The sequence below is a fragment of the Salmo salar genome, chromosome 18 (assembly GCF_965601325.2).
Source record: "Salmo salar chromosome 18, fSalSal1, whole genome shotgun sequence".
NCBI lineage: Eukaryota > Metazoa > Chordata > Actinopteri > Salmoniformes > Salmonidae > Salmo > Salmo salar.
This window is the reverse complement of record NC_138308.1, coordinates 29,302,212-29,537,763: the sequence shown is the minus strand read 5'-3', so window position 1 is coordinate 29,537,763 and position 235,552 is coordinate 29,302,212. Positions and strand designations below refer to the sequence as shown.

At 42.4% G+C, this 235,552-nt stretch overlaps 7 protein-coding genes across 10 annotated transcripts; 4 read left to right on the top strand and 3 right to left on the bottom strand.

The window, feature by feature from the left end:
* The first annotated feature begins 22,200 nt into the window (after positions 1–22,200).
* LOC106577213 (testican-2) lies at positions 22,201–95,847 on the top strand. Its single transcript, XM_014155118.3, has 10 exons — positions 22,201–22,520; positions 54,295–54,343; positions 78,347–78,461; positions 80,121–80,226; positions 82,493–82,604; positions 82,775–82,912; positions 85,035–85,253; positions 87,669–87,731; positions 92,651–92,788; positions 95,563–95,847. Exons 1-10 carry the CDS (start codon positions 22,332–22,334, stop codon positions 95,697–95,699), a joined length of 1,266 nt encoding a protein of 421 aa, XP_014010593.3. The 5' UTR covers positions 22,201–22,331; the 3' UTR covers positions 95,700–95,847.
* Positions 95,848–96,549: 702 nt separating this feature from the next.
* On the bottom strand, positions 96,550–101,855 carry tysnd1 (trypsin like peroxisomal matrix peptidase 1). The gene is made up of 5 exons (XM_014155120.3): positions 100,976–101,855; positions 100,258–100,856; positions 99,735–99,865; positions 99,286–99,471; positions 96,550–98,969 (listed from the first exon to the last, which is right to left on the bottom strand). Exons 1-5 carry the CDS (start codon positions 101,459–101,461, stop codon positions 98,767–98,769), a joined length of 1,605 nt encoding a protein of 534 aa, XP_014010595.2. The 5' UTR covers positions 101,462–101,855; the 3' UTR covers positions 96,550–98,766.
* A 1,604-nt stretch (positions 101,856–103,459) lies between these two features.
* Positions 103,460–108,753, bottom strand: LOC106577216 (small COPII coat GTPase SAR1B). Of its 2 annotated transcripts, none has more exons than XM_014155122.3 (7): positions 108,560–108,753; positions 107,064–107,136; positions 106,705–106,824; positions 106,506–106,571; positions 106,283–106,386; positions 104,641–104,772; positions 103,460–104,076 (listed from the first exon to the last, which is right to left on the bottom strand). In XM_014155122.3, the coding sequence occupies exons 2-7, from the start codon at positions 107,119–107,121 to the stop codon at positions 103,960–103,962; spliced, it is 597 nt and encodes a 198-aa protein (XP_014010597.1). In that variant the 5' UTR covers positions 107,122–107,136; positions 108,560–108,753; the 3' UTR covers positions 103,460–103,959. The 2 variants fall into 2 exon arrangements, with proteins under 2 accessions (XP_014010597.1, XP_014010598.1); XM_014155123.3 differs by lacking the exon at positions 108,560–108,753 and adding an exon at positions 107,498–107,625.
* A 300-nt stretch (positions 108,754–109,053) lies between these two features.
* On the bottom strand, positions 109,054–123,229 carry LOC106577215 (inorganic pyrophosphatase 1). The gene is made up of 11 exons (XM_014155121.3): positions 122,818–123,229; positions 120,902–120,966; positions 115,899–115,952; positions 114,458–114,577; positions 114,032–114,118; positions 113,552–113,678; positions 113,199–113,326; positions 111,108–111,193; positions 110,123–110,198; positions 109,712–109,751; positions 109,054–109,398 (listed from the first exon to the last, which is right to left on the bottom strand). Exons 1-11 carry the CDS (start codon positions 123,014–123,016, stop codon positions 109,367–109,369), a joined length of 1,014 nt encoding a protein of 337 aa, XP_014010596.3. The 5' UTR covers positions 123,017–123,229; the 3' UTR covers positions 109,054–109,366.
* Positions 123,230–124,850: 1,621 nt separating this feature from the next.
* LOC106577217 (eukaryotic translation initiation factor 4E-binding protein 2) lies at positions 124,851–132,932 on the top strand. Its single transcript, XM_014155124.3, has 3 exons — positions 124,851–125,185; positions 129,806–129,991; positions 131,121–132,932. The coding sequence occupies exons 1-3, from the start codon at positions 125,047–125,049 to the stop codon at positions 131,150–131,152; spliced, it is 357 nt and encodes a 118-aa protein (XP_014010599.1). The 5' UTR covers positions 124,851–125,046; the 3' UTR covers positions 131,153–132,932.
* Positions 132,933–186,513: 53,581 nt separating this feature from the next.
* On the top strand, positions 186,514–198,210 carry qrfpra (pyroglutamylated RFamide peptide receptor a). Its single transcript, XM_014155144.3, has 6 exons — positions 186,514–186,946; positions 191,644–191,802; positions 194,033–194,094; positions 194,221–194,456; positions 194,832–194,929; positions 197,819–198,210. Exons 1-6 carry the CDS (start codon positions 186,607–186,609, stop codon positions 198,208–198,210), a joined length of 1,287 nt encoding a protein of 428 aa, XP_014010619.1. The 5' UTR covers positions 186,514–186,606.
* Positions 198,211–201,643: 3,433 nt separating this feature from the next.
* rps24 (ribosomal protein S24) lies at positions 201,644–205,901 on the top strand. Of its 3 annotated transcripts, none has more exons than XM_014155129.3 (5): positions 201,645–201,732; positions 202,822–202,887; positions 203,012–203,221; positions 203,404–203,517; positions 205,821–205,901. In XM_014155129.3, exons 1-5 carry the CDS (start codon positions 201,730–201,732, stop codon positions 205,821–205,823), a joined length of 396 nt encoding a protein of 131 aa, XP_014010604.1. In that variant the 5' UTR covers positions 201,645–201,729; the 3' UTR covers positions 205,824–205,901. The 3 variants fall into 3 exon arrangements, with proteins under 3 accessions (XP_014010600.1, XP_014010604.1, XP_082820996.1); XM_082964870.1 differs by lacking the exon at positions 205,821–205,901 and adding an exon at positions 204,607–204,697; XM_014155125.3 differs by lacking the exon at positions 205,821–205,901 and having other exon boundaries at positions 201,644–201,732; positions 203,404–203,634.
* Positions 205,902–235,552: the final 29,651 nt, after the last annotated feature.

Below are 235,552 nucleotides of genomic sequence, written 5' to 3'. Positions count from 1 at the left end.
TCATAATACAATGTCAGTGTAATAACACAATGTCAGTGTCATAATACAATGTCAGTGTGATAATAGAATGTCAGTGTCATAATACAATGTCAGTGTGATAATACAATGTCAGTGTCATAATACAATGTCAGTGTAATAACACAATGTCAGTGTCATAATACCATGTCAGTGTCATAATACAATATCAGTGTCATAATACAGTATCAGTGTCATAATACAGTATCAGTGTCATAATACAGTATCAGTGCAATAATGCAATTTCAGTGTCATAATACTGTCAGTTTATTAATACAATATCATTGTCATAATACAATATCAGTGTCAAAATAAATATCAGTGTCATAATAGAATGTCAGTGTAATAATACAATATCAATGTCATAATACAATATTTTATTTATTTATTTCACCTTTATTTAACCAGGTAGGCTAGTTGAGAACAAGTTCTCATTTACAACTGTGACCTGGCCAAGATAAAGCAGAGCAGTTCGACACATGGAATAAACAAAACATACAGTCAATAATACTGTAGAAAAAAAGAAAAAAAGTTTATGTGAGTGCAGTGAGTGCAAATGAGGTAAGATAAGGGAGATAAGGCAATAAATAGGCCATGGTGGCGAAGTAATTATAATATAGCAATTAAACACTGGAATTGTAGATGTGCAGAAGATGAATGTGCAAGTAGAGATACTGGGGTGCAAAGGAGCAAGATAAATAAAATAAATACAGTAAGGGGATGAGGTAGATAGATGGGCTCTTTACAGATGGGCTAGGTACAGGTGCAGTGATCTGTGAGCTTCTCTGAAAGCTGGTGCTTAAAGCTAGTGAGGGAGATATGAGTCTCCAGCTTCAGTGATTTTTGAAGTTCGTTCCAGTCATTGGCAGCAGAGAACTGGAAGGAAAGACGACCAAAGGAGGAATTGGCTTTGGGGGTGACCAGTGAGATATACCTGCTGGAGCGCGTGCTACGTGTGGGTGCTGCTATGGTGACCAGCGAGCTGAGATAAGGCGGGGCTTTACCTAGCAGAGACTTGCAGATAACCTGTAGCCAGTGGGTTTGGCAACGAGTATGAAGCGAGGGCCAACCAACAAGAGTGTACAGGTCGCAGTGGTGGGTAGTGTATGGGGCTTTGGTGACAAAATGGATGGCACTGTGATAGACTGCATCCAGTTTGTTGAGTAGAGTGTTGGAGGCTATTTTATAGATGACACCGCCGAAGTTGAGGGTCGGTAGGATGGTCAGTTTTACGAGGGTATGTTTGGCAGCATAAGTGAAGGATGCTTTGTTGCGAAATAGGAAGCCAATTCTAGATTTAATTTTGGATTGGAGATGCTTAATATGAGTCTGGAAGGAGAGTTTACAGTCTAACCAGACACCTAGGTATTTGTAGTTGTCCACGCATTCTAGGTCAGAGCCGTCCAGAGTAGTGATGCTGGACGGGTAGGTAGGTGCAGACAGCGATCGGTTGAATAGCATGCATTTAGTTTTACTTGCATTTAAGAGCAGTTGGAGGCCACAGAAGGAGAGTTGTATGGCACTAAAGCTCGTTTGGAGGTTAGTTAACACAGTGTCCAAAGAGGGGCCAGAAGTATACAGAATGGTGTCGTCTGCGTTGAGGTGGATCAGAGAATCACCAGCAGCAAGAGCAACATCATTGATGTATACATAGAAAAGAGTCAGCCCGAGAATTGAACCCTGTGGCACCCTCATGGAGACTACCAGAGGTCCAGACAACAGGCCCTCCGATTTGACACACTGAACTCTATCAGAGAAGTAGTTGGTAAACCAGGCAAGGCAATCATTTGAGAAACCAAGGCTGTCGAGTCTGCCAATAAGAATGTGGTGATTGACAGAGTCGAAAGCCTTGGCCAGGTCGATGAATACGGCTGCACAGTAATGTCTCTTATCGATGGCGGTTATGATGTCATTTAGGACCTTGAGCGTGGCTGAGGTGCACCCATGACCAGCTCTGAAACCAGATTGCATAGCGGAGAAGGTACGGTGGGATTCGAAATGGTCGGTAATCTGTTTGTTAACTTGGCTTTTGAAGACCTTAGAAAGACAGGGTAGAATAGATATAGGTCTGTAGCAGTTTGGGTCTAGAGTGTCACCCCCTTTGAAGAGGGGGATGACCGCGGCAGCTTTCCAATCTTTGGGAATCTCAGATAATACAAAAGAGAGGTTGAACAGGCTAGTAATAGGGGTTGCAACAAAAAATCGGACATATCGAGTGCATAGAGGAGTTCTGTATCTATAATTCTTAAAATAATTGTTATGCTTTTTGTGAACGTTTATCGTGAGTAATTTAGTAAATTGTTAGCAAATTCCTCCGGAAGTTTGCGGGGGGTATGCTAGTTCTGAACGTCACATGCTAATGTAAAAAGCTGTTTTTTGATATAAATATGAACTTGATTGAACAAAACATGCATGTATTGTATAACATAATGTCCTAGGTGTGTCATCTGATGAAGATCATCAAAGGTTAGTGCTGCATTTAGCTGTCTTCTGGGTTTTTGTGACATTATATGCTAGCTTGAAAAATGGGTGTCTGATTATTTCTGGCTTGGTACTCTGCTGACATAATCTAATGTTTTGCTTTCGCTGTAAAGCCTTTTTGAAATCGGACAGTGTGGTTAGATAAAGGAGAGTCTTGTCTTTAAAATGCTGTGAAATAGTCATATGTTTGAAAAATTGAAGTTTTTGTATTTTTGAGGAATTTGTAATTCGCGCCACGCCTATCATTGGATATTGGAGCAGGTGTTCCGCTAGCGGAACGTCTAGATGTAAGAGGATAATGCAATATCAGTGTCATAATACAATGTCAGTGTCATAATAACTGATCGGTCCACTCAAGCCCTCTACCTTATAGTGGCTCCCGACTGGCGCAGCGTTCTAAGGCACTACATCTCAGTGCTAGAGGCGTCTGTACAGACCCTGGTTCGATTCCAGGCTGTATCACAACCGGTCGTGATTGGGAGTCCCATATGGCGGCACACAATTGGCCCAGCGTCGTCCGGGTTAGAGTTTAGCCGGGTAGGCCATTATTGTAAATAATAATTTGTTAAAAAGAAATAGTGTTAGTTGTGTCTCTCCAGTACTGAGTCATGCAACAGTAGCCCAGAAGATTGTGATGGACTGAATTGTCCTCATTATTAGACCTTAAGAGAGGGAGGATTTACCCATTTGATCACGTAGCCACTGTCTCTTGCATTGTTCCATTTCGACTGGAGATGTTTTTTCGATTTTAGAACATTTTCTGAGAATTGCATAATGGGAATGCATAATAAGAACATTTATAATGCCTTATGAGCTATGTATGATGCTTCATCATGTTAAGTTTTCTCACAATACATTTCTCACAAAAGTAGTACTACGTGCTGAGAAATACATGAGTATAAATTAGGTCACTTCATGACAACTTTCGGTGTAAATAGATCCGACCTGGGTTCAAATACAGTGCATGTGTATTTGAGTATTTGTTATACGGGTTCACATTAAAGCTCTCAGGCTGAATAGTTGCCTCAAGGACCCATACGTTGATTTTACTCCATCTTGAACATTTTGGAACACCTCTGAAAAACGTATACTCATGAACCATAATTCCAAATAACACCAGCATGTAGGCCCATGGTACATCTCTTAACCTAGTTTGAGAAAAGCTAAGGGATTTTTTAAGGGATGGGTGAATGCTAATGCTAAAAATAATCCTAAAAAAATCTTCTCATGGATTTAAAGTCAGATCCAGTCCAAATGTGTTATTTGGACTCATGACAATAGACCCTAAAGAGTTTGAGAAAATAATGTTAATACATTCAAAGATGGCCAGTATGAATATTAGCATAAATGCTAATATGCTAATTCTCATTAACTGCAGGACGAAATGACACCAAAATGACACTCAGCTTAGTTTGAGAAAAGCTAAGGGACTGGTCAAAAGGTAGCCAAGTTATTCACAAATCAAAAATCTACATGGCCATTTTAAACCACTGTAAATCCACAGTGGCCTATCAACTTGAAACTTCGGTCATCGGTTTCATTGACATCCCTAAGATGAACCACACTGAATTTGGTAGTGATATCTCAAAAAATAAGGAAACTATTAACTCATTCTTTCCATATGAAACTTCAATACTCAAAATCATCTACAATCATTTTCTAATCGTGAACTATACATCAGATTCACTCCAGATTTTGTATTTATACTAATTACATCAGTCTTTAATGGTTTTGAGAAAAAAACAAATATGGCTGCACTGTACATATACTCTAGAGGCATGTTAGCACATATGCTAATGTTATAAATACTTTTAAATCTTCTGATCATGAACCATAAATCAGATTGACTCCAGATTTAGTATATAGACTCCGTGAATTAGGGCTTTATTAAATCCGTATCATCGGAATTCACCGTTACAGCGTGACTGAAATTTTAAGTCAATGTTCCCGCGTAAGCGGAGACTGCAGTCACGGTAAATGCTGCAGATGTCGGCTCAATAGGAAATTACCTTTACATGTCAGCGATACAGATTGAACAGAGCCTTTAGCCTCTAATGACTTTGAGAATGATTAGTTTCTGCATTCAAAGTCGGCCATGCTACACCAGATGGCACCATATCACACCAGGGCAATAAGAACTGATCCGATGGACATTGGACCATACAATTTAGAATGTAAACCTTACAGTGAGGTAAAAAAGTATTTGATCCCCTGCAGATTTTGTACGTTTGCCCACTGACAAAGAAATTATCAGTCTATAATTTTAATGGTAGGTTTATTTGAACAGTGAGAGACAGAATAACAACAAAAATATCCAGAAAAACGCATGTCAAAAATGTTATAAATTGATTTGCATTTTAATGAGGAAAATAAGTATTTGACCCCCTCTCAATCAGAAAGATTTCTGGCTCCCAGGTGTCTTTTATACAGGTAACGAGCTGAGATTAGGAGCACACTCTTAAAGTGAGTGCTCCTAATCTCAGCTTGTTACCTGTATAAAAGACACCTGTCCACAGAAGCAATCAATCAATCAGATTCCAAACTCTCCACCATGGCCAAGACCAAAGAGCTCTCCAAGGATGTCAGGGACAAGATTGTAGACCTACACAAGGCTGGAATGGGCTACAAGACCATCGACAAGCAGCTTGGTGAAAAGGTGACAACAGTTGGTGCGATTATTCACAAATGGAAGAAACACAAAAGAACTGTCAATCTCCCTCGGCCTGGGGCTCCATGCAAGATCTCACCTCGTGGATTTGCAATGATCATGAGAACGGTGAGGAATCAGCCCAGAACTACACGGGAGGATCTTGTCAATGATCTCAAGGCAGCTGGGACCATAGTCACCAAGAAAAGAATTGGTAGCACACTACGCCGTGAAGGACTGAAATCCTGCAGCGCCCGCAAGGTCCCCCTGCTCAAGAAAGCACGTATACATGCCCGTCTGAAGTTTGCCAATGAACATCTGAATGATTCAGAAGACAACTGGGTGAAAGTTTTGTGGTCAGATGAGACCAAAATGGAGTTCTTTGGCATCAACTCAACTCGCCGTGTTTGGAGGAGGAGGAATGCTGCCTATGACCCATCCCCACTGTCAAACATGGAGGTGGAAACATTATGCTTTGGGGGTGTTTTACTGCTAAGGGGACAGGACAACTTCACCGCATCAAAGGGACGATGGACGGGCCATGTACCGTCAAATCTTGGGTGAGAACCTCCTTCCCTCAGCCAGGGCATTGAAAATGGGTCGTAGATGGATATTCCAGCATGACAATGACCCAAAACACACGGCCAAGGCAACAAAGGAGTGGCTCAAGAAGAAGCACATTAAGGTCCTGGAGTGGCCTAGCCAGTTTCCAGACCTTAATCCCATAGAAAATCTGTGGAGGGAGCTCAAGGTTCGAGTTGCCAAACGTCAGCCTTGAAACCTTAATGACTTGGAGAAGATCTGCAAAGAGGAGTGGGACAAAATCCCTCCTGAGATGTGTGCAAACCTGGTGGCCAACTACAAGAAACGTCTGACCTCTGTGATTGCCAACAAGGGTTTTGCCACCAAGTACTAAGTCATGTTTTGCAGAGGGGTCAAATACTTATTTCCCTCATTAAAATGCAAATCAATTTATACAATTTTTGACATGCGTTTTTCAGGATGTTTTTTATTGTTATTCTGTCTCTCACTGTTCAAATAAACCTACCATTAAAATTATAGACTGATTATTTCTTTGTCAGTGTGCAAACGTACAAAATCAGCAGGGGATCAAATACTTTTTCCCCCTCACTGTATGTATACAGTGCCTTCAGAAATTAATTAGACCCCTTGACTTTTTCCAAATGTTGTTACGGTACAGCCTTATTCTAAAATGTATTAAATAAATAATAATCCTCAGCAACCTATACACAATACCCCATAATGGCGAAGCAAAAACTGGTTTTAAGTCACTTTTGCAAATGTTTTAAAATTTACAAACAGAAATATATTATTTACTTAAGTATTCAGACCCTTTGCTATGAAACTCAAAATTGAGCTCAGGTAAATCCTGTTTCTATTAATCATCCTTGAGATGTTTCTACAACTTGATTGGAGTCCACCTGTGGTAAATTCAGTTGACTGGACATGATTTGGAAAGGCACACACCTGTCTATATAAGGTCCAACAGTCGACAGTGCATGTCAGAGGAAAAAACCGAGCCATGAGGTCGAAGGAATTGTCTGTAGAGCTCTGAAAAGGGTACCAAAACATTTCTGCAGCATTGAAGGTTCCCAAGAACACACTGGCCTCCATCATTCTTAAAAGGAAGAAGTTTGGAACCAACAAGACTCTTCCTAGAGCTGGCCGCCAGGCCAAACTGAGCAATCGGGGGAGAAGGGTCTCGGTCAGGGAGGTGACCAAGAACCAGATGGTCACTCTGACAGAGCTCCAGAGTACCTTTGTGGAGATAGGAGAACCTTCCAGAAGGACAACCATCTCTACAGCACTCCACCAATCAGGCTTTTATGATACAGTGGCAAGACGGAAGCCACTCCTCAGTAAAAGGCACATGACAGCCCGCTTGGAGTTTGCCAAAAGGCACCTAAAGACTCTCAGACCATGAGAAACAAGATTCTCTGATCTGATGAAACCAAGACTGAAATCTTTGGCCTGAATGCCAAGCGTTACTTTTGGAGGAAACCTGGCACCACCACTACAGTGAAGCTTGGTGGTGGCAGCATCATGCTGTGGGGATGTTTTTCAGCGGCAGGAACTGGAGACTAGTAAGGTTTGAGGGAAAGATGAACGGAGAAAAGTACAGAGAGATCCTTGATGAAAACCTGCTCCAGAGCGCTCAGGACCTCAGACTGGGGCGAAGGTTCACCTTCCAAAAGGACAGAGACTCTAAGCACACAGCCAAGAAAATACAGGAGTGGCTTCGGGACAAGTCTCTGAATGTCTTTGAGTGGCCCAACCAGAGCCCGGACTTGAACCAGATAGAACGTCTCTGGAGAGACCTGAAAATAGCTGTGCGGCAACACTCCCCATCCAACCTTACAGAGCTTGAGAGGATCTGCAGAGAAGAATGGGAGAAACTCCCCAAATAGAGGTGTGCCAAGCTTGTAACGTCATACCCAAGAAGACTCGAGACTGTAATCGCTGCCAAAGGCGCTTCAACAAGGACTGAGTAAAGGGTTTGAATACTTATGTAAATGTGATATTTCAGTTTTTCATGAGAGCCAATCGATCGGCTCATGAGAGCCGATCACTCAGTTTTTCACAATTCCTGACATTTAATCCTAGTAAAAATTCCCTGTCTTAGGTCAGTTAGGATCACCACTTTATTTTAAGAATGTGAAATGTCAGAATAATAGTAGAGAGAATGATTTATTTCATCTTTTACTTCTTTCATCACATTCCCAGTGGGTCAGAAGTTTACATACACTCAATAAGTATTTGGTAGCAGTGCCTTTAAATTGTTTAACTTGGGTCAAACATTTCGGTTAGCTTTCCACAAGCTTCCCACATTGGGTGAATTTTGGCCCATTCCTCCTGACAGAGCTGGTGTAACTCAGTCAGGTTCGTAGGCCTCCTTGCTCGCACACACTTTTTCAGTTCTACCCACAAATATTCTATAGGATTGAGGTCAGGACTTTGTGATGGCCACTCCAATACCTTGACTTTGTTGTCCTTAAGCCATTTTGCCACAACTTTGGAAGTATGCTTGGGGTCATTGTCGATTTGGAAGACCCATTTGCGACCAAGCTTTAACTTCCTGACGTCTTGAGATGTTGCTTCAATATATCCACGGCATCATGAGGAGGAAAATGACATCTATTTTGTGAAGTTCACCAGTCCCTCCTGCAGCAAAGCACCCACACAACGTGATGCTGCCACAACAGTGCTTCACGGTTGGGATGGGGTTCTTCGGTTTGCAAGCCTCCCTCTTTCTCCTCCAAACATAACGATGGTCATTATGGCCAAACAGTTCTATTTTTGCTTCATCAGACCAGAGGACATTTCTCCAAAAAGTACGATCTTTGTCCCCAGGTGCAGTTGCAAACCGTAGTCTGGCATTCTTATGGCGGTTTTAGAGCAGTGGCTTCTTCCTTCCTGAGCGGCCTTTTAAGTTATGTCGATATAGGACTCGTTTTACTGTGGATATAGATACTTTTGTACCTGTTTCCTCCAGCATCTTCACAAGGTCCTTTGTTGTTCTGGGATTGATTCTACTTCCGGCGCCGACAGGGATGGCCGCCTCGCTTTGCGTTCCTAGGAAACTATGCAGTATTTTTTTTATTTTTTATATGTATTATTTCTTACATTGTTACCTCAGGTAATCTTAGGTTTTATTACATACAGTCGGGAGGAACTATTGGATACAAGAGCAACGTCAACTCACCAACATTACGACCAGGAATACGACTTTCCCAAAGCGGATCCTCTGTTTGGCCTACCACCCAGGCAATGGATTGGATCCCAGCCGGCGACCCAAAACATCGATGCCGTAGAAGAAGGGGCAGACGGAACGGTCTTCTGGTCAGGCTCCATAGACGGGCACATCGTGCACCGCTCCCGAGCATACTACTCCCCAATGTCCAGTCTCTTGACAACAAGGTAAACGAAATCCGAGCAAGGGTAGCATTCCAGAGAGACATCTGAGACTGTAATGTTCTTTGTTTCACAGAAACATGGCTCACTCGAGACACGCTATCTGAGTCGGTACATCCACCTGGTTTCTTCACGCATCGCGCCGACAGAAACAAGCATCTCTCTGGTAAGAAGAAGGGCGGGGGTGTATGCCTTATGATTAACGAGACGTGGTGTGATCATAACAATATACAGGAACTCAAGTCCTTTTGTTCACCTGACTTAGAATTCCTCACTATCAAATGCCGACCGCATTATCTACCAAGAGAATTCTCTTCGATCATATACGGCCCTGAAAGAACTTCATTGGACTCTATGTAAACTGGAAACCACATATCCTGAGGCTGCATTTATTGTAGCGGGGGATTTTAACAAGGCTAATCTGAAAACAAGGCTCCCCAAATTCTATCAGCATATCAATTGTGCTACCAGGGGTAGCAAAACCCTGGATCATTGTTATTCTAACTTCCGCAACGCATATAAGGCCCTCCCCCGCCCTCCCTTCGGAAAAGCTGACCACGACTCCCTTTTTTTGCTCCCAGCCTATAGGCAGAAACTAAAACAGGAAGCTCCCGCCCTCAGGTCTGTTCAACACTGGTCCGACCAATCGGATTCCAGGGTTCAAGATTGCTTCGATCACGTGGACTGGGATATGTTCCGCATTGCGTCGAACAACAACATTGATGAATACGCTGATTCGGTGTGCGAGTTCATTAACAAGTGCATCGGTGATGTTGTACCCACAGCGTCTATTAAAACATTCCCCTACCAGAAACTGTGGATTGATGGCAGCATTCGCGCAAAACTGAATGCGCGAACCACTGCTTTTAATCAGGGCAAGGTGACCGGAAACATGACCGAATACAAACAGTGTAGCTATTCCCTCCACAAGGCAATCAAACAAGCTAAGAGTCAGTATAGAGACAAAGTGGAGTCGCAATTCAACGGCTCAGACATGAGAGGTATGCAGCAGGGTCTACAGTCTATCACAGACTACAAAAGAAAAACCAGCCCCGTCGTGGATCACGATGCCTTGCTCCCAGACAGACTAAACAACTTTTTTGCTCGCTTTGAGGACAATACAGTGCCACTGACACGGCCCACTACCAAACCTGCGGGCTCTCCATCACTGTAGCCAACGTGAGTAAAACATTTAAACGTGTTAACCCTCGCAAGGCTGCAGGCCTAGACAGCATTGCTGGCCACGTCCTCAGAGCATGCGCAGACCAGCTGGCTGGTGTGTTTACAGACATATTCAATCAATCCTTATCCCAGTCTGCTGTCCCCACATGCTTCAAGAGGTCCACCATTGTTCCTGTTCCCAAGAAAGCTAAGGTAACTGAGCTAAATGACTACCGCCCTGTAGCACTCACTTCCGTCATCATGAAGTGCTTTGAGAGACTAGTCAAGGACCATATCACCTCCACCCTACCTGACACCCTAGACCCACTCCAATTTGCTTACCGCCCCAATAGGTCCACAGATGACGTAATCACACTGCACACTGCCCTAACCCATCTGGACAAGCGGAATACCTATGTAAGAATGCTGTTCATCGATTACAGCTCAGCATTCAACACCATAGTACCCTCCAAACTCGTCATTAAGCTCGAGACCCTGGGTCTCGACCCCGCTCTGTGCAACTGGGTCCTGGACTTCCTGACGGCCGCCCCCAGGTGGTGAGGGTAGGTAACAACATCTCCACCCCGCTGATCCTCAACACTGGGGCCCCACAAGGGTGCGTTCTCAGCCCTCTACTGTACTCCCTGTTCACCCATGACAGCGTGGCCATCCACGCCTCCAACTCAATCATCAAGTTTGCAGACGACACTACAGTGGTAGGCTTGATTACCAACAACGACGAGACGGCCTACAGGGAGGAGGTGAAGGCCCTCGAGAGTGTGGTGTCAGGAAAATAACCTCACATTCAATGTCAACAAAACAAAGGAGATGATCGTGGACTTCAGGAAACAGCAGAGGGAGCAGCCCCCTATCTACATTGACAGGACAGTAGTGGAGAAGGTGGAGAGTTTTAAGTTCCTCGGCGTACACATCACGGACAAACTGAAATGTTCCACCCACACAGACAGCATGGTGAAGAAGGCGCAGCAGCGCCTCTTCAACCTCAGGAGGCTGAAGAAATTCGGCTTGTCACCAAAAACACTCACAAACTTTTACAGATGCACAATCGATGGCATCCTGTCGGGCTGTATCACCGCCTGGTACGGCAGCTGCTCCGCCCATAACTGGAACGCTCTCCAGAGGGTAGTGAGGTCTGCACAACGTATCATCGGGTGCAAACTACCTGCCCTCCAGGACACTTACACCACCCGATGTCACAGGAAGGCCAAAAAGATCATCAAGGACAACAACCACCCGAGCCACTGCCTGTTCACCCCGTTATCATCCAGAAGGCGAGGTCAGTACAGGTGCATCAAAGCGGGGACCGAGAGACTGAAAAACAGCTTCTATCTCAAGGCCATCAGACTGTTAAACAGCCATCACTAACATTGAGTGGCTGCTGCCAACATACTGACTCAACTCCACCCACTTTAATTATGGTAAAATTGATGTATTCAATTTATCACTAGCCACTTTATATTATACGCTGCTCAAAAAAATAAAGGGAACACTAAAATAACACATCCTAGATCTGAATGAATGAAATAATCTTATTAAATACTTTTTTCTTTACATAGTTGAATGTGCTGACAACAAAATCACACAAAAATAATCAATGGAAATCCAATTTATCAACCCATGGAGGTCTGGATTTGGAGTCACACTCAAAATTAAAGTGGAAAACCACACTACAGGTTGATCCAACTTTGATGTAATGTCCTTAAAACAAGTCAAAATGAGGCTCAGTAGTGTGTGTGGCCTCCACGTGCCTGTATGACCTCCCTACAACGCCTGGGCATGCTCCTGATGAGGTGGCGGATGGTCTCCTGAGGGATCGCCTCCCAGACCTGGACTAAAGCATCCGCCAACTCCTGGACAGTCTGTGGTGCAACGTGGCGTTGATGGATGGAGCGAGACATGATGTCCCAGATGTGCTCAATTGGATTCAGGTCTGGGGAACGGGCGGGCCAGTCCATAGCATCAATGCCTTCCTCTTGCAGGAACTGCTGACACACTCCAGCCACATGAGGTCTAGCATTGTCTTGCATTAGGAGGAACCCAGGGCCAACCGCACCAGCATATGGTCTCACAAGGGGTCTGAGGATCTCATCTCGGTACCTAATGGCAGTCAGGCTACCGCTGGCGAGCACATGGAGGGCTGTGCAGCCCCCCAAAGAAATGCCACCCCACACCATTACTGACCCACCGCCAAACCAGTCATGCTGGAGGATGTTGCAGGCAGCAGAACGTTCTCCACGGCGTCTCCAGACTCTGTCACGTCTGTCACATGTGCTCAGTGTGAACCTGCTTTCATCTGTGAAGAGCACAGGGCGCCAGTGGCGAATTTGCCAATCTTGGTGTTCTCTGGCAAATGCCAAACGTCCTGCACGGTGTTGGGCTGTAAGCACAACCCCCACCTGTGGACGTCGGGCTCTCATACCACCCTCATGGAATCTGTTTCTGACCATTTGAGCAGACAAATGCACATTTGTGGCCTGCTGGAGGTCATTTTGCAGGGCTCTGGCAGTGCTCCTCCTGCTCCTCCTTGCACAAAGGCGGAGGTAGCGGTCCTGCTGCTGGGTTGTTGCCCTCCTACGGCCTCCTCCACGTCTCCTGATGTACTGGCCTGTCTCCTGGTAGCGCCTCCATGCTCTGGACACTACGCTGACAGACACAGCAAACCTTCTTGCCACAGCTTGCATTGATGTGCCATCCTGGATGAGCTGCACTACCTGAGCCACTTGTGTGGGTTGTAGACTCCGTCTCATGCTACCACTAGAGTGAAAGCACCGCCAGCATTCAAAAGTGACCAAAACATCAGCCAGGAAGCATAGGAACTGAGAAGTGGTCTGTGGTCTCCACCTGCAGAACCACTCCTTTATCGGGGGTGTCTTGCTTATTGCCTATAATTTCCACCTGTTGTCTATTCCATTTGCACAACAGCATGTGAAATGTATTGTCAATCAGTGTTGCTTCCTAAGTGGACAGTTTGATTTCACAGAAGTGTGATTGACTTGGAGTTACATTGTGTTGTTTAAGTGTTCCCTTTATTTTTTTGAGCAGTATATAATGTTTACTTACCCAACATTACTCATCTCTTATGTATATACTGTACGCTATACCATCTACTGCATCTTGCCATCTGATGTAATTAAATGTATCACTAGCCACTTTAAACAATGCCACTTTATATAATGTTCTCATACCCTACATTGCTCATCTCATATGTATATACTGTACGCTATACCATCTACTGCATCTTGCCATCTTGATGTAATGTATCACTAGCCACTTTAAACAATGTTACTTCATATAATGTTTTCATACCCTGCATTGCTCATCTTATATCTATATACTGTACTCTATACCATCTACTGCACCTTGCCTATGCCGTTCGGACATCACTCATTTATATATTTTTATGTACATATTAGTATTCATTCCTTTACACTTGTGTGTATAAGGTAGTTGTTGTGAAATTATTAGGTTATATTACTTGTTAGATATTACTGCATAGTCGGAACTAAAAGCACAAGCATTTCGCTACACTTGCATTAACACCTGCTAAGCATGTGTATGTGACAAATAAATTTGATTTGATTTTCACTTTTCACACTAAAGTACGTTCATCTCTAGGAGACAGAACTCGTCTCCTTTCTGAGCGGTATGATGGCTGCGTGTTCCCATGGTGTTTATACTTGCGTACTATTGTTTATACAGATGAACATGGTACCTTCAGGCGATTGGAAATTGCTCCCAAGGATGAACCAGACTTGTGGAGGTCAACAATTCTTTTTCTGAGGTCTTGGCTGATTTCTTTTGATTTTCCCATGATGTCAAGCAAAAAGTCACTGAGTTTGAAGGTAGGCCTTGAAATACATCCACAGGTTCACCTCCAATTGACTCAAATGATGTCAATTAGCCTCTCAGAAGCTTCTAAAGCCATGACATCATTTTCTGGAATTTTTCAAGCTGTTTAAAGGCACAGTCAACTTAGTGAATGTAAACTTCTGACCCACTGGAATTGTGATACAGTGAATTATAATTGAAATAATCTGTCTGTAAACAATTATTGGAAAAATTACTTGTGTCACGCTCAAAGTAGATGTCCTAACCGACTTGCTAAAACTCTAGTTTGTTCACAAAAAATTGGTGGAGTGGTTGAAAAACGAGTTTTAATGACTCCAACCTAAGTGTATGTAAACTTCCAACTACTACTGTATATATATACAGAGTAGCAGTCAAAAGTTTGAACTCACCTACTAATTCCAGGTTTTTATTTATTTATACTATTTCTACAATGTAGAATAATAGCAAAGACATCAAAACTATAAAATAACACATATGGAATCATGTAGTAAACAAAAAACTGTTAAAGAAATCAAAATATATTTTATATTTGAGATTCTTCAAAGTAGCCACCCTTTGCCTTGATGACAGCTTTGCACACTCTTGGCATTCTCTCAACCAGCTTCAGGTAGTCACCTGGAATGCATTTCAATTAACAGGTGTGCCTTCTTAAAAGTTAATTTGTGGAATTTCATTCCTTCTTAATGCGTTTGAGTCAGTCAGTTGTGTTGTGACAAGGTAGGGGTGGTATACAGAATATTTGGTAAAAGACCAAGTCCATATTATGGCAAGAACAGCTCAAATAAGCAAAGAGAAACGACAGTCCATCATTACTTTAAGACATGAAGGTCAGTCAATACGGGAAATTTCAAGTGCAGTCGCAAAACCCATCAAGCGCTATGATGAAATTGGCTCTCATGAGGATCGCCACAGGAAAGAAAGACCCAGAGTTACCTCTGCTGCAGAGGATAAGTTCATTAGAGTTACCAGCCTCAGAAATTGCAGCCCAAATAAATTCTTCACAGAGTTCAAGTAACAGACACATCTCAACATTTCAGAGGAGACTGTGTGAATCAGGCCTTCATGTTCGAATTGCTGCAAAGAAACCACTACTAAAGGACACCAATAAGAAGAAGAGACTTGCTTGGGCCAAGAAACATGAGCAATGGACATTACACTGGTGGAAATCTGTCCTTTGGTCTGATGAGTCCAAATGTGAGATTGGTTCCAACCGCTGTGTCTTTGTGAGACGCAGAGTAGGGGAACGGATGATCTCCGTATGTATATTTACCACCGTAAAACATGGAGGAGGAGGTGTGATGGTGTGGGGGTGCTTTGCTTGTGACACTGTATGTGATTTATTTTGAATTCAAGGCACACTTAACCAGCTTGGCTACCACAGCATTCTGCAGAAATACGCCATCCCATCTGGTTTGCGCTTAGTGGGACTGTCATTTGTTTTTCAACAGGACAATGACCCAACATACATCCAGGCTCTGTAAGGGCTATTTGACCAAGAAGGAGAGAGATGGAGTGCTGCATCAGATGGCCTGGCCTCCACAATCACCCGACCTCAACCCACATTTTTTTATTTAACCTTTATTTAACTAGGCAAGTCAGTGAAGAAGAAATTCTTATTTACAGTGATGGCATACCCGGATGACGCTTGAGATGGTTTGGGATGAGTTGGACCGGCAGAGTGAAGGAAATGCAGCCAACAAGTGCTCAGCATATGTGAGAACTCCTTCAAGGCTGTTGGAAAAGCATTCCAGGTGAAGCTGGTTGAGAGAATGCCAAGAGTGTGCAAAGCTTACATGAAGGCCAAGGGTGGCTACTTGGAAGAATCTCAAATATAAAATATATTTTGATTTGTTGAACACTTTTTTGGTTACTACATGATTCCGTATGTGTTATTTCATAGTTTTGATGTCTTCACTATTATTCTATAATAAAGAAAATTGTAAAATTAAAGAAAAACCCTTGTGTGTCCAAACTTTTGACTGGTACTGTATATATATATATTTAAAATATATTTATATTTATATTCTAACGAAATGTATTAAGTAATGAAGAATGCATTCAAATATAACTTACAGCACTAGACTAAACTTCACTTGCGTCATCCTGGTATCGAGAGATAAACATGGTACTGCTTTCACTGATCGCACATAAAAGAAGGTAGTTCTATCATGAGAGTGCTTGGTTTGTTATCCAACTGATCTTGTGTACTTTCTGTCATCCTGTGAATCCCAAATTTCCTGTACTGAATGAAATATTACCACTACCTTTTTAAAACCATGTATATCTTTATTTTCTCAAAGACAATTCAATACAATCACAATCACTTTTTTGTCTTTTAGTAATTTTAAGCATCTATTAACACAGAGTTAACACCTAACAATCATGTTGTGCATTTTAAAAACACTTTTAACGAGGGCTAGGCCCTGTTACTACCTCATATCCCAGCGATAATGCCTTTGTTTTAGATACAACAATCATGAAACATCTAACACAATATATTAATTGGACTTTGTGAAAATCGTTTTTTTGGACCTCACTTGCTTTTCACTTTTTCCTTGTGGTTTCTTCCTTCACAGACTCCATTAAGTGAAAAAGCTAGGTGTTCCATGAGAGAGGGAGGAGGAGGAAGAGGAGAGGGGAGGACCCCCTACTGTGCTGTTACCTATGTAGCGAGCCCTGCTAGCAGCATGACATCAAGGCCAAAGACAAGAAAGAAAAAGATGAGGATCAAAATTTCTAAGTAGCTAACCTTACCTTGACTTCTCTCTCCCTTCGAACAGCACAAGCTGTTTCATGATGCCATCTCTCTCTTTAGCACCACCTATATATTATTTAAGAAATAGTATGTGTCTGAAATACCACCGTATTCCCTTTATAGTGCACTACTTTTGGAACAGTGGAGGCTGCTGAGGGGGAGGATGGCTCATAATAATGGCTGGAACGGAGCGAATAGAATGGCATCAAACACATGGTTTCCATGTATTTGATACGATCCCACCTATTCCGCTCCAGCCATTACCACGAGACCGTCCTCCCCAATGAATGTTAGACGAGCTTATTCATCAGATGGATCCCATACCTTTACATTACTTTTAATGCTATTTTAGACCAGGACGTGAAGTCATAGGTAGCAAGCCACTTAATAATTGTTTGTATTTTTTTTATTTTGCCATCATATGGCAACCAATTTGTCTTCTTAATTGTTGGTCGACTTTGTTTATTCTGCTTTTCGCTGGACGGGCTTCCAATAATGAAATGATGTCATAACACCTCATCCGTGTGATGCAGAAGTGTAACGGCCGTCGTCAGAATGAGACCAAGGTGCAGCGGAGGATGTGTTCATCTTAAATGATTTTAATGACCGAATGAACACTAGCAAAAGAAAACACGAAAATGACAGCCAAACTGTTCTGTCAGGAATAACAAAATACTAGACAGAAAACATTCACCCACCAACCCCAAAGGAAAAACAGGCTGCCTATGTATGACTCCCAGTAAGCAACAACGATCTACACCTGTTCCTGATTGAGAGCCATACACAGCCGAAACAAAGAAAACTACCAACATAGAAAAAGAAACCTACAACGCCCACCCATGTCACACCCTGGCCAAACCAAAAATACAGAAAAAAAAGCCCTCTCTATGGCCAGGGCGTTACAAGAAGCTATATAATTAGAGATCACATTCTTATCCTTGGGGGAGCAATGAACCTACATCCTACACTGACTCCATTAGTGGCCCATAGCTACCATTTCTGTACCGATAATAGCGAACCACAACTCATATTCTCATAGCAGGCATATGGTAGCTCTTGTTCGTCATGAAGTACATCCAGGACATTGGATCTTCGGATCTAACATTTCTCCTCCCTGAAATCGAGCAGCATTCCAGTTTCTCTCCCTTCCATTGAGAAAGAATGAGACCTGAGGTAACTGGAATGATACGGATTGTCATCATGATTGCTGCCATTGAGAGCCAATATTTATTCCCAGCTGCTGTAAGGAGGGTAAACCTGATCTCACATCTCCTCACCCTGGAGGCAGGCATTCCACCGCCACCATCAGTTTCTCTATCTCTTCTTGAGAAACAATGGGACCCGAGGAAACCCAGAGTAAAATGTACATTTGAAAAGTTTTTCCCTCATGTGAAAAAGAAAATTCCCACATATGGAACTTTTTCCCCAAACATTTATTTTTCACAACTTCCGTCTAGTCTCCTATCCAGGGATCGACCAGGATCAACCCTGTTTAGCTTTAGAGGCAAATCAGTAGTGGGATGCAGGGTGCTATGTTGCTGGAATTAATGAGGCAAAACTTGCTGGAAAGAAGGAAGTGAAAGCAAAGGTCAGGGTAACATAACGAATGCTCAGTGGCAACTTTAGAATGTAAATCTTGGTGGAGCAAAAATAAAAATAAATGTTTATGCATGCCAACAAAACCACAATACAACACAACACTAAACAATACCTTCATTGCACTATAACGGTGACAAATGGTGCCCACAAACTGTTAGGGCCTACATAACAGCAGAGTCCCATCAGCAGTCCCAACACCTTCCCATTGCTATGGCTATCAGCGGCGCCTTGTCTGGCAGCAAAACAGTTAATTCAGCCTCATTTACTGGCTTTTATCTGAGGACAGCGCCCTGCACACAAAAGCATTACATACATTTCCAACCAAGCAGAGGCGTCACGAAAGTCAGAAATAGCGATAAAATAAATCACTTACCTTTGAAGATCTTCATCTGGTTGCAATCACAAGGGTCCCAGCTACATAATAAATGGTCCTTTTGTTCGATAAAGTCCTTCTTTATATCCCAAAAAAGTCAGTTTAGTTGGCGCGCTTGACTCAGTAATCCACCGGTTTCCCTCGTTCAAAATGCATACAAATGAATCCTGTAAGTTACCAATAAACTTCTTCCAAACAAGTCAAACAACGTTTATAATCAATCCTCAGCCACCCTAATATGTAAATAAACTATACAATTTAAGACAGAGAATAGTATTGTCATTACCGGAGATAAATAACGAAGTACGCGCCCTCAATGGAATGCGCTACAAACACTACAGCCAAAATGGGAGCCACTTACAAAAACTACAAATTCTAGCTCATTTTTCAAAAAACAAGCCTGAAACTCTTTCCAAAGACTGTTGATATCTACTGGAAGCTCTAGGAACTGCAATCTGGGAGGTATTCCTTTTATATTCCCATTGACAGCCATAGTAATCAGGGGTGAGCTGAAGAAAAAAAAATCTGGATGGATTGTCCTCGGGTTTTTGCCTGCCATATCAGTTCTGTTATACTCACAGACATTACTTTAACAGTTTTGGAAACTTTAGAGTGTTTCTATCCAATACTACAAATTATATGCATATCCTGATGAGTATAAAAGCAGAGTTTTCTTACATGTGAAACTGCAAATATGATTTTTACTTTCACATGTGGAATTGGAAGTTAAACAATCAAATGTGCTGTTTCATATGTGAAAAACCTTTACATGTGAAAATCTCACTTTCCCATATGGAATTGCAAGTTTACATGTGAAAAACAATCGTGTAAAAAATCTAATTTTAAGTTTCTTATGTGAAAATGCAATTCCACATGTGAAAGTTTTTTACATAAGAAACTGCAAATTAGATTTTTACACAAGATTGTTTTACACATGTCAAACTGCAATTCACACTAGGTGAAAACATGTTATTCTCTTCACATGTGAAAAGATGGTGTTAACGTGTGACCTGAAATTATATACATGTGAAAATACCGTTTCACATGTGAAATGTAAGCTCAACATGTGAGAACAGCTATTTCACATGTGAAAATTTAAATTTGACATGTGTTTTTTTTTGTAAGGGCTCTGCCTGTCACATCCAATCAGTCCAGAGGCTGAGGCTCATGTGTCATATTCATGCACAATTTCCCATGCAGTGACATTGCAGTCTTTCCCCCCACTTCTGCTCCTTGAGTGCAGGGGTAATAGCAAACTAGGCCCATTATCCAAATGTGTGTTGGGTACAAGGACCATGCAATGGGGTGGCTGGTGGATGAAATTTAGAGAATCCTTAAATTCTATGGTTATATAGTTGCTGGGTAAGTGCATTAGATGCTTTCTTAAAACGTAGACTTACTGCTGTAGCCCCAGATCCAGAAATGCCTTTTCTGGGTCAGTTGTATTGTGGTCTGGACAGAATTTCCACTGTGTCAACGTTACACCTAGGGTTGCAAAATTCTTGGAACTTTCAATAAATTCCCTGGTTTTCCCGAAATATCAGTTGGAGGATTTCTGGAATAAGCAGGAAACCCGAAGCCCTCCAACCAGGATTTCTGAAAATCCAGGGAATTTATTGAAAGTTACCAGAATTTTGCAACCCTAGTTACACCTCACCAAGTTAGTCTTGTTGGTCTAGCATCCTTAACACTTGTGTAGGCAACCTTAACACCAGTAGATGCATCATTATCATACTGTATAGTTGAGGTACTGTTGCTATGGTCGTCTGCAGTATAGTGTTGATATCACTTCGTACATAAGCACGGGTCGTGATGAATGCGAGACATGCACAGTCTTCACAATAAAGACGTGTGATAGATGTACTAGTCAGTCCCATTTCCCATCTGAATTCAATTTAGCTCTGTGTATTCATGTGTGCGTTTTCAATCCAAAAAATAAATTCTACCCCCTCGTTCTCCTTTGCTGGCACACTGATTGCTTTCTGTGGAGAGGTCAGATTATCGCCTTCACATACTGGCTTTAGAGAAAGGAGCGCAAAATGTTTATTTTCAGCTGAGGAATAGTAAAGATGGGATCAGTTAATACAGTATTTCAATTACAGAGTGTCTAAAGCAGAATTCCCCTTGGGGCTGGCTTATCGCACCTAGGACAGCAATAGGCAGGTAGGAAAGTGATAGAGGAATTTATTTAGGCAGAACTGTAATAGGTAGGAGAGTGATATTAAGTGATAGGCGATTCCCAGCAGTGCATTATTGCCACACTCGTCCCACTGTGTACACACTGGTTGAATCAACGGTTTCCACGTAATTTCAATGAAATAACGTTGAACCAACATGGAATAGACATTGAATTGACGTCTGTGCCCAGTGGGATGGTCTTTGTTACATCGAGAGTGTGGGACTATAAGGTTCTATTTGTTAAAATATGATTCTGAGATAATTGGCTCTGAGAAAACCCACATTAATGCAAATTATGTTTTTTCCTGCCAAGAAGTTTCCTTTCGTTTGAAACAAAATTTGAAAGAATCCAATGGGGGTGAATAGCCCACTTATGATGTCCACTGTAGATATGAATTTACCTTTGATGTGTAATGGCACGGGCAGGTGCTACACATTTCATAACACATGACAGTGGATGCGTTTCAGTGGTAAAGCTAAAGCAATTGACTGTAGATGAAAGTCAAGGAGTGAAGTTGGGGGAGGTGCATATGCCACAGCCTAAAGTCGGACACTTATGTGGTTTTCCAACAGCAAGGCTCAGATCAACATGACAGTGTTTCCATTGTTTATAATGTCAAAATAAACATGTCTCCAACCCCCATATCACACACTCACAAACTGAAATCATATCCCACTGGGCACACACTGGTTGAATCAACGCTGTTTCTACATCATTTCAATTAAATTACTTTGAACCAATGTGGAATAGACATTGAATTGACGTTTGTGCCCAGTGGGATGTGTGTACATTATATAATCAATTAGTGAGATTAACCTTAAATATCACATTCATTTGTATCAACTGTATGAATAGCAACAAAGTTGGTTCCTGATTCAGTCTTCAGTCATCTCTTTGTGACATTTGTTTAGGTCAAACAAACAAAACCCTAATGACATGTTGACAATAGAGCCTTCCACAATGCAGGGGATGGCTGTGATGACGTTGGTGAAGAGCAACTGCAGAAACTGGTAGTCAACTGCAGTCAAAACTTCATGACCTTTGATTACACGATTTGTGTTAAATTCATGCAGTGGACATGTAGGCGCAAGTCGGACAATGCAACACACCTTGAAATGCGGTGACCAGACTTGACAAAAGTGATCGGCTCGAACGCGCCCAGTGGCACCCCAGTCTCTCTCTCTCTCTCTCTCTCTCTATTTTTTTTTACAATTTTCTTCCAGCAGCAGGAAGGCGCAATCAGGTCGCATCCTACTGTTCTTCTCTCCTCGTGAAGAGAAGCTAGAACGAAGTGCCGCGCGCGTTTTCTAACCGCACCATGATGGGAATGACGGAATTGGGGTGCCTTTTCGTCCCGTTGATGATGCTGGTGGGGTTCACCTTGCAAGCGGAAATTAACAACGGGAAACAGGAGGAGAAAACGGCGAATTTCATGGAAGACGAGCATTGGCTGTCCACCATTTCACAGTACAGCCGCAAGATCAAGCATTGGAATCGCTTCAGAGACGTAAGTCGCTGTTTTGGTTGATTGAGAGATCTGCCGTAATGCGGTAAGCTATATTGATAGGGAAACAGAAGCCAGCGGCACGATTCCGCTTGGCAAACGGTCCTAATAACTGTGATGCGTTTGCTAGGCTACTCCGATTTTATTTGGCAGATAATTAATATCAAGGGTTTGGTGTCATTGCTTAAGATACACATCTGAAGCGTTTGTGTAGCCAGATGTTATGGTGTTTTTTTTATTGTAAACATTATCTTGTGTAAAAAAAAAAAAAAATGTTTGGCATAATCATTCAGATGTAGCCTAAGATGTTGACCTCAGATATGCCCTAGAGGAGTGTAGCCTAGGGTACAGCCTCATTGTGGTCATGGTGCACTGATCTATTGCATTTTCTGGAGAATGTAGGGTTGCCTATGCAGTCATATCATTATTATACATAATTTGTAAACACTCAAAGGACCTCTGCAAGGTAACCTACATTTAATTGTGTAACTGACAAAATAAAGGAAACACCAACATAGTGTCTTAATAGGGCGTTGGGCCACCACGAGGCCCCAGAACTGCTTCAATGCGCCATGGCATAGATTCTACAAGTGTCTGGAAATCTATTGGAGGGATGCAACACTATTCTTCCACAATAAATTCTATAATTTGGTGTTTTGTTGATGGTGGTGGAGAGAACGCTGTCTCAGGGACCGGTCCAGCATTTCCCATAAGTGTTCAGTTGGGCTGAGATCTGGTGACTGAGACAAACACACACCCTTTAAACCCCATATGCTTCTTTGAGACCAGTCTTTCAAAGTCATTTAGATCTCTTCCTCAAGCCATGGTAGCCAAAATAATGGGCAACTGGGCATGATGGGATGTTAATTGCTTAATTAACTCAGGAACTACACCTGATTGGAAGCACCTGCTTTCAATATACTTGGTTTCCCTAATTTACTCAAGTGTTTCCTTTATTTTGGCAGTTACATGTGCATTCATGCAATGTATAATGTGTGATTTACACTACTACATAGGTACCTGCCATCTTCACACCAATACAAGATTGAAAGCGTGTTTTGAAAGCATCATATCAGGATATTTTCTACCACCTAGACTCACTGTCCATAGGCCTACCTATTGATACTTTACCATTCTTTGGCATATTATTGGCAGTAGTAATTATGCACATTGCAAATTTGCAATGATTTAGAATGACATTTGTTCCCCTTTAAAAATCCGTCCCCACATTCACCCCTTATGCATTCTGGCCTGCTGTCCTACTGCTAATGACTCAGCCTAGTGTTTGCAAATGATCTGTTACAAACAGAATAGGCACAATGCAACAATGCAATTATAATACAAGTTCTGATAATTGATTGCTGAGGTAATGCAGTTAGCTTTAAAATTAATCCGGCTGTAGCGATTGATTTTAGCCTAAAGGGCATGTAAATATTGTTTTGTTTACGAATATTGTGTGTGTGTGTGTGTGTGTGTGTGTGTGAAATCCTACATCCAGTAGTGATTACCAAAGATCACAGCAGGGCATTTGCACGGTAATGGAATTTCGTTGAGACTCAGATTTCTCACTTAAAATGTAACAAAAAACATTGATTTCAAAGTTATAACAAACCATACAACGCTATGCACAAGGAACACTTTAAACAATGTACACAGAAAATGTTAGAAAACACATTTTACTGGAAGAACTGTGCAGATGCAAAGTTTGGTAACAGAATTTCTGTCAAAACTCCCTCAGTTTTTTATATGACCACGTTTTCCAAAAAACTCAGTTAAATATATGCTCAGAATTAAGATTCAAAGATGTCTGCAGAAAGAATGGGGTGTCAGCTATGACATGACACCTTGAGTTTGAAAAAATCTCTTTTGATATTGAACTACAGTAAGTGAAGTGGATTTACACCCGGTAACAGAATTTCTTCATGGTTCCCTGATCTGTACTACACAGAAATGCACAATTATGGATATGAGTGTCATTCTCTTCATGGTGATGAATCCTGAATAGGTACACAAAGGTAGAATTATGCAATATCCTCATTATTTTAATGAGCTCCACCAGCAAACCAGACCAAATGTGGTTGGTCCGAACCGGACCAAATCTGAACCAATCATAGACATCTATGTTTCACAAGTTTGGACATCACAGTACAGCCCAGTAGAGTACAATACAGCACAGAACAGTAGAGTATAGTTCAGTACAGTACATTTTAGTGTACTCAAGTCTAGTGTGTGCTGAACTATAATCTACTCTATTCTACTGTACTGAACTATAATCTACTCTATTCTACTGTACTGAACTCTAATCTACTCTGTGTAGCGAAATGCTTGTGCTTCTAGATTTGACAGTGCAGTAATATCTAACAAATTACACAACATATACCCAATACACACAAATCTAAGTAGGAATGAATATATACATATGGACGAGTGATGTCGAGATCTATGATTGGTTCAGATTTGGTCCGGACCGGACCAAATCTGAAACAATCATGGACGTCTATGTTTGGGCCAAATGAAGGCCGGTCCAGACGTTTGTAGACGTTGAAATCAAGGCTAGACCAAAAAAATGATGAATCTGTGAGTGATGAAATCAAAGTTTCAAGTGTATTTAGTTGTATGTACAGGATACACATGGTATGCACTGTCCAATGAAATGCTTACTTGCAGCTTCCTTCTGGACAATGCAACAACAATAAGAAATAATAAAAGATAAGAATACGAACATAAAGTCAATGACAGTAGAATAGAATAAACATTTTACCATAAGTATAATACAGGAAGGCAAAATTTATAGTGAAATATTTACACGTGTTTTGGGGAAGGGGGTTTGGGGGGCAATTGTTTCAATCATAATAAAAGTCTGGTAGCAGCAGTTGTGTGTGTGTGTGTGTGTGTGTGTGTGTGTGTGTGTGTGTGTGTGTGTGTAACATGAATGTACTGTATATGTGTGCATGTGTGCTAAGGTGCGGAGAATCAGATCAGATGGTCAGTCCAGTTCGGTGCTCAGTGAGTGAGGATGCTAGTTACAGTAAATGGAAAGAGAGGGGGCTCATGGGTAGGTGTCAGTAAGAGCCGGGAGAGGTGACATAAATTGGAGAGTGAAAAGAGAGCGAGGTTAGGGTTGTCCAGCCTTTTCACACTCTTGCTTTGACCACCAGATGACAGAAAGAGAAATAAAAAACAGTAGGGACCTATAAAATCAGTTGTTTCCCAAAATACATTTTCTCTATTTTGTTTTTCCAGGTTTGTTTGTTTCCCCGTTTTTAAGGTTTTCACTCTCAAAATCACACACTTTTAATAGTAAAACAACTTCATTGGATGTTCTAAATCCTTGCTTAAACCACATCAGAGGACTACTTTTGAGGTCTGGAAAAATGTGGATAAATGTATATTAATGAGTGTAGTTACCCTTTATCTCCAGTGAGCACCTAACAAGAGGCTGTTGTTTGCGATGTTTTCTTGTAGCACACACGTGATGGGAGAGTTTGCAAAAGCAAATAATCATAATATAATTCTGCCAGGCAAGCATAGGTTACTTTCTGGTTATATTTAATTGAGAAGGTTTTTGGGAAAGCCTTTCCATCTACCAGAAAATGTTTTATTAGTATCATCGCTAACTGCTACTCCATGTGGTAGCTGCGCGCTCCGCACAAGACAGGGGAAATTCTCGTTGCCTCTTCAGAAAGTTGCAGGAAATACAGAATCACTGATGCATTCTGTTAATGTCTTATGATAAACTTGGGTAAATTAATACATGTTCAATACATTTAGTTGATTCCCTACTAAGTTCAATGTTTACTATTGTTGAATTCCATTTTATTGTCTGGACTCTGGGATTCTGTCTGCTTTCCCCGTATCACGGATTTTATAGGGCCCTAAAACAGTTCAGCTGAACATAACAGTATGCCAGTGGAAGAGAGGACAGTAGCAGGTGACCCAATGGTGGTTTGTGACAACTATGATTTCCCATTGCAGCCAATTCAATTGCAGATATTCTGTTACAGATTTTTTGAAATTCTGTTACCCATTTGGTAACACAATTTAGTTTTAATCACTTAATAATTTATAAAGAAAATGTATATCAGTAAAGACACTAATTGATAGGTCTACCTTTACTTGTTACTTCTGTCAACTTGCATTATTCTCCCTCCTCACAAGGGAGAGAAATTACAAAATATCTTAAAGATATCTAGGTTTTTGATAACAAGATTTCATGGTACAAGGCAATGTTTAAGTTTACAGAAGGCAGAAAAGCAAAATAGAAGTGTTGATATTAGTTGGCAGGTGTAACGTATATGCCAGGAGTCAGGAAACAGAAGATGATTTTAATAAAGAACCAAAGCAAGTGAACAAACATGAGGCGTGTACATAACATGAGAGCAAGCAATAACACCCAGTGACTGACTGAAGACCACTGAGGGCTAAATAAAGGAGGAGTAATCAAGGATAAAATGATGAGCAGGTGTGCGCAATGATTGTTGCCAGGTGTGCGCAATGTGGGTTGCCAGGACCGGTGGATAGTAGACCCGCAACATGGAGGGCCGGAGGGAGGGAGCAGGAGTAGGCAAGAACGCAGGGTTCTTTACTTCAACGTTATTGTTTTGATGTATTTCTAATACCTTTTAAGACTTTATCTGTTTTTTTTAAAGACCCCCTTTCCATTTGTTTGACAAGAAATTCCTTATTCCTAATTTGTAGGATGGAAAATGGTTGAAAAATGTATATATGCTAAAAAAAATTAGAAAGACTCTTAGCTTTTATTTGGCATCCAATTTGACATGCTCCTATGCACTACACGTTGGTCCTTTTACATGGAAATGACCAGCATTACTTAGATGAGAGGCCTGTTGTATTATGTTCCAACATTATAGGCCTATTTCATGATTATATTCCTTGAGAATCCTGTTAGGAGGAGTTTTAGTTGATCCCATATCTAGGTTGAGGGATCGTATGACTTCATTGGAGCATACAATACAGGCTTTTTCCCGAGTTGATTATTGGATTGAAATGTTTGGAAATATTATAATAAATACTATAATAAATATCCTTATTTTGTATGAAGGAAATAGCCGAGCCCCTCCATGTCCAAAATAATTCTGCCATACTGTGTCAATAGTGTCATATTGTAATCATTCTAAATAAAACCCTCTGCTAAATGACAAAAATGTCAACAAAATCTATTATCGCACAGAAATGACAAATCCCCACTTCCCAAGTATGTCTAACTAAGCTTCTATCTCATTGTTATGCAAATTGTTAAACACTTTCTGATGCAATTATGAAATGTTCCCAACCCCAGTAAAGCAGGTAAATGTGTCTAAATGGTTGTACGTCTTCCCTGCTGTCCCGGGTGCACACACACACACACACACATAGACATATACACACACACACACACACACACACATAGACATACACACACACACACGCATAGACATACACACACACGCATAGACACACACACGCGCATAGACACACACACACACACGCATAGACACACACACGCGCATAGACACACACACGCGCATAGACACACACACGCGCATAGACACACACACGCGCATAGACATACACACACACACACACACACACACACGCATAGACATACACACACACGCGCATAGACATACACACACACACACACATGCGCATAGACATACACACACGCATAGACACACACACGCATAGACACACACACGCGCATAGACACACACACGCATAGACACACACACGCGCATAGACACACACACACACACACCGCGCATAGACATACACACACACACACGCGCATAGACATACACACAGACACACACATGCGCATAGACACACACACGCATAGACATATACACACACGCGCATAGACATACACACACACACACATAGACATATACACAGACATGCGCATAGACATACACACGCGCGTAGACATACACACACACACACACACGCGCGCATAGACACACACACGCGCGCATAGACACACACACACACATAGACATACACGCACGCATAGACATACACGCACGCATAGACATACACACACACACATGCGCATAGACATACACACACACACGCGCATAGACATACACACACACACGCGCATAGACATACACACACACACACGCGCATAGACATACACACACACACACGCGCATAGACATACACACACACACACGCGCATAGACATACACACACACACACGCGCATAGACATACACACACACACACACACACACGCGCATAGACATACACACACACACACACACACACACACACACACACACACACACACACACGCACACACACACGCATAGACACACACACACACACACACACGCGCATAGACATACACACACACACGCGCATAGACACACACACACACACATAGACATACACACACACACAGACATACACACATACACACACACACATAGACATACACACAGACATACACACACACACACACACATAGACATACACACACACACACACACACATATACACACACACGCGCATAGACATACACACACACGCGCATAGACATACACACACACACACGCGCATAGACATACACACACACACCGCGCATAGCCATACACACACACACACACGCGCATAGCCATACACACACACACACACGCGCATAGACATACACACACACACACACGCGCATAGACATACACACACACACATCGCGCATAGACATATCACACACACGCGCATAGACATACACACACACACACACACACATATACACACACACACACACACATATACACACACACACACATATACACACACACACACATATACACACACACGCGCATAGACATACACACACGCGCATAGACATACACACACACACGCGCATAGACATACACACACACACATGCGCATAGACATACACACACACACACACAGACATAGACATACGCACACACACGCATAGACATACACACACACACGCGCATAGACATACACACACACACACACACGCGCATACACACACACACACACGCGCATAGACATATACACACACACGCGCATAGACATACACACACACGCGCATAGACATACACACACGCGCATAAACATACACACACACGCGCATAGACATACACACACACACGCGCATAGACATACACACACGCGCATAGACATATACACACACACACGCGCATAGACATATACACACACACACGCGCATAGACATACACACACACACACACACACACGCGCATAGACATACACACGCGCATAGACATACACCACACACACACACACACACACACATACACACACACACACGCGCATAGACATACACACGCGCATAGACATACACACACACACACACACACACACATAGACACACACACACACACACACACATAGACATACACACACATAGACATATACACACACACACACACAGACATACACACACACACACAGACATAGACATACACACACACACACACCGCGCATAGACACACACACACACGCGCATAGACAGACACACACACACACACACATAGACATACACACACATACGCATAGACACACACACACACACACACATATAGACATACACACACACACGCGCATAGACATACACACACAGATCGACTTACAAATTGGTGCATTCACCTTATGATATCCAGTGGAACAACCACTTTACAACACACACACACGCATACACGCACGCATAGAGACACACACACACACACACACACACACACACACGCATAGACACACACACATGCATAGAGGCGCACACACACACACCAGAGTACTCTCCTGGCGAAGCAGGATTAAGTTTAGATGTATGTCCTCTTGAACTTTATTGTAGAAATAATGAAATTGTGGGCATGAAGATTAAGTATGAATTACAGTGGGATTATTATGATGGGCCTGGATGGGTGCTGCTGTGTCTTTACACGGGCAGTGGCACACAGACACACACAGATGGAATCTGTACACAACTTTGCACACATCGCAACCATCCCCCACCCACTCCTTTTTTGTTGAAAAAACCCCAAAAAGCTCAGCTCTTCTCAGTGGGTTTGCCGTCCAGTAGAGTTAAGATTTGTCTTTTCCTCAATTTGAAATCAAACCCCAGATGAGGCACAAACAGAGACCACAGCTCTGCCTGCATGCCCTGAACGAAGGAGTTTATGTATTTTTCTCTCTGAAGACTTTGATTACTGTGTATGATGTCAGAGGTGACATGGAATATCTTTGTGGTTACCATCCCGGAGGGAGGTGTGTGTGTGTGTGTGATGGTTTGTTTGTGTTTGTGGGGGAATGTTGTGTGTGTGTGTTGGTAGGGGGGTGCATGGTGTGTGTGTATTTAAGGGGGAAAAAGTGCTGATATGTCTCTGGTGATGTTGACAGAAGAAACATCAGAGGCAGTGCATCACAGAACTCCATGGGGATCGCCAATAGCAACCTCTTTGATGTCAGTGTACAGCCATAGCAACAGAGGTCCTTTGAAATGGGCCTGAAAGTAACTCGTTTCAGAGGGAAGTTGATGACTATTCCCCCACCACTTTCTGTAGGAGGATGGGGGGGGGGGGGGTAGAGTAGTAAAGTGTATGGTGGAGTGGTAAAGTACATCCAGTTTGTTGAGGGCGGACTTTGGGCCGTGCTGTAGATGACATCTCCATAATCCAGGATGGGTAGTATTGTCATTTGGAACAGGATGTGTTTAGCAGAGTGTGTGAATGAAGATTTGTTCCGGTAGGGAAAGCCTATTCTGGACTTGACCTTTGCTTGAAAGACTTTTGATGTGTGTGTGTGGAATGATAGTGCCATGTCCAGACAGATACCCAGGGATTTGTATGAGCCCATCTAGTGAGTAGATGTCAAGGGGAGGGTTGATGTGCTTTTTCCTTTTTTGTTTGTGTTCATTATAACATACAGGTAACTGCCAAAATAATGGAAACACTTAAATGAGGGATACAAAGTAGATTGAAAGCAGGTGCTTCCACACAGGTGTGGTTTCTGAGTTAATTAAGCAATTAACATCCCATTATGATTAGGGTCATGTATAAAAATGCTGGGCAGACCATTATTTTGGCTACCATGGCTATGCTGCCATAGGATGATAATGCTCTCATTCACAGGGCACGAGTGGTCACTGAATGTTTTCATGCTCATAAAACCAATGTAAACCACATGCCATGGCCGTCTGTCACCACATCTCAATCTAATTCAACACTTATTGGAGATTTTGGCGCCTGTGACAGCGTTTCCCACATCCATTAACAAAACACCATATTATGGAATTTCCCGTGGAAGAATGGTGTTGCATCCCTCTAATAGAGTTCCAGACACTTGTAGAATCTATGACAAGGCGTATTAAAGCTGTTCTGGCTCCTGGTGGTTCAACTCCCTGTTAAGACACTTCATGTTGGTGTTTCTGTTATTTTGGCAGTTACCTGTACTTTTAGTATCATTACTGGGAGAGATTATGGATTCATCAATACCTTCCTTATTATCCATATGAATAATGATACGGTATCATTTGAGAGTTATACACTCTCCTCAGTCCTCAAATTAAACATTAGTCTGAATCTCCATGCAGCTGATGAGATAATCAGAATACTAATGATTTTAGTCCTATGAACCTTGACCTGAGCTGCATGATACATTGGTTCATTACATCAACCCCAATAACCAAATGGTCAGAGGATGTATTTGGTTTCATAGAGGCTCCAGAGTAATGTGTATTCTCTGCTGCAATATATTGGTTTATTCCAAATATACAGTATTATATTTTAATCACTATTGTTGTTTCCCATGATGTCTTTGAAGAGAAATAAAATACAAAAAATGCTAACAAAACCAGAAAATGAGTTCAAAGGGTATTTTTCAGGAAATGATTTGGTTAATCTATGAAGGGTCGCCCATGATGCTATCTAGCAAGCCAAATTACTAAAATTGGTGTTGACTCACTGAGTCCTTTGAGGGGAAGAATGTTTAATTTTAATGCAACAATGGAAAAAAACAATAATTAAAGAGGCAGAACGTGAAAAAACATGCACACAAATATACACACACTGTACATACCAACATAAACATATTTATACATGAATATTCTATATTTATTCTCCTCCTCTTTCAAGTAAAAGACTTACAGTATGTATTGGATAGAGTGTGGATGATGGCTGTTTCATATTCGATTAAAAATAGCCATCACCACTCCACACTTCAATCAATCCAATCCCCGTCATTGAAAAGACAAGGCGATTAGAAGTAACAATTACTGTCAACAACTACATTTAATACATCCAATCCTTTAATCTGACAGACAGGTGCACTGGACAATTCTTCATTCCACTAATGCACCCAGGCTGGAAATCCCAAAACAAATGAAAACACAATAATGTTGATTGGCTTCTGGAGGAAGCCATTGTGGTATAAAGGCCTTACAGTGTCACGAGTCCCATTGAGAAGACCACCCTTTGACTGAAACTATTGGCACACAAGCCTTACAATTTAATTTCATGTCTTGATTTGACGATGTGAGTGATTTATAATTTAAAGAACAACATCTCATCTCCCTTCTCTAAATAGACTTCATTCATCCTTGAATATTATTCTTAACTTCTCCTTCTATACAGCAGTATCTCTATATTCCTGGTGTAGTGTCTTCTGTACACTAGCGTGATTCACGGTTGAGTCAATATGCTGTATCCCCTGGCCTCCTTTTCAAATGACCATTATGATGATGAGACAGTCAATCAGAAATCCATGTTCAATTTGAACTCTGTTACTGCAGCTCAAAGGGACACCGAAAGAGGCTGTTGATGTCTCCAACTCTCCTTTACCACCCAGGTTTCACAGTCACACAAACTGGTCAAAATGTTAATATCTTAAGATGTTTAATGCAACTCCATTATAGGGCCGATGATATGGCTGATGAGCTATGACGGCTGATTTTAGTCTATCAACCTGGATGAAACTCAGATAGGAACATCCGATGAGTCTGGCTACATCTCAAATGGCACCCTGTTCCCTATTTAGTGCAATACTTTGGACCAGGGCCCATAGCTCCATATAGACAATAGGGTACTATATGGGACGCTACCTCTGTCATTGTGCAGCAGCTCACAGGTCAAGCCACCATCTCATCCATCCTTGTAATAATAGGAAATTGGATGGCATGGTTGGAACTGCATGGTTAAACCTGCTTTGTTGAAATTGCAGTGGGTCTGCACGTTATGCATAATTTATCTGATTTAGTCTCTGACTGAATACAATTTTATGCTCAACTAACTTCCCCCTATTAATGTCACATTGTGAAGTCACACTTTGGAATCAGTCTGATCAGCCTTGATCAGTGACTGTGTCCCAAATGGCACCCTACTCCCTTCACAGTGTACTACTTCTGACCAGAGTCCTATGGTGTTTTCTATCTTTGATGATGACCTAGAATAGATAGACTGATAATGAGACCCACCTGTGGGAGAGGATAACACTCATTATTGTTAGGAGAGTGTGTAATGGCACCAAAATGCACGCACAGCTGTCCTATCCTTAGGTCTCTCTCATCGAATCACTTCAATCTGCATCCCCCCTCTACCAATTCAGCAGTAGCTCATTAGACAACAGTAGCGGTCCAGGGCTGTGCCACCAGGTCCCTGCCTGCACCTGTTCTTCCTCTACTCCACTTCATTTTTAATGAACAGAAAACGTTCTGTGCATTCACACAAACCTTGCCTCAGTACTTCACACACACACACACACAAACACCTCCCCTCAGTCCCCCAGTCAAAGCCAGGCTGATTAAAAATGCAGGATGGATGGGTAGGTGTGTGTTTGTGTTTGGTGGGGGGTGTTTAGGCGGTTTGGCTTGCCGGAGCGAAGCTCATTATGAAGTTTCAGTGATTTGTGCCAGAATGTGGTAATTATGGTGTTGTGTTCAGTGTGTGTCTGTGTTTGCAAGCTTGATAATCAAATCAGTTGGATGCAGTTTTGCAGGTGCTCGTGAATCCTTAAAGCTATAAAGCAATGCAAGCAGTAGGCGTGGTGACCAAAACAACATATAACCTTCTGCATTGTACCTTGCTTTGACCTGGGTTCTGAGACAAGTATCTTGTTGTTAGAGTGGTTGCATGACACATGTAGTGTGCTCCCAAATGGCACCCTATTCCCAATCTAGTGCACTACTTTTGACTGGAGCCCTAGTAGAGAATATGATGCCATTTGAGTTACAATCCTTCACACTCTCGGACGAAACAAAACACTCACAAAAACAAAGGTTGTTTTATGAACGCCAATCATGGCACCTGTTCCTCTTCTTTGATTTTGGCACAACAAACACCCACCCCTTCAGTCCTCCTAACCAGAAAGTGTTAGGGCCACACTGTAGAGTGAAAACGGAACCCATAGGCCTTGTGTTGTGTTGTGTTGTGTTCTGCTGCACTACCCAAGTTCACCACTAGTGACATACATGCATTATAACATACAGTGCACCCAGAAAGTATTCAGATCCCTTTTTCCACATTTTGTTACATTACAGCCTTATTCTAAAGTGGATCAAATTGTTTTTTTCCTCCTCATCAATCTACACAAAATACCCCATAATGACAAAGCAAAAACAGGTTTTTAGATAATTTGTTGGTGCAAATGTCTAAAGAATATCAAACTTAAATATCACATTTACATAAGTATTCAGACCCTTTACTCAGTACTTTGTTGAAACACCTTTGGCAGTGATTACAGACTCAAATCTTCTTGGGTATGACGCTACAAGCTTGGCACACCTGTATTTGGGGAGTTTCTCCCATTCTTTTCTGCAGATCCTCTCAAGCTCTGTCAGGTTGGATGGGGAGTGTTGTTGCACAGCTATTATCAAGTCTCTCCAGAGATGTTCAAGTCCGGGCTCTGGCTGGGCCTCTCAAGGACATTCAGAGACGTGTCCCGAAGCCACTCCTGCGTTGTCTTGGCTGTGTGCTTACTGTCGCTGTCCTGTTGGAAGGTGAACCTTCACCCCAGTCTGAGATCCTGAGCTCTCTGGAGCAGGTTTTCATCAAGGATTTCTCTGTACTTTGCGCCGTTCATCTTTCCCTCGATCCTGACTAGTCTCCCAGTCCCTGCCCTGAAAACATCCCCACAGCATCATGCTGCCACCACCATGCTTCACAGTAGGGATGGTGTCAGGTTTCCTCCAGACTTGACACTTGGCATTCAGGCCAAAGAGTTCAATCTTGGATTCATCAGACCAGAGAATCTTGTTTCTCATGGTCTGAGAGTCCTTTAGGTTCCTTTTGGCAAACTCAGCAGGCTGTCATGTGTCTTTTACTGAGGAGTGGCTTCTGTCTGGCCACTCTACCATAAAGGCCTGATTGGTGGAGTGCTGCAGAGATGGTTGTCTTTCTGGAAGGTTCTCCCATTTCCACAGATGAACTCTGGAGCTCTGTCGGGTTCTTGGTCATCTCCCTGACTAAGGCCCCTCTTCCCCGATTGCTCAGTTTGGCCGGGCGCAAGCTCTAGGAAGAGTCTTGGTGGTTCCAAACTTCTTCCATTTAAGAATGATGGAGGCCACTGTGTTCTTGGGGACCTTCAATGCTGCAGATATATTTTGGTACCCTTCCTCAGATCTGTGCCTTGATACAATCCTGTCTCAGAGCTCTAGGGACATTCCTTCGACCTCATGGCTTAATTTTTGCTCTGACGTGCACTGTCAACTGTGGAACCTTATCTAGACAGGTGTGTGGCTTTCCAAATCATGGCCAATCAGTTGAATTTACCACAGCTGGACTCAATGGAAACAGGATGCACCTGAGCTCAATTTCGAGTCTCATAACAAAGGGTCTGAATATTAAGGAATACTTAAGGTATTTCAGTTTTTTATTTTTAATACATTTTCAAACATTTCTGAAAACGTATTTTCGCTTTGTCATTATGGGGTATTGTGTGTAGATTGATGAAGATGAACATTTATTTAATACATTTTTAAAATAAGGCTGTAAAGTAAGAAAATGTGGAAAAAGTCAAGGGGTCTGAATACTTTCCGAATGCACTGTACCTATTACATAAAGAACGGAATACCTAGTGAGATGTAGTGATATGTAGAAGAAGAGTATGCATGTGCTGATGATGTATGCTAAGCTTGCTGAGTAAACTTCCCCTTTAATTATACCCATCGTGTCCTCATGTTACTGATTCTACTACACAACACCTTGTTCAAATACTTTGGAAATGCATCCTTCCTTGAGCTAAGCACAGATTTACAAGTGATTGATAGGTGAAAGCAAGCTTAACATCCTATTGCTTACATCAATCCAAATGAATCAGATCTGTGATTACTTCAAGGAGGACAGGAAGGAAGGATGCATTTCTGAAATATTCAAACATCAAATCAAGCTTTATATATATACTGCACATTTCAGACATGGAATGCAACGCAATGTGCTTTACAGGGAAAAACAAATAAAAAACAATGAAAATAAAAGCTGAAATATTTACTACACAACAAACATAAGATAAACTGAACAACTAAAAAGCACCCCAAGGAAAAGCAAAACTAAAAAAGTGTGTTTTAAGATCTCATTTAAATATGATGACAGTTTCAGCCCCCCTCGGGTTCTCTGGCAGGCTGTTCCAGAGGCTGGGGACATAATAACTAAAGGTTGCCTCTCCATGCGTCTTGGTCCTAGGCTTTGGGATAGTTAAAAGGACTGTGCCAGAGGACCTAAGGGAATCTGCTGGGTACATAACTTAAAAGCATGTCTGACATGTATTGGGGTGCACAATCGTGGACTGATTTAAAAACCAATAGAATAATCTTACAGGTAATTCTATAACTCACAGGCAGCCAGTGCAGAGACCTTGAAATGGGTGTAATGTGTGCTCTCTGTCTGGTCTTGGCCAGTACCTGTGCTGCAGCATTTTGTATGTTTTTCAGTTGACCATTGTTTTTTGGGGGTAGACCAGACAGGAGAGCATTAAGTAGTCAAGCCTGCTTGTAATAAAAGCATCGATGAATCTCTCTATATCAGCCTGCGAGAGAAACAGGCACACCTTGGCAATGCTCCTCAGGTGGTAAAAAGCTATTTTAGTCACATTACTAATGTGTGATTCAAAATTTAGTTCAGAATCTAAAATTGCACCTAGGTTTTTTAACCCGTGTTTTATCTTTATTGCCCGTGAATTAAAACGTGCGGCTAGATTCTCTCTTGGTGCTTTGGCTCCAACAATAAGTACCTCGGTCTTGTCTTGATTTAGCTGGAGGAAGTTGTGAGCCATCCAAATATTTAAGTCACTAATACAGTCTAACAATTTATCCATGGAGTTAAAATCCTCTGACACAGAAATGTATACTTGTTTATCGTCTGCGTAGCAGTGAAAATCAATGCTGTGCTTTCTGAAAACGCTGCCGAGAGGTAACATATATATATATATATATATATATATATATATATATATATATATATATATATATATATATATATATACTGTAAACTGAACGTACCGGACCCAAAAAACGAACCTTGTGGAACGCCACATTTGATATGTAAACTCAGCAAAAAAGAAACGTCCCTTTTTTAGGACCCTGTCTTTCAAAGATAATTTGTAAAAATCCAAATAACTTCACAGATCTTCATTGTAAAGGGTTTAAACACAGTTTCCCATGCTTGTTCAATGAACCATAAACAATTAATGAACATGCACCTGTGGAACGGTCGTTAAGACACTAACAGCTTACAGACGGTAGGCAATTAAGGTCACAGTTATGAAAACTTAGGACATTAAAGAGGCCTTTCTACTGACTCTGAAAAACACCAAAAGAAAGATGCCCAGGGTCCCTGCTCATCTGTGTGAACGTGTCTTAGGCATGCTGCAAGGAGGCATGAGGACTGAAGATGTGGCCAGGGCAATAAATTGCAATGTCCGTACTGTGAGACGCCTAAGACAGCGCTACAGGGAGACGGGATGGACAGCTGATCATCCTCGCAGTGGCAGACCACGTGTAACAACACCTGCACAGGATCGGTACATCCGAACATCACACCTGCGAGACAGGTACAGGATGGAAACAACAACTGCCGAGTTACACCAGGAACGCACAATCCCTCCATCAGTGCTCAGACTGTCCGCAATAGGCTGAGAGAGGCTGGACTGAGGGCTTGTAGGCCTGTTGTAAGACAGGTCCTCACCAGACATCACCGGCAACAACGTTGCCTATGGGCACAAACCCACCGACGCTGGACCAGACAGGACTGGTAAAAAGTGCTCTTCGCTGACGAGTCGCGTTTTGCTCTCACCAGGGGTGTTGGTCGGATTCGCGTTCATTGTCGATGGAATGAGCGTTACACCGAGGCCTGTACTCTGGAGCGGGATCGATTTGCAGGTGGGGGTCCGTCATGGTCTGGGACGGTGTGTCACAGCATCATCGGACTGAGCTTGTTGTCATTGCAGGCAATCTCAACGCTGGGCGTTACAGGGAAGACATCCTCCTCCCTCATGTGGTACCCTTCCTGCAGGCTCATCCTAACATGACCCTCCAGCATGACAATGCCACCAGCCATACTGCTCGTTCTGTGCGTGATTTCCTGCAAGACACGAATGTCAGTGTTCTGCCATGGCCAGCGAAGAGCCCGGATCTCAATCCCATTGAGCACGTCTGGGTCCTGTTGGATCGGAGGGTGAGGGCTAGGGCCATTCCCCCCAGAAATGTCCGGGAACTTGCAGGTGCCTTGGTGGAAGAGTGGGGTAACATCTCACAGCAAGAACTGGCAAATCTGGTGCAGTTCATGAGGAGGAGATGCATTGCAGTACTTAATACAGATGGTGGCCACACCAGATACTGGCTGTTACTTTTGATTTTGACCCCACCCCCCCCCCCCCTTTGTTCAGGGACACATTATTCCATTTCTGTTAGTCACATGTCTGTGGAACTTGTTCAGTTTATGTCTCAGTTGTTGAATCTTATGTTCATACAAATATTTACACATTAAGTTTGCTGAAAATAAATGCAGTTGACAGTGAGAGGACGTTTCTTTTTTGGCTGAGTTTATTTTCTTTGAGTTATGTTCACCAACCGGTTAAATTTAGGACTGGACCGGAAATGCCAACCCACTTCTCCAGTCTGTCCAGAAGGACATCATGGTCAACAGTGTCGAATGCAGCACTTGAATGTAAGAGTACATGAACAGAGAGCTGTTTGGCATCTGTGTTGCCTCTAAGATCATTTACCACTTTAAGGCTGTTTCTGTGCTGTGGTGGGCATGAAAACCAGATTGGAATTTATCCAAAATACAGTTGCCATTAAATGTTTTTTGCTGTTTGAACAGAAATTTCACCAGAATTGTGGTCCTTTCAAATGGCTGTAGCCCAGTGGTGTATGTGCTGGACAGCGGACAGTGAGGGTGGACCTGTACCATCGTAACTCCAGAACAGCATATGGATCATAATTATACATAATAGCATTGGTGACAGTGCAGCCAAATACTCCATTAAAGATGATCCTATTCAGGAGATTACTGTTAGGGTCATGCCCAGGAATTACTATTGTAGCCTACTGTTCCAGTCCTGGATATTGCCCTTGTTCGGACTGTCACAGAAAAGCTGTAGGCCAGGGGTGTCGAACTCATTTTTCCCGGGGGCCGCATTCGGTCTTCAATGAAGTCCGGAGAGCCGCACTGAAAATGTGTTATATTTCCTTGCCCTCAAAATTAGTCCTCTATCAATTGTTCTTTTGAATTGTTGATGCTCCCTGTTACTGTCTAGTGATTATTAGCGAGCTGGACAGTCAAGATGAGGTTTTAGTCATTCTAAAGTATATTGAGTTCGTTTCCACCGCCCACAACTTTTTTTCCCAAAAAATAAATAAATGATTTACTCAAACCACCCACGGGCCGGATTGGACCCCCCCCAAGCGGGCCGGATTGGACCCCCCCCCCCCAAGCGGGCCGGATTGGACCCCCTCCAGCCTGTGCACGGGCTGTATGTTTGACATCCCTGCTCTAGGCATTCAGCTGTTTATTCAATTATCTTGACTATTATTTATTTATTTATTTATTTATTTATTTATTTATAGGTTGTTTATATTTTCAGATTAAGATGTTTAATGTACTGCTCTCATTTGGTTCATATGTACAGCTTTGTCAAGAGACATCATCTCACCGACATTCTTTTATTGTGCTGTTCTAGAGCTCTGATAAGCTTCCGGCCTTTTTCACATGCAGCAGACATTTGTCTGATCAAAGGCAGATTAGATGGAGTGTGAACATAGATCAGCGGGTAGGGCGTGGATGGAGTGCGCCTAGATCAGCTCCTAGACAGCGCTGTGGGGTGTTCTGGCCCAGCACCAGAGGTTGTGGGCTCTTGGGAAGTCACCGTAGATAGAGTGCACCTAGATCAGTACTGACAGCGAGAGTGGATGAGAGCACCATGCTACACTGTGGGGTGTCTTGGCCCAGCAGCAGAGAGATAGGTGGGATGTAATTAAGAGAGAAGAAAATATATCGTTTCATCATCATCCACGATGCATCATCATCCATCATCCACGACGGGTTCCAAATGACACCCTATTCCCTATATAGTGCACTACTTTTGACCAGGGCCCATAGGGAAAGACACAATAATTATTGTGTTTTCCTAGAAAGACACAATCATTCTTAAAAAGTGGCATAGTCTGTCTCTGAAATGCCACTGAACTTGTGTTGATTTTCCTTGAATCGCATGTATCCCTTCAGCAAGCCCAGTCCAGCAGTATGGACGATGGCCTGGCCAGACAAGACTGCCAGCAGCACCAAGTAACAAAATCTACAATCAATTACAGCTGGATACTGTAGATGGCATTGTGTGTGTCTGACAGCACCAGGGGACATAGTGATAAAATCAGCGTTGTGGAGAACGTGAACGGAATCAGACATTAAAATAGAATTCAACGATATATATTTTTTTTTAACTAAGTAGGAAGTCAACCAAACGTATTGAATCGATTAGAAAATGCATTCATTTGCCCAAGATTTTCACAAGACATGAACAAAATGCATCAGTGATTCCTATTTTCCTTCAACTTTCTGAAGATGCAACGGCACAGGAATGCCCGTGTCTGTGTGTGCATATTTGTCTACCACTTTGTGTAGCTGTTAGCAATGATGCTAATGTGTTGACAACCATCTTCTGGTAGATGGAAAGGCTTTCCCAAAAGCCTTCTCAATTAAATGTTAACTACAAAGTAGCCCATGCATGTTTTGCTCTAGGAAGCCGACAGGCCTCACAAGACTCACAAGTACTAGTTGAAAAAATATATGGAAGTATATATGGAGACTGTTTAGTGACAAAAATAAGGGGTTAAAAATATATAAAACAAAATGTTTCCTGATATAGGACAGACACTTCCTTTCGATTTTTTTGTGGGGACTCTTTTATTCCATGTAGTGAATCTGTTATTCAATGCGTTTGTATGGGCTAATAACAGTAAGGCCAAATAAATGTTTTCATCAAATATTTTTTTATATACTTCAAGAGGTCTTAAAATTCAAAATTAAATAGAAACATGATCCCTGGAATGACCCTTCTTAAAACAATTTCTTATAGTTTAGTAGTAAACCCCCCTCCCTGCTTAGACAGGGCTTCGACTCTTATGGGTTAAAAAAGTGTGATTTTTGAGAGCAAAAACCTGAAAAAGAGTTTGGTGGAAAAATGAACAGAATCAGGCAAAAAATCTAACAGATTTTATAGGGTACTAGATTAGTAACACAGCATGGGGGAAATGGAAACACTTAGAGGGTTTTAACATTTCAGTCAATTTCTGCTCTTTTCCCCCATCATCCTGTAAAATACAATACTGTTCAGAGCAATGAATTGGGCCTGTATTGAACCAATATTGAAACAATGTCTATCATCTCATGAGTCACCAAGTAGGCTAATGTGGATCAGCTGAATATAGTTCCAATGTTGCTTTTCTACTGGGAAAAGGCTATAGAAAATTGTGCTCGTGTCAAGCTTCCTAATCATAATCTTGCCCACTCCCTTGACTTCATGCGAGAACATTGTGCTGGTAGTCAATTAACGTGAGATTTAAATAAACATGTACTTTCCTCTTTACCTCTTTTATGAAGACAAAAAAATATTGTCTCAGCAACAGCATTGGCAGTGGAAACTGAAACCACACACCACACACACACACACACACACACACACACACACACACACACACACACACACACACACACACACACACACACACACACACACACACGGTGTCAAGGTGTTGTCTTTGTAATGGACAGAGTGGAGAGTGGCCACCTCAGGGCACTTCCTGTGATGTCAACATGTTTACATTCCCTAACACTCTGTTCAGTTTGATCTGACAATCTATTGATCTCTCTCTCATGCTCTCTCTTTCTACCTCTCTCTCCCTCTGTTCTTATGTGTGTTCTGCTCTGTCCTCTCCCTCTCTCACTTGCTCTACCGCGCTTTCTCTCTCCTCCCACTTTCCCTCCATCTCTTTGAGTCATACCCCCTCAGAGGTACTAAACACCTCTCTCACATCCTCACCACTCTGACAGCTCTCAAATACCACTTCCTACTGTAACCTCTACTCTCTACCTCCCTACCCTCCCAGCCCTGTAAGCCCTCCCAGGATCTGACAGCTCTCAAATATCACTTCCTACTGTAGCCTCTACTCTCTACTTCCCTACCCTCCCAGCCCTCTAAGCCCTCCCAGGATCAGCAGCTTCTGAGCTGGATCCCCACACGAGCCCGACCCTGTCTCCCTAAACCTCCCTACAGCCAGAGAAGAGAAGTGGGCAGCTGCTACTGCAGCATGTGATCTATCTCCATTCCCTCCACACTTCTAATCTTGAAACCCCTGGTTGAAAGCGACGAATACCCCTGTGTGCATACATATACATATAGACCAATTAGCAAGCTCTAGTGATCTAATCTGTGCCTCACAGCTCCTTTAACGCAACACAAACACACTGCCCCATAACACAACACACTGCACCATAACACAACACACTGCGCCATAACACAACACACTGCGCCGTAACACAACACACTGCGCCGTAACACAACACACTGCGCCGTAACACAACACACTGCGCCGTAACACAACACACTGCGCCGTAACACAACACACTGCGCCGTAACACAACACACTGCGCCGTAACACAACACACTGCGCCGTAACACAACACACTGCGCCGTAACACAACACACTGCGCCGTAACACAACACACTGCGCCGTAACACAACACACTGCGCCGTAACACAACACACCGCGCCGTAACACAACACACCGCGCCGTAACACAACGCACCGCGCCGTAACACAACGCACCGCGCCGTAACACAACACAACGCACCGCGCCGTAACACAACACAACGCACCGCGCCGTAACACAACACAACGCACCGCGCCATAACACAACGCACCGCGCCATAACACAACGCACCGCGCCATAACACAACGCACCGCGCCATAACACAACGCACCGCGCCATAACACAACGCACCGCGCCATAACACAACGCACCGCGCCATAACACAACGCACCGCGCCATAACACAACGCACCGCGCCATAACACAACGCACCGCGCCATAACACAACGCACCGCACCATAACACACGCACCGCGCCATAACACAACGCACCGCGCCATAACACAACGCAACGCACCGCGCCATAACACAACGCAACGCACCGCGCCATAACACAACGCAACGCACCGCGCCATAACACAACGCAACGCACCGCGCCATAACACAACGCAACGCACCGCGCCATAACACAACGCAACGCACCGCGCCATAACACAACGCAACGCACCGCGCCATAACACAACACACGCACCGCGCCATAACACAACGCACCGCACCATAACACACGCACCGCACCATAACACAACGCACCGCGCCATAACACAACACAACGCACCGCGCCATAACACAACGCACCGCGCCATAACACAACGCACCGCGCCATAACACAACGCACCGCGCCATAACACAACGCACCGCGCCATAACACAACGCACCGCGCCATAACACAACGCACCGCGCCATAACACACCGCACCGCGCCATAACACAACACAACGCACCGCGCCATAACACAACACAACGCACTGCGCCATAACACAACGCACTGCGCCATAACACAACGCACTGCGCCATAACACAACGCACTGCGCCATAACACAACGCACTGCGCCATAACACAACGCACTGCGCCATAACACAACGCACTGCGCCATAACACAACGCACTGCGCCATAACACAACGCACTGCGCCATAACACAACGCACTGCGCCATAACACAACGCACTGCGCCATAACACACGCACTGCGCCATAACACACGCACTGCGCCATAACACACGCACTGCGCCATAACACACGCACTGCGCCATAACACACGCACTGCTGCCATAACACAACACAACGCACTGCGCCATAACATAACACACTGCGCCATAACACAACACAACACACTGCGCCATAACACAACGCACTGCGCCATAACACAACGCACTGCGCCATAACACAACGCACTGCGCCATAACACAACGCACTGCGCCATAACACAACGCACTGCGCCATAACACAACGCACTGCGCCATAACACAACGCACTGCGCCATAACACAACACAACGCACTGCGCCATAACACAACGCACTGCGCCATAACACACGCACTGCGCCATAACACACGCACTGCTGCCATAACACACGCACTGCTGCCATAACACAACACAACGCACTGCGCCATAACATAACACACTGCGCCATAACACAACACAATGCACTGCGCCATAACACAACGCACTGCGCCATAACACAACGCACTGCGCCATAACACAACGCACTGCGCCATAACACAACGCACTGCGCCATAACACAACGCACTGCGCCATAACACAACGCACTGCGCCATAACACAACGCACTGCGCCATAACACAACACAACGCACTGCGCCATAACACAACACAACGCACTGCGCCATAACACAACGCACTGCGCCATAACACAACGCACTGCGCCATAACACAACGCACTGCGCCATAACACAACGCACTGCGCCATAACACAACGCACTGCGCCATAACACAACGCACTGCGCCATAACACAACGCACTGCGCCATAACACACGCACTGCGCCATAACACACGCACTGCTGCCATAACACAACACACTGCGCCTCCCGGGCCATAACACAACATGTTGGATGAGAGAAGACTGGAGAGAGGAGGATGGAAGAGAGGTGAAAGGGGATGAGATAAGAGGGAAGATATGAGGCAGTGGAAAAAAAAAGAAAGTGAGATGAAACAGAGGGAGAGAGTAGACTGAGGAGAGAAACTGAGAGCCAAACATATAGAGAATGAAACGGAGACTGAGAGAACACCAGAAATGAGGACAGTGCAGACTGCAGAGTTTTACACAGGCTAAAATCAGCAGTTGGATGCCAGGCCAAATGAGAGCTGCCCAGCAGGTAGTGTGATGCAGCAGGGCGGAACTGAATTTACTCAGAAGCAGAGAGGCAGAGCAGAACTCACTTTATCTTCCTCCCTCTGTCATCGCAGAGGGCAATAGCTTCTGTAAAAAAACATCTCCCATTTTTACCCTTTAATGATGAGCGGTTGTAGACTCAAGTGGTAAGAGTGTGAATCTGGCAACCCCATGGTTGTGGGTTCAATTCCTGCAGGGAACAGATACACATACTGATACTGAAGTCAGTCACTGAGTAATGTCAGGAGTGAAGGTGTTCATATAGCCTTTCCCTATGAGATTAGTGTTGCTCTGATACGATACGGATATTTGCTCCTTCCTCGTCTAGACATGGTATTGTGTATGGATAGTCATGCATGCATAGATTGTCATCTGAGGTGCATGTCCCACTACCTTCTGTTTTGCTTTTGTGATCCACCCCATCCCCAGTGTTTTCTTTGGGACAACTGAACAGGATACAGCATGTGACAGCTGACGTTGACTTAGAAATACCCGTCATTCACAGACAAGCATGTGCACATGACCACATCCACACATACAGACTGAGTCTCGTCCCAGTGATATGAGGGATTATACTGTCAGTCAGGGTGAATACACAGCAGGGGGGGAGCTGTCTGCCATGTCAGATACTGAGACAGCCCAAGTTAAGCAGACATGCCACGGAACTTTGGCGACTACTAAGTATTTTTTAAACCTCCCGTTTTGGGCTGGATGTGTCAATGTGTAGTTCATACATGCATAATCTATGATCTGAATTCATGTCTTACCTCAATTAGCAACGGTTGAAAGCAACTGTTTACTGTAATCTGTGTGGCTCCATTTTCCCTCAATTTTCCCCCACGTTAGCCAGCCCCCGAACAATTTGAGTTCTAGCCAATGAGCTTTAGCCCCTCGCCATTTCATTGACCGCTAGCAAGATGCACACACAGCAGAGCGAGAGAGAAAGCAATGATCTGGTGCATATATCTGCACATATAGTATGTGACGTAGTTGGCAATTTTTACTATATCCCACTTTTAACAGACCTATGATTGTGATACGACTGGATATTTGTCAATTGGGTTTGAGGTCTTTTGTGTTAGCTACATGCATGCAGTAAGAAAAAGTACAAAAATGTATCCACTCACTAACTGTAAGTCTCTCTGGATAAGAGCGTCTGCTAAAGGACTAACATGTAAATGCATATGCATCCTTGAGGATTGGCAGCCATTTGCATAACAGAATGATTTGGGATATCGTGACCTTCTTTCAGCCTTTTGACATTGCCTAGTTGCCACAAACTGCAATTAAACTTCAAAGTCACCTTGCTACCCTGTGCAGTTTAGAAAATGAGTTCCACCTCGACACACACTGTTAAATAATGCAAGAGCTTCATCATCAATAACAGGAACATCGGAGGCATCCGATTAATGGTCGGCCTGGAAACTCTGACACACACACTCTTCCCACTGGGCACAGACTTACAGTTTTCCACAATTGTTTACACACGTTTGCTGAATCGTTGGGACATTTTCCCAGAACTTTTGCATCAAAATGAAGCACACATGCATCATATGAAGAGATCTTTCTACCAACCAACAACTCACTGATGTGCTCAACACAAAACACTACTATGAATATCCCATCAGTAGGTTTATGATGTGCTCAACACAAAACACTACTATGAATATCCCATCAGTAGGTTTATGCATTTTCAGTGTTACACTGTAGCCGGTTGTAAAAGACTGTTACAATAATGTATACCTATTCAAATATACATAAATAAACACACAAATGCAATACAGTAACAAAAACATTGTAATTTATTTCCAAAATGCAGTATTTTTAACACTTGTGTTTTGTATGTAACACTTTCCATAGCCAACAGGAGAAAACCAGGAAAAACATTCAGTAAGATAAAGGGTTTTCTGTACAAAAATAATGAAAGCGGCTCATTCTTTCAAAACTCTAAAACCATAATGACAAAAACGCATGCAAAATGTAAGAAAAAAGACATTAGGCTGCATCCTGCCTCCTATTTTGATCTGGCCACAGCACCTCATCTACATCACAAGCGATGTTCTCCCTGGCTAAACAGCGGGGAAAGAATCTTCTGGAGTGACGGATCCAGCCGCTGAAAGCCCCCACATCAACTTCACCACATGCATCCTCCATTGCTTGGAGAAGAGGCATGCGTGTGAGGGGATGACGGTGATACACCTTCCATCGCCATGCCCCAAAAAAATTGGGTTTAGGAATGGGGAATATGGTGGGAGGTATAGAACAATAAATTGTGGGTGGTCGATGACCAGTTGCGGACCAGAGCAGCCCGGTGGAAACTCACGTTGTCCCAGATGACAACATACCTTGGCTGCTCTGGTCCACCCCACTGCTCGGCTGGAATGAGGATGCCATGTAGTGTGTCCAGGAATGTGATGAGAAGGGCGGTGTTGTAGGGACCAAGGTTGGCATGGTGATGGAGGACACCTTGTTGGCTAACGACTGCGCACATGGTGATATTCCCTCCACGCTGTCCAGGGACATTCACAATGGCCAATAATGTTCCATCCCAATCCCCTTCTTTTGGCTAGGTTGAAGCCAGCCTCATCGATGTAAATATAAGCGTGCTGAATTGCAGCGACATCCAGCCCAAGACTCTCTGAAACAGAAATGTGACATAGACCGAGAGCAGTCAATATGGTAAGGCACAATACACTGGATTACAGAACTATAATGTGTCTATACAGTGCTGAAATTCACAGTATAGTACTTACTTGGGACATATTCATAGCGCTGTTCTGTAACGGGTGTCGTAAGGATTCGACCAAGGCGCAGTGGGTTGAGTGCTCATTTGAACTTTTATTGAACACTTAACAACAAAACAAGAATACGAACGAATGCACAATATTGCAAGCTAAACACAGCTATGCAAAAACAACTTCCCACAAGACAGGTGAAAAAAGGGCTACCTAAGTATGACTCCCAATCAGCAACAACGATGTACAGATGTTCCTGATTGAGAGCCAATACAAAAACATAGAACCATACCCAACAACCCCGATAACACAAAACAAACACACCCCTGCCACGCCCTGACCAAACTACAATAACCCTTTATACTGGTCAGGACGTGACAGTACCCCTCCCCAAAGGTGCAGACCCCGGATGCACCTGAAAAAAAAACTAGCAAAACAATAACCCACCAAAAAAAATCCCAAAACTACAGGGGAGGGAAGGGAGGGTGGCCACCGTCACCGACGGTTCTTCTGCAACATCCCCCCTTCCCAATACTCCCCCCTATGGAGGTGGCTTAGGAGCAGGACACAGACCCCGCTCCACCACTGGCTCACCCCACTTCAGTGTTGCCTCTAGAGCGAGGTCCCTCTCCGTCGACCCCAGACTGGGGACCCTCGCAACGGGCGACTCTGGCTGCGTCGGACTGGAGGGCGACTCTGGCTGCGTCGGACTGGAGGGCGACTCTGGCTGCGTCGGACTGGAGGGCGACTCTGGCTGCGTCGGACTGGAGGGCGACTCTGGCTGCGTCGGACTGGAGGGCGACTCTGGCTGCGTCGGACTGGAGGGCGACTCTGGCTGCGTCGGACTGGAGGGCGACTCTGGCTGCGTCGGACTGGAGGGCGACTCTGGCCGTTCCGGACTGTGGGGCGACTCTGGCCGTTCCGGACTGTGGGGCGACTCTCTCGGTTCCGGACTGTGGGCCGTCTCTCTCGGTTCCGGACTGTGGGCCGTCTCTCTCGGTTCCGGCCTGTGGGCCGTCTCTCTCGGTTCCGGACTGTGGGCCGTCTCTCTCGGTTCCGGACTGTGGGCCGTCTCTCTCGGTTCCGGACTGTGGGCCGTCTCTCTCCGGGGCACTGTCGCCGGACGCTCTGGACGGGGCACTGTCGCCGGACGCTCTGGACGGGGCACTGTCGCCGGACGCTCTGGACGGGGCACTGTCGCCGGACGCTCTGGACGGGGCACTGTCGCCGGACGCTCTGGACGGGGACTGCGCACTGAAGACCTGATGCGTGGGGCTGGCTTAGGAAGTGCCAGACTAGGGACACGCACCACAGGGCTAGTGCGAGGAGCAGGACAAGCTGGACTGGGCTGACGCACTGGAGGCCTGGTGCGTGGTGCTGGTAGTGGAGACTGGAGACACGCACCCCAAGGCTAGTGCGAGGAGCGGGCACAGGATACACTGGGCCGTGAAGGCGCACTGGTGGTCTCGAGCTCAGGACTGGCACCACCCGTACTGGCTGGGTGCCCGCTTCCCCCCAGCAAATGCGGAACGCTGGCACCGAGCACACCGGCCTGTGGATGCTCGGCCTCGACACCGTGCGCATCACCCCATAGCACGGGGCCTGACCAGTACCACGCTGCCTCCGGGAAGCACGGGGAGTTGGCTTAGGGCTCAACCCTGGCCCAGCCAAACTACCCGTGTGCCCCCCCCCAAAACATTTTTTGGGGCTGCCTCTCACACGGTCCAATCAGCGCGTATAAAGCCTCATAACGGCGCCGCTCCGCCTTAGCTGCCTCTATCTCCTCCGGTGGGTGACGGTATTCACCAGCCTGGTGCCATGGTCCAGCCCCGTCCAGAATTTCCTTCCAGGTCCACGACTCCCGATAGCTCCTCTCCAGCTCCTTACCCCGCTGCTTTGTCCGTTGGTGGTGGGAAGTTCTGTAACGGGTGTCGTAAGGATTCGACCAAGGCGCAGCGGGTTGAGTGCTCATTTGAACTTTTATTCAACACTTAACAACAAAACAAGAATACGAACGAATGCACAATATTGCAGGCTAAACACAGCTATGCAAAAACAACTTCCCACAAAAGACAGGTGAAAAAAGGGCTACCTAAGTATGACTCCCAATCAGCAACAACGATGTACAGCTGTTCCTGATTGAGAGCCATACCAGGCTGACACAAAGAAATACACAACATAGAAAAACATAGAACCATACCCAACAACCCCGATAACACAAAACAAACACACCCCTGCCACGCCCTGACCAAACTACAATAACAAATAACCCCTTATACTGGTCAGGACGTGACATGTTCTTTAACCTTCTCTGAGTTTTGCTCAAATGGCACCCTGTAGACCTGTTTCATCTGGATTTGGTTGTGCTGTAATACACAGTCCCACCTGGTGAATGTCATTGAATATTGTGTTGCTTGCAATTATGTGGTTCTGGATTTCTCGTAGTCTAATGGTATTGTTTGCCACCACCATGTTCACAACATCGTTCTCCTGTTCTGGTGTGAACAGCTGGTGTCTTCTACCGAACTCTCTGCCCAGCCTCCCTCATACTCAACCCATGCTTGAGCACATGGTCAACCAATGTGGCCCTGATCTCATCTGAGACAACTGTCCTTCCTCATCCTCCTCTTACTCTCACTCCTTCTCTAACTCTTGCTTCACCATTGACTTCCATTTTCCTCCAAAATAGGAGAGCTCTTCTGTGGCCTTTTATAGTGCTAAAACTCTGATTTCTAAGTGAACAATTCAGCAACTAGTGTTTACACCTGTGGGGAGTGGGTGTTGCCAATTGGTGTATAGAGCTTGGCATTGTGATTGGCGTTGCTTTCCAAAGGGACTAAAGAGATTTTAATTTTGAATGCTGTGCCTAATGTAGAGAACTGTGTGTAGTGTTTTGCAAGAAGTGTGATATAGAATTGAAAACTGAGTGTAAAGCAGGAATTGTGCTGCAATTTTGCAGACTTGGTTTAGTGATTTGGTACATGAGTTTCAGGTTTCGGTGATTTGTGTTTCAAGTTCCAATTTTAGTGTGTAAACAATTGGCAAATACTGTAAGTTCAACGTCTAGTTTTGATTTACGTTTTAGTTCAGTTGTGAAACTAATGTGAAATCAACCAAACATGTTTCCCTATCATTGGATTTAGGAGAAAAGTTGGGTGTAGAAAAAAAATACGAAGTTCTCTTAGGTTGATGACTTTTTGCAAATCCAATCTGTTTTCCACGTTGATTCAACGTGATCACATCAAATCTTTGGGTTGAAATGACATTCAACTCTGTAGAGTTGAAAATGCGATGGGAACACATTGAACTGTAGATTATTCGGTACATGAAAACTTCAGAAAAAAGTACATTTTGTGTGCACTACCGTCATCACACCCTGATTTTTATCTGCAACAAGTCAGTTTGGTGGAAACACACCACTGGTGGGGAAAATGTGCATAAAATATTTACCTCCATGAAAACAGGCCACTTTGGATGTAGAGAGAGGAGAGAGAGCAGAGCGATAAGAGAGAGAGAGCAGAGACCCCAGGACGCCTTTATGAGTGTGTCACGCTTTATTGTTTCCTCCAGAGAGCTTTTTGGCACCCCCTCTTCCAGTACAGTAAGTGTTTATGGTGATGTATATCCTACGGAGTATACCATCGCTAAGGAGGCAGACCGTATATTTCTCTAAATGGCTATTTACTGTTTTGAGACCAAGCGATAGGCCTATGTCAGTATGCTTCATTTCTTTGGGGTTTGCTATAGAGAATATCACAACCAAACCAATACAGGGACGATATCACAATGTAAATGTATGCTTATCTATATGACCTTTACCTCTATTGGTACTGGGGAAATGTGCCCTTTACCTCTATTGGTACTGGGGAAATGTGTCCTTTACCTCTATTGGTACTGGGGAAATGTGTCCTTTACCTCTATTGGTACTGGGGAAATGTGTCCTTTACCTCTATTGGTACTGGGGAAATGTGCCCTTTACCTCTATTGGTACTGGGGAAATGTGTCCTTTACCTCTATTGGTAGTGGGGAAATGTGCCCTTTACCTCTATTGGTACTGGGGAAATGTGCCCTTTACCTCTATTGGTAGTGGGGAAATGTGCCCTTTACCTCTATTGGTAGTGGGGAAATGTGCCCTTTACCTCTATTGGTAGTGGGGAAATGTGACCTTTACCTCTATTGGTACTGGGGAAATGTGCCCTTTACCTCTATTGGTACTGGGGAAATGTGCCCTTTACCTCTATTGGTACTGGGGAAATGTGACCTTTACCTCTATTGGTACTGGGGAAATGTGACCTTTACCTCTATTGGTAGTGGGGAAATGTGTCCTTTACCTCTATTGGTACTGGGGAAATGTGACCTTTACCTCTATTGGTACTGGGGAAATGTGCCCTTTACCTCTATTGGTAGTGGGGAAATGTGCCCTTTACCTCTATTGGTAGTGGGGAAATGTGCCCTTTACCTCTATTGGTACTGGGGAAATGTGCCCTTTACCTCTATTGGTACTGGGGAAATGTGCCCTTTACCTCTATTGGTACTGGGGAAATATGCCCTTTACCTCTATTGGTACTGGGGAAATATGACGTTTACTTTATTTCTGCTATGCATTCCATTTATGAGCATAAAACAATCTTATATTTAGTTTTTTGTTGTTATTGCATAATCAATTATATGTTAATTCACTGCCAGCTAAAGCTCGTTGCTATTCATTGTGTCTCTGTGGAGACCAAGAATCAAGAGACGCTGTATATTGAAGATGGTGATAAATGTTGATGAATACACCTCAGTATATCTGATGTTACACATTCTTATCCTCTAACTATCCCTCTCTTTTCTTCTTTTCCTCTGGCTCTCGTTCTACCAGGAAGTAGAGGTCAGTTTATTTCTTCATCTATATTCTACCCATCCCTTTTTCTTTGTCTTTTTTGAATGCTTGTAACTCACTTTCATTGTGTCTCTGTCTCTCACTTTATTGCCATTTACACTCTCTCTACCCACCCACCCTAACCTCCCTCTCTCTGTCATATACATCTCTCTCCCTCTCTCTCTTTCATATACATCTCTCTCTCCCTCTCTCTCTCTCCCTCTCTCTCTCTCCTTGTCCATTTTAATGAGAATGATTAATGTTCTAATTAAGAATAAAAAGTAACTTATACAATTGAAAGACCGCTCCCCCTGATGCCATATGTTCCACAAACGGCGCTTCAGTCCCTATATAGTGCACTACTTTTGACCAGAGCATATAGGGTAAGTAGTGCACTATATAGGGAATAGGGTGCAATTTGGAACACATACTTTGCAAGACATTTCTGATGCAGTACTATAGTATGCCATGCTGTTTCTTAGATCCCCATGCAGACTCATCTGGGCCCACAGTGTCTATGGCCTAAATGCCACCCTATTCCCTTTATAGTGCACTACTTTTGACCAGGGTCCATAGGGCTGTGGTAAAAAGTAGTGCACTATATAGGGAATAGGGTGCTATTTTGGACGCAACCAGTGACTCACTCACTCAGTTAATCATGATGCTTCTTTTGCTATGGGTTAACCTGGATCTCTCTGTCTCTGCAGGATGACTATGTGAGGACCTGGGATGAGAATCAGGGAGGCTCTAATGAAAGTAAGATCCCCCTCAGTTCTTTAACATACTGTATATTATACATCTATTGTACTGGTGTAGGATCTTCATTTGAGCCAGTTTGCTACAGCAGGAAAATAATCCTGCAGCAGCAGGAAATGTGGATTATAAACAGTGGACATTTTTGTAAGGGTAGATACATTTTTCTTAAAGGAAAATAAAGTCTGAAATTTCAAAGAAGAAATTACAAACTTAGGAAGCCTTTTTAAACCTGGAATACACTTCAATGTTTACATTTGCTACATTGCAAAAAAAGTTATTCTGCAACAGGATGATCAGATTAAATCTGCTGTGCTGGCCATGTCATTTACTATGGACTTTACTTACGAAGATTCAGCACCCACCACTTTTGAGAAATAACCTGAGAGTGATCATGTTATCCATTATATTTACCTCAATTTCATCGTGGTGAGTTGATCGATAAAACATTCTTAGAGAAAACAAAAACCGAGCTCTTGAAAGCTGACTAAATCAGTATAGGCTAGCTAGCCATCCATCTGAGGGACAGGTCGGCAACATCGCAGGGATCAGTGCCAGGCCTGGAATCAGGGGTTGACGATCACTGGGTTTATCAGACACAATAATGTCCATTAGAATGAGAGTTCACCCAGACGTGCTTCAGCCCAGGTCGCATAAAAAAGGAACCAAAAGGCGCACAACTGAGGTATCACACACTACACTGGTGTATTAGACAAGGCAAGCTACATGTTTGTTTACAATCCCATTTGTATTCTAGGTCAGATGCTGTACACACATGGCCTCAGTGAAAACGTCAAGTGATGTTAGAGATGTTAGCTCGCTGTAACAGCAGCCGTCTGACTGTATCTTTCTCCCTGAGGAGGTTCTGAGCTCTGCTGTCGACCAACTACCAATCAACATTGAGTAGCCTAGCCTGTCTTCTCTTCTCTGCTCTCCTCTTCTCTGTCTTTAATTGAGCCACAGGCCGATGAAGTCATGACATCCAGGTTGCATCCCAAATGGAACCCTATTCCCTATAAAGGTGCACTACCTTTTGACCAGAGCCTTATGGGCCCTGGTCAATTATAATAAACTGTATATGAAAAATAGTGCCATTTGGAACACAAGCTTGAAGTTGTGTCCATGACCATTGTGTCTTGATTTGCAGCTCAAATAAAGTGTGGGAATGGAATGGCTGAGTCCATTAGTACTGCTATATCTCTCCTAGCTTAATTAGCAGGTAATTATGACTTCCTGTAAAGGTCAGGAGAGAGGGGATGAGGGGGAGGGAGAGATTATACTTTCTACTACTGTGTTTTCTTGCTGGAGTCCATTTTGCGGCATTGTATTTTATAATATTGTCAATAATTGAAATATCAAACAATGCTGTAGGAATTGTTGGAGGTCTCAACTTTAATAGAACTGATCTCTCTCTCTCTCTCTCTCTCTCTATCTCTCTCTCTCACTACCCTCTGGGCCGTATGCACTACCCTCTGTAGTGCCTTGCGGTCGGAGGCCGAGCATTTTCCATACCAAGCAGTAATGCAACCAGTCAGGATGCTCTCGATGGTGCAGCTGTAGATCCTTTTGAGGATCTGAGGACCCATGCCAAATCTTTTCAGTCTCCTGAGGGGGAATAGGTTTTGTCGTGCCCTCTTCACGACTGTCTTGGTGTGCTTGGACCATATTAGTTTATTGGTGATGTGGACACCAAGGAACTTGAAGCTCTCAACCTGCTCCACTACAGCCCCGTTGATGAGAATGGGGGCTTGATGGGGGCTTTGTCTTGATCACGTTGAGGGATAGGTTGTTGTCCTGCCACCACAAGGCCAGGTCTCTGACCTCCTTCCTACAGGCTGTCTTGTTGTTGTCGGTGATCAGGCCTACCACTGTTGTCTCATCGGCAAACTTAATGATGGTGTTGGAGTTGTATCTGGCCATGCAGTCATGAGTGAACAGGGAGTACAGGAGGGGACTGAGCACGCACCTCTGAGGGGCCCCTGTGTTGAGGATCAGCATGGCGGATGTGTTGTTACCTACCCTTACGACCTGGGGGCGGCCCGTCAGGAAGTCCAGGATCCAGTTGCAGAGGGAGGTGTTTAGTCCCAGGGTCCTTAGCTTAGTGATGAGCTTTGAGTGCACTATGGTGTTGAACGCTGAGCTGTAGTCAATGAATAGCATTCTGACATAGGTGTTCCTTTTGTCCAGGTGGGAAAGGGCAGTGTGGAGTGCAATAGAGATTGCATCATCTGTGGATCTGTTAGGGTGGTATGCTAATAGGAGTGTGTCTAGGGTTTCTGGATAATGTTGTTGATGTGAGCCATGACAAGCCTTTCAAAGCACTTCATGTCTACAGACGTGAGTGCTACGGGTCGGTAGCCATTTAGGCAGGTTACCTTAATGTTCTTGGGCACAGGGACTATGATGGTCTGCTTAAAACATGTTGGTATTACAGACCTGAACAGGGAGAGGTTGAAAATGTCAGTGAAAAGACCCTTGCAGTTGGTTAGCGCATGCTCGCAGTACACGTCCTGGTAATCCGTCTGGCCCTGCGGCCTTGTGAATGTTGACCTGTTTAAAGGTGCTCCGACACATTCCAAGATGGCGTAGCAGTTCAGACATCTTTGTCTTTGTCTTGTCGTGTCCCGTGTATATATCTTTTTTTTTCTCCTTCGTATATATTTCATAAATATTTTTTATATTTTTAACCTAAGTTTCAACAATACTCTCCTGCAACCTGTCTCACCCAATGTGGTATGGATCTGCTATTTTCTATACTTTAGAACCGGAACCCCTAACAGAAGCTAGCCAGCTAACTAGCTACTAGCTAGTAGTCAGTTAGCCACTGCTAGCGGTCATCAGCTCACCCTAGCCCGGTCAACTCCTGCCAGTCTGCACAGCGTGATAACATCTCTGTCCCAAAGCAAGCACCAGTGAGCCTGGAACTAGCCTCGTACTAGGCCCATCTCCCGGCTAGCTGAAGAGGTCCATCAGCCACTCCTTGGACTACAATACATATTTTGCCAATTGGCCTGGACCCCTTTTACTGCCGACGTGGAGCCCTGCCGATTCCACCACGACTGGTCTACCGACGTAATCCGTCGCGACGTCCCCTGAAGGCCCATCCGCTAGCCTGCTAGCCACGGCCCGCTAGCATTCTAGAGCATATCGGACTGTTAGCTGAAGAGGACCATCAGCCAATTTCTTGGGCTACAATACCTATTTTACCAACTGGCCTGGACCCTTTTACTGCCTACACGGAGCCCTGCTGATCCAACACGACTGGTCTGCCGGTGTAACTGTCCGAGGGGGCTACAACAGACTTATTCCGTCGCGACGTCCCCCTAAGGCCCTTCTGCTAGCCCGGCCTGCTAGCTGTCTGAATCGCCGTGTCTCCAGCTCGCCTAGTTTCCCACTGATCCCTATGATCACTCGGCAATGCATGCCTCTCCCTAATGTCAATATGTCTTGTCCATTGCTGTTTTGGTTAGTGATTATTGTCTTATTTCACTGTAGATCCTCCATCCCTGCTCAATATGCCTTAGCTAGCCCTTTTGTTTCACCTCCCACACATGCGGGGACCTCACCTGGTCTAAATGATGTCTCTCGAGACAAAACCTCTCTCATCGTCACTCAATGCCTAGGTTTACCTCCACTGTATTCACATCCTACCATACCCTTGTATGTACATTATGCCTTGAATCTATTCTTCCGCGCCCAGAAACCTGCTCCTTTTACTCTCTGTTCTGAACGCACTAGACGACCAGTTCTTATAGCCTTTAGCCGTACCCTTATCCAACTCCTCCTCTGTTCCTCTGGTGATGTAGAGGTTAATCCAGGCCCTGCAGCACCTAGCTACACTCCCATTCCCCAGGTGCTCTCATTTGTTGACCTCTGTAACCGTAAAATCCTTGGTTTCATGCATGTTAACATTAGAAGCCTCCTCCCTAAGTTTGTTTTACTCACTGCTTTAGCACACTCTGCCAACCCGGATGTCCTAGCCGTGTCTGAATCCTGGTTTAGGAAGGCCACCAAAAATCCTGAAATTTCCATCCCTAACTATAACATTTTCCGACAAGATAGAACTGCCAAAGGGGGCGAAGTTAGCCTGCAGAGTTCTGTCATACTATCCAGGTCTATGTCCAAACAATTCGAGCTTCTACTTCTAAAAATCCACCTTTCCAGAAACAAGTCTCTCACTGTTGCTGCTTGTTATAGACCACCTTCTACCCCCAGCTGTGCCCTGGACACCATATGTGAATTGATTGCCCCCATATATCTTCAGAGCTCGTACTGTTAGGTGACCTAAACTGGGACATGCTTAACACCCCAGCCGTCCTACAATCTAAGCTAGATGCCCTCAATCTCACACAAATTATCAAGGAACCTACCAGGTACAACCCCAAATCTGTAAACACGGGCACCCTCCATAGATATCATCCTGACCAACCTGCCCTCTAAATACACCTCTGCTGTCTTCAACCAGGATCTCAGTGATCACTGCCTCATTGCCTGCGTCCGTAATGGGTCTGCGGTCAAATGACCACCTCTCATCACTGTCAAACGCTCCCAAAAACACTTCAGCGAGCAGGCCTTTCTAATCGACCTGGCCCGGGTATCCTGGAAGGATATTAACCTCATTCCGTCAGCAGAGGATGCCTGGTTATTCTTTTAAAAGTGCTTTCATCACCATCTTAAATAAGCGTGCCCCATTCAAAAAATGTAGAACCAGGAACAGATATAGCCCTTGGTTCACTCCAGACCTGACTGCCCTTGACCAGCACAAAAACATCCTGTGGCGTACTGCATTAGCATCGAATAGCCCCCGTGATACGCAACTTTTCAGGGAAGTTAGGAACCAATATACACAGGCAGTTTGAAAAAGCTAGCCTTTGCTTTCCTAACAGAAATTTGTATCCTGTAGCACAAACTCCCAAAAGTTCTGGGACACTGTAAAGTCCATGGAGAATAAGAGCACCCCTCCCAGCTGCCCACTGCACTGAGGTTAGGAAACACTGTCACCACCTATTAAATCCACAATAATTGAGAATTTCAGTAAGCATTTTTCTACGGCTGGCCATACTTTCCACCTGGCTACCCCTACCCCGGTCAAGAGCCCTGCACCCCCCACAGCAACTTGCCCAAACCTCCCCCATTTCTCCTTCACCCAAATCCAGATAGCTGATGTTCTGAAAGAGTTGCAAAATCTGGACCCCTACAAATCAGCTGGACTAGACAATCTGGACCTTCTCTTTCTAAAATTATCCGCCGCAATTGTTGCAACCCATATTACTAGCCTATTCAACCTCTCTTTCGTATCGTCTGAGATCCCCAAAGATTGGAAAGCTCCCCTCGTCAAAGGGGGAGACACTCTAGACCCAAACTGTTACAAACCTATATCTATCCTACCCTGCCTTTCTAAGGTTTTCGAAAGCCAAGTTAACAAACAGATCACCGACCATTTCAAATCCCACCGTACCTTCTCCGCTATGCAATCTGGTTTCCGACCTCCAGACGAGGTTAGTACCATACAATGCCATACAAATCTCCTTCCGTGGCCTCCAACTGCTCTTAAATGCAAGTAAAACTAAATTCATGCTCTTCAACCGATCGCTGCCCGCCCATCCAGCATCACTACTCTGGACGGTTCTGACTTAGAATATGTGGACAATTACAAATACCTAGGTGTCTGGTTAGACTGTAAACTCTCCTTCCAGACTCACATTAAGCATCTCCAATCCAAAATGAAATCTAGAATCGGCTTCCTATTTCGCCAAAAAGAATCCTTCACTCATGCTGCCAAACATACCCTCGTAAAACTGACCCTCCTACCGATCCTTGACTTCGGCGATGTCACTTCTAAAATAGCCTCCAACACTCTACTCAGCAAATTGGATGCAGTCTATCCATTTTGTCATCAAAGCCCCATATACTACCCACCACTGCGACCTGTGTGCTCTCGTTTGCTGGCCCTCGCTTCATATTCGTCGCCAAACCCACTGGCTCCAGGTCATCTATAAGTCTTTGCTAGGTAAAGCCCCGCCTTATCTCAGCTCACTGGTCACCGTAGCACACGCTCCCGCAGGTATATCTCACTGGTCACCTCCAAAGCCAACACCTCCTTTGTTCCGCCTTTCCTTCCAGTTCTCTGCTGCCAATGACTGGAACGAATTGCAAAAATCACTGAAGCTGGAGACTTATCTCCCTCACTAACTTTAAGCGTCAGCTGTCAGATCAGATCATTGCACCTGTACATATCCCATCTGTAAATAGCCCATCCAACTACCTCATCCCCATATTGTTATTTATTTTTTGCTCCTTTGCACCCCAGTATCTCTACTTGCACATTCATCTTCTGCACATCTATCACTCTAGTGTTTATTTGCTAAATTGTAATTACTTCGCCACTACGGCCTATTTATTGCCCTACCTCCCTAATCTTACTACATTTACACACACTGTATAGATTTTTCTATTGTTTTATTGACTCTACGTTTGTTTATTCCATGTGTAACTCTGTGTTGTTGTTTGTGTCACACTGCTTTGCTTTATCTTTGCCAGGTCGCAGTTGTAAATGAGAACTTGTTCTCTGCTGGCCTACCTGGTTAAATAAAGGTGAAATAAAAAAATAAACATTGGCTGCGGAGAGCGTGATCACACAGTCGTGCGGAACAGCTGGTGCTCTCTGTTTCACTCTGTTTCAGTGTTATTTGCCTCGAAGCGAGCATAGAAGTAGTTTAGCTCGTCTGGTGGCTCGTGTCACTGGGCAGCTCTCAGCTGTGCTTCCCTTTGTAGTCTGTAATGGTTTGCAAGCCCTGCCACATCTGACGAACGTCGGAGCCGGTGTATTACAATTCAATCTTAGTCCTGTATTGAAGCTTTGCCTCTTTGATGTTTCATTGGAGAACATAGCGGGATTTATTATAAGCTTCCGGGTTAGAGTCCCGCTCCTTGAAAGCGGCAGCTCTAGCTTTTAGCTCAGTGCGGATGTTACCTGTAATCCATGGCTTCTGGTTGGGGTATGTACGTTTGGTCGCTGTGGGGACAACGTCATTGATGCACTTATTGATGAAGCCAATGACTGATGAGGTGTACTCCTCAATGCCATCGGAAGAATCCCAGAACATATTCCAGTCTGTGCTAGCAAAACAATCCTGTAGCTTAGCATCTGCTTCATCTGACCACTTTTTTATTGACCGAGTCACTAGTGCTTCCTGCTTTAATTTTTGCTTGTAAGCAGGAATCGGGAGGATAGAATTATGGTCAGATTTGCCAAATGGAGGACGAGGGAGAGCTTTGTGCGCGTCTCTGTGTGTGGAGTAAAGGTGGCCTAGAGTTTTTTTCCCTCTGTTTGCACATTTAACATGCTGATAGAAATTTGGTAACACGAATTTAAGTTTTCCTTGCATTAAAGTCCCCGGCCACTAGGAGCGCCGCCTCTGGATGAGCGTCTTCCTGTTTGCTTATGGTGGAATACAGCTCATTGAGTGCGGTCTTAGTGCCAGCATTGGTCTGTGGTGGTATGTAGACAGCTATGAAAAATACAGATGAAAACTCTCTAGGTAGATAGTGTGGACAGCTTATCATGAGATACTCTACCTCAGGCGAGCAAAACCTTGAGACTTCCTTAGATATCGTGCACCAGCTGTTGTTTACAAATATTATCCGCCACCCCTTGTCTTACCAGATGCCGCTGTTCTATCCTGCCGATACAGCGTATAACCAGCCAGCTTTATGTTGATAATGTCGTCGTTCAGCCACGACTCCGTGAAACATAAGATATTACAGTTTTTAATGTCCCATTGGTAGTTTAATCTTCCTCGTAGGTAGTTGATTTTATTTTCCAATGATTGCACGTTAGCTAGTAGAACAGAAGTGGGGGTTTATTCGATCGCCTTTGAATTCTCAGAAGGCAGCCCGACCTCCGCCCTCTTTTTCTCCGTCGCAAATGACAGGGATTTGGACCTGTTCCTGGGAAAGCAGTATGTCCTTCACGTCGGGCTCGTTGGACTCGTTAAAGGAAAAAAAGCTTCTGCCAGTCCGTGGTGAGTAATCACTGTTCTGATGTCCCTAAGTTATTTTCGGTCATAAGAGCAACATTATGTACAAAATAAGTTAAAAAATAAGTTACAAACAACAAAAACGAACAAAAAAACACAGTCAGCCATCTTCTCTGACGCCATGATACAGTTGAGAGAGGGGAAGAGATACAGAAAGAGTGAGATAAATGGTGAAAGAGGGAGAGAGAGAGAGATGGATATAAGGAAAGAGATGGATAGATTTGTCCCTCTCAGACATCTTCATAGTCAGTGTGATGTCTTCGCTGTAGAGCCAGGCTGAGCAGGTTGGCTTTTATACCCCATTCATACACAGACCAAAATTCCACTAATTTACCATGCCTGGATTTTATACCAGCTTTCTAATATATCTGAAAGGGGTAGGGGTTAAAATACACAGAACAATAAAAGCCACCTAAAGACAGAGTCATGATTCCTTAACACTTCCATTGTTTAACCCCTCCCTAATTTAAATTGCAAACAGCTCCCATGGTTTAACAATACCTCCACCCCTCCCAATTGGCCAGTTACCCACTGAAATGTATTAAAGGGGTATACCTGCAAAGAAGTGAAAAATAAGGGGCTGTTTGAAAGGGGGTCATAAAACTTCACCTTATATTTTTTTTACAGGTAACATACCACATCTTCTGTCTGAAATGGATGTTATTACTTGCCCTGGAGGCGGGTCTGCAGAGTGGTCACTAGCTAGCACAGCCACAAAGTGTGTGTGTGGTTCTGTGTATGTGCATGTATACACACTCATCTGTGTGTGTTCATAAACTACATGATTACTAAATACACTGAGTATACAAAACATTAGGAATACCTGCTCTTTTCAGGACATAGACTCAATATTAGGAAGGTGTTCCTAATGTTTTGTACACTGAGTCACATCTCCATATAATCAAATCAAACTTTATTTTCCACATGCGCCGAATACAACAAGTGTAGACTTTACCGTGAAATGCATACTTACAAGCCCTTAACCAACAATGCAGCTCAAGAAGAATAAAATATTTACCAAGTAGACTAAAATAAAAAGTAATAATAAAAAGTAACGCAATAAGAATAACAATAACGAGTCTATATACAGGGGGCACCAGTACCGAGTCAGTGTGCAAAGGTACAGGCTAGTTGAGGTATAGCCTATCTATGTCCTGGAAAAAGCAATATGCGATAGCTCTGATGACATTAGTAGCAAAAGGTTTGTAAACAGAGGATGAGAGATGATGATGACTGAGTTGAGCTCACCGTTCTCCAGTCCCAATCTCCAGGGATTAGCCTGGTGATAATCTGGATTAGGCTGGATTACCACATGCAGTGCCTAATAAGGAGAGTTAATAGCGGCACACTCTTATGACATAACAAGGATAGAGAAGGAGAGAGAGAGAGATGAAGGAAGAAGTGAGAGATGATGTGAGGAAGATGAATAGGGAGAAGGGGGGTGAAGAGTGGGAGACTGAGGAGAAAGACAAAGATAAAAGACAGAGTAGAGGTGGAGGGTGACAGATAAAGACAATGGAGGTGGAGGGAGACGGATAAAGACAAGAGTAGAGGTGGAGGGAGACAGATAAAGACAATAAAGGTGGAGGGAGACAGATAAAGACAATAAAGGTGGAGGGAGACAGATAAAGACAATGGAGGTGGAGGGAGACGGATAAAGACAATAAAGGTGGAGGGAGACAGATAAAGACAAGAGTAGAGGTGGAGGGAGACAGATAAAGACAAGAGTAGAGGTGGAGGGAGTCGGATAAAGACAGTAGAGGTGGAGGGAGTCGGATAAAGACAGTAGAGGTGGAGGGAGTCGGATAAAGACAGTAGAGGTGGAGGGAGTCGGATAAAGACAGTAGAGGTGGAGGGAGTCGGATAAAGACAATAGAGGTGGAGGGAGACAGATAAAGACAAGAGTAGAGGTGGAGGGAGACAGATAAAGACAATAGAGGTGGAGGGAGTCGGATAAAGACTGTAGAGGTGGAGGGAGACAAACAAAGACAGTAGAGGTGGAGGGAGACAGATAAAGACAGAATAGGTGGAGGGAGTCGGACAAAGACAGTAGAGGTGGAGGGAGACAAACAAAGACAGTAGAGGTGGAGGGAGACAGTAGAGGTGGAGGGAGACAGATAAAGACAGAGTAGAGGGAGACAGATAAAGACAGAGTAGAGGGAGAAAGATAAAGACAGAGTAGAGGTGAAGGGAGTCAGATGAAGGAAGATGTTTGTTTAAAGAGCGAAGGAAGGTCAGAGGGGTATTGAGAGGGAAAGAGAGAGGGACGGAGAGAGAGTTCTCAGAAATATAATGTGGCAGATTGATCTACAAATCACATACACATTTCAAACCAAGACGTTTTTCCACAAACTTTAGCATACCGTCAACATTTTGCCAATTTTTCTTTATATCTGAAAGTATTGCCGGCAACAAAGCCTGTACTTTTATTTCCTCCAACCAACCTAGCTGGTTGAGAGAATGCCAAGAGTGTGCAAAGCTGTCATCAAGGCAAAGGATGGCTACTTTGAAGAATCAAAAATATAAAATGTATTTTAATTTGTTTAACACTTTTTTGGTTTCTACATGATTCAATATGTGTTATTTCATAGTTTTGACACCTTCACTATTATTCTGCATTGTAGAAAATAGTTTAAAAAAATTAAGAAAAACCCTTGAATGAGTAGGTGTGTCCAAACTTTTGACTGGTACTGTATAAGTAGCCAGGTCAAAATCCCAACATATGGATCACAATGCTCCCAAGTAGGGAAATAGAGCCTGCATGAAGAGCCCTGTGGCTTCAGGCTATTTGGCGTGGGAAATGTGGGGACCCGGTATCCAAGTATGCCACAGCTATGTGTGTGGAAAACATTTAATCACAGGTAAGACATTTAACTTGTTTAGTAGAAGCAGACAACAAGACAATTGAGTTTAAAAGGGGTCAAGTTTTTGTTGTGAGGCAATGGGGTGACCTAGGTAACCACAGGTTGTTTTCCCCACAGGCAGGCGTTCTATCTAATACGGACTGGGATTATAAAAGACGAATGCCAACAAGAATGTGGTAAAACTTTGGCTGTTTGAAAGGGGACCATATAAAAAATGTTCCCCAAAAATGTTCACGCAACATACCGCAAAGCCTATGTGAAAAGTGTAACAGTTAGACCCGCAGCTCATAGAGCCTGTTGCTATGGAGACATCATCATTGTGGTGCAGGCAATTCTTTAATCCATGGGAGCCTGTTAACACTGGGCTAACCACCTTATGCTATTATACAACACACAACGCAACTCCAAGCCTTTCAGCACCAGTATTGTGGCTGCTGCTATACCAACAACATTTATTTACAATGTTTTCTATAAACATGTATTGTGTATTTTCTATTTGCATGTATTTTCTTTCTCTTCTTATTTCTTTAGCTGAGGTTAAATCCTCTAAAGAAGTCAACAGACGGTTATGCAGTCGACTGTAGGGCAAAGGCACGAGTCAGACAAATGGATCTTTCTTTTTTCCTTCTCTCTCTCTAAGGGCCAAGTTGGCAGGCAGCCTGCTCTGTTCTGAGTCTGCTGATGCATTAGTGTGAATTAGCTGTGGGTCGAAGCATCAAACCAGCCTGGAGGAGAGAGGAACAGAGGCAAAGAGAGAGAGGAGAGAGGGAGACAGAGAGAGAGGCTGTGAGAGAGAGATACAGAGAGAGAAAGAGAGAGAGGAGAGGCAGAGAGAGAAAAAATAATATGAGGGAGGTTTGAGGGATAGATACACAATCAATGCCAGAAGCGGAGTGTGTAGCTGACAAATGGAGAAAGACCAGTTGATGACAGACTGGAAGGGTGATGATCAGGCTGGATCATTACCATGACTCTTTTTTTGGCGCTGTCGTGTGTGCATGCGCACAACAGACCCGTGGCTGACGAATGGAGGTGGATTGTTTTTGGATTTGATTTTCAAACCTGGTATCTGTGGGTTGGCTATGATAATCCGCTGATGATCTGTGTATTACTGATTTAGTCTTCTTCATCCTACACTGCCATAACATGAGATGATACCTATCACCGCAGACATAGATACCGTATAAGATGACTATACATGTGAATACAACATGTCTGTGCATCACAAAATCTGTTCCAATAGTGCCTTAAGAGCTGCTTTGAAATAGAATGAGAAGGAATGAGAACAGAGAACAGAGATTCTGTCAGGAGAATTCTTGAGATTGAGAATGAATAATAAAGTCAACGAGTACTACACAGCTGATTCAAATAACCAACTCTTCATCAAGCTTTGATCATTTCAATCAGCTGTGTAGTGCTAGGGCAAAACCCAAAACGTGCCCCCGGGAAGGGGGCCCAGGACCGACTTTGGGAAACGCTGATCTAGAAACCATTAAGAAAAAACTTCATGCCGCCTTAGTCTTCCTCTACTTACCATATGGTATGGTCTCTCTACTCGTAATGCTGAGCTACAGAGGAGCTGTTAACTGTAGGGTTTTAGCATTGAGCAAAAAATATTTAAATGTTTTTTTATTTCATCTTTATTTAACCAGATAGGCCAGTTGAGAACAAGTTCTCATTTACAACTGCGACCTGGCCAAGATAAAGCAAAGCAGTGCGACAAAAACGACAACACAGAGTTACACATGGGATAAACAAACGTACAGTCAATAACACAATAGAAAAATCTGTATACGGTGTGTGCAAATGAAGTAAGGAGGTAAGGCAATAAATAGGCCAATGGTGGCGAAGTAGTTACAATTTAGCAATTTACACTAGAGTGATATATTTGCAGATGAGGATGTGCAAGTAGAAATACTGGTGTGCAAAAGAGCAGAAAAACAAATATGGGTATGAGGTAGGTAGTCGTTTGGATGGGCTATTTCCAGATGGGCTGTGTACAGCTGCAGCGATCAGGAAGCTGCTCTGACAGCTGACATTTAAAGTTAGTGAGGGAGATAGAAGTCTTCAACTTCAGTGATTTTTGCAATTCGTTCCCGTCATTGGCAACAGAGAACTGAAAGGAAAGGTGGCCAAAGGGGGTGTTGGCTTTGGGGGTGACCAGTGAGATATACCTGCTGGAGCGTGTGCTACGGGTGGGTGTTGCTATGGTGACCAGTGAGCTGAGAAAGGTGGAGCTTTACCTAGCAAAGACTTAGATGACCTGGATCCAGTGGGTTTGGCAATGAATATGTAGCAAGGACCAGCCAACGTAAGCATACAGGTCGCAGTGGTGGGTAGTATATGGGGCTTTGGTGACAAAACGGATGGCACTGTGATAGACTACATCCAATTTGTTGAGTAGAGTGTTGGAGGCTATTTTGTAAATGACATCGCCGAAGTCAAGGACGGGAAAAAAAAAAAATTATGAATTGAATTGAATTGAAATGTATGCATTCACTACTGTAAGTCGCTCTGGATAAGAGCGTCTACTAAATGACTAAAATGTAAATGTAAGGATCGGTAGGATAGTCAGTTTTACGAGGGTATGTTTGGCAGCATGAGTGAAGGATGCTTTGTTGCGAAATAGGAAGCCGATTCTAGATTTAATTTTTGGATTGGAGATGCTTAATGTGAGTCTGGAAGGAGGGTTTATGCAAATTGACACATCAGAACATAAGAGCAACACAACCTCACTGCCTGGAACACACCCATTGAGAGAGCACAGCCCCTTAAAGGTCCTTCCGCAAGATCTGAGAGGTCGTATTATTGAAAACGTCTGGACCTGAAGAAGTGTTTAACATCTCAGGAAACCCTTTGTGGTTTGTAAGGATAAGTTCCTGCTACCATTGATGACTGCGTTCCTAGTCGGGTATCATGACTGAGGAAATTAGACTTTGTCGAACTCCTTGCCCTGAGGAGGAGTGTATATCATATGGCAAGATATGCTCTAAAAAGACCATTAGAAGTGGAGTGCATTTCTATTCTTCAGGCTGTGAACATATCATCATTGATTAATCATAGATTGTAGATATGTTTTGGGTTTATAAAGATGGGTGTTTTAGTGTTAGTTCCTTTTTGTTTATTTGATCTCATAGCACAGCTTAGCTTCATGTGCACACATTCTCCTCATACACAAGTAAAACATACATTCTATAGTTTTGGACTACCACCATCTCAGAAGATGATGTTTGGCTAACTTCTCCACCATCAGACGTGTACATGACTGCATTGTTCACCAAACCAGGGTATGTCAATCAAAAAAATGAATGTAAATGTGATGCCAGCTCTGTCTTTTGTAGGTATCAGATTGTCAATGATTCTAGTTACATGTTCAAGGAGGGTCGTGTAGACCAGTGGAGGCTGGTGGACGGAGCTATAGGAGGATGGGCTTATTGGAATGGTATAAATGGAACGGAGTCAAACATGGTTTCCATATGTTTGTGTTTGATACCGTTCCAGTTCTTCCATTCCAGCCTCCTATCGCTCCACCCACCAGCCTCCACTGGTGTAGACATCTCAGCAATTGAAACCAGTTTGACCACAAATAGCAGAGGGAATAGTAGGAAATCAATATACCTTATTCATGAAGAAAAAATGTCCCTCCTCCTATAGATCTTTACCCATATTGTGTGGTCCCCTCCCCATGCATCTGATAGAAACCTACAGAGGAGGTATTAACTTTAGCCACATGCTCAATGCAACACAACCTCTGTTTGAACATTCTTATGCGGTAATGCACCTACAGTAAAAAGCTTGTTTGCGCTCCACCATTAGACACTGAAGAAGCAGAAAATAAAAGAACACGCCCACATTGAGAGACCACAGCCCCTTGAAGGTCCTGCACCTGAGCAGAGGGGCTCTGTAATAGGCATTGTTTTGCCCCTTTATTTACCTCAATGAGCAGATGCTCTGAACCAGGGGTGTCAAACTCATTCTGTGGAGGGTCTAGTGTCTGCAGGGTTTTCTTTCTTCTGTGGTATAAAGGTGTTTACAACAATTGGATGTGTGGGTAGATGTGTGGGTGGGTAATAATAAATATCATACAAACTATCAAAAAATAAATTAACTGATCAAAATCAACCTGCTTTTCTGTAAAACCCTCCCCAATTCTAATCAGGTCAGAAGGACATTTCCTAGCAACAGTAGTCCTTGCAGTGCTTCTGACATGAAGTCTTGTTGCCCCAAAAATGTCTCGATATGTTCACAGATATGTTGTCCAACTTCTTAGATACTTATGCTGTACAATCAATCACTGTGACTATAAATGCTACAAAATTCACCTTCACAATGATTGTGTCCAGAACACTTGATTGACTTTAAACATTAGTAACTGGTTGTAATGCATCCATCGCCATATCTTTTTCAACACTGTGGCCTCTTGCCCCTTCGACTCTCTTCACCGCCTCCACATAGGAGATCTGCTGTACAGCTCTGATCCTTGACATCTCGACCTCCTTCGCCCTAACAGGCCAGTTGCAATATTTTCCATTCACAGATTCTTCAATACCATACTTCTCCCGTCTGCAAACATTTGACACATGACCATATATTTTACAATTCACACACTGTAATGGTTTGGGCAGAATTGCGTATTAATGCCCATCATTTTGTTCGACTAGCAGCTGTCCACATACTTTTGGTCATGTAGTGTATCAACAGAGAAATACTTTTTAACCCCATTTTACTCTCCATTTAATGGTGTGTATTAATAAGCCTAAACAACAAGGATATTGTTGGAGAATGTTGGAAGCCATCGTACAAAAGGCTAGGTTGACCTAATACTGCCTGCAAGAGATGTTCCAGAAAGGCTATTAATTCTGCAAGAGATGCGCTAGAAATTGTGTTTAAAGACTGTTTTGCAGAAGAGCTTCAGTAGTGGAGTGTATTTCTACCGCCAAAGTTATACACTAATACTTTTTATAGACCTTTTACTTTCCATTTGCATTTTAGATTGTAGCTATATTTTGAGTTGAGGGTTAATAAAGTTGCTTTTAAATGTTCATTATCATTGTTAGTTTCTTTCTGTATCTCTTACTGCACACTTTAACCTCCATCACATACTCCTTTATTTAACCTGGCATTTCAATTAAGAGCACATTATTATTTACAAGGCTGCCTGGGCCTTCACACCTGGGCCTCACATACCTCATACACACAGGTAAAACTCAGTCAACAGTTTGGACTACCAACATCTTACTGGCAATGCTTATTGTTTGGCTAAATACTCAAACATCAGACATTGTTCACCAAACAAGGTAGTTTTGTAGAACTGCACACTACCACAATCTGACATTGAATGCTTATTGTCTGGCTAACGACTGAATAGTGATGTACATGTGAAAGGCTATACAGTGGAAAGTTTAGGTTTTATTTATTCGCACTAAAGAAAAGAAGTGAAAGACAAAACAGTGCAGATATAAACTGTAAAAAACGGTGTGCAGGTGAGGTTGGAAGCCTAAAAGGGCTGATATGAAAACTACATCACAAATATAAGTACCAAAAAAAAGTTGATTCAGTCAAACAAAGCATATTAATTATAATTGTACATGATATACTCAGTATAGAAGAAAAAATGTGTGTGTGCATGTGAGCGTTACATGGAGGGGATTATTGGGTAGTTTGGTTCATTAGGCTGACCCCCAGTCTTCGCTTGAAGTTATTGAGGGATGATGAGGTTTTGACAATGTGAAGATAAGAATTCCAGAGTATGGTACCTCTGTATCTGATAGAGAATTATGAGGTGCGACTATGAGGTGCGGCAGTAGGGAGGGTGACGATTATCGCAGTGTCTTGTGGTACATAAATGGATTTCAGAATGAACCTGGAAGGATCCATTGAAGGGTTTAGGTAAACTGTCTGTGAGATATGAGTATTTATAGATGGAAGTGCATAATTGGCGTGCATTAATGTCGTAAATAGATGAGATATTTCGTTTCTTAAACAACGGTGCAGATGGAGCCAGGTAATAAGAGGATGTGGCTAGTCTTGCAAATGTCTTTTGTAGGATGAGTAGTTTATGTACAGTGCATTCTTTTTCCACATTTTTGTTACGTTACAGCCTTATTCTAAAATGGATGAAGAAAAAAAAAATCCTCAACAATCTACACACAATACCCCATAATTACAAAGTGAAAACAGGATTTTAGAAATTTTTGCAAATGTATTCAAAATAAAAAACAGAAATACATTATTTACATAAGTATTCAGACCCTTTGTTATGAGACTCGAAATTGAGCATCCTGTTTCCATTGATCATCCTTGATGTTTCTACAAATTTACCTGTGGTAAATTCAGTTGATTGGACATGATTTGGAAAGGCACACACCTGTCTATATAAGGTCCCACAGTTGACATTGCACATCAGAGCAAATGCCAAGCCATGAGGACGAAGGAATTGTCCGTAGAGCTCCGAGACAGGATTGTGTCCAGGCACAGATCTGGGGATGGGTACCAAAACATTTCTGCAGCATTGAATGTCCCCAAGAACACAGTGGCCTCCATTATTCTTAAATGGAAAAAGTTTGGAACCACTAAGACTCTTCCTAGAGCTGGCCGCCCAGTCAAACTGAGCAATCGGGAAAGAAGGGCCTTGATCAGGGAGGTGACCAAGAACCCGATGGTCACTCTGACAGAGCTCCAGAGTTCCTCTGTGGAGATGGGAGAACCTTCCAGAAGGTCAACAGCCTATGCAGCACTCCACCAATCAGGCCTTTATGGTAGTGTGGCCAGATAGAAGCCACTCCTCAGTAAAACATTTTTTGCAAAAAAACAAAAAAAGCATATAATTTACAAAAATTGGGGGGGGGGGGGGGGGGGGCTTGCCTGTTTTCCATGTTATTTTGGAATTAATACGGGTCACATATCAGTATGCAAACAATGTAAAAAAAGACATATATCATTGAGTTAATAAAGCCGCGTACAAACAGGCAGCTCAAAAATACAGGTGTTTCAACCTAGCTCAGTGCTTTCTGTGGTTTTGGGGCAGACCAGGAGAAAATATGAACATTGCACCATGATTGGCTCAGTGTTCTGTCACTCATGGGACACTACGTCACCCGCTTTTAGTAAGGGAGACATCAATAATGTGGGCCCTCCTGTGTACTGCCATAGACTTAGATTAGAAGTGCCCTTCCAGAAGGCTCAAGGTCATTGGCCACAGAAATTACGTCAAATCACGTTATTTGTACAGTAGCTTTGATTGGACTGATCATGTCAACATCTTACTTTCACAATCTTAGCTAGCAGTCATCATCATGATTCATGAATCAAGTCTACTGGCAAATCCTTTTTAATCCTTGTCATATGAAGAGAAATAATGAAGAGAAAATAGAGATAAAACGTATCGGTGCTCATCGGCCATTGGACATAAACATTACACAACAATTTGGAAATCGAAAATTCAACAATGAGTTGTTTGGAAGGAATCGGTGACAGTGGTTAACCGCAAGCATTGCAACTGGGAAGTCAGACTGGGAAGTCAGACTTTCTTCTTTGGTGGCTCTGACTCTTTGCTTTATCGGGTTGCTGTGCAGGCCACTCTTCCTTCAGCAAGTTGCTGACCAAAGCCCACACCTCACCCCTCTCAGGTCTGGGAAGATACTTAAGGTCCTTAAACCTTGGGTCGAGTGCTGTGGCGATCTTCAGCCATGTGAGCTTGGTGTTTTCCTTGCGTTTCTCCAGGTCTGTTGTGAATGTTAGCTTGAATCTTATCATGTAGGCAGGGTCATCATCGGAGCTCTCCATCACCCGAAGGAGATGGCACAAATCAGACAACACAACTGAGCAGGAAATGTACTTCCCCTCCCAGAAGTTCAGTCAAGTACCTGCAGTGAAAGATAATTCAAAATCACTTCAGTCAATTGTGAGAGGCTTTTTATATACACAAACTCACTCACTCACACACACACACACACACACACACACACACACACACTTTACACACTCGCGCTCTCTCACACACACACACACACACACAATCTTATTATAACACTAATAGTGAGATAGAGAAGATTACCTGCAAGGCTCTAGTAGTGCCTGCAGCTTCTGCATTTTCTCCAGTTCAGCTGTGGTTGGGGAAAGGGGGATACCTAGTCAGTTGTACAACTGAATGCCTTCAACCTCTCAATCAGAGAGTTGCGGGGGGCTGCCTTAATCGACATCCACGTCTTCGGCGCTCGGGGTACAGTGGGTTAACTGCCTTGCTCAGGGCAGAACGACAGATTTTTACGTTGTCAGCTCAGGGATTTGATCCAGCAACCTTTCGGTTACTGGTTGGCATGGTGATGTTAGTTTTCTGTTGGGCCAGAGCATCTCTGTGGTTGTTGGTTTCAGTGGACACGTGTTACCATTTCCAGAGTGGAATTCCATCTTGAAAGGTATGAGCTTGAAAGGTATTTAAAGGTATGAGCTCTGCTTTGTTTTTTGCGCAGGCTGTACACACTTCATAAGTCTATCAGGATAAGGTAAGACCCAGATGCAGACCGTGTCAAAGTAACAATGTTTATTACAGCAACCGGGGCAAAGGTACAGGACGGCAGGCAGGCTCAGGGGCAGGCAGAGTGGTCAGGCAGGTGGGTTCAGGGTTAGGAAAGGCAAGGGTCAAAAACCAGGAGGGTGAGAAAAAGGGAAGCTGGGAAAAGACAGGAGCTGACAGGACAACGCTGGTAAGCTTGACAAACAAGACGAACTAGCAATAGACAAACAGAAAACACAGGTATAAGTACACAGGATAATGAAGAAGATGGGCAACACCTGGAGGGGGTGGAGACAAGCACAAAGACAGGTGAGACCGATCAGGGCGTGACAGTACCCCCCCACCCCCCCCCACATACGTGGTTGACTGGGGTGCCAGCGGTGGAAGTCGGCGATGAGGGCTGAGTCCAGGATGTCTTTAGCAGGGACCCAGCACCTCTCCTCCGGGCCATAACCCTCCCAGTCAACCAGGTACTGGAAACCCCTGCCCCATGGTCGAACCCTCAGGAGGCATCTCATCGTGTACGCTGGATGGCCATCAACGACACGGGGAGGAGGGGTGGGCCTGGAAATGGAAGACAAGGAACTGTGAGACACAGGCTTGATACGGGATACATGAAAGGTAGGGTGTATACAAAAGGTACGGGGCAACAGAAGACAAACAGCAGAGGGGCTAATGACCTTGGAGATGGGGAAAGGGCTGATAAACCGGGGGGACGGTTTGCGAGACTCCATACCTTCTGCTCGAGATGATACTGGGGAGCCGGGGTCTGATGGCGATCTGCTTGTCGTCGATACCTGGAGGTGGTCTTGAGGAGGGCCGACTGGGCAGAAGGTATGCCGACCTCCTCTTCCTGCTCAGGGAAGAGCGAGGGTTGATAGGCCCGTGGCAGAGCAGGGAAGGGTGTTGCGGACATATTCGACCCACACAAGCTGCTGGCTCCAAGTGGTTGGGTTGGTGGCGACCAGGCAGCACAGGGTGGTCTCGAGGTCCTGGTTGGCTCGCTCCGACTGGCCGTTGGAATGGGGGTGGAACCTGGAGGACAGGCAGGCCGACGACCAAGTGAAGGTGCAGAACACCTTCCAGAATTGGGACGAGAACTGAGGACCCCGGTCGGAGACCATTTCCACAGGCAGTCCATGGATCCGGAAGACATGCTGCACCGTCTCTTTGGCAGAGGGTAGTTTGGAGAGAGGAATGAAGTGGGCGTCTTTGGAGAACCGATCCACCATGGTCAGGATGGCGGTGTTGCCATCAGAGGGGGGAAGACCCGTGACAAAGTCCAGGGAGATGTGAGACCAGGGATGGTGGGGGACAGGCAGAGTTTGGAGGAGACCAGCCGGAGCTTGCCGAGGAGTGTTGTTCTGTGCATAAACTGTGCAAGCGGCGATGAATGAGGACACGTCTGGGACCATGGTAGATGAACGGATGTTCCGCCCGCTCCAGCCAGTGCCTCCATTCCTCCAATGCCATCTTCACCATGAGAAGCTCTCGATTCCCCACATCGTAGTTCCTTTCCGTGGCATTGAGGCGATGGGAGAAGAAGGTGCAGGGATGTAGCTTGAGGTCAAAGGCAGAACACTGGGATAGCACAGCCCCCACCTCGATGTCCGAAGCATCGGCCTCCACCACGAACTGACGAGATGGGTCCAGATGAACCAGGATGGGAGATGTGGTGAAGCGATGTTTGATGTCCCGGAACCCCCGGTCAGCAGCTGGGGACCACGTGAATGGAACCTTGGGCGAGGTGAGTGCTGACGGGGGAAGCCAGGGTGCTGCAACCCAGGATAAAGTGGCGATAGAAATTGGCGAACACCAGGAAACGTTGCAGCTGCACCCTGGACGTAGGCTGAGGCCAATCCATCACTGCTCTCACCTTCCCGGGATCCATCTGGACACTCCCAGCAGAGATGATGTAACCCAGAAAAACGATGGTGGAGCGATGGAACTCACACTTCTCCGCCTTCACAAACAGCTGATTCTCCAGAAGCTGTTGAAGGACCTGCCAGACGTGGAGCACGTGTTCTTGAGGGGAGCGGGAGAAGAGGAGGATGTCATCAATGTAGACGAAGACGAACCGGTTCAACATGTTGCAGAAAACATCATTCACCAGAGCCTGGAACACCGCAGGGGCGTTGATGAGGCCAAAGGGCATGACCAGATACTCGTAGTGGCTACTGGCCATGTTGAAGGCAACCTTCCACTCGTCCCCCTCTCGTATCCGCACCAGGTGGTAGGCGTTCCGTAGATCCAGCTTGGAAAACACAGTGGCCCTCTGGAGTGGCTTGAAGGCCGAGAAGATGAGTAGTAGCAGGTAACGGTTCTTAACCGTAATGTCATTGAGTCCCCGGTAGTCAATGCACGGGCGCAGGGTCTTGTCCTTTTTCTCCACGAAGACGAAGCCTACGCTGGCATGAGAGGAAGAGTGATGGATAAATCCGTGAGCTAGGGAGTACCCAATGTAGGTATCCATAGCCTTGGTCTCCGGTCCCAACAGAGTACAGACGTCCCCGGGGCGGCGTGGTGCTAGGGAGAAGGTCAATCCCGCAGTCATAGGGTCGGTGCGGCGAAAGCGACGTGGTCCGGCCTTGCTGAACACCTCCCGGAGGTCCTGGTACTCCGCGGGAATGAGGGAGAGGTCCGGGGCACCTTCCGAGCCCCCAGGAAGACGTCCCGGGGCATGTTGGGCTGACTTCAGGCATTGGGCGTGGCAGAACGGGCTTCAGCCCATAATGGCACCAGTAGACCAGTTAATGAGGGGATTGGGTCGTTGGAGCCAGGAGAATCCCAATACCACGGGAATCAGAGGGGACTTGATGAGCAGGAACTGGATAGCCTCGTTGTGGTTCCCTGACACCCGTAGGTGGAAGGGAGTGGTGTTGTGGATGGGAGTAGTGTTGTGGGTGACTTGTTGTGGGTGACTTGTGCATATTGAAGATATTGGATAACTGTCCACATATACTTTTCGTCAGCCAACAAGATGAGTAGGCCTAACGAACAGCAAAAGCACTAGCCTATGTCAATCTACTATCCTCCATAGTACAAATGTTGACCTATGCTATTCTGTGCGAGAAATAAATATTCCAAACATAGTCTGGGACATTTGTGGGATGTGATAGATCCCAAATAAATACAACCACTAGCATCAAAATAACTTTTTTACGCAATGTGGCTGACGCAACAGATCAGAACGTTTAGTTTAAAATGTTGATAAACTATTAGGCTATTTCTTCACATTATAAGAGTAGCATGCGCACATGGCTGTAGGCTATAAGTGTGAATGTTCCATTAGCGGGAAAACACCATTATCAAAAGCGACCGCAAGTGCAATTATGCATGTAATGCTTTTATTATAAAGGTGCATTTTTATGGTGAAAATTATCTTCCCCGAACTTGAAACTCACGCACTGCTTATGTATGCCAGTTAGGCTCTACACCCCTTGTAAATCGGATGAATGTGTTATTTGGCTACTTTAGTTGTGATATAAACTTTACCAAAACATATAGGCCTATGGGCTAGGCCACATGAGGTGTGCGACTATGATTAGAAAAAGTTGCAAAAAAATTGCAATGTTTCTTATCAATAATAGGCTAATATTGTCACCCATCAGACTATTCTTGATTTAATCTTGTATTTACTTAAATATACTGTACTAAATAATATATGTGTGAAATTTGTTTTGATTTACAATGGACCATTATCATGCACCTGTCTCGAAAATATACGTCGTCAATGCACTTAAATAGGGAATGGAGGACGCTTTTCCTGTGGTTCATTTTCATGCCAGCCAAGTAGGCTATACTCCTGTTGTAAAAATAAGCAATGTGCATAATATTAGGAAAGTTGATAAATAAATATAGTAGGCCTAGCCTATAGAAAGCTGATGGGATCCTCCTATTTTTAGTAAAGGCCATCACTCTGTTTTCTCGGCAATTGCATAGCCTATAGAAATATTGTGCAACATGAGCTCATGGGTTCTCATTAAGTGTTTTATTAGATTTTGGATTACATTTGCATTGATGTCAGAGTGATTAGAGGGACAATACAGGGCTGACTACCAAGCAGTTAGCAAGTTTGGTAGGCTACTAATGACCAGCAGCAGCTTGGAGAAGCCTAATTATCGTGACTAAACGGTCACGTGGAATTTGACTGCCTTCATGATAAACCTGATGATGGAGTTGGTGTCGTGCAAAGCCACGCAGTCTAGAACCAAAAAGAGTTCTTCGCGCTGTCCCCATAAGAGAGCCCTTTGAAGAAACCCCTTTTGGTTCCAGGTAGAACCCTTTTGGGTTCCATGTATAACCATTTCCACAGAGTTCTACCTGGAACCAAAAAGGGTTCTTCTATGGGGACAGCCACAGAACCGTTTTGGAACCCTTTTTTCTAAGAGTGTGCCCGTCAGAATGTCCAGGATCCAGTTGCAGAGGGTGGTGTCCAGACCCAGGACTCTGAGCTTGGAGGAAACAATAGTGTTGAATGCTGAACTGTAGTCAATGAACAGCATTCTCACATAGGTGTTCCTCTTGTCCAGATGTGTTACGGCCATGTGAATAGCGATGGAAATGGCATCTTCTTGTCTTTCCACAGATGTTGACACCACCAAAGACCCCTGTCAGAAGGTGAAGTGTAGCCGAAACAAGGTGTGTATCGCCCAGGGATACCAGAGGGCTGTGTGTGTCAACCGCAAGAAGCTCGAGCACAGGTGAGTGTGTGTAGATTGGTCTCACACCCCATTCAATGGTAATTCTAAGGTTGCTAAGGTTAGTGAATTAAATTCTTCTTCTACGGTTAGCTCCCTAACAGTAAAGTGTGTTTTCTTAATTAATCTCTCCCTCATTACAGCTTGATGTTTAATGATACTGCTGTGTTGCAGACTACAGGAGGCTGCTGAGGGGAGGACGGCTCATAATATTGGCTGGAACGGAGTGACGCTCCAGCCATTACCACGAGCCTGTCCTCCCCAATTAAGGAGCCACCAACCTCCTGTGCTGCAGACAGATGATTAAACACATCTAGGTGTACTGTACTGGTACTGTACGTCGTTAGCTCTATAAATACCCTGTGGTTGTTGTGATAGGATCCTGTGGATGGATCCTTAGGATATGTCTGTGGATGTGTTAACAGGTAGAAAACCTCCATCAAACTACATTATCACAACACAAGCTTTCACAAAATAAAATATAAATATATAGATTTATTCTGAGGTGAAATTCGAAGCCGAACTGATGTATGCAACACAGTACACTGAACAAAAATATAAATGCAACATGTAAAGTGTTGGTCTCATGTTTCATGAGCTGAAATAAAAGATCCCAGAAATGTTCTCAAATTTTGTGCAGAACTTTGTTTACATCCCTGTTAGTGAGCATTTCTCCTTTACCAAGATAATCCATCCACCTGACAGGTGTGGCATATCAAGAAGCGGATTAAACAGGCATGATCATTACACTGGTGCACCTTGTGCTGGGGACAATAAAAGGCCACTCTAAAATGTGCAGTTTTGACACACAACACAATGCCACAGATGTCTCAAGTTTTGAGGGAGAGTGCAATTGGCATGCTGACTGCAGGAATGTCCACCAGAGCTGTTGCCAGAGAATTTAATGTTAATTGCTCTACCATAAACTGCCTCAGCTTATGGTAGAGCAATTAACATTCAATTCTCTGGCAACAGCTCTGGTGGACATTCCTGCAGTCAGCATGCCAATTCGTCGTTTTAGAGAATTTGGCACTTTGTCCAACCGGCCTCACAACCACAGACCATGTGTAACCACGCCAGCCCACGACTTCTATATCCGGCTTCTTCACCTACGGGATCGTCTGATACCAGCGACCCAGACAGCTGGTGAAATTTAGGAGTATTTCTGTCTGTAATAAATCCCTTTTGTGGGGAAAACTCATTCTGATTGGCTGGGCCTATCTCCCCAGTGGGTGTTACTACTAGATCACAGACTCTGAACCTGTACCATCTACTGCTTACCTGATCCAGAGGTAGCCCCTGCTGTGTTACTGCACTCCCAGGCCCACCCACTTGGGAGCCAGGCCCACCCACGGATAACCCTGCCCAGTCATATGAAATCCACAGATTAGGGCATAATTTATTTATTTAAATTGACTGATTTCCTTATATGAACTGTAACTCAGTAAAATTGTTGAAATTGTTGTGTTGCATTCATATTTTTGTTCAGTATACATTACTGCTGCCACCAAGCCATTGGAAGCATTATAGAACCTCTTTGTCCTCTGTGTCTTAAGTAAAGCAGCCTGCTCAAATACTGTGTGTGTGTGTGTGTGGTGCGCGTGTGTGTGTGGTGTGTGCACGTGGTGCATGTGTGTGTGTGTGTGCACGCACGCTCTGTAGACTGAAGCAGCCTGCCCTGAGGTCTCCTGAAGGAGGATGTCAGCCCTGTCCCATCTCCTCCTCTGGTCCTGTGTGTGGCTCTGACGGACACAACTACGCCTCCCAGGTACAGCAACACACACACACACACACACAAAGTGACAAGTCACAATTTTCTTATATTTATCTCAAATGAGCCTTTATATGAATCGAACTTAGTCATTTAATTTCCCTTTTCAACACATCATTCTCAACAAGGTCAGAGAAGATAAAGCATAAATCAATAGAAACACATGGGAGAGATGCGTCACCACAACTCTCTGGTCCTCTGAGGCTATTTATCACAGCCCTTTGTCTTTATGTTGTCTATATATATGGAGGCCGTCCACACTGTTAACCTCTAACTATATCTGTATATCTCTGGAGGCCGTCCACACTGTTAACCTCTAACTATATCTGTAGATCTCTGGAGGCCGTCCACACTGTTAACCTCTAACTATATCTGTAGATCTCTGGAGGCCGTCCACACTGTTACCCTCTAACTATATCTGTATATCTCTGGAGACCGTCCACACCGTTAACCCTCTAACTGATATCTGTATATCTCTGGAGCCGTCCACACCGTTAACCTCTAACTGTATCTGTATATCTCTGGAGGCCGTCCACACTGTTAACCTCTTACTGTATCTGTATATCTCTGGAGGCCGTCCACACTGTTAACCTCTAACTGTATCTGTATATCTCTGGAGCCCGTCCACACTGTTAACCTCTTACTGTATCTGTATATCTCTGGAGGCCGTCCACACTGTTAACCTCTTACTGTATCTGTATATCTCTGGAGGCCGTCCACACTGTTACCCTCTAACTATATCTGTAGATCTCTGGAGGCCGTCCACACTGTTAACCTCTTACTGTATCTGTATATCTCTGGAGGCCGTCCACACTGTTAACCTCTTACTGTATCTGTATATCTCTGGAGGCCGTCCACACTGTTACCCTCTAACTGTATCTGTATATCTCTGGAGGCCGTCCACACTGTTAACCTCTTACTGTATCTGTATATCTCTGGAGGCCGTCCACACTGTTAACCTCTAACTATATCTGTAGATCTCTGGAGGCCGTCCACACTGTTACCCCTCTAACTATATCTGTATATCTCTGGAGGCCGTCCACACTGTTAACCTCTTACTGTATCTGTATATCTCTGGAGGCCGTCCACACTGTTAACCTCTTACTGTATCTGTATATCTCTGGAGGCCGTCCACACTGTTAACCTCTTACTGTATCTGTATATCTCTGGAGGCCGTCCACACCGTTACCCTCTAACTATATCTGTATATCTCTGGAGACCGTCCACACCGTTAACCTCTTACTGTATCTGTATATCTCTGGAGGCCGTCCACACGGTTACCCTCTAACTGTATCTGTATATCTCTGGAGGCCGTCCACACTGTTACCCTCTAACTATATCTGTATATCTCTGGAGGCCGTCCACACGGTTACCCTCTAACTGTATCTGTATATCTCTGGAGGCCGTCCACACTGTTACCCTCTAACTGTATCTGTATATCTCTGGAGGCCGTCCACACTGTTACCCTCTAACTGTATCTGTATATCTCTGGAGGCCGTCCACACTGTTAACCTCTAACTGTATCTGTATATCTCTGGAGGCCGTCCACACTGTTACCCTCTAACTATATCTGTATATCTCTGGAGACCGTCCACACCGTTAACCTCTTACTGTATCTGTATATCTCTGGAGGCCGTCCACACTGTTACCCTCTAACTGTATCTGTATATCTCTGGAGGCCGTCCACACGGTTACCCTCTAACTGTATCTGTATATCTCTGGAGGCCGTCCACACTGTTACCCTCTAACTGTATCTGTATATCTCTGGAGGCCGTCCACACTGTTACCCTCTAACTGTATCTGTATATCTCTGGAGGCCGTCCACACTGTTACCCTCTAACTATATCTGTATATCTCTGGAGGCCGTCCACACTGTTAACCTCTTACTGTATCTGTATATCTCTGGAGGCCGTCCACACTGTTACCCTCTAACTATATCTGTATATCTCTGGAGGCCGTCCACACTGTTAACCTCTTACTGTATCTGTATATCTCTGGAGGCCGTCCACACTGTTACTTACCCTCTAACTATATCTGTATATCTCTGGAGGCCGTCCACACTGTTAACCTCTTACTGTATCTGTATATCTCTGGAGGCCGTCCACACTGTTAACCTCTTACAGTATCTGAAGCATTATGTACAAGCTTTAGATCCAAGAGACACAACAACATTACAGCCGTGTTGTAATTCACTGATAATAAACACAAAACACAGAGATACATAGCCTGATAAGAGGTGTGTGTGTGTGTGTGTGCGTTGCAGTGTAAACTGGAGCAGCAGGCGTGCCTCACAAGGAAGGAGTTGACTATGAAGTGTTCAGGTCTTTGTCCCTGTCCAACCGCGGCCCCAACCACAGAGACAGAGGTCAAGCATGGTGAGCACACACACCACACACACACACACACACACACACACACACACACACACCCCCCCCCTGCAATGCTATACAATAACTTTCTCCCTCTATCCCTCTCGCTCTTCCTCTCCCTCTATCCCTCTCTCTCTCTCTCTCTCTCTCTCTCTCGCTCCCTCTCTCCCCCATAGAGAGTTGTACAGGGCAGGATCTGTCTGATCTGGGGGACAGGCTGAGGGACTGGTTCCAGCTGCTGCAGGGCAACGCCAAGCTGAACAACAACAGCAAGACTGGAGCCAGTAACACAGCAGGGGCTACCTCTGGATCAGGTAAGAGGTAGATGGTACAGGTTCAGAGTCTGTGATCTACCAGCAACACTCCCAGCTGAGACAGGTATACTCCTCTCCCCACTGCAGGTCGTGGTTCAAACTACGCTCCAACCCTTTAATCTGGTTATCCCACCTTCTCTGTCATTTCAGAACTGTCTCAATAAAGTTAAGAGACAGTACAGTAGAGTTAGTATAGGGCCAGCACTGCGTCAGGTAAGAGTGAACTAGGGCCAGCACTGCATCAGGTAAGAGTTCATTAAGGGCAGCACTGACTTGCCTAGTTAAATAAAGGTTAAATAAAAATAACATAAACAATACAAAATCAAGTAATAGTTAAATAGGACCAGCACTGCATCAAGTAAGAGTGAAATAGGACCAGCACTGCATCAGGGAAGAGTTAACTAGGGCCAGCACTGCATCGGGGAAGAGTTAAATAGGACCAGCACTGCATCAGGGAAGAGTTAACTAGGGCCAGCACTGCATCGGGGAAGAGTTAAATAGGGCCAGCACTGCATCAGGGAAGAGTTAACTAGGGCCTGCACTGCATCAGGGAAGAGTTAACTAGGGCCAGCACTGCATCAGGGAAGAGTTAACTAGGGCCTGCACTGCATCAGGGAAGAGTTAACTAGGGCCTGCACTGCATCAGGGAAGAGTTAACTAGGGCCTGCACTGCATCAGGGAAGAGTTAACTAGGGCCTGCACTGCATCAGGGAAGAGTTAACTAGGGCCTGCACTGCATCAGGGAAGAGTTAACTAGGGCCTGCACTGCATCAGGGAAGAGTTAACTAGGGCCAGCACTGCATCAGGGAAGAGTTAACTAGGGCCTGCACTGCATCAGGGAAGAGTTAACTAGGGCCTGCACTGCATCAGGGAAGAGTTAACTAGGGCCTGCACTGCATCAGGGAAGAGTTAACTAGGGCCAGCACTGCATCAGGGAAGAGTTAACTAGGGCCTGCACTGCATCAGGGAAGAGTTAACTAGGGCCTGCACTGCATCAGGGAAGAGTTAAATAGGACCAGCACTGCATCAGGGAAGAGTTAACTAGGGCCTGCACTGCATCAGGGAAGAGTTAAATAGGACCAGCACTGCATCAGGGAAGAGTTAACTAGGGCCTGCACTGCATCAGGGAAGAGTTAACTAGGGCCTGCACTGCATCAGGGAAGAGTTAAATAGGACCAGCACTGCATCAGGGAAGAGTTAACTAGGGCCAGCACTGCATCAGGGAAGAGTTAACTAGGGCCTGCACTGCATCAGGGAAGAGTTAACTAGGGCCTGCACTGCATCAGGGAAGAGTTAACTAGGGCCTGCACTGCATCAGGGAAGAGTTAACTAGGGCCTGCACTGCATCAGGGAAGAGTTAACTAGGGCCTGCACTGCATCAGGGAAGAGTTAACTAGGGCCAGCACTGCATCAGGGAAGAGTTAACTAGGGCCTGCACTGCATCAGGGAAGAGTTAACTAGGGCCTGCACTGCATCAGGGAAGAGTTAACTAGGACCAGCACTGCATCAGGGAAGAGTTAACTAGGGCCTGCACTGCATCAGGGAAGAGTTAACTAGGGCCTGCACTGCATCAGGGAAGAGTTAACTAGGGCCTGCACTGCATCAGGGAAGAGTTAACTAGGGCCTGCACTGCATCAGGGAAGAGTTAACTAGGGCCAGCACTGCATCAGGGAAGAGTTAACTAGGGCCAGCACTGCATCAGGGAAGAGTTAACTAGGGCCTGCACTGCATCAGGGAAGAGTTAACTAGGGCCTGCACTGCATCAGGGAAGAGTTAACTAGGGCCTGCACTGCATCAGGGAAGAGTTAACTAGGGCCTGCACTGCATCAGGGAAGAGTTAACTAGGGCCAGCATCATATCAGATGCAACATTGTGGATATTCTCATTTATTTTCCTAATGATATTTGGAGTTACTATAATCCTGACCTCTACCACTGTTATGAATATTTGATCTGTCTGTTTGGGTTATTCCTCATTCCTCCTCTCCCCTTTTCACTGTGGGTGTGTGTGTGCTTGCATGTGCGTGTGTATCTCAACGTGTGTGTATGTCTGAACATGTGTGTGTTTGCCAGCTTGTGCGTGTGTCTCTATGTGTGTATCATATATCCCTCTCTGTCTGTAGTCCTGGACAGGAGCGTAGTGGCCAGCTGTAAGGACTCTGTAGGCTGGATGTTCTCTAAGCTGGACACCAACAGTGATCTGTATCTGGACCAGGCCGAGCTGGCAGCCATTAACCTGGACAAGTATGAGGTCTGCATCCAGCCCTTCTTCAACTCATGTGACTCCTACAGGGACGGGAAGGTGTCTACGGCTGAGTGGTGCCTCTGCTTCTGGAGAAAGAGTGAGTATACTTTGGGGAAAGGTGTGCTTGTGTGTCCGTTGATGTGTCTCTCCTATCTCCCCTCTCTCTCTTCTCTCCTCTCTCTTCTCCTCTCTCTCCTCCCCTCTCTCTTCTCTTCTCCCCTCTCTCTTCTCTTCTCCTCTCTCTTCTCCTCTCTCCCCTCTCTTCTCCCCTCTCTTCTCCCCTCTCTCCTCCCCTCTCTCTTCTCTTCTCCCCTCTCTTCTCCCCTCTCTCTTCTCTTCTCCCCTCTCTCCTCCCCTCTCTCTTCTCTTCTCCCCTCTCTCCTCCCCTCTCTCTTCTCTTCTCCCCTCTCTTCTCCCCTCTCTCTTCTCTTCTCTCTCTTCTCCTCTCTCTCCTCTCTTCTCCCCTCTCTCCTCCCCTCTCTCTTCTCTTCTCCCCTCTCTTCTCCCCTCTCTCTTCTCTTCTCCCCTCTCTTCTCCCCTCTCTCCTCCCCTCTCTCTTCTCTTCTCCCCTCTCTTCTCCCCTCTCTCTTCTCTTCTCCCCTCTCTCCTCCCCTCTCTCTTCTCTTCTCCCCTCTCTTCTCCCCTCTCTCTTCTCTTCTCCCCTCTCTTCTCCCCTCTCTCTTCTCTTCTCCCCTCTCTTCTCCCCTCTCTCTTCTCTTCTCCCCTCTCTCCTCCCCTCTCTCTTCTCTCCTCCCCTCTCTCTTCTCTTCTCCCCTCTCTCTTCTCCTCTCTCTCCTCCCCTCTCTCTTCTCTTCTCCCCTCTTCTCCCCTCTCTCTTCTCTTCTCCTCTCTCTTCTCCTCTCTCTTCTCCTCTCTTCTCCCCTCTCTTCTCCCCTCTCTTCTCCCCTCTCTTCTCCCCTCTCTTCTCCCCTCTCTCCTTCCCTCTCTCTTCTCTTCTTCCCTCTCTCCTCCCCTCTCTCTTCTCTTCTCCCCTCTCTCTTCTCTTCTCCCCTCTCTCCTCTTCTCCCCTCTCTCCTCCCCTCTCTCTTCTCTCCTCCCCTCTCTCTTCTCTCCTCCCCTCTCTCTTCTCTTCTCCCCTCTCTCTTCTCCTCTCTCTCCTCCCCTCTCTCTTCTCTTCTCCCCTCTCTTCTCCCCTCTCTCTTCTCTTCTCCTCTCTCTTCTCCCCTCTCTTCTCCCCTCTCTCTTCTCTTCTCCTCTCTCTTCTCCCCTCTCTTCTCCCCTCTCTTCTCCCCTCTCTTCTCCCCTCTCTTCTCCCCTCTCTCTTCTCTTCTCCCCTCTCTCCTCCCCTCTCTCTTCTCTTCTCCCCTCTCTCCTCCCCTCTCTCTTCTCTTCTCCCCTCTCTCCGCTCTCCTCTCTCTTCTCCCCTCTTTCCTCCCCTCTCTCTTCTCTTCTCCCCTCTCTTCTCCCCTCTCTCCGCTCTCCTCTCTCTTCTCCTCTCCTCTCTTCTCCCCTCTCTCTTCTCTCCTCTCTTCTCCCCTCTCTCCTCTTCTCTCCTCTCTCTTCTCCCGCTCTCGTCTCTCTTCTCCCCTCTCTCCTCTCTTCTCCCCTCTCTCCTCTCTTCTCCCCTCTCTCCTCTCTTCTCCCCTCTCTCCTCTCTTCTCCCCTCTCTCCTCTCTTCTCCTCTCTCTCCTCTCCCCTCTCTCCTCACTTCTCCCCTCTCTCTCTTCTCCCCTCTCTCCTCTCTTCTCCCCTCTCTCTCTTCTCTCCTCTCTCTTCTCTCCTCTCTCTTCTCCCCTCTCTCCGCTCTCCTCCCCTCTCTCCTCTCTTCTCCCCTCCTCTCTCCGCTCCCCTCTCGCTTCTCCTATCTCTCTTCTCCCCCCTCTCTCTTCTCCCCTCTCCTCTCTCTTCTCCCCTCTCTTCTCCCCTCTCCTCTCTCTTCTCCCCTCTCTTCTCCCCTCTCTTCTCCTCTCTCTTCTCCTCTCTATCCCCTCTCGCCCCTCTCGCAGCCAATCACTGTATGTCTTCCCACTAGTTGTTTTTAGTTGCCCAGTGGTGGGGAAATGGCCACAGTGGTGCAGTAACATCACTGTAGCTTGTTGCCAGGATGGTCCTCCCACAGCTCTCACAGATTGTGTTTGTCAGCCAAGCAGCCGGCCAGAAACTAGACAAGACCTGTGTTTACCACTGGACCCATGGCTGGAGCCACTGCATGCGTCCCAAATGGCACCATATGCCCTATATAGTGCACTACTTTTGGCCAGAGCCCATGAAAGTAGTGTACTATATAGTGGATAGGGAGCCATTTTGGGTACAGTTTCAGTCTCTAATCCAAATCCACTCCATAGTCTACAGACGGAAGAATCTGACCTGAGAAACACAGTGGCATATAAAGTGGCATATAAATCGTGTATCATTACAATGGGAGATTTGTGTGAATGTTCGACAGATTTTCTACGCCTATCTGAATTTTCTACGATTTGGCCAATTTTGTGTGTGTGTGTCTGTGTGTATTGAAGTGATGTACTGAAGCGTTGGTGTGTTTCCCCCTCAGAGCCCCCCTGCCTGGCTGAGCTGGAGAGGATCCAAGTACAGGAGGGAGGCAAGAACAAACTGGGTATTTATTATGTGCTACATGTTCCTGCATGATTGACATTTCCCAGACGTGCATGTGGGCTTTGAGTGAGCATACCCCTTACGGAATTTCACGTGATGGCAGGTAACCTAGCGGTTAAGAGCGTTGGGCCAATAACTGAAAGGTTGTTGGTTTGAATCCCCGAGCTCACTAGGTGAAAAATCTGATGTGCTCTTAAGCAAGGCACTTAACCCTAATTGTTCTGAATAAGTGTGTCTGCTAAAATGTTAATTTAATGTGATAACGTGAAATCACGTGGTTTGAATATGCCCCAATACAACATTATTTACATTAACCCTTTACACTCATGGAAATTGTCCTATATGGATAGGGATACATTTAAATGCTTCTTACAGAAGAAATATGAAAAGCACATGCATAACCATGGTAGTGATTAAAAGGTAACAGTTTGGAGATGATGGGGAAATGTTTAGACCAAAGCTGAGTGCACAACAGTTCACCTGACACTGGATCCAATCATTACACTGTTGATTTTCGACGCTTTTGTCGATAACAAAATCAGAAAATACTCTGGGATAAATTCAGTAACATGATAAGACAAAAACATGGAACAGGAGCACGATAAGACAAAAAAAATGACAAGGGTGTGAGTGAGAGGACTAACTGGTGTCTCCAAGGGGCCACACATCTCTCCAAAGTGTACACAGTTCCTAAGTCATTTCAATGCACTTTTATGACAGTCTTCAACTATAAGGTGCTTTTTTTGAGCTCTCTTAGCTGTGCCGTTGAGGAACTAGAGCAAGCACACTTGTAGTTGTTTTATTTGGAACACAGCCCTGCCTCCCCACCATCACAGAATTACTGTTGTTTACGCAATCCAAATAACAGTCCAATATAAATCACAATCTGGGTCAGGTGGGCATGATTTGAAGGCTTGTTCTATTGCTTTCACTAGGCAATTCAGAGAAACGGATTGTAATTTTGGTGCCCATAGAATGGAGTCATGAGAGCATTCAGATGCGTGGTCTGTGGAAAATGTTCTATACAACAGACAAACAGGCTCATTCTGTTGAGAACAACCCAGGGTATGACGCTATGTCATCTTGTAGCTGTACATCAAACATAGTGATCATGAACGTTGACACTGTATATCACATGAGTTTTATGATATGGAATGTGAAGTACACATTTGGACTCACGGGTGTTTGGCTTACTTGTATGACATCAAAGCTGTCTTCATTATAATCTTTAACATCTCATCTTTCAAAATCCATCAAGTCATCTTAATTTGCAGCATTTCCCTAACTCAATTTTTCTGGCAAAAGTTGTCCAATTACCGGAAAGGATGGAGGGCACTTCTTGTTGCATGGTGCTCAAGTTCAGAACATCTGTCAGTCAAAACCCATACAGAGCTGTGAAGCGGAGACCCTGAGCTCTGACATCATGTATAGCATGTTACTGTACAGCTACTACGTTCCAATTTAGGAGATTATTAGTGCCCAAATCTTCCATTTTCAACCCGTATACAGGTACGAGTGTAAAGGGTTAACACATTTTTCACCTTATTCTGCATTTACTTAGATATAGACGTCCTATGACATTCTATCCCAATTTCATCCCTTTTCTGTTCCTCAGTAGGATGCTGATAAAATAGTGGTGCATATCTTATATTATAATAGCCTACAGATAGATGGTGTCAGGGCTTAAGTCTCCGTAACCTTGTAAAGGAACTAGTCCAGATTCATAGCACGTGTGTCCTTGTTCTCTAGTTATTAGCCAGCTCCTTGGTGCAGCAGCAGCCCCTTGGTGGTGCAGCCCCCCCCCCCCCCCTCCTTGGTGGTGCAGGTGCAGCCCCCCCCCCCCCTCCTTGGTGGTGCAGCAGCAGCCCCCCTTGGTGCAGCAGCAGTATGCTGACCATAGAATATTCTAATTACATTGCCATTCTATTTCTATGGTGCTGTCTACACAGTTATTCCCCTCTATCCTATACCTTCTCAATGAATGGATTTTGTATTCATGGCTTATGACATTTGAAATTGTCTGCAGAAAACAAATGCTGCATACATACAGTATCATTTAAGCTACACTACACTTACACTGACCGTGATTAAGTATGATGGTTGGCCAGAACGTATGGCTTACTGGCTTATGTAATATCAATTATGTATATATGATAACCTAAACACATCATCAATTCAAATGCTTTATAAATATGGATCTCTTGATTGAACAGAATGAATGAAGCAAAACCACAATTCACAAATAGCCTGGTTCTCCAACAAAATTATACAAAATAATAAGCACCAAAGGCAACTAACAACAAAAAAAGGGCCTGAATTAACAATGCGGTAAGAACCTGGGCAGTGCCATGGTGAGGTGTGCCAGTTTAGACGTACTCTCTGTTCTCATAAATGTGGCATAGCAGACATTTTCCAGTGTTGTTGAAGGTGGCGATGCCTCTCAGATACTCCTAAAGTGGTTTATTCTGGTAGTCCTCCACGAGTCGCTTCAACTCCTGCTGGTGGCTGCGCACGCGGGGCAACTTCCGTGGCTATAGCACACCAGCGAGTTCCTGCTCCCTCTGTAGCGACGTCCTATGTTGTTGTAGTTGCAAGGCGTCGAGGAACTGGCAAATTGTGGTTTGTGTCACTGTGGTATCGGGGTGAGACGCCCCACAAACGACTGACACCATCCCTTTGTGACGTTATTGGTCTTCCCCATGTCCTTCAGGACAGTATCGTAGTAGTTCCACATTTCTGTAATCAAAAGATAGAAACATGTTAGACACCCATTTGCTGTTGTCATCAACCTTGTTTCAATATTCCAGTGCTCTTCTTCGGCTTCTTTGACCCTTTCCCAACGGGTGCCCAATCCTTGTGTCTTCAAAGTCAGCCACAAATGTGGACAACACTGGGTCCTGAAAGACCAGAGTTTCCTCCATCTCCTTGAAACATCTCATCACATCAGCGGACGGGACAAATGCGAGCGTGTGGAGCATCTTGAGGGCAAAGTCGGGGTCGCTGCGGTACTTTGATGCCACTTCAGGACAGCGGGACAGTTGCCGTCTGAAGTGTGGTCCCAGATGGATGAAGCAACCCCGGTTGCGGACCTCCGGAACACCTTCTTGAAGGCCTTCACAGGAGCTGCTGGCTCGAAGTCAGTCATGACGGATTCTGGCTTCAGATCCGGGTTCAATTTCTTCAGTGCCTGGAACGCACAACTGTATGTCCACACAAAAAAAGAAAATAGTAGGCTGTTAGATAGCTTTTTTTTTTAAATGAACTTAATTTATGCTTTTGAATGCATCACTCACTAAAATTACCCATTTCCACATTCTCCAAAAATGCTAGCCAGATTCGTATTCTTATTCTGGACCTTCCTAAATAACTAGCTAACACAAATTGTAAAAACCGTTGGGAGGAAATATCCACAGCTTAGGGAAGTCAAAAATAAGCTAAACTTCTAAAGAACGAACTATCCCTTTAAAACAACATTAATATGCTAGTAAAATGATTATCCCTAGGCCTACCTCAGACTTGTCAGGCAGCATACAAGCTGCTACAAGCACAGCCTCCTGTCGCATATCCCATGAATATGTGAGCATCCCGTGGATGGTGTACACCTGATGGAATGGAGGTAGGACCTTCTTGAATGTTCCATTGGCAAACCAGTGCTCACAGTCACACAGGAATTCCAAGTTGTCTTTGGTTGTGAAGATACAAATCCTGTCTGGGTCTGGCCCACTGTCATGCTGAAGAAACAGCTCTCCACGATGCGTAGTATGGTAGATCTCAGGTATGACCAGGTTGGAGAGGGTTGCCGGGCCCCGTTGTGCTCCTCATCTGAGGGATGACTGGATCCACTTCAGGAGTGACAGGATTGGGGAGAGTTGCAGGTCCAACTTGGTCACCACCAGCTGCCGTGCCATGGTTCCCAGGGACTGTAGCCGGAACCTGCGTCTGCTTGTCTTTGTTCTTTTGCTTGTGCCTCTGTATACTGATTGTTAAGTTATATTCTGAGGGCAAATAATGCCTGACAGCACCTGACATGGCCGAAGTAGCAGACTCCAAAATGTGCAGTGTGCTTTCCATGGTCTCCAAACTCCTCTTCTTCATGTTGTTCAGTACATGTCGGACTGCTATCTGCTTTCCGTCCGGGATGTGGTTGTGGTCTCCCAACAACCCCATCAGCGAGGGTGAGGCAACCTCGGCACGAATACGAATTGTACTCTGTACATTTCCAGAAAGATTTGTTAGCCATATCTCGTTCTTTTCTGTAAGCGTAGCCCCCGTGCACCAGGATTCTGTTTCCGAGCACAGAGGACAAACTTGGGTTCCATTGTAGCTCCTTCTTGGGGACCTCCTCAGAAAGGAATGACTGCTGAGGAAAAGGGTGCTCTATTTGTACAAAATCTTGGGGTTATTAGCATTCCAGTGATTTGCAGGTCTATTGTTGGACTATTAAGATCCAAAACTGCACTTCCTTTCTACAATCATGTAACAATTAGCTTTTCTCCCTATCTTCTAATACAAACCACTAAATGTTTTCTTAAATTAATCAAACCATAGGATAATTAAGTCTATAATACAAACACTAATTATTTTAAAATAACAGGGTAGGCTATGATAATTTAACATCACATACACCAAAATGCAAACAACAACCTGTACCCCCGCTCATTGACTCAGTACTGATACCCCCTGTATATAGCCTCGTTATTGTTATTTTATTGTGTTACTTTAGTTTATTTAGTAAATATTTTCTTAACTCTATTTGTTGAACTGCATTGTTGGTTAAGGGCTTGTAAGTAAACAATTCACGGTAAGGTCTACACCTGTTGTATTCGGCAAATGTGACAAATAACATTTTATTTGATATATGTATTCTATCTAAAAACGTATGTGTGCCTCCATATGTAAAATCCTCTTTGTGTGTGTCAGGCTTGTTTATCCCTAGCTGTAATGAGGATGGATACTACAGGAAGCTGCAATGTGATCAGGCCAGGGGAGAATGCTGGTGTGTCGACCAACAGGGAGGGGAACTAGCCAGCTCCAGAATCCATGGCAACCCCGACTGTGGTAAGAGACAATCAGGGTTCAATTGCTGAAACCCCCTGGGACACACTCAGTATAGAACCCAACTCACATACTTAGTAGGCTACAGACCACCACACACAATCAGTATTGATACTCATACACAGTCTGTACTCCAACGCATACATAGTTTTTTTTTTTTTACATTTGAGTAATTTAGCAGACACTCTTATCCAGAATGACTTACAGTAATTCGCAGTGTTGTGTTCGAGATCACCTAAAGCGAGACCGATTCAAGACCAAGAACGGAGCAAATCGAGTCCGAATCAAGACCAAGACTGGGAGGGGGGACAAGGGGTCCGAAACCGAATCAAGACCGAGACCAGAAAAATGCGAGTCCAATTCAAGACCATGATTGTCATTTTGTAAAATCGCCACCTTAATAAGAGTTCAAAATGTCCAGTATTTCTGTCTTCATATTTCAGAACAACATATGGATTATTTAGACATTTCAGAATGGTGAAAAAAATGCATGCTGAGTGCAAATAGAGCCACTCTGCAAATTATTACTAACCCAAACACAGTGGGGAACTATGAGGGCCATCTATGCCTTCAGAGAAAGCTAAGGATTTATAAAAGAATAATAATAACAATGATCATTTTTATGACATTATTTTCAATTATGTTCTGATTTAATCCCTTGTTTTTGTTGGAAAGGGTTAAAACTGAAAAGAAAAAAAGATCCAATCAGGATTTTTCTTTGGTCTTCTCTGGGGAGATAAATCTAGCTAGCTAAGTCAGCCATTGGTTAGGCCATCAGATAGAAGGCATCTGCCATTCAACTGTTTAAGAACAACATTTTGGAGTGACAGTGGAATCAACCAATCACATTTAGACTTGTAATGGGTGGGACCGTTTTTACAAAAAACATATGGAAACTTCTGCCTTCTCAAAAGCCAACAGGTCGCAGTAGTTCTCCCACGGTCTATCTAGCTATCTTTTGTTGTAGGCTAGTTTACAGCGTCTGCAGCAGATGTTATTGAAGAGGATGTCGTTGCTAATTTGTTAGCTTCTCCCTTTTCAAGAATAACTTTCAACAAGAAGTTAACCTTTTACTGCAGTGGGTTAAATCAGGCTCACAGTGTGGTTCTTGGTGGTCTTAACCAAATCTACTTTGAAACTAAAGTATCCACAGTGAGGTTCTTGGTGGTCTTAACCAAATCTACTTTGAAACTAAAGTATCCACAGTGAGGTTCTTGGTGGTCTTAACCAAATCTACTTTGAAACTAAAGTATCCACCTCACACACATAGTTATGGACTTAAAACAATAAGACACCTGTACCATGTCAGATATAGAGTAGAAATGTATTCCATTTTTAGTTTGAATCCCAATATTACACTTTATATACATCACAGAAGACTGAAATATAACAAAACTGTTTGACATAGAAACACCGGATTTTCATCTGTTTAAAATATATATTTATTAATTATGAAATAACATTCCACCCATGAGGCCAAAGAGGGCACTTTTGTTAATTGACTGCAGGAAAGGGTTGTTTCAAATTACCATCTGGTGAGTGGAACTGTGTTTTTTGTAAAAATAATGTATACTTTTTTGTTTTCGCTCAATCTGATTGGGTGGGCCTGGAAGGGCCTGGCTCCCCGGTGGGTGGGCCTGTGTCCACCCAGGCCCACTCATCCATACGCCCCTGATGCAAACAGCTCATGATGGCTTAATTGCACATCACAAATAGCCTACTAACCAAGACTTCGGACCAAACTTTTTCAATACCTGGTTTGCATACACATTATTGCCTGAGACGTCTGAGTGGCGCAGCGGTCTACTGCATCTCAGTGCAAGAGGCGTCACTACAGTCCCTGGTTCAAATCCAGGCTGTATCAGATCTGGCCGTGATTGGGAGTCTCATAGGGCAGTGCACAATTGGCCCAGCGTCGTCCAGGTTTGGCCGAGGTAGGCCGTCATTGTAAATAAGAATTTGTTCTCAACTGACTTTCCTAGTTAAATAAAATACAAATTATTGTTAGCATTTACTGGTAGATATCATAAGTTGAAACGTCTTTCCCGGCTACCGATGACGTTCTTCTGTGAGCTGCTCCATGCCAAAACCAGTTGTGAGCTGCTCCATGCCAAAACCTGTTGTGCGCTGCTCCATGCCCAAACCAGTTGTGAGCTGCTCCATGCCCTAACCAGTTGTGAGCTGCTCCATGCCCAAACCAGTTGTGAGCTGCTCCATGCCAAAACCAGTTGTGAGCTGCGCGCTCTTGCTGCCTGCAGATGATATTCCGCTACTTTGTGCATGATTTCTCTATTGTACTACATAATGGCTAATTGGGGTGGCAGGTAGCCTAGTGGTTAAGAGCGTTGGGCCAGTAGCCGAAAGGTCGCTGGTTTGAATCCCCAAGCCGACTAGCTGAAAAATTGGTTGACGTGCCCTTGAGCAAGGCACTTATCCTCAATTGCTCCTGTAAGTCGCTCTGAATAAGAGCATCTGCTAAATTAGGAAAATGAATAAGTCATATACCTCCACTACACTACTTTGATATGCATCAGTGGGGATTAAGAAGTGAGTATATGCAGTGCCACATTCAAGTCAGGGATCATTTGCATTCTAAAGAACCGCTTGTCGCTGAGAGAAGTATTTCAAGATAAAATGGTCGTCTGGCTGGACGGAACCTGCTGCTGATTAGAATGGTTCCTGCGGCAGGGTTCAGAAACAGCCATTAAAACACAGACAAAGTCAAACACATGCCCTTTTAGTTCACCTCTCTCTCTCTCTCTCTTACTCTTCTCCAGATGAGGCGGTGGCATATTCAGGTGATTTTGGCAGTGGGGTCGGATGGGAGGATGAGGAAGATAAAGAAGCGGAGGAGAATGCAGAGGAGGAGGAAGGAGAGGTGGGAGAGGCAGATGATGAAGGATATATTTGGTGAAGAAACAATGAAGTCTAGCTAGTCCAACATTACTACCGGAGCATCTCTACTTCTCTCTCGCTCTCTCTCACACACACACACACACACACACACACACACACACACACACACACACACACACACACACACACACACACACACACACACACAATGATCCTGAAAACCTGAAGAGATGGACACAATTGAAGAAATACACTCAGAACAACACTAAATCAGTCGTGACTAAGGGAGGGGACGGTGGGGGATTGGAGAGGTAGGGGGTTGTCGGTGGGGGGTTGGAGAGGTAGGGGGGTGTCGGTGGGGGGTTGGAGAAGAGGGGGAGGTGGGGACAGTGGGGGTTTGGAGAAGAGGTGTGGACGATGGGGCACCGAGAAGAGGAGGATAGGACAGACGGTGGGGGGTTGGAGAAGAGGTGGGGGGGTTGGAGGGGTGGGGGCGGTGGGTGGTTGGAGAAAAGGAGGGGTGGGTGCGGTGGGGGGTTGGAGAAGAGGGGTGGGGTGGGGCGGTGGCGGAGAGGGGTTGGAGAGGAGGTGGGGGGTTGAAGAAGAGGTGGGGACGGTGGGGGGTTGGAGAGGAGGGGGGGCGGTGGGTGGTTGGAGAAGAGGAGGTGGGGACAGTGGTGGGGTTGGAGAAGAGGTGGGGACAGTGGGGGTTGGAGAGGAGGGGGGACAGTGGGGGGTTGGAGAGGAGGGGGGGCGGTGGGGGGTTGGAGAGGGGGGGGGGGCAGTGGGGGGTTGGAGAGGGGGGGGGGGGGGTTGGAGAGGAGGGGGGCGGTGGGGGGGACGGTTGGAGAGGAGGAGGTGGGGTGACAATGTGGGATATCAATAACTAGAAACTGTGGTCTGACAAGTCAGGAGATGTGTCCTAAATTCTTGTGAATATCTTTATTTTTTCTGTTGTATGTGCAAGACAACATTCTCCTGGAGAAGTTTTTAGCAGCTGAACATTTAAAGTTAAAGGCAGGAAGCAGCTGGAGGTTATGTGCTCATGTTAGGAACTGGAGATGCTTTTGGATGCTTCTCAATTAGTCAAAAGTGGCTTCCTACCCTTGGCTCCTATCCTTAATTTCCTTCTTTCTCTGCACTGATATGAAAGAACTGGACAGATAAAAGCCCATTTCCTTCAGGCTTTTGCTTACTGTTTTCACCAACCCAGTGCTTTCAAATTAGTGCCGAAGGAGAGGAGATGAGGAGAGGAATCGACTTTATACTCATTGTATTTCTATTGCATAATTGAACTATCCCCATTCCATCCCTTATGCTTCAGCTCATCTATGACAGTAGTGCTCTGTCTCATCAAGTCTAGTAAAATAAAGTTTCTCACTCTACACTCCTAAATGTGAATAAGTGTCTGAAGACAGATTTGCGACTATTATTATTAGTCCTGTATTGCTAATGCCTTGAGATACTGGCAGACAGTACTGCTTGATTGACAAGTGTCCGTTGTATCATCTGTGGATCAACATTGTGTTTAATAATAAAATACATTGGTTCTATATGGCCCTACCAGGCCACCATACTCCTGTCATACTGTCTTCTCCTTAATCTTGGTTTCCCAGAAGTAAAGTTCTTGCGAAGTTGTCACTTCCCATTCTCGCCGTTTACACGTGAATCTGTCCACGAGCGATTATCCTCTCCTTGGTCTTTTGTCCAACAGTTCAGTTCACTTCCATTCCTCCTAACCTTTTTCTGCTGCTTCTGAGGCTTACATCTATAGAAGGCTAGCAAACAGCCGTGGCGCTTTCTGTTGGCACAGGTTTAGTATGAGCTTTCTAAACCCTGTTAAGCTCTACTGCCTTGCAATGTAATTTTTCAAATGGAAAAGTAATCAATCCTTTTTAATCATATTTCTGCCATGATGGAATCCGGGATATAAATTTAAAGGTAATTTCTGAGTGAGCCTAAAAATGCAGCGTTCACAGTGAATGCAGTCTATGCTAACGCAGGAACATTACCTTTAAATTTCTATCATCCTGAACTTCCGCGATACGGATTTAGAGCCCTAATAAAGTGTTACCTCAGTGTCTACAACAGGTTCAAATACTATTTGAAAACTTTCAAAAACGTTGAAGTTTGCTCCAGCCTACCTCGCGTGCCAGATCGGCTATTCTATTGGTTCATTGCATCGGGGAAGCTCAATAAAGCCCAGCCAAAGTATTTGCAATTATTTCAAATGGTACTTGAACCCAGGTCTGACATCTATAAGCTCCTCTCTCTGAGTGCAAGGGAGAGAATAACAGATGTGTGAAAAGGGGTCTTGACATCTTTTTCCTCTGAGCTACCCAAAGGGACCAATCAGTCTGTGCAACGTCAGATAATCAGATTTCTCCTCCCATCCCGCCTGGCCGGGAGTGAGCCGTGTGTAACTTCACCAGCTGTAAATCTGACACTTAAGGGGGTCCATGCAATGGTTTTAATTTTATGATGCTTTACTGTAATAGTAGGAATTTATCCTCGAGATGGGTACAGTATGAAAACAGAGAAGATGACATGGTGGAAACCGCTGAAGGTGTTCGGTACTAATCTGTAGAGATTGTATCTAAAGCGTTATGTGCTCTCATGCTGTGAAGACTCACTATAGCTCATTTTATAAGATAAGTACCTGTGTGTATGACATTGGGGGGGAAAAAACAAGATGGGTCATTATAAATCCTATCATATAAGATCGTTATTGTCCGAGAACAATCAATATGTTACACAAGAAGACAGTGTCATGAATGAATCATGTATGTACTAAAATCAACCCATTTGAAATACCAGTACTTCAGAGATGGAACGTTAGTCAGCTCTGGTCCACTCTTCGTCGTGGTAATCATGTTACCATATCATGGTATTGTAACATTGAGGAGAGACAAGACTAGTCTGACACGCGACCCACGTGACTACACAGCGAGCTGTGACTCACGGTCAAGGACTTAGAAAGTCTGGTGTTAGCAAGCCTAAGAAATGACGTGATGGTAGATAAACGTTCTCACATTTCAAACCGATATTTATAGCACCTTAAAACAAGGTCATAGAAAAGTGAGAAAGTCTTTGTAAGTGCTCTGTGTGTGTGTGTGTGTAATTAGTCACAGTTTGCTCTGAGCAGTCTGTAGCCTCCACAACCTCTTGACTCCCTCATCGGTCGTATCCAAGTCCCGGAACACACCAATGTCGCCCTTCTGGGCGTATCTCCGTAGCAACGGTTCCAAGACAGTCATTGGGACACTGAAATTCAGGTGAGGGTAGGTCACCTTGGCAGAAAAGTCTCTGGTGTTACTGGAAACCAGACCTGGAATACAATAAGGACAAATCAGCCATGAGGTTTGGGTTAGAGAGAGAAGGCTCTGAAATGTGGCTTTAGACACAGATAGTACTGTTAATGAATGGCTGTCCTGTCATATTTTCTATGGTCAACCAGTGCCCCCCACTGTTAAAAAAACAGTATCACTCTTTCAAAATCTGCAGTTGCAGGCTTCTGTTCCAGCCATAGCTGTTCATCAGGGCCTTGACCCTGAATCAGGTGTTTTAGAGCAGGGCTGGAACTAAAACCTACAAACCCAGTAGCTCTCCAAGAGTAGGGTTGGCTAACTCCATCCATGGCTTACCTAGCAGCTCTCCTGATCCTGCCCGCACCACAGCTCCTCCGCTGGCCCCTGCCTGCACTGCAGCGGTTGTCTGCAGCATGACAGCCTGGCCATGACAGCCGATGGCCCTGGACAGGATGCCACTGGTCAGAGAGGGACCACAACGCTGGCCGAAAGCTCCATAACCCACCACCACCACGTCCTCACCTACGGACCGACACGAGGAGACATCTCAAACGACAACCTATCACCTTCGAGATCATTTCAATATCTCAATCACATTTTTACATCAAAGGTTTTTACAGTAATCCGGCTTAGTAGACCAATCAGAAGCACAATGAGGTTTCCTCCTTTCAGGCAGTTTTAGAAGAACCAGACTCAGAGGAAAGGCCCATCCTCCACTGGATTTCCTCTTGTGAAGAAAGAAAGAGTACACATAGTGGAGTCAGTGTGACAGTGACATCGCCTACCTGGTGTAAACGATGTGGCCAAGCGTGACACGACTACCTCCGGGGGAAGGTGTCTTAGCTGCACCACGGCTACATCATAGGGAGACGATGCCTTGGTGGAGTACAGGACATCACTCACCACGGCATGAAACCTATGTGGAGGAAGAAAGGAATGTAAGTGACAGAGCCTTCACTTTGATCTGTATAATGTTGTGTGGACTACTTTCATCTTCATGCTGGTATGGAATAAATTTCACTTTTTTTATGTTTGCCCTGGATTTCTCTTTTGTATACCAGCTTAAGTGAAACTTGAACCAACAACCCTGTATCTCCCATACCATGAAGGACATGACCTCTTAGCAGAGGTTGCACTACACTTGCATACATGGAGCTTCAGCATTAATGAACTTCCTATGAGATGCATACAGAATAGTAACCATTATTGGTGTTGAATCTTCAAAATCACTGAATGTTATGTGAGATGCAGATAGGTCAGGTGAGTAAAATGGCAGCATGGTCCCTGGTCATTGGTATTGAATCTTACCTGTCATTGGTGTTGAATCTCAAGGTGACAACAGGTTTTCCATTGACAACATGTCGACAGGTGACCACCAACCGAGGACTAACCAGAACCCCAGAGCCCCAGAATTGTCCAGCATCTACTAAGGCCACTGTGGGGTACGTCTGAGTTTCAGTTTCACTCTGTAAGGCTAGAAAGAAGTCTGTGGATTCCTGTATGTGGTGGATCTCTTGGTGTGGATTGCAAATATTCACACACTGTGTGATGTTCCTCAAAATCATCTGGAGCGAGCACACAAGAGTCAGCCCAATCCACTCGCTGGCTTTCCAGCACAAGGGGGACACGATCAAACCGACGAGGAGCGTTCGGTCTCCGTGGGGCACAAAAAGCCCCCCTCCCTCTGTACCGGGCAGGCAGCGGGCATCAGTGAGAATGAGAGCGTTACCTTCCCCGGACAGGTTACTGATGATACCCTTGCTTAGTGTGCCCATGAAGAGATCGGGGTAGAAGGCGCCGAAGGGAGAGCCACAGGCGAGGACCGCGCATCCTTTCCGGAGAGTGGAGCTGGTCGCCCATGGTATGGTTCCAACGTTGACGTTTGACGCTTTGGCCAAGGCTGGTACCTTTGTTGTTGTTGTATGAAAATACAGATCATTAAACTATCAGCATTAAATGGTAAGAATGAAAATACTGTACAGAAAACACATGACTACAAGCGGGTTACACATTCCAACTGTGGTACCTTGAGTACAGCAAACCAGCTCAGAAACTCTGAATCCCTAACCATCTCTGCATCATCATCATCCTCCTCCCCACCGTAAAAACGCCACTTATCAGACTCTTTGAAGATCTTCTCGAAAGCACTCTTGAACTCCAAACAGTTGGCGAGCATCAGCAGCTGTGCTGTCGCTTGGTGCTGATGCAGCGAGGTGCTGTTGCTCTCCGCGACGGTGCATGACTGGTATGCGCATTGGTTTGTGTCCAAATCTCGGTGTTCACGGAAGTTTAGGCTAATTTTGAGTTTTCCACTGAAACTGTCTGGTAGTAGGAACCGGTGATCTGAAGAGAAAGCGTCCTTGTCATTCATAAAGCGAGAAAAGATAAGACCATTGCATAGCACGAGACTAGTCTGTGAGTTCAGGATGACTCCACTACAGCTTACAGGTTTCTGATCAGAAAAAGACTCAGACACCGTGACCACGCAACACATTTTTTCAGTCGACTCCATTTCGTTGTCAGTAGCTGGGGTGTAAAACGAGAGTTTATATTGGTCAAATGCAGGTAGGTCCCTCCCCGTGTCGTTCCGTTTAAAGAAACGTTTTGCAAAAGAATAGGCGTAATAAATACACCCTCTGGCTAACTAGCTAACATGAACTTTGTGCCAATGAAGCGAATCGACTTCCACCTACCAGGAAAAAAAGTGAGTTTAAAACTACGACGACAACATATTCAAAAACCTTATGATACTGATGGCGTTGTAGAATGACATCCAGAAATATCGATTATATCCTATCATCCAACAGGCAAAATATATATGATCACTAATTTAACACAAACAATATTATTACAATCTCGAATTTGTTGATGCTGCACGCTACTTCCGAATCTCCTCTCATTGGACCAGAAGGAAAAGGGGGTGTAATGATAGCTTGAATCGTTACGTGATTGGCTTTCGCTTCTCCAGCTGTTTCCCGTTTCATTGGATAGTGCTTGTTGGTCTGTCACGAGCGTCAACTCAGAATAATGCTGCGTGTAACAGATGAATAGCTACGGAAACAACCAATGTCGCCAAATTAATGGCTTTACTGTTTGCCAAATCTACATGACAAAGATGTGTAGTTTTGCGCCGTCCAGAACTATATAGGCCGTCATTGTAAATATGAATTTGTTCTTAACTGACTTGCCTAGTAAAATAAAAATAGTATAGTGTGCACCTGTTATGAAACAGTATCGGTCCTGTCCCTGACTGTATGATACATTTCAAAGTTTGTCCAGTAACATTCCATACTATAGGAAGGAATAACTTAGTGGGCAGTATTAGACCATCATTGAGGCAATTCCAATATCATAAATTGTAGTCTCATCCATTGTAGTCCAAGGAGAACCAACGTAAATGCGTCATAGATCATGGATTGTAGAACATAAAATGCTAAAATGCTAAAAAAAAAAAAAAAAAAATCACTAATGGATTGTCCAAAATATTTATTTTGATAAGGGGGCATGCAGAATAATTTCACATTATTTACAAAAAGGATAAAAAGTACCCTCTATTGCACTCACATATATTGTATCTTTCCTACAAAGCCTATATTCTTCAGTACCACACAAGTACCCTCATATTATAGCTATGAGCAGCCAATAGTCACCAAGTACTTATTTTACAGTAACAAAAACCATCGACACAGTAGGTAGGTACTGGTAGTTGAAATGACATACATCATTTGTGACTGACAACGTGGTTGTAATAAAACCCTGGTATTACAAAATACTGCACCTTTGTATTACAAACAAGCATTAATAAATAAAAAGTGATAATGCACTTGTAGTCACATTCCTGGCATCAGTTGGTAGTGATTCAACTTGAATTGATCGATCAAAAACATTCATTTGACAACTTTGTCCTCATTGGTAAAATACTCCAGCTGTGCTTCATTGAGCTTGCCTGTTGCAATGGAACCAACAGAAAAGTCTCAGAAGTACAAAGTGTTTGAAATATTTCAAATAGTATTTCAACCCAGGCCTATATTACGTGGAAGGCAACGCGGAACTGTTACACCAATAAGCACTCCTCTGTAATCAAATGCCACCGATTTAAAAATAAACCAGGGTTACGAACTGGTTCAAAGCGATGGCATGTCCTACCCTATAAGTGTAGAGGTAACGTTGCCGAACATAGAGGGGATTCCCTAACTAACTTAATCGTATTAATAAGAATAATATGGTTTGACAGACTTGAGGTATCCTTCAAAATGTTCACCACCAGTAAGTAACCGATAATATATCATTGAAAACTACGAAATGTGTAAACTACGAAATGCGTAAACTATGAAATGTGTAAACTACGAAATGCGTGAACTATGAAATGTGTAAACTACGAAATCTTGGGTTTGCAGGTTGATACTTGACTTAGACAAGGAAGTTTGAATTCACTACATAGGGCTCAGACTACCAATTATCAATGGGTTCAACTGTTAGAGGGTTATCAAACAATCACTAGGCCTGCATATTTCAATAGCGCAGTGTTTCCCCAACAGCACATCTTTTTTTATTGTAGCCCCAAAACAAACAAACAAGAATTGATTCAACTTGTCAGTTTATCATCAAGCCCTCCATGAGTTGAATGAGGTGTGCTTATCCGGGGCTACAACAAAAAATACTGAAAGTTTATCAATGGAAGTAAATTTTTCTTAGAAATATTTACTTACTGAGGGCACACTCAAATGCAAAAATTACAATAAATATAGAATGCTAGCAGTTGATAGCTTTTCCAGCAGGTAGATGTGTGAGGCCTGTACTCTTGTGCATACAAAACAGTTGATAAACAAATACTCTTCCTTTTCACACTACTGAGCCTTGCTGGCCTGCATTACACATCAATCATAGTTACTGGAACCATGCTGGAAAGGACAATTAGAACAGAAATGATGTAGCCCACCCAGTAAGGTTCAGGTTAGCTCTATCGTGTGAATCAGGAAAAAGAGAAATAAGATGGGAGTGATATATAGATCAGTCAATGTACTGTGAGAGCCAGCGGAAACCATCTCCATATCCCTGTCTCTTCAGAACACTGCACATGAAGATCTCCATGGGCCTCAGGTTCAGCTCCTTCAGTGACACATTACCCTGAACAGAGAAACACACGCAGACAGAAGAGACAAGTAAAGATGAACTTCCATTCCAACCTTTTCCTTTGCATTGCAGTGAATGCGAGACTACAGAGTTAGCATAATAAACTACCATAATTAAGTGGATGCTAACTCTACTTGAAATATACATTTGTCATCCCAATCTAGTCATTGTCAAGACTAGACCCCTCTGCCTAACTCTGTAGGCCACCACCTTGAATTGGTTTCATCGGATGTCAGTTTCTCTCGAGGCTGCTGCTTTAGAGGGTAAACCATGTGGGGTGCATTTAACAGTAAGCCTCTCTCCTCCAGCAGGTTGGCATTTATTGTAATGAATCTTGATCTGGAGGCAGCTCTGCAGAGTCATCACTAGCTATCACAGCCACAAAGTTATCAAACCTAATCCTAACCTTAAATTAAGACCAGAAAGCACATTTTTGTTTTCATGAATTTTTACTATGTTGCCAATTTTGACTTTGCAGCTGGGCCATCTAGCGGAAATCTCTCAGTTCTGCCTCCAGGGAAAGAATCGTGACAAACATCGACCTGCTCTCCTCCCTACCTTTCCAGTAGTGTGTCCAATGAGCCCGAACATCCCTCTGAGTGCGTCTTCACTGATGGCCTCTGGACGGTCGATCTTATTCCCCAGGATAAGTACAGGCACGTTGGAGATGGTGTCGTCTGTTAACAGCGCCTGGAAAGAGAATGTAGAGTGCCAGTTTAATTCCCCACTCATCAGTGAAAAGCAATGGTGTATTGGTTAGCATTTAGCCATACAATATCTACTGGGTCTAGGATAGGCTGCTTATTTACAGTTTTTCCCAATGGTTAACACACGTTTGCTGAAACTAAATCTCAGGTACACAAAACTCTAACCACAAAACAGTTAACCATCTTCTCCAAACCCCAAAGACATCTTGCAAAATGAAACACAGCAATCAAAATCATGTAATCCCTGCTCAAAATGAAACTCTGCTTACTAATGAGACACACACACACACACATCAAATTAATCTAATTTAGTGACAACCAAGAACACACCAATGTGACATATTCAAAACAATACTATCAGAACCTATTTCAGTGTAAAGACAAGTTTTTGTAGTTATACTGTTATATTGTTTGTGTTTACTCAAACAAAGGAACACAAATGCAGGATGCGGGCTATGGTTGATAAGCTCACTCTGATGTTATGAAAGATGGCAGGGTTTTCAATAATCTGTTGTTGATTTCCCACAGTCTTATGGCATTATTTTCAACTACCATTTGCACAATGGCAGCCTCCTTTTAGTCTGTAAATAGACGCGTTCTACCAACGTGATGGTCGTCTTTCAGTTCTACAAAAACAAAATAGCATACAGTACAGTAAACACTACAGTAATACAGTATACAAGATAAACATGTTACAAAGTAGTATTGCTCCCAATTTCATACATACAGTAATACATGAAACATTTACTTTGTTTCCCCTTACAGTATGTATTGGAATCTAGTCTTCACTGTGCTTTATGATGTACTACTGTCAAGCAGTAAAAGTAGTAGGTCCAATGTCTGCAGTACATACTGTACCTATTCTCATTTTGGAACGATCCAGATGATGGATGCTACGGTGAAGCGGCTCAGATTGGGCTCCACTCTCTGCCCAGCCTCTCTCAAGGTCAAACCATGATGGACCACATGGTCCACCACAGTCGCCAGAATTTCATCAGATATTACTCTCCTTGTTCTTAGTCTTCCTCCACCTCTACCTCTCTCTGCCAAGTTTGCATCCATTATTCTCCAAACACAGGAGTACTCACCTGTGGCCTTTTTATCCATACCAAAAGGTCTGATTGCAAAGTGAACATTTCGTGTTTGCACATGTTAAGAGTGAACGTGATCAATTGGTAATTTACCTTAGCTTGTTGAACAGTGTTGGTATTCATTTGCACACAAGAGATTTTATTTGTGAAGGTTGTGCCAAAGGTAGAGAATTGTGTGTTGTGTTTGGCCAAATGTGTGTTATAGAATTGCAATCTGAGTATAAAGCAAAACATGCCAGTAGTATTGCAGATTTGGTGTATAGTTCTGCTAAATGAGTTACAGGTTTGGTTCATTGTGCCTCATGGGCCAGTTTTAGTGTGTAAACAATTGGGAAAAACTGTAAAACTACTATTTGTATTCTTTGTGGAATTGTTTTTTGGGGGGGACGATGACTTACGTACATCCAGTTCAATTTTGGCTTCTTGTAGTCTCTCATGGTCTGCCGAATCCACCATGTAGACTATACCATTTATAGCTGGGAGGTAGTTCTTCCAGATTCTCCTGGCTGTGAGTGAAAATCAAAGCAGTTTCATTGTTCACAAGTGACCTGTCACTGCCACTTAAGCCTCAGTATCACCATTAGAGAAAGCACAGTGTGCATACAGTTTCAGTTCTAATGTGTACCTTGTGTGTGACCACCAAGATCAAATGTTGTGAATGTCATCCCAGCAATGGTCAGCTCTTCTGATGCTGTGGGACAGAGGCAGACAAATAGACTAGTTGAGGAACCACCAGATAAGGGTCATTCGATGAGCGCACTTAAGACAACAACAGACAGCCATAAGTAAGTAAGCAAGGTGTCTGAACATCCTCCATGTCTTACTGGGGTGTAGTGTTGGCACATGCTGTCCCAGTCGGTCATCTCTGAGCATGTGCAGTAGCGTTGTTTTCCCAGCATTGTCCAAACCAAGGAACACCAGCTTCCCAGACTTCTTATATAAACCTAGAGGGAGCGACAAGAATAGAGACAGTTTATTTACCACCACATGTAATGTAGAAAAAAATTCTGATGAAAATATGACGTGATTGAATACCTGATCTGATCATATTATGAAACAACGCAGTTATTGGTAGAGCATGAGTGTCAAAATACAGGTACACTCAGAAATAAAGTCTCACTCTTCAGTAAGTAATTCATTTTTCTCCAGTAGTTAGTTTGAATGATTTACATTTTAACTGTACCTAGTAACTGCAGCACACCACTGAGGCCTCTGTAGATCCAGTTAAATATAAAGGACATGTCTGTTGTATTCACCTGAAACAGAATGGTTAGAGGTTTTAAACACCTGAAACAGCTTTTTTCCTGCAATCTATGGCCATGATCATTATGTGTAATTCTATGCAGAAAAAATATGCATATTTTTTACATGTCTTGAGCTGTCTGGTGGTTCATTTTTTTTTTAGGAAACTAAATATGCATCTCTGCTAAAATCTGGGTAACAGATTGAAAGGAATGAGTATGAAATAAGTGTAAGAGAATACCCTCCACACACATGATAAAATACAATTTTGTAGTGAAAATCACAAATCACACAGCGCAATAGACCTAGTCATGGCTATTTAACCTCCAATACTGAAGCTCCATTGTTCAAACTTTTTTCCCAACCCAGGATTACCTCTTTGGTATGTGTAAACTGCTTCCGAGTTGTTGTGCCAAGGCGAGAAAAGTGAAGGAAAATAATAAATCCACCAAACTGTAGGTTGGCAACTGTAGCCCGTTCACACTAACAGGGAGCTGGCTAACTGATCGAGAGGTATTCATGTCTCCTGAGACCCGACCTGGGAACCCCAGGGTCCAAAATTCCAACTTTCCCTCTGGTCTGGGTCGGGTCTCAAGTCGATATAATGACAGCTGATAGACCTGAGTGAACCCGACCACGGCTCTGCATAGCTTATAGCATATTTATTTTACGCTAATAAAATGTTCATTTATTGACTTATAGAAGGCTTAGCCAACATATAAATATCTATTTGTTAACCAGAAGAGTAACTTGGCTGATCAACGTGATTTGTTTTGTCACTCGGGTCGGGTCTAGGTCTGGTAGTCGTCAGGTCCGAGGCTGATTGTCCTCGGTCATTTCAGGTCCAACTTTTTGGACCTGAGAAGACCTCTAAACTGATCATAGTACTCAGACTATTTTTATGAACAAGTTGTGGCTACAGATGACATTTGATACGTCCGGGGCTTTCATGGCGCACCTGTCACTTTCTTGACAGTGTCTACTAACTTGCTGTGTGAATATTATAAAAGTGACCTTACAGGAATGCAAAAACGAATTCAAGAGTTAACCTATAGCTGCCCAGCTATGATAAAATACACGGTTATCGAGTAAGATTGGTAATTTTATTGACTAAAGACGTGCTATACGTTATACCTGAAATTGTTCCAATGGAACTGGCTAATTACACAGTATCCTAGCTATACTGTTGTTGACACCATATTGCAATTCGGTCTGGCAGCAGGTGACTGAAAAGTTGCAACATCAGAGTTGCTGAATTAAACATCAATATGAAGTTAAACAAAAAAAACGAGTAGGCTAGGCTGAATAGTTCGCAATTAAAACAGCCCACTCCCAAATGATCAAACTCAAAACATGCTAGCCTGATTTTATGATAAACATATCTACTTGATATTGATTTTCATGTAACTACTGAAGGTAAACATGTCAACCATTTACCTTGTGTCAGTGGTTCTAACACTCCGTACTGTTACTTTTGGTCCAGGCTTTCTCCGTGGATGACAGGTCGAAATTTGACAGTTCACCGGAAATGCGTAAGAACTGGGGAGGGGGTGTCACGTGTCAAAATACGATCCCATACATTTCTGTAATTAGATTCTGAGACAAAGAACTCAATCTCAAATCAAAACACAGTTGATATTTTTCAAATAGAAAAATACACATGCCATCTCGAATGAGAATTTATAGTCGCACGCACAACCATGCATGGAATTACATAATTCGGAAGCCCGCTGTGGTATAGAAAATTGCCGCTAGATGGCAGTATTGTGTTTTTCAATATCAGTACAGTATGCGACTGTTCTAGCAAAGTGTAACCAAATCAACCCTCATCTACATACTATGTCAGCTGGGTAACAGAGTAGAACTTTCTACAAAAGGTTGTCAACAAAGACCCAAATAAAATATTGAAATTAAACAAAATGATCATAGAATTTTTTTCAACAGAAAAAGCTTTATTAAAAGGCGATTGAGATGATCCTGGCATACAGTGCATGCTATAGCTAGCACACTACCAGTGCCAGCTGTTGGACAGCACATCTCCAATGAGACCTTTGTTAAATAACAGGGAAAATGCATTTCCTAAGACATGATTTCATTACTCTTTTTGTCCTTCTATCTCCTCTCATCTTCCGAGTGTGGAGAAGATAGTCTATTGTTTCTCAGTCACACCCATCGACTATTATCTTCAAGTATGCTAGCTAAACAGATGAGACACTTCTGGTCCATTGAGTCTCCTTCGCAAAGTTACTTCTTCTCATAGTAGAACCATTTATCCACTGGAAATAGGAAAAAAAGAAGAAGAAAAAAAGAGTTGTACAGGGTCAATTCCATTTCAATTCAGGCAGTAAACTGAAATTGCAATTATCCCCACTGGGGAAAAATGTAATTGGAATCTTAGCTTACTTCCTGAATAGCAATGGAATTGACTGTCCTAAAAGAAAATGTGTGTACAACCATGCAATCCTTCCTTATCATTCCAGGTTGGTCATAAAAGTGGGATTTTTACAATACGTCAATTAACCATCTGATAGTCAAGGCAGGGACTTACTTTTCAAAATCTTAAGGTAAAAACTATTTTAAGAGACTTACCTGAGCAGGGGATATGATCTTCAGTTCCATAAGGGCTTGTCTAAAAAAATAAAAATCGCAAAAAATACAAGCATTAATAAATACATAATTGGATGGTCTGACTGAGCAAAGTGTAAAGATGTATGCCAGACATGTTTGACAAACACCAGAGGTTTGTAGGAAGCATGCATGTGTAGAATATTACAATCCCTGCAATGCACTTTGAATTGCTCATTTTGATTTGAAGTCCGGCCCCATCAACAGAAGCGAGTTTCATCCTTGAATTGCTCTATTTTATTTGAATAGCTACTGACCGTAGTATTAACCGCAGTACTGACCGCTGCAATTAAGAGCACAGCATATAAAAGGAGACAGTTCTGAGCTGACCCTGAAGTTCTAGAACATAGTCATAAGGAAGCAGGAAGTACTGACCCCGCCTACGACAGCCTTGGCCTCGTCCGTAGAGCAGTAGAAGGGGCTGTCTCCCGCCGACACGCACGTGTTTTTACTGCAGGATGGGAGGAAAGATCAGTCAGATATTAATTAATTCTCTAATACTGTATTCAGATGAAGAGGTTAAACCAAGGCCTCATACCTTTCAAAGGGTTAATAAATTGTTATGATAAACTGTAAGGTCTCCTCTTCTAGGAGACCTCTGTGTGTGTATTAACACCTGTTTTGAGTGTTGTGCCCTTCACACTATCAGAAGGCAGAAACCGCCTACGCTCATACGCCTCCTGTCTGGGCCCCACCATGGCTATCTGAGGTTGAGAATACGACTGGTTTTCTGAGAACACAAGGCTGCTGCTGGCCTGATGAAAACAGCCACCTGTCAGAAGATGCTTGGACTCGTTCACCTTGTTATGACCTTATACTTGTGATGAAAGGTCAAGTTTCGGTCAAACTCACTTCTGAGCTTTTAATTGCTGACAAGATGGTTGCTGCTGTCAGGGGAGGTTAGATTTATTAAAATGTTGTTGCCAGGGAAACTCACACAAGGAGGACTGGGAGCGGCTATATGAGTTACAGGATGTCTTAGACATTTTGCAGAACCTGTGGAGAGCGATCATACTGTACTCTGTACCAACTTCTGCCTACAATTGTATTACTAAATGAGAATTGCTATACTTAAGAGTCTGTGTTTCCTTTCCATTACTAATGTATGTTTGATAATTATATAGACCTGATCATCTGTTGAAGATATTGACCAACACAGATTCAAACAAGTTCTTGCTTGTTGCGGTACTCAAACAGAAGTCAAATCAAATTTCACAAATTAAGTGGCAGGGTTAGAATTACAGATTGGACCTTTAAGAATGACTTCACAGTAATTATATTAAAATGATGGGACTGTAATAAACACCAGTTTTAGAGGTACTGTACTGTAAGAGGATTGTACATTGTGTTCTCTCCTCACCAGTTGAGTCCTCCAGCATTGGTCTTTTCAGAGATAAGTGCCTTCCAGAAGCCATGGGTGCTCTTGATTGTCTCAATGGCAAAGTCCTGACAGGGAAACATACAGACCGAGCAGAGGCTGTTGTCAGGGTAATGAAACATACAGACCGAGCAGAGGCTGTTGTCAGGGTAATGAAACATACAGACCGAGCAGAGGCTGTTGTCAGGGTAATGAAACATACAGACCGAGCAGAGGCTGTTGTCAGGGTAATGAAACATACAGACCGAGCAGAGGCTGTTGTCAGGGTAATGAAACATACAGACCGAGCAGAGGCTGTTGTCAGGGTAATGAAACATACAGACCGAGCAGAGGCTGTTGTCAGGGTAATGAAACATACAGACCGAGCAGAGGCTGTTGTCAGGGTAATGAAACATACAGACCGAGCAGAGGCTGTTGTCAGGGTAATGAAACATACAGACCGAGCAGAGGCTGTTGTCAGGGTAATGAAACATACAGACCGAGCAGAGGCTGTTGTCAGGGTAATGAAACATACAGACCGAGCAGAGGCTGTTGTCAGGGTAATGAAACATACAGACCGAGCAGAGGCTGTTGTCAGGGTAATGAAACATACAGACCGAGCAGAGGCTGTTGTCAGGGTAATGAAACTTACAGACCGAGCAGAGGCTGTTGTCAGGGTAATGAAACTTACAGACCGAGCAGAGGCTGTTGTCAGGGTAATGAAACTTACAGACCGAGCAGAGGCTGTTGTCAGGGTAATGAAACATACAGATTGGGGGGGGTTTCCTGGACACAGACTAAGCCTTGTCCCTGACTAAAATGCTAACTCATTGGAGAATCTCAATTGTGAGTGCTTTTTAGTCCAGGACTAGGCTGAATCTGTGTCAAGGAAACCAACCCTTTGTATTTCTGTATTATGCTGAGCCGATCACTTTAAACCCAATTTTCTTGCTAGTTACTTTTGAACTTCACTGAACACAGGGACATACTATGTTGCAACAGGATAATATCCCCCTGTGGGTCTTGCAACGCTACTGCTACTCTCTGTTCATCATATATGCAGTCACTTTAACCATATCTACATGTACATACTACCTCAATCAGCCCGACTAACCGGTGTCTGTATGTAGCCTCGCTACTTTTATAGCCTCGCTGCTGTTTTTCACTGTCTTTTTACTGTTGTTTTTATTTCTTACTTACCCATTGTTCACCTAATACCTTTTTTGCACTATTGGTTAGAGCCTGTAAGTAAGCATTTCACTGTAAGGTCTACACCTGTTGTATTCGGCGCACATGACAAACTTTGATTTGATTTGAAATTTCAGCCCTCTATTTGGCCAATGCAATCTAGCCTGGGTACCACACCGTTTCGGCATTCAACAACACTGCATTGCTACAAGGCTACGAAGGCATAACAACACGATGGCTAATGCAGAAACAGACTGGCATACATGCTAAACTGCTATCCATGTACCTAGATTGAAAAAGCTGTTTTAGATGAGTGTGGTACAAATGATGTGGTACAAAGTAAACAGAATGAAAATTATCTTGATGGGTGTGGACGAAGATAATGGAACACGAGGCTTTGGCAATACCTTGCTTAATGCAACAGAAACATGGGCCACTCTGGCTCAGACAGGGCTGACACAACACAAACTCCTGTGTATTGTTGGGTTCTGAGAATATGAAATATACTTATTCATGTCACTGATGGAGTGCTGAGGTTTAGAGGGTCTACACCAGAAGTTAAGGGTTATAGGAGGAAGGTATATAGTGTGTGCAACTAAGCTTGGAATGTGTTGAGGGCAGGGAAATGATTACATGTGGCAGTACTGATAAGGGGAGAAACCATTGAAGGATCATATCATGTAGCTAGCTCCCTGCTCAGCAATAATGATGCAATGTTTAGCGATAAGGAGGAGACTCCACCCAAAGTGAGGTATGAATACTACCACGGGGGAAGCCATATATATGTGTATGAATTACAGCTGTATCGACCCTTTGGGAAGAATTAAAGTTGGTCAAGCTTCTCTAGTGTCCGTGAGTTATTTACTCAAAATTAGAACCTAACAGTATGGAGTACAAGATGGATACCTTGTCTTTGAACTCTCCATTGAAGGCGAACTGGTTCTCTGGTTTCCCGTCTGGTACCTTGTACCTCCTGAACCAGTCCACTGTGGCCTCCAAGTAACCTGGCCTCAGCCTCTGGATGTCGCCGATGTCTGAGGTACACAGGATAAGGAGACAGGTGAGAGGATGACTGTGGCAATAGGAATAGACACACACACATCTGGGAAAACAATAGTTCAATGATTGCATTCTTCACTTGAGCAATCATATTCTAGTACTACAACTTGCAGTGACTGGACCAATGGGCAGCATTAAGGAATGGCCTGTTGTATTAGGGATTGTCAGTTTAGTCCACATCCAGCTCCTCCGGTGCTTACCGTTCAGGTCCTTAGCTTCAGGGTCCTCCACGTTGATGGCCATGACTTTCCAGTCAGTCTCCCCCTCGTCGATCATGGCCAAAACCCCCAGTACCTTCACCTTGATCACTTCACCACGCGAACACACCTGGAGAGGAGACAGGGATGTGATCAGTACAACATAGAGAAGTAGGATATTGGTATGGGGTTAGGTCAATTTCAATGATAGTATGTCAAATACAGATCACATGCCTGAGGAAAGTTTATTTTATCAGACACCCACACATGAAGCTCACACCACAAATTCACTACAGACAGCTGATGTAGTAACAAAACAGCCAAATTGTTACCAACATACTTTTCAAAATTGGACACTTTGCTTAGGTGTCAAAAAGCTGATTTGAATGACACCTGAAGCAAGTAAGAATGTCAGAGTGAATGGAATAAACCAGATCAGCTCTAAAGGTTTAATGGTTACAGGATAAAGAACAAGTGCTGTACCTTGGTACCGATTTCACAGACGTCGATGGGGTCGTTGTCACCACAGCAGCCAGTGTCTCCATCTTTGTGCCCGGGGTCCTCCCAAGTCTATCAAGAAAGAGAAATATCACTGTCAAAAAAAGATTGAGATACTTAGTTCATATCACTACAGAGAAATAGGCAATCAATGCCAACTCAGTTCTAGGTGATCAATTAATTCAGTTAGACATGGATAGCGTAGTCTACATTGTCAGACCATATGTAGCTTGATACCAGGTTAGTGACTGTCTGGTGGCAGGTTAGTGATTGTCTGGTGGCAGGTTAGTGACTGTCTGGTGGCAGGTTAGTGACTGTCTGGTGGCAGGTTAGTGACTGTCTGGTGGCAGGTTAGTGACTGTCTGGTGGCAGGTTAGTGACTGTCTGGTGGCAGGTTAGTGACTGTCTGACCTGAGGTATTGCTCCATAGTTCCAGATGTAGCCTTTGTGGGGGAAAACGTTGGCGACGTAACGCAGGTTCCCCTTCTTCACATCCTGCTTGATTGGATTCAGGGGGTCTTTGGTCGCAATCTGGAAGTAGCAAAGCCAAACATTATTGAATATGCTTCCATCGTCATGAAAAACAATCTGGCCCTAATGGCCACCCGTACTCTTAAATCTCCACCCAGTACAGCCAGAATAAGACTGGCCACCCCTCGGAGCCTGGTTCCTCTCTATGTTTCTTCCCAGGTTCCCGCCTTCTAGACTGTGTTTCTACCTCTGCATTGCTTGCTCTCTTTTAGACTGGGTATCTGTAAAGCACATTTTATTTTATTTATTTCACCTTTATTTAACCAGGTAGGCAAGTTGAGAACAAGTTCTCATTTACAATTGCGAACTGGCAAAGACAAAACAAAGCAGTTCGACACATACAACAACACAGAGTTACACATGGACTAAACAAACATACAGTCAATAATACAGTAGAAAAGTCTATATACAGTGTGTGCAAATGAGGTAGGATAAGGGAGGTAAGACAATAAATAGGCCATGGTGGCGAAGTAATTACAATATAGCAATTAAACACTGGAATGGTAGATGTGCAGAAGATGAATGTGCAAGTAGAGATACTGGGGTTCAAAGGAGCAAGATAAATAAATACAGTATGGGATGAGGTAGTTGGACTGCACATTGTGACTGCTGATGTAAAAAGGTCTTTATGAAATAAATTTGATGCCTTATTTTGCTTACCTCTTGATTAGCCAGGGGCCAGATTCCCAGACAAAGATTAAGCTTAGTTGAGGATTTTTCAAACGTGTGCTCAATGGAGAATCTCTATTGAAATAACTAAAAAGCTAATGGACAAGGCCTAATCGGGATCCAGGAAACCGGCCCTAGATCGTAAAAGCAAGACTAATCTGGCTAAATAAAGGCTGAGTTGTTCTGATTAGTGACAAATGGATACAGGTAAGTAGGTTTGCATTATTATATTAGGCTGATAGACTAAGACTTGGTATATTACTGTAAAGGTAAAGCAGGAGAAGGATCTCCGCATGGCCTAGAGCACAACATACACACCAGAGTTAGGCTCAATTCGAAATGAAGGCAGTCAAATCAGGAAGTAAACTAAAATTATAATTCAAATTGAAAAAAAGGCATTTATTTTCAATGACTCCTCAATAAACAAAAAAAGTTGTAAAAGTTTTTTAAAAATCTGAATTTAAAATTCAAATCACTTCCTGAATTGACTGCATTCAATTCGAATTGAGCCCAACCCTAGAACACACAACAGGGTTGTTTCTGCACCCTGCACATGGAAATACGCCATTGTGTGGTGTGCCGGTCACGTTTTTCACATACTGTGTATTTTTTAAAACTGGCTCATTAAATCAATCAATCAAGGTGAACCTACCTCCATCTTTGAGTTGGTCCATCTTGGTACTTCAACAACCACGTGGAAAATGTTCTGAAAGAGAAGAAAGCAAAAAATCATTCTGCTTTTTTTGTGTGCCTGTGTCACACACTACATCTCATTCCAAAATCAGTTGGTCCCCCCTTTGCTGCTATAACAGCATCCACTCTTCTGGGAAGGCTTTCCACCAGATGTTGGAACATTTCTGCAGGGACTTGCATCCATTCAGCCACAAGAGCATTAGAGGTTGGGCACCAATGTTGGGCGATTAGGACTGGCTCACAGTCAGTGTTCCAATTCATCCCAAAGGAGTTTGATGTGGTTTAGGTCAGGGCTCTGTGCAGGACAGTTAAGTTCTTCTAAACAGATTTCAACAAAACATTTCTGTATGGACCTCGCTTTGTGCACGGGGGCATTGTCATGCTGAAACAGGAAAGGGCCTTCCCCAAACTGTTGCCATAAAGTTGGAAGCACAGAATCGTCTAGAATGCCATTGTATGCTGTAGCGTTAAGATTTCCCTTCACTGGAACTAAGGGGCCCAAACCATGAAAAACAACCCCAGACCTTTATTCCTTCTCCACCAAACTTTAGTTGGCACTATGCATTGGGGCAGGTAGCGTTCTCATGGCATCTGACCAAACCCAGACTCGTCCTTTGGACTGCCAGATTGCGCAGCGTGATTCATCACTCAGAGAACGCGTTTCCACTGCTCCAGAGTCCAATGGCGGCAAGCTTTACACCACTCCAGCCGACGCTTGGCATTGTGCATGGTGAGCTTAGGCTTGTGTGCGGCTGCTCGTCCATGGAAACCCATTTCATGTAGCTCCCGACAAATAGTTATTGTGCTGACGTTGGAACTCGGTGGAGAGTGTTGCAAACGAGAACAGATGATTTTAATGCACTTCAGCACTTGGCGGTCCCATTCTGTGAGCTTGTGTGGCCTACCACTTTGAGTCTGTTGCTCCTAGACGTTTCCATTTCACAATTACAGTTGACCGGGGCAGCTCTAGCAGGGCAAAAAAATGGACAAAAGTACTTGTTGTAAAGTTGCCACGTTGAAAGTCACTGAGCTCTTCAGTAAGGTCATATTAAAGCAAATTATTTCCTATGGAGATAGCATAGCTGTGTGCTCGATTTTATACACCTGTCAGCAACGGCGTGGCTGAAATAACCGAATCCACTAATTTGAAGGGGTGTTCACATAAACATACGTGTGAGATAGATAGATATAAATCTCTATGTGTGTATGTATACACATACATACATACATACATACATACATACATACTGCTCAAAAAAATAAAGGGAACACTTAAACAACACATCCTAGATCTCAATGAAAGAAATAATCTTATTAATTACTTTTTTCTTTACATAGTTGAATGTGCTGACAACAAAATCACACAAAAATAATCAATGGAAATCCAATTTATCAACCCATGGAGGTCTGGATTTGGAGTCACACTCAAAATTAAAGTGGAAAACCACACTACAGGCTGATCCAACTTTGATGTAATGTCCTTAAAACAAATCAAAATGAGGCTCAGTAGTGTGTGTGGCCTCCACGTGCCTGTATGACCTCCCTACAACGCCTGGGCATGCTCCTGATGAGGTGGCGGATGGTCTCCTGAGGGATCTCCTCCCAGACCTGGACTAAAGCATCCGCCAACTCCTGGACAGTCTGTGGTGCAACGTGGCGTTGGTGGATGGAGCGAGACATGATGTCCCAGATGTGCTCAATTGGATTCAGGTCTGGGGAACGGGCGGGCCAGTCCATAGCATCAATGCCTTCCTCTTGCAGGAACTGCTGACACACTCCAGCCACATGAGGTCTAGCATTGTCTTGCATTAGGAGGAACCCAGGGCCAACCGCACCAGCATATGGTCTCACAAGGGGTCTGAGGATCTCATCTCGGTACCTAATGGCAGTCAGGTTACCTCTGGCGAGCACATGGAGGGCTGTGCGGCCCCCCAAAGAAATGCCACCCCACACCATGACTGACCCACCGCCAAACCGGTCATGCTGGAGGATGTTGCAGGCAGCAGAACGTTCTCCACGGCGTCTCCAGACTCTGTCACGCCTGTCACATGTGCTCAGTGTGAACCTGCTTTCATCTGTGAAGAGCACAGGGCGCCAGTGGCGAATTTGCCAATCTTGGTGTTCTCTGGCAAATGCCAAACGTCCTGCACGGTGTTGGACTGTAAGCACAACCCCCACCTGTGGACGTCGGGCCCTCATACCACCCTCATGGAGTCTGTTTCTGACCGTTTGAGCAGACACATGCACATTTGTGGCCTGCTGGAGGTCATTTTGCAGGGCTCTGGCAGTGCTCCTCCTTGCACAAAGGCGGAGTTAGCGGTCCTGCTGCTGGGTTGTTGCCCTCCTACGGCCTCCTCCACGTCTCCTGATGTACTGGCCTGTCTCCTGGTAGCGCCTCCATGCTCTGGACACTACGCTGACAGACACAGCAAACCTTCTTGCCACAGCTCGCATTGATGTGCCATCCTGGATGAGCTGCACTACCTGAGCCACTTGTGTGGGTTGTAGACTCCGTCTCATGCTACCACTAGAGTGAAAGCACCGCCAGCATTCAAAAGTGACCAAAACATCAGCCAGGAAGCATAGGAACTGAGAAGTGGTCTATGGTCACCACCTGTAGAACCACTCCTTTATTGGGGGTGTCTTGCTAATTGCCTATAATTTCCACCTGTTGTCTATTCCATTTGCACAACAGCATGTGAAATTTATTGTCAATCAGTGTTGCTTCCTAAGTGGAGAGTTTGATTTCACAGAAGTGTGATTGACTTGGAGTTACATTGTGTTGTTTAAGTGTTCCCTTTGTTTTTTTGAGCAGTATATATATATATATATATATATATATATATATATATATATATATATATATATATATATATATATATATATATATACACACACACACATACATACACACACTTGTGTAACTTGTGTAATATATATTTACACACACACACACACACTTGTGTAATATACATTTATATACACAAAAGTATACACACACTACTGGTCAAAAGCTTTAGAACACCTACTTATTCAAGGGTTTTTGTTTATTTTTACTATTTTCTACATTGCAGAATAATAGTGAAGACATCAAAACTATGAAATAACACATATGGAATCATGAAGGATCTAAAAAAAAAATGGTTAAACAACTCAAAATATATATGTTATATTTCAGATTCTTCAAATAGCCACCCTTTGCCTTGATGACAGCTTTGCACACTCTTGGCATTCTCTCAACCAGCTTCACCTGGAATGCTTTTACAACAGTCTTGAAGGAGTTCCCACATATGCTGAGCAATTGTTGGCTGCTTTTCCTTCACTCTGCTGTCAGACTCATCCCAAACCATCTTAATTGGGTTGAGGTCAGGGGATTGTGGAGGCCAGGTCATCTGATGCAGCACTCCATCACTCTCCTTCTTGGTAAAATAGCCCTTACACAGCCTGGAGGTGTGCTGGGTCATTGCCCTGTTGAAAAACAAATGATAGTCCCAAACCAGATGGGATGGCGTATCGCTGCAGAATGCTGTGGTAGCCATGCTGGTTAAGTGTGCCTTGAATTCTAAATAAATCACAAACAGTGTCACCAGCAAAGCACCCACACACCACACCCTCCTCCATGTTTTACGGTGGGAAATACATACGCAGAGATCATCTGTTCACCCCCACCGTGTCTCACAAAGGCACGGCGGTTGGAAACAAAGATCTCCAATTTGGACTCCAGACCAAAGGACAAATTTCCACGGGTTTAATGTCCATTGCTCATGTTTCTTGGCCCAAGCAAGTCTCTTGTTATTATTAGTTTCCTTTAGTAGTGGTTTATTTGCAGCAATTTGACCATGAAGGCCTGATTCACACAGTCTCCTCTGAACAGTTGATATTTAGATGTGTTTGTTTCTTGAACTCTGTGAAGCATTTATTTGGGCTGCAATTTCTGAGGCTGGTAAATCTAATGAACTTATCCTCTGCAGCAGAGGTAACTCTTGGTCTTCCATTCCCGTGGCGGTCCTCATGAGAGCCAGTTTCACCATAGCGCTTGATGGTTTTTGCGACTGCACTTGAAAAACGTTCAAAGTTCTTGACATTTTCCATATTGACTGACCTTCATGTTTTAAAGTAATGATAGACTGTCGTTTCTCTTTGCTTATTTGAGCTGATCTTGCCATAATATGGACTTGGTCTTTTACCAAATAGGGATATATTCTATATACCCCCTACCTTGTCACAACACAAATGATTAGCTCAAATGCATTAAGAAATTAAGAAATTCCACAAATTAACTTTTAAGAAGGCACACCTGTTAATTGAAATACATTCCAGGTGACTACATAATGAAGCTGGTTGAAAGAATGCCAAGAATGTATAAATCTGTCACCAAGGCAAAGGGGGGCTATTTGAAGAATAGCAAATATAAAATACATTTAGATTTTTTTGGTTACTACATGATTACATACGTGTTATTTCATAGTTTTGATGTCTTTACTATTATTCTACAATGTAGAAAATAATAAAAAATTAAGAAAAACCATTGAATGAGTAGGTGTTCTAAAACTTTTGACCGGTAGTCTAGTGTATCATAATATCAATATACCCAGTTCTAATTTATTTATGACTATGGATGAGTTGGAGGAAACGAAAGGCCATCCAACTGGGATATATTATTCCAGTGAGATAAGATAACAGGAAATCCAGAATTACTGCATAATGATTGAAGAGTTCAGTGTTGGAGGGGTAAAGACCATTGCTTTGACAAACAGACTATGACCTTGCTAGTGCTACTCCTACTCTCCCACACGCATAATACATTACAGCTATTCTGACCAAAAGGTTTCACCATGGAATCAAAAGTTAAAGTTAGTGGGTGTCTTTCTATAAAGAAACAGTTGAATAGATATCCCATCTACATTCAGTGTGTTATTGTGTAATGGGGTGTTGTAGCGGGATAAAGGTGACATACTTTACCTGGCTCTCATCAGCGTACATAGGTATGTCATGGAATGGGGAGACATACTTTCCATCAGCATTTTCTACAGAGAACAGACAATAACATACAGGTAAATTAATCTATATGAATTCAACCACTTTGACTGCATCCCTTTTGATTTAAACAAAAAAACATTTCTATGCATGTTTGCCCATGGAAGAAGTGGTCTGAAAGTGACTTTTTGGATCTGAATACCAAAACATTCAGGAGACAGAGGTGCTCAAAGTTGACCCATTTTGCATACCCCACCATACCATGAGTACATTCACGTCTTCGAAGACACATTTCAGTTGTACAACTGACTAGGTATCCCCCTTTCTTTTACTTACTCACCGAGTCAGAGCTACCATGACCAGAGTGCATGCAGAGCAAGCTGCCTGTGCACAGGGAGCGAGTGAGAGAGAGGAACAGCTAAGGGATTTATTAATGGAGGAAGTTATTTCTGATTTCGGGCCTGAATGTTGTCGGCATAGGTAGTGCTCAGGCTTAAAATCCATGCCCACGAAGGGCTCTGGTCTAAATGTAATCAACCTCTCTTACACATTAATAACACGTATTCATAATGCAACCCCCAGAGTAATAGACATCGGGGCTCAATCACAAAGGCTGCACTGTATGCAACAAATATGAAAAACTGCTGCATCACATTCAATATGAACAAGGATACATTCAGCCTAACTGGTTAAATGAGAAACACCTTTGACAGGTCTTGAAGCCTCATCTTAGAAACTGGGCGTAACCCACACAGTTTATAAACTGAATTCTCTAAATTGTTGGTGTGGTAGCCCTTTCAACAGATGGTAATGTTAACCATATAGTTATTTCACGAAACTGTCTGCCGCCCAAGGGCAATGCCCTAACTCTCCAACGCTTTACTTTCATATCACATCAAAATAATTTCAAAAGGCTAAAAATACACTTATTGTACACTGTTTTAACCGGCTTTATCATAGTTGCAGCAGACAGTATTTTCCAGTGACAACACGTTTCTGTCAGCCTTCTTCCTTTATGCTACATCTACACATCTAATCCTACACAGGTGTTCGGAGACACAGATTGCTAATTACCACAGGTGGTCCCTCTGTCTTCATTAAACATGCGCTGTAACATGGAGATCTGGCTATGTGGGAACACTAACCCTATGAAAGGTGTGTATCAATTGAACCTATTGCTTTTGTATTTATTATTTCTCATAAGGTCCGTATGCTTCCAAAACCATACTGCAAGCTATACGTGTTAATGTTCAGACCAAGTATCAGGGCTCTTAACAAAACTCTCCATACAGATGATGTCTTCGTCCAATGACTTGTGTAATGTATGGAACAGATAGTCATGATCAAGGGCTAGGTGCCAGCTGTGGTCGATACATTCAGCTGAGAACCCAAGACATGGAAGCTAAAAGCCCCTGGCCTTGGGCCCACTTGGGTTCTCGAGAGTTACTTGTGTGGTATCCCAACAACACTAGTTTATATCAGAAATACCACAACTGCAGAATTAATCTAATAAACACAACATAGGAATTAATTGGATCCTGATACCAAGTCTAGTTAAAGTACAGCAAGTTCGATAGAAGCATATGTCAGCCAACCGGCAAAACTAGTCCATTCAATTACTAGTTTGTCTGCTCAAATCAATCAATGTGGGGCAAAGGCCAAGCGATGGTACACGCCTATAATTATAAATCCACGATGTAGGTGACAATATGTGAAATCTAGCTACATTTGAACGTAGCATTAGATAGGAGTATAAAACCAATGCGAAAGCAATGAATAAAAGTGACACGTGGGAGGTTGGGGCACGATCCCAGTAGCAAACCGGCGAACCACAATGGACACGATTATAGCAAGCTAATAAGCTAAACTAATATGTACATTAAAAAGTGAACCATACTTACTGAAAAACAAACGATAGCTCAATGTATTGGGGTTCCCCCTCTCTTCGACTGTGAAGCTCATATTTAATCTGTGTTGGTTTCTTGCCGAAGTTGCAGTGATGGTTATGGCACTTTGAGTGTTCAAAAGAAGTCCACCCAGAACTACACTGCACATGCGCATTTCAAGGCCCAGAGCTTGGAAAGTGCAGCAACTGCGCATAACGAATAATCATATCGCGTTGAAGATTACGTATGCCTACGGATACTGTCTGTGGTTCATTCTAAGAGTTTATCATTGTTTTTGCAAACCAGCTGAATGTAAGGCAGGTCTCCAACCCATTCTACTGTACGTTTTCTTGAATATGGGAGATATCATGATATTAATCCACTAAAACGATGTCCTGCTATATATAGTTTGTTAGAGTAGATCATGTGCTACGTGTAAACGGTAAAGCAAAATATCCCTCAACCTACATCAAATAACATTTAACAAAAAAAAAAAAATATCTAAACACGTGTAGTGGGTCTCTTCCATTAGCCCTTAGTTATTATTCCAGACAGTTCCATACGGTTTGAAGCAGAGATCAATATATAATGACGAGATGCTCATGTCTCCGCCCTAACAATGGGAGTCGTTGTCATAAACTGTGTTCGAATACTTATACTAACCGTACTATTTGTGACATAAATGGAGTATGTAGTATGTTTATTAGTCATAGTATGAATATAGTTAGTATGCCAAAGTTTCCCGGGTGTCGTACTAGATTCGCCAAAATACGAAGCATACAAGCGATGGACACTTATTTCCGTGCTTTTTGGCCCATAATGCAATTCTCCAGGAAATGGGCGTGGCTTTACAACGGTTTCAGATTTGTGGAAAATATGCAGACGAAGTTTGACGAGAGCGATAGAAATTCGTTGCTTTAATTATGCTAAATGTTAAGAACATGTTGAGCAATGTAATAAAGTAATGACTTTTCAAATAAGTTACACTTTGTTGGCTGACAATTTGTTAGCTACTCTATCCTTACAAACCGCATAGCATATCATTACAGCATTATGCTGTGTTAGCTACCTACAGTAACGTTAGTTGGCTACTAATACATTGAACTTGCCAGTATATTTACTTTGTGCAATCTAACTAACTACCCAACTTTTATTGACTTGATTATTCATGACATTCATAGTTTAGCTAAGCGGTATAGTCGTTTGAGTGCGTTTGTAAATTATCTCTAGCTATCTACTCCGATTTCAGAGGACTCTCGTGCTGACAGAGCATAGAATAACTGATGAATTTACCAACGCTCAACACCAGTTGAATGTGGCCGCGTCAGTAAACGTCTGTAAAAAAGCGTAATTAAATTGTTGTCATCAGCACCGTTAGTCACCAACGCTCTGGATAACATGAAAACTGCCTAACCAGCTCTGCTAGGCCGAGTAAAATGGTCAGAATGCGGTGTTCTCTCATTTGTGTCTGGAAGTAGCTAACTAGTTCACTTCGGTGCTTGACTGCCGTTGCGAGGTCAGATCGCTTTCATCTACCCTGCTCAGATCATCCCTACTCCTTGGCCAGAGCATCCATTGTGTGACATTATGACAACGCCCTGAATTTAAACGCACAGAGCACACCCTGTCACCCCAGATTGAATTTACGAACACACCATAAATCTAGCTAGTAATTGGTTAACAAGCTAGTAAGAGGTTGTATAGCAACAGCATCAACTTCTGATAGACAGGCGAAGCGCTAGTATGCTCAACTGAAAGGTTACCGTTCGTTTACAGTACACTAAAATTAACTTGTAGTATATACTCATTAAGTATACAGTATGTTAGTATGGGTATTCGAACACAGCTAAAGACTGTAAAAATAGTTAGTTGTCCCGGCAGGCGACAAGCTTAGGTCTGCTTAAACCCAGAAACGGCGTAACCCTCTCGCTTTGCCTCTTCCTCTCTGTTTGAAAACTGTGATCATTGTTTATCGTTTGTCATTGCATAATAGCTCCACCAGGCGACAGCGGGGCTACTCTTCTACAACGTCATATCCGGTCTCCTTGTGTTGTTGTTCTTCCTGCTTGTCGGAAGGAGTGGGGCTGTGCTGACGGCTGGGAGGACGAGAGGAGCCACAAGAAAGACTTGGGAAGAGATAAGAAGAGAAAGAGAAAAGGCCGTGGGTTCCACCGTCCGTCGGGTTAGGCATCAACCACCTACAGATTACAACACCGTCTGACCAGTCACTAAACCGGGGGTGAAATGTCGTCGTCTACCAGTCGTCAGTTTAGCGAGAGCAGGGTCATTCCGACCAGGACGGTGTTGATCAACGATACAACGCAGCTACCTCATGACTATTGCACAACCCCAGGAGGCACTTTATTTTCGACCACTCCGGGAGGTAAAACCAACACAAATTTATAAATTGCATATTATTGCTTGTTTGTCCCGCCCCTGCAGTCCCGTTTGGTTGGTTAGTGTTCAACAGCAGTGATTCTAAATCATGGTGGCTGTCTACATAACAATGCAATAGATGATTTATTGTAGAGGAGGCTGGTGGGAGGAGATGTAGGAGGACGGACTCATTGTAATAGCTGTAATGGAACGGATAATGGAACGGTATCGAACGCATCAAACATAAATTCCATTCCTGCCATTACATTGAGCCCACCCTGCTAAGTCGCCTCTGATTTATGCTCGATTGTGTCATTTTCAATAATTAGTCATGTTTTGAGCTAGTCTCTATTAAAAATAGATATGTCCATTTTATATAATAATTAACAGATTGCATTTTGCTCCCCTGTCGCCAACTGGTTTTGCCAACATGAAAAATGTCCTTCCCTCCTGCGCGCCATTGTATTGGTTCAGTGCAGTTAGAAAGCAGTAGTTGCACCACTGATATTTAAAACGAAAAGGCACCTGCAAAATAAAATATTGTATCTATTAGGTTGTGCTGTGACATTTGTATCGTTGTTTCATGTCCGATGCACTCCGGGTGTTGTCATTTCACTTTGCCTGTAAGAATCATGATGATCACAGGCATGTATGATTAGGCTTCACTGTATCGCAGCCTCTGGGAGAATCTTAAAAAGTTCTTAAGGATCGGACCCTTTTTTTTAAATTTTCGCCTGAAATGACATACCCAAATCTAATTGCCTGTAGCTCAGGACCTGAAGCAAGGATATGCATATTCTTGATACCATTTGAAAGGAAACACTTTGATGTTTGTGTAAATGTGAAATGAATGTAGGAAAATGTAACACATTAGATCTGGTAAAAGCTAATAATGTTTGTACCTTCATCTTTGAAATGCAAGAGAAAGGCCATGATGTATTATTCCAGCCCAGGCGCAATTTTGAGTTTGGCCACTAGATGGCAGCAGTGTATGTGCAACGTTTTAGACTGATTCAATGAACCATTGCATATCTGTTCAAAATGTTGTATCAAGACTGCCAAAATGTGCCTAATTGGTTTATTAATTTTAATGTTCATAATAGTGCACTCTCCTCAAACAATAGCATGGTATTATTTCACTGTAATAGCTACTGTAAATTGGATAGAGCAGTTAGATTAACAAGAATTTAAGCTTTCTGCCCATATCAGATATGTCTATGTCATGGGATTTTTTTTTGGTTAATTACAACCTCATGCTCATCACATTAGCCTACGTTAGCTCAACCGCATCGTAGAGGTTGCTCATGCTCTCTCGCCTCCTTCTCAAAACCAATTGGAGGAGAAGGTCAGAGGGGAGGGACCTCTGGCTTTCTCATCCAGTGGGTTTTGAGGAGGAAGTGAGGACTATGCAATTGACATCTCCCACTGACCCAGAGTAGCCTTCCATCAGCCTGCCAAAGGTTGCATCTTTGTAGAAAACTGCATATCTGGTAACTCACAAGTAGATACTTAGAAATAATCAGTAGGCCTAATGATTTCACAGATTTATTCATGTAACATTTCTCCCCCAAACTCTTTACAGGCATTTAACACCATTCTGCATTTTTGCCATCTGTTTTCACAACATCAATCACTAAAGTCACATTGTTAAGATGTTTTCATTCAGTCACAAAAGTAACAGTCCATGGCTGAGCCCTATATGTGAGTGCACCGTGGCCGCTTCGTGGTTAAAACAAGATATGTACAAGATAAGTACTGAAAAGATTGTTTCTGGTGACTTTTTAAAAGGAAAAAAAATAATAATAATAATATTTCCACCCCAGAACTGAGCTCAATAACGTATTGGTAAAATTATTATACTATACAGGATGAAATGTCTTTCTGAAATAAAACATTTATCTTGACAATATTAAGAGAGGAACATTTTGACTGAACATGAATTAGAGCCAACAAAATCATGTTCATCACAAAAGGAGGGCGTTGGAAATCTCTTTCCAGGTTCTTACAAAAACCTAGTTCTTCATCAGGCATCCATATATAGGTGGGGGGTGAAATGTCCTATATATAGGGGCTGTACTCAGTGACATCCCTTCCTGAAACAGGAGGTAAAAAATGTATAACAGAGGTTCACAATATTAACATTCAATGTATTAAAATATATGATCATACACAAGGAATGTGATCAATATTTACAGTAATATACATACAATATTCAATTAGGATAAAACCAAATAAAAACTATAATTTGGACATTTTGAAACTATAAAAACGGTTTCAAGTCAAACTCCTAGTTAAGGCCAAGAGGAGGATGTGCTGAGCCTGTGGATCCAGAAAGAATCCCTTTGAAGAAGTTTCCTCAATGTCCCCGCCGCTGCGTGACATCTTGGCCATTTCTATTCCAATGTATCTCAGAGAACTAATAGGATGTCCAGCTTGTACAAAATGAACAGCAACCGGATTGTTTGTCTCACCTGCCCGTATATTGCTGCGGTGCTTAGTGATCCGTGTCTTAAGGCTTCTATGGGTTTTCCTTATGTAAGACAGACCACAAGGACATTTCAACATGTAAATAACATTGGTGGACATGTAGGTAATCAGGCCTTTGATCTTAAATCTTTGTCCTGTGCGGGGGTGGGTAAATTAGTAGCATTTGTAAGTGAAGCTGCGTTGAGCACATTGGCCACATTTGTAATTACCCTCCGAAACCTTGTCCAAGCAAGTTTCCCTTTTCTCTAGTGGGTAATCAGATTTAACCACAATGTCTCTCACGTTTGGTTTTTGAAAGACCATACATGAGGGATATAACAAAAAAAAATGGGTTTCAATCAAACTGTTAACAAGGCAAAGGGTGACTACTTTGTAGAATCTCAAATATAAAATATATTTTGATTTGTTTAACAATTTTTTGCTTACTACATTATTCCATATGTGTTATTTCATAGTTTTGATGACTTCACTATTATTCCACAATGTAGAAAATAGTTTAAAAAAAAAAAAAACCTGGAATGAGTAGGGTGTGTCCAAACATTTGACTTGTACTGTGTATATATATGGAGCAATTTAGCAAGTAAGATTTATCTGTAATGGTTATGATAAATGAGGCATTGTTGTGCACTGTTGGTGTATAGATAGATACTGTATATTGTATATTGTGTTTTTAAAATGTTTATTTGAGTACTGGAGTTTTATATCATTTATTGTGGTAGAACTTAAGTAAAATAGTTGTGTTCTATTCATAAATATGGATTCACCCTGTGTAGAATTGCAGGAAATTGTGAAAAATGAAAAATAATTACATTTTAGTCATTTAGCAGACGCTCATATCCAGAGCGACTTACAGTAGTGAATGCATACATTTCATTTTCATTTCATACATTTTTTTTAATGTTTTATTCGTACTGGGCCCCCGTGGGAATCGAACCCACAACCCTGGCATTGCAAACACCATGCTCTACCAACTGAGCTACAGCTAATTGTGCACCACCACTTTGACAGTCAGGTGCCTAGGCAGTGTTGTGCACAACATACGTCATCTTTTGTTTAAAATGGGTCTTTAAATATATAGAGAGCTGAACGGTTTATGCTCTTGCCCCTTCTAGTCACAGATATTTGTGTTCTGTGACTGTCATCACCCACTAATGATGACAGGACGAAATGTGCAAAACAAGAAAACAGATTAATGAAATTTGACCTTGATTGGCCGATATTTGCACTGCTACACAGTGCTACACTATTGCATGTTGATTGATGGTAAATTGAAGGAAACAATGACTGTTATAGATGTAATTTCCGGACTATTAAGCGCACCTGAATATAAGCCGCACCCACTGAATTACATTTTTATTTTATTTTTAACATAAATAAGCCGCACATGTCTATAAGCCGCAGGTGCCTACCGGTACATTGAAACAAATGAACTTTACACAGGCTTTAACGAAACACGGCTTGTAACAAAAATAAATAGGCTTTAACGAAACACGGCTTGTAACAAAAAATAAAAAATGAGCACTAAACTTTAGTTGTCTTTTTGCACTGAGTCAATTCCTCACGCTGCTGTTTCCAATGTCATATCATCGACTCATTAAGACCAAGCTCCCATGCAGCAGCTCTATATACTTTTCCAACAGCCAGATCAATCGCCTTCAACTTGAAAGCTGCATCATATGCATTTCTCCGTGTCTTTGCCATGATGAGGGTGACAAAATGACTACCGTAATCAGAATGATGGGAAGTTTGAGAGCGCTCGATTTAATCTAAACAGTAAACCAAAAAGTTGTTTGACCTTAACCCGTTCGGCAATTTCATTGGTCTAATGAAAGCTTCATGCCGCCAAAAAACTGAGCACATCACAGAATGTGGGTTTTTTTTGGTTGAAAAAAAATTTGAAAGCGGGAAAAATCCATATATTAGCCGCGTCATTGTTTAAGCCGCGAGGTTCAAAGCCTGGGAAAAAAGTTGCGGTTTATAGTCCGGAATTTACGGTAATCAACATGTTATTATCCACATGGTGTACCAGTTCTCTAAAGCAGGTTTGTAATACATATGTTGTCACCTTATTTCTATACAGTCAACGGTTGGAACTAATATGCCAATGATGTTACTAAATAATCACTCTCCTCCATCGTAGGGACCCGGATCATCTACGACCGTAAATTCCTGTTGGACAGGCGTAACTCCCCCATCGCCCAGACCCCCCCGGCTCACCTGCCCATCATTCCCGGGGTGACCAGCCTCAACGTCCTGACCGAGAACGGGAGGAACGAGGTCAACAACCGCATCAAACCCAACAACAGTCATGGCAAGACAGCCACTGGTCAGTAGGCTACTATTACACAGAGAAGTATTGTTAGAATATATAACGGGCAGGTTTCCCAGACACAGATTAAGCCTAGTCTTGAACAAAGAAGCAACCGAGAAACTCCATTAAAAGTGCGCTTTAGTCCAGGACTAGGTTAATCTGGGTTCAGAAAACCGTCCATACATGTACCTCTATGGTGCTGCTACTACTAGCCATTTTAATATTAGAATACCTATCACATTACACATTTGGTAATGACAGGATGCATTTGAAAGTTCACGCATGGTCAAACTTTGGTATGACTTAATTATGTTATCGATCAGAGAGGGGGGAAAAGGTGCTCGTATATTGATAAGCACACCAATGACGGCATTAACGATACGTAATGAAAGAAAGACAGCATTAACAATAGGTAATAAAAGAAAGACGGCATTAACTATACGTAATGAAAGACGCCATTAAAGATACGTAATAAAAGACGGCATTAAAGATACGTAATTAGAGAAAGACAACATTAAAGATACGACGGCATTAACGATACGTAATAAAAGAAAGACGGCATTAACGATACGTAATAAAAGAAAGACGGCATTAACGATACGTAATAAAAGAAAGACGGCATTAACGATACGTAATTAAAGAAAGACGGCATTAACGATACGTAATAAAAGAAAGATGGCATTAACGATACGTAATAAAAGAAAGATGGCATTAACGATACGTAATAAAAGAAAGATGGCATTAACGATACGTAATTAAAGACAACATTAATGATACGTAATAAAAGGATGGCACTTCTTCCAGCCTATTTCACACCATAGCCTGCTGAATTTGCAAGATAATATTTTTTCATGTTGATTAAAATGTGTCACTGACTCGCCCATGGATTGATGGTCCAGCATTTTCTAAAATAATATTTTGTTGTTTGGCTAGCCATGTGCAACATGTACGGGCAGTTACAAGCCTGCTGGAGGTAGTGCCAGCTGCGTGATCAATATCCACCTTCATAACATAGATGAAGCCTGAGCTGGAATGTGGCTGGCTAGCTTTATAAAAGCCTAAGTTGGTCTAGCTTCCATCGTAGTATAGAGTACAATGCTTTAGAGTACACTGTTGGTTACATTTTGTGTTCTTGTGTTTGAAGGTGAGGACGCTCAGTTTGAGATGGACATCTAACCACCCCTGAGGAACCTCAACGGAACAACAGAAGAAGGAACTAACCTTGTACCTGTGCTGTGCACCAGTGGCTTGGCTTGTAGAAACCAATGTTGTGAGCCCTCACGTCACTCATGGCAGCCATCTTCTTTAGCTCTCTGTCTCGCTGTCTCGCCGTTGCTGGGTGTGATGTATGTAAACCATGTGGATAAACTATACCATATAATACGGTGGCTCTGTTTCGATGTCCATGCTAGGATACCACTTAGAATGAAGCAATGTATTTAACATGTATTCCCCTAAGTGGTATAGTTGTGGGATATTGGAATGCAGTCTTCATGTACTGTAGCCAACTCTTCTATCGTTGTCAAGCCATAGTTTGGCTTGACAACGAAACTACACAGAGGCGTTGGCTACAGTACAAAGCAACTGGGCTACCAGGCTATGGCCAACCCTGAGACCTAGTGGAAGACTGCTGGTCTATTCGAACTGGTCTCAGGGTTACAACTGGCATATTTGTATGTACTTCAGCCACACAGAAAGAGAAAGGGTCTGAAAACAAGGTAACCAGAGATATTCTTACCCATTAACTAAATGTTGATGCCCAAGTCAATGCAGTAATCTAAGATGTCCATTCTGTATGTCTGTACTACCAGAGCACACTGTAAACAAAGCCTTCTTTACCAATTCAGACTTTTTATAATGGGGCCCAGGAAATTGTGCAACATTTACTACTTGTACTACTTTGTAGAGCAAAGTACCGGCCTTAGAATCTTCAGTCAAAGGGATTGATATAAACAAATAGTTTGGTTTACATTTTCATTTCTTTTTTAAATGACTGAATATGCTCCAAGGTCTCATAGCTGCCTGTTTTGTAGTACGTTAGGTTACCAACAATTAAATTAATATGGACGATGTGACAGATTTTTTATTCTTCAGATTAGCTGAGAATTTCATCGTCATTCCAAGCCTTGAATTATCCATCACCAATACAAGTCTGACTTTATGTTGTGATTTGGGTCTTTTTTGGGGGATTTTATGAAGATTGGGCTTTTGGTTTGTGGTGATGATTTGATAGATTTGCAAATGGAAGGAGCAAATTAATTGATACATTACTTACAAGACAATAGTTAGGTTTAAACAGTCTGATATTTGCTGCATTTGAATGAACTACATAAACTGTTGAAGAACACTGAGATTTATTAGAAAATGAGACAGGAAAAAGTTTGAAAACATGAATCGTTTCCAACAATTTTTCTATGCATTTTATTACATACATTACTTCTATCTTGACATTTAACTTTTTTCAATGTCAAATACCAAATGGACATGAAAGGAAGAGCTGAGACCATTTTTTTCATCAGGCGTTGATACTGTATTACAGATATCCCTCGTTTAGGTAATAGACTACACTTCCACCGTCTTTCTTACCTTAATCTCTTCTTCTTTCAGTCTACTGTGCTAAGTGTCTCTACCCCATGCCTTACGCATTACATACCAAGATAAAAGGTTGCGACTAAAATGGAGTTCCTTGTCTACTGATTCAAATGACCCTCAACCAGAAAATAGATATATTTTAAACAGACTTTTATGTTTGTATTTAGCACTTGAAAATAAATATTTTTTTAAATACATTTTTTAAAGACAGTTTTATTTTGTTATTCAGTTTCTTTTTCTTTCAGCAGCTAAGACTATGGGCTTTCTAAAAGGGGAGGCTTTGAATCATGGCCATTATTGTTTTGGATGATCGTACTGTTACCATAACTAAAACTGTCAGCAATTAAACCACATTTTCATTCCATCTCTGGGTCATCTCTTATTCAGATTATATATATATATATATATATATATATATATATATATATATATATATATTAAATGTAATTATTGGATTTGATTGAAGGAGAGAAACCGTTATTTGGCTTTATGAGAAATTATGAAATCCCAGTCTATTAATGTGGAAAATGTTTATAGTGTTAAACATATGGAGCGATTGTATCCATTTTGAATTGCACATGTTTCTGTTGGATTAGGATTGTATCTTTTTGTTTTGAAGTAGGCCTGCAGCAATTGTTTTATGGGAAACCAGCTTGAGGCCAGTTTTGTTCTACATGGAGGGCTTTTTTTCATTTGTATTTTTTTCCTAAAAAAGATTTGAAACAAGAAACCTAACTTCTGTTTTACGATTTGAAATAACTTTATTTTCAGAGAAATGCCAATGCCATTGGACACTGTTACAGCAAGATCAATAAAGTTCCTTGAAGATTATGCTGTTGTTCTCTATTTTGTCTTTACTTCAAACATTTGCATGGTTGAAATCACATGTGGTTTTATGTGGCTGAAATCACACGTGGTTTTACGTGGCTGAAATCACACGTGGTTTTACGTGGCTGAAATCACACGTGGTTGTACATGGTTGAAATCACATTGATAACAAAGGAAGATTACTTTATTGTCCAAAGTACATGACTGTCCAACAGAAATGTCTTCTGCTTTATCCCATTCCCATAAATACAGTGCCTTGCAAGAGTATTTAGATCGCTTGAACTTCTTTACATTTTCTTGTGTTATAAAGTGGGATTAAAATTTATTAAATTGTATTTTTTTTGTCACCAAGCTACACAAAATACTCTAATGTAAAAGTGGAAGAATTTTATACACTGCTCAAAAAAATAAGGGGAACACTTAAACAACACAATGTAACTCCAAGTCAATCACACTTCTGTGAAATCAAACTGTCCACTTAGGAAGCAACACTGATTGACAATACATTTCAAATGCTGTTGTGCAAATGGAATAGACAACAGGTGGAAATTATAGGCAATTAGCAAGACAACCCCAATAGAGGAGCGGTTCTGCAGGTGGGGACCACAGACCACTTCTCAGTTCCTATGCTTCCTGGCTGATGTTTTGGTCACTTTTGAATGCAGGCAGTGCTTTCACTCTAGTGGTAGCATGAGACGGAGTCTACAACCCACACAAGTGGCTCAGGTAGTGCAGCTCATCCAGGATGGCACATCAATGCGAGCTGTGGCAAGAAGGTTTGCTGTGTCTGTCAGCGTAGTGTCCAGAGCATGGAGGCGCTACCAGGAGACAGGCCAGTACATCAGGAGACGTGGAGGAGGCCGTAGGAGGGCAACAACCCAGCAGCAGGACCGCTACCTCCGCCTTTGTGCCAGGAGGAGCAGGAGAAGCACTGCCAGAGCCCTGCAAAATGACCTCCAACAGGCCACAAATGTGCATGTGTCTGCTCAAACGGTCAGAAACAGACTCCATGAGGGTGGTATGAGGGCCCGACGTCCACAGGTTGGGGTTGTGCTTACAGCCCAACACCCTGCAGGACGTTTGGCATTTGCCAGAGAACACCAAGATTGGCAAATTCGCCACTGGCGCCCTGTGCTCTTCACAGATGAAAGCAGGTTCACACTGAGCACATGTGACAGACGTGACAGAGTCTGGAGACACCGTGGAGAACGTTCTGCTGCCTGCAACATCCTCCAGCATGACCGGTTTGGCGGTGGGTCAGTCATGGTGTGGGGTGGCATTTCTTTGGGGGGCCGCACAGCCCTCCATGTGCTCGCCAGAGGTAGCCTGACTGCCATTAGGTACTGAGATGAGATCCTCAGACCCCTTGTGAGACCATATGCTGGTGCGGTTGGCCCTGGGTTCCTCCTAATGCAAGACAATGCTAGACCTCATGTGGCTGAAGTGTGTCAGCAGTTCCTGCAAGAGGAAGGCATTGATGCTATGGACTGGCCCGCCCGTTCCCCAGACCTGAATCCAATTGAGCACATCTGGGACATCATGTCTCGCTCCATCCACCAACGCCACGTTGCACCACAGACTTTCCAGGAGTTGGCGGATGCTTTAGTCCAGGTCTGGGAGGAGATCCCTCAGGAGACCATTCGCCACCTCATCAGGAGCATGCCCAGGCGTTGTAGGGAGGTCATACAGGCATGTGGAGGCCACACACACTACTGAGCCTCATTTTGACTTGTTTTAAGGACATTACATCAAAGTTGGATCAGCCTGTAGTGTGGTTTTCCACTTTAATTTTGAGTGTGACTCCAAATCCAGACCTCCATGGGTTGATAAATTGGATTTCCATTGATTATTTTTGTGTGATTTTGTTGTCAGCACATTCAACTATGTAAAGAAAAAAGTATTTCATAAGATTATTTCTTTCATTCAGATCTAGGATGTGTTGTTTAAGTGTTCCCTTTATTTTTTTGAGCAGTATATATACATATATATATATATATATTGAAATTAAATAACGAAAAAAAAATGTGTTGTGGCATACAGCTCCCTGAGTCAATACATGTTAAACTCCTTTGGCAGCGATTAAAGCTGTCAGTCATCTTGTGTAAGTCTAAGAGCTTTCCACACCTGGATTGTGCAATATTAGCTCATTATTTTATTCATAATTCTTCAAGCACTGTCAAGATGTTGGGGATCATGGCTAGACAGAAATTTTGGATCCTTGCTATACATTTTCAAGCAGATTTAAGTCAAAACTAATTTGCCACTCAGGAACATTCACTGTGTTCTTGGTAAGCAACTCCAGTCTAGATTTGGCCTTGAGTTGTAGGTTATTGTCCTGCTGAAAGGTGAATTCCTCTCCCAGTGTCTGGTGTAAAGTAAACTGAAGCATGTTTTCCTCCAGCATTTTGCCTGTGCTTAGCTCCATCCCGTTTCTTTTTGTCCTGGAAAAACTCCCCAGTATTTGCCGATGTCAAGCATACCCATACCATGATGCAGCCTCCACCATTCTTGAAAATAAAGAGGCAATTACTCAGTGATGTGTTGTGTTAGATTTGCCCAAACATAAGGCTTTGTATTTATGCCAAAAAGTTTATTACTTAGCCGTGTTTTTCCCCCCAGTAATAATATAGTGCCTTGTTGCTTACAAGATGCATGTTTTGGAATATTTGTGTTCTTTTCACTCTGTAATTTAAGTCATTATTGTGGAGCCACTACGATGTTGTTGGTCCATCCTCAGTTTTCTCCCATCACAGCCATTGAACTTTGTAACTGTTTTAAAATTACAGTGGCATCATGGTAACATCCCTGAGTGTTTCATTCCTGTCCTACAGCTCAATTCTGAAGGATGACTGTATCTTTGTGTGTGGGTGATTTAATACATAATCCACAGCATAATTAACTTGACCATGCTTAAAGAGATATTCAATGTCTGATTTGTTATTGTTGCCCATCTACCAATCACTGCCCTTCTTTATGAGGCTTTCAAAAAGCTCCCTGGTCTTCGTAGTTCAATCTGTGCTTGAAATTCAATACTTGACTGAGGGACCTCAGTATGTATGGGGGACAGAGTAGTAGTCATTCAAAAATCACGTCAACCCCTATTATTTCACACAGACTGAGTCCATGTAACTTATTATGTGATTTGCTAAGCCAAATTTTACTCCTGAACTAATTTAGGCTTGCCTAAACAAATGGTCTGAATACTTATTCAACAACTATATTTGAGTTCTCATTTTTATTCCATCTTTAAAAAAATATATACATTTTTCTTCCACTTTGACAGAGTATTATGAGTAGATTGTTGACAAAAAAATACAATTCAATCAATTTGAATCCCACTTTGTAACAATTTTTTTTTGAAGAAATCCAAGGGGGTATATATATCTTTGCAAGGTTCAAGCAGGTGCTGGAGGTGAAAGTGTACGCAGTATGTTCAATAAAAAGAAAAGATACTCCACGTATACTGCAATCTATTTCCCCAAGTGTGTTTAATGTCACGCTTGGATGCACTGCACACATTGAAGAGTCTTCTTTTTTTGTTGATCACAGTTAGAGAGAATCTTCTCTCTATTCTAGATTATTCTCCTGTCACGTGTTCCTGATTCTATAATATTTATAATAACAGTCATGCAACACAACATCCCTTTTTAATCATGGCCCTTGACTGGTTATAGAGGCCTGCTATGACACCATGAGGCTATGGGTTCCTCTTACTCTGCCCAAGGGTTGGTTATTGAAGAGCCCTGGTGTAGGATATTTTTTTTATCACTAGGTCGTGTGCAATGTCAAGTGTTTGAAGTACAGCAGATCCAAATGATGAGGTGTGTGCGTGCATGCGTCTGTTTTATATGGCTGTGTGCATGTGTAAAGGACGTCACGCTTCTTGCTTAAGTTTACCATATGCTTCCCAGTGGAAACAATTTGCGCATATATTATGACCCCATTTTGTGACGTTTTTGTTTGTTTTGGTGTTCGGCAGCTGTTCGAGCACACATTTTCTTCTTGAGGCTTGTCGAAGTTCGGTAGCAGAAGTAAAAAATGGCAAAAACGTCAAAATTAATTACAGATTTCTTTAGTTATTTTTATTTTGAGGACGTGTACTGGCTATGTTGTTGATATGGCATCTCAAGAGGGACAAACAATAATATTGCTGCTTTGTAATAGTTTTTCAAGCAAAGGTATTCACTTCGCTTAGCTGAGTTCAGATAGGAACAAACCTGAACCTACTGTATGTATGCAGAAGCCTTTCGCGAGTACCTCTTCCTCCTGATTCGGCTCACACAAGGCTCAAACCCCGGACCTCTGCTTCGCTAGCACACGTGACCGCCCTCCTAAGGCGTCTTACCAGTCAGCCCCACACGTAAAGCTGGCAATGCACAACTGTAGATCCGGGTCACTGCACAACTATAAAGGACCTCACGCTGCTTGCTTTGCGAGTACCACTTCCTCTTGATTCAGCTCACACTGAGGTTCGAACCAAGGACCTCTGCCTTGCTAGGATGTGTGACCGCCCTCCTGAAGGGTCTGACCAGTCTAAAGATGTGGACACCTGCATCATTCTGATTTTTTCAACTGATTAGTGAAGACAAAATCTGCGCACAGGAACAAAGTTGTCACATCCCACAGTCTGTTGACAGACACTACGATTATGCAATTGGGCCCAAGGGGGTGTAGTATATTGGCCAATATACCACGCCTAATGCTGCGTTATAACCAATTGGGAAAGTGGTATTTACCATATATGACTGGGAAAAATCTATTTGAATGCCCCTCCAACACTTAATTACAAGTGGGAAATTAATCTCCGATTTCTCTCAAATGCTGACCTCTGACATCACCTACTAACGAAATTATCTCGATAACAGCATGTTCTGAAGTTAAACGTAACAATTAAAAAAAAAGGAAAAAAAAGCAAGCAATAGTATGGTTTTTGAACACTATAATTTGTTGACAAGCATAATAGGTGTACTTTTAGTTTATGGTTGACGACGCAGCTTGTTGACCATTAGCCAATTGGCATTTCTCAACGAGTTCAAAGCATGTGAATGCAGCCAACTGGTATTTACGACTTCAAAACGGGTAATTACCAACTTCCCAATTGGTTATGGACACAGTATAAGGGCTGTTCTTATGAAAAACGCAAAGCAGTGTGCCTGGATACAGTGGTATATTGGCCATATATCACAAACACCCGAGGTGCCTTATTGCCATTATAAACTGGTTACCAACTTAAATTAAATTGTAAACAAGAAGTTTTGCTTCATACCATGGTATATTGTCTGATATAGACATGACTGGAATGCTGTTTCAGCCAATCAGCATCCAGGACCCAAACTACCCGTTTCATAACTGGCAAGTAAGATAACTGGTATTATCTTCCCAGTTAATAATACCAGTCATCTTACGTCTGTCAATGAGATACTGTATTAGTAGCAGTGCATCTTTGTGTTGGCACATTTTCCTGCTTTACAATACCTACAGCAGGGGTATCAAACTAACTTTGCACCGGGTGCTGCCTTCGGTCTTCACAAGGTCTGGAGGGTCGCACTGAAAATTGGTTATATATCCTTGGCATCAAAATTTGCCAAAAATAGTCCTCTATCCATCGTTTTCTGATATATACTGCTCAAAAAAAATAAAGGGAACACTTAAACAACACATCCTAGATCTGAATGAAAGAAATAATCTTATGAAATACTTTTTTCTTTACATAGTTGAATGTGCTGACAACAAAATCACACAGAAATAATCAATGGAAATCCAATTTATCAACCCATGGAGGTCTGGATTTGGAGTCACACTCAAAATTAAAGTGGAAAACCACACTACAGGCTGATCCAACTTTGATGTAATGTCCTTAAAACAAGTCAAAATGAGGCTCAGTAGTGTGTGTGGCCTCCACGTGCCTGTATGACCTCCCTACAACGCCTGGGCATGCTCCTGATGAGGTGGCGGATGGTCTCCTGAGGGATCTCCTCCCAGACCTGGACTAAAGCATCCGCCAACTCCTGGAAAGTCTGTGGTGCAACGTGGCATTGGTGGATGGAGCGAGACATGATGTCACAGATGTGCTCAATTGGATTCAGGTCTGGGGAACGGGCGGGCCAGTCCTTAGCATCAATGCCTTCCTCTTGCAGGAACTGCTGACACACTTCAGCCACATGAGGTCTAGCATTGTCTTGCATTAGGAGGAACCCAGGGCCAACCGCACCAGCATATGGTCTCACAAGGGGTCTGAGGATCTCATCTCGGTACCTAATGGCAGTCAAGCTACCTCTGGCGAGCACATGGAGGGCTGTGCGGCCCCCCAAAGAAATGCCACCCCACACCATGACTGACCCACCGCCAAACCGGTCATGCTGGAGGATGTTGCAGGCAGCAGAACGTTCTCCACGGCGTCTCCAGACTCTGTCACGTCTGTCACATGTGCTCAGTGTGAACCTGCTTTCATCTGTGAAGAGCACAGGGCGCCAGTGGCGAATTTGCCAATCTTGGTGTTCTCTGGCAAATGCCAAACGTCCTGCATGGTGTTGGGCTGTAAGCACAACCCCCACCTGTGGATGTCGGGCCCTCATCCCACCCTCATGGAGTCTGTTTCTGACCGTTTGAGCAGACACATGCACATTTGTGGCCTGCTGGAGGTCATTTTGCAGGGCTCTGGCAGTGCTTCTCCTGCTCCACCTTGCACAAAGGCGGAGGTAGCGGTCCTGCTGCTGGGTTGTTGCCCTCCTACGGCCTCCTCCACGTCTCCTGATGTACTGGCCTGTCTCCTGGTAGCGCCTCCATGCTCTGGACACTACGCTGACAGACACAGCAAACCTTCTTGCCACAGCTCGCATTGATGTGCCATCCTGGATGAGCTGCACTACCTGAGCCACTTGTGTGGGTTGTAGACTCCGTCTCATGCTACCACTAGAGTGAAAGCACCGCCAGCATTCAAAAGTGACCAAAACATCAGCCAGGAAGCATAGGAACAGAGAAGTGGTCTGTGGTTACCACCTGCAGAACCACTCCTTTATTGGGGGTGTCTTGCTAATTGCCTATAATTTCCACCTGTTGTCTATTCCATTTGCACATCAGCATGTGAAATTTATTGTCAATCAGTGTTGCTTCCTAAGTGGACAGTTTGATTTCACAGAAGTGTGATTGACTTTGAGTTACATTGTGTTGTTTAAGTGTTCCCCTTATTTTTTTGAGCAGTGTATATTATATATATTGTCCCCAATTGGTAGTTACGATCTTGTCTCATCACTGCAACTCTCCTGCAGACTTGGGAGAGGCAAAGGTCAAGAGTCATGCATCCCCCGAAACATGACTCTGCCAAGCCGCATTGCATCTTGACACACTGCTCACTTAACCTGGAAGCCAGCCGCACCAATGTGTCGGAGGAAACACTGTCCAACTGACGATCGGGAGGCCCTGTTTTTGGAATTTTCTATTCTCCCTAACCGTCTAGCTTATATTTCGGGGATTATTACCGCGTTCACATGCTAGTCGGAACTAGGAAATAGTGGGGCTGTTAAGCTCCAGCCTATTCCTCTCTTTGGATTGGTGGATACATCTCTTTATTTAAATACTTTTTTGAATATTCAATGAGGGGTGTTGATGTCAACCACTTGTATTCCATGGAGAGGAAGATGCTATGCTAGCTGCATGAATATGCATAGACCATCTCGAATTTCAACAGGGACAACTCAGATATATAAAAAAAATCTCAAAGTCATGGGCATCACACTTATAAACTGAGTATACCAAACATTAATAACACCTTCCTAATATTGAATTGCACCCCCTTTTTGCCCTTAGAACAGCCTCAATTTGTAGGGGCATGGACTCCATAAGATGTCGAAAGTTTTCCACAGGGAACCTGGCCCATGTTGACGCCATTGCTTCCCAATGTTGTGCCAAGTTGGTTGGATGACCTTTGGGTGGTGGACCATTCTTGATACACACGGGAAACTGTTGACCGTGAAAATCCCAGCAGTGTTGCAGTTCTTGATACAAACCTTTGCGCCTGGCACCTACTACCATACACCATTCAAAAGGACTTAAATATTTTGTCTTGCTTATTCACCCTCTGAATGGCACACATACTCGTTATATGTCTCAATTCTGTCAAGGCTTAAAAATTATTTTTTAACCTGTCTCCTCCCCTTCATCTAAACTGATTGAAGTGGATTTAACAAGTGACGTCAATAAGGGCTCATAGCTTTCAAGTGGATTCACCTGGTCAGTTTATGTCATGGAAAGAGCAGGTGTTATTAATGTTTTGTATACTCAGTGTATATCAGTACACTTTTAACAACCTAAGCATTACGAAACTTCTATTAGCAACATATAAAAATAGCAATTCATTTTCATCTTGACTAAATTCGACACTCATTGCCCCCAATACAAAAACTCCTCACTAGCTTCATTTTTAATGAGCTTAACGTTGACAGATTTGGGGCGTAAACCCAGCGTCTCGCTTCACCTCTTCCTCTCTGGTTCCGGCTAGCACGTCAATAAACAAGCTGGACACACGGTTTCCACTTGGTTTTAGTCATTTTAAAGTATACTGAGTTTGTCTCCCCCCCATGGGCCATATGTTTGACACTCCTCTTCTACAGGAAGGTGTACGCACCGGCAAGACAAGTGCATTTGCCTGTTTTTGAGAGATACTCATGATTCCTTCTCCAGTCAGCATGGCTCCACTAATTACTTTTGTGATAAATCTCATTACTCAGCAGTGGGTTAATAAAACACTTAGAAGAAGCACTTCTCCTCACACTAATATTCTTTACAGGGACATAATCACGTCTGAAACAGATCTGGGTTCGGATACTATTTGAAATATTTTTGAAATACTTTATCTGGGCTTGATTGAGCTAGCCTGGCTCAATAGACCTGATAAAATAGTTATAAAAGTGCAAACTCTGCCCCTCTGGGACCCAAGGCAGATTTAGAGTAAATGCTAAAGGTGTTTGAAAGATTTCAAACAGTATTTGAACACAGGTCTGCTTTCCACAGGGAATCAGTATAATCATGTCTGAAACATTATCTTCCTTCATGTTTAACTCAGTTATTTTACACAAAAGCTTCTCGTATGTTATTCATTGTGTTACGAAACCCATAACTAGCCTTAATATATTGTTGCACTCTCTATGGCTAGGAGTGCTAGGCCTAGCTACATGTCACCTGAATGAATATGTGTATTTATGAGAGAAATCAGCTTTTGAAGACCGTGTTGGATGTCCATTTGCCCAGGGAGACAGCATTCTTTCCTTGGTCTAGTGCCATCTCTGTCTCTCTTGACCTCGTGCTCGGCCAGTCCAAGCAGATTATTATTTGTTCAGATGGGGACAAAACATAAATACGTACAAAAAGGAAAAATACAAAAGGTATGCCCAAACTAAAGACAGAAAAACAAACGAAAGGCCTCAGGGCCACCAAATCAACCCAGCATCCTCATGGCTTGCCAGCCGGGATACTGACTGACAATCAACCTAATTGGCAGCACCGGATGTGCTTATCAACCAGGCTCAACATCTGGACAAGGTTGCTGCTGCCCCCTGGGGGAATGGAGTGTGGAAGTGTGACCTGGATAGTGTGTTTTTCTATGTCCTAACACTAACCTTCCCCCATATCATAACAATTTTCATTTTAATATGTTGTTAACCGTTTTATAAAAGCTATAAGGCAAGCGAGTCCGTGCTAGATTTTGAAAATAGTCACAGGTAAATGGGTTGACTTGCCCACTGCTGTGTGTCGGGCCAAACAACGGCATTTACCCGTGACTATATCATGATGTATCACTGCCTCTTAATAGCCTTCTTAATTAGCCTACTTTAGCTCAGATCTGTCTTGTTCTTAACCAAGACAATGGAGGCCATTTTGATTAAATGTTTGAAGACATGAAGTCTTGTTTTAGAATAGAGCCTCAAAGTTGTGATGTTAAATTTCGTAATTACAATGAGCTCAGGTCAGTCTTATCTGAGAAGATGGAGCTCATTTTGATTGATGTTTGATGACAGGAAGTTCAACTTTTTAATTGTAACTTTCCACTACGTAGGAGAGAGTGGGGTAAGTTGAGCCAAAGCGGTAAGTTGAGCCACCCTTGTTTCTAGGAAACCATACACAAAATGTATCAATTGACCAAATATTTAAGAGGTCATCATTTCATGGAGTCTGTGAACAAAGAAACTACATGGAAAAATTGTTGACCAAGTTAAGTCTAAAAAATGGTTTCTCATCAAGTCAATTTTATTTATATTGTGTTAGAGGTTTCATGATGCTTGTATCTAAACAGTTGAGTCAACATGGAAAACTGATTGGATTTGCAAGAAGTCATTGACGTGTTGGAATTTAGTATTTTTGCCACCCAACTTTTAACCTGAATCCAATGACAGGGTGACATTTTTGGGGGGATTTCACATTGATTTCACATTAGTTGACAACCAAATGTAAATCAAAACTAGACATTGAACTGACGTCTGTGCCCAGTGGGTGGCCTACGTTAAAAGTGTTAAGAAAGATACAAAGTGTGTAACGGCCGTCGTACGTAGTGGACCAAGGCGCAGCGGGTTGAATGCTCATAATGACTTTTATTGAACACAAACAAAACAAGATCCAACGAACAGGATTGCAGGCTAAACCTCACAGCTATGCAACCACAACTTCCCACAAACCACAGGTGAAAAAGGGCTACCTAAGTATGACTCCCAATCAGAAACAACAATGTACAGCTGTTCCTGATTGAGAGCCATACCAGGCCAACAAAGAAATACACAACATAGAAAACCATAGAAATACAAAACAAGAACATTACCCAAAAACCCCGGATCACATAAAACAAACACCCCTCTTACATAAATACATATCCCAATAAACCCCGAACCACATAAAACAAACACCCCCTGCCACGTCCTGACCAAACTACAATAACCAATAACCCCTTATACTGGTCAGAACGTGACAAAGTGTTTGTTAGGTGTAAAGCCTGTTTTAAAAGATGCTTAAAATGATCAAAACACAAAAAAGCTATTGTGATTGTGTTGAATTGGGTTTGAGAAATACAGATAGACAAGGTTTTAAAATGTTAGTGGTAATATTTCATTCACTACAGAAATGTGTAGACAGCTCAACTTACCTGTCACGAGAATTTTCAATCCCAATGATGATAACTAAACAATCATTTAAGTTTTGACCAATCCCCGAGGTTTGTAAGAGCCTGGATTTAATAATAATCAGGCAAAGACTCAGATTCTGCTAAATGTTCATGGTTCTTTATTCAGAGAGCTCTAAAGTCAACCAAAATGTGAACAGTCTTTATAACCCCCATATATGCACACACACACACACACACAAACAGTAGGTGGGCTGTATCTTTTTCCACAGTTCACATTCCTCGTTTATCACTATTCTACCAGTTTGGCAGTTCCTTGCGGTTCCTTTCCCTCCCTAGATTAGAGGGGCCTTGACAGGGCCTCTTTCCTGTCGTAAGTTTTTCAGAGTTCCAACCAGGTCATGTGTAGTTCAATTGTCCTCTATTTTCTCAACTACACATTTCTCACCCTTAACTTGTCTCCATCATACCTTATTGGATTATAGTCTAATAATTCTAATACATTTCACATAGTTAATTACGTTTCAGGGTGGAATTCTTTAGTCATTACTTTAAACATATAAATTCCCTTATCATTACCCCATACCCAGGGTAAGTTGTGCCAAGAGAGAGATCCTATAGAACAGAGTAGTTGGTAAGATACTATAGAACAGAGTATTTGGTAATATCATATAGAACAGAGTAGTTGGTAATATCCTATAGAACAGAGAAGTTGGTTATATCCTATAGAACAGAGTACGTAGTTGGTAATATCCTATAGAACAGAGTAGTTGGTAATATACTATAGAACAGAGTAGTTGGTAATATTGTCACGGGTGTCGTAGGGTGTAGACCAAAACGCAGCGGGAAAATGTATACTCATCTTCTTTTTTATTTAGGACAAAGAAGGAAAACCAAACCGTATACAAAAACACAATGCCGATTACCAGTCCTGTAAGGCATGAAGCTATACACGGAAACAATCTCCCACAAAATCCCATGACAAACACACTCCTAAATATAGGACCTTCAATCAGAGGCAACGATAGACAGCTGCCTCCAATTGAAGGCCCCAATCCCCATTACAAAACATAGAAATACAAATGCCTAGACAGAACATAGAAATAAACTAACATAGAACGATAACCCCCCCAAAAAACAGAATACATAAATCAAATACCCCTCTACATACACAACCACCCCGAACCATATAAACCAAATACCCCCTCTACATGAACACATACACAAACACACCCAGAACCACATAAAACAAATACCCCCTGCCACGTCCTGACCAAACTATAAGAACAAATAACCCCTTTACTGGTCAGGATGTGACAAATATACTATAGAACAGAGTAGTTGGTAATATCCTATAGAACAGAGTATTTGGTTGTATGCTATAGAACAGAGTATTTGGTTATATCCTATAGGATAGTACTTGGTAATATCCTATAGAACAGAGTAGTTGGTTATATCCTGTAGAACAGAGTAGTTGGTTATATCCTATAGAACAGAGTAGTTGGTTATATCCTATAGAAGAGAGTTGTTGGTTGTATGCTATAGAACAGAGTATTTGGTAATATCGTATAGAACAGAGTAGTTGGTAATATCCTATAGAACAGAGAAGTTGGTTATATCCTATAGAACAGAGTACGTAGTTGGTAATATCCTATAGAACAGAGTAGTTGGTAATATACTATAGAACAGAGTAGTTGATAATATCCTATAGAACAGAGTTGTTGGTTGTATGCTATAGAACAGAGTATTTGGTAATATCGTATAGAACAGAGTAGTTGGTAATATCCTGTAGAACAGAGTAGTTGGTTATATCCTATAGAACAGAGTACGAAGTTGGTAATATCCTGTAGAACAGAGAAGTTGGTTATATCCTATAGAACAGAGTAGTTGGTAATATCCTATAGAACAGAGTACGAAGTTGGTAATATCCTGTAGAACAGAGTAGTTGGTTATATCCTATAGGATAGTACTTGGTAATATCCTATAGAACAGAGTAGTTGGTAATATCCTATAGAACAGAGTAGTTGGTAATATCCTGTAGAACAGAGTAGTTGGTTATATCCTATAGAACAGAGTAGTTGGTAATATCCTGTAGAACAGAGTAGTTGGTTATATCCTATAGAACAGAGTAGTTGGTAATATCCTATAGAACAGAGTAGTTGGTAATATCCTGTAGAACAGAGTAGTTGGTTATATCCTATAGAACAGAGTAGTTGGTAATATCCTATAGAACAGAGTTGTTGGTTGTATGCTATAGAACAGAGTATTTGGTAATATCGTATAGAACAGAGTAGTTGGTAATATCCTGTAGAACAGAGTAGTTGGTTATATCCTATAGAACAGAGTACGAAGTTGGTAATATCCTGTAGAACAGAGTAGTTGGTAATATCCTATAGAACAGAGTACGAAGTTGGTAATATCCTGTAGAACAGAGTAGTTGGTTATATCCTATAGAACAGAGTACGAAGTTGGTAATATCCTGTAGAACAGAGTAGTTGGTAATATCCTGTAGAACAGAGAAGTTGGTTATATCCTATAGAACAGAGTAGTTGGTAATATCCTATAGAACAGAGTAGTTGGTAATATCCTGTAGAACAGAGTAGTTGGTTATATCCTATAGAACAGAGTAGTTGGTAATATCCTGTAGAACAGAGTAGTTGGTTATATCCTATAGAACAGAGTAGTTGGTAATATCCTATAGAACAGAGTAGTTGGTAATATCCTGTAGAACAGAGTAGTTGGTTATATCCTATAGAACAGAGTAGTTGGTAATATCCTGTAGAACAGAGTAGTTGGTTATATCCTATAGAACAGAGTAGTTGGTAATATCCTGTAGAACAGAGTAGTTGGTAATATCCTGTAGAACAGAGTAGTTGGTTATATCCTATAGAACAGAGTACGAAGTTGGTAATATCCTGTAGAACAGAGTAGTTGGTAATATCCTGTAGAACAGAGTAGTTGGTTATATCCTATAGAACAGAGTAGTTGGTAATATCCTATAGAACAGAGTAGTTGGTTATATCCTATAGAACAGAGTAGTTGGTAATATCCTGTAGAACAGAGTAGTTGGTAATATCCTGTAGAACAGAGAAGTTGGTTATATCCTATAGAACAGAGTAGTTGGTAATATCGTATAGAACAGAGTAGTTGGTAATATCCTGTAGAACAGAGTAGTTGGTTATATCCTATAGAACAGAGTACAAAGTTGGTAATATCCTATAGAACAGAGTAGTTGGTTATATCCTATAGAACAGAGTAGTTGGTAATATCCTATAGAACAGAGTAGTTGGTAATATCCTATAGAACAGAGTAGTTGGTTATATCCTATAGAACAGAGTAGTTGGTAATATCCTGTAGAACAGAGTAGTTGGTAATATCCTATAGAACAGAGTACGAAGTTGGTAATATCCTGTAGAACAGAGTAGTTGGTTATATCCTATAGAACAGAGTAGTTGGTAATATCCTATAGAACAGAGTAGTTGGTAATATCCTATAGAACAGAGTAGTTGGTTATATCCTATAGAACAGAGTAGTTGGTAATATCCTGTAGAACAGAGTAGTTGGTTATATCCTATAGAACAGAGTACGAAGTTGGTAATATCCTGTAGAACAGAGTAGTTGGTTATATCCTATAGAACAGAGTAGTTGGTAATATCCTATAGAACAGAGTAGTTGGTAATATGCTATAGAACAGAGTAGTTGGTAATATCCTGTAGAACAGAGTAGTTGGTTATATGCTATAGAACAGAGTAGTTGGTAATATCCTGTAGAACAGAGTAGTTGGTTATATCCTATAGAACAGAGTAGTTGGTAATATCCTGTAGAACAGAGTAGTTGGTAATATCCTATAGAACAGAGTAGTTGGTAATATGCTATAGAACAGAGTAGTTGGTAATATGCTGGGACGAATCCTGGGCCCTTTTCCCCCTCTTTTTTTTCCTCTCTATACTTTTTCCCCCTGCCCTACCCTAATTTGAGTAAACTAACAGGCAACATTTGATTTGATTTGATTTGAAAATACGTTTACTGCTACTTACAGCTATTTAACTCACATCTATGGTACCTATAGTTAAATAATTATACATCCACTATATTTCTAATTTCCTCTTCCTTCACGTGCTGGATTTTCACCCACAGCAGAATGTCCACCATTCATTCTGACACATTTCCTGCACTTCTACACATTTTGTAATGAATTATACCATGTTAATATGATATGAGTGAGAATGACTAACAAAATCAAGGGGGGCCCACTGGAGGTCGAGGTCCGAGCAGCCTCGCGTGCTGGTCGGTATTTGGCCATGATTGCTAGTTTAGATAACTGGCTAGACTAACGACCAATCTAATAATTGTTAGCTGCCATGGTTAATTGAGTGACTGTCAGTGATGACATAACAAGAGAAGAAATGCTGATACACAAGCAAATTTCAAAATGGCACCTGGTGTATTATACTGTTCTTACTCCCAATAGTGAACTGAGGGTCCTGAAGCTCCCTATTTGTAAAATTTCTACTGATAGTACCCTAAAAATAAATACCTTGCCCAAGAGTATAATGATATTAACATTTCATGGGTCTTGCCAGGAAGCTAATCCTGAAGACGGTTGCTGTACCATCATTAACAGTGCATCATTAACGCTGACCATAATGTAAGTATCACAGTTTGATGAGTCTGACATTGTGACTGTAACTGTAACTGTGGCTGTAACTGTGGCTGTAACTGTAACTGCTTTGACTATTTTCTGTAACACACCTGATAGTCACTATATGTTTTTTATTTTTCCATCCCTAAGCCCTCTACATTAAGTCTGAGAACTGCCAAGCACACAGCTGACACGAAGGAATGTTGTCCACAAAAGGAGTAACTGTCACGCTCGTCGTAGTGATGGGACCAAACTGCAGCGGGTATGTGAATCATCTTCTTGTTTTATTGAAAGAAAATAAACACTGAACAAAAGCACGCCGAAAACAGTCCTGTAAGGTACACCAACGATACACGGAGACAACCACCCACAAAACACAAGACAAAAACCCCTACTTAAATATGGGCTCCAATTAAAGGCAACGAAGAGCAGCTGCCTCCAATTGAAGGCCAAACCAAAACCCTGAACATAGAAAATCTAGAAATACAAACATAGAAATACATGACATAGAACAGTACCCAAAAACCCAACAACACAAAACAAAAACACCCCTGCCACGTCCTGACCAACTACAATAACAAAATGACCCCTTTACTGGTCAGGACGTGACAGTAACAGTGTGTAAAGTCTTTATTTACCCTTGAAAATCATATTTTGCCATTCCCTGGTGTGGGTTGTTGTCTTACAGTTGATGTAGCTTGTATCATTGGGGCTAATCATGATGATTATGGGGGAATTATTATTTCACTTTCTATCTTCTTCTGTCTTTCCACTATCCTCACGCTGTAATGATAGACATTTTAGGAAATGCATTTACTCTGTCTGCACAGCTTCCCAGACAACCATCGCAGCAGGAATGCTGTGATACAAATCAGCTTTCCCAAGGCAAAAAAAGGGGGGATATGCTGTGAAACCTATGAAGACAGACCAAACATACTGTAAGTCATAGTTATTTATTTCAATCAATTGAGCATTTCAGGCGCACACATTCCAAATATAAACGTTGAAAAGTTTCACCAAAAAGTGTACAACCAAATATATATATTTTTATATTGAGTACTTCAAAAATACCAGAAAACATATTGTAGAATAAGTAGATCACTACATGAACTAATTGATAGCATCATAACTTTAACAAACATTGTTGAAAAAATCCTGGCCCTAGTTATTATAAAACTGAAGCATCTATGAGATATTGTCACGTCCTGGCCAGTATAAGGGTTAATTGGTATTGTAGTTTGGTCAGGACGTGGCAGAGGGTATTTGTTTTATGTGGTTCAGGGTGGTGTTTTGGGAAAAGGGCGTTTGATTTAGTATTTACGGGTTTTTGGTTTATGATCTATGTTTAGGTAATTCTATGTCTAGTCTAGGTAGTCTGTGTTTCTATGGTTGATTAATTGGGGTTGGGACTCTCAATTGTTTTGGGTGTTTTCTCTTTGCCTTTGATTGAGAGTCCCATATATTAGGGTGTGTTTGTGTTTGGGATTTGTGGGAGATTGTTTTTGCATTGCGTGTTTTTGTGAGCATGCAAAACTGTCATTTGTCGTGCTTATTGTTTTCTCGTGTTCAACGTTCTTTAATAAATTACGAAAATGTACACCAACTCTACTGTGTATTGGTCCACACTTTCAGACGACGATTTCGCTATATCATCGGATGATGAAGTTCGTGACAGATATGGCATACCACGGCACTATAGAGCCACAGTGGAGGTGTCATAATACCCATAAAACCTAGCTGTCAAACAGGGAAATGGTTCCAATCGTTTTTCCACCATTATTTTTTCCCATTTTAGAAACACTTAAAATAATGTCTGTTTCCTGTAGGCTTACCCTGGTGTGATGTTTTGATAACCATATAAATATCTCTCGGACAAGATGACTTTTATCAATATATTTGTCTCTATTGACTCTCAGACATCGTAGACATCATGAAAAACTACAAATCCATGCAAGCTCCTGCATGTCTTCTATAGCTGACAGCTTTGCTAACAGGTATTGTGTCAAAGTTCTGAACAGGTTCAGAACATGCATTATCTGAATTAGGCCCACATAATTATACCTAAAGAAGAGCGGCTTCTATGAAGGAACTTTAAATGTCTTTGAACTTCAGAGAGTTGGCTTAACTAACTTTGGACCAGTGGTAGCCATTCATCATGACTCTCAGTTCCATTACATTACACATAATGCCGCCTAGAGTCTTTGCACACACAAGCTAACAAGCTTGTGCGTGCAAAGCGGCACCAGAATGAAAATAAAAACACATCTTACCTTTTTGTAGCTAATATATCCAATGCAAAATGTGATAACTATAGTATCCTTAATTAGCATTGAAAAAGTTAGTCCATTGTTGTTCTCTAATTAAAAATATCTCCTTAATTTCTGAATCATGCCTGTAACGTCAGTAGCTACAGTAGACTATGCACGTTTCGGAGGGAGGGGGAGGGGCAAGTAGCCTACACACACACACACACACACACACACACACACACACACTGGCAAAGATGTTCTGCTGGCAGGCAGACAGACAGATGGACAGACAGACAGGCAGGCAGACAGACAGACAGATAGGTAGGCAGGCAGATGGGCACACAAGCAAACAGGCACATGGGCAGGCAGGCAGGCAGACACTGGAATAAGTTTCTGAGTGACAGTGAGGGCTTTGCATAGGCGCTTTGTTGTGTTTTTTTGTGAGACTGTAAAAAAAGGAACAGTATTTACCTGTTCCCATGCTTTTAAAATAATGTTTCTGCTCCAGAACGATATAGATCACTTTCATTCTCGGTTCTGGTTCTGTTCCTTGAAAAATGTATTTTCCATTTTTTGGTTCTGTTCCCTGAACCGGTTCCAACCCCTGATTTGAAATCACTTCAAATACTTTTTCTGTGTTTGATTGAGCTTGCCTGGCTTAATGGAACAATAGAATAGTCCCAAAACTGCAAACCTCGACCACCTGGCACTCCAATTAGGCTAGAACGAAATGCTCAAACTATTTAAAAGATTTCAAATAGTATCTTAACCCAGATCTGTTTTGTAATATTCAGGTGGATTCCAGTGGACTGCAGTGCAGAGTCTGCAGTGCAGAGCCTTAACAATGAGAGTGTTATCTTTCCTCAAGGCTCCCGAGTGGCGCAGTGGTCTAAGGCACTAGATCTCAGTGCTAGAGCCGTCACTACAGACACCCTGGATTTAATCCAGTCTGTATCACAACCGGCCGGGATTGGGAGTCCCATAGGACAGCGCACAATTGGTCCAGCGTCATCCGGGTTTGGCTGGTGTAGGCCGTCATTGTAAATAAAAATTTGACTTGCCTGGTTAAATAAAGGTTAAATACAAAAATACATTATTGGCCCTGCTGCTCGTGGAGAATAGGCCTCTCTACCTAATAGTATTTTGTCTACTCTGGTTTTAGCTGATAGGTGGGATACGCTTACTATTATTCATTTATTCATTGGCAGGGCCAAACCGAGCCATCTAATTATGTGCTAGTGGTTTAAATGACGCATCTAATCATTTAGACAGACACCTTTGGGTTTCTGAGGTAAATCAAACAATTCAAGTGATGTGGCCATTAAGGCTACAGATGTTGCAGGACAATTTGAAATGACAACACTGAACAAGTTGTTCTGACCATATACATGTCTGCTTTTATATTGTCTACCTTCTACATTGCCTTGAGTGCCATACTGCTGTGTGGATCATCCCTATACAGTTTACCCTGTTGTGCGCTTGGAGGATTGCATGCTTATCATAGATGTTTGGCTGTCTGACACCCAGTGAATTGTGTGTGTGTGTGTGTGTGTGTGTGTGTGGTGTGTGTGTGTGTGTGTGTGTGTGTGTGTGTGTGTGTGTGTGTGTGGCGTGTATTGGTGTGTGTGACACCCAGGGACTTAGCCATCCTGCTGGCTGTCCTGGAGAGCCCACTCCCTGCTGTCAAGTTGTTGCCAAATCAGGAGTTAAGGGCTGTGTTCTAAAATGGCACCAAAGCCCATTGTCAAAAATAATATACTGTATAGGGAATAAGGTAACATTTGGGATACAACCTATGTCCAACAGCTTAAAGAACCCTCAGGACATTAAACTTGCCATGCTCCACTACGCCATGCTGTGCGCATTCTCTGCCAATGAGAGTGAAGGTTTATTTGGTAATGGGCCATGGATAGGCGCCCAAGTTCTTTGTTTATAATGACCTGAGTGTTATGAATTTGTACTGTTGAATATGTATGCTGTATTTTTTTGGCAGCAATGTTGGCAATGGGTTCTTCTCCTGGGTGACGCGAGTTGAACTATTGCTGCTTTAGCCCCATCAATGTGTTCAGAATGTGATGAATAACAGAACAGTATTGATATGTGAATTTGGTTTTGTAATAAAAAGTGCAACAATATCACGTTTCTCCTAAAAAACTGTCAATTTCGTTTTGGGAAGTGGACATCAGTTAAGACACTCCAGAAGGAAAAACATTTCAAAGCTTTAAATCTGTCAATTTAAAAAATATGGTATAAAAAACACACCCTGATCTGTTTCACTTGTCTTTGTGCTTGTCTCCACACCCCTCCAGGTGTCGCCCATCTTCACCATCATCCCCAGTGTATTTAAACCTGTGTTCTCTGTTTGTTGCCAGTTCGTTTTGTTCATCAAGCCTACCAGCGTTTTTTCCCCTTGCTCCTGTCTGTTTCTAGTTCCTGTTTTCCCGGTTTTGACCATTCTGCCTGCCTGCCCTGACCCTGAGCCTGCCTGCCGTTCTGTACCTTGTCACATCACACTGGATTATTGACCTCTGCCTGCCCTTGATCTGTTATTTTGCCTACACCGTGTTCTAGTAATAACATTTTGTTACTTCGACACTGTCTGCATCTGAGTCTCCCCTAAAACGTGATAAAGAGTTGATATCTTTAGTCGAATGTAAGCAGGGTTATAAACTAAACAGTTTTTATGTGAGTAAAGTTATACCGTATTAAAAAAAATCATGACAGCTGTGATGGAAACAGGAAGCTTTAGTACAATTTTATAAATGCAGACAGATAATTTGTTGTTTGACAAGGTGGGATCTTTTTGTGTCAATAAAATGTATTATGCGAGAAATGGTGGTGGAAATGCCTTTATGATGGTCCATTCCAATAAATATTGAAGGTCTTATTCTAGTGACATGACGATTGATGGTTGACTGCCGTTTGACAAATAAAAATATTCTCGCTCTAATCCATAATAATCTCATCATGTAGACTAACCTACCTGCACCACCTGCCTGCACCGTATCTGCGAGCTGTTGACTGACTAGAGCACGGTGCATTTGCTATTTAACTCAACAGTTTTTATATTTTAGCCATTTAGCTGACACTCTTATCCAGAGTGACTTATTGTAGTGAGTGCAGACATTTTCAAACTTTTCTTCCATACTGTTTTTTGTAACAGTTGAAAGTGCGATGGGTTGAAAGTGCGATGGAAACACATTGAACTTTATAGATGTTTATTCAGAACATGAAAACTTAAGCGAAAAAGTACATTTTGTGTGCACTACGTCATCACACTGATTTTTATCTGCAACAAGTCAGTTTGGTGGAAACACACCACTGGTGGGGAAATGTGCTTATGTTCTTCATGCAGATTTTAGAATATTAGCATAAAAATCTGTTGCCAACTGGACGGAAACCTAGCTATTGTTTAAGGTAGATTTGTGGCAGTGCTTTTCTAACCAGGGGGGTGTATGTGTTTCAGAGTATGTGGGTTTTTAATGAAAATAGCTAGGCAGACAACGGTATACAGTATCTTTGACAAACAAAAGCAGACAAAGTCATACTACAGGAGATGTCATCCCTTTTAGAGCAGGCCTACACATAATGGGTTTAACAGAGAGAGGGAGAGAGGACAAATTAGTGCCAAGGAAGTGTATTGGCGACATCAGGGTTGTGTAAGAATGCAAGTGAAGTACAGAAAACATAAGTTGTTACACAATTGGTGTGACTCAGGCATGATTTAAAAGGGAAAAGGAAAGGGGGATACCTAGTCAGTTGCACAACTGAAATGTGTCTTCTGCATTTAACCCAACCCCTCTGAATCAGAGAGGTGTAGGGGAGCTGCCTTAATCGACATCCACGTCTTCAGCGCCCGGGGAACAGTGGGTTAATTGCCTTGCTCAGAGGCAGAACGACAGATTTTTACGTTGTCAGCTCGGGGATTCGATCCAGCAACCTTTCAGTTACTGGCCCAACGCTCCTACCCGCCGGGCTACAAAAAGCCTGTGTACCACATGTGCAGCACACGTGGAACCACTCATCGCCACATATCACAGTGGTGTAGGCATAATTCTTTGCATCCCAGGTGAACTGTAAAAATTGACAACACTTTTTTTGTGTGTATTTCCATTCTGACAGACTACATAATGATAACAACACCCAGTCATCAAACTCAATGAGATAATTTGTGTGTCAGTGTGTGTGTGCATGTGCATGTTTGTGTGCTCCTCTCCAGGTAGAGTGCTCCTCTAGGTAGAGTACTCCTCTCTAGGTAGAGTGCTCCTCTCTAGGTAGAGTGCTCCTCTAGGTAGAGTACTCCTCTCTAGGTAGAGTGCACCTCTCTAGGTAGAGTGCTCCGCTCTAGGTAGAGTGCTCCTCTCTAGGTAGAGTGCTCCTCTAGGTAGAGTACTCCTCTCTAGGTAGAGTGCTCCTCTCTAGGTAGAGTGCTCCTCTCTAGGCAGAGTAGTCCTCTCTAGGCAGAGTAGTCCTCTCTAGGCAGAGTACTCCTCTCTAGGTAGAGTACTCTGCTCTAGGTAGAGTACTCCTCTCTAGGTAGAGTGCTCCTCTCTAGGTAGAGTGCTCCTCTAGGTAGAGTACTCCTCTCTAGGTAGAGTGCTCCTCTCTAGGTAGAGTGCTCCTCTCTAGGTAGAGTGCTCCTCTCTAGGCAGAGTACTCCTCTCTAGGTAGAGTACTCTGCTCTAGGTAGAGTACTCCTCTCTAGGTAGAGTGCTCCTCTCTAGGTAGAGTGCTCCTCTCTAGGTAGAGTGCTCCTCTCTAGGTAGAGTACTCCTCTCTAGGTAGAGTAGTCCTCTCTAGGCAGAATACTCCTCTCTAGGTAGAGTGCTCCTCTCTAGGTAGAGTACTCCTCTCTAGGTAAAGTGCTCCTCTCTAGGTAGAGTCATTTTCTCTAGGTAGAGTACTCCTCTCTAGGTAAAGTGCTCCTCTCTAGGTAGAGTCATTTTCTCTAGGTAGAGTACTCCTCTCTAGGTAAAGTGCTCCTCTCTAGGTAGAGTGCTCCTCTTTAAGTAGAGTGCATTTTCTCTAGGTAGAGTGCTCCTCTCTAGGTAGAGTGCTCCTCTCTAGGTAGAGTACTCCGCTCTAGGTAGAGTGCTCCTCTCTAGGTAGAGTGCTCCTCTCTAGGTAGAGTACTCCTCTCTAGGTAGAGTGCTTTTTTCTAGGTAGAGTACTCCTCTCTAGGTAGAGTCCCCCGGAGGCTCCTCTCTAGGTAGAGTGCTCCTCTAGGTAGAGTGCTTTTCTCTAGGTAGAGTGCTCCTCTCTAGGTAGAGTGCTTTTTTCTAGGTAGAGTGCTCCTCTCTAGGTAGAGTGCTCCTCTCTAGGTAGAGTGCTCCTCTAGGTAGAGTGCTTTTTTCTAGGTAGAGTGCTCCTCTCTAGGTAGAGTACTCCTCTCTAGGTAGAGTGCTCCTCTCTAGGTAGAGTACTCCTCTAGGTAGAGTGCTTTTTTCTAGGTAGAGTGCTCCTCTCTAGGTAGAGTACTCCTCTCTAGGTAGAGTGCTCCTCTCTAGGTAGAGTACTCCTCTCTAGGTAGAGTACTCCTCTCTAGGTAGAGTACTCCTCTCTAGGTAGAGTGCTCCTCTCTAAGTAGAGTACTCCTCTCTAGGTAGAGTACTCCTCTCTAGGTAGAGTGCTCCTCTCTAGGTGAATGCTACTTCTTCCTCATCAGGGTCCTACTTTTAGCCAGAGCTATTTGTTTTTGCACTCTGTTACTAAGCAACATCACAGACCCTTCTCACAGAAAGGCCGTTATGAAAACATGTGTACAGTGGAGGAAAGGGCATACTTAGTCAGTTGCACAACTGAATGCATTCAACTGAAATGTGTCTTCCTCATTTAACCCAACTCATCTGAATCAGAGAGGTGCGGGGGGCTGCCTTAATCGACGTCCACGTCATCGGCACCCAAGGAACAGTTTTTGTTGAGGGTTAACTGCCTTGCTCAATGGCAGAACGGCAGATTTGTCCACCTTGCCGGCTCGGGGTGTGTGTGTGTATGGGCGTGTGTGTGTCAGACCTGGGTTCAAATGCTATTTAGGAATTTAAATTACTTTCAAAGACATTTGGAAGAAAGTGTTAGGATATACAGTGCATTCGGAAAATATTCAGTCCCCTTGACTTTTTGTTACGTTACAGCCTTATTCTAAAACGTATTACATTGTACCGCCATAATAACAAAGCAAAAACAATTTATCAATTTTAACAAATGTATAAAATATTAAACTGAAATATCACATTTGCATAAGTATTCAGACCCTTTACTTTGTTGAAGCACCTTTAGCAGTGATTACAGCTTTGAGTCTTCTTGGGTTTGATGCTACAAGCTTGGTACACCTGTATTTGGGGAGTTTCTTCCATTCTTCTCTGCAGATCCTCTTAAGCTCTGTCAGGTTGGATAGGGAGTGTCGCTGCACAGCTATTTTCAGGTCTCTCCAGAGATGTTCAAATCGGGTTAAATTCCGGGGTCTGGCTGGGCCACTCAAGGACATTCAGAGACTTGTCCCGAAGCCACTCCTGCATTGTCTTGGCTGTGTGCTTAGGGTCATTGTTGTGTTGGAAGGTGAACCTTCACCCCAGGCTGATGTCCTGAGTGCTCTGGAGCAGGTTTTCATCAAGGATCTCTGTACTTTGCTCCATTCATCTTTCCCTCAATCCTGACTAGTCTCAGAGTCCCTGCCCCTGAAAAACATCCCTACAGCATGATACTGCCACCACCATGCTTCACCGTAGGGATGGTGCCACATTTTCTCCAGACGTGACACTTGGCATTCAGGCCAAAAAGTTCAATCTGGTTTCATTAGACCAGAGAATCTGGTTTCTCATGGTCTGAGAGTCTTGAGGTGCCTTTTGGCAGACTCCAAGTGGGCTGTCATGTGCCTTTTACTGAAGAGTGGCTTCTTTCTGTCCACTACCGTAAAGGCCTGATTAGTGGAGTGCTGCAGAGATGGTTGTCCTTCTGGAAGGTTCTCCCATCTCCACAGAGGAATTCTGGAGCTCTGTCAGACTGACCATCGGGTTCTTGGTCACCTCCCTGACCAAGGCCCTTCTCCCCCGATTGCTCAGTGTGGCCGGGCGGCCAGCCCTAGAAAGAGTATTGGTGGTTCCAAACTTCTTCCATTTTAGAATGATGGAGGCCACTGTATTCTTGGGATCTTAAATGCTGCAGAAATGTTTTGGTACCCTTCCCCAGATCTGTGCCTCGACAAAATCCTGTCTCGGAGCTCTACGGACAATTCCTTTGACCTCATGGCTCGGTTTTTGCTCTGACATGCACTGTCAACTGTGGGACCTCATATAGACAGATGTGAGCCTTTCCAAGTCATGTCCAATCAATTGAATTTACCACAGGTGGACTCCAATCAAGTTGTAGAAACATCTCAAGGATGATCAATGGAAACAGGATGCACCTGAGCTCAATTTCGAATCTCATAGCAAAGGGTCTGAATACTTATGTAAATAAGGTATTTCTGTTTATTATTTTTAATACATTTGCAAACATTTCTAAAAAAAACATGTTTTCGCTTTGTCATTATAGGGTATTGTGTGTAGATTGACGAGGAAATTTTTTTGAAAATCGATTATAGATTAAGGCTGTAACGTAACAAAATGTGGAAAAGTGAAGGTGTCTGAAAACTTTCCGAATACACTGTATAAATATTCAACACAAGTAGTTGAATATTGGAATGCATTTGGAAATACATTTGAAAAGTAAAGGCATGTATTTGAAAATACTTGAATACCCAGTATTTGTTGTATATACATGTAAGTACTCTGATGCATCTGAACCAATGATTGGTATTAACCCTAGTTGACTGACAGGTTGTTGACTGTTTTGAAGCCACTGCACAGCCGTTTTGGTACTTGTCCTCAATGTTAAGAATCCTGGAAGATAGAGAAAGGCATTTATTAATGTCTGCATTTCATTTTGACAAGTATATTATATTACAGACACCTTAATGCATACATTTAAATTATATTATGTGAACTGAACATAAAAATAAAGAACATATGAAGACGTATTCCTTATAGTATTGTTTTTTTTGTACTGATGTTACTGTCCGCACTTCAACAAAGAAACACTTAAATACATGTAATTTCTTCTTTGAATTTTTTTTTTGCAATCCAGGGTTTATACACATCATTGATTTGAACTCAGGTCTGTTTGGTATTTGAAAATAATGTATTTGGAAAGAAGTATTTGAAAATATTTTCAAATTGTAGGCTATTTATTAAAATACTTTCAAATACTTCCAATGGAAGTAATTGATTTGGACACATTATTTGAAAATATTCAAATACACAGAGAATAAGTATTAATAATAAGTTAATTAATAATAAATAACAAAGAATCCAATATACATGTATTTGAACCCAGATGAGGTATGTGTACTGTTCTCCAACCAAAATGTCTTCATCTGTCTCCTGTCCAACACCAGTTGACTGTTACTTTGAGGTTAACACAGTTACACAATTTCTTTATTTAACCTTTATTTAAATAGGCAAGTCAGTTAAGAACAAATTCTTATTTACAATGACGGCCAAACCTGACGACGCTGGGCCAATTGTGCGCCGCCCTATGAGACTCACAATCACAGCCGGATGTGATACAGCCTGGATTCGAACCATGGACTGTAGTTACACCTCTTGCACTGAGATGCAGTGCCTTAAACTGATGGGCCACTCGGGAGCAACCTCTTGGGTTGTGGAAATCTCGGAACCCAGAACCAAATCTTCTAAACTTGCTGGTCACAAGAGACTATGGTTGGGGCTGGAAACTAGGGTTGGAACTCAAGGGTTTTGCTTGCTCACAGGGGTTTTAGGAAGGTCAGAAGGTATAATCATATCAACAAGTTTAGGTAACACTTTACTTGTCACCCAGCGTCATAACAAGCGTCATAACAACTTATGACACGATCATAACCATGTCATAGCTGACATAACTTGTCATACCCTGTAATAATATAGTCATAACACTGTACATAACACATGACACATACACTACCGTTCAAAAGTTGTTTTGTCCATTAAAATAACATCAAATTGATCAGAAATACAGTGTAGACTTTGTTAATGTTGTAAATGACTATTGTAGCTGGAAACGGCTGATTTTTAATGGAATATCTACATAGGCGTACAGAGGCCCATTATCGGCAACAATCGCTCATGTGTTCCAATGGCACGTTGTGTTAGCTAATCCAAGTTTATCATTTTAAAAGGCTAATTGATCATTAGAAAACCCTTTTGCAATTGTTAGCACAGCTGAAAACTTGTTCTGATTAAAAAAGCAATAAAACTGGCCTTCTTTAGACTAGTTGAGTATCTGGAGCTTCAGCATTTGTGGGTTTCGATTACAGGCTCAAAATGGCCAGAAACAAAGACCTTTCTTCTGAAACTCGTCAGTCTATTCTTGTTCTGAGAAATGAAGGCTATTCCATGCGAGAAATTGCAAGAAACTGAAGATCTCATACAACGCTGTGTACTACTCCCTTCACAGAACAGTGCAAACTGGCTCTTACCAGAATAGAAAGAGGAGTGGGAGGCCCCGGTGCACAACTGAGCAAGAGGACATTAGAGTGTCTAGTTTGAGAAACAGATGACTCAGAAGTCTTCAACTGGCAGCTTCATTAAATAGTACCCACAAAACACCAGTCCCAACGTCAACAGTGAAGAGGCGACTCCGGGATTCTGGCCTTCTAGGCAGAGTTGCAAAGAAAAAGCCATATCTCAGACTGGCCAATAAAAATAAAAGATTAAGATGGGCAAAAGAACACAGACACTGGACAGAGGAACTCTGCCTAGAAGGCCAGTGTCCCGGAGTCGCCTCTTCACTATTGACGTTGAGACTGGTGTTTTGCTCTGTTGCTGATGACTGATGACTGACATAAAGGTATGTACTTGACAGGCCTACCTGGCTTATGTGATTATAATGGTCATAATGCTTCATGACAGTGTCATAAAGTGTATTTTCTACAAGTTATTTAAACTATATGATGAAAAAAACATGACTGTAAAGATTTCATTACAACAAGGACTTAATAAATACAATTTCAAATGATAAGAAACTTCTTGGCAGGGAAAAAACGTGAATAAATGTGGGTTATGACACTATCATGTAGGTGTCACAACCAGCCATAAAATAACGCAATATATGTCACAACAGGTGTAAATATGCGGGTCATGACAGTATTATGACCATATTATGACAGGTTATAACTATATCTGTCAGCTGTTTTATTATGACATGATTATGACGTTATAATGTGTTATGATGCTGGGTGTCAAGTGAAGTGTTACCGCTAGCTATTAACCATCTTTGGCTGAGGCGGCTAACTCTCCTCCTGCAGAGTGACTGGGTATGCAGGCTTTTGCTCCATCCCTACACCTACACACCTAATTCAGCTTATCAAAAATGGGTGCTGCTAAATAGTAGAATGAGGTGTGATGGAGTGGGTTTGGTACAGAATCTTGCAGGAGAGTAGCTCTCCAGAACCTCTTTGGGTTTGCCACCCATGGTCTACGATAAGCATTGTATGAAATTCTACAGAGCTGTTGGAAGGGTCTTAACCTGTGATTGTAGTGACAGAAGTGGCAACAGAACATAATGGAGAAATAAAGAGGGTTAAATGGAGGTGCTGACTTCTCTAACACTACCATCTCAAAGGACAATGGTGGAATGTAGGCTGCAGTTATGAGAAGAAAAAAAGGTTTTCAAGGATATTTTCAATGACAAGTTCTTTCCATTTCTCTTTTGCTTTAGGTGGCCATATTTTTCCGATCACAGCTGATCGCTTCTTTAATCAGAACAACAGTTTTCAGCTGTGCTAACATAATAGCAAATGGGTTTTCTAATGAGCAATTAGCCTTTTAAAATGATAAACTTGGATTAGCTAACACAACGTGCCATTGGAACACAGGGGTGATGGTTGCTGATAATGGGCCTCTGTACGCCTATGTAGATATTCTATTAAAAAGCAGCCGTTTCCAGCAACAATAGTCATTTACAACATTAACAATGTCTACACTGTATTTCTGATCAATTTGATGTTATTTTAATGGACAAAAAAATTGCTTTTCATTCAAAAACAAGGACATTTCTAAGTGACCCCAAACTTTTGAAAGGTAGTGTATGTTTCAAGGTTTCTCTGTTTTCAATGCTCTGAGAGGAGCTGAAATTTGTCTGAATAGCTTGTATCAACAGGAGTGATTTCTCTGCATCGGTATTTATTCAGGCAGTTCAGTGAAGGAAATACAGTAGTTTATGACCATCTAAACATCTGTTTTATTTAATATGGCTCTTTTTCAAGGAGACTTGGTCAGGAAATGGAACAAACAACAAGAATCAGCAAAAGAAATGTCCACTAATACGGCATCCATATTAGGATCTCCATCAAGGACTTCCTAGTATGGATGCAGCACACCATTTTCTGTTTCAGTGCATCTTTAATTAGACTTTCTCTTGGTCTTTGTCTCTGTCCTACACGCTACCCCTATTAACACACTTCAGCCATCATGCAAACGTCAGATGTCCACTTAATCCTTGGCTCTAAGGATGTGGGGGAGTAACTACAGCCACACAACCTAATGAAGGTATTGCATTTAAACCCACATTCATATGGCTCATTGATTGATGTAGAGTAAGTTATTATTACACCACGTCAACATTCTGGTTTAGAAGTGATAAGTTGACCCCTGAAGACCTAACCACAGATCCAGGGTGTACAGGTCGTGTGGAATACATTCGAACATACGAAGGTCCCTTCACCCTGAGAATCTCAGATCTGAGAGAGGAGGACTCAGCTGAGTATCGCTTCACTTTTAAAACCCACAACTTTGAATGGGGGCATAGTTTCCAGGAACAACTGTCTGTCACAGGTAACAACAGCAATCTTCAGCAGTAAACTGTCACCCTCATTCTAACAATGATGTTATATGATAAATGGTTTTAGAGTGATTGTAGTCTGTTTTTGAACAGTGGGATAGTATTCAGAACTCTGAAATAGTATCCCTTTTGCAGCTGTTCTTCGACACAATATTTACCAAACCTTTTTATCCACCATGAATAGGAAACTGTATGCTTCAAAGACGACAAATGCCCTAATATTACGTGTGGGTGACAGGGATACATATATTGACAAAGCAAAGCAAATCTCTCAGACTGAAACCAAGGTTACGAGTCAGGATAATCATTATATTTCACTGAAATTGGCTGAGTTACACTGAGTTGCATGGTTTTGTTATACTTCAAAGAAAAAGGAAATCACATTTACAGGGCCTATAGAGATTCTATACCCTCTTGAACTTTTTTCAAATTTTATTGTGTTAGTTTCATGCATTTAAATAAGGATTCCCCTTCCCCCAATGTATCTACACACCATACTCCACACTTTTAAGGGGATTATTTGTTTTGTGAAAAGTTAATACAATACATGGTGGAAGCACCTTTGGCAGCAATTACAGCTGTGAGTATTTTGGGATAGGTCTGTACCAACTTTGCACACCAAGATTTGGCTATATTTGACCATTTACAAAACTTTTCAAACTCTGTCAAGTTCCTTGAGGAGCGCCGACGGTCAGAAAACTTTAAGTCATGCCACACATTTTAATTGGATTTAGGTCGGGGCTCTGACTGAGCCACTGAAGTATTGAGCCACTACACTGTAGCTTTGGCTGTGGGCTTCGGGTCATTGTCATACTAAAAGGTGAACTTCCATTCCAGTTTCAGATTTCTTGCAGAGGGCAGCAGGTTTTCCTCAAGGACTTTTCTGTACATTGCTCCATTCATTTCCCCTTTTATCCTGATAATTGAGAAACATCCCCATAACATGATGCAGCCACCGCCATGCTTCACTGTAGGGATGTGCCGTGTTGGGTTTGCGCCAAACCTAGCACTTTGCATTTAGGCAAAAAAGTTCAATTTTTGTTACGTCGAACCACAAAACTTTCTCCCATATGGCTACAGAATTGTGTTTGTTTTTGTACACTTAAAGCAGGATTCAAGGTGGGCTTTCTTGAGTAATGGCTTCGTTCTTGTCACCCTGCCATACATGTCAGATTTGTGGACTGCTTGGGATATTGTTGTCACATGCACACTGTGACCAGTCTTGGCCATAAAAGCCTGCAGCTCTTTCAAAGTTTCCATTGGACTCTTGGTAGCCTCTCTGATCTCCTACTAGCTCAGTCTTCCAGTTTGGAGGGACGGCCTGATCTCGCCAGGGTCTTGGTGGTGCCATACACCTTCCACTTCTTAATAACCGTCTTGACCGTGCTCCAAGGGATATTCAAGGCCTATGAAATATTTTTATACCCATCCCCTGATCTGTACCTTTTCACAACTTACCCAGCAAAGGGAACCTACAGGAACTGCTGAATTTATCCTGAAATTGTGTGAATCACTACAATTTAACACAGGCAGAGGCCAAATAACTTGGTGTGTGTTTTTGAAGGTGATTGGTTACACCTGAGCTAATTATAGGATTGCTTTTCCAAGGGGTGTGGACACTTATCCAACCAAGCTATTTCATTTTTTTTTATAGATTTTCTTCACTTGGAAGGTACATCAATCCCCCCCAAAATACTTGTATGTATTTTAATTCCAGGGTATAAGGCAACAAAAAGTGAAAATGTTGAATGGGGGTATAGACTTTCTATAGGCAATGTATGTAATTTGGTATCATAAAACGCCCTCGGCTAGTTCTAATTCCGTTCTCTTGTTCCCAGTGTGTTGTTTTTAACATAGCAGCCTGCTTTCCACTTAATGATATACTCTAATATAATATACAACCCACATGGGATAAAATGGGATGCATCCCAAATGGCACCCTGTTCTCTTTATACTTCACTACTTTTGACCAGAGCCCTATGGGTAGTAGATCCCTATGGACCCTGGTCAAAAGTAGTGAACTAAATACAGAATAGGGTGCCATTTGGGATGAATCCAGGATGTCATCCATTATCTTCCCAGCTTTGATGTTTTGAAGGAAATAACAGATTTCCTCTGTCTTGTTGTGCACAACGTTACAATTAATATTAATTCTGGCTTACTACCTGTGGGGTATGTATGCATTTGATTTTCTGACATGCAGCCAGGTGTGAAAATGGTGCTACTGTATTCATTAAACATCTCAGGTATGCTTGCAGATCTAGGATCAGTTTTGCATTTTAGATAATGATGAATACAATTTTACGGACATGGGGTTCTGATCCTAGATCAGCACTTCTACTCTGAGACTTTTTGTAAATCACCAAGCAGGTTAAGTCATAAGAGGCTGCTATCTGCTGTCTGCAGTGAGGTTTTGTCAGAGGGTGAAGACAATTTATGAGGTACTAAGTTACAATACTACGTTTCAATATTCCCAGTCTTCCTACTGAACGGATCTTTCAAAGCACTAATAATCGATCTACTTACAAATCAGAGATGAGTTGGGAGTTTGAAATCTCCAATCTTTATATTGAACTAAAATAAATGGCTGAGATGACAAAATAATGATGTGTTGTGTTTCCCTTTTAAGAACAATTAAACCCCAGATTTTGAGGACATAATGGGTGACATAGGTTTAACCATAGCATTATCTGAAGAGAAACATGATAAATCTCTCTAATATGTTTGGAGTAACAGCTAGCTGCCCAACTGTCAGCCCCTGAAATGCTGAGATTCCAAGGGTTGCGTCCCAAATAGCACCCTATTCATAGTCCTTATTTAGACAGCAACACATCACATCAGTGTAATCTAATGTGAACTAGACAGCAACACATCACATCAGTGTAATATAATGTGAACTAGACAGTAACACATCACATCAGTGTAATATAATGTGAACTAGACATTAACACATCACATCAGTGTAATATAATGTGAGCTAGACAGTAACACATCACATCAGTGTAATATAATGTGAGCTAGGCAGTAACACATCACATCAGTGTAATATAATGTGAACTAGACAGTAACACATCACATCAGTGTAATATAATGTGAGCTAGGCAGTAACACATCACATCAGTGTAATATAATGTGAACTAGACAGTAACACATCACATCAGTGTAATATAATGTGAGCTAGGCAGTAACACATCACATCAGTGCAATCTAATGTGAACTAGACAGTAACACATCACATCAGTGCAATCTAATGTGAACTAGACAGTAACACATCACATCAGTGTAATATAATGTGAACTAGACAGTAACACATCACATCAGTGTAATATAATGTGAACTAGACATTAACACATCACATCAGTGTAATATAATGTGAACTAGACAGTAACACATCACATCAGTGTAATATAATGTGAACTAGACAGTAACACATCACATCAGTGTAATATAATGTGAACTAGTCAGTAACACATCACATCAGTGTAATATAATGTGAACTAGACATTAACACATCACATCAGTGTAATATAATGTGAACTAGACAGTAACACATCACATCAGTGTAATATAATGTGAACTAGTCAGTAACACATCACATCAGTGCAATCTAATGTGAACGATTTCACCGTGTTATAATTTCTGCTTGCCATGGCTACACTGCAGAGTTATTGCAACATCATAGCCAGGTTTTCTGTGGACCCAGGGGATATTCCTGCATCATGTCCAAATCATCTTAAACTTAATTGAGGTAGACAATCCATTTAGACTCTTTAGGATGATTTGGACATGGAAGGCCATGGACTGCTTATAGGGTGAGGAATTTAGTAATTTGGGTGAACTATCCCTTTAAGGAGGGTTTCAGAGTTGAAGAGTTTCATTCCAAAACGCTATATCCATTTTCAAAAATTTTGGTAAATTAGCTTTTATTGTTTAAAGAACTTATGAAAAAGATTGGTTTGTTTTTTCACTATCTAATCATGGCATGGGGTTGTTCAATGACAGACATGTATTTGTTTGAAATCTATCACTGGATGGTTTCATTTCAGAGAGACAAATAATCATGTTTTTTTGCAAAACGCTATATGTCCGCCTCACTCTCAGAGAAATAAATAGTACTGATTTAACAAATAACCATTTTTTTAATGAAAAAAAACTGTACACATGATACATTTGTGACATCAATATTTAATGAGACCTATATGTAAAACATTTACGTTTTACATTGTAGTCATTTAGCAGATGCTCTTATCCAGAGCGACTTTAGTTAGTGCATTGATCTTAAGATAGCTAGGTGAGACAACCACATATCACAGTCACACATAGAGTACACAAACATTCCATTCCAGCTAAACAATGGATCTATAGCGTTTTGCTAAATAAAACACATTCGGAAACGTTTTGGAAATAAACTCTACATTTGGTCGAAATAACTAGAAAATCTATTTCCTTTTCCAAGGCCAGCAACAGTTTGGCCTGAGGTTCCCTGCCAACTTCAGAAGCAATGAGTAGTCTTGGATTAGATCTTAGAGAAAATTGTATTAGATTTGTTCACATTTTATTACTTTTTGCATGATGGGAAGTCCAGGCTAAATTCGATTTACCCATATTGCATTAGTTCTTTTTAATTTAACAGAGGAGGCCAAACTAAATAAAGAAGGACCACAGGGCATAGAATCTAAAGATGTGATGACCATTTCTAATCAGTGCAGTTTATTGAAGTAAGTTTTCACTGCATGCCTCATATACAAAGTCTTCTGTCAGTGTTGATGCAATCATCACCCATCACACACGGTATCTGAGAATCGGGTCTCGGACCAATAGGCTCCGAGAGAGCTACTACCACCAGGCCATCAGACTACTGAACAGCTAACCATAGCTATCTCCCTGCACAGACCTGCACTTTAGAGACTATTTGCAGCTCAGAGACTATCTGCACCTTGGAGACTGTTTGCACTGACTACTCACACATCCAACCCTTACACACAAAGTTACAAATGAACCCACACACACAAACACCAATAAACACTCACTCACTCACTCACACACACACACACACACACACACACACACACACACACACACACACACACACACACACACACACACACACACACACACACACACACACACACACACACACACACACACACACCACACACACACACACACACACACACACACACACACACAGAGAGAGTCTACACTGCTGTTCTATTACATATTATATTGTAAATACAGTGTAGTCCAGTCCATTAATACTATGCAGACCACCTCCTCTATTACTTCAACTACTTGTTATTTTTGACTTGATTATTTTATTGTTATTATTGCTATTGATTTATGTGCTGCATTGTTGAGGGAGCCAGCACATAATCATTTCGCTGCACCTTTTATAACTGCTGATTTGATTTTATATTAAATGTTCAGCCGAACGGTCTTATACTAACAAAGTTCCTAGTCGTGATGTTGACAGATTTCCACACCACAAGTTGCCTTCTCACATCATACCTCGTAGTCCTTTCCTGCAGTTAAATGACCTAATGGCCTCATGTTATAGATGTTTCTCATAATTTCATAATTAACATCATTTAAAAAACCTACAAAAATTCCAGTGTTTCTATGTCAAACGGTTTAATTATATTTCAGTCTTCTGTGATGTATATAAAGATTAATATTGGGATTGAAACTAAAAATGGAATATATCTGACATGGTACAGGTGTCTTATTGTTTTAAGTCCATAACCATGTGTGTGAGGTGGATACTTTAGTTTCAAAGTAGATTTGGTTAAGACCACCAAGAACCTCCCTGTGTGTGAGGTGGAGACTTTAGTTTCAAAGTAGATTTGGTTAAGACTACCAAGAACCTCACTGTGGATACTTTAGTTTCAAAGTAGATTTGGTTAAGACCACCAAGAACCTCACTGTGGATACTTTAGTTTCAAAGTAGATTTGGTTAAGACTACCAATAACCTCACTGTGGATACTTTAGTTTCAAAGTAGATTTGGTTAAGACCACCAAGAACCTCACCTCGTGGATACTTTAGTTTCAAAGTAGATTTGGTTAAGACCACCAAGCCAACCTCACGGGACGCTGGGGCCACCGCCTCCTGTGGATACTTTAGTTTCAAAGTAGATTTGGTTAAGACCACCAAGAACCACACTGTGTGTGAGGTGGATACTTTAGTTTCAAAGTAGATTTGGTTAAGACTACCAAGAACCTCACTGTGGATACTTTAGTTTCAAAGTAGATTTGGTTAAGACTACCAAGAACCTCACTGTGGATACTTTAGTTTCAAAGTAGATTTGGTTAAGACGACCAAGAACCTCACTGTGGATACTTTAGTTTCAAAGTAGATTTGGTTAAGACTACCAACAACCTAACCTCATTGTGGATACTTTAGTTTCAAAGTAGATTTGGTTAAGACCACCAAGAACCTCACTGTGGATACTTTAGTTTCAAAGTAGATTTGGTTAAGACCACCAAGAACCTCACTGTGGATACTTTAGTTTCAAAGTAGATTTGGTTAAGACGACCAAGAACCTCACTGTGGATACTTTAGTTTCAAAGTAGATTTGGTTAAGACCACCAAGAAACACTGTGTGATCCTGGTCTAGCCCACTGCAGTAAAAGGATAAAGGCTACAAAGTCGTCTTTCACCGTTCATCGCTCGAGAAATGTTTAGTTTCCCCTTTGAAAGTTTAGTTTCGCAAGCTAATGTTCACTTGCCACTTAAATCTCACCGAAACAGACACGTGTGCATTAGAATATTGCATATACTATGATTAACCTGGCATATATTGAAGGTTTGTTACATCAGACTGCCTATTCTCTTTTATTGGAGGTTTGTTACATCACACTTTGCCTATTCTCTTTTATTGGAGGTTTGTTACATCACACTTTGCCTATTCTCTTTGCTCTGAGGTACAGCTGATGTGTAGGTCAGAAATACATTTGGCCTAAGGCTACAATGTGAGATTGAATGCTACATTTCTGGTTTTGTAGGGTTTATTTCCTCAAGCTCTAGGGTTAGGGGTTTGGGTTAGGTTTAGGGTTAGGGGTTAATGTTAGGGTTAGGGTTAAGGTTAAGGTTAGGGTTAGGTTAAGGGTTAGGGTTACGGGTTAGGGAAAATAGGATTTTAAATTGGAATCAACTGTTTGGTCCCCACAAGCATAAATGTCATGCTGGATTTGTCCTGTTTAAAATATTTCATTTCCGGGCCTAGCCCCCCTCCAGACCGTTCCCCAGCCATCCTCACGTACCTTGTGCCCCCTGCCCACAAGGATAGTAAAAACAAACGTGTGTGTGTGTGTGTGTGTGTGTGTGTGTGTGTGTGTGTGTGTGTGTGTGTGTGTGTGTGTGTGTGTGTGTGTGTGTGTGTGTGTGTGTGTGTGTCTTCCTTGTTGTACAAAGGTGACTGTTTGCAGTTTTCCATGTTCATGTTTAAATTCCATATTGTCTCTTGTCAGACCTTAATCTGTCACAGTTATAATAACATATGTGCAGATGGCTTTGGGATAGGCATGTAAAGGAATGTATTTTTCACTTTCAAAAAATTCAAAAAGGGATGTCACGATTTTGTCACAGCATCATATCCTTTGTGTGCTGACACTTTCATGAAAACATTCCGGTGTGGAAATTGATGTCGGGATAAAACCCAGAAAACCCTGGTCCCAGATCTGTTTGCGCTGTCTTGCCATCTCCTATAGTCATTGTCACGTCTGAGATTGTCAAGACAGCACAAAGATCTGAAAGCAGGATACCCCAATTCCACCCCTGGTCTTACACAAAACGTGGCCAGAGAGAACACAGTGGACAAGTCAGGTTAGTCCCTGCATCTAGCATCATCTCCTGTTGTTGGAGGAAACAGGAGACACATACACTTTAACACATATGGCACCTTATAAATCATGCTGCCCACCAAAACATGGTGTGTCAGTCTCCTGACCTGCAGCTATAAATTCATTAATCCACTTTATTCTCAACATGTGAGACCAGGCTGTTAACCTGAACACTATGGTTTTATAGCGGAATCCTCCAATCCCAGATCCCAAAGGCTGTAGTTAGACCGACTTGCACCTCTCTGGCTGGAGACTTTGTCTACATTCCAAATGGCAATCCTTATATACAGTTGAAGTCGGAAGTTTACAAACACTTAGGTTGGAGTCATTAAAACTCGTTTTTCAATCACTCCACAAATTTCTTGTTAACAAACTATTGTTTTGGCCAGTCGGTTAGGACATCTACTTTGTGCATGACACAAATTTTTCCAACAATTGTTTGCAGACAGATTATTTCACTTATAATTCATTGTATCACAATTCCAGGGGGTCAGAAGTTTGCATACACTAACTTGACTGTGCCTTAAACAGCTTGGAAACTTCCAGAAAATGTAATGGCTTTAGAAGCTTCTGATAGGCTAATTGACATCATTTGACTCAATTGGAGGTGAACCTGTGGATGTATTTTAAGGCCTACCTTCAAACTCAGTGCCTCTTTGCTTGACATCATGGGAAAATCATAAGAAATCAGCCAAGACCTCAGAAAAATTATTGCAGACCTCCACAAGTCTGGTTCATCCTTGGGAGCAATTTCCAAACGCCTGAAGGTACCACGTTCATCTGTACAAACAATAGTACGCAAGTATAAACACCATGGGACCACGCAGCCGTCATACAGCTCAGGAAGGAGACGCGTTCTGTCTCCTAGAGATGAATGTACTTTTGTGCGAAAAGTGCAAATCAATCCCAGAACAACAGCAAAGGACCTTGTGAAGATGCTGGAGGAAACAGGTACAAAAGTATCTATATCCACAGTAAAACGAGTCCTATATCGTCATAACCTGAAAGGCCGCTCAGCAAGGAAGAAGCCACTGCTCCAAAACCGCCATAAAAAAGCCAGACTACGGTTTGCAACTGCACATGGGGACAAAGATCGTACTTTTTGGAAAAATAGAACTATTTGGCCATAATGACCATCGTTATGTTTGGAGGAAAAGGGGGGAGGCTTCCAAGCCGAAGAACACCAACCTAACCGTGAAGCACGGGGGTGGCAGCATCATGTTGTGGGGGTGCTTTACTGTAGGAGGGACTGGTGCACTTCACAAAATAGATGGCATCATGTGGCAAGAAAATTATTTGAATATATTGAAGCAACATCAAGACATCAGTCAGGAAGTTAAAGCTTGGTCAAAAATGGGTCTTCCAAATGGACAATGACCCCAAGCATACTTCCAAAGTTGTGGCAAAATGGCTTAAGGACAACAAAGTCAAGGTATTGGAGTGGCCATCACAAAGCCCTGACCTCAATCCTGTAGAAGATTTGTGGGCAGAACTGAAAAAGCATGTGCAAGCAAGGAGGCCAGCTCTGTCAGGAGGAATGGGCAAATATTCACCCAACTTATTGTGGGAAGCTTGTGGAAGGCTAGCCAAAATGTTTGACCCAAGTTAAACAATTTAAAGGTACTGCTACCAAATACTAATTGAGTGTATGTAAACCGAGTTTAAATGTATTTGGCTAAGGTGTATGTAAACTTCCGACTTCAACTGTATATAGTGCACGACTTTTGACCCAAGCCCTTGGGGCTCTGGTCAAAAGTAGAGTACTATATAGTAGGGAATAGGGTACCATTTGGGACGCAGTCTTAGTCGTTGAGCTCTGGGAATTTATTCAATGGCAATTTAAATTCTTGATAGAGTGTCTTCAGAAAGTATTCATAGCCTTTAACATAGTCCACATTTTATTGTGTTACAGCCTGTATTCAAAATTGATTAAAAAAATGTTTTACCCATCTACACACAATACCCCACAATGACAAAGTGAAAACATGTTTTTTTTTTAGCAAATGTATTGAATTTAAGTACTCAAGAAATGTAGAATTTACATAAGTATTCACACCCCTGAGTAAATACTTTGTAGAAACACCTTTGGCAGTGATTATAGTTGTGAGTCTTTCTGGGTAAGTCTCTAAGAGCTTTGCACACCTGGATTGTACAATATTTTCACATTAATCTTTAAAAGATTCTTCAAGCTATGTCAAGTTGGTTGTTGATCATTGCTAGACAGCCATTTTCAAGTCATTGCCATAGATTTTCAAGCCAATTTAACTAAGCCACCCAGGAACATTCAACTTGGTCTTGGCAAGCAACTCCAGAGTATTTGGCCTTGTGTTTAAAGTTATTGTCCTGCTGAAAGGTGAATTAATCTCCCAGTGTCTGGTGGAAAGCAGACTGAACCGGGTTTTCCTAAAATATTTCGCCTGTACTTAGCTCCATTCCGTTTCTGTATGATCCTGAAAAACTACACAGTCCTTAATGATTACAAGCATACCCATAACATGATGCAGCCACCAAAATATGGAGAGTGGTACTCAGTAATGTGTTGTATTTGATTTACCCCAAACATAACACTTTTTGTATTCAGGATTTGTTTTGCTACTTTAGTGCCTTGTTGCAAACAGGATGCATGTTTTGGAATATTTTTATTCTATACAGGCTTCCTTCTTTTCACTCTGTCAATTAGGTTAGTATTGTGGAGTAACTGCGATGTTGTTGATCCATCCTCAGTTTTTTCCTATCACAGCCATTAAACTCAGTAACTGTTTTAAAGTCACCATTGGCCTCATTGTGAAATCCCTGAGTGGTTTCATTCCTCTCTGGCAACTGAGTTAGGAAAGACGCCTGTATCTTTGTAGTGACTGGGTGTATTGATACATCATCCAAAGTGTAATTAATAACTTTACCATGTTCAATGGAATATTCAATGTCTGCTTTTTTAAACGTGTTTGAAATTCACTGCTCGACTAAGGGACCTTACAGATAATTGTATATGTGGTGTACAGAGATGAGGTAGTCAATCAAAAATATTTTTTAACACTATTATTGCAAACAGAGTGAGTCCATGCAACGTATTATGTGACTTGTTAAGCAACTTTTTTCTCCTGAACATATTTAAGCTTGCATTACCAAAGGGGTTGAATAAATATTTATTGACACAAGACATTTCATTTTTTCATTTTTTATTAATTCGTAAATATTTCTAAAAACATTACTCCACTTTGACATTATGGGGTATTCTGGGTAGGCCAGTGACAAAACATCTAAATGTAATCCATTTTAAATTCTGGCTGTAATACAAGAAAATGTGGAAAAAGTCAAGGGGTGTGAATAATTTCTGAAGGCACTGTATATACCCATTGTTTCTTGAAGAATAGCGTATAACCTCAAACCACTAATTCACATGATTAACAGTGTTAAACACTGTTAAATAACACAAATATGGAAAACAATATTTTTTGTGAACGACTGTTTAATATTGTCAATATGCAGTAGCAAGGTTGGTTGGCTATCAAGGTAGCTAGCTAGCAAACGTAGCTACATACAATAATAAAAGAGTCAATATCAGCATGTGCATTAACTACCGAGCTGTAAAATTGCCTAAACAAACTGTACTGTCAATTTATGAGTCTCTCTCACTGAGGTCAACTTGCAGTTTGCCTCTGCCCAGAGGGAATGCAGGGTGCGTTGCTAGGGCAACAACGGCCCTTTCCCAAATATCCTACTGACACACAGGGTGCATTGCGAGATGGTACTTGAAGGAGAAACTGAGTTGAATAATTTGGTACACTGTTTATAGTAAGCACATCTAAGCATGAACATATTCTTTGTCATGACTATATAAATGGATGGATGTTTTCTAGACAAGTATGCCCATACTATCTATTGGCTCATTTGGCGATCTGGAGTGCAGGTAATTGTTTTAATAGCGTTATGAAATGTGATAGTGTGTTATCCCCTATCTCCAGTGACGAGAACCATGTAGTTGTGACGAGTTCCTACATGGGACCACTTAGAAGTTAAATCATGGGGAAATGTTTTATTTTACTCACGATAGAACACATGCTTTCACCAAATTGACAGTAGATTCATGAGTTTTATTTCTGGGGATGGACTATCCCTTTAAAAGGTGTTGTATTTACCCCAGCCTCATCCTTCTGTTGTATACCAAAACAAGTGGGCTGCCATTTTGTTGTTTTTCAAATCACAGATTGTAGCTTTGAGTCCTGTATCTCCTGCAGAGAGGAGTTAATAGTATCTGTATGAAGCCTCGACTTCAGCCAGACTCATTAGCAGCTTGGCTCCTGGATAAGAGTTGGAGAAGCATCCGGTTTTGGAATGGATAGAGTGCAGACGGATAGGATATTTCTCAGGGTAACAATGCACTGTCGTAAGACACATTCTATCCCGCTTATTGTTTGCATGTAGCTGCAGGACAACCCGAGGCCCAAGTATAATTTCTCTTGATTGTTTTTTCGCAGAGATACTTATTATTGAGTTTTTTTTGTTTCGCAATGGCTCAGACACCAGGCTCACAATAAACACAAAAACAGTGTGACTAAACAACACCAATAAAGGATGGAATTGTGCCGCCTCGTCCTCAAACTTTCACTTTGGGGGTGTATCTGTTGTTCTTAGTGATTAAGCTTAGCTTGCAGAGTCGCCACAAAAAGTTATGTTTTCTCGTTGTCTTGTGCTTCTGGTTGACGGACAATAGTGTTACACTGGCTGGTTTAAGCCTGAAGGCAATCCATGAACTTGAAACTGACAATAACTTTGAGATTAACTTGATCTACAACCATCACACGTCTCTTCGGATCTGACTGACTGTGTAAAAGTTATGTTTGTCTTTGTCTTGTGCTTGACCAGATCATTGAGATCATCTGCCTGATTATAGATAGCCTAAAAGATCTAGCCATTAGATCCCTATGTATTTGTTATTATTCTTATGACAGGACGGTAGGAAGCAAGTAGGCTAGGGAGACAGAAAAGGAATGGCACAGACAGATGACTGAGTCACGTCTCGAACCCCTGTCGCCAAGATGGCATGTGTGGTCCGGAGTCGAGACTTATCGCTTGACCAGACTCCAACTTAGATAGCCTGCAGGCATTCTAACAACTCTGAAAATACTTTGAGATAAACTTTATACCACCTTCTAAAACACATCTACACAGTGCTTAACTTGGGATGAAAGAAGTGCAGGAGCTTCTCCATGACGTTGAACCCAATGTTCCTGACTATTATTACAGCCTACATGAAAAAGTAAGCATTATTGACACTGGAAGGGTGCTGTGTCTGATCCCATGCAGACCTACCATCTCCTGTTGTTGTGCCCTTGATCAAGGCACTTAACCCCCAACAAAGTGGAACTGTATTGTTAGTCACATGTTGTCAACATGTGGTCAAGGGTTGGGGGGGGGGGGTCAGAACACAGACAGGTTTTATTCAGCGTTAATAATATCCATAACAATAGGATCATCAGGGGAACTTCACCCTTATAGACAGACAAGAAGTCTCAGGGGAACTTCACCCTTATAGACAGACAAGAAGTCTCAGGGGAACTTCACCCTTATAGACAGACAGGAAGTCTCAGGGGAACTTCACCCTTATAGACAAACAGGAAGTCTCAGGGGAACTTCACCCTTATAGACAGACAGGAAGTCTCAGGGGAACTTCACCCTTATAGACAGACAGGAAGTCTCAGGGGAACTTCACCCTTATAGACAGACAAGAAGTCTCAGGGGAACTTCACCCTTATAGACAAACAGGAAGTCTCAGGGGAACTTCACCCTTATAGACAGACAGGAAGTCTCAGGGGAACTTCACCCTTATAGACAGACAGGAAGTCTCAGGGGAACTTCACCCTTATAGACAGACAGGAAGTCTCAGGGGAATTTCACCCCTATAGACAGACAAGAAGTCTCAGGGGAACTTCACCCCTATAGACAGACAGGAAGTCTCAGGGGAACTTCACCCTTATAGACAGACAGGAAGTCTCTATGGTCCATGGGAAGCGGATGGAAACACGTCACAGGAGGCTGCTGATAATGGCCAGAATGGAGCAAATGGAATGGCATCAAATACCTGGAAACCATGTGTTTGATGTATTTGATACCATTCCACTGATTCCGCTATAGTCATTACCACAAGCGCGTTCTCCTCAATTAAGGTGCCACGACCTCCTGTGAAACACGTTCAGGTATTATTCTCCATCCAAGGTCCTTTTATAAGGCCTATCTACAGAGCATTGTCATTCATCCACAGAAGGTTAAAGTCAAGCAGGTAGGGGAGAATTAATTACAGTAAAACTACATCCAGGAGAAAAGGGGCTTTAATACAATTTGATCATTAAAAGTCCATGACATTTCCACAAAGTCTTTGACTGAGCCATGAACCTAATCTGGTGTAATAAGATTTGAGTCAACGTTTACACACTTCCAGCCTTGACTGCTCCATGGGTCGGCTTTTCTTTCATCTCAGCCAGAACATATGAAATCAATATTACACATTTAGTAACAGCAAGGTGCAGACTTAATATGAATTTTGCAGATTAGTAGTATATAATTGCATTTTCTAATACATTCCTATCCAATGCATGAATTCTTTCTGAATAGGTTGAGAAGGTGGTACGACTGTAAGAGACTGTTTGGTGTGTTGGTTAGAAAGGTTGAGCTCTTGGGATAGATGAGGAAGTTCTAAAACATAAACACAGCTTACAGTACTGTATATTAGTCCCCTGAGGCCTATACATTACTTTCCAGGTAAAACGAATCAAAATATTACTGTTGTCCACCTCCCTGAGAGAGTAGGCAGTACTAAACATAGGTTGGAATATTACACAGACAAGCAGATTGTTATTTTCTTCCTGATGAAACCTTGTTTATAACAGGCATGAACAGAGGAGTAAAGACAGCCCTGGCCCGAGACAATGCCTGAGAATAGTAGTGCATTGGCACACACACACACACACACACACACACACACACACACACACACACACACACACACACACACACACACACACACACACACACACACACACACACACGGGTGGTCTCCCGTAGAGGATACAAAAAGTGTTATAAAGCCTCCAAACAACTCGTTATAGGACTGTGTTGGGTAATTGGACATTCATTATGTTTTTTTTTATGAAACCGTTTTCTAGCTTCAAATAATACCATTGTCTAGCGTCAAACGGTGTTAACAAGGTTGTGAAGACAGTGAGCATAGTTGGCACAGCAACTGAATCTCTAAATGGCTGGGAATCTACCAATCTAGGAACAGACTGGGGACAAAATCGATGCAGTAAAATTGGGGTTAGTCCGCAAAACAAAACACAATCAAAATTCTATTTTGAAAACATACTCTCTAATTGAGATAATAACTGTATTCTAAGAAGACAGAGAAAAAGCAATTAAATGATAGACGGTCCTATTAAATTACACGTTTATTCTAGGCCAAAACAACTTTTGATTAAAACCCAAAACTTTCCATCATTTTCATATACACAAGGAGGGATATCACAACACATATTTTCAGATATGATTAGTCCCGGTGTGAAAGTAGTGCAGAACAATGTAAATTAGAGAAACACTTCACTGTCATGAAGCAGACATCAAATTGACTTTGACAAATGATGAACTGCAGACACATCGTCTATCTATATTATTGCGCAGGTTAATTAAAACAGAAGGAATATATTAATGCTTCATTACGTTATTCATAGTGTTTCGGTCCACACTTATTGAACTAAATGAACAAAGGAGCTCTGAGGGACAGTTCATACACTGAAATTACGTCCCAAATGGCACCCTATTTGCTATTGTTCACTACTTATAGTGCACCAAAGTAGTGGAATAAGTAGAGAATAGGTGGCCATTTGGGAGGAAACCTTTGAGTCAACCTTCATTGCTACTTCTCAAGGCTAAGAGCCTCCAGAAAAGGCTCAACCCCCAGCATGTACAAAACCTGATTCAAAACCGGAATCTGTTTATGTTTGTGATTGCACACTACCATGATATATTGTTTGCATTTGAATAGCGCCACTCACTGATTCTCCAAACACTAACACTATATGGTGGAAACTCATAGCAATCACACAGCATATCATCTATTTGAACTTCACAATCCAATTGTTTTGTTTTTGTCCACCTTTTCAAAAACAAACACTTGCATTACTGCCGGTAAACAATTCAGTCTGCCTCCTGTGAGGGTCATTGCCATGCAAAGGGATTTATTATACCACTGTAAAGGGGTGGGAATAGATCAATATAGTAACATGAATGTTGGACAACTTTAATAGTATTTTATTTTCTGCATTAAGAAAAATATCTTCCTATTTATTTGATTGAATTGTATCATTTTAAACTGTTACAGGGAATGCGAAATGAGAGGCAAAGGGTTGGGATTGGATGACGGTCTGTAGCGTCCATGTCCGTGATGGAAGCCACAATCTATCTGCAATATTAAAGCTGATCTACCCCCTTAAAAAAATACACAAACTTCCAACTTTGCCAGCACTGTGAGCAGAGGAGACAGCGAGTGAGAGTGCGGGTTACGATCAGCCTCAAACTGAAGAGCGTTTTAGATCCGGTCTCTATATGAGCCCTAGAGAAATTCACTCACTGTCAATGAAACTTTTGCTCAACTGAAAAGTAGAAGGAGGAATTTAAAAATCTCAACTACTGTTATACCAGCAGCAGGGCGGCTCCATTCCCTAAATACTGCACTACTTTTAATCAGAGCCTTATGGGTACCATGGGGGACATTTGGGACAGAAGCTAATGGCAAACGTCCATAAAGATGGCTAAATTCAGATATGACGTCATTATTTTAGCATGATCCACTGAGGTTTTAAACTAAAGCGCTCAACATGGTTCAATGCGCCAAATTGGGATCATGTATACTGTGCTAGTAAAAATATTAACGGAAAATTATGTCCAATACGGGGCACTACCTTTTCATTTGAAGGATCTCAGTCGGGGTCTCAACTTACTGTTGAGAGTTCTAGTAGTAGAAAACACCAGGTACAAGCGGGCCCAGGTATGACTCCCAGCTAATCTGCCACTGCCACGATGGACATCAGAAATTGGCTTCGCCAAAGTACCCAAACGAAGCCCTGTAGTGATGATGCTGCCAAGCTCCAGCTAGCTTCGTGTGCAGAGCCGACTTTCAGCATTTAGTTTGCATTATTTTGGTAAGACATGTAACGGTTGTCCAAAGGAGTAGACCAAGGTGCAGCGTGGTATGTGTTCATCTTGATATTTGTTTTAACTCTGAACACTTAAACAAAATAATAAACAATGGAAAACAACCGTCACGTCTTGCAGGCTTTACAAAGCAGTACAAAAATAAGATCCCACAACTAAAGGAGGGAAAAGGGCTGCCTAAGTATGGTTCCCAATCAGAGACAACGATAGGCAGCTGCCTCTGATTGGAAACCATACCTGGCCAAAACATAGAAATATAAACCATAGAATGCCCACCCCACACCCTGACCTAACAACATAGAGAAATAAACCGTCTCTCTCAGGTCAGGGCGTGACAAGACAGCTGTGTGTACAGCTGCATTCACAAAGTCTGTTTGTAATAGATTAATTACCATATCTATCTTGTAGCCTATATTCATTACCAAAACGGCCTTGCTTTAGTGTGTAGGGCGCTGTCCATTGTGCTGATACAGCGCAGCGGAGATAGGCTACAGATTTTGAGCAAATGTGTCACTTCAAAAGAACTCAATCAATGGTCTCGGAGTCTCGGCATTTGAATGTTATGTTTATTGTGGTATAGTGTGATATAAGCTGAATTCAATATAATTCCAATGCAAGAACCCCAACAACTGTGCCCCCTCAACGATTTCAACTGCCCCCTTAGTCACTTCATCCTGGCTCCGGAACTGGTGACAGTGTTGTGTTTATGAGGAGTTCCCTTGTGCTGGGTTGTTGCACGTGCAGTCAGCCCATGGGGCTGCTGTTTCCTGCTTTCTTGGCAGATATCTCAGAAAAATGTAAAACTTGTGAACCTTTGACCAAAATTGATCACATAAAATGTATATTTCGTATCTCACAATCGATTGGGCTTTACGAATGTAGTATATTCGCTGTGACAGAACGTTTATTTTTGGTTTTGCCATGTATGCATGCATATGCTTTTCAATGTGTTTCTATGGACTAATAGCAGTAAGGCCAAATTCAATGTTTCAACAAATATTATTATATATTTATTTTTTTTACCTATAGGTCCTCAAATTCTAAATGAAATAGCTAAATGATCCTTGGTATGACCGTCTTAAAGTAACTGCCCAGTGTTTCCAGAATTCTATTAAATATTACCTATAATTACATACAATATGAGTGAAATATTTAATGAAGTATGTTAAAAAGCATATTTTCTGTATTGGAACGGTGTGAGTGTATATCATTCATAAAAAATATTCATGCAAGTAAACCGCTGATTGGCCAGCTCTTCCTCCTCAGGGACATGACATTGTAGTGGGGTAATATTTATCATATATGATATATATACCTCACATGCGACTCATAATAAGACTATGCAATTAGCCTATTATAATGTTTATCTGACTCCATTTAACATTACAGTAAAACCAAGTGCAATCAAGTATTATGCGTTTAGCTGACTGAGATCAAGGAATGGTCATGAGAAGAGAATATCAAAGCAAGTATTATTGAATAACTTTGTAAAATGAATGGATTCACATACAAGGCATAAAGGTTACAAGGCAATACTGACATAAACAAAGCATGCTTCTAGTCATATAGATCCTAAGGTTAACTTACAAGACAAAGCATGAACAAAAAGATGCCTACTAGGCCAGAGGTCTAGATGCCTAGGAAATAAGAATTGATCAAACAACCTTCCTTCAATTGACAGTGTCGTCAGAGTTCACTACGAACACCTACAAGTAACAACAGAGATCACACATCCATGTAGATAGCTTTATAGTTCTATTCAGAAGACACGTTTCAGATAGATACCAAACATGACTACTTATTCAGGCACACATTCAATAGTAATTCCTCTGGATACTGTAGAGCAGGTGTGCCCAACCTTCTTTGACATGAGATGTACTTTGCCAGCCTGATGAGATCTACCAGTCTCAAAATCTAAACCAACCAACAAAAGTATGAAACGCAACAAACCACTCAGTATGGACCTGTCGTTATGATACCTATTTGATACGCAAATATAAGGTGGACCAATGACATGTTTTCCACAAATAAATACAACTCATTTCACTTCCTACCTTAGTGTGACTTTTGGCATTGGGTGGAGGCAAGTAGCTTCTCATAGTCAGGGTTGTAGCAGCTTGTTGCAAGTCTCATGCAGGCCACAAGGTGGTCATCAGTCATAGAACATCTGTACTTGGACTTTATTATCTTCAAGTGAGAAAATGCAGACTCACAGAGGTATGTTGATCCAAAATGGGCGGATAAGTTGAGAGCACATCTTCTTATGTTGGGATCCTCTAGCAGCAGCTCCCTGAACTCTTCCTTCATCTCAGTGGTTGCAATGGATTTCAGCTGAATGTCATTTTGAAGGGTGAGAATTTCAGTTTCTGCTGTAGTTGTGTCCAACTGAAAAAGTGATCCCATTTTGGAGGATTTTGACTTCCACATTTATGTCTCTGCCAAAAGGAAAGCACATGTAAGTGGCAATAGGCTCCTGTGATGCGAAGTCAGTGAAATGACTGTCAAACTCAGATAAGATGCTCTGGACTTGCTCCACCTAACATGCACTGTCAAGCTGTGCTGTATCCTTGCCCTGACGTTCAGGTTCTGAATGCATGTGTTGAAAGAAGTGCAGGTCCTTACGTTGCAGCTTTCTTGTGAGCAGTTGTAGTTTGCATTTAAAAGTGTTCACAGAGCTGATCATGTCGATTACATGTTTGCCTTTTCCTTGCAGCTCTGCATTCAGTTCATTAAACATGTAAGTTAGGTCAGTGAGAAAAGATAAATCCAGGAGCCACTGTGTGTCCTCTAGCTGTGTATATTCTGCATGTTTGGAGACCTTGAGAAACTCCTTGATTTCAGGCAACAACTCACTGAATCTCCCTAAAAATGTACCTCGGCTCAGTCACCGCACATCCATGTGCAGCAGCAGGTCTGTTGTGTGCACCGCTTCAGTCTCTTTTAAGTGAGCGCGAAATAGCCTCCGTTGTAGGTTTCTTGCTCGAATAGAACACACAATCTTCATTGCAACATCCATCACCTCTTTCATGTTTAACATCTTCCCGCACAAAGCTTGCTGATAAATTACGCAGTGATAACTAAGAAAGTCCGGGAAAGAATGATCTCATTCGCACAACGCAACGAACCCATTAATGTGGCCTACCATAGCTGGTGCCCCATCTGTAGTAATTGAGACAAGCTTACAAAAGGGCAGTTGGAATTTGTTAGCAAACTCCATAAAATCACGAAAAATATCTTTGCTCCTTTTATGTCTTTTCAGTGGCAAAATGGCGAGTAGTTCCTCCTTTGTACTCATGTTGTCAACTGCCATTCTGATGAAAATGCATAACTCTGCAGCATCCATATATATGTGGACAGTTACAGTTAATATAAGGAAATCAGTCAATTGAAATAAATTCATTAGGCCCTAATCTATGGATTTCACATTACTGGGTAGGGGTGCAGCCATTCATGGGCCTGTAAGGGTATAGGCCCACCCATTTGGGAGCCAGGCTTACCCATTGGTCGAGCCAGGCCCAGCCAATCATAATGATTGGGCTTTAAAAGGGCTTTATTACAGACAGAAATACTCCTCAGCACCCTTCAGACGATTCCGGTGGTGAAGAAGCCAGATGTGGAGGTCCTAGTCTGGCGTGGTTACACATGGTCTGCGGTTGTGAGACTGGTTGGAAGTACTGCCAAATTCTCTAAAACGAAGTAGAGAAATTAATATTAAATTCTCTGGCAACAGCTCTGGTGGACATTCCTGCAGTCAGCATGCCAATTGTACTCTCCCTCAAAACTTGAGACATCTGTGGTATTGTGTTGTGTGACAGAACTGAACATTTGAGAGTGAACTTTTATTGTCCCCAGCACAAGATGCACCTGTGTAATGACCATGCTGTTTAATCAGCTTCTTGATATGCCACACCTGTCAAGTGGATGGTTTATTTTGGCAAAGGAGAAATGTTCACTAACAGGCATGTAAACAAATTTCTGCACAACATTTGAGAGAAATTAACTTTTTGTGTATGGAAAATGTCTTGGATCTTTTATTTCAGTTCATGAAACATGGGACCTATACTTAACATGTTGCATTTATATTTTAGTTAATATATATACTGCTCAAAAAAATAAAGGGAACACTTAAACAACACAATGTAACTCAAAGTCAATCACACTTCTGTGAAATCAAACTGTCCACTTAGGAAGCAACACTGATTGACAATAAATTTCACATGCTGTTGTGCAAATGGAATAGACAACAGGTGGAAATTATAGGCAATAAGCAAGACACCCCCAATAAAGGAGTGGTTCTGCAGGTGGAGACCACAGACCACTTCTCCATTCCTATGCTTCCTGGCTGATGTTTTGGTCACTTTTGAATGCTGGCGGTGCTTTCACTCTAGTGGTAGCATGAGACGGAGTCTACAACCCACACAAGTGGCTCAGGTAGTGCAGCTCATCCAGGATGGCACATCAATGCGAGCTGTGGCAAGAAGGTTTGCTGTGTCTGTCAGCGTAGTGTCCAGAGCATGGAGGCGCTACCAGGAGACAGGCCAGTACATCAGGAGACGTGGAGGAGGCCGTAGGAGGGCAACAACCCAGCAGCAGGACCGCTAACTCCGCCTTTGTGCAAGGAGGAGCAGGAGGAGCACTGCCAGAGCCCTGCAAAATTACCTCCAGCAGGCCACAAATGTGCATGTGTCTGCTCAAACGGTCAGAAACAGACTCCATGAGGGTGGTATGAGGGCCTGACGTCCACAGGTGGGGGTTGTGCTTACAGCCCAACACCGTGCAGGACATTTGGCATTTGACAGAGAACACCAAGATTGGCAAATTCGCCACTGGCGCCCTGTGCTCTTCACAGATGAAAGCAGGTTCACACTGAGCACATGTGACAGACGTGACAGAGTCTGGAGACGCCGTGGAGAACGTTCTGCTGCCTGCAACATCCTCCAGCATGACCGGTTTGGCGGTGGGTCAGTCATGGTGTGGGGTGGCATTTCTTTGGGGGCCGCACAGCCCTCCATGTGCTTGCCAGAGGTAGCCTGACTGCCATTAGGTACCGAGATGAGATCCTCAGACCCCTTGTGAGACCATATGCTGGTGCGGTTGGCCCTGGGTTCCTCCTAATGCAAGACAATGCTAGACCTCATGTGGCTGGAGTGTGTCAGCAGTTCCTGCAAGAGGAAGGCATTGATGCTATGGACTAGCCCGCCCGTTCCCCAGACCTGAATCCAATTGAGCACATCTGGGACATCATGTCTCGCTCCATCCACCAACGCCACGTTGCACCACAGACTGTCCAGGAGTTGGCGGATGCTTTAGTCCAGCTCTGGGAGGAGATCCCTCAGGAGACCATCCGCCACCTCATCAGGAGCATGCCCAGGCGTTTGTAGGGAGGTCATACAGGCACGTGAAGGCCACACACACTACTGAGCCTCATTTTGACTTGTTTTAAGGACATTACATCAAAGTTGGATCAGCCTGTAGTGTGGTTTTCCACTTTAATTTTGAGTGTGACTCCAAATCCAGACCTCCATGGGTTGATAAATTGGATTTCCATTGATTATTTTTGTGTGATTTTGTTGTCAACGCATTCAACTATGTAAAGAAAAAAGTATTTAATAAGATTATTTCTTTCATTCAGGTCTAGGATGTTGTTTAAGTGTTCCCTTTATTTTTTTGAGCAGTATATATATATATATATATATATATATATATATGTGTGTGTGTGTGTGTGTGTGTGTGTGTGTGTGTGTGTGTGTGTGTGTGTGGTGTGTGTGTGTGTGTGTGTGTGATCTTAAAACCACTTGGTGGGTTGAGGACAATTTGACCTGAAATTGACTCATAATTACAATAGTTTGCTTTATCTGAACTTGGTCAGAGAAGGAGCAAATCTGGATAGAACACCATCCTTGAACCATAGACAGGCTCTCCTTTCTATCCCATAACCATCATCTTCATCAATATTTCAATGCAGTTATGGGATACATGGGGGGTTAAATGTTCTCATATCAACGTCCTATATATAGTCTAATGATTATTGAGTGATGACGCATGCCAGCGCGCGATGCAGCGGTTGAGTAGTAGCCTGGGAGAGCTAGCATGGCACAACTGGAGCCTCCACGCGGAGAGAGGAATAGGCTACTCACGCATTTACGCACACGTCTCGGCTGGTGCACAGGACACAGCAGGGGTTTTATCACGACTTATCGCTTCAATAAGTCTCTAATAAGGACCCCGCTCTGCCTAAATAAAGGTGAAATAAATTAGCCAGACAGCAAAATAAATAATAGTAATCCGTCACTTACTATGGGGGATACGAAAATAACTCCAGAGGCCCTGCAAGAGCTACTTTACCGTTACAATTTAACGCGTCAGGAGTTTATTGAAATCTACAAAATCCAACCGCTGGTTTATACGCCTGAGCTTCCACCTGGAGCCAAGACAGCGTTCGTGATTGTGTACGCGGTTATTTTCTTGCTGGCACTACTTGGAAATAGTTTGGTTGTTTACATCGTGGTGAGAAAGCGGGGAATCCAAACTGCCACGAACATCTTCATTTGTTCTCTAGCAGTGAGCGACCTCCTGATTTCATTCTTCTGCATCCCCTTCACTTTACTGCAGAACATCTCATCCGAGTGGCTGGGAGGTGAGAGGGTATTATCTATCTGTGTTTTATGAAGTGATTCACTTATAAATTGAGCCTATTTGGTAAAAAGTAGCCTAACATGAATTCTGGATGGCCTATTATAATAATGGGAGAGCCACGACTTTCAAAACCTCAGCTATTGAGTCATCTACAATTTGGTGCATCACCTTATAAATTAATTCAAAATCGAAGATTTAATATAACTTAATTGACTTTTTTCTCAGGGTAATATAACCTATTTCGTTTACTACAGACAACCCAATAATAACTGAGGCTTTACAGTTTGCTGGTATAAGTTCTGACTTTATAACAAATAGTGTGAGAAAGCAGAGGTAAAGTGGAGGCTACTAAACATTCACACTAAAAAGCAATGGCTCTATGGGGTTTCAAGGCTGTGGCTCCATGGGCTTTCAAAGCTGTGGCTCCATGGGGTTTCAAAGCTGTGGCTCTATGGTGTTTCAAAGCTGTGGCTCTATGGTGTTTCAAAGCTGTGGCTCTATGGGGTTTCAAGGCTGTGGCTCTATGGGGTTTCAAGGCAGTGGCTCTATGGGGTTTCAAAGCTGTGGCTCCATGGGGTTTCAAAGCTGTGGCTCTATGGGGTTTCAAAGCTGTGGCTCTATGGGATTTCAAAGCTGTGACTCTATGGGGTTTCAAAGCTGTGACTCTATGGGGTTTCAAGGCTGTGGCTCTATGGGGTTTCAAGGCTGTGGCTCTATGGGGTTTCAAGGCTGTGGCTCTATGGGGTTTCAAAGCTGTGGCTCTTTGGGGTTTCAAAGCTGTGGCTCTATGGGGTTTCAAAGCTGTGGTTCTATGGGGTTTCAAAGCTGTGGCTCTATGGGGTTTCAAGGCTGTGGCTCTATGGGGTTTCAAGGCTGTGGCTCTATGGGGTTTCAAAGCTGTGGCTCTATGGGGTTTCAAAGCTGTGACTCTATGGGGTTTCAAAGCTGTGGCTCCATGGGGTTTCATGTCTTCATATTGATTGGTCTACTTAATTTCATTACATAAAACTTTGAATCATGTTTAGTTACAACATGGTGACAATTAAATGAGGACCACTGATTAGAAATGATGAATACAACCAGAATGGGATGTTTCATCATTAGACTACAACACCACAAGTATGTCCCAAATAGCCCCCTATTCCCTAGGTAGTGCACTACTTTTTTTTTACCAGAGCCCATAGGGCCCTGGTCAAAAGTAGTGCACTATATAGGCAGCATGATACCATTTGGGACAGACACACCATATTTTCGTAAAGAATCACGCAATTTGTTGAATAAGTCCATGTTTGCAAAAGTAGAGATTCTCATGATTTAAGAATAATTTCCCCTGTCTCTGTAAGGTCCCGCAGTTGGATAGTGAATGTCAAACAAGGATTCAACCTCAGAGCTTTAAAAGTATGGAATACATTTTTAGGCAGGCATAGATCCTAGCCACTGAATATCCCTTTGAGTATGGTAATCGGTGGGTGGTGTGTCATATTTTTATTTTACCTTTTTTTAACTAGGCAAGTCAATTAAGAACAAATTCTTATTTACAATGATGTCCTAGGAAGAGTAGGTTAACTGCCTTGTTCAAGGGCAGAACGACAGATTTTACCTTGTCAGCTCAGGGGTTTGATCTATCGATCTTTTGGTTACTGGCTCTAACCACTAGGCTACCTGCCGCCCCAGACCCCATATCACCTGGATACTGTAAAGATCTGGCCATCCTTCCTAACTGAGCTGCAGAATAAAATGGAAACTGCTCAGGGATATTTCTCTGAGGCTTGTCATGGAAAATTGCAAGATTATGTTATAATGCTTGTATTGGATTATAATGGTTGTTTTATTCGACAGAATAGAGTGTTCTGTTAACTATTGTGTGTGTGTTTTACTGAGGATGGTCCTCTATGAGATAGCACTGACAGAGGAGATTTACGATGTCTTTGGGTAATAAAGCCTAAAGAGCATTCCAGATAACATGAGCTAAAGGTTCTGTTCTATACCGTACCAGGGAGAGACGGTTCCAGTTTGGAGGAGGAGGACCAGACACTGGTCTATACAATGAAAACTGTTGACACAGCAGTTGCTGTCTGCTATGTTTTTATAGATATCTTTCATACAAATCTTAACCTTGTGACCATTCTATGTATCTGTTGTTCGTCATGTAGGTTGAGAGGGATGTATCTTGGCTATAAAAGATCTTTGTACTTTTGTGTTGTCACTTTCAATGGTTCATTAGAGATAGCGCATCATTGAAAGTCAAGTGCTTTTGCAAAGCTCTTATTATTAAAGATGTAGTTTAAGTATAACTCTGACTGGTGTGTGAAGTTTGTAACTCTCCTCATTTGGTAATGCAGAAATTAGCCACCACAGGCTGAAGATGATTTTAAAATAGTCAAGAGAATTCATTGGCTGAGGTCATTGCATTCACTCCACATTACTGGCCTGTATGACAAAGTGAAAAGAAGGAAGTCTGTGTTTAAAAAAAAATCCCTTTCCAAATTACCATCCTGTTTGCAAAGCCCTTAAAAGTAATAATGCAAGATAGCATCTTAAAGAAATTAACTTTTTGGCCTAAATTAAAAACATCAGGTTTTGGTAAAATCCAACACAACACATCACCGAGTGAAACCCTCTCTAAAGCTAATTTCCTGCCGTTCTAAACATTTTGCCATGTTCGTATGATATCTGAGTGAGAGAGACTAAAAAAATCAATTGGGGCCCCCTAGAGGTCAGGGCCCCAGGGCACCTGCCTTGCCTGCCCGGTCAGTAATTCGGCTGTGATTACTACAAGGTTTAGATAGCTGGCTAGACTAACTTAACCAGCAATCTATAAAATGTTAGATGACATGGTCTAACTGAGTGACTGTCAGTGACTGATATAACAAGAGGAAAACTGCTCAAATTTCAAAATTGCACGTTGTGTATTCTACTATCCTAACTAACAGTAAGCTGAGACCCCGACTCGCTGGTGTGCATGGCTAAAGAGCTCTATTTTCATGTCATCTGACCAGAAAGTCAAATCAAATTTGATTCGATTTTTATTTGAAATAAAGATCTTTGGCCACGCATACCATTACTTGTCAAACAAAATCTCTTTATCTGAGCAATTGTATTAGTATAAGATCATTTAATTTACCTTTTTTTTTGCTTTCAATATAGCTCAGTATTTATATTATTTATTTTATATAGTCTTTTTTGCTCAGCTTTATCAAGGGTGCCAATTTTGGACCTGTAACTGACATTTTCCCAATACCTCTTCCATTGTCCTGCCAACAAACAAATTCTGGTAAAAGCATTCAAACATAATTTCTATGATTTGCCTTAATTGTCTGGCAAAAAGAACACATTTATAGGAAAATCATTCAAGTATCATTATCCTGCGAACAGACACATCACTGATAGTATACCTCTAAGTCGATCCTCTGTCAATCAAATAAACACATTCTAGTAAAAGCATTCAAGCATCAATATCAGCCTTCTGTTATCAATCAAAAGGGCACATTTTTGGGAAAATCATTCAATTATTATGTCCTCATTATATCATACATAATCCTTCCATTGTTAAGCAAACAGATACATACAGTGTAAGTATGTTAAAACACAACACAACACATTTTTGTAAGCCTTCCATTGATTAGCAACAAGACACATTCCTAGGAAAAGCATTCAGGTATTTCACCTTCATAAGCACTAACACGTTTGACTAAACCATTACACAAGATACAGATTTGTATAAGACTGGCGGTAAAGAAGAACAATATTTGCTGTCACATCTCTGGTCATGCATATAAGAATGGAATTGTGCACCAAATCAAGTAGAAAATTGGCCATTACATGATTGAGCCTTTCTCTATTGAGTGCTAATAGAATTAGCACTCAACAGAATTAGCACTGAGCAGGGTGGTTTGATAATAGACTGGCACCAGGTTGTCCACTAGCACCAGGGTTTTCACTGGCACCAGGTTGTCCACTAGCACCAGGTTGTCCACTAGCACCAGGTTGTCCACTAGCACCAGGGTTTTCACTGGCACCAGGTTGTCCACTAGCACCAGGGTTTCCACTAGCACCAGGTTGTCCACTAGCACCAGGTTGTCCACTAGCACCAGGGTTTTCACTGGCACCAGGGTTTTCACTTGCACCAGGTTGTCCACTAGCACCAGGTTGTCCACTAGCACCAGGGTTTTCACTGGCATCAGGTTGTCCACTAGCACCAGGTTGTCCACTAGCACCAGGGTTTTCACTGGCATCAGGTTGTCCACTAGCACCAGGTTGTCCACTAGCACCAGGGTTTTCACTGGCACCAGGTTGTCCACTAGCACCAGGTTGTCCACTAGCACCAGGTTGTCCACTAGCACCAGGTTGTCCACTAGCACCAGGTTGTCCACTAGCACCAGGGTTTTCACTGGCATCAGGTTGTCCACTAGCACCAGGTTGTCCACTAGCACCAGGTTGTTCACTAGCACCAGGGTTTTCACTGGCATCAGGTTGTCCACTAGCACCAGGTTGTCCACTAGCACCAGGTTGTCCACTAGCACCAGGGTTTTCACTGGCATCAGGTTGTCCACTAGCACCAGGTTGTCCACTAGCACCCTTTTGGACACAGACAAGGACTCCTGTGGATCCCATGCATTGGGCCTGGTCAAAGGTAGTGCACTATATAGGAATTAGGGTGCCATTTCAGACACAGGCTTTGTCCCTCTCCTCTTATAGGTGTTCTAGTGTGCAAGACCATACCCTTTGTCCAGACGACAGCAGTGGTGACAGGTATACTCACCATGGCGTGCATCGCTCTGGAGAGGTACCAAGGCATCGTCCATCCACTCAGCATGAAGAGACAGTACACACCACAGAGAGCCTACAGGATGCTGGGTAAAGTAAAGATATGGACCCGTATTAACAAATTGTCTTAGAGTAGACTGTAAGTAGACAGTCATTTTTGCTATTATCTTTACCTCCTCATGCCATTTGCACACACTGTATATAGACTTTCTTTTTTTCTATTGTGTTATTGACCGTACGCTTGTTTATTCCATGTAACTCTGTTGTTGTTTCTGTTGCACTGCTTTGCTTTATCTTGGCCAGGTCGCAGTTGTAAATGAGAACTTGTTCTCAACTAGCTTACCTGGTTAAAAAAAGGTGAAAAAAATGTATAATAATTGGGGAGAGAGGAACAAAGTCACCTTTGACCCTCCTCAGGGTTCGAAGTAGAGGTGTTTTATTCTTCTGAGATACAAAGATTTAAGTCAAATCAGGTTTGGCCTTCCTCAGAGCCTTATTTACAAAGTGTATCGGAATAGGAATACTGATCTAGGACCAATTTGTCCTTTCAGATATTAATGAGTAAGATTACATGAATACAGGGAGCAGCGGCAATTGGTCACAAAAAATAGTTAACTTGTGATTGGTCAACAACAAAAAAATATATATTTTTTTTGTACAAAATATATACAGTACCAGTCAAAGGTTGGACACACCTACTCCTTCAAGGGTTTTTCTTTATTTTTACTAGTTTCTACATTGTAGAATAATAGGGAAGACATCAACACTATGAAATTACACATATGGAATCATGTAGGAACCAAACAATGTGTGAAACAAATCAAAATATATTTTATATTTGAGATTCTTCAAAGTAGCCACCCTTTGCCTTGATGACAGCTTTAGACACTCTTGGCATTCTCTCAACCAGCTTCATGAGGTAGTCACCTGGAATGCATTTCAATTAAATAGTATTATTTCATTCATTAAATAGAACCTGTAAAACACCAGTCTCAATGTCAACAGTGAAGAGGCGTCTCCGGGATGCTGGCATTCTAGGCAGAGTTGCAAAGAAAAAGTCATATCTCAGACTGGCCAATAAAAATAAAAAATTAAGATGGGCAAAATAACACAGACACTGGACAGAGGAACTCTGCCTAGAAGGCCAGCGTCCCGTAGTCGCCTCTTCACTGTTGACATTGAGACTGGTGTTTTGCGGGTACTATTTAATGAAGCTGCCAGTTGAGGACTTGTGAGGCGTCTGTTTCTCAAACTAGACTCTCTAATGTACTTGTCCTCTTGCTCAGTTGTGCACCGGGGCCTCCCATTCCTCTTTCTATTCTGGTTAGAGCCAGTTTGCGCTGTTCTGTGAAGGGATTAGTACACAGCGTTGTACGAGATCTTCAGTTTCTTGGCAATTTCTCGCATGGAATAGCCTTCATTTCTCAGAACAAGAATAGACTGACGAGTTTCAGAAGAAAGGTCTTTGTTTCTGGCCATTTTGAGCCTGTAATCGAACCCACAAATGCTGATGCTCCAGATACTCAACTTGTCTAAAGAAGGCCAGTTTTATTGCTTCTTTAATTAGAACAAGTTTTCAGCTGTGCTAACAATTGCAAAAGGGTTTTCTAATGATCAATTAGCCTTTTAAAATGATAAACTTGGATTAGCTAACACAACGTGTCATTGGAACACAGGAGTGATTGTTGCTGATAATGGGCCTCTGTACGCCTATGTAGATATTCCATAAAAAATCAGCCGTTTCCAGCTACAATAGTCATTTACAACATTAACAATGTCTACACTGTATTTCTGATACATTTTGTTATTTTAATGGACAAAAAATGCGCTTTTCTTTCAAAGACATGGGCATTTCTAAGTCACCCCAAACTTTTGAACGGGAGTGTATATATATATACAGTGGGGAGAACAAGTATTTGATACACTGCCGATTTTGCAGGTTTTCCTACTTACAAAGCATGTAGAGGTCTGTAATTCATGTGATCAAATACTTATGTCATGCAATAAAATGCAAATGAATTACATAAAAATCATACAATGTGACTTTCTGGATTTTTGTTTTAGATTCCGTCTCTCACAGTTGAAGTGTACCTATGATAACAATTACAGACCTCTACATGCTTTGTAAGTAGGAAACACTGCTGTTTTTTTTTTGCAGGTTATCAAATACTTGTTCTCCCCACTGTATATATATTAAAAAAAAAAATTAAACCATTTTTTACTGAGGTCCGGACCTCTGTCCTCATATGTAGTTATGGCACTGGTACAACCATGTCTTCATTTTGCTCTGTGCGATTCTCTCTTTGTTCTCTTTGACTAGGAGTTGTTTGGCTTGCATCCATGATTGTTGGATCTCCCATGTTGTTGGTGCAACAGTTAGAGGTGGGTAAGATACTACACTCTGCGTAGTACTCCTGCCAATTGCTTTTAAGCTATTTCCCTGTCCAGTTGTTAGATCTGTGATTACTGTGTGTGTGTTTGTGTATTCACGCGTGTCTCTCTCTCCAGGTGAAGTATGACTTCCTATACGACCTACACCATGTGTGCTGCCAGGAGCGTTGGCGCTCGGCCTCACACAGACAGCTGTATGCCACCTTCATCCTGGTAGTTCTGTTCCTCCTGCCCCTGGCGGCCATGTTGATCCTCTACACACGGATAGGGATCGAACTGTGGATCCGCAAGAGGGTGGGCGACTCCTCTGTACTTAACACCATGAACCAGGGAGAGGTGGGAAAGATCTCCAGGTCTGTATAGAGATACTGTATGTATGATACCTCATAAAATGACTCCATAAAAAACGTGTGTCCAACAACAAGCATGGTAGTTACATTATATAGGTACAGAGTGATTGCAGCAGACATGAGGCGGTACATGGTTGCTCATGGTCTTTTGATAAGGTAGCCCCACTGCCTGCGACTTCAACATCAGTGTCAAGAAAGAATATCCTGTTAGTCTGGTGGTCAAGATGTTAGTTACTCCCGTGGAAGTTCCTGTCCGTGACATAATTATGATCATTTCACTGAATACTGAGTATAAGAATATTATCATATGATCCAAAAAGTTTCCTCATGTTAACCCGACAGATTAATATGTGTTTCTTATTCTTTGTTGGTGATTAGAAGGAAGAGGAGAGCCATCAAGATGATGATTACCATTGTGGTGCTATTCACTGTGTGCTGGGCCCCATTCCACACCGTCCACATGCTCTCTGACTACAGTAAGTCTGTCTGAGAAGCCAATAGCCATAAGACAGTTCTCTTCTTTACATCCTTCAGTTGATCTGAAAGTTGATTTCAATTATGGATTCATATGATTAGAAGTGAGACCTGGAGATGGAGGTCCCAGGGAGAATGGAGAGGCTGCTTTGCATCCTATTGTTAGTTTATTGCTGTTATGAAGGGAAAAAACATCATGGGGAGACTGGAAATAAGTTATTAAGACAAATGTTGGAGGGGGGGGGGATCTATTAAGCTAACATGCAATGGTTTTAAGATGTTCATACCCATGGATCATGGAATTGTTTTAAAGATGGTCATACCATGGATCATTTAGCTATTTGATTTAGAAATGTAGGTCCCCTGTAGGAATATCAAAAAAATATATACAGTACCAGTCAAAAGTTTGGACACACCGACTGATTCAAGGGTTTTTCTTTATTTTTACTATTTTCTACATTGTAGAATAATAGTGAAGACATCAAAACTATGAAATAACACATGAATTCATGTAGTAACCAAAAAAAGTGTAAAACAAAACAAATCAAAGATTCTTCAAAGTAGCCACCCTTTGCCTTGACAGCTTTGCACACTCTTGGCATTCTCTCAACCAGCTTCATGAGGAATGCTTTTCCAACAGTCTTGAAGGAGTTCCCACATATGCTGAGCACTTGTTGGCTGCTTTTCCTTCACTCTGCGGTCCAACTTATCCCAAACCATCTCAATTGGGTTGAGGTCGGGTGATTGTGGAGGCCAGGTCATCTGATGCAGCACTCCATTACTCTCCTTATTGGTCAAATAGCCCTTACACAGCCTGGAGGTGGGTTTGGGGTCAGTGTCCTGTTGAAAAACAAATGATAGTCCCACTAAGCCCAAACCAGATGGGATGGCGTATCGCTGCAGAATGCTGTGGTAGCCATGCTAGTTAAGTGCACCTTGAATTCTAAGAACATCACAGACAGTGTCACCAGAAAAGCACCCCCACACCACCACACCTCCTCCATGCTTCACAGTGGGAACCACACAGCCAGAGATCGTCTGTTCACTTACTCTGCGTTTCACAAAGACACAGCAGTTGGAACCAAAAATCTCAAATTTGGACTAATCAGACCAAAGGACAGGTTTCCACCGATCTAATGTCCATTGCTCATGTTTCTTGGCCCAAGCTAGTCTCTTCTTATTATTGGTGTCCTTTAGTAGTGGTTTCTTTGCAGCAATTCGACCATGATGACCATCAACAGTTGATGTTGAGATGTGTCTGTTACTTGAACTCTGAAGAATTTATTTGGGCTGCAATCTGAGGTGCAGTTAATGAACTTATTCTCTGTAGCAGAGGTAACTGGGTCTTCCTTTTCTGTGGCGGTCCTCATGAGAGCCAGTTTCATCATAGCGCTTGATGGTTTTTGCGACTGCTCTTGAAGAAAAGTTCCTGAAATTTTCCGGGATGACTGTCATGTCTTAAAGTAATGATGGAGTGTTTGTCTTTGCTTATTTGAGCTGTTCTTGCCATAATATGGACTTAGTCTTTTATCAAATAGAGCTTTCTTCTGTATTCCACCCGTACCTTGTCACAAAACAACTGATTGGCTCAAAAGCATTAAGAAGGAATGAAATTCCACTAATTAACTTTTAACAAGGCACACCTGTTAATTGAAATGCATTCCAGGTGACTGCCTCATGAAGCTGGTTGAGAGAATGCCAAGAGTGTACAAAGCTGTCATCAAGGCAAAGGGTGGTTACTTTGAAGAATCTGAAATATAAAATCTATTTTGATTTGTTTAACACAAATTTTTGGTTACTACATGATTCAATGTGTTATTTAATAGTTTTGATGACTTCACTATGCCCTAAGGGTCGAAACATTGTTAATAAATATCACCTGGTAGCATGAGCAGCAGTCTCTGGCATTTTCCTTTCTGTTTTCCGTGAGTTTGCCTACAACTCCAGCACCTGCGGAAAGTACCTGGATGTGCGTATGTTCTTCAGCTTTTGTTCAGTATTATTCTACAATGTAGAAAATAGTAAAAATAAAAACTCTTGAATGAGTAGGTGTGTCCAAACTTTTGACTGGTACTGTATATGTTTGATGAATTATTGAATTTGGCTTTTACTACTATAGCCCATAGAAATCCACTGAATAACGCATTCATAAATGGCAAAACAGACAAAATATAAATAATAAGGAACAAGGTTTTGAAGTGTCTGTCCTATATCTAGGAGATATAAGAAAAGCTCAGGAAATATATTTTTTGGTACACATATTTAACCCCCTTTTTTTGTTGGCACAAAACTGCTTCTATACTTCCATTCTTTTTTTTTTTTTTACCGTTAACTCGTTACCTTCAGATGAGTCCCGTGACACTTGTGGGAGTCATAGAGCAAAGCCGAGTCTCGTCTTTCCATAGAGTGGTCATATTAGTTTGTAGCCCAAACAGTTCGGATGATACAGACATAAGTTGGCACATTGGCGGTACCACTTCAGACGAGTCCCGTGGGGCTTGTGGGGGTCATAGCGCAAAATGGAGAACACCATCGTGTTCATGAGTCTCATCTTTCCAGAGTGTTGTCAAACTGTTCAGACGCTATAGATGTTTTTGTGAGAAGACCAATTTTCGGGATATCTCCTGGTCTGACAAACAGCGCTGTAGCTCTGCCACATGCGGAAGGCTGACATGGTATTCATGAGTTTATCTGACTCTGGGGAAGTAGATAAAGAACCTCAGTGCCAAAATTCTGAAGTATCCCTTTAAACAGATGGATATTGATGGGTATTTTTGTATTATGTTAATTAGATTGACACACGGGTGCGTCAATCGATTATTAAGGATTAAGTACCACATTATCTAACAATCCCACCTAATTAAATTCCACATTATCATTCCCATCCTCAGATTACCTGGACGAGCAGTTCAACGACATCACGGTGAACATGATCATGGCCATCGCCCAGGCCATCGGTTTCTCCAACTCCTTCAACAACCCTATCGTCTACGCCTTCATGAATGAGAACTTCCAGAAGAAATGTGTGTCCACCTTCTCCCAGTGCTGCCGACGGCCAAACCAGAGGGTTGGAGCTCTAGACGTCACCAGTAGATCCAAACTACATGTCCGTTTTACCCGACCGAGGGACAGACAAGAGGCGGCCATCTTGGAAGACATGTCCATCGTACAGGCCACCAGAACACAGATTGTTGGGATTGAGAATGGTGCCTCACAGCTAAATACAGCGTCATCCTATGCGGAGGAGAAGATCTTGTTTGTGACCTGTGAGCCACAGACATGAGTGGAAGTCAGATGTAGATATGCCTAGATTAGATTTGGGACTTCTGTTCCCTAATGTGGTCCTGCTTGGCTCAGTTGGTAGAGCTTGCACCGCCAGGGTTGTGGGTTCGATTCCTGGGGCCACCCATACGTAGAATGTATGTATGCATGACTGTAAGTCACTTTAGATGGAAGCATCTGCTAAATGGCATCTATCAACAGTGAGGTTACAATTGAATCAACACCTACCTTTTAAAGGACACCTAAAATCAGTGTTTAGGTTTCTTTTCTGGATTAGATTTGTATCTGAAAAATAATGGATATGACCACTACTCCTGTGTGACCTGAGACATGAGATTCTGGACTCTGGGGAGAGAATATGTGGCATTAATCATCCATATTGTATTTATCTACCTTATTTTTCCTCCACTTAGGGCCTGTCTGGGTTTATAGCGCTGCCTTTGAAAACTGACTATAGGTAGGGTATTGGTATCCTCCAGAGTTATGTATTATTTGAGGTTTGTGCATACATTGTTGTGGCATTAAATAAAACTGTGCTGTGAAGTATTTTTCCATTTTTTTTGACAACAGATGAAAGCATAGGAATGTGTCATGCAGGGGCAGCTAGTGAAATCACTGAAATCCTAAACAAAGAGTTGCAGTCTGCTTTAGAATGGGTTAGCAGTAATAAACTGGTCCTGAACATCTCTAAAACTAAGAGCATTGTATTTGGTAAAATCATCCCCTAAGTTCTAGGCCTCGGCTGAATCTGGTAATGAATGGTGTGGCTGTTGAACAGGTTGGCAGATGTAGATAGGCCTGACTGCATGGCGTCTTGTTTTTGGTTCATCTCTAGGTTTCTTCCTAGGTTTTGGCCTTTCTAGGGAGTTTTTCCTAGCCACCGTGCTTCTACACCTGCATTGCTTGCTGTTTGGGGTTTTAGGCTGGGTTTCTGTACAGCACTTTGTGATATCAGCTGATGTAAGAAGGGCTATATAAATAAATTTGATTTGTTTTTCTAAGAGACAATGTATTGGAAATTCCAAATTGTTTGCTTAGTCAACTTACACACACAGCACTGACACACACACACACTTACCCCACCAGACATGCCACCAGGGGTCTATTCACAGTCCCCAGGTACAGAAGAAATTCAAGAAAACATACTGCCTCCCAAGTGACCTCCCAGGTCCACCCATGGCTGCGCCTCTGCCCAGTCATGTGAAAGCCATAGTTTAGCGCCTAAGGATTTTTTTTTTTTTTTAATTGACTGATTTCCTTCTATGAACTGTATCTCAGTAAAATCTTTGAAATTGTTTCATGTTGCGTTAATATTTTTGTTCAGTATATGTAAATTGTAAAGTATTTTGTTATGTGTAAGACTAGCTGTTGCCATTGGTGTTGGCTAATGGAGACTTTAATAAAATAAAATCAAAAATGCCATGCACCCATTATTTTAAAGGGTGCACGAAGTACGTGAGAATGGAAGGTGGGTGGTATTCGGAGAAATTCGCTTTTTTCTAAAAACCTGAAACATTTTCCTGCAATCTAGAGCCATAATCATTATTCTTAATTCTATGTAAAAAATGTAATTAAATAAGTATATTTTTCTGCATAGGTTATCTAAGCATACATCTTTACCTGTCCAATTGTCATTTTAATTAATGATGGACATTGATTCTTTAACTTTTATGCCTTAGGCGTTTTGTACATCTGCCACACTGGTATAGTATCATAACCCAAGAGTTAAAGCTATTTTAGTATTTTCTAAAGTAACAACCTTGCCAGCAGGCATGCCAGCTAAGACAGACAAGCTACTCTAACTTGATTGATAGCCTGAAATAGCTTGGTAGCTAGTTATGAGGTTGGGAGATTGGGAACCTATCTAGCTGGCTAGCTAAAGCCAATTTAATAAAATTGCTAGGTGGCTAGAATTACAGAGAAACAACAAAACATGTTTGCTTTATTTAATCAAGAAGGAATCAATCGGTTACATAACTCGATCAAATTCATTTACAAACATACCTCCTGTGAGTCCTGCCTATCACCGGAAGCTAAAATCAAATCACTTGACACTTTCTCTCCTACACTGACAATACTGTACGCATACACTAGAGCAGGAGTATCTAGCGTCCTGCCTAGCATATCTTTGCTCAGTGGTGCACCTTGGAAGGAACCACTTAATAGGGAAAATACCGCTGACAGATATTTTTATAAATAATTATGATAAAATGTGGTGTAAAAAATGAAGTTAAGTAATTAATTTAACATCCGATAAATGTAACGTCTGAAAAAATATTTTGGGGGCACGTTCCCTTTTGCCCCCTATTGGCAACATGTCTCTGAAATTCCACTCTCTGGAATGTGATTCTTTGAGGTTTGAATCCATAAAAATAAATGAAATAACCATGTTACTGTGCATTTTAAGTCCAGTTTCTCATGCATTTCAATATGTGAAATCCGTGGTTCTGTTTGGCTCGGTTGGTAAGAACGTGGTCGAAAGTATTTAGATGGTCCTGCAAAATGTTCATTGTTGGAAATAAAAGACTGTAAAAACACCAGGAAATGAGCTCCAAGTGGTTTTAATTTTGGAAATCTGTTCCCAAGTATTTCCACGCATAATACAGAGACGTGATCGTATACAAATGTAATCAAGGTTTGAAATAATTATGATTTAATCAAATATTATATATCTTCGGGCTTCTTGCGGTCAATTTGCAGTCTAGAAATTACTTGTAATTACGTCTGGCCCACCGACCATCCGCTCAAGAAAAAATCGGCCTGCGGCTGAATCTAGTTGGTGATCCCTGCTCTACAAACAAGTAGTGGACACTGGAAATGTGTCTATTTTAATCCATGACCCAAATCACGGCCCAGGCTGTCATTGACGCTACTTGCCTGACATCTAGCGGTATAGGTAGGATTTTCTCTATGATTTCTCTACTTCTGCATTACAGCCAAATTTCATGAATGACGTGAGTAAAAATACTTCCATGTCGTTCAATAATAAACAAAAGTATACATTAACATACATTGTTGCGTTAATAAATAATAATGTGGTGGACTACTTTTGGAAAAAGGGCGTCAGAGCATGATTGTGTAACTGCTAGATGAATAAAATGGCCACCAATTAATAAATGTGTAATCAATAAAAAATGTTATTTCTGAATGTATTGCATACAATTTTATATAGAATACTCATACTAATAGAAATACATATAAATTCACGTCAGTAAGTACAGAGGATAAAATACAGATTAATCATGGAGTATTTTTGGATAACACATTCATGTGTTTTGCCAAAATTACATGGGCATTTATTTTATTTTGTGACGTTTGATCTATTGTCATATACACTTAAGAAAATAGTACATACAAAGGACAAAACGACACGTTATATTTTCCTATGTTGGCTCTCAAATAATCGGCATGTATTTTTAGTCAGGCAAGAATTTTGGTCGCACCGCTTCCATTCAGGCATTTGGTTGGCCAGCTTCGGGCCCTTCCTCCTTTTCCTCATCCCTGAGAGGCTGATGCCAAGATGGTGAGTCTTGTGGCATAAAATGTAGAATTAAATCCTACATATATCTTAAGCATCCTTTCGTCGTTGTTGAAGTCGTGAAGTCCGAATACATTGACAAGCCATCCCTGTAGGAATATTACAACATTTAAGTTGTAAAAGTTGTTTTTAGTCCTTTAAGAACTCTGGTGGCCTAACCGAGCTCTGGCTTTTGGACCGTTTCTTCATTCGGTTGTACAAGTCTTTCAGTAATTTTATAACACATAACTTATACTTTTCCACGACTACTAGTTGGCGGCTACATTGTGTTTTTTTTTACAGTATGATATAATGCCGTTATTTGGCCAGCACGGGCAATATGTGCAAGGTGTCCTCGACTGCTGTGGCTAACGGTAGTCTCCCTGACACGGCATGTCAGTTGTAAAGCAGCATTGTTATTCTGGAGACTATTAACGTTAAATGCCACAAGATGGCTAACGCTAACTTACCACAAATGCATGATATTTGTCATGTACCTTGTAATCAATCCAACCAGAAGTACTCTTGTCTTTGAAGTAGTTAGCTAACTACCTTCCATCTAAACAGGTCTAGCACACGTTGGCCGACTAACGTTAGCTAGCTAAGTTGCTTACTAACATCAGTGACGCTAGCAACCTGTCAGCATAATTTGGTTTGTAAGTACTTGTACTTGGCATACTTTTCACGTAGCTACCTACTAAATCTTACCTTTAAGTCACGAAATACAAGGTAATGAAGTTGGCTAACTACCTCTAGGTGCCTGGTGTGATCTGATGTGTTATTGTCATACAACAAGTAACTTTTTATTTTGGCCTGCTAATTAACTAGCTACCTGACAAAGCCATCGTCTTTTTCAATACTTGTTGCTGTTTACTACTTGTATATATTATGTGTGTAGGCTCCCCAGCGTGTCAGGTTCCTGTTCCAGTCGTAATTTCCAGATTTTGTTGAAAGTAGTGGCAAGAATATAAACACTTTCAATTACTGTAAAACCAACAATGTGTTCACCTGCAAGAAGGGGGTCTGAAAAGCTACCCAGAACGGTATTGTCATTCCAGTATTGTGAATGCTAACCTGTTTTCCATCTACTTTCAGAACGACACAGTGACAGTCAGAACCCGGAAGTTTATGACAAACCGGCTGCTTCAAAGGAAGCAAATGGTAAGCCCAAATGTTTCTTTCCTACCACATATAACACCAAAACAAGACCTCAATAAGTGCTGTGTGGTCTATAACTGTTTCTCCATTGTGTCTATAACTGTTTCTCTATTGTCTCCTGTTCTAGGTTGTTGATGTCCTCCATCCGGGCAAAGCCACAGTCCCTAAGACTGAGATCAGGGAGAAGCTGGCCAAAATGTACAAGACCACCCCCGATGTGGTGTTCGTCTTCGGCTTCAGGACACAGTTTGGTGGCGGCAAGACGACGGGTTTCGCCATGGTCTACGACTCTCTCGACTACGCTAAGAAGAACGAGCCCAAGCACAGACTGGCCAGGGTGAGTGAATGCTGGAAAAATGGAAACAAGTGTTGAGTTTTAATTTTGGGGGTGGCTTTATTCTTTTAATTTGTATGACACCATGTCTGTGTATAGTTTGTCCCATCAGTATCATCTATTGTCTGCTAGTGATGCACATTGCAAGCGGTGCTGTTTTGGTAAATATGTTATTGTTCTCACAGCACGGTCTCTATGAGAAGAAGAAGTCCTCCAGAAAACAGCGCAAGGAACGCAAGAACAGAATGAAGAAAGTACGAGGCACCAAGAAAGCCAGTGTGGGTGCTGCTGGCAAAAAGGTAACTTGGCTATTCCCCCTATGGTGCATTCCTCTTGTATGGGTGCGTCTCAATAGTCACAATTTTACACAAGCTGCTTTTGTTGTCCTTCCTCTGCTTTGATTTGAAAACAGTGGGTGACTGTAGTGATGAATGGCTACAAGATGTAGGCTATGTTTTCACCCAAGAGAACTTCACATCTGTGCAGATGGAAGAGGCAGCTTAAGACTATTGAAACAGCCCAAGTGTCACTTCGTTCTTATTAGTTAATTATTCATTACATGCATCTTTTCCACTTCCTAAGTCTTAGTTTTGTCTTTATTTATGTGTTCTTACTGTTTTAATGAGTCATCTTTTTCTCTCGACAACTGTTCTTTGGGACTGTAGAAGGTAAATGTTTTCATCAGTAGACTAACTGCTGTGTGTAGATAATGCTACTGTTGTGTTCCTAGCTGACTTCATCCCAATCCTCCCTTTTATATAACCAAAAAAGCTACTGCCTTTTTACATGTGGATTTCTTTAACGTCCACATTGGGTTTCAGTTCAGTCCCCTACCAGTTAGAATGAACAGCTAAGTATTAACTCATGACCATAATTTTGGTGAGTGTGAACTGAACACTAATAGTGGTTTAGATCCCAAGTTGAACCATATTGTGTGGTCTTAAGACTCAGTAGTAGGTCGCCAAGTGGATCTCTGAAAGACTAGAAACTAGAGCCGTTTCTCAATTCATTCCTGGACGACCCCAATGGAGAACACATGTTTGTTTTAGTCCAGCACAAACACATAATTCAACTAGTTAAGTCTTAGTGCTGGGTTAGAACACAAATGTGCACCCCCCCCCCCCCCCCCCCCCCCCAAGAATGGATTGATAGACTTTCTAGAAGCTGCATTTGTGTGTATTTATTCAAATGCCCACATCTAGTGCTCAGCATTCAGTTTGGATTGTATTCTTTTCCTGGGTGGAGTTGACTGAATTTTGTAATTCATCTTCGGTGCAAATCTTATCCCTTTCAGGGGTCTACTCTAGGAGTAATTAATTTAAGTAAAATAGCTTAACATTATCTTCATCCTTTTGCTTTTCTTTTGCCTCCTGTGGATTTCTTTACAGAAATGAGGTCTGTTCCAGGTATAAAGCAAAGCGGGCATGGCGTGCTGTTATTCATGTGTTGAAATGAACGTTGACTCTTGTATCCTGGTAGTGCTAGTTGAGACCGGTCTCTGCATGTCTCACCTGTAGTCTTCCCACAACCTTTTATCTACCAATACCAACCTTCCCTCTTCATCCCACCGTATTTCCCCAAACTCCTAAACTTACCCTGGCTGGTGGTACTTATACTCTGAGAAATAATCTTATATCCACTAACGTCATATCAATTTAAAGAAACACTAAATTACACTACTACTTTGCTTCTAAAGGTTACTATTCTTATTCTGCTGTTAAACTATTACAGCTTTGTATTTGTCAACCGCTGAGTACAGTTATGCTAACATGCAGTACAAGCGGTGGCCTCCGGTCGTCGTGTAATAAAGCAAGTCTAGAGTGATGCATTGGATAATAAGTTAGAAACAACTACTGTCTGTGTGAGACAACAACCACATGTCCACTTATACAACTTTTCTAAAACATTAACCCTCATAATTTCATTTAGGCATGTATTTAATGTAATGTTCTTTTATATGTATTTTGATGTTTTATTATACTAGACTGCCTAATAAATTGGTATCTTCACTGAGCTGAAAAATGTAAGATGCACTATGCAGAAATCGCTCCGCCATTTCCTGGTTGCTAAAATTCTAAGTTTGCCTAATTTAAGTTTGTGACAAAACAGACAAGTATTGTCGAATCATTGTACCATCTAAACCGCTGTGAAATATATTTTCCATAACCATAAAATATTGTATTTTCAACCGTTTGAAGCTGGTGTACAAAACCAAAAGTAAGACACACAAACCAAACTTAAGAATGGGAAGCATTGAAATAATGCACATAGAACAGATCTACTGCTTCTTAGACTTGCTTTCAATGACAGATCTATAACAAATTTCTGTGAATTTGGTTGGTTGCCCAAACAGTTTCATTGCAGCTTTATCTGTAATTTTGCAGTTTAAATTTGGATGCTTTTACTATAACAAATGTGTAGGTTGAGCCATCGTCCCACGGCAATTGCATCTGTTCCCACGCCCAATTTCAACTATTACCCTCCTTCAAACCCTCAGCCCAAAAATTAGTTGACCCCCCCCCCTTAGTATAGTGGTGGATAGATAAATGGTGACCTTCTGTTTTGCAGATGAGCTAACTTCCCTTCCTCTGTTTTCCTACAGTGAGCCCGGCGAATCAGGGATGGTCCTCGTGCTCAAGATGTTCTTGTATATTGTCATCAAATAAAACATTTGAAAAAGTCACTCCTGTTTTCACAACTTATTTTTATATGCCCTGGACAAATTTGAAATGTTTGTGTATACTATTACATTTGCAGTGTGCGGTAAATATACCAAACATAAATATCAACGCAACATGTAAAGTGTTTCATGAGTGAAATGAAAGATCCCAGAAATGGTCCATATGCACAAAAAGCTTGTTTCTCATGTGCACAAGTTTGTTTACATCCCTGTTAGTGAGAATTTCTGCTTTGCCAAGATAATCTATCCACCCGACAGGTGTGGATTTTCAATAAGCTGATTAAACAGCATGATCATTACACAGGCTCACTTTGTGCTGGGGACAATAAAAGGCCACTAATGTGCAGTTGTGTCACACAACACAATGACTCGGATATCTCAAGTTTTGAGGGAGTGTGCAAATGGTATGTTGATTGCGTGAATGTCCACCAGCGCTGTTGCCAAATAATGTTAATTTCTCTACCATAAGCCACCTCCCAATGTTTTACACTAGTTTAGGGGATAGAGGGATAATGAGGTAAATTGTTACTAATACTACTGTGTTGATCTTGCATAAATAAGCTTGTGTGGTTGTACAAGCAGAGATGTCAGTGGAAGCGAGACATCCCACTCGCTCATTTTTGTCCTGGTTACGTTCTTGGATCATACAGGCAATGAACTAAGCAGACCAGACCCAGCTGATATTGCATTGGTGTCTATGGGAGAGACATTAAGCAGACCAGAACAAACTTTTTTCATTTGTAAGTGGCCTGAGTAAGGCCTTCATTTATCCACCATCTATGGTACAAAGCCAGCCGTAGGATGCCCTAACAATAGGAGGTGGGAAGGCAGGCGGTCTGCTTATTGCTTCAACCCCTCGTGAACAGATTGATGCAAGTGGACCCTGTCGCTTTGTCTCTTATGCTGATAAATGTAGTAATGGATCAGAAAATGAAGACTTCAGGGTCGAAGATTCAGAATTGTCTGGAGAGTGCCCCCTATTGGCCAAACAACATTACAGATTCCTGCTACATTCTCCTTTTAATACTGTTGAATGGTGTTCCCATTGAGTCTGAAAATATCCAATATTACCAAATGCATTGAATGTTGAATTACTGAGGTGATTTGTGGATAAACTATTGTCCTATATGATAATGGTCTCATACACTGGTCCAGTGTGTTCTTTCTCTTTGTAGACATTTATTTTGCTCTTATGACTTGAATATTTCCACCTTAATTTCTCACGATGAGAGAAGACATAAATGAAAGGCTTCATTCTAATGAAGTTGAAGATATTTAAAGTGCTTTATCAAAATGCTTCCATTGTGTTCACCAAGACTGAAGACCCTTGGTGTGAGCACAGAGCTGAACCAATGGTGCTACGATGCGGAGACTACTACTGCTGTAATTCATACTGATTTGTCTTGGGCTATGCGCTTTGTTGACAACATACCTGGCTCCTACCAGGTGACATGGAAAGGTCAGCATCTGCACCTTCTCATTACTGCTGTCCCTGATGTCTCAACACTAGGTACCCCTGGGTTCTCTGTACACAAACTTGCTTCTGTCACATCCTTACATGGTCTCATCACTTATGCTGATGGCACTCAACTCTTTCTCACATTCCATACACGTATGATTTCTGTGTGGCTGGCAGACATCTCTGCTTGGATGTTGGCCCGCCACGTCAAGCCCAAACTCTACAACACAGCACTGCTATTCCTTCCTGGGGAAGGCATGCCACATCCAAGACCTCTCCATCACGGTTGACATACTCCATTGTTGTGTCCACCTTCCAGACTGTAAAGAATCTCTGTGTGACTTTGGTCACGCTGAACTGATGGTGCTACAATGCAGAGACTACTAATGCTGCAACACATTGATTCACAGAATAGTTCAACCTGTACATGTTTATTCAATTGTATGTCTCAGGCTCTGCACTCTTTTTGTTGTCAACTTGGCATGACAGGTGAAGTGAAACAATGTGAGCTTGTGAGATCAGGCTAGTTTAACGAGGCAAGCTTTTGATATAACTGGGTAGTCATAAAAACATGCAGCCTGACTTTCACCTCAGTCTGGCGAACACACAATACATCAGTAGCCTTGTGTGAGCCAGAACAGATCACAGGGTAGCAGCTTGATTAAGAAGTACACCCCCTGGACAGGACACTAGTCTATTGCGGATCCTTACCCCAAATCTAGCTTAATGCTGAGTGCCAAGCAGAGACGCATCAGGTTTTGTTTTTCAATTGTTATGTATGACTCAGCCAGCGATTGAACTTGCAACCTTCCAATCTCAGTGCGGACACTAACCTCAAGGCCACTGAGTTGTTACATTAGCTAGTTAGTTATAGTGTGGCATCCCTGGGACTATCGCTGACGATCAGGGTACTTCACTAGGACATCATTTTGTTAGCTGGGTAACCGCACCCAACCATCTACAATCTCATAATTTCAACAAAGGACAAAGAGTATGATTTGTAGTTAAACATGAGAGAGCACCCCAGACTTCTTCTGGCACCACACACATTCAAATCAAACGTATTTATAAAGCCCTTCTTACATCAGCTGATATCTCAAAGTGCTGTACAGAAACCCAGCCTAAAACCCCAAACATCAAGCAATGCAGGTGTAGAAGCACAGTGGCTAGGAAAAACTCCATAGAAAGGCCAGAACCTAGGAAGAAACCTAGAGAGGAACCAGGCTATGAGGGGTGGCCAGTCCTCTTCTGGCTGTGCTGGGTGGAGATTATAACAGAACATGGCCAAAATGTTCAATTGTTCATAGATGACCAGCAGGGTCAAATAATAATAATCCAGTGGTTGTCGAGGGTGCAACAGGTCAGCACCTCAGGAGTAAATGTCAGTTGGCTTTTCATAGCCGATCATTCAGAGTATCTCTACCGCTCCTGCTGTCTCTAGAGAGTTGAAAACAGCAGGTCTGCGACAGGTAGCACGTCCGGTAAACAGGTCAGGGTCCCATAGCCGCAGGCAGAACAGTTGAAACTGGAGCAGCAGCACGGCCAGGTGGACTGGGGACAGCAAGGAGTGATCAGGCCAGGTAGTCCTGAAGCATGGTCCTAGGGCTCAGGTCCTCCGAGAGAGAGAGAGAGAGAGAGAAAGAAAGAATTAAAGAGAGCATACTTAAATTCATACAGGACACCAGATAAGACAGGAGAAATTCTCCAGATATAACAGACTGACCCTAGCCCCCCGACACATACACTACTGCAGCATAAATACTGGAGGCTGAGACAGGAGGGGTCGGGAGACACTGTGGCCCCATCCGACGATACCCCCGGACAGGGCCAAACAGGCAGGATATAACCCCACCCACTTTGCCAAAGCACAGCCCCCACACCACTAGAGCGATATCTTCAACCACCAACTTACCATCCTGAGACAAGGCTGAGTATAGCCCACAAAGATCTCTGCCACGGCACAACCCAAGGGGGGGCGCCAACCCAGACAGGTAGATCACGTCAGTGACTCAACCCACTCAAGTGACGCACCCCTCCTAAGGACGGCATGGAAGAGCACCAGTACGCCAGTGACTCAGCCCCTGTAATAGGGTTAGAGGCAGAGAATCCCAGTGGAGAGAGGGGAACCGGCCAGGCAGAGACAGCAAGGGTGGTTCGTTGCTCCAGTGCTTTTCCGTTCACCTTCACACTCCTGGGCCAGACTACACTCAGTCATAGGACCTACTGAAGAGATGAGTCTTCAATAAAGACTTAAAGGTTGAGACCGAGTCTGCGTTTCTCACATGGGTAGGCAGACCATTCCATAAAAATGAAGCTCTATTGGAGAAAGCCCTGCCTCCAGCTGTTTGCTTAGAAATTCTAGGGACAGTTAGGAGGCCTGCGTCTTGTGACCGTAGCGTATGTACAGCAGGACCAAATTGGAAAGATACGTAGGAGCCAGGGGCGGAAATCCTGGGGGGGACGGGGGAACACGACCCCCCCCATCCTGGGAAAAATATGATTTGTCCCCCCCAATATCACTGAAACATAACTATGTAATTTAAATAATATTAATAATACGCAATGAAAGCAATTGTGCTGATTATAGACACTTAATAGCGCGTTTTTAAGTTTCAAAAGATTGCAACCCCCCCACCCTTTGCCTCACAATGGTTTGATCCACTGCCAGTTCCTTAGCTTGCTCGGTAACAGAGAGGTCGTATCTTCTGTCTGAAAGGCACTCAATGCACGTAACTGACGTGAGGTTAATCCAGTCAATCGCGCACACACACTAGCTGAATATGCAGAGCTAGCGCGCAAATATTAACTATTAAGCTAGCTAGTACCTATTCCATTTATGTGGCGTCGTCAAAGATGGAGTCAGCATGCAGATGATGTAAGTTAGTGCTTCAAAGTCCCTGTGATAAGGTTAGCGATAAACTGAAATCCAAACTGAACAGAACTACACTCTCTTCTACCATTGTCTTAAATATATTTAATGGTCTCGTTGCAAAAGCTAAATTGTCGCAAGTGAAATTTTATTTATTTATTTTATTTCACCTTTATTTCATCCGGGTAGCAAAGATTATAGCAAACACCACTGAAACTGAATTGGTGCTCGCTAGCTTTGCAAATTCAGCTATTGTTGGAAGCCAGCCAATATGAAACAAACTATTAAAATTACAAAAGGTTGCAGCATATGTTGTGTAAATGGTGAACTCATACAGCTGTCAACTCTTGTCATTTTAATCCGTTTCACATTTGCTAGCTACCTTTTAGATCGAAGCCCAAATAGAATGATTGAAGATGATAGAAGCCCATCTCCTACTGTAAATAACCTACACACTGTGTGTGTAGCCAGCCAGCCAGCCAGGTAGAAAAATGGCAGAAAAATAAAAGACGGACATCAGAGTATTTTTCAATACACCAAAACGCATAGTAAGAACCCTAGTAGCCTAATATCTCAAAGACTAGTTGATAAAATGATCATAAGAAAGAAATGAAATTCTAATGGAAATGTTTCACAATGATGTCATTAGGCAGAGCAGGCAACAGATGGCACACAGACAGCAGAGTTGGGGACAGATATGCAGGGACATACTGGCAGAGACGGGGAGTCTCAGGTAAGTTTGTTGAGTCTTTGTTTGGCAACATTATGAAAGGTTCTCAATTTTTTTGACTTGTAAAATAGGAACATAATTGGAAAATGCCATGGATACCCCCACTCTCAACTTAAACTGGTGACTGAACTAAGATTTGTTAAAGGCAATGGTATTGCTGTTGTGATTAGTTGTGTAGTTTTGGGTACCGGTAGTTAGGAGTACGGCAAACACCTTATTTCTTTGGTTCCTCAATATACATTTACCATATTACAATGTAGGCTATGTGTTACAGCACTACTTTTGGTGTCCCCCTCAGGAATTGCTCTTGAGAAAATGTAATGTAATTGTCCCCTCCAAAGTTTATATCAGAGTTTCGCCCCTGGTAGGAGCAAGCCCATGTAATGCTTTGTAGGTTAGCAGTAAAACCTTGAAATCAGCCCTTGCCTTAACAGGAAGCCAGTGTAGAGAGGCTAGCACTGGAGTAATATGATCAAATATTTTGGTTCTAGTCAAGATTCTAGCAGCCGTGTTTAGCACTAACTGAAGTTTATTTAGTGCTTTATCCGTGTAGCCGGAAAATAGAGCATTGCAGTAGTCTAACCTAGAAGTGACAAAAGCATGGATTAATTTTTCTGCATCATTTTCGGACAGAAAGTTTCTGATTTTTGCAATGCTACGTAGATGGAAAAAAGCTGTCCTTGAAACAGTCTTGATATGTTCGTCAAAAAAGAGATCAGGGTCCAGAGTAACGCCGAGGTCTTTCACAGTTTTATTTGAGACAACTGTACAACCATCCAGATTAATTGTCAGATTCAACAGAAGATCTCTTAGTTTCTTGGGACCTAGAACAAGCATCTCTGTTTTGTCCGAGTTTAAAAGTAGAACATTTGCAGCCATCCACTTCCTTATGTCTGAAACACAGGCTTCCAGCGAGGGCAATTTTGGGGCTTCACCATGTTTCATCGAAATGTACAGCTGTGTGTCATCCGCATAGCAGTGAAAGTTAACATTATGTTTCCGAATGACATCACCAAGAGGTAAAATATATAGTGAAAACAATAGTGGTCCTAAAACGGAACCTTGAGGAACAGTTGATTTGTCAGAGGACAAACCATCCACAGAGACAAACTGATATCTTTCCGACAGATAAGATCTAAACCAGTACAAAACTTGTCTGTGTAGACCAATTTGGGTTTCCAATCTCTCCAAAAGAATGTGGTGATCGATGGCATCAAAAGCAGCACTAAGGTCTAGGAGCACGAGGACAGATGCAGAGCCTCAGTCTGACGCCATTAAAAGGTAATTTACCACCTTCACAAGTGCAGTCTCAGTGCTATGATGGGGTCTAAAACCAGACTGAAGCGTTTCGTATACATTGTTTGTCTTCAGGAAGGCAGAGAGTTGCTGCCCAACAGCATTTTCTAAACTTTTTGAGAGGAATGGGAGATTCGATATAGGCCGATAGTTTTTTATATTTTCTGGGTCAAGGTTTGGCTTTTTCAAGAGAGGCTTTATTACTGCCACTTTTAGTGAGTTTCGTACACATCTGGTGGATAGAGAGCCGTTTCCTATGTTCAACATAGGAGGGCCAAGCAAAGGAAGCAGCTCTTTTAGTAGTTTAGTTGGAAAAGGGTCCAGTATGCAGCTTGAAGGTTTAGAGGCCATGATTATTTTCATCATTGTGTCAAGAGATATAGTACTAAAACACTTGAGTGTCTCCCTTGATCCTAGGTCCTGGCAGAGTTGTGCAGACTCAGGACAACTGAGCTTTGGAGGAACACGCAGATTTAAAGAGGAGTCCGTAATTTGCTTTCTAATGACCATGATCTTTTCCTCAAAGCAGTTCATGAATTTATCACTGCTGAAGTGAAAGCCATCCTCTCTTGGGGAATGCTGCTTTTTAGTTAGCTTTGCGACAGTATCAAAAATACATTTTGGATTGTTCTTATTTTCCTCAATTAAGTTGGAAAATAGGATGATCGAGCAGCAGTGAGGGCTCTTCGATGCTGCAGGGTACTGTCTTTCCAAGCTAGTCGGAAGACTTCCAGTTTGGTGTGGCGCCATTTCCGTTCCAATTTTCTGGAAGCTTGCTTCAGAGCTCGGGTATTTTCTGTATACCAGGGAGCTAGTTTCTTATGACAAATGTTTTTGTTTTTAGTGGTGTGACATTGAGTGTAGCTACATATCAGGCCTATGAGGCTGTGTGAATGACCCTCTAGACTTCTCTTTGGAGACATTTCATTCTCTCTATTAGCATAGCAGTAAACACTAATCAAATATGCACATAATCAGTGGAGTTAGTGACAGATACCCCCTCAGGACCTCTGAGGTTTGCATTGCATTACAATGGCTTGTGTCCCAAAGGGTGTCATTTGGGATGTAAGCCAATGTTTATTCTCTAAGCAGGTGCCCCTACTACTCAAGGCAGCGCAGAATAATTATCTATAGTATCCAACTTACAATGCCTAATGTGGGACCAGTTTCAAGGCCACTTAAAAAGTGTGATTTTAACGGAAATTAACAAGCCAAAGGAATGCAGTGCAAAATATGATGCAATAATAGACAGAATAGAACTCTGGTTTTAGAAGTGGGGGGGACATCATTATTATTATTATTTTTAGTTACTTTCTAACACCAGGGTCAGCGCACTCTCAAATGTTGTTTTTTGCCATCATTGTAAACCTGCCACACACACACTATACATACATTTATTAAACATAAGAACGAGTGTGAGTTTTTATCACAACCCAGCTCGTTGGAAGTGACAAAGAGCTCTGATAGGAAAAGGGCACAAATAATAATATAATAGTAATCAATAACTTTGCTCTTTATTTAGCCATCTCACATATAAAACCTTATTTGTTCATCAAAAACAGTGAATAACTCACCACAGGTTTATGAGAAGGATGTGCTTGAAAGGATGCACATAACTCTGCAATGTTGGGTCGTATTGGAGAGAGTCTCAGTCTTAAATCATTTCCCACACACAGTCTGCCTGTATTTAGTTTTCATGCAAATGAGGGCCAAGAATCCACTCTTACATAGGTACGTGGATGCAAAGGGCATCAGTGTCTTAACAGCGCGATTTGCCAAGGCAAGAAACTCTGAGCCCAGCCCTATCCAGAAATCTGGCAGTGGCTTCTGATTAAATTCAATTTTCACAGAACTGCTTGTTGCAATTTCAATGAAACTCTCTTGTTCAGATATCTGTAAGTGGACTGGAGGCAGGGGATGAAAGGGATAACGAATCCAGTTGTTTGTGTCGACCGTTTCGGGAAAGTACCTGCGTAATTGCGCACCCAGCTCACTCAGGTGCTTTGCTATATCACATTTGACATTGTCCGTAAGCTTAAAAAAATCATACAATGATGGAAAGACCTGTGTGTTGTCCTTTTTAATGCAGACAGAGAAGAGCTCCAACTTCATAATCATAGCCTCATTTTTGTCCCGCAAATTGCATATAGTTGCGGAGAGTCCCTGTAATCCTAGATTCAGATCAAAACATCACCCAGATAGGCCAGTCGTGTGAGAAACTCGTCATTGTGCAAACGGTCAGGCAAGTGAAAATGATGGTCAGTAAAGAAAACTTTAAGCTCTTCTCTCAATTTAAAAAAAACGTGTAAATACTTTGCCCCTTGATAACCATTGTATGTTGTAAAAGCGTTACATGGTCGCTGCCCATATCATTGAATAATACAGAAAATCCACGAGAGTTCAGGGGCTTTGATTTAACAAAGTTAACCATTTCCACTGTAATGTCCAAAACATCTTTCAATCTGTCCGGCATTTCCTTGGCAGCAAGAGCCTCTCCGTGGATGCTGCAGTGTATCCAAGTGGCGTCAGGGGCAACTGCTTGCACGCGCATTACCACTCCACTATGTCTCCCTGTCATGGCTTTTGAGCCATCAGTACAGATACCAACACATCTTGACCACCAAAGTCCATTTGATGTCACAAATCGGTCCAGTACTTTAAATATATCCTCTCATGTTGTCCTGGTTTCCAGTGGTTTGCAGACGAGGATGTCTTCCTTAATTGACCCCCCATGAACGTAACGGACATATACCAGGAGCTGTGCCAGACCCGACACGTCTGACTCACCCAGCTGTAATGCACATAATTCACTGTCTTGTATGCGAAGCAGTAATTGTTACAAAACATCTCCTGCCATGTCACTGATGCATCGTGAAACAGTGTTGTTTGATGAAGGCATTGTCTGTCTAGTTTTTTTTGTTGGCCTTTTCCCCCAGCATTGTCCCAGCCAAAGCCGTGGCAGCAGGAATAATTAAGTCCTCCACAATAGTATGGGCCTTGCCTGTCCTAGCCACTCGGTAGCGCGCCATATAAGACGCTTCTAGCCCCTTTTTAGTAATGGTATATGTTGCTTTTATACATGTCTTACTATTCGAAAGTCGTCTATTCTCGCTCAAAAAACTCTTGCGGCTTATTTTTCAAATGGTCATGTTTCGCTTCTAAATGTCTGCGCAAGTGTAACGGTTTCCCCCAAGAGAGTAACGGTTAATGTGATTGGATTTTAAGTATTTGAATAGCTACTTGTATTTGACATTGAATTGTTATTTCGCTGCACACTAGATAGTTTAATTTTATTTTTGGCAGTGAAACGAGGCTACTTAGGCGATAAAAAAAAAAACTCACCCAAATGTATAGCCCTATTGGAAAATATAAATGGACTGCTTTAAAATGTGAAAACAAAATGTGATTCACACGTACCCGAGTTTGGGAATACCTGATCTAGAGTTTAGCGTTGATAAGAACATACAAAGGTTGTAGTAACAGAAGTTGCCACACGATGGCTCTCTTTCCCTATCTGTCAGGGGCTGATACTTTGTAAAAGACACACACACACACACACACACACACACAAACACACACACACTCCCTCCCTCCCGCAGCAGGCCTGTTTCAATATGCATGGCAATCCTCAGGAATAGCAGACAGAAAGGACAGAACCGGGGCCAGGGTTGTGGATGTGGAAGAAATACCCACATCCACAGTGTCACTGCAGCAACTCTCTGAAGCCTCTGTCAATAATATATTGAGCAACAGAACAATCACCACCCACAGTTTGACACACTTGGGATCATAGAGTGGGAGAGGCACAACTCAGTAGTCAAAAGTGGCTTCCTATCCTTAACTGTCTCCTTTTCTTGTCTCCTTTCCTTTCGAATCGGCTTCCAGCACCATTCCTTTGTTTATGGACCAATGCAGAAGGAGAGGAGACTGTGAAAAGAAGCCAGATGGAGTAGAGAGTATACAAGGAGAGGAAGCCAGAATGAGAGGAGATGAGGAGAGGAAGTGGTGCTAGACTATTGAGATGCACCCTGGGTCTGTGGCAGCGCTGCTGCACGACAGAGACCAACAGCGGAGAAGAAGTGAGACGTGTGTAAACTGCTGATTGGTAACGCTCTGGTGTCTGACTGCAGTCATTTCACTTGTCAAAACCTCCCCGTCGCCCTGTCTGTCCTTCTCAGTTTTCATTCAGTGTGTTGTGTCAATTGGAAAATATGCCACTTGTCTCCTCTGAGCGATGCGTTACTGTACCCTCTAGACAGTAACCACGTTTCCATCCACAGTTTTTATGCTAGTAAAGTCATACCATGTAAAAACAAATCAGGACAGCTGTGATGGAAAAGGGACGTTTCGGTCCAATTTGATAAATGCCGACAGATAATTTGCTCTGTCAACATGGTCGGATCATTTTGTGTTGGTAAAATTAATTATGCAATAAATGGCAGTGGTCACACCTTTATGTGCAAATATTGATATAATAACCATCATATCGAAGTAAACTTGGAGTCACTCAATGAGTGGTCCTCCCACTACGACTCGGGAAACCATGCGGTTTATTAGGCTACACATGAAATAAGTTATGATGAAGCCCCTGGGCCCAAGCCAATAAACATATATACAGTATACAATACCAGTAAAAAAACTGGACACACCTACTCATTCAAGGGTTTTTCTTTATTTGTACTATTTTCTATATTGTAGAGTAATAGTGAAGACATCAAAACTATGAAATAACACATATGGAATCATGCAGTAACCAAAAAAGTGTTAAACAAATCTAAATATATTTCAAAGTAGCCACCCTTTGCCTTGATGACAGCTTTGCACACTCTTGGCATTCTCTCAACCAGCTTCACCTGGAATGCTTTTCCAACAGTCTCGAAGGAGTTCCCACATATGCTGAGAACTTGTTGACTGCTTTTCCTTCACTCTGCGGTCCAACTCATCCCAAACCATGTCAATTGAGTTAAGGTCCTGGGGATTGTGGTGGCAGGTCATCTGATGCAGCACTCCATCACTCGCCTTCTTGGTCAAATAGCCATTACACAGCCTGGAGGTGTGATGGGTCATTGTCCTGTTGAAAAACAAATGATAGTCCCGCTATGTGCAAACCAGATTGGATGGTGTATCACTGCAGAATGCTGTGGTAGCCATGCTGGTTAAGTGTGCCTTGAATTCTAAATAAATCACAGACAGTGTCACCAGCAAAGCACCCCCACAACATCACACTTCCTCCTCTATGCTTCACTGTGGGAACCACACATGTAGTGATTATCTGTTCACCTACTCTTCTCACAAAGACACGGCTGTTGGAACCAAAAATCTCAAATTTGGACTAATCAGACCAAAGGACAGATTTCCACTGGTCTAATGTCCATTGCTCATGTTTCCACTTGCCCAAGCAAGTCTCTTCTTATTATTGGTGTCCTTTAATAGTAGTTTCTTTGTAGCAATTCGACCATGAAGGCCTGATTCACACAGTCTCCTCTGAACAGTTGATGTTGAGATGTGTCTGTTACTTGAACTCTGTGAAGCATTTATTTGGGCTGCAATTTCTGAGGCTGGTAACTGTAATGAACTTATCCTCTGCATCAGAGGTAACTCTGGGTCTTCCTTTCCTTTGTTGGTTCTCATGAGAGCCAGTTTCATCATAGCGCTTGATGTTTTTTTGGACTGCACTTGAAGAAACTTTCAAAGTTCTTGACATTTTCCGCATTGACTGACCTTCATGTCTTAAAGTAATGATGGACTGTAATTTCTCTTTGTTTATTTGAGCTGTTCTTTCCATAATATGGACTTGGTCTTTTACCTATTAGGGCTATCTTCTGTATACCACCCCTACCTTGTCACAACACAACTGATTGGCTCAATCACATTAAGAAGGAAAGAAATTCCACAAAAGTAACTTTTAACAAGGCACATCTGTTAATTGAAATGCATTCCAGGTGACTACCTAATGAAGCTGGTTAAGAGAATGCCAAGAGTGTGCAAAGCTGTCATCAAGGCAATGTATGCATTCACTACTGTAAGTCGCTCTGGATAAGAGCGTCTGCTAAATGACTAAAATGTAAAATGTAAATGGGTGGCTACTTTGAAGAATCTCAAATATGAAATATGTTTGATTTTGTTAAACACTTCTTTGGTTACTACATGATTCCATCTGTGTTATTTCATAGTTTTGATGTCTTCACTATTATTCTATAATGTAGCAAATAGTCAAAATAAACAAAAACCCTTGAATGAGTAGGTGTGTCCAAACTTTTTACTGGTACTGTATATTATACAGTATATACAGTGCATTTGGAAAATAGTCAGACCCCTTCACTTTTTCCACATTTTGTTATGTTACAGCCTTATTCTAAAATGTATTAAATTGTTGTTTTTTCCTCATCAATCTGATTCAGAGGGGTTGGGTTAAATGCAGAAGACACATTTCAGTTGAAGGCATTCAGTTGTACAACTGACTAGGTATCCCCCTTTCCCTTTCCATTTGTGTAAAGCTCGTTACTTCCCTGTGGCTCAGTTGGTAGAGCATGGTGTTTGCAATGCCAGCATGGTGTGTGCAATGCCAGGGTTGTGGGTTTGATTCCCACAGGGGGCCAGTACAAGAAATGCATGAAATGAAATGTATGCACTCACTACTGTAAGTTGCTCTGGATAAGAGTGTCTGCTAAATGACTAAGATGTAAATGTAAAAATGTGTAAGTATTCAGACCCTTTCCTCAGTATTTTGTTGAAGCACCTTTGGCAGCGATTACAGCCTCGAGTCTCCTTGGGTATGACGCTAAAAGATTGGCACACCTGTATTTGGGGAGTTTCTCCCGTTCTTCTCTGTAGATCCTCTCAACCTCTGTCAGGCTGGATGGGCAGCGTTGCTGCACAGCTATTATCAAGTCTCTCCAGAGATGTTCAAGTCTGGGCTCTGGCTGGGCCTCTCAAGGACATTCAGAGACTGTCCCGAAGCCACTCCTGCATTATCTTGGATGTGTGCTTAGGGTTATTGTCCTGTTGGAAGGTGAACCTTCGCCCCTGTCTAAGTTCCTGAGCGCTCTGGAGCAGTTTTTCATCAAGGATCTCTCTGTACTTTGCTCCATTCTTCTTTCCTTGATCCTGACTAGTCTCCCAGTCCCTACCACTGAAAAACATCCCCACAGCATGATGCTGCCATCACCATGCTTCACTGTAGGGATGGTATTGGCCAGGTGAGGAGCAGTGCCTGGTTTCCTACAGACATTACGCTTATTTGAGCTGTTCTTAAAAAGGCCTGATTGGTGGAGTGCTGCAGAGATGGTTGTTCTTCTGGATGGTTCTCCCATCTCCACAGAGGAACTCTGGAGCTCTGTCAGAGTGACCATTGGGTTCTTGGTCAGCTCCCTCACCAAGGCCCTCCTCTCCCGATTGCTCAGTTTGGCCGGGCGGCCAGCTCTATGAAGAGTCTCGGAGGGTCCAAACTTCTTTCATTTAAGAATGATTGAGGCCACTGTGTTCTTGGGGACCTTCAATGCTGCAGAACATTTTTAGTACCATTCCCCAATCCTGTTTCGGAGCTCTACGGACAATTCCTTCGACCTCATGGCTTGGTTTTTGCTCTGACATGCATGGTCAACTATGGGACCTTATATAGACAGATGTGTGCCTTTCCAAAACACATCCAATCAATAGAATTTTCCACAGGTGGACTCCAATCAAGTTGTAGAAACATCTCAAGGATGATCAATGGAAACAGGATGCACCTGAGCTTATTTTCGAATCGCATAGTAAAGGGTCTGAATACTTCTGTAAATAAGCTATTTCTGTTTTCTATTTTTAATACATTTGCAAAAACTTCTAAAAACCTGTTTTCGCTTTGTCATTATGGGGTAGTGTGTGTAGATTGATGAGGAAAAAAATATTTAATCAATTTTAGAGCTCTCTGTGTTCCTCTGTGGAGATGGGAGAACATTCCAGAAGGACAACCATCTCTGCAGCACTCCACCAATCACCACTAAAATTAAAAACATTTAAAAAGTGAGGCCTTTATGGTAGAGTTGGCCAGACAGAAGCCACTCCTCAGTAAAAGGCACATGACAGCCACTTGGAGTTTGCCAAAAGGCACCTAAAGGACTCTCAGACCATGAGATACAATATTCTCTGGTCTGATGAATCCAAGATTGAACTCTTTGGCCTGAATGCCAAGTGTCAAGTCTGGAGGAAACCTGACACCATCCCTACTGTGAAGCATAGTGGTGGCAGCATCATGCTGTGGGGATGTTTTTCAGCAGCAGGGACTGGCAGACTAGTCAAGATCAAGGCAAAGATGAATGGCGCAAAGTACAGTACCTTGAGGAAAACCTGCTCCAGAGCGCTCAGGACCTCAGACTGGGGTGAAGGTTCACCTTCCAACAGGACAACGACCCTAAGCACACAGCCAAGACAACGCAGGAGTGACTTTGGGACAAGTCTCTGAATGTCCTTGAGTGGCCCAGCCAGAGCCCGGACTTGAACCCAATCTAACATCTGTGGAGAGACCTGCAAATAGATGTGCAGCGACGTTCCCCATCCAACCTGACAGAGCTTGAGAGGATCTGCAGAGAAGAATGGGAGAAACTCCCCAAATACAGGTATGCCAAGCTTCTAGCATCATATCCAAGAACACTCGAAGCTGTAATGCTGCCAAGTATAATTGTCTGAATACTTATGTAAATGTAATATTTTAGTTTTAAAAACCTGTTTTTGCTTTTGTCATTATGGGGTATTGTTAGTAGATTGATGAGTAAAACATTTTTTTAATCCATTTTAGAATAAGGCTGTAACGTAACAAAATGTGGAAAAAGTTAAGGGGTCTGAATATTTACCGAATGCACTGTATTAGGTAAGTAGTAGATATTTTTGTATTTTGTTTACTGCAAATGCCAACCACAGGAGGATTCAGGAGCCCGCTCTCAATGAGTGTAGACAGCCTGCTGCTGCCTGCCGCCGCTCTGCTAATCGTCAGATAGGGGAGTAGAGGAGGTAGGGGGCCCACGTGGGTAACTGGAGGGCCCTGCCTTGATTGGGTAACTGATTAATATTATTTTTATTTGTAATTCATAATGAATGAATGTGACTGGTCAATTGTGTTAGTCAGGGGCTGGGCCCAAGCCCATAGGCAGTGGTGGAAAAAGTACCCAATTGTCATATTCAATAATAGTAAAGATACCTTAATATAAAATGACTCAAGTAGAGGTGAAAGTCAGCCAGTAAAATACTACTTGAGTAAAATTCTAAAAGTATTTGGTTTTAAATATACTTAAGTATCAAAAGTAAATGTAATTGCTAAAATGTACTTAAGTATCAAAAGTAAAAGTATAAATCATTTCAAATTCCTTATATTAGGCAAAGCATACGGCCACATTTTCTAGTTTATTATTTATTTACGGATAGCCAGGGGCACGCTCCAACTCGGACATCATTTACAAACTAAGCATGTGTTTAGTGAGTCTGCCAGATCAGAGGCAGTAGGGATGACCAGGAATGTTCTCTTGATATGTATGTGAATTAGACCATTTTCCTGTCCTGCTAAGCATTCAAAATGTAACTAGTACGTTTACGTTTTTTATTGTATTTATTTATTCGACCACAGGAGTCCGCTCTTAATGTTCAAAATACACCAGAGAGCATCATTTAGCCACAGAGGATCAATAGTTTAAAAAAAACTAACTGTGGATAGAATGTTATCACAAGCCATACATGTAACTGCCAAAATATAGGAAACAGCAACATAAAACGTCTTACAAGGGTGTTGGGCCACCATGAGCTGCCAGAACAGCTTCAAAGCTCCTTGGCATAGACTCTACAAGTGGACCTAAGCCATACCAGGAAAATGCACCCCACATACGATAACATAAACCATGTATCCCTCGTTTAGTCAAGTGTTTCCTTTATTTTGGCAGTTACCGGTTGCCTACAGTCAGGAAGGGTGCAATGTGGGCAACATGGATGTCAAATATACAGCTTGTTCCGTTGCTGCCATAGACATATAATCCATAGAAGGGTTTTGGAAACTCTTACCCTGGCAATTTGACTGTTAAACTCATGGGTACACTAGCAATGGATGCTAGTTCTGACTTGAATGGGAATGGCCAACTATGGATTATTTTTCTATGGTTGGTTGCAGCTGTCTGTTTACCTTTTGCAAATGTCAAAATATAATCGTGTGAAAAATGTACAGTTTGGAAAGCAAATGCCTACCACTGAAAAGAGAAGACAAATCTGTCTATAGAACCAATTGAATTTTAAGGAACATCAGAATGCTGCACTTTGTTTCTTCCGCTTACTGATAGGCACGCGCCCATCAAGAAACTGACTGTTAGAACTGCTAAATCCCCATGGATAGACGAAGAATTGAAAAACTGTATGGCTGAGAGGGATGAGGCAAAGGGAATAGAAAATAAGTCTGATTACACAGCAGACAGGCAAACATACAGTAAATTGAGAAATCACGTAGCTAAACTAAACAAAAATAAGAAGAAACTATACTATGGAACAAAGATAAATGATATAAAGAATGATAGTAAAAAGCTCTGGAGTACTTTAAATGAAATTCTAGGCAAGAAAGCAAACTTGGCTCCATCTTTCATTGAGGCAGATGGCTTATTCATAACAAAACCCTTGATATTGCCAACCACTTTAATACGTTTTTTGTTTACAAGATTAGTAATCTTAGGTAGGACATGCAAACAATAAATGCTGAGTCTTCATATTCATGCATAATGGACCAAATAATGAAAGACAAGCACTGTAGTTTTGAGTTCCACAAAGTGGGTGTGGAAGAGGTGAAACAATAGTTGCTATCTATAAATAAGGACAAACCACCTGGTACCGATAACCTGGATGGTAAGTTGCTGAGGTTGGCAGCGGAATACATTGTGACTCCTGTTTGCCACATTTTCAATTTAAGCCTAGAAGACGGTGTGTGCTCTCAGACGTGGAGTGGGGCAAAGGTCATTCCGCTACCCAAGAATAGCAGAGCACCCTTTAATGGTTCAAACAGCCGACCAATCAGCCTGTTACAAGTGCTTAGCATAGAGCTTAGCACTTAGCATTGAGCTCGAGTCAGTTTTATAATGGGTAACTAGCAAATGGCAGGTGCTAAATATCTCAAAAACTAAAAGCATAATTTTTGGGACAAATCACTCACTCAACAATAAACCTAGTTTAGATTTATTAATGAATAATGTGGCTATTGAGCAAGTTGAGGAGACTAAACTGCTGGGTGTAACCCTAGATAGCAAGGTATCATGGTCAAAACATGTACTGTAGACTCAATGGTTGCTAAAATGGGAAGAGGTCTGTCCATGATAGGGCGTTGCTCTGCCTTCTTGAAATCTCAGTCGACCAGACAGATCCTAAAGGGCCCTAGTTTTGTCGCACCTGCTCTACTGCCCAGCTGTGTGGTCAGTGAGTGCCAAAGAAGGACACAGGTAAATTTCAGTTGGTCCAGAACAAAGCAGCACGTATCGCACCTAGATGTACACGGAGGGAAAGTGTGGGTAACATCCATGTCAATCTCTCCTGGCTCAAAGTTGAGGAGAGATTGACTGCATCACTATTGGTCTTTGTGTGAGGTATTGATGTGTTGAAGGTTCTGAACTGTCTGTTCAAGCAGTTGGCACACAGTTCAGACACTCATCGGTACAACACAAGATATGCAGCCAGAGGTCTCTTCACAGTCCCCAGGTCCAGAACAGAGGCTGGGAAACGCACAGTATTAAATAGAGCCGTGACTTCATGGAACTCTCTGCCAGCCCAGGTAACTCAAGATAGCAATAACACTAGCTTAAAAAAACAGATAAATGAGCACCTTACTGCACAAAAGGGACTGTGAAGAGACACAGCCATTTGATATATCTTGCATTGTAATGTGCACTGTACTATGTATTAGACCTACATATTGGGTGCATGTACTAATTCATTTGTAGGCTATGGGTGACATTTTAAATGTATGTATTTCAGTCCTTGACTAATAATGTTCTGTAGCATGTATTATGTAATGTTTCATGTGGACCCCTGGAAGAGTAGCTGGTGCTTTTGCAGTGGCTAATAGGGATTCTAAAGAATACCAAATACTTCCATTTTTTGTGAACAGCTAAGCTGTTTTTCAAAGTACCTCATCTTGAGATAGGCTATTGCCAAGAGCAGTGCATCGGCCATCACCGTGAGTAGTAGCCTATGGCCACAGGAGGTTGCTGTCACCTTAATTGGGGAGGACAGGCTTGTGGTAATGGCTGGAGCGGAATAGGTGGAATGGTTTGATGCCATTTCATTCACTCCGTTACAGCCATTATTATGAGCCGTCCTCCCCTCAGAAGCCTCCACTTCCTACGGCTTCATGTTCATCATTAGGTGAGTAAGTGTGCCACTGGAAATGTTATTTAGTAGCCTACTGTAGCCTATAATAAATAAATAAATAAATAAATAAATATATATATATATATATATATATATATATATATATATATATATATATAGCACCAGTCAAAAGTTTGGACACACCTATTCATTCAAGGGTTTTTATTTATTTTTACTATTTTCTACATTGTTGAATAATAGTGAAGACATCAAAACTATGAAATAACACATATGGAATCATGTAGTAACCAAAAAAGTGTAAAACAAATCAAAATATATATTATATTTGAGATTCTTCAAAGTAGCCACCCTTTGCCTTGATGACAGCTTTGCACACTCTTGGCATTCTCTCAACCAGCTTCATTAGGTAGTCACCTGGAATGCATTTGAATTAACACGTGTGCCTTGTTAAAAGTTAATTTGTGTAATTTCTTTCCTTCTTAATGTGTTTGAGCCAATCAGTTGTGTTGTATGTCCACATAAATTTGTGTGTGTATATATATATATATATATATATATATATACAGTTGAAGTCGGAAGTTTACATACACTTAGGTTGGAGTCATTAAAACTTGTTTAACAACCACTCCACAAATTTATTGTTAACAAATTATGGTTTTGGCAAGTAGGTTAGGACATCTACTTTGTGCATGACACAAGTCATTTTTCCAACAATTGTTTACAGACAGATTATTTCACTTATAATTCACTGTGTCACAATTCCAGTGGGTCAGATGTTTAAATTAACTGTGCCTTTAAACAGCTTGAAAAATTCCAGAAAATGTCATGGCTTCAGAAGCTTTTGTTAGGCTAATTGACATCATTTGAGTCAATTGGAGGTGTACCTGTGGATGTATTTCAAGGCCTACCTTCAAACTCAGGGAAAATCAAAAGAAATCAGCAAAAACCTTTTGGGAGAAATTTCCAAATGCCTGAATGTACCACGTTCATCTGTACAAACAATAGTACGCAAGTATAAACACCATGGGACCACGCAGCCGTCATACCGCTCAGGAAGGAGACGCGTTCTGTCTCCTAGAGATGAACGTACTTCGGTGCGAAAAGTGCAAATCCATCCCAGAACAACAGCAAAAGACCATGTGAAGATGCTGGAGGAAACAGGTACAAAAGTATCTATATCCACAGTAAAACGAGTCCTATATCAAATTATGTGGATATATTGAAGCAACATCTCAAGACATCAGTCAGGAAGTTAAAGCTTGGTCGCAAATGGGTCTTCCAAATGGACAATGACCCCAAGTATACTTCCGAAGTTGTGGCAAAATAGCTTAAGGACAACAAAGTTGTCACGTCCTGACCAGTATAAGGGGTTATTTGTTATTGTAGTTTGGTCAGGACGTGGCAGGGGGTGTTTGTTTTATATGGTTCGGGGTTTATTGGGATATGTATTTATGTAAGAGGTGTGTTTGTTTTATGTGTTCCGGGGTTTTTGGGTATTGTTCTATGTTTTGTATTTCTATGGGTTTTCTATGTTGTGTATTTCTTTGTTGGCCTGGTATGGCTCTCAATCAGGAACAGCTGTACATCGTTGTTGCTGATTGGGAGTCATACTTAGGTAGCCCTGTTTTCACCTGTCTTTTGTGTGAAGTTGTTTTTGCATAGCTGTGTATAGCATGCATTACTGTGCGTTCGTTCGTTTTGTTTTTTCAGTGTTCAAATAAAAGTTCAAATGAGCACTCAACCCGCTGCGCCTTGGTCCACTTCATACGACGGCCGTTACAAAAGTCAAGGTATTGGAGTGGCCATCACAAAGCCCTGACCTCAATCCTATAGAAAATTTGTGGGCAGAACTGAAAACCGTGTGCGAGCAAGGAGGCCTACAAACCTGACTCAGTTACACCAGCTCTGTCAGGAGGAATGGGCCAAAATTCACCCAACTTATTGTGGGAATCTTGTGGAAGGCTACCCAAAATGTTTGACCCAAGTTAAACAATTTAAAGGCAATGCTACCAAATACTAATTGAGTGTATGTAAACTTCTGACCCATTGGGAATGTGATGAAAGAAATAAAATCTGAAATAAATCATTCTTTCTACTATTATTCTGACATTTGACATTCTTAAAATAAAGTGTTGATCCTAACTGACCTAAAATAGGGAATTTTTACTAGGATTAAATGTCAGGAATTGTGAAAAACTGACTTTAAATGTATTTGGCTAAGGTGTATGTAAACTTCCGACTTCAACTGTATATATACATATACTGTACAATCTGTGTGTCCCTTCATTGGCCGGGGCAGATCATCACACACTGATTTTTATCTACAACAAGTCAGTTTGGTGGAAACACCACTGGTGAGGAAATGTGCATATTTTCTTTCTTCAGACTTTAGAATATTCGCTCGAAAATCTGTTGCAAATTGGATGGAAATCTAGCTTGTGATTTTGGAGGTTTTAGGCTATCATTCCATGGCAGAAGACAAGCTACAGACCAGACATCAGAATAGCTAGACTGCTAAGACCAGTGTACAGGACATCAGAACAGCTAGACTGCTACAGACCAGTGTACAGGACATCAGAACACCTAGACTGCTACAGACCAGTGTACAGGACATCAGAATAGCTAGACTGCTAAGACCAGTGTACAGGACATCAGAATAGCTAGACTGCTAAGACCAGTGTACAGGACATCAGAACACCTAGACTGCTAAGACCAGTGTACAGGACATCAGAACAGCTAGACTGCTACAGACCAGTGTACAGGACATCAGAACACCTAGACTGCTACAGACCAGTATACAGGACATCAGAACAGCTAGACTGCTACAGACCAGTGTACAGGACATCAGAATACCTAGACTGCTACAGACCAGTATACAGGACATCAGAACACCTAGACTGCTACAGACCAGTATACAGGACATCAGAACACCTAGACTGCTACAGACCAGCGTACCGAACATACTCAGGCCACTCCAATAGCATTTTGTCCCTTTTTGTTTCAAATTGCTGATAATGTTGATAATCAAGATTATCTATGATGACATCCCTCTCAACCCTCCAAAAAGTTACTGGTAACCTCTCATTTCTATTGCAGAATAATAAGGTATATTTACCTGAAAGTGTATGTGCATTTATATGAGTGATGAGGCTATATCCAAGCTAAGGGCCTAATTCGAGCGGATATTGCTCTTCGGCCACACAGTCACATCCCCCTTGTCTTGTTAATAAACAGGGTGTGTCCCAAATGGCACCCTATTCCCAGTACACTTATTTTGACCACAGCCCGTAAGGCTCTGGCCATAATTAGTGCACTATATAAGGAATAGGGTTCCATTTGGGACGCAGCCAGTGTTTGGAACAGAACAGATCTCCTTCGTTTTAGTGTGACCTTTCTGGGTTAATTTGCATAGAAATACCCTGGGAGGGAGGGAGAGAGAGAGAGATAGATAGTCTAAATGAAGTGATTATAGTGCTGTGGTATCAACTGCTCTCCTCAGGATACACTGCTCTCTCTCTCTCTCTCTCTCTCTCTCTCTCTCTCTCTCTCTCTCTCTCTCTCTCTCTCTCTCTCTCTCTCTCTCTCTCTCTCTCTCTCTCTCTCTCTCTCTCTCATTGTCCATGAGTGAAATATGAAATGTATTTTCTCGCATATAGAGTTACTACAATTAACTTAATTAAACATTTCCAACAGCATGATCAACCTTTATCATCCTACACTCTTTGAGTGCCAGGCTTCTACGCTTCACAAGACTACTGTTGCACCTTAAGACTGCACTCAACCACAAAGTTGTATTTTTGGCCTGGAACCCAGGGATTTGACACACTTTTACATCTTAACAAACTCTGAATGTAGGCCAGCCAGACAACTCTCCAAGTAAAATGTCCTTCCCTATGGTCTGTTCCCGCTGGGCACAACACATCATTTCAATGTGGATAATTGGGTAATATTTGTTTGAGACGTTGATTACAACCTATATTTACCCACTCAAAAAGACAGCTAAATGTTAGTTGAATTTCCAATGTGTTATCATTATGCTTTCAATCATCTAAATGAAAAAACAATGTCTGATTTTTGGTTTAGTTGTCACCCAAATGTGTTATCACTGCACTTACAACCATTTAAAAGCACAACAAAGTTTAAATGGGAATACAATGTCAGATATTTGAACATTAATACAACTTAATATGTAGTCACTGTGCTTCATCTAATAGCACAACCAAATGACCTGGAGTGCTGTTGAGATTACATTAAGAGTACATGGTGTAAGTGATCAATGCCATTCGAGATTCTGAGCAGATTATTACAGCAATTGTGAAGAGCTCCACAGACCCACGATGACCTATGCATACTATCTTGAACACGCACGCTTTATATAATTACAAGGGAAGAACTTTAGAGTTACAGTAACCTCAAAACGTGAACATGGATGTGTGTAATGCCCTGGCCATAGAGAGGGGTTTTTTGTTCTTTATTTTGGTTAGGCCAGGGTGTTACATTGGGTGGGCGTTCTATGTTCTTTTTCTAGGTTTTTGTATTTCTGTGTTTTGGGCCGTGTGTGGCTCCCAATCAGGCACAGCTGAAGTTCGTTGTTGTTGATTGGGAGTCACACATAAGGAGCATGTTTTTCCTTTCGCTTTTGTGGGTAATTGTATTTTGTTAGTGTGTTTTCCTAACAGAACTGTTTGCTGTCGTCTTTTGTTTATTTTTGTAGTGTTCTCTAATGATGAACACATCCTCCGCTGCGTATTGGTCCACCTTTTCCGACGATGACTTCTCTGTTTCATCTGACGATGAAGACAGCCATTACAATGTGTTACTCATTTTAAGTTTGAATAACTACTGTTACATTCGTTTGTAAAATAGCCTTAACTTTAGGCTATTCACTGTATTACCAAAATAATATTGAATTGTGTTTGGTTGACAATGCAATCAAATATCAACATTTATATCACAGGGGGTTGGTGGCACCTTAATAATTGGGGTGGACGGCTCATAGTAATGGCTGAAGCAGAATACTTGGAATGGTATCAAATACATCCATTTGCTCCCTTCCGGTCATTATTAGGAGCTGTCCTCCCCTCAGCAGCATCCTGTGATATAAATGTACTGCTTAGATAGTACCATCTGAGCCACTGGCTTAATCCCATTATTTGACTTTTCTTTTTGGTTGAGTTGGAAACGTGAATCAAACATTCTGTATAATTTTTTTACAAGTGAATAATCTATTTATTGTGTACATGTTTTTATATTGAATTGCGTTTGGTTGTCAACACAACCAAATATCAACATTTGAAGGAGATGTATTTTCTGATTGGATAGTTCCATCTATGCCACTGACTTAGTTTGGTTTTAATTCCAGTTTGTGTAAAAATTAATCATTGATATGTTGGATTCACATCTCCATCTCAACCAAAACTGCAAGTTAAAGAATAGAACAACATCTAATCAAATCAACCTTTAAATTCACTTTAAATAAAGTTTGATTTGATCTTGTCCTATTCTTTAACTTAGATTGTTGGTTAATTTGTACACAAACTGGAATTAAAATCAAACTAAGTCAGTGGTACAGATGGATCTATCCAATCAGAAGAGACATCTCCTTCAAATGTTGATATTTGGTTGCGTTGACAACCAAACACAATTCAACATCACTAAATATCATTACAATTAAAATCAACCACAGGTTGAAACCCTAGGCCTATTGTATTGTCTATTTATTGTTGAACCCTTAGTTGAATTGAAACGATAGTTATTGATGACTGCAAATGCTATATAGGCCTGAATAGCATCTTTGATTATATATGTGATACAGTGCCTTCAGAAAGTATTCAGACCCCTTGGCTTTTTCCACATTTTGTTACGTTATAGCCTTATTCTAAAATGGATAAAAAAAAACATTTTTTACTCATCAATCTACTAACAATACCCCACAATGACAAAGCAAAAACAGTTTTTTAAAACTGAAATATCATATTTACATAAGTATTCAGACCCTTTACTTGGCAGCAATTACAGCTTCGTGTCTTCTTGGATATAATGCTAGAAGCTTGGCACACAAGTATTTGGGGAGTTTCTCCCATTCTTCTCTGCAGATCCTCTCAAGCTCTGTTGGGTTGGATGGGGAACGTCGCTGCACATCTATTTGCAGGTCTCTCTACAGATGTTAGATTGGGTTCAAGTCCGGGCTCTGGCTGGGCCACTCAAGGACATTCAGAGATTTGTCCCAAAGTCACTCCTGCGTTGTCTTGGCTGTGTGCTTTGGGTCGTTGTCCTGTTGGAAGGTGAACCTTCACCCCAGTCTGAGGTCCTGAGCGCTTTGGAGCAGGTTTTCATTAAGGATCTCTCTGTACTTTGCGCCGTTCATCTTTGTCTTGATCCTGACTAGTCTCCCAGTCCCTGCTGCTGAAAAACATCCCCACAGCATGATGCTGCCACCACTATGCTTCACAGTAGGGATGGTGTCAGGTTTCCTCCAGACTTGACACTTGGCATTCAGGCCAAAGAGTTCAATCTTGGATTCATATGACCAGAGAATCATGTTTCTCATGGTCTGAGTCCTTTAGGTGCCTTTTGGCAAACTCCAAGTGGGCTGTCATGTGCCTTTTACTGAGGAGTTGCTTCTGTCTGGCCACTCTACCATAAAGGCCTGATTGGTGGAGTGCTGCAGAGATGGTTGTCCTTCTGGAAGGTTCTCCCATCTCCACAGAGGAACTCTACAGCTCTGTCAGAGTGACCATCGGGTTCTTGGTCACTTCCCTGACCAAGTCCCTTCTCCCCCGATTGCTCAGTTTGGCCGGGCGGCCAGCTTTAGGAAGAGTCTTGGTGGTTAAAAACTTCTTCCATTTAAGAATAATGGAGGCCACTGTGTTCTTGGGGACCTTCAATGCTGCAGAAATATTTTGAAACCCTTCCACAGATCTGTGCCTCGACACGGAGCTCTACAGACAATTCCTTTGACCTGATGGCTTGGTATTGTTCTGACATGCACTGTCATCTGTTGGCCCTTATATAGAAAAGTGTCCACAGGTGGACTCCAATCAAGTTGTAGAAACATCAAGGATGATCAATGGAAACAGGATGCACCTGACCTCAATTCGTGTCTCATAACAAAAGGTCTGAATACTTATGTAAATAAGGTATTTCTGTTAAAGTTTTTTATACATTTGCAAAAATGTTCACTTTGTCATTATGGGGTATTGTGTGTAGATTGCTGATTTTTTATTTTTATTTAATCAATTTTAGAGTAAGGCTGTAACGTAACAAAATGTGGAAAAAGTCAAGGGCTCTGAATACTTTCCAAAGGCACTGTACATGCATGGTCACATTTCATTTGCTCTGTTAAACCTACCCTTTGGAAGGACTTCGATAGTAACGGTGAAGCTGTTTAGATTTTAGTGGAGATTGCTCAGCAGTCATTCTCACGATAGCACATAGGTACTAGTCAGTGACAAATATCATAGCAGCGCTGGGCTTGGTTAAAACTCTGGATTGAAGACCAAAGGGTGGCTGTAAATAGAAGAGGTGCTGCCCAGACCATTGTTTTTTTTCTTCTAATATGTTTTAAAGGAACAAATTCAACATATTTCAACATAAGTTTTGTCTATGTTGAAATTTGTTTACCATGATGAATGACATAATCCTGTGGTTGAAATTTCACCCTCAAAACAACATTTTATGTTGATGATTTGTATTTTCTACGTAGATTCCACAAATGACGTTGAAACGACGTTGATTCAACCAGTTTGTGGCCAGTGGGTTCCTCTGAGATGGGTGGAGAGAAGAAATGTTTGTGTGTGTGTGTGTGTGTGTGTGTGTGTGTGTGTGTGTGTGTGTGTGTGTGTGTGTGTGTATGTGTGTGTGTGTGTGTGTGTGTGTGTGTGTGGAGAAGAAACAGTGTCTTGGAGGCACAGTCATTGACACATTTTTTTGAGCACAGAATTTCCTTCACAGAATTCATAGTAGGTCACCATGGCTTCCCCTACGTGGGCTAGTTAAGAAAAAAGGCCAGAGGAGGTGTGGTATATGGCCAATATACCACGGCTAAGGGCTGTTCTTATGCACTACGCAATGCGGAGTGCCTGGACACAGCCCTTAGCCGTGGTATATTGGCCATATATCACAAACTCCCGAGGTGCCTTATTGCTATTATAAACTGGTTACCAATGTAATTAGAGCAGTAAAAATAAATGTTTTGTCATACCCATGGTATACGGCTTTCAGCCAATCAGCATTCAGGGCTGGAACCACACAGTTTATAATCTTCAATAAATGCTGGCCAACCAAGATTAAACAGTCTGCGAATCACGACCTGTATTCATAAAACATCTCAGAGTAGGAGTGCAGATCAGCACTCTTGCCTCAAGACGCTTTTTGAATACTAAGCCTGGATCTCAATTCAAACACAACCCACTGGGCTCACACTGGTTGAATCAATGTTGTTCTCACATCAGTTCAATGAAATTACGCTGAACCAATGTGGAATAGACTTTGAATTGACGTCTGTGCCCAGTGGGAAGAGACCTTACACCGGTGTAAAATATCCTTACATTTCTTAGCTCCACAAAACACTATTTAATCGGAATAATCCAATTAACAATAGTCTCCTAGTCTCCTATAGTCTCATATAGATCCACAATGTTACATCAATCACTGATACCTGTGTATGTACATGTTTTTCCACAAGGCAGTACAACACAGACTTTAGTCTCCCTGGGTGACCTACAAACATGCTGGCAGCTTCATTTATCTCCGCTGTGTACTGTTAAAGTGTTGGGTTATGCCCACTGTTTAAATCCCAGAGCCGGGTTGACACTGAGTGGGTGGGGGAAGACAGTAGGCTGCTGTACGATGAAAAGAGAGACAGCAAGAGGGAGAGAGGCAAGAAGAGGGCGATAGAAGAAGAAGAGAGGAGAGAGAAGATGGAATGAGAGAAAGAGGAAGAGACAGAGTGGAGGAACAGAAAGAGAGAGTGAGAGGGAGGAGAGTAGATGACTTCACTACATGTAGACTCATTAGCTATACAGGGTCTCTCTCTGCTGTACTCTGCCTGTGTGGCAGTGGGAGGTTTGACATAAGTGGCGCTTTCAACTCAGGGACTGGTAACAGATGGCGTTGGGAAATTAGTCTCATCTACGCAGCCAGCCAGGCAGCAGCCCTGTTTCTGTTGCTTTCTCCCAGGAGCATCGCTCTCTCTCTCTCCTCACATTCTCCTCCTCTCTACCTCCCTCTCTCTCTCTCTCTCTACCTCCCTGCATCCTCTCTCTCTCTACCTCCCTGCATCCTACTCTCTCTCTCTACCTCCCTGCATCCTACTCTCTCTCTCTACCTCCCTGCATCCTTCTCTCTCTCTCTACCTCCCTGCATCCTACTCTCTCTCTCTACCTCCCTGCATCCTACTCTCTCCCTCTGCCTCCCTGCATCCCTCTCTCTCTCTACCTCCCTGCATCCTACTCTCTCTTCCTCTCTATCTCCATCTATTTCTCTACCTACCTGTATCCTTCTGTCTCTCTCTCTCCCTACATCTCTACCTACCTGCATCCTCTCTCTCTCTACCTCCCTGCATCCTACTCTCTCTCTCTACCTCCCTGCATCCTACTCTCTCTCTCTACCTCCCTGCATCCTTCTCTCTCTCTCTACCTCCCTGCATCCTACTCTCTCTCTCTACCTCCCTGCATCCTACTCTCTCCCTCTGCCTCCCTGCATCCCTCTCTCTCTCTACCTCCCTGCATCCTACTCTCTCTTCCTCTCTATCTCCATCTATTTCTCTACCTACCTGTATCCTTCTGTCTCTCTCTCTCCCTACATCTCTACCTACCTGCATCCCTCTCTCTGGTGCTGCATATTAAACAGCCCTCTTTTTAGAGAGGGTGGTTGATGTAGGAATCAGGGCTGGGAAATGGTGTCTGTCACCTGGGCCTCTTCTCTGCCTCACTGGACCCCAGCACCAGATGGTGGGGCCATTCCAAAGGCCTCCAGGGGCCAACAGAACAGAGGCAATATAAAGAGAGAGAAAGTTTTCTCTTTTCCGAAGGTCTTCATTCTCTCACTATGTGAGACATTAGACAATGTTGGAGAAAAGGCATCTGTGAAATGTACTTATTTTATCTGTGGTTTAGGTGCTGGTGTGTTCAAATAAAGCTGTTACCCTTCCATCCTTCCATTGTGTATTTATTAGACACATGTTTGTTTGATGCAAACAAATCATTGCCTGAATTTACCTGAATGATTACCTGATTTTACAATTCATTAAAGACACTCTTGTCAGAACAATGCACATGTTTTGGGCTGTAGCTAAGTGACAACTGTGGTGTTTGACAGTGTAGTAGGGGTGGATTTGTATCAGTTGTGGGATCATCACTAATCATCCTGCAGTCCTGCAGCAGCCTATCAGTCCCACACATACTCTGCATCCCAAATGGCACCCTATTCCCTACATAGTGCACTACTTATGACCAGAGCACTATGGGCTTTGGTCAAAGTAGTGCACTTTATAAGTAACATGGGGCCATTTGGGATGCAGACATACTCATCAGTACAGTACAGCTGGCAGTTGCTAGGAGCTGATATGTAAACTGATCCCTTCTTCTGTGACTCCAGAGGTGATTTGCTATTGAGGGCAAGCTGAGTTTGGTGTGAATCCTAATCATCCTCGCCACACCTCAGGCCTGTTTTCCTCCGCAGCCGCCGCCAGGGCCGCTATGTGTCTCTCTCTCGTTCTCTTTCTCTCTCTCTCTCTGGCTCTCTCTGCGGGGAGCAGAGCTACGTCAGCTAGCTCCAGCCAACAGCTACAGCGCTAATGTGGAATATCTGGTCACTGTCTGACAACAGTAGAGCTGTGTTGTGTTATGTTATGTTCTCTCAAGTCAACAGTAGAGCTGTGTTGTGTTGTGTTACGTTCTCTCAAGTCAACAGTAGAACTGTGTTGTGTTATGTTACGTTCTCTCAAATCAACAGTAGAGCTGTGTTGTGTT

Coding starts and splice junctions, on each gene's coding strand:
- qrfpra (XM_014155144.3), top strand. CDS start 186,607: ATGGGGGATACGAAAATAACTCCAGAGGCCCTGCAAGAGCTACTTTAC. Junction 186,947..191,643: donor CTCATCCGAGTGGCTGGGAG/GTGAGAGGGTAT, acceptor CTCCTCTTATAG/GTGTTCTAGTGTGCAAGACC. Junction 194,930..197,818: donor CCACATGCTCTCTGACTACA/GTAAGTCTGTCT, acceptor TCCCATCCTCAG/ATTACCTGGACGAGCAGTTC.
- LOC106577215 (XM_014155121.3), bottom strand. CDS start 123,016: ATGCGCAGTTGCTGCACTTTCCAAGCTCTGGGCCTTGAAATGCGCATG. Junction 120,967..122,817: donor GAGCTATCGTTTGTTTTTCA/GTAAGTATGGTT, acceptor TGTTCTCTGTAG/AAAATGCTGATGGAAAGTAT. Junction 113,679..114,031: donor TCTGTGAAATCGGTACCAAG/GTACAGCACTTG, acceptor TCTCCTCTCCAG/GTGTGTTCGCGTGGTGAAGT.
- LOC106577213 (XM_014155118.3), top strand. CDS start 22,332: ATGATGGGAATGACGGAATTGGGGTGCCTTTTCGTCCCGTTGATGATG. Junction 78,462..80,120: donor CGCAAGAAGCTCGAGCACAG/GTGAGTGTGTGT, acceptor CACGCTCTGTAG/ACTGAAGCAGCCTGCCCTGA. Junction 92,789..95,562: donor CCATGGCAACCCCGACTGTG/GTAAGAGACAAT, acceptor ACTCTTCTCCAG/ATGAGGCGGTGGCATATTCA.
- LOC106577216 (XM_014155122.3), bottom strand. CDS start 107,121: ATGTCCTTTATATTTAACTGGATCTACAGAGGCCTCAGTGGTGTGCTG. Junction 104,773..106,282: donor AAGCCAAAATTGAACTGGAT/GTACGTAAGTCA, acceptor TTCTCTTTCCAG/GCGCTGTTAACAGACGACAC. Junction 104,077..104,640: donor TTGGACACACTACTGGAAAG/GTAGGGAGGAGA, acceptor TTCTCTGTTCAG/GGTAATGTGTCACTGAAGGA.
- tysnd1 (XM_014155120.3), bottom strand. CDS start 101,461: ATGGAGTCGACTGAAAAAATGTGTTGCGTGGTCACGGTGTCTGAGTCT. Junction 99,866..100,257: donor AGATTCAACACCAATGACAG/GTAAGATTCAAT, acceptor TCCTCCACATAG/GTTTCATGCCGTGGTGAGTG. Junction 98,970..99,285: donor AGGATCAGGAGAGCTGCTAG/GTAAGCCATGGA, acceptor ATTGTATTCCAG/GTCTGGTTTCCAGTAACACC.
- rps24 (XM_014155125.3), top strand. Junction 202,888..203,011: donor TGCTTCAAAGGAAGCAAATG/GTAAGCCCAAAT, acceptor CTCCTGTTCTAG/GTTGTTGATGTCCTCCATCC. Junction 203,222..203,403: donor CCAAGCACAGACTGGCCAGG/GTGAGTGAATGC, acceptor TTGTTCTCACAG/CACGGTCTCTATGAGAAGAA.
- LOC106577217 (XM_014155124.3), top strand. CDS start 125,047: ATGTCGTCGTCTACCAGTCGTCAGTTTAGCGAGAGCAGGGTCATTCCG. Junction 125,186..129,805: donor ATTTTCGACCACTCCGGGAG/GTAAAACCAACA, acceptor CCTCCATCGTAG/GGACCCGGATCATCTACGAC. Junction 129,992..131,120: donor TCATGGCAAGACAGCCACTG/GTCAGTAGGCTA, acceptor TTGTGTTTGAAG/GTGAGGACGCTCAGTTTGAG.